Raw genomic sequence first — 288,358 nt, forward strand, 5'->3', positions numbered from 1 at the left:
TCTTCCTCATGCATAATCTTCGACTCAGATTTTAGCCTCATTGCGGCTTGCATAAAGACCTGCTAAAATATCCCAAGCCTGTTTTGCTGATTTTGCTAAACGGATGTGAGGAACAATGGTGCGCTTCACAGACAACGCAATCAATGCATGAGCCTGCGCATCCTTAACATCCCAACGAGCTTGTTCTGCCATAGGCAAAACAACTCTAACAGCTGCAATCCTTGCAGCAAGACCTGCAACATCCTCAACATCGCCTACATCCTCAGAACCAGGACGTACATCAATGCCCTGCACAATGTTCCAGACACCCTTTGACACAAGAACATGTTGCATCATATAAGCCCACATAGGGTAGTTGTCCCCATCCAACCTTTCCTCAGCAGCAAACATCTTGAACACATCTGTGTTGTTGTTGTCAGCCATGGTAAATGCTGCACCTGATGTGAAAACTGCCCGAAGATAGGAGAAACAGAGCGGGAACAACCTGTGCTATATAGCACAAACTGTAGAAGACTATAAGGCACCTGTTATGCAGAAAACGTCACTGACAGAAATTCTGCACAAAATGACGAAATAGCCTGTGCAGTACTGCCTGTAGTGGAAACGAAGGCCTAAATAAGCCCAAATCAAAATTTTGAGCAGACCGAGCTCTTTGAGCTTACCCAAAAATTTTGTCGACCTGCGATTGCTCGCCAAAGCTCACTGAAATCGGAGAAAGTGAGCAGGCGTGTGCTGGAGCAGCTGGCGAGTAAGCCCGGGAGGACGTGACCTGCTCTGATACCAATTGTTGGAACTAGGGTTGCAGAGAAACACACACAGCTTGGAGAAGACGAAGGAAGATCAAGGCACACAATAGAGAGTGTTTTACTTAGTGTGCAATGGAAAGATAGATAGCCCTAGAGTGATGGGCGTATATACAATGCACGGGGGAAAAAACCTCCTAAAGAGGGAAAAAATGCCCCGGTGGTCCTAGTGTGTTCACACACATCACTACCACATGTATATGGTAACATCAAGCCCTAGCTATAAATACTAGTTTTAAAACTAGATAAGAGTCTTTGTCATTTGTAAGGTTTTGAGCTTTTAAGAGAAGAAAAATTTTGCAGCAAAGAGAGTGTGACTTTGGGAGCTCAATTTCTCAATTGTTATCAACAATTTTTATCAACAACCAGGGGTTTAATGTATTTTTTATCAGCTAAACTTGAAAAATCTAGGCTAGATTATGAGCTTTCCCTCCAAAAATGTACAAGTTTTCATGTAACTATCGGAAAATGATTCAAATTTTGACCTAAAATATTTCTTCAGTTAGAAAAAAGTTTTTGGCAAGCCCCAACTAGAATGTTCGGAGACAACTTGTTTACATTTGATCTTCATGTACTAAATACACACTTCCTAGCACCCTAATTCCAATCCTTGAATGCATTGATGTATGCAATGATGATATACTCCTCAAGCAGAGATGGATGCATTGTACTAACCACCTTCAACATACTCCAAGTAACATTTCCCCATCTAAGATTTGTCACTTTGAGAAAAAACATTAACAACATGCCAACAACTATGAAATGCCTTGTATACATAGGTGAAAGCCAGTGAAGACTATCATGAAACGAAAGAAGCAAGCAATCGATGCTAAGCTTAAGCCACATGTTTCATCAACAACAAGAAAGTATGTGTTTCAAACTGACTGAACTACACCACCATAATTGGCATTCTAATCTGGCTCTCATTTATGAGTTGCACTCATAAGTTCACAAAGCTTGCTTGAGGTGGACTGCATAGAAGGAACTACATTCAACACAGCAGGCCTTGATCTATGATAGCTCAACATTGCCATCAAAATGATTCACTAAAGAGCATTCCCATGGAAGGTCTTCAACTAAATTACCCGCTTACCGCTATACTCACAAAGAGAAACTCACTTTGCTTAAACACGTCTCCTTTCGGTGACTTCTTGCACACAATCGTCAAAGCTACCACATGGAATCTGAAGCCAATAATCAATGTACATCGCTATTGTCAAAATAATTAGGACTTCTCAACCTACCGAAAGTTGCAAGAGCCATCACAAGGGAGTTTTTTCTCGTAGTTGTGGTTTGCAATGTTTAAAGTAGTTACAAGATGGGTTGAGACAACTGATGACATTCTTGCAATTCTTAAAACTACAGTTTTTCTCTTTGTCACAAGTAAAGGCCTTGCATGTTAAAATCTTTGGATGATGGGTTTTACCCCTAGCCCGATACTGTGGATCAAGCCCATGGATAAAGCTCCACACATTATGAAACTCATTAATACCTACCAAATTCAGGATAATCTCATTATACTTGGCTATGTACTGAGTAAGCATGAGATTATGCATCACGCAATCATCACGATTCAGACCTGGCTCATACACAATGCAATCTCAAAAGTTGTCCATGTGTCTGGCTTATGAGGCTCCCTAAGACTCCTGCATTACTTGGAGGACTTTCCCTTTAAAGATACACTAGTCTCTACCTCTTTTCCCTCTAAGCTAATGAATCACTCCACTTATGAAGAAAGGTATTCATGAATTCCTTTTTTTTTCACACACATCCCTCTTCTAAATCGACGATGTCATATTCTTAAGCTTATTGCAAATATCTATGGAAGAAAGGGGAAGCACATTATTAGGTAGTAGGTGCAAAGGGAATTCCTTATGGCCTAGGCCCTTGGCGAGAAACCCTTGAACCCCCTTGCCCTTGCCTGCTAGCAGGTGGAATTGGTGCTCATGCACCTTGTGCAATCATATTTTCTTAAATCTGTTTCAATAATGTAGTTAATGTAACATTGAGTAATGTAAAATTATTCTCTAATGTGGTTTGGCAAGACAACAAGCAAATGAAATCATGTTGACCAACCAATCCATGATCATTAGCCAATAGTGGTTCCTCATTGGCATTCCTCATAGAGACGTTGGGAGGGTCTTCTGCCGGTTGGAGATTAGGGTATGGATGCTTGAAATCAAATCCTAATAGAAGATCTTCTTCCATGCCATACATGTGTAAATTGCTAGAGAATTTGGATTTACATTGATCTCGCAACTCGTATCCTTCACAAGTTGTCGTACCTAATTGTGAAAGCGTTGTAAAAATCCTTCTTGTGTGTAATTTTATGCCCACTATAGTTGCATGCCTTGCATGCACCGTCAATAGATGTAGAAACAAAAAACATACCCCTTGATGCAAGTTGCAAATTTTTTTACAGGTACAAATGTTGCATGCGTGTCCAATATTTGTTGATTGCTTGATTAGATCATAGCAGATACAAGTTACCATAGCGATTGGGTTTGATGCTTTGTAGGGGAATTATAACATCAATTCCAACATTGGAGGAGGAGCATCATGACCCTTCAACATTGAAGGAGTAACCAAGTATACTAGAGAAGGGCACGTTCCCTATGGTTTACAATAATTGGGCGAGGACGATGCCACCTCATCACCATACATCATATGGGTTTTTTTTGGGCATGACATGAGAACCCCTAATGCATTGATTATGATCTTCAAAATCCATGTTCAGGAAATTTTTAGTGTTGCCAACATCTGCTCACTTGTAATTTTTCTTCCTTGCAAGGTTTGGACAACGAGTAAAATTTATACAAGTGCTTGGAATCAACCTTCGACAAAAGAAATTTAGGTATAGTAGATGTTCTCATCCAGAAGAAGCAGTTAAAGAAAATCCATTTATATACATTTACAACCTTGCCAATTAAATCAAGGTGTACACATATGACCTTTCTAATTTAGACCTTCTATGTTCCGTGTTGGTTAAGAAATAAAACCATCAAAAGGGTTTGGAGAGTAGCTCTTCTAACATGATAGACAAAAGTCCTCTTAAAAGAGAGAGTCTGTAGAACCCATGCCAAAATTACTTGTAGTAAAGGTTAAGAAGAACACACCTTGTGAGGAAGAAGGCTCCATAGAATATGTTTCTCCACGGCTCAAAATAAGATTTTGAGAGCAGAAATGGCTTTGAAAGGGGTATAAAGCAAGGTTGCCTACTGAGGATACTCTTGGAACACCAAGGATGTTGCCATGATTTACTCCACAAAAACTTGCTTAAAAACTTTAATCACATACAAACGTGTCATGATCTAAACCTACTTATATACCATTAAAAAGGCACGTTGAACTATGAATACGACCAACTACCATGTGTTGCATCTCCTTAATTAGGTATAACCCCTACACCCCTATTCACATAGGCTTCTAACATCTAGGCTCCTAATGGTGGCAAGCCTCGTCACTATATGGTACGGTTCTAAGCCAGAGGGGATCTAGGGCCCAAATTTGGGGGCGCGAGGCGGCTTTAATCTCCGCCGTCGGATCACAAAGTGAACTAGGGGTGAACTAGGGATGGGTGAACTAGGGATGGGTGAACTAGGGGCGGATAAGCTAGGGGTGGGTGAACTGAGGGTGAACTAGGGGCGCCTAAACTAGGGTGTGATCATGTGTCATGCCATCATGGACATCGACGCGCGCTAGCGTGGTGGTAGAGCATTCGTGTGGCAACCGAGACGTTCCAGGTTCGACCCACACCCCGCGAGGCGGGTGAACTAGGGGGGTGAACTAGGAGTGAACTTGGGGCGCAATTTTTGCCCCGAGTTCACCCCTACTTCACCCCCAGTTCACTGCGTGATCCGACGGCCGAGATTAAAGCCGCCTCACGCCCCCAAACTTGGGCCCTAGATCCCCTCTGGCCTAGAACGGTGCCATATAGTGACGAGGGGTGGCAAGACTACCAATGTCCTAACAATAAGTGTGGCAAAAATAAAATAAAATAGATTAAGGTGAAAATCGAGCAAGACTTGGTTACGCACCTTATTTAACTTCAATCTTCTCTTGCTTGAGTGATTGACTAAACATCGAGGAAAGTTGTCATGGTGAGGTTATGAAGCAAAGTAGTGTAAGATTTATTGACACTAGCTAATGAGGCTTGACTAATGAAACTCAATGCAAGCGCAGAAAACATCACATGCATGTTCTCTTCAATGTATACTGAACCAAGAAAAGTAGTGGCTAAAGAGATTAGCCGAAACAACATGCTCAAGGTTTGGTCAATCAAAGATAAATTAGATTAAATCTAGAATACTAGTTCACCTAGTGATTAACAGGAGGATCTACATGTGAGTACACAAATCATCTCCAACAAGACTTTGGCAAATTTTCACAACAAAACTTCACATGTTGCATAGCTAACAACGATTTATTTTCCTTGGTATTCTTTCTTTTCTACTTTTAATGGCATCTCCCTTCTTGAAAGAAAAGCAAGTCTTTAGATCGCAACGACAGTGATAGAGAGCACGGGAGAGTTATTGACAGCAGGGAGGACCACGAAAAGAAGAGACAACACGTAAAGTGTAGCGTCCATGGTGCATGCGCATGTTGAGCTCAATGTGTGTGTGTGAGAGACAGAGAGAGACACACACACACACAAAAAGCTTAATTATTATGCAGCATTGGCAATTTTTTTTGCAGCAACTGTTGCACAATCATCAACATTTCATTATTCTTAGCGTTCTTTATAGAAGATGCCTTATAACCTCGATGTAATTTTCCACTTTTAATGTCTTCTCCCTTCTCAACCGATTTCTTACTCCTGGCATCTAAACTGGCCTCAGAGTGCGTCATGATTTTCAGAGGCATGTGTGCTGTCATATACCATAATTCTCTTGGTGATGATTTTTTCTTTGATCACTACCTTGTCCACAAACTCACACTCCACTCCAACTTACATAGGAAAGCTGTTCTTTCTAAACAAGTGTGCTTCCGAGAGCTTGAGACCTCTTGCAATTACAAGTTTTCATGCGAATACCAGGAAATGCTTCAGACTTTGGTTTAAAAAATGGAAGAGTTTAATATGTGGCCTTATTTCTTTGGTTAGAAAAAACGTTTTTGGCAAGCCCCAGTTAAAATGTCCAGTGACAGCTTGTTCATGTCGAACACAATTCCTGGCACCCTAATTCCAATCCCTGAATGCATTGATGTATGCAATGATGAGATATGCCTCAATCAGAGCTCAGATGCATTGTCCTAACCACCTTATACTCAGTAACATTTTCCCATCTAAGATTAGCCACTCCGAGGAAAAACCAGTAGCAACACGCCACCAACTATGAAATGCGCACCGCCGTTACTGGCATTCTAATCTGGCTCTCATTTATGAGTTGTTCAACACTGCATCAAAACAATTCACTGAAGAGCATGCTCATTGAAGGTCTTCAACTGAATTACCCACTTACAGCTATACCCACTTTGCTTAAACACACCTCCTTTTGGTGCCTTCTAAGACATCGCATCTGAAGCGAATAATTGATGCAGAGTGCTGTTGTCAAAACAATCAGGACTTCTTAGCCTACGCAAAGTTGCAAGAGCAGCCGTCATGAAGGAGTTTACTCTTGTTCTTCTGGATGGTAATGTTTCAAGTAGTTACAAACTCTGTTGAGATAAGTGACGACATGCTCGCAATTAATCCCTGTTCTTATATCAGACCACTTCCTTTATGCGACACTGCTTGTTCTGAAGCATTGAGAGTGCGATATGAAGGTCCTCTCCTCTATAATAAGAGCAAACCACAAGATGTTTATTATTTAGGTTGTTAAAACCAATTAATTTAAGCCATGATCTTATCGAACCTTGACCAAAGTAGCACTATACAATGACTGGTCAAACTTCATGTATAAAGGTCTTTTTTGTTAAGAGACTGGATGCAACAACAATAAACCACTGCCTGAAGAGTATACTCGTAAAACTACAAAATTTATCCTTCCCTTGTTTGGACTAAGGGAAGAAGGGAAGGTTTGAAACTTCCAACATTACCATTGCATGTCTACATGCTTTTAGGTACAACTGTGAACCCAAAGCGCATTCGAACCATTGTGGGAACGATTGAGCAAAGAGAGATTTAAACTGATCTTTGTACATGAGAACTGTAGTTATTCTCTGACATTCTAAAGTCAAATACCTGCACAGTCAATCACAAAGATGTTACTTTTCCAGGAGTGCCAACTTTAACTAAACACTCCTCCCTAGAAGCTTCAAACATGTCAGACTTAATCCATGTAATAAAGCAGGCCCCATAACTGCCATGTATGCAATCCAAGGCCAGCATGGTAAAATCAGGCATTGGTGGATAAACTCTAGGTAGTCATGCATAAGAAAATATAACCCTTAGCTTCATCATGCAGTATTACGACTAAAACATATACCTTGATGCATCAAAATAAGCCCGAATTCACCTGAGAAAAGTGCAAGGTATAGACTCTAGTAATCACCCAATATATCAATCAACTCTTATCGTGCATTGACTAAATACTATGATATCCCAACTCACGTCATCAGTGCCAAACAGTCGGGGTAGAACTAGGTACCAATGTATGCTCACTGTCAGAATAAGCCTGGAGCTGGCGGTTCCATTATTCCACAAATTTGTATGGTCTCAATTGTCTAAGGTCAGAATGGGCATCCACGTCAGCGCAAAATGCTATGGGTCGACTCCAAATCTGCTCTCAATTTGTAGCCTACCTTCTCCCAAGAATCAGGGCTTGTCATCTTTCCAAAATCACATCCACAATCAAGGCTAGATGACTATAAAAGCTTTAACTCTTTACGTGAAGTTAGTGCAAATAGCTACTAGTGTTTTCTTGAACATGAATGCTACTTTGCCAAAGCCTCCATGATCTCAAGGGAAAATTGGCTTCTTGTATTATTAGAACCCTTGCATGCTTAACTCAAAAGGCACCCCTTGTGGTATTTCTTTTTATATTTTGGACCCGTCATGATTGCAACTGATCATGTGAGCCCACTCACATAATCTGACCCTGAAAAGCAACTCACTTATTTGTTATTTACAACAAATTGCTTAAAAGCTATCTAGTATTTACAAACTCGCGCTAGAAAAGCAATCCCAACATAAAACTCCCATGTCAGCACACAAGAAGAATGACCAGGACTATGCACCCAGAATCCTAGGGCAGACGCTTTTGTCACTAGTTTCCTCTGGACTACGAGAGGCCAGAATTATCTACTCTTAGACCTATGCCCTTGAGAGACCCGTTTTGCTAACTAGTTATGCGCGTGATAGCGACCAAATACCTCTGTTCAGAGGCCCAGGTACTGCGGGACTTGCTTCGGTCTTCCCTTTGGAGTTGCCTCCTCCAGGTAACTTATCGCTCACCTCACTAAACTGCCCTTGTAACCCGACGGTTTTCCCATAGGAAATGTGTAAGGTGCAGCGGAAGTGAATGTTGAACTTTGCTCAAGATGAGTGCTCCAAATTGTGCTCAAGGTTCCTTTTACTTGTAGAAGGGAGAGCCTTCCGTTCTTAATGAGAGAGTGCAATGGACACAAACAAAGTGAATGGACATTGTGTGTGAAGGTGCATGAGACTGAGAGATAGAGAAGAGAATACAACACCAGAGACGTAAAACCCTCCTCCAAGGGCCCCACTCTCAATGGCGAGAGTGGTCTACTATTGATTGCACAATCTGGTACAATGGCTCTAATGGGACTATGTCATTATGTCGAGGCCGACGGTGATGACGACGAGGACGAGACAATGGCTGAAAACTGAATGCTTCGAATCGGTACTGTTGCTCTATTCGGGGCTGATCTGCTACTGAGTCTTTGTATGCCAAAAACGCGGTCTTTGCTGGGTCTTCAACTGGTGAATTTGCTGATGTGAAACGCTGATCTTGCTCACCAAAAACGCTGTCCAAAAATGCTGAAGTGGCTGGTTTCAAAAATGCTAATGGCTAGCTGTGGGCTGCTACAAAAACGCTGGTCTGGACTGCTTGAAAAACACTATCTGCAGGGCCTTGCTTCTCGCTGAATCTGCTGGTTGGAAAGTGCCTATGCAAGGGCTGAAAACGCTGATAGCAATGCTGAAAAACGCTGGCCTTCTGCTGCTTCCAAAAACGCCAGGTTGGTGGGGGGAATCGTCTTGCTGAGAGGGGTCTCCAGAGGGCCTGTTGCTCTCCTTCTTCTTCTGCCAGATAGTGCTAGCTTTGGTTTGCTTATATATTATCTTAGCAAAATTGCCCTACCTAGTTCCCAACAAAAATCACTTAATAAATAAGTGAAAAATGTCAAAAATAGGAAAAATAGGTCTATGCATTGTAAAAATGCTATTGATGGGTTCTGACTGTAATCTGATGATCATGTTGTGTGCAACCGGAGGATATGCATCTAATCTAAGTGTCTGGACATGCACGGTCTGCGAACAGACTCACAAAAGGGCCAGATCACTTCCTATTCTAGACTGGCTTGACTGACTGAACCCTCGTCATGTTGTAGCTTGTCCACGGACACATAGGGTTGGATGTGTCACGTGACATACCCTCCTTTTCAAAGTGAGGTACTGGTATCGAACTGTATGGCATCGAGGGAGATCGCCAACAACGTCTGGAATCCTGGAAAGGACTCTTCGCCGGCCAACTTTGATGCGTGGGTCATGCGATACTTGAACTCCATAAAGGTCTGCAACGCTTGCTTCTTTGGGCTGCGCCGAAAGCGACACAAAGTCTTTTGTGGCTCCTTCAATGCTTCAACTTCGTCTATCGTTTACCTTCTTCAAGAATCTCCGAGGCTGAAAATTCCTGAAACCACTTCCAACACAAAAACATGAACAGACCCATTCCATGTAAAGTGACTGGAAAAATTCTTGTCTTCCTAAAAGACTGCATGCAATGTCACCAGGAGGTGTATTTTTCATGTTGCCTTCAATAAATAAGTACTATATATTTTTTATTTATTTTTATTTTTACTTGTTTCCCCGGGACCCTTGAAAAGGTGCAAGTGGACATTGCATGGCGAGTGTGAAACGGCTGCGGCCGAATAGGTTTCTCACATCAAGAGTCTGGGTCGGTCAGTCGGGGACTGGTCGGGCCAGTTAGCACTGAATTCTGATGAGTATGGAAGCCTGTGCCCGCCAAATGAAATCTGGGCCACTCGGAAAGTCACTTACAACTTTATAAGTGAGTGGGAACTAGGGAATTAACTCAAAGGGGCAAACTCGACACTTGGCAGTTGTAGAGCCATTTGCAGGACACCTCAGCTGGAGGGGGCGCCCATTTGAGGCTGGGGCTGATTTTTGCTCATGCAAGTGACCTACAGTGTGTGTGTGAGTAGTGGGTGCAGGTCTACAGCTTTAATGGAAAGCTTGCCTTCTCCTCTGTCTCATGTAGCGCGATGACTTGCTCTCGTGCATCTCTCTCTCCCCTTTGGCACATATGGTGATGCCCCACTAGTTGGGCTACTCAGATGAACATGTACAATTCTGGGGGTTTATGCGCGTTTGCCAAGGCAAGAGCCTTCTGAACAGGAACCGGATTAGCTAATTGCTGATCCCCCACAAGTACGCACAGTTCCATCGCGAAAGATTGCGAGTTCGGAGAGTTTTCTAGCGTGAAAACTCGTCCAATTCACAGGGGAACTGTCCCATTGCGTGTGGGAGCTCTTGGGACACGCGTAGGCGTGTTCGCTCCGCTAAAAACGATCCAAAACAGCGAATTACAGCCTGCTGTGTTTTTCTGCAGGTTTAGGGTTTCACACCTAAACTGCAAGGGAACCCCCGGGGAGCCTCGTGAGAGCCTTGGGATGCGTGTACAGGCTTTTGGGCACCCGGCAGTGAAAAACAGAGAATTACAGCCCGCTGAATTTCTATGACAGCTCACCAGAAAGCTTCCACATAGCGAGGGAAATCCGTCCTAGACAGGTGCTTTTTGACCTACAGGGGTTTTTGTGCTGTTATGCTGCCGAAATCCGGTCAGGTTTGGTTTTCAGCCCTCGTCACGTTTGGACAGCTTTGTGAAAGCTTGTGTTAAGTGGTCGGATCGTCTACCTTAATTTGAATAAAGAAATACCGAAAGGGGCGCCAATTCTTTGGGGCCTACAAGGTGTCGGTCTCGTGTGCGCAATGACATTCTAATCGCTGGACACAACTGTGTTCTCTTCCCTTCTCAGTGCTCTGTGTAAAATTAACAGGTAATTGAAATAGTACCGCCCTCTACATTGTACAGGCCGGTTATATGCAATGTAGTTGAACAAATAGACAGAGTGCCAAACCGTTCACCACACACACGCAAACAATGAGATCGAATCTCGTCTTTCTGATCTAAATCAATCAACTGTGGCAAACCATAATGGAAATGCCGATGCTTGATGCTCAATCTTTCTTGTGCTCTGTCGGAAAGTGTGTCAAGCCAAGGAAGAGACATGGAATGTGACTTCCTTGAATGCATACTTTTCAGCTTTTCATGAATAATCCGCATACATCCGTGTTCATTCATGAGTGAAACGAGCTCAACGTACAATATGTCATGCCTAGGAAAAGGGATCACATAAAGACGCTGACTAAATACAGGAAACGATCACGGATGAAACACTCGTACAATGCGTGCTGACTAATCATTCGAACACATAGTACTTCCTGTGGGGGTTCTATGGAAATCGGCTCGAGAGCCAAGATCGGTTCTTCCTGAGGGGGTTCTTTGGACCTAGGCTCAAGAGCCAAGATCGGTTCTTCGTGATTGATCGAATCTGCAATGAGGTTAGCTTCACTAGAGAAAGTATCAACTAACACATCATCCTTGTGAACAATCACATCATCTTTATGCAAATCATCATGCTTGTGAGAATCACATCTTGATCATGCAAATCATCATGCTTGTCATTATCATCCAAATCATCATACTCATCATTATCATTTAATTCATCATGCTTATCATCATGCAAATCCTGTGTATCATGCTTTGGAGAAGAAGAGACTGAGAGAGTCTCCTTTTCCCGAATCGCTTGCATTTGTGCCTGCACTTGAGAAAAGAGTCGCAACATCTCTTTCATGTGTCGGTCGTTCATTGCTTTTCTTGCTTTGTTCTCGCGATCCATTTCTGCTTTTCTTTCTTTGTTCTCGCAATCAAATTTGGAACCTCTTTCTTCGCGCTCATGCGCTATGGCTGCCATTCTGTCTTCGTATTTACGCTCAATTTCTGCGGGCGCACCCCTTGGCGGCCTTGCGCTCACACCAAGGTTGCTTTTTCCCACCTCACGTCGATTGGCCGGCCGCTAAGTGCACGGTCCGCTCTCAATGAGCGAAAAGAGGCACAAGGGGAGGCTGGACAAGCCCTTCTTTCTTGGGATTCCTGTCACTCTTCAAAAACACGATTAGGAATCGACACGCCCAAGAGGACTTGGGGTTACGTGCAACCACAACAAGCAAAAAAAAACATGTGGTTCTTGTGGTTCTTTCCTAGAGTGATACAGAACACTGTCAAAGCTCTGATACCAATGTAAGGTGCAGCGGAAGTGAATGTTGAACTTTGCTCAAGATGAGTGCTCCGAACCGTGCTCAAGGTTCCTTTTACTTCTGGAAGGGAGAGCCTTCCGATAAGAGAGTGCAATGGACACAAACAAAGTGAATGGACAATGTGCGTGAAGGTGCATGAGACTGAGAGATAGAGAAGAGAATACGACACCAGAGACGTTGTAAAACCCTCCTCCGAGGACCCCGCTCTCAATGGCGAGAGTGGTCTACTATTGATTGCACAATCTGGTACAATGGCTGATGCAAATCTAATGGGACTATGTCGAGGCCGACGGTGATGACAACGAGGACGAGACTATGGCTGAAAACTGAATGCTTCGTGAAAACTGAATGCTTCGAATCGGTACGGTTGCTCTATTCGGGGCTGATCTGCTATTGATGCCAAAAAAGCGGTCTTTGCTGGGTCTTCAACTGCTGAATTTGCTGATGTGAAATAGCTGATCTTGCTCACCAAAAACACTGTCCAAAAACGCTGAAGTGGCTGATTTCAAAAACGCTTATGGCTGGCTGTGGGCTGCTACAAAAACGCTGGTCTGGACTGCTTGAAAAACGCTATCTGCAGGGCCTTGCTTCTCGCTGAATCTGCTGGTTGGAAAGCGCCTATGCAAGGGCTGAAAATGCTGATAGCAATGCTGAAAAACGCTGGCCTTCTGCTGCTTCCAAAAACGCCAGGTTGGTGGGGGGAATCGTCTTGCTAAGAAGGGTCTCCAGAGGGCCTGCTTCTCTCCTTCTTCTTCTGTCAGATAGTGCTAGCTTTGGTTTGCTTATATATTATCTTAGCAAAATTGCCCTACCTAGTTCCCAACAAAAGTCACTTAATAAATAAGTGAAAAATGTCAAAAGTAGGGAAAATAGGTCTATGCATTGTAAAAATGCTATTGATGGGTTCTGACTGTAATCTGATGATCATGTTGTGTGCAACCGGAGGATATGCATCTAATCTAAGTGTCTGGACATGCACGGTCTACGAACAGACTCACAAAAGGGCCAGATCACTTCCTATTCTAAACTAACTTGACTGACTGAACCCTGGTCATGCTGTAGCTTGTCCACGGACACATAGGGTTGGATGTGTCACGTGACAAAATGCCATACCCGCTTGGACAGCTTGTCAGAGTATTCAGAACTTCTGCTGCTTCACCTTGGTCTACGGCATACTTGTATAGCTAGTGTGTCTCCCGAGTTGGCCACTCACTGCATGGCATTTAAATTTTAGGCTACATCTCTGTCCAGCCAGCTTCCAGTTTTATGTCCAGTGCCCATATTGGGCACTTTCATTTAAAGGCGCTCCTGTTTATTTTAGTTGGGTTGTTGGTTAATTGCCCTTTAACCCTATCTTCTTCACCTTTGACATGTATACATGTTGGGCACGTGGAGGCTTGGAGTGATCATCTATCATCTTGAGCTTGCTTATTGTTGCAAGTATGTTCAAGCCCCTGGACAGCTTATGCCACGTGGTGGGATACAGATGGGAGACAGCCCACAGGACAGTCGCGAGATCTAAGCATGGGAGTAGAGGTTCAGGAGGAGTAGCAATGCTATTTAGGGAGGAGTTGCAGCCACTACTACATATTGTACGGAGAGATGATCATGCTAGGTATATGTGGGTGAGGCTGAGAGCTGACCCAAGCCGATTTCTATACATTGCCATATGTTACTCCCCCCCCCCCCCCCCCCCCCCCCCCCCCCCCCCCCCCCCCCCCCCAGTACATCAGTATATGCTACACCCAGAGGACAATTGCCTTTCTCTATACTATATGATGATATATGGGAGTTTTCTAGGGATGGTGATATCATCCTCCTAGGGGACTTCAATGCCCGAACGGGCAACTCTCAGACAGTCTTCTACGACACTTCAGATGAGATGCTCAGAGAGTTGGATGTGGGTGACTTGGGGCTTGACAGATGCTCACATGATAGAGAGCAGACGGAGATGGCGACCACGCATGGGTTAGCCATACTTAATGGCTTACAACGATTTCCTCGAGCAGCTGATTTCACATGCTTTCCACACAGACACGGGGCCAGTACAGTGGACTATGTTATGGCACAGCCGAGCTTTATTCCTTGTATTCAGGATTTATAGTGGGAGCTAGACCAATGGGTGTAGCAGTGGATCATGCTCTTTTGACATTGTCCGTTTCATTTCAGTATAGTACATCCCAGACATCAGGAGGCAGGTCACATACCCGTTTTACATTTACACTAGAGACTGACTCAGTTTATACAGAGGAGATCTATAACCGTCTATGCACAGCTAGTCCTGGTCTCTCAATGGAGGAGTGCACCACTTTATTGACTGAGACACTGCATGGTGTAGCATCAGAGGCATACCCACACACTCAGTTTATACAGAGGAGATCTATAACCGTCTATGCACAGCTAGTCCTGGTCTCTCAATGGAGGAGTGCACCACTTTACTGACTGAGACACTGCATGGTGTAGCATCAGAGGCATACCCACACACTCAGTCAGGTCGGAGGCGACATTCTGGGGGCATGCCCCATAATAGTTGGTATGATGAGGAGTGCAGAGAGATGAGAGCCCAGCTCCAGACAGTCTCGGATTGCTTCCCGACGCATTGTGCGACGGAAGAAATGAGCTTACTTGGCCCAGATGGAGCGAGACTTGTATCGGTTGTTCTTGAGTAGAGACTCAGGAGAGGCATGGCGATTCTTTCATGAGCACTCCCCTCCCCCAGTGATTACTTCTCCTGATGTGTGGAGCTAGTATGCGACATTTTTATATACAGTTCTTGGACAGGAACCCCTTCCAGATCCTACAGAGCCATGCCCACCTACCAACACCTTCTTTACCACTGAGATGGTAAAGAGAACCATTGAAAGGGTGAGGACCAGCAGGGCATATGATCATGATGGTCTAGTAGCAGAGCACTTTATACATGCTAGAGATATGCTAGTAGAGGTTCTTGCAGTGTTGTTCAATCGTGCCATGTGTGAGGGGTTACCTGAGACTTGGAGGTTGTCTACTAATGTGCCTGTCTTCAAGGCAGGTGATCCTACAGAGCCTCGGAATTACCGCACGATTATGGTTGGGCATACATTGGCACGGTTGTATGCATCCATTCTTGAGCAGCAGTTGAGTAACTAGGCAGAGGGTGAGGGTGTACGAGCAAAGGGCCAGGCCGGTTTTAGGAGGGGTTTCTCCACTCTTGATCATATTCCAACACTCAGAGCCATAATTGAGGAGGGCAAGTCACATGGGAGACTGATTTATTGTAGCTTTGTGGATTTTTGCAAAGCATTTGATTTCTGTTTTGTTTTAGGAGTCGGGTAGGGCACTCCCGGCCGCTCTCCTCATACACCGAAAAAGTGCACAAGAAGAACGACCAGAACTATGCACCCAGAATCCTAAGGCAGACGATTTTGTCACTAGTTTCCTCTAGACTACAAGAGGCCTGAATTATCTACACTCTTAGAGCCATGACCCATGCCCTTGAGAGACCCATTTCGCTAACTTGATTTGGGTGTGACAGCGACCAAGTACCTTTGTTCAGAGGCCCCAGTACTGCGGGACTTGCTTCGGTCTTCCCTTTGGAGTTGCCTCCTCCAAGTAACTTATCGCTCACCTCACTAAACTGCCTTTGTAACCCGACGGTTTTCCCCTAGGAAATGCCATACCCGCTTGGAAGGGCGTCGGTTCACAGGTGGCGTCCCCTGAGGTTGGTGGTGTCTCCCTTTTGCACCTCCCAACCCCTTTTAGGTGAAGTTGACCCCCCCCCGGGGGGGGGGAAGGCACTTACGCGCTCTTGTAGCTCATTTGGCTTTGCTTGGGGAGAATTACGTCATTTCCCTCGAAAGGGATCGGATTCAAAATAACAGCATAGGAAGGGGAGCATTATCTCCCCATCCGCCTATGCAGAGCACCCAAGTACCGGGGTACAACTTCACCGAGGAACTTCGCCACAGACACGTGCCCTGCCGTTCCGTCCCTCGAGTGCGGATCACGGGGTACCTAGAAGGGCATCCGCTTCCCGCGAGCCTCCCCACCAAGGAGGATAACAGTCCTTTCTTCAAGGTCCACCGAAGGGTCGATTGCGTTGAAGGTGGAGTTGAATTGGTTTAGCCAGCACCCCCTAGAATCATCAACCGCCGAACAGTTCATCAGCAAATGTGAAAGCGAACGACCCTCTAACTGGGAGCACAGCGAGAAAATGCTGTGTCCGCACATATAACTATCAGCTAGTTTGAGGCCACCTACTCTCGCGAGAGCCAGCATTCTCTCCTCTTTCCTATTCACTATAGTGCTCCTGTTGAGCTGCAGCAAGTATCCACGAGTTTGTTCAAAGCCGGCCGTCTTATAGGGCTCCAATGCCAAGCACGAATGCCTCTCGTCCCACTTGTCCCATGCGTGGTAGAAAACTGAGCTAAAGTCAGTCGCTGGGATATACTTATTCATCCAATTCTCGGTTCTTGTCGTCCAAGTCCACTTCTTGAACGGTTGGTTCTTAGGCTTCTTGTTTACCAAGGAGCCTATCCAGGTAGATGAAACCGAGCGGTACTTGTCAAAAGCCCTTGCTCGTTGTCCCCCACAAAAGGCAAGTACAAGTGGATGTTAAACTCGTGATGGAGAGTTGCCGTCCCTACAGAGGTTGACCTTGCTCCCTTTCCGAGTAACATTCGCACCCCGGTGGCGACGAGGCGCTGCAGAGAGTGAAGGACACGCTTATCGTGGGCCCCCATAATTTCCGCGCCATAACAAGTCACTGAATACACGCACGCCTTAAAAACAGTCAGTCGAGACGATATTGGGATGGCTTGGTTTGCCAGCAGGTGCTAGCATGCGAATAGACTTTTCTTCCCCTTGTCCGCTCGCTCCTTAACGATGCGTTCAATCGAAAAGGTCGAGTCTACATCGATGCCAAGGTACTTGTACGTTTCACCTACTGCAACCATCTCACCACCCAGAAGGAAGATCCTCATAGAGAGGTCCCCGTGGAACACCGTGACCATGCATTTTTCAATTCCAAAGGTCATGCCCCAGGTCTTTGCCCATTTCACATGGGAGACAAATTTATTGTAGCTTTGTGGATTTTCGCAAAGCATTTGACATGGTACCAAGAGCTCGATTGATGCGCAGACTATAGGAGATGGGGGTGCCCATAGTGTTGATTTGGGGGTCTGAACTAAAGGTGAGCCCTTGGCTCACGACCAGAGCATCAGATTAGTATTTGTATGGGCAGCGAGCGCCCTCTGAACCTCAGCATCTCCTAGCGTTCTTCATCATCCTTAGAACCTCAGCATCCACTTGCGTTTTCAGCCATCAAAGTTCCCAACGGCATCAACATTTCCCTCTACACACTCCAATCAGCCTTATTGTTAGGGCTTTCAGCATCCACACCCTCAACCCTCCGCGTCTTCAGCCCATGTAACTTCAGCATCAGCCTCAACCTCTAGCGCTAGCAGATCAGATCTGCACTTGCAGATTTCAGCCCTTAGCCTTTCAAGAGGCTTCAATACCAATATGGTCCCATCGGCATCTCAACATCTAGAACCATTGTATTAGCATTTGTGCAATCTAAAGCAATACCACTCTAGCAATAGAGTGGGGGAACGTTGGAGGGGGGTTTGGGGCTCTCCAACCTCTTCAATTCTAGGCAAGACCCCGTTCGAAGCTTATTTTGGTAAGGAGTCTAACATCTCAAATTTTTGGATTTTTAAGAGCGATGCATACGTCCATGTACCAAAGGAGCAAAGGGGGAAGTTTAACCCCAAGTCCAAGAGAACGTTGTTTGTCGGCTACAACGAAAGATATCGACTTTGGCATCCAAAGAAGAAGGACGTTGTACTCAGACGTGATGTTGTCTTTGACGAGTTTTTACTTCAGAGGGGGCTTCCGCTCCCAAGTCTTCCACGAAGACCCCTAATTTGCCGATACTTGTAAACCCGGATTTTGTTTTGCCCCTAGATAAATTCTCTTCTCCTACCCATGTCCCTCAACCTTTGGAAGAGAATGCATATATTTCAGATGATGCAGATTACAGTGGTTCTCATCATAGTGTAGAGTTAGAGCCAAATACACAAATAGCTTCTCCCCTGGGGAGCAAGTCAAACAAGTTACCGAAATGGCTATTGGAGACCTTGCGAGATTTAGCAACTTCAGATTTTCCAACCAATTGGTGTGAAGCCGGTACTACTACATGACGATCTTAACGACTTCCAACTTGCTGAGGCAAATGGGACTTTATTATGGTTGAACTATGCTTTGATGTCGACAATGATCAAGGGCAAAGATCCTCTCACAGTTGAGGAGGCGCTTTCACAATCGAAGTGGAAGTTGGCCATGCAGAAAGAACTTGATTCCATCAAGAAGAACACTCGAGAGTTGGTTCCACAGCTTACCAAGCAGAAGGTAATTGGTGTCAGATGGATCTACAACACCAAGTACAAATCTGATGGTTCTTTGGGCAAGCACAAGGCAAGCCTAGTTGCCAAGGGCTTCTCTCAGAAAACCTGGCGTTGACTATGACGAGACCTTTGCACCGACAACAAGGATGGCGACCATTCGGATAGTTTTTGGCCTTGCTTCCTTTATCGGGTGGCTGGTTTTTCTAGATGAATGTTGTTTCGGTATTTCTCAATGGTGACTTAGAGGAGGAGGTATCTGTGGAGCAACCTCTAGGGTTCGAGGATCCCCACTTTGCAGACATAGTTTGTAGGTTACTAAAGGCTCTCTATGGCTTGAAGCAAGCCCCTCAAACGTGGTACCATAAGAAAAGACTCTTTCTTCCTACAACACTCCTTTCGACAATCTTCTACACACCCAAATTTATACATTTACTATAAGGGAGGATTGGTGACACTTATTATCCTCTATGTGGATGATCTTGTGATTATAGGTAGCCATGTTGAGCACATCCGCAGTACTATGGAGACCTTGGCTAAGGAGTTTAAGATGACAGACCTTGGTTTGCTTCACTACTTCCTTGGATTGGAGATATAGCAGACAAAGGGGGGCATCTTTCTCTCTCAAGAGTGCTATATTCAAATGTTGTTGGAAGCATTTGATATGACTAAGTGTAAACCTATTTCAACTCCTATGGACACTAATCAGAAGTAGTCACAATATGATCTCCCAGATGGTCAGTTCTCTTAGGGTTCTCAACACTTGGTTTGATGTCAATTTCCCGGTGGAACTTCTTAGTTCTCTCATGCAAAAATGTTAGGTGCAGCAGAATGATTGTTTGCGCTTGCTCAAGATGAGTGCTCCAAACTGTGCTCAAGGCTCCTTTTAGTTCTTATGGAAGGTAGAGCCTTCCGTTCTTAATGAGAGAGTGCTATGATCACAAACAAAGTGAATGGACACTATGCGTGCAAGTGTATGAGACTGAGAGATAGAGAGAAGAGAGATACGACACCAGAGACGTTGTAAAACCCTCCTCCGAAGGCCCCACTCTCGTCGGCGAGAGTGGTCTACTATTGATTGCACAAAGTGGTACAATGACGATGCAATGGACTGATGCAACCGGGGACTATGCCGGTGACGACGACGGTGATGACGACGACGACTTTAGGGCTGAAATCTGTGGTCTTCTATCTGCTGAATTTCGGGACTGTTTCGGTGGCTGAAAATCTCTGTTTTGGCTGCGTTTTCGAGGGCTGAAAATGGGGGTCTTCTGCATGAGGCTAAGGCTGAATCTGCTGTCGTGTTTGACTGCTGAAAACGCTGCCTCTTTTGCTGCGGGATGGCTGAAAACCAAAACGCTGGGCTGCCTGCTAACGCTAGGGAAAAACGCTGGGCTTCTGAGACTACTGGCGATCAAGGGTTGGCTGAAAACGCCAGGGAATTGTGAAGGTGCTGAAGGTATGCAAAAACGCAAGGGTTGATGGGAAACCCAAAACGCTAGGGCTAGGTATCTGCTGATGGCGATCTACAACTGAAACCGCCAAGGATCTTGGGGGGTGTTGAGGATGCCCAAAAACGCTAGGTTGATGGGTTCCTGCTGTGAAGAATGCCTGTTGAGCATGTTCTCCTGCTACCTGAAGGTATGCAAAAACGCAAGGGTTGATGGGAAACCCAAAACGCTAGGGCTAGGTATCTGCTGATGGCGATCTACAACTGAAACCGCCAGGGATCTTGGGGGGTGTTGAGGATGCCCAAAAACGCTAGGTTGATGGGTTCTTGCTGTGAAGAATGCCTGTTGAGCATGTTCTCCTGCTGCCTCTTCTGCCAGAAAGTGCTAACTTGGGTTTGCTTATATATTAACTTAGTAAAATTGCCCTACCTACTTTTGTTGGAAAGTCACTTAAAAATAATAAGTGAAAAATGTCAAAAATAGGGGAAAATAGGATAAAGTCACTTGAAAAATCCCCAAACTGACTCTGATGGAATCTGATGGAAATGCTTATGCTTATGCAGTGTGCAACCAGAGGATATGCATCTACACTGAGTGACTGGGCATGCACGGTCTACAAATAGACTCACAAAAGTGCCAGATCACTTCTAATCTAACTCGACTAAACTTGACGGAAACCCTGTTATGGTGTAGCTTGTCCACGGACACATAGGGTTGGATGTGTCACGTGACAAGAAACCCGCCAAGTCACATATGGAGCAGGCTCTTTGCACTTTGCGGTATTTAAAGGCGACCAAGTCATCAAGCATTCACTATGCGGCTGGAGGTGCAGACTCCCAGATCATTCTACGAGGATGGAGTGATTTAGATTGGAGTGAAGATTCATATGGACGACGATCGACTACAAGTTACACCTTTTCTTTTGGCTCAAGAGCACTTTCATGGAGCGGCAAGAAACAACCTACGGTTGCCTTATCTTCCACAGAGGCAGAGCATCGGGTTGTTTGCAATGCTACATGTGAGTCAATGTGGATACGAAGGCCACTTTCGGAGATGGGATTTCCCCAACAAACGACCATCATGTACTCTAACAACCAGAGTTGTATAGCCATTGTGAGGAATCCGGTGTTCCATGCCCGGACCAAGCATATAGAGGTTCGTGAGAAGACCAAGGATGGCTCTATTCGACTTGTGACGTAAGATAACCCTGTTGATATCTTATATACCTTCATAAGTTCAAAAGAGTCAAAACTCACAAATTATAAGAGGAGATAAAACACTCCTAAAACTACAAAAGCAAGGGACAAAGAAAAACTAAATCACTTTGTTTGCTACTAAACAAAACTATATAAAACAATCCACTATTTAATTAAAAATGTTTTAAGAAAGGCATATGCAAAATAAATTGAAGCAGCTTGCTAAGCTAAAACTTGAAACTAGTACTCAACTTTAAACTAAAAAGGATAAGACATCTCAAAGACTTGATCCTAGAAATCAGACTCCACACAACTTCTTCTAGTACTCAACTTTAAACTAAAAAGGATAAGACATCTCAAAGACTTGATCCTAGAAATCAGACTCCACACAACTTCTTCTAAAGGACAAATTCTTAAGTCCAGATGTACGCTAAAAACTAGAAATGAATACTTGCTACAGACCTACAGAGAAGAGGTTGAAAATAACCCAAAGAAGTACAAAGACCCAAACTCACGTCGTCAATGCCCAAGAGTAGGTGCAAGTTTGTATAGACGTTATTCATGCTTTGAACGTACTCTATAAAACCAACGAGCTGAGTTTCTATCACCCTCCGGAGGTGATGGGCATATATCACGCTCCGGAGGTGATGGGCATACTCAGTCATGATAAATGCTATCATTTGTCAAACTAGAGCAAAAATGCTAGAAGCGCTAGAGATCAAAACATCAAAATAGTGTGTTACTAAGTTAAAAAATAAGTAGGCTTTTAAGCTCCCACTTTTATAGATTTACTATTGATTATCTCGAACATTCCAAAGGAAGAAACATTGAAAATAAACTTACTACGATGTAAAAATGAAGGAACATTTTTCAATGATTCTTTTAAATGAGTATCCTTTTTCAACAAGTAAAGGAATAAGATGGCACGACTGAACAACAAAAGCAGATTTAATAGAACAAAGACGAAAAAATCTAAATCAAATGACACCATACTTGGCTAAAAGATAAATGTTTGAAGAAATATGAGCCAGATGGATGATATTTTCATCAAACCTCTTCCATAGGCAACATTATCCTCTCATGCCAGCTCCCTTGGACTTGTTTCCCGTCCAAGAGCTAAGAGGGGGTGTTGGAGTTCAGATTCCTTTCCAATGATGGCTCCAACATCTCCCAGGAGCAAATTAGGGCGTGAGGGTTGTTTTGTGGATGTGCTCGGCCGTATCTAAGGTAGACGTACTTTTCTCGACGATGCAATCCACGGTGTTGCCTACCCGGTAGGCTGGCATGAGGCGGGACCCTCGTTCCTAGGGTTTCCCAAGGTCAGAGTCTCCAATTCCCTGCAGTTCTGCTACTGAATATGTGTAGTAGGTCAGTTTCAGTGAGTGGACATATTTATTAGCAGTTTTCCAAGTTATTAGGGTCGTGGGGTTTTTGGCCAGCAGGTAGGGTAATTCATCAATTGCCCTATATAGGCAACCCCCCCCCCCCCCCCCCGGGGGTTCCTTCTATTTTTGGCATGTTGTGATCATTTCACAATTCCAACGTTTCGGCGCTCTCTCTCTCTCTCTCTCTCTCTCTCTCTCTCTCTCTCTCTCTCTCTCTCTCTCTCTCTCTCTCTCTCTCTCTCTCTCTCTCTCTCTCTCTCTCTCTCTCTCTCTCTCTCTCTCTCTCTCTCTCTCTCTCTCTATATATATATATATATAGCGTTTCCTCTTGCTACCGTTTTTGCTGTGTGCGACTACACCCTATCTCGCCCTCTTCGGTATGTCATTGCTTGCAGATTGTTCCCATGGCCGTACGATGAGCGGTTCACACTAGGAGCTTGAGTACGAGGAGTTCTATTGCGATACATCCGAGATCCATTGGCTACCCCATCCGAAGAGAAGGCTTGCTCGCAATTGCAGACAAATTCATCACCCGATTCACCCTTTTCCGCTGCGCCTTTAAGAACGTTGTCACTGAAAGCTGCAAAGCTAAAGCCGAGAGCTACCCTCAAATAAGGAAGCACCTTTCCCGTTCAATCTTGGGAAAAGAGAATATGTACCACCAAAAAGAAATATGAGACAACCTCAAGTAAAACTACTTTATCTGTAACTAAATAGAAAACCCTCAGTCTCATAGAACTCGTGAGTCAAAGAGGATCACACCATCGATAAACTCTGACTGCTAAGAATAGGAAGACCTGAAAGGTCGTCACCTGAGGATCATGTTTGCTAAAGAAGCCGTCGGGGTCCAACAAGACCTAGCTACTCAAGCAAACTCCCTAAGTTAAACCAAATGTCCGGCCAAAAGCTCCTAAACTTCTAATTGGGTCTCTTATATACATTTGCTCCCAGAAAAATAATCATAAATTCTTTTACAAGTTCTCGGCCCAAAGCAGCTCTTTTACAAAAGGTCAAGATTTTTGAAAAATTGTAGATTCTATCTTTGGAAACTGCAGCTTCGTCACTTCGTCCACCAAACACTCCCCCCTTCCTTATCCTTGCACGCCCTCGTGCATGTTCAGAGCTTTCGTCGTTGATGGGGCTCCAAGGAAGCAAGTGTTGCTGACAAACTTCGTGTTTCAAGGATAGCTTCCAGGGCTTCTTGATGCTGTCTGAAAGGATTTTCACTTAAAGTGTGTTGGTATGCTACGTACCGTGCCTTGAGGTCCTTCGCCATAGGTTGGAAGATCCTTGAGTCAATTTCGAAGAAACCTGTGACGAAGGCCTCTTCAAACGTCTGCAAGTAATGTGAAGGTAAGTACATTAGCCTTGAGTACATTGCCATCAGAATATGTCATGGCGGCGAATCTTGGAGATTCCAACAGATCCCTCTATGCCCTTCCAAGAACAGATTCCACGAATGATCGTCGCCTTCAGTGTCTTTAAACACCTGGATGCACGTGACGATCATCCGGGCTATCTTTACCAGCATCTGACAGGTCACATCTAGGACATCCTGCAGTAAGGTGATTGTCGAATTCAAGGTGTTGACTACATAGGCTACTGTAGGAGGATGTTGCGCCGTCACGACTGGGTAGTTCAACTTTTGCTGCTTTGAGCCTTTCCACGTGGCAAAGTCCTTCCACGTGCGTCTTCTAGCGACTGGGCAGAAAGTAGGATCTATCTGAATGTGCTGAGGAGCGTTGTGGTAGTTGGTTAGATCCTTGGCCGCTTGTCCAACCACTTCTGCCTCCACTTTGGGTGGTCGTCAACGAGTACCTGTGCTTCTTCAGCCGTTAGTGCTACACCTTCATAACCCCCGTCTTTATTTCGTGGCAAGGTCGGACGCATCTTCTCCTTCCATAGGATTGCTTCGTGGCATATCAAGGGAAATGGTAGGTACTCATGGCCAAACCCCTCCACCTGCTCTTCAGGCTGTAAGAACGCCAGGGCCGCTGACTCCATTATCTTCTTTTTGTACAACATGTAATCTTTTGCTAGTTTCTCTGGCATGTCCTTGATGCTTTCAGTGAGCTCATCTCTAATATCTAGATCTGCCTCTACTGATCCTTGCTCTTCTTCTCCGTGGTGTGATGTTTCAGGCAAGTCAGACATTTCTTGTCTTGAAAGCAATCGCGGTTGCACTTGGGCTGTGTCTATTCGGATTTGCTGTTGAGAAATTGGGTCTTCTTTTTCTTACAACAATGTCTCGCTGATCTGTTTCTGAGTCTCTAACTCGGTCCTTGTTTGTGCGAGTTGCTGCTCCAGCTCTTTTACCTTTTGCTCGTTGGCCGCCGTCTGGGCCATCATTCCCGATAAGAGCAGTTGCCTCTGAAGTCTTTCTTGCTCTAGCTCCCCTTTCAGCGTCGCTAGGGTGTTCACTGTTGTGGCATTGTTTGATGTGGAGACCAATGCTCCAGCAGATTCCTGGTTTGCCATCAAGGTTGTCAGAGTACTTTTGATAGTGATGTATGAACTATTAATTCTCTGAAACCTTGCGCTTTCGTAAGCAAGCTACTCCGCTGCTTTATGTACCTTTGCTGTCAATTCTTGGCATTCTTTTTCCTTGGTGGTCAACTCAGTCCTGACGTCCACCAGATCTCTGATCAGAGACTGAGCGTGTTGTCACTCAGTGTCTCTTTCCTGCGTTGTGAGCTCTAGTTGTGCCCGCAGGCTCTCTAACTCCTCTTGCCCAGATGCTTGCTTTTGTTGAGCCTCCTGTACCTGCTTTTCTTTTTCTCTCAGCACCACGTGCTGGCATTGGAATTGTCTTTCTAATTCCTGTAAGGTTTTCCTGTAGTCAAAATCAACAATAGCTTGACAAGCTTCTTGGTATCCTAGCTACAAGCACAACCAATATCAAGCCATTTTGACACAAAAGACATCATACGCGTATGATGTCTCCAGCATAACTGCCAAGAGAAAACCTATAGGTACAATCCAATACAATATGCCGAACTTCATAGACTTACAAGAGCACATATACTCCCACTGTTGTAACTACCCTTTCTAATTGTGTTGAAGGTAATATACCCTCCACTCAATTGTGAAACCAATATCCAATACACAACATGACACCAATACTCAAGAGAAGAGAAAAGGCGCCCTCTAGGGGAAATGCAGCATGCCCATGAAGAATGCTGGCTGATCTGAAAAACACCAAAAAGCTGGGCAAAAAACCGCTAGGAAAAGAGCTTGCTAGTCTTGCCACTTGTGGCCAGATCTGCACCCGAGGGGTTGTCCCCAAGGTTGAAGCTCTCCAAAGAGATGTACGGGAGAAGAATCCAAATGTTTTTCATTGCGAAAGTAGGAAGAAATGTCCCCACCAACTGCAGACACTTCGTGCAAACCTGTTGTCCAAAGGATCTCAACAAATTTGTTGCCGATCGTCAAGAATACCACCCATAAGAGATTGCAAACTTATCCAACAAGTGGTACTCACAAGCTCACAAAGGGGCAAAAGAGTGACCTATAAGGCCACACCACCATCGGTTAAGAGAGAACATGGAAATAGAAGCAATCCACACTTCAACAAAACCTCCTCAAACTGTTGTCATTGTCGACTAAGCATCTGACATCACATGTTCCTCCTCTAAACCTCATCCACTAAAGTCAGATGATCAAACAAGTGGCAATGTTCCCCTCTGCCTGTCAAAGCCAACTACAACACATGCAATGTAACATGCACCTGATCTGCTACATATCGAATGAACAAGAGACTACTGAAGCTGGAATTGGAACTTTCATCTTCGGATGGAAAAGAAAAAATAGAAGAACATCCTTCGCTTCAAGAAGGGAAGAGATTCCCTTCTTGTCATCCATAATCCACAATCAGGTACAAAAGTCCAATCAAATCATCAACCTGCTACCCAATGGATAGGTAGCTCCGTCAACAATTCCAAGAAAGACATGCATTTGCAAAAGGCACAAGAAATCTGCCAATCCATCGCCTCAAAAGAAACACAGCAGACAGGAGATGAGGTGTCCATCAGATCACAAGCCAGTTCCCGTCTTCAGTGCATATTGCGCTGCCTATGTTGACATGGTATCACGGCCCTAGGTGACGTGACCACCTTGGATACTCGGTGTTGGCTGATTTGGTGCCGTTTTGGACTTGATTAAGAGAGAAGAAGCTTGCTGTTTTTTCCTGGTTTTTCATTAGTTTGGGGCAGATTTGAATATGTGGGGGCCGTGGATCCTCGTCTACATCTTCCCCGTCCTTTACCCTTGATTACCCTAACCTCTCTTCAACGAGGGGAACCCGTTGGAGGCTTCAAGATGTGTAGCATTGCCGATTTGTTTCGGATTTTCCAAATGGTGCTATATCGCCATACCTTCCCGTAAGGGAAACGAGCATAAGACTTCTAGATCCAGAGAGGAAACCTTTTTATTTTCAGCCTTCTTCTTCAAAGAGAAGTGTTTGGACAACAATAGGATCTTCTTCAACACTTTTGGAGCAGAACACCTACAATGCCACTTACATGAACAAGGCACCTGTGGAGAAGAGAGATCACTGAGGTTGAAAGACAAGACATTTGAGAATGAGAGAGAGAGAGAGAGAGAGAGAGAGAGAGAGAGAGAGAGAAGGCTCTCCATGCTGGAAACATACTATTCATACAAGTGACCAAGGGTGGTCCGATATAGATCTGACATGCCACAATGGATAGACCTGAGGTACATACAACTACAACTACTACAGCCATCTTCTCCTGCACATGAGAGCACTGACACGTTCTCCACATGAGAGAGCATAGATATGGTGCACCACCTCCTGGCTAGATCTCGTATGAGAAACCCTACCACTGCATGATCAAAAGGCCTGTGTAAGGCTGCCTTGAGGAGGTACTGCACCGTAGAGAGGATCTCCAATCACTACTGCTGCCCATGAAAAACGATGGGACTTATCTGAAAAACGTCAAAAAGCTAGGCAAAAACGCTAGGGAAACATCGTGCTGTACCTACTAGTTGTGGCCAGATTTGCACTTGAGGGGCTGCCCCAAGGGCGCCAAGCACATAACAATATCAAATATACTCGAATAAATAGAATTTCACTTAATACTAAGCCAATTGACATATATATATATATATATATATATATATATATATTGTCACAAAGTGATGACGTGGCTATCGACAACAGAAACCCTAATTTCTGCCAGAAACCTTAATTTTACAAAAACCCTAAAAATCCTGCAAACCCTAATTTCTGAAAACCCTAACCCTAACTGCTGGTTGAAACCCTAAGTGGCTGGAAACCCTAAAAGCTGGTGGCAGTGCCACGTGGCAGTAGTGTACGGAGGTCCCGGAATTTGCGGAAGCTGAAAAAAAAGCAAGCCACGTTTTTTTTTGGCATGCTTTTGGCTACGCAAGGGAGAGAGAGAGAGAGAGAGAGAGAGAGAGAGAGAGAGAGAGAGAGAGAGAGAGAGAGAGAGAGAGAGAGAGAGAGAGAATTTGCTTTATTTTGCTCTCTTGAGAGAGAGAGAGAGAGAGAGAGAGAGATTGCTTTTGAACAAGAAGCTTTTTGGGGCTCTGCTTTCGGGCATCCCTTGTAACCTTTAAATTAGTGGTTTAGGGCTCACTTCTCAGGGCATTTGGCCGCAGAGTCTATGAGTGAAACCCTAACCGCTCTTTGTACTTTGACATTGATTTAATACATAAAGAAATACCGAAAAGGGCGCCAATCTTTGGGGCCAAAATCTCTAGGCACGGAACTCCGCGGGGCCAGTGCAAATCTATTGTGATCTGTGAATTGTTTTGAAGTAGTTATTCGGTGCTGTCGCGATTGATTCTTGACTTGGAGTATCCAAGTCTGTTACAGCGATATCAGAGCACAGCCAATTTCTCTTCTGCGGGAAATCCGATCCCCAATTTTTTTTCCGCGGCACCTATGGCTTCACGCAAGGATCAGTCGACTCCCTCTGCATCCGGAGATGCGGGCAAGGATCACAACGAAGATTCCGGCAGAGAGTATGGCCCGCCTCGGCCTACTCAGGAGGAGCAAAGAGAGCTGAAGTGTCGTCAATTTATCGGCGATGCAACAAAGATGATGCTCAGTTTTGCGAAGGATCCGAAATTGGCAAAATATATGAGCGAGACTTCTTTTTAGGAAGTGCATGCGCAGTGGCAAAAAACCACTACACCACCCCTGAAACCCGCTCTCAAGAAACCTTCTCATCACAAACAGTATTCAGAGAAGGAATTTTAAGAGGTGGTTGATGCACGGATTGCTCAGCTTTTTGACGCGCAAAAAAAAAGCCAAAAAGCACGGCGAAAAGCTGAAGAAAGGCACTGACTTCCCGAGATATTTGGGTCGTCAGTCGACATTTGACAAAGCAAAGAAACAGAAGAAGCGTGTTCACTTTGAAGGAGTACCCAGTTCCTCTTCTTCTTCTACTTCTGACAATTCTTCTAGCTCTTCAGATTCGAGAGAAGAAGACAGAAAAGGTAAAAAGCGAAGCAAGAAACAAAGCTTCGGAAAGGGCAAGAAAAAGGCAAAGAAGGCTAAATCTCGCCCAGAGACTGACAGTTCTACCAAGGACTCGTCTACAGACAGCTCAGATTCCGATGACGGAAACTTTTATGCGAATAACAAGAATTTTTACAAAGCCAACCAGTATGACTCGATCAAGTTTGATACTTTTTCAGGATACTCATATGCTTCGAAGGCTTTGTCTTTTATACAGTAGTTTGACATCGCTTTCGCGGGAGGACGCTATTCACAACACTCCAAGATTCGGAGAGCTGCCTCTTACTTTAAGGGGAATGCTCATACTTGGTGATACACGCTTCTTTTAAACAAGACTGCGCCAGTTAAATGGCTGAAATTTAAGAAGCTTTTTATTTCTTCTTGGTTGACGCAAGAGTATGAACGAGATATACGAGCTGCTTGGAACCATCTTCGGATGACCAAGAAAGATACGAAAAATGCTTACTGTGAAAGATTCTAGAGCTCTTTTCTACCCGCCTCTTCATTCAAGAGGATCTCGTTTAGAGAACAGATTGAGCGGTTTACCTTGGGTCTACCTACAGAGATCCGAGATCACTGCTTGGAACAAAAGTCAGCTTCTATTCGATGAGTCATGCGAAGCGGGGCTTTGCCATTCACTCTGGCAGTCTGACCTACCCCACAGATGAGGCCGTGACACAGCGAGCCGAACAGACTTCTGAGAATGAAAGTAGAAAGAAAAAGAGCAACCCAGAGAAAAAAAGGATGCACGACCCAAGCTTACTCATGAGGAGAGAGCTCGCTTCATGAGAGAGGGGAAGTGCTTTGGATGCGGGGAACATGGACATATCTCCGCGAAGTGCCCTAAAAAGGCACCGAAAGAACAGAATGATAAGGATGACGACAGGCCTGAGAGTTCGAGAGCAGCTGAGGAATGTGGCAGAAAAGGCAGATAGAAAAGCACCACTGGTACCACATGGCGTAGGACCTGCACCGAATCAAATGAAGAAAAGTACAAACTTTGCCATTTTTGGGGCAAAGTGAAGGATCAGGAAGCTCTTTTGAAGGAGCCAAGGCCAACTTCTTTTCACTTGGAATTGGTGGCTCGATTTGGAATTATGCCCAACAGACTGACGCCACAGGCGAAGGTAGTTAGACTCGCACCCGAACGGGATGTTGTCATTACACCGAGCATTGGCAAACTTCGTTTGCAATGACAGGGGTGTTCAAGGCACGCGAGTGACGTTCTACTCGGAATCCCTTGGTACCACAAGAACTACGCCATGGTTGACTACCGGGCCGAGAAAGCGACTTTGACAAATGAAGGGCTCAGAGATTGTACTTGATGAACTTCGGTTTCTTTACTCATTCTTTTGGAAAAGAACTGAACGATGGATAAAGGTTGAATATGTTTTGATCTGAAACAAAGAACGCCAAGATTTTTCTCCACACTCATGCCGATTGCTTTTTAGAGGGACTGAAGATCAGACCATTGACCTGATACCTGGAAGCACGTCACCGAACCGGCCACCTTCCCGTGTGAGCCGAGTACAGATTGAAAAGATTATGAACCAAGTGAAAGACCTCTTGGAAAAGGGGGTTCTCCAGCCTAGTACTTCACCGTATTTCTCTCCACTGTTGTTGGATTGGAAGAAAGACGGATCTTGGAGAATGTGCATCGATTATAGAACTCTCAACAAAATCACCATCAAGAACAGATTTCCGATTCCTAGGATCGATGATATACTCGACAGGTTACAGGGATCCTCGTGCTTTAGCAGGATTGATCTGAAGAGTAGATATCATCAGATCCAAATCGCGTCGGGAGACGTCTACAAGACAGCCTTTCGGACTACTTTTGGGTTATTTGAGTTTTTGGTGATGCCTTTTGGCTTAACCAATGCTCCTGCGACATTTAACCGGATGATGGACAAGATTTTTCGAGAGTACAGGCTATTTGTTGGCACTTTCTTTGATGATATCATTGTTTTCTCCAAGAATGAGGCAGAACACAGAGATCATCTGCTTCAAAGATACACTTTTTGGGACACTTTGTCTCAACAGCAAGAGTGCAAATGGATTCGGCCAAGATAGAGACTATACGTGATTGGCCCGATTTGAAGAATGTCCATGAAGTTGGAAGCTTCTTAGGACTGTGTTCGTACTACAGAAGGTTCATTCGAAAGTTTGCAGAGGTTGCTTCCCTTTGCATATCTTGACACAGAAAGGAGTACCTTTCTCGTGGGGATCCACACAGGTGACTGCCTTTCAGACATTGAAAGAGAAATTGACTATGGGACCAGTTTTAAACTTTGTCGGACTTGCAGAAGTCATTTGAAGTATATTGTGATGCCTGTGGTCGTAGTCTGGGTGCGGTCCTGATGCAAGAAGGCCATGTCATTGCTTACGAGAGCCGATTGTTCTCTAGGCCGGAGATGACAGCATAGATTTATGAGAAAAGAGCTTTTGGCGGTTATCCATGCTCTTACTCAGTGGCGGCATTACCTACTCGGAGCGGATTTTTCCTGTCTTTACAAACCATCAGAGTTTGCGCTACTTCTTGTCACAGAAGCAGCTTTCGGAAAAGCAGATGCAATAGACGAACATCTTGTCACAGTTTCCCTTCCAGATTGTCCATGTGCAGGGACAAAAGAATGTGGTGGCAAATGCTTTGTCTCGGAAGCCGTTAGTTCCGGCTATTTCCGCCATATATCGTAGGAGCTTCGAGGATATGGTCGATCAATATGCCACAGATACAGATTTTGCGGATATTTTTCACACAGATACGGGATGGGAAGACAGTAGCAGGATACTCCATTCGGGAAGGCTACTTGATGAGAAAAACCATGTTGTGTGTTACACAGCCATTGAGGGAAAAGGTTATGACTCAATGCCACTGTCCACCTTTCACGGGTCACAACGGCATTGCTACCACCATGAAGGGGGTAGAGAGATACTTCTTTTGGCCGAGACTCAAAAAGGATGTGGAAGAGAGTTTGTGCGCAGTTGCTCAGTATGCCAGAAGGTCAAGTTTGACAGGCATAAGGCACAGGGATTGTTACAGCCTTTACCCATACCCACCCGCCCCTAGGAAAGTATTGAAATGGATTTCATTTTTGATCTCCCGAGAACACAATGATCACGATGATTTTCCGATTACATGACAGAGACCCCAAAAATCTATGAGTTTGTTTTGGAAGGCAATTTGGGAGAACATTGGCACGCAGTTGCAATTCTTGTCATCGTTCCACTTGCAGACTGACGGGCAATTTGAGATCGCCAATTCAGTGGTTTTAGATTTATTGAAGTCTTGTATCTCGGATCAGAAGACTCAATGGGAAAAGTACTTACCTTTGGTGGAATTTGCCTACAATAACACGATACACTCTTCGACGAGGAAGACGCCATTTGAGATAATGAAAGTGGTGCGAAGGTTCCACCCTTCCTAAGCACGAAAGATAAGATATTTGAAGCGAATGAATATACGCGAGATTTGGATACGGCTTTTGCCAAGGTTCGCTAGACTTTGCTGAAGTCTCAAGAACAACAGAAAAAGACAGTGGATTGCCATCGTCGCGACTTGAAATTGAAGGAGGATGATTGGGTGCTCTTACGTTTTGAGAAGGCACGCCTCAGAAAGAAAAAAGGGAAAGGAGAAACTTTTTCCAAAGCTTAGTATGCGACACTATGGACCTTTCCAGATCACTGAAAAGATAAATAATGTCTCCTTCCGATTGAAACTGCCAGATACTTGGAGGATTCACAATGCATTTCATGTCAGTCTCTTGAAACCTTTTAAGGGTGATGTGCCTGATGATGGGGAGCCTGATGAGCAACCCAAAGTGGAAGAAAACGAGGAGATCCTTGTTCCTGAACAGATTTTGGCACAAAAGAATACGAAGACTAAAGGTAAAAGTCCGAAGGCGGTTCTTCGTTAAGTTCAAGAACTATCCTGCATTGGATGCAAAGTGGATGGAGGAGGAGGACCTAGCAAATACTCCTCAGATTGTGAAACTTTACCTCGATGCTTTTGCTTTAGCATAGTCTACTCCAAATGGAACCCAGAATTCAGCTTGGCCGGAGATCTGGTGCAGCGGGATGCACAAGAAGGGAGTCACTCCGCTCCTTTGTCAACACATGCCTTGATTTTGATACTAAAGTCACTGATGTCTCTTTGAGCTTCAGGGATACTGAGAGCTAACAGTATTCTGCTGGATGCTTTATGAAATGGAAGATACTGATTTGTTCTTGACTTCTTTTAAGTGCAGGAACTGATAGATGAAATGACTGCAGCATTTTGGTCTGATTGATCTCGAATAGACATGGTTACAATAGGGGTTAGTCAATCGGACATCGATGAGGTCCCGATTGGACCTAGATGTGATTGCTAGCTACATTGCAGATAAATCATGGTCTAAGATCCGAATGAATGTTGAATGTCATGTGATGTCCTTTGATGTCTAGTGATGTCCTGTGATGTCATGTGATGTGACTGTCGATTTCGTACATGTGCTAGATGTGTGTTCCTAGTACCTGCGTACTAACAGTCCGTGTCTGTTAAGACGGTTTATGGCTTTTGTCGGTTTTGCAGGCGTAATCGCGGTCGATTACAATGCTTTCAAGAGGGGGGTATGTCACAAAGTGATGACGTGGTTACCGACAGCAAAAACCCTAATTTCTGCCAAAACCCTAAAAATCCTGCAAACCCTAATTTATGCCCAAAACCCTAATTTTGCAAAAACTCTAAAAATCTTGCAAACCCTAATTTCTGAAAACCCTAACCCTAACTACTGGCTAAAACCCTAAGTGGCTGGAAACCCTAAAAGCTTGCGCCAATGCCACGTGGCAACAGTGTACGGAGGTCCCGGAATTTGCGGAAGCTGAAAAAAAAGCAAGCCACGTTTTTTTTTTGCATGCTTTTGGCTACGCAAGGGGGAGAGAGAGAGAGAGAGAGAGAGAGAGAGAGAGAATTTGCTTTATTTTGCTCTCTTGAGAGAGAGAGAGATTGCTTTTGAACTGGAAGCTTTTTGGGGCTCTGCTTTTGGGCATCCCTTGTAACCTTTAAATTAGTGGTTTAGGGCTCACTTCTCAGGGCATCTGGACGCAGAGTCTGAGAGTGAAACCCTAACCGCTCTTTGTACTTTGACATTGATTTAACACATAGAGAAATACCGAAAGGGGCGCCAATCTTTGGGGCCAATATCTCTAGGCACGGAACTCTGCCAGGCCAGTGCAAATCTATTGCGATCGGTGAATTGTTTTGAAGTAGTTATTTAGTGTTGTCGCGATTGATTCTTGACTTGGAGTGTCCAAGTCTGTTACATACATACATATATATATATACATATACATATATATATATATATATATATATATACATATATATATGTATATATATATATATATATAGAGAGAGAGAGAGAAGATCGACATAGGACTGGACCAAAAGATGAACTGGTCCTCGTCGATAAGAGTATCTTTATTATTGGGGAGAAATATTTATACAAGCACTTGAACCGAACGTATTACCACATCCATTCTAGATCACACTCGATGGTACTTTGAAGCCTCGGCTTCCTATTCTCGGGATAAAAACCCTATTCCCAAGAACCTTAGTTCCTTACTCAGAATTGAAACGAAAGCGGAGAAGTGGATCTCCCGGCTAAACGGACCGCCTACAGACACGCGTCGGACAAACCACCCGACCATAGCCACCAACCGACAGCTCCCCCATGCTGGGGCCAGCGTCTGAGGACGTAGGCGTGCACCTGTAAGACCAAGCGTCCCATACCACCCAGCCTCACCTCCTCGAGGTGACCTCGCGCACTCCTAGCCTCGGGGGCTAACCACTGACACTCTGCCAGTGGGGGTCGATAACTTCAAATGAGGCCTGGGCCTCCCTTTTATAATAATGGCCGGCCACACTGGCCATGTCCACACTACGTCCGCCCAGACACTGGACGCCCATCCCGACGGCGTCTGGGCTAGATCCCCTCTCCTATGAGCGGGACATACCATACTTCCCCCCTTAAGAACCATTGATGTCCTCATCAATGAAGTGGGGATATTGAGCCTTCAAAGCTCTAACTAGTTCCCAAGTAGCAAACCTTTCAGATTGACCCTTCCATTTAATTAAGTACTCGTAATAAGCCTTTTGGCGCGAATGACGGGTACGATGATCTAAATTGCCTTTGGTTCTCGAGGAATATACTCGGTTTGCATATCTTGCCATACATTTTCCTCGATAGGCACAACCACGTCGGCTTTGCCTAATTTGACTTTAAGGCGGCTGACATGAAACACTGGATGTACACTAACATCCAAAGGAAGAGCCAGTTTGTAGGCAACTTGACCAATTTTCTTTGTGATCAAGAACGGACCACAATATTTAACTGAAAGCTTATAATGCTTTCCTGTTCGCATAGTCTTGGAATCCTTGGGTATCTTCAGATAGACCCATTGTCCCACATCTAGAGTCCTTGGAAACCTCTTTTGATTAGCATAAGTAGTGACTTGATCACGAGCCATTCTTATACTATCCTTAGCCAATTCGAGCATTTCTTGCATGTCATACAGGAAATCACGAGCTTGGCGTTCCTTGACTTTCTCTAAGCCAATAGCAATTGGGGATTTAGGCTCAAATCCATACATCAGCATGAACAGGCTAAATCCAGTAGTAGAATGCTTGCTACTGTTATAGGCAAATTCTAACTGTGGAAGATACCTTTCCCAATCAGACTGCCTATGAGAGACATAGGCTCTCAACATGTCCTCTAATGTCTGATTCATCCTCTCAGTTTGTCCGTCGGACTCAGGATGGTCAGAAGACGACATACTCAACTTCGTCTGAAGATGAGCAAACACATCTCACCAAAGTCGGCCAGTAAACTTAGTATCTCGATCACTGACGATATCCTCTGCTAGACCATCCAACTTATAAAGTTGATCGACGCATAAAACCGCCAACTCATGGCTTTTTACTGTTGACTTCGTTGGTATAAACTTCGCCATTTTTGTGAGTCTATCGACCACAACCCAAATAGCGTCATTGCCCCGACTAGTATTTGGCAAACCAACGATGAAGTCCATGGAAATACTTTGCCACTTGGCATCAGGGCTTTCCAATGGGTGTAGCAGGCTAGCTTTCCTAAGGCGTTCTGCCTTATTGACCTAACACTGAGCGCATCTCTTCACATAGCTCTCTATGTAAGAGCGCATCCTTGGTCAATAGAAATATCGCTTGACCAAAGCCAAAGTTCTCTGGATGTCTGGGTGCCCAGTGCTAGAAACATCGTAGCATTCGCACAAAATCCTTTGTCGAACCTCATCGATTTCCGGCACGCAGACTTTTCCATTTTTGAACAATAGTCCACCTCTAATGGAATATTGTTGTTGTCTCGTCTCCCCAACACGACTCGCTTGGGTCTCCGGACCACCCAAGCCTGTATGCGAGTCATGCCCCGCTTCGACCTCGTTCCATGTCTTGCCAAAATGGCCATCGGAACGACATAGCCCTCGGAGAGAGAGAGAGAGAGAGAGAGAGAGAGAGAGAGAGAGAGAGAGAGAGAGAGAAATCCGTCGAGATTTCAGCCATAGACAAGGCGTTAACCTCAGGAATCCGACTGAGTGCATCGGCAACTCGATTGTAGATCCTTCTCTATAAGGATCTCAAAGTCAAACTCTTGCATAAGCTCAACCCATCTAGCCTTTCGGCCTCTGAGATCACCCTGATCACAGATATAGCGCAAGGAGTGATGATCTGTCCATGCAACAAACGTAGAGCCATACAAGTAGTGCCGCCATTTCCTCAGGGCGTGGACTACAACATAAAGCTCCTTCTCGTACGTTGGATAACGCATTTCAGCGTCAGAAAGCTTCTTACTTTCAAACGCAACAGGACGTCCATCCTGGTATAATGCCGCACCAATAGCATAATCACTAGCATCCGTTTCAACCACAAACGGTTTGCTAGGATCCACAATGTGCAATATTGGCACAGTAGTCACCAAGTGCTTTAGTGTCCGAAAGCTCTTGTCGAAACGCTCATTCCAGACAACAGGGGGATTACCTTTACGATAGGGACCCGAGGTCTTTGGCCCTTTCACCCCTCCTTTTAAAAGTTGTGTAAGCGGAGCAGCAACTTTAGAGTAATCCTTGATAAACTTGCGAAAGAATCAAGAAAAGCCTAGAAAGAACTTTACTTGGCCCACATTCTTCAAAATGGCAATTTCGCACTTTATCCAACTTTTAAGGGTCAACGCGAATACCATCGCGAGTAATGATGTGACCCAAGTACAGAAGCTCTTTCTTAAAGAATTCACACTTAGAAGCCTTGGCGTAAAGCTTCTCAATTCTCAGTACTTCGAGAACAGTGCGTATGTGCGTTAGGTGCTCAGACAAACTTCGGCTGTAGATCAAGATATCATCGAGAAATACAACAACGAAGTTGCCTAAAAATGGTCTCAACAGATCATTCATCATCTGCTGAAACGTAGCTGGAGCATTGGTCAAACCAAAAGGCAAGACCAAAAACCCGTAGTGACCATAACACGTATGGAAACCTATCTTAAAAATATCTTCCAGTTTGATCCGTACCTGGTGATAGCCTGATCGCAGGTCTTATCTTCGTAAAATATAATGCTCCGTGAAGCCGATCTATTAGATCGTCCATGCGCGGGAGCGGATACTTGTTCTTGACAGTGAGCTTGTTCAACCCTTTGTAATCGACGCAGAAGCGCATAGTGTTATCCTTCTTTCGGGAAAGTAGCACTGGTGCTCCCCACAGAGATTTACTTGGCCGAACAAAACCCCTGTCGAGATAATCTTTCAGCTGTCGTTGAATCTCGTCCTCCTCGGTTTACTAAACCGATATGGTTGCTTTGAGAAGGACCGACTACCAGCCACTAACTCAATGCCATGATCTACTCCTCTCGAAGGCGGCAAGCCAAGAGGTAGATCATCGGGAAAAACATCCTTGAAATCAGTCATGATTTCTCGGATAAGGTTGGATTCGTCGGAATCCCCAAGTTCAACAGAAGAACATGAAACATTTTTACGAAATTCAGTGACAGAAGTACCAAGCACTAATGAATCAAACCAAGCAAATGGTACACATTGATAAAAGAGAACATCAGAAGACTTTATTTCCTTATACATTTCAAAAGCAGTAAGAATTGGTATTGCAAAACCATTATTTACAGACTTCTGATTACAAAGCGACACAGATACATGAGGCATGTCCTGCTTAACAAAAACAAGAGAGTGATGTACACAGTCTATATACAATGAGTCTTGTTTATCATAATGTTAGGTGCAGCGGAATGAATGTTTGCGCTTTGCTCGAGATGAGTGCTCCGAACTGTGCAAAAGGTTCCTTTTCTACTTATGGAAGGTAGAGCCTTCCGTTCTTAATGAGAGAATGCTATGATCACAAACAAAGTGAATGAACACTGTGCGTGCAAGTGTATGAGACTGAGAGATAGAGAGAGAAGAGAGATACGACACCAGAGACGTTGGAAAACCCTCCTCCGAAGGCCCCACTCTCGTCGGCGAGAGTGGTCTACTTATGATTGCACAATCTGGTACAATGGTGATGCATGAGATGGATGCAAGTCTAGACTATGTTGACGACTACGAAGGGAATGACGAGGCCGACACTAGGGCTGAAATCTGCAATCTTTCTACCGTTGTCCAAAAACGCTATGGGCTGAAATCTGCGACTAGTCCAAAAACGCTGATTTGGGGGCTGTTTTCTGTGGGTCTTTGACGCTGAAAACTGAGGTTTCTTTAGGCTGAAAACTGATGGTCTTTCCGGGCTGAATCTGCTACCTCTTTAGGGGCTGAACTTGCAGTTTCTTCATTGCTGAAAACGCTGCATTGTTGTGGCTGAAAACTCTGCAAATCTGCAAAAACGCTAGGTTGATGTGTCTCCAAAAACGCTAGCTTGTTGGGATCAAAAACGCTAGGTCACGGATTTCTATGGCGATGATGCTGATGCAAAACGCTAGGCTTCGGACTTGCTTGGCGATGGTTGCTGATGCTAAATGTAAAAACGCTAGGGGATGCTGATGGTTCTTCTTGCTTGGAGGGGGAAACCGCCAAGGGGTCTTGTTGAGAAGTTGTCTGCTGTGCTTGGCTCCTCTTCTGCCAATTAGTGCTACTCTAGGTTTGCTTATATACAAACTTATTCAATTTACCCTACCTACTTTCCAACAAAAGGATGGATTCTAATGGGAATGCTTATGATCATGCTGTGTGCAACCAGAGGATATGCATCTACACTTAGTGACTGGGCATGCACGGTCTACGAATAGACTCACAAAAGTGCCAAATCACTTCTAAATCTAGACTGACTCGACTGACTGAACCCTTGTCGTGTTGTAGCTTGTCCACGGACACATAGGGTTGGATGTGTCACGTAACATCCCCTCCTTTTCAAAGTGAGGTACTGGTACCGAACTGTATGGCGTCGAGGGAGATCGCCAATAGCATCCAAAATCCTGAAAGGGACTCTTTGCCGGCCCACTCTGATGTGTGGGTCGTGCGATACTTGAACTTCATAAAGGTCTACAACACTTGCTTCTTTGGGCCGCACCGAAAGCGACACAAAGTCTTACGTGGCTCCTTCAATGCTTCTACTTCATCGAGAGTCATGCTTCGTTCTTCGTCAAGAATCTCCATGACTGAAAATTCCTGAAACCATTTCCAACACAAAACCATGAACATACCCATTCCATGTAAAGTGAAAGGAAAAAATCTTGTCTTCCTCTAAGACTATGCATGCAATGTAGATGAGCAAAGAGACGGAGTGCCAAACAGTTCACTACACACACGCAAACAATGAGATCGACTCTTGTCTTGCTGATCTAAATCAATCAACTGTGGCAATTCACAACGGAAATGCCCATGCTTGGTGCTCATACTTTCATGTGCTCTTTCTACAATTGTGTCATGCCAAGGAAGAGACATGGACTGCGACTTCCTTGAATGCATACTTTTCAACTTTTCATGGGAAATCCGCATACATCCGTGCTCATTCATGAGTGAAACGTGCTCAACGTACAATATGTCATGCCTAATATAAGGGATCACATAAAGACGCTGACTAAAACACAAGAAACGATCATGAATGAAACACTCGAACAATGCGTGCGTACGAATCATGCGAACACTTAGTACCTCCTGTAAGGGTTCTTTGGACCTAGGCTCGAGAGCCAAGACCGGTTCTTCCTGAGACTCGTCCTTCTTGTGAACAACCACATCCTCTTCATGCAAATCATCATGCTTGTGAAAAATCACATCTTGATCATGCAAATCATCATGCTTGTCAGTGTCATCCATATCATCATGCTTATCATCATGCAAATCCTGTGTATCATGCTTTGGAGAAGAAGAGACTGAGAGAGTCTCCTTTTCCCAAATCTCTTGCATCTGTGCCTGAACTTGAGAAAAGAGTGGCAACATCTCTTGCATTCTTGCTTTGTTCTCGCGATCAAATCTTGCTGGACTTTCTTTTTCTTCCAAGTCGTACTGACGCTCTATGGCTGCCATTTCTTCTTCGTAGGCCTTTCTTTCTGCTTCTCTTTCTTGGTCCAACTCCTCCATAGGAGTTAGCGCAATCCTTGACGTAGATGGGGAAGGGGGAGGGTCGGAAAAACCTCCTGGTGAGGATAATTCTTCTTCGCCTCTCTCATGCTCATTACTTCCAAGCGAAGTATCCATTCCGCTTCGAGTGATGACCGTCCACTGAAGTCGTGGGTTCTTGTGGGTTCTTGGGGTCTTGGGTTCTTAAGTTCACGAGGAACTTGGGTTCTTGTAGGTCTTGGTTCTTGGGGTTCTTGAGTTCTTGAGGTTCTTGCGGGTCTTGAGGTGATTGAGGTTCTTGAGGTTTTCTTTCGCTTGCAATCCGTGTTTGAGAAGGATCTTCTCTTCACGGATCCGTGTTTGAGAAGGATCTTCTCTTCACGTGAGTTCTACTCCTTTCCGCGGGCGCACCCCTTGGCGGCCTTGCGCTCACACCAAGGTTGCTTTTTCCCACCTCACGTCGATTGGCCGGCCGCTAAGTGCACGGTCCGCTCTCAATGAGTGAAAAGAGACACAAGGGGAGGCTGCACAAGCCCTTCTTTCTTGGGATTCCTGTCACTCTTCAAAAAGACGATTAGGAATCGACACGCCCAAGCGAACTTCGGTTCGTGCGACCGCAACAAGCAAAAAAATTCCTTGTGATTCTTGTGGTTCTTTCCTTGAGTGATACAGAACATTGCCAAAGCTCTGATACCAATGTTAGGTGCAACAGAATGAATGTTTGCGCTTTGCTCCAGATGAGTGCTCCGAACTGTGCTCAAGGTTCCTTTTGTTCTTATGGAAGGTAGAGCCTTCCGTTCTTAATGAGAGAATGCTATGATCACAAACAAAGTGAATGAACACTGTGCGTGCAAGTGTATGAGACTGAGAGATAGAGAGAGAAGAGAGATACGACACCAGAGACGTTGTAAAACCCTCCTCCGAAGGTCCCACTCTCGTCGGCGAGAGTGGTCTACTTATGATTGCACAATCTGGTACAATGGTGATGCATGAGACGGATGCAAGTCTAGACTATGTTGACGACTACGAAGGGAATGATGAGGCCGACACTAGGGCTGAAATCTGCAATCTTTCTACTGCTGTCCAAAAACGCTATGGGCTGAAATTTGCGACTAGTCCAAAAACGCTGATTTGGGGGCTGTTTTCTGTGGGTCTTTGACGCTGAAAATCTGCAGGTTTAGGGCTGAAAACTGAGGTTTCTTTAGGCTGAAAACTGATGGTCTTTCCGGGCTGAATCTGCTACCTCTTTAGGGGTTGAACTTGCAGTTTCTTCATTGCTGAAAACGCTGCATTGTTGTGGCTGAAAACTCTGCAAATCTGCAAAAACGCTAGGTTGATGTGTCTCCAAAAACGCTAGCTTGCTGGGATCAAAAACGCTAGGTCACGGATTTCTATGGCGATGATGCTGATGCAAAACGCTAGGCTTCGGACTTGCTTGGCGATGGTTGCTGATGTTAAATGTAAAAACGCTAGGGGATGCTGATGGTTCTTCTTGCTTGGAGGGGGAAACCGCCAAGGGGTCTTGTTGAGAAGTTGTCTGCTATGCTTGGCTCCTGTTGCCTCTTCTGCCAATTAGTGCTACTCTAGGTTTGCTTATATACAAACTTACTCAATTTACCCTACCTACTTTCCAACAAAAGTCACTTAAAAATAATAAGTGAAAATGTCAAAAATAGGGAAAATAGGCTAAATGCACTAGAAAATTCCCCTGAAGGATTCTGATGGATTCTAATGGGAATGCTTATGATCATGCTGTGAGCAACCAGAGGATATGCATCTACACTTAGTGACTGGGCATGCACGGTCTACGAATAGACTCACAAAAGTGCCAAATCACTTCTAAATCTAGACTGACTGGACTGACTGAACCCTTGTCGTGCTGTAGCTTGTCCACGGACACATAGGGTTGGATGTGTCACGTGACACAAAAACCATGGAATTCCTAAAATAACATCTGCTCTGTCCAGGCGCATGATGTGGAAATCCAGGTTCTCTATGTAATCAGCTAGCTCGAGCGACAAGTCTAGAACCATCCGATTCCATACATCCGTATCCTCGTCACGAGCCATCTTCACACGATACTCATGGTCACTGTCCCGCGTCCGCATGCTCATGCACCAATTTTGCATCCACAAAATTGTGTGATGAGCTTCCATTATCAAGGAGTACAGTCACGTCGTGACCATTGATCTTTCCGGGGAAACGGAGAAGATCGTGCTTATCAAACACTTTGGTGCCAAAAGTACAGTTAGTGCATGAACTGTGCGCTAAATGATGGATTTCAATTTGAATGACATCAGAGTTACCTGAGATCTCGTGAATTTGAACCGAAGGACGACCTTGCGGTTTCTGTGTCTTCTTCTTCTTGGGGCAATCCTTGATTTGGTGACTCGTCTGGCCACATCCGAAGCAAGCCCCCTTCTTTACTGCATCAGCAACTGAAGCATTTTTGGCCTTATTCTTCTCCTGAGAAGATCTCCGCGGTGATTTGGACTTATGCTGAATCGAGGTCGCTTCCTCGAAGCACCCTCACCGGATTGATGGTCGACAGTTCCTTTCTTCTCATAGTTTGCTCCATTTATCAAATGGAACGTCCTGGCCTTTGCCACTCCATCCTCCACGTTAGTCGGGGCTTTGTCCTTGATTAAGGCCCAACAGTAACCCTCATGTAATCCCAAGAGGTATATGTGCACCGCGTGCGTAGAATTCATCTTGCAGAAGGTGAGCGTCTCTTTGAAAGTTGTCGTATACATATCAAAAGACAGAGTTTTCATCGAAAGATTCTGCAGTTTGGCATAAGCTTTCAAAGGGTCCATTTTAGCGAAATCCCTCTTGAATTTCACACAAAAATCAACCCACGTCGTAGGCTTCTCTGTCATGTTACGCCACCTGGTGAGCGCCGTATTGCGCAGATAAAGAGGAATCATCTGAATCCTCCATTCATCATGCTCCCCATGAAGATCAAAATAAGTGGTTCACTGATGCAACCAGTTATTTACGGCCAGTTCCGTACACTCCTTCTCTTCCCCTGAGAAGTTTGTAGTTTTGTACGGAATCATGGCAGTCGGACCACCTTGTGAACGCCCAAAAGCAGCAATCTGCGTCCGCAATTGTTGAAGATGGGTTTCGCCCTCGAAAATACGTGCAATCGTCAACCGAGCCATATTTTCTGAAGCAGTAAGCCGGGAACTAAGCCCTTGCACGACCCCTTCGAGAGAGGCTGAGTGAAGGTTCGTCTGAACGTTCGCGTTTTCCAGAGCGATAACACGCTGGTCGAAACTCTAGAAAGTACTTGTAATCCATGTGTAGAGAGCATGCGTGAATGGAATTTCAACATTACCTAGTGCATCATCACGCTGCACATCCGAGCTGGAAGAATCCATGGCAAAGTGCGTGAAAAATTGAAAATTTCACACGAAACTGGGCCTTTTCTGCACTTTTCGGTCGCGAAAAGTTGAACTTCGAGGAGCTCTTTGCATCGGCATGAGCGTCCGAAGGCGAGCAGGTGATGGCGGGAGCGCGGGAGCGCGAGCAGGTGGGAGAGGGAGAGCTCAGGAGAGAAGCATAGAACTTTAAAAGTGAATTCTCTGTAAGTGGTTTTTATAAACCAACAGGTTTCACACTCAATTTTTTTAAAAAAAACCAAGGTGTCCACATTTAAAGAGCCTGGTCCCTTTTTAAAATAAGGTCACTCAAGAGGGCATAGCGTAAAAAACCTCCAGCGCAAAAAAAAACTCCAACGCTACGAGTGCCGCGTGGAAGCAGAGAAGGATACGACATGCGTGTGTTTGGGCTTGCGCATGCCCGTGCCATACACGCGATGAGCCTCCAGCTGAGAGCCATGCTGGAAAATAAACTCCACGTTGGAAGCGAGTGCAAGCTCACTCCCGTTCTCCACAAATCCATATGAAGCACACAAAGAATAACCGAAGCACAGAGAGAGGTAACTCTCTCTCTCTCTCTCTCTCTCTCTCTCTCTCTCTCTCTCTCTCTCTCTCTCTCTCTGTGCGCTTCACACAGAGAAGGAGATTACAGAGAGATTTGAAAAGTTACAGAATGCTGAATTTTAATCTAAAAGCAGCAAATTAATGATAAATACATTGATTTTCATCGAAAACCAGTAAATTCAATAAAAATCCTCTGATTTTCAACACTTCTCCCTGTTAAATTGCTGAATTTTATCAAAAATCAGCGAGCAGCTCATTAACTCACCTACAAACATGCTCAAAGAAGAAAATAATCAATTAAACAATTAATTCATTAATAATTGCATGAAATGGTAATTATCCGACTCTAACCCGCCCATAGATGTGCACACGGTCCTTCATGCAACCAAGCCGGCTTCGATACCATGAAACGAAAGCGGAGAAGTGGATCTCCCGCAAAAACGGACCGCCTACAGACACGCGTCGGACAAACCACCCGACAATAGCCACCAACCGGCAGCTCCCCAATGTTGGGGCCAACATCCGAGGACGTACGCGTGCACCTGTAAGACCGAGCGTCCCATACCACCCGACCTCACCTCCTCGAGGTGACCTCGCGCACTCCTAGCCTCACGGGCTAACCACTAGCACTCTGCCAGTGGGAGTCGATAACTGCAAATGAGGCCTTGGCCTCCCTTTTATAATAATGGCCGACCACATTGGCCGTGTCCACACTACGTCCGCCCGAACACTGAACGCCCATCCTCACTACGTCTGGGCTAGATCCCCCCTCCTGTGAGCGGGACATAACAAGAATCCTCGAGGAACAAGGTTCTCACCTCTAGAGCTTACCTTCCAGACTCGGGGTGTGGCATTCCTGTAACTCTTTTCCACCTCTATTCCCAGAGTCCTCTTCCGTAAAAATCTTAGCAACAACTCTTCTTTCCTGGACATGAAGTCCTTCCTCGAGAATTTCTACTCCTTGCCCAGAGAGAGAGAGAGAGAGAGAGAGAGAGAGAGAGAGAGAGAGAGAGAGAGAGAGAGAGAGAGAGATAGGACAGGACCAAAAGATGAACTAGTCCCTGTCGTAAAGAGTATCTTTATTACTAGGGAGAAACCTTTGTACAAGCACTTGAACCGAATATATTACCACATCCGTTCTAGATCACACTCGATGGTACTTGGAAGCCTCGGTTCCCTATTCTCAGGGCATAAACGCTATTCCCAAAAACCTTAGTTCCTTACTCAGAATCCTCAAGAAACAAGGTTCTCACCTCCGGAGCTTACCTTCTAGACTCAAGGTATGGCATTCTTGTAACTCTTTTCGACCTCTATTCCCAGAGTCCTCTTCCGTAAAAATCTTAGCAACAACTCTCCTTTCCTGAAGATGAAGTCCTTCCTCGAGAATCTCTACCTCTGCCCAACTCGAGAGTCTACCACTCTCATATCCATGGATCCAATCCCAAACTCAGGGTACGAAACCCTTGGGCTAATCTGATGTAAGGTGCAGCGGATGTGAATGTTGAACTTTGCTCAAGGTGAGTGCTGCGAACTGTGCTCAAGGGGTCCTTTTACTTACGGAAGGGAGAGCCTTCTGTTCCTTTAGTGAGAGTGCAAATGATCACAAACAAGTGGATAAACATTGTGCATGAAGGTGTTGAGATTGAGAGAAAGAGAGAAGAATACGACACCAGAATGTTGTCAAACCCTCCTCCGAAGGCCCCACTCTCTATGGCGAGAGCGGTCTACTATTGATTGCACAAATCTCTACAATGCAATGGACTTGCCGACAATGTCGACGACGATGAGGACGGCGACGAGACGGGCTGAAAGCTGAAAACTGAAAGGGCTGAAATCTGCAAATCTTGTATCTGCTGAATTCTGACTCTATGTCGATGACGACGGCAATGATGACGAGGCGACGACGACGCGCTGAAAACGCAGATGCTGAAATCTGCGAGTAGCAGGCTGAATCTACGAACGCTAGCTGATCTGACCGTGCAGCGAGGATCTGTTGCGGGAAGGTGAGATCTGCGAGGTTTGGGGGCTGCTGTACGAAGGCTAATTGCTGAAAATGCAAAACGTTGGTGCTATGGTTCGCTGGAAACTGCAAACGCTAAGGCTCGTCTGTTGACTGATCTGCAGCTTACAAATGTTGCGGCTGATCTATAGTTTATGAAAACGCTAGGCTGTTCTTGATGTGGCTGAAAACACTCGGAGTTTCGCCGGGGGGTCTTGCTGAGAAGGTGCACTGTCAGACTTGTGATCTCTGCTGCCTCCTCTGCCAGAAAGTGCTAGCGCTAGGTTTCTTATATATATCCTTAGCCAATTTGCCCTACCCAGTTTCCCAACAAAGTCACTTATTAAAAATAAGTGAAAAATGGCTAAAATAGGAAAAATAGGTCTGTGCACTGTAAAAATGCTCTTGATGGATTCTGATGGTAATCTGATGACCATGTTGTGTGCAACCAGAGGATATGCATCTACTCTAAGTGTTTGGACATGGACGGTCTGCGAACAAACTCACAAAAGTGCCAGAACGCTTCCTAAGCTAATTGAACCCTTGTCATGAAATAGCTTGTCCACGTACACATAGGGTTATGTGTACGTGAAATCCCCTCCTTTTTAAAGTGAGGTACTGGTACCGAACTATATATGGCGTCGAGGAAAATCGCCAACAGCGTCTGGAATCTTGGAAAGGACTCTTCGCTTGCCCACTCTGATGCGTGGGTCATGAGATACTTGAACTTCATAAAAGTCTACAACACTTGCTTCTTTGGGCCGTGCCGAAAGCGACAGTCATTTGTGGCTCCTTTAATGCTTCAACTTCGACTATAGTCATGAGTCTACCTTCTTCAAGAATCTCCAAGGATGAAAATTCATGAAACCACTTCCAACACAAAAAACATGAACATACCCATTCCAGGTAAAGTGACTGGAAAAATTCTAGTCTTCTTTAAAGACTGTGCATGCAATGTAGATGAACATATAGACGGAGTGCCAAACCGTTCATCAAACACACGCAAACAATGGAATCGAAACTTGTCTTTCTGATCTAAATCTATCAACTGTGGCAAATCACAATGGAAATACCGATGCTTGATGCTCAAACCTTCTTGTGCTATTTTGGATACTGTGTCATGCCAAGGAAGAGATATACTTTCATAAGTTCAGAATAGTCTGAACTCAAGAATTATAAGAGGAAATAAAGCACTCATAAAACTATAAAAGCAAGGGACACAAGAAAAGAAAAGAAAAACAAAAACAAACAAACAAACAAACTAAATCAATTTGTTTGCTACGAAACAAAATTAGATAAAACAAAACAATATTAACTTAAAAATGTTTTTAAAAAAGGTATGTGTAAAATAAGTTGACGCAACTTACTTGGCTTAAAACAAGTACTCAACTTTAAGCAAAAAAGAATAAGATATCTTAAAAACTTAATCTTAGAAATCAAACTTCACACAACAACTTCTAATGGAACACATTCTTAAGTCCTCAGGTAAGCTAAATACGAAATCGAAAAATAAATACTACTACAAACCTATGAAGAGCAAAGAACCAAACTTGACAATATGTGATCTCAACTTCGCTGCTTGTCCAAACAGGAAGAATAAGATTATCACCTTTATCATGCATAGCTTGGACAACAGCTATGACATCCCTACTCACGTCGTCAGTGCCCAAGAGTAGGTGCACGCTTCTATAGAGGTCATTCATGCTTTGAACGTACTCTTCAAAACCAACGAGCTGAGTTTTTATAACCCTCCGGAGGTGATGGGCATACTCAACCATGATAAAGGCTAGCATTTGTCAAGCTATAGTAAAAATACTAGAAGCACCAAAGATCAAATCAACAACATAAGGGGTTATTAAGTCAAACAATAAGTCAGCTTTTTAGCTCCCCACTTTTATTGAATTTACTATTGATTATCTTGAACATTCCAAAGGAAGAAACATTAAAAATAAGCTTACTACGATGCAAAAATGAACAATCGTTTTTCATAATTCTTTGGAATGAGTATCCTTTTTCAACTAGTAAAGGAATAAGATGGCAAGATTGAACAACAAAAGCAGATTTACTAGAACAAAGACGAGAAAATCTAAATAGTTGAGAGCAAATGACATCGTACTTAGGAAATGTGAGATATACGGATGATATTTAGATTGGCATATTCTGGTTCAAGGCGCTTATCATAGATATCTACTTCTAATCCCAAGGGAGTCTGAAAAATCTTAAGGTCTAAAAAGACACAACAATCACTATTTGTGGTACAGTTAAGTTCACAAAACTCCTTTGGATAAATTCCTCTGCCTACAGAACTCGAATTCAAGTACATAAAATCTTGAAAAGAAGAAACGTCAAGGACAAACAGATCATCTACAAAGCGTCTTACATTGCATAACTTGTGCAAAAAGCAAGTTTGAATTCCTTGGGTGCAAACATTTCATCTTTTCATGAGACATGGAATGGGTGCAAACATTTCATCTTTTCATGAGTAATCCGCATACATCCGTGCTCATTCATGAGGAATGTGTTCATTGTACCATATGGCATACCTATGAAATACAGGAAACCATTACGAATGAAACACTCGAACAATGTGTGTTGACTAATCATGCGCACACGTAATACTTTCTGTGGAGGTTCTTGAGACCTCGACTCGAGAGCCAAGATCGGTGCTTCTTGATTGATCGAATCTGCAATGAGGTTAACTTCACTAGACAAAGTATCAACTAAACCATCATCCTTGTGAACAATCACATCTTTATCATGCAAATCATCATGTTTGTGAATAATCACATCTTTATCGTGCAAATCATGTGTGTCGTTCTTTGGAGAAGACAAGACTGAGAGAGTCTCCTTCTCCTGATTCTTTTCAATCTTCACTTGCATATTAGAAATGAGAGATGAAGAATGAACAACTTGCTCCCCACGAATGACAATGGGAGAGTCACTCTTGGCATTGAAAGTGAAAGTATTAGCTGCCCAATCAATGAGAGGGTTATGCTCACGAAACCATCGAATGCCTAAAAGCATATCACATCCTGAAGTTGGAGACTACAAATTTTCTGGGGAAGGACGCTTGTTGAACAATGAACAAAACATCAAGACACTCTTGCATGATGAGAGAGTCCATACCGGGAGCGAAGCCCGACACCTTAAAAGGAGATGTCTTGCTAACCTCCAAGCGGGCTCTTTCGACAAGCGAGTCACTAATCACATCATGCATACTGCCTGGGTCAAACAATATGACAAAACGATGATCCTTCACATGACCATAACACTTAATGAGAGACTCATCAACGGGAGGATCATAAGAAACTTGGGTCACACTCGTGTTCTCATTTGTTGCATTGATAGAGGATGTGGGTTCTGTGGGTTCTTTAGATTCATTAGAGTCAAGCTTAGGACATGTTCTTTTTATGTGACCCTTGATGTGACAATGATAACATCGACCTTCTGCTTTGTTCTTCTAACGTGATGTATCCTCCTAAAATTCCTTGTGCTGCTTTTTCATCTGGGGTGAGCTTAGGTTTAGCAATTGTATTAGCTTTACCCTTAAATTCATTTGGAGAGTTCTTCTTTGAGAGACTCGAGGAAGATTGGTTAGAAGAGTTACCATTCTTACCGTTCTGAGGGTTCTGAGAAGTCTGAGTAGTACCTTGAGAAGTCTTGTTCTCCTTCGGCTTTCTCTTATTGTGCTTCATCTCCTGCGATAGCAATCGCTACCACCTTGTTGAGATCGATTGGACTGATTACTTCGACATCATACTTAATATACTCATCCAATCCATGCTCATCACCTCCATGCGAAGTATCCATTCCGCTTCGGGTGATGACCATACACTGAAGTCTTGCGTTCTTAAGTTCACGAGGAACTTGGGTACTTCTGATTCTTGGGTTCTTGAGTTCTTGAGGTTCTTCTTTCGCTTGCAATCTGTGTTAGAGAAGGATCTTCTCTTACCCGAGCTCTTCTCTTTCCCGTGGGCGCACCCCTTGGCGGCCTTGCGCTCAAACCAAGGTTGCTTTCTTCCACCTCACGTCGATTGGCCGGCCACTATGTGCACGTTCCGCTCTCAATGAGTGAAAAGAGAAGGATAAGTTGTAAGGTGCAGCGGAAGTGAAAGTTAAACTTTGCTCAAGATGAGTGCTCCGAACTGTGCTCAAGGTTCCTTTTACTTATAGAAGGGAGAGCCTTCCGTTCCTTTAGTGAGAGAGTGCAAATGATCACAAACAAAGTGGTAAACATTGTGAATGAATGCTGAGACTGAGAGATAGAGAGAGAAGAATACGACACCAGAATGTTGTCAAACCCTCCTCCGAAAGCCCCTCTCTCTATGGCGAGAGCGGTCTACTACTGATTGCACAAATCTCTACAATGCAATGGACTTGCCAACGATGTCGACGACGATGAGGACGACGACGAGACGGGCTGAAATCTGAATACGCTAATGGCTGAAATCTGCAAATCTTTATCTGTTGAATTCTGACTCTATGTCGATGACGACGGTGATGCAACGACTACGCGCTAAAAATGCATATGCTGAAATCTGTGTTTATTGGGCTGAATCTGCAAACTACGCTAGATCTGACCGTGCGGCGAGGATCTACTGCGGGAAGGTGAGATCTGCAAGGTTCGGGACTTGCGGTACCGAGTCTTGATGCTGAAAACTGAAAACGTTGCTGCTTCTGGTGGTTCCGTCGCGGTGAATCTGCAAAACGCTAGGCTTGCTTGCTTGCTGATCCAAAAACGCTAGGGCTGGTTTTGAGTTCTGCTGCAAAAACGCTAGTGTTTCTGCTGGTCCTGATGTCGCCGGGGCTGATCTGCAATGCAAAACGCCAAGGCTTCTGCTGTACATGAAAAAAGCTAGGGATCTGCTGTCGGCAAAAATGCTAGGTTGACACGCTGTTGGGGAGTCTTGCTGGGAAGGTGCCTGTTGAACACACGGTTCCTGTTGCCTCTTCTGCCAAAAATGCTAGCGCTGGGTTTCTTATGTACTTGCTTATCAAAATTGCCCTACCTAGTTCCCAACAAAAGTCACCTAAAAATAATAAGTGAAAAATGGCTAAAATAGGAAATAGATCTATGCACTGTAAAAAATGCTCCTGATGGGTTCTGACTGAAATCTGATGGTCATGTTGTGTGCAACCAGAGGATATACATCTACTCTAAGTGTCTGGACATGCACGGTCTGCGAACAGACTCACAAAAGTGTCAAAACACTTCCTAAGCTAGGCTTACTGAACTGAACTAAACCCATGTTATGAAGTAGCTTGTCCACGTACATATAGGGTTAGATGTGCACGTGACATCCCTCTTTTTTCAAAGTGAGGTACTGGTACCGAAATATATGGCGTCAAGGGAGATCGCCAACAGCATTTGGAATCCTGGAAAGGACTCTTCGTCCGCCCACTCTGATGCGTGGGTCATGCGATACTTGAACTTCATAAAGGTCTGGAACGCTTGCTTCTTTGGGCCGCGCCGAAAGCGACACAAAGTCATCTATGGCTCCTTCAATGCTTCAACTTCGTCTATAGTCATACGTCTACCTTCTTCAAGAATATCCGAGGATGAAAATTCCTGAAACCACTTCCAACACAAAAACATGAACATACCCATTCCATGTAAAGTGACTGGAAAAATACTATTCCTTCGAACAAATTGTGCATGCAATGCAGATGAACAAAGTGACGGAGTGCCAAACCGTTCATCAAACACACACAAACAATGGGGTCGAATCTTGACTTTCTGATCTAAATCAATCAACTGTAGCAAATCACAATGGAAATGCCGATGCTTGATGGTCAATCCTTCTTGTGCTCTTTATAATAATCTGTCATGCCAAGGAAGAGACATGGAATCTGATTTCCTTGAATGCAAATATTTCATCTTTTCATGAGTAATCCGCGTACATTCGTGCTCATTCATGAGTGAATCGTGTTCATCGTACAATATGTCATGCCTGTGAAAAGGGATCACATAAGGACGGTGATTAAAATATAGGAAAGCATCACGAATGAAACACTCGAACAATGCGTGCTGACTAATCATTCGAACACATAATACTTCCTGTGGGGGTTCTTTGGCCCTCGACTCGAGAGCCAAGATCACTTCTTCGGGATTGATCGAATCTTCCTGTGGGGGTTCTGTGGACCTCGACTCGAGAGCCAAGATCGGTTCTTCGAGATAGATTGAATCTGCAATGAGGTTAGCTTCACTAGACAAAGTATCAACTAAACCATCATCCTTGTGAACAATCACAGCTTCTTCCTACAAATCATCATGCTCGTGAATAATCACATCTTGATCATGCAAATCATCATGCTTATCATTATCATGCAATACATCATGCTTATCATCTCACTTATCATTATCATGCAAATCATGTGTGTCGTGCTTTGGAAAAGAAGAGACTGAGAGTCTCCTTCTCTTGATCCTTTGCAATCTGCGTATGCACACTAGAAAAGAGTCGGAACAACTCTTGCAAGTGTTGGGCTCTCTGTTCGGCTGCCAAGCGCGCTTGCTCACGCTCACACTCAAAGGCTAACCGTCGTTCTTCACGCTCGCGAGCCAATTCTACTTTTCTTTCTTGGTGCTCGCGATCCATTTCTGCTTTTCTTTCTTCGTGTTCACGAGCCAATTTTGCCATTCTTGCTTCGCGTTCCAACTTCTTGTCCATCATAATCTTGTCGAAAGCCTCCATAGGAGTGAGTGCAATCCTTGGCGTAGATGGGGAAGGGGGAGGGACGGAAAAACCTCCTGATGGGGAAAACTCTTCTTCGCCCCTCTCATGTTCACCACCTCCATGCGAAGTATCCATTCCGCTTCAGGTGATGACCATCCACTGAAGTCTTGGGTTATTAAGTTCACGAGGAACTTGGGTTCTTGTGGGTCTTGGTTCTTGAGATTCTTGAGTCCTTAAGGTTGTTCTTTAGCTTGCAATCTGTGTTAGAGAAGGATCTTCTCTTTACCGGAACTCTTCTCTTTTCCATGGGCACACCCCTAGGCGGCCTTGCGCTCACACCAAGGTTGCTTTTTCCCACCTCACGTCGATTGGCCGGCTGCTAAGTGCACGGTCCGCTCTCAATGAGTTAAAAGAGGCACAAGGGGAGGCTGGACAAGCCCTTCTTTCTTGGGTTTCCTGTCACTCTTCAAAAACACGATTAGGAATCGACATACCCAAGAGGATTCGGGTTACGTGCGACGGCAACAAGCAAAAAAAATTATGTGGTTCTTGTGGTTCTTTCCTTGAGTGATACAGAACACTGCCAAAGCTCTGATACCAATGTAAGGTGCAGCGGGAGTGAAAGTTGAACTTTGCTCAAGATGAGTGCTTCGAGCTGTGCTCAAAGTTCTTACGGAAGGAAGAGCCTTCCGTTCCTTTAGTGAGAGAGTGCAAATGATCACAAACAAAGTGGTAAACACTGTGAATGAAGGTGCTGAGACTGAGAGATAGAGAGAGAAGAATACGACACCAGAATGTTGTCAAACCCTCCTCCGAAGGCCCCACTCTCTATGGCGAGAGCGGTCTACTATTGATTACACAAATCTCTACAATGCAATGGACTTGCCAACGATGTCGTCGACGATGAGGATAACGACGAGACGGGCTGAAATCTTAAAACGCTAATGGCTGAAATCTGCAAATCTTTATCTGCTGAATTCTGACTCTATGTCGATGACGATGGCGATGCAAGGACGATGCGCTGAAAATGCAAATGCTGAAATCTACGTTTTCCGGGCTGAATCTGCAAACTATGCTGGATCTGACCGTGCGGCGAGGATCTGCTACGGGAAGGTGAGATCTGTGAGGTTCGGGACTTGTGGTACGGAGTCTTGATGCTGAAACTGAAAACATTGGTGCTTTTGGTGGTTCTGTCGCGGTGAATCTGCAAAACGCTAGGCTTGCTTGCTGATCCAAAAACGCTAGGGTTGGTTCTGAGTTCTGCTACCAAAACGCTAGTGTTTCTGCTGGTCTTGCTGTCGTCGGGGCTGATCTGCAATGCGAAACGCCAAGCTTCTGCTGTAGATGAAAAAACGCTAGGTTGACATGCTGTTGGGGAGTCTTGCTGAGAAGGTGCATGTTGACCACACGGATCTTGCTGCCTCTTTTGCCAGAAATGCTAGCGCTAGGTTTTTTATCTACTTGCTTATCAAAATTGCCCTACCTAAAAAGTCGCTTAAAAATAATAAGTGAAAAATGGCTAAAATAGGGAAAATAGGTCTATGCACTGTAAAAAATGCTCCTGATGGGTTCTGACTGAAATCTGATGGTCATGTTGTGTGCAACCAGAGGATATGCATCTACTCTAAGTGTCTGGACATGCACAGTCTGCGAACAGACTCACAAAAGTGCAGAACACTTCCTAAGCTAGGCTGACTGAATTGAACTGAACCCATGTCATGAAGTAGCTTGTCCACGTACACATAGGGTTATATGTGCACGTGACATAAGCCCTTCTTTCTTGGGTTTCCTATCACTCTTCAAAAACACGATTAGGAATCGACACGCCCAAGTGGACTTGGGTTACGTGCGACCGCAACAAGAAAAAAAAATTATGTGGTTCTTTCCTTGAGTGATACAGAACATTGTCAAAGCTTTGATACCAATGTAGGGCGCAGCGGATGTGGATGTTGAACTTTGCTCAAGATGAGTGCTCCGACTGTGCTCAAGGGTTCCTTTTACTTACGGAAGGGAGAGCCTTCCGTTCCTTTAGTGAGAGAGTGCAAATGATCACAAACAAGTGGATAAACACTGTGCATGAAGGTGTTGAGACTAAGAGAAAGAGAGAAGAATACGACACCAGAATGTTGTCAAACCCTCCTCCAAAGGCTCCACTCTCTATGGCGAGAGCGGTCTACTATTGATTGCACAAATCTCTACAATGCAATGGACTTGCCGACGATGTCGACGGCAACGAGACGGGCTGAAGACTAAAAACGCTAAGGGCTGAATCTGCAAATCTTGTATCTGCTGAATTCTGACTCTATGTCGATGACGACGATGCGACGACGACGCACTGAAAACGCAGATGTTGAAATCTGCGAGTAGCGGGCTGATCTGGAAACGCTGGCTGGTCTGACCGTGCGGCAAGGATTTGCTGCGGGAAGGTGAGATCTGCGAGGTTTGGGGGCTGCGGTACGAAGGCTAACTGCCGCTGGTGCTATGGGCTGAACTATCGCGGAAACTGCAAAACGCTAAGGCTGGTCTGCTGTTCCCAAAACGCTAGGCTGGAATTGATATCTACTGCAGAAACAGTAGGGGATCTGCAAACGCCACGCTTATCTGCAACTTGCAAATGCTGCGGCTGATCTGCAGTTGATGAAAACGCTAAGCTGTTCTTGATGGCTGAAAACGCTAGGTGTTCCGCCGGGGGTTCTTGCTGAGAAGGTGCACTGTCAGACTTGTGGTCTCTACTGCCTCTTCTGCCAGAAAGTGCTAGCGCTAGGTTTCTTATATATATCCTTAGCCAATTTGCCCTACCCAATTTCCCAACAAAGTCATTTATTAATAATAAGTAAAAAATGGCTAAAATAGGGAAAATAGGTATGTGCATTGTAAAAATGCTCCTGATGGGTTCTGATGGTAATCTGATGATCATGTTGTGTGCAACCAGAGGATATGCATCCACTCTAAGTGCCTGGACATGCACAGTCTGCGAACAGACTCAGAAAAGTGCCACAACACTTCCTAAGCTAGCTGAACCCTTGTCATGAAGTAGCTTGTCCACGTACACATGGGGTTATATGTGCACGTGACATCTGGCTTTTTCTCCTACAAAAGCTCATGTCTTTCTCTACTCCTACTTCCTTGTACAGAGTGTACCCGCAAACAAACACTCATAGATCAAAACACGAAAAACATTACCTACGAAGACTCGAAACTCTCATCACAACTCGGTTCTCGAAAAGCAACTTCCCAGAAGAGATCCCTACGCAGAGAAACCTCTCTTCCAATCCTTCACACAGAAGAAGTCTGCTTTGGGGATCCTTCTCGTATAGGAGCCCCGTCTATAACATTCGTAGGCTGAAAACAGAGAAAAACAGCAACTTGTTGCGGTTGAAACAATCACAAAAGGTACTTCTTCGCGATGGAACTCGCCTACTTTGTCCTAGTGACATCTGAACGCAGCCATGGGAGTCATCGGGGGCATCATTTTGGCAGTGAAATCTGCAGCTGCATGGGCTAATCTTTAGCGTTAGCTTTTCTGGTGCCTAAGAGTGAGAGAAAGACCACTTTTATAGCTTCTGGCAGCGGCAAGAATAGAGGGGGTCTTCCCGGCAAAAATAGGGCAGAGAAGGGGGCGCCTTGGTTAGAGAGAGGGATCGCTTTTTTCTTCTGCTAAAAAGAGAGAAAGAGAGGTGGTTTTTGCTGTTGTTTTTATCTCTGAACCTGCTAAAAACTCAGTAATACCTTATAAGCTGAAACCAATGCTTGCACACTCACACCCAAGGGGTCCCTGGATGCAATCTCATTCACAGATGCAATGCAAAAATAGACTCCTTCACGGGAAACCATTTGCTTTCCCGAAAAGCAATTGCATTTTCTCAAAGTTTCCATCTTCATTTAAGTGCTTGCCTCATTTCTTGTGCACAATTCTAACTCAGTTTGGACTTCCTCCTAACTTTGGAATATTCCCTTTCCGATGCTCCCATCACCCACCCTATGACTCATCAAGAATACCCACCACATAGTCCTTTCTCACCGAACTTACGATACAATCTCCTTCGCGATGCTCTATGTCACGCATCCCATGGCACATCAAAGATGTCCGTTCCAGATGATCGAATACTTCTTCTCGATGCTCTATGTCACCCATCCGATGTTACACATCAGAAGTGCTCGTTCTCGGTGGCTCTACAAACATTCCCATTCACAGTGCTCCCGTCATTACTCTGAATGACACACTAAAAAAATCTGTACTCGAATGTCTTAAGGGAGTAAAACCCTCTCACTTATAAATCCAATAATTCATTGAGAATTATTTTTCCTCATATCTCAAGCGAGAAAAACTCTCTCTCATAAATCCAATAATTCATTCAGAATTATATTTCCTTTATATAAACCTAATTTAGCAACAGCGTCCCCCCCTCTGGGCTCTACTACTGTGTCTAGGAGTGATATCCCCCTTGCTCCCTATATAGGCCTCGTCCCTGGCTGCCCCACTCAGTCCTCAATATCCCACGACTTGGTAAATAGGGAAAATGAGAGAAAAAGTGGGAAAAGACACCAGATGCCCATAGGGCTCCAGGAGAAAAAAAAGGAGAGGCTGGAATAAAATATCCCAAGCCTACATGAGCCTATATGGCCAAGGAACGAAGTCAAAACCCAAGCTAAACATGGCTAGACACATCCCGACATGAGAGAACTACCTAGCACTTGCCGGGCACAGCCACAAAACAACCCTCACTCCCTAACACCTGTCCCTAGGAGAAATTGGGACCAAATGGACAAATCCAAAGAGATGCCATAACTCTAACATAATCTTCCTTCTAGTTTGCATTTTCAAGGAATACACAGTGTTTAACCATTGTTGATCGTTTCGATAAGTTTTGCATGCTCATTCCTTGTAAGGCCACGACGATGGCAGCTATTTATTCATTCTGATCCTGGATAAAAACATGAACTGTAAGACATTCACCCATGGAAGCCCAAACTTTCAACTAGCTGCACCAATTAAAATCTAGACAAGAGCGTCATTCTAAGAGATTATACATTAAAGCAAGCAACTTTTAAAATTCCACACATCCATGTATTGATTGAATTTGCATGTGCCACCGCCACAAACATCTGCCTCTTCCCAACCAATCTATAGACCTACCGAGAAAAAGTGGACGGACTCAAACATAAAGGTAAATTGGCCCTCTGTTGACATTGAGCTTTTTGCCAAAAAAAATCAGCAAAAAAAGTGTTGCTGACTAACAAATGTCACAACATGACACTGGTAATCCCTAGAGTAGCAGAACCGCATAATGCCAGTGGAAAACACAATGCATGGGACAGGGTTATTTTTAGCAAGGACCATGCGTATGCACCCAAACTGTAACATGTAACAACATTGAATAGATGAACCGTACAAACAAATCGTAAAAAATTAAATCACCTCAACAAATAGATAAACTGATCTGAAATGTTTCAACTGTTACTTTCAGCGCCTGTTATGAGCATTTGCAGCCTCTGAAAATCTTGTGATCCAGAAAATGTAGCAAAATCTGGTTTGCTTTCGGGCAAACTGAAGGAAAGGTCCCATACTTTACTGTCAACCAAATGCGAGTCATCTGCTGACAAGAACCACAGGTATACTCAGAATTTTGCTTAATGTCAAAAAATGATATGTGACCTAGTGAAGCTGAGGCTTGTTAGCTGAACAAATCTTTCTAAAAGAATGCGCCCTCATATAAACATGGCAATGTTCATAAAGGTGCTAGCAAACAAAAAATGCAGCCCACACACAAATGCATTAAGCCTATGATACCCACCATGATGCCCATTCAGTGCGTCTCTGTTGAGAGAGATCATAGAGTCATTATCTAGCTGTAGATGCCTTTGAGAGAAGTCCGAGGTTCCCTGGTGATGGTCCATGTTGTCAGCACCTGAAACAGCCCTGCCCGTTGCCTGGAAAGCATCAAAAGTGTAACTTGTGGAATCTGCTTCAATTTTACCCTTCTTCTCTTCAGGTATATCCACATCTGTATCAAGCTCAGAATCTCCGTTGTTAGCTCCACCAAGCTGCTGTTTTCGCTTTGTTCGGGCTCTGCGATTCTGGAACCAGTTGTATACATTAGTTTCTGAAATTTGCCCGTGCTGGCTAAGCTCCAATGTTATCTCCTTAATTCGCTGCTTGTTAGGTGTGCCACTCTCCTGCTCAAAGAGCCTCTCAAGGATGTGAAGCTGTGTTTGACTTGGTGTCCATCTTTGCCTCGATGTCAGCTTATGGCCCATAGAATGCAGTGACGAGTCGAAGGGGATCGAAGGGCCTAACCATAAACCTGCAGATTGACACTGGGTTGTTACATCAAAAAGAAAAAGAAAACCAAGTGGAATTCATTTCTCTTCACGTCCTCATTGCTCTACACCTCTCACACATCCCCCTTAACCCCTGTTAGTGCCCCTTAGACTTTTCTCTACACCTCTAGCAGCCAATTTACTTATTGGAGCTCACTTCTGCTATGATCACATGCTCATTATTTAAAAGTTGCACCTGATGCAGAGCCCTGCTGTGCCATGATGGCCTTGTGCATCTCCACAAGTTGCTGGCAAATAGTAGCATACACAGAGATCTGCCTTCTGAGGGTCTCCAACTGCTCATCAGTCATGACTTGTCCCGGTAGCGCAATGGAGCAGACTGGTTGATGTGCTGCTGCAAAAGCATGGCTCTGAATGCCTGAGGAAGACATAATCTGTTGGGCGCCAAGTGCATAGCCACGCATATCTGCAGATAATGTGTGCTGTTGGCTTGTATACGCAGGAATGCCTCTGTCCGCAGGCGTCATTTGATGCTGGCTTGCAAATGGATGCATACGCACATCAGAAGATGCCTGCCCACTGGGAAATGGAGCCATGCATACACTGCTCTTAGCAATAATATCTGGCATGTTTGCCTTGGCAGCTGATGCTGGAATGTCCTTTCCTGCTCTATTCTCGAGCTCCATGATCATCAAGGTGATCGGACTTGCATCATGAAACGGTTAGATATAGAGCTTTCAAAGCAGGAGTTGAGAAGCGTGTTTTGGAGGGGAACTCGAGTGGCGGGTGGTTAGACAGGAGGTGACAGATTTGCGGTGAGGCATGTGGAAGAGATTCGGACAATACCACCCAGAAAAAGTGATAGCGCTGCTCGTGTGCGTGTGTGTGTGTGTGTGTGTGTGTGTGTGTGTGTGTGTGTGAGAGAGAGAGAGAGAGAGAGAGAGAGAGAGAGAGGGATTCGATTGCTCGGTACCTGTCTCACACTAGAGTCGAGAGGGAGGATGCATCTGCAGAGAAGTAGGCAAGAAGATCGGTGAAATGAAGCTTACCAAAGGTGAATAAGAATTCTGGGACGTGGGCGGAAATATACTCCTCCCCTCTCTCTCACGAACTGCTGGAGGAAGGAAAAGACTGAGCTTGAGGTGAGACTTTTGATGAAAGAAGTCCATATTTTGGCAGGCAAGTGGTGGTGCAGATGTGGGTGTGTGTGCACTACCTGCTGCGCACATGCTTGCGCCTTTCATCGTCTTTATCCTAGTACATATAGCCTAAGATTCCGCCATTTTGACCCTGGTCGTTTCTCCCCCTGACTTTATTGAAAAGTAACCGGCCATCCCCTAATAAGCAATCCTAGAGACGTGTGATCAATGAATGAGCAGACGTTGCAGGAACCTAAGGGTTGGCATCCCTCGGAGCTAAGTGTCACGGACATGGGAGGGTGGGATCTACGGTGAGGCAATTGTGGGTTGTAGATCCGGCGGCGTTGAAAGTAATCGAGGGTACTTTAGATTACTTTCGGGGGTTGTCGCTTTGCACACATGTTTTAAGTAATTAGGGTCCCCAAAAGCGCGTGCAAGGCAAAGTGGTTAAAGCATGTGCCTCTCATGGGTGAGGTCACGGGTTCAAACCCCACGTAGGAAAAATGGGGTACCCTAGATTACTTTCGAAACGCAAGGGTACCTTAGATTACTTTTGTTAATCTGGGATACCTACATTCCATATCTACGGCCGTCAGTCCCCCCATCGTAGATCCCACCCTCCCATGTCCATGTCACTTAGTCCCGAGGGGGGCTGCTTCTGCGTTGTTGATCCCATCGCGGCACTGACACTGCAAAAGCGGGTGTGGGAATCTCTAGGCTAATGAACGCTAACGAGAAATGTAAGCATGGCAACCCGTTGCTTCACTTCCACCCACATACATACTTCTTACTACTGTCAATCTCACTTGCACTCTTTAGTTTGTTTTTCTTAGCCTACATCCTTGTCATTACCTTGATCCAAACCGTAGATTTATTGTTAGAGGAGCTAATTGGCATGGAGTTTACTATGTCAATTGACTTTTTTCTTTGTTTGTTGGGTTCATAGGTGCTGGAAGATTCCAACAAAGATTCTCTAGTTTACTCTATCATCCAAGTAATTATAAGCATAATTCCCAATGATGTAGACCTCTCCATAATCTGAATCTGAAAGTGATGTAATGAGAATCCCAGGATGTAATTGTTGATGAGAAGAATGGTAATTCTTGCTTTTGTACCATAAAACCCCGAGCCAGAGTATAAAAGGCAATCTTGTAATGTTTTTTGTACGATGGTTATTATGAAGAAGAACAAATAAGGTTTTCTCTCTGTACATCATGTGTTCTTTCTTTCATTATGTCTTTGAATTGCTCTCACCACACTGCACGGTTGTCACAACGGATTTTTGAGGGCACCAATGTGTTTGTCATGGCAAGCTCTATGTGTGGATAGTTACATTGCAAGCGTTGCACAAAAATCACGCAATTTCATCTACGACCTTTCGGCTGACATTTCTCTCTATCCAAGTGTTGCATCAAGAATTTGTCTGTTGCGTGTGATTCTTGGCACTTAGGAGAACCCATGATTCAGTTATGTTCAACATAGCCCTCACATATTGCCTAGGAAGTGTGGAGTCAATCGGAGATGATTTGTTTAATAGTTTGGTAAGAGATCCTGTAGAAAATATCAAAGATTTTAGTGTATTGAGTACGCATCGAGTGTCATAGTGGAATGTGTTGAGTTCAGACAAGAGCCCGACAACCTCAAGGAATGCCTCCATGACCTAGTTGAGTCATTTGCCTCCCAAGATTGACATTTTGTCTTGGTTCTATCTCTTTCAGGGATGTGATAGGTGTTGACCTCTGTGGACACCCAGACATTGGCATCGTTGTCTGGGAACAAGTACCTAAACTAGAGTGAACCCAACTGAGTCCGACAAAGGGGCCTTAGGCAAAACTCTTAGGTCAAATATACTAGAAAAGGAAGACCAGGGTTTCCTTCGTTGTTGTTTGAAGGTAATTGTGGTGAGTTTCTCACTACAAAAGTATTAGAATCTGTATTTTAGATAGGGTTGGAGCTTAGTGCAAGGCTTTATCAACAAGTAGTGAGGTGAAGCTTGCACTAGGCAAGAAAAATGCATGAAAACAAGAAAAAAATATAGAGTTTGATTAGGAAATGTGGATTAAGTACTTGGAATCCATTTTGAGTTGTTTTTTTTTGTTTTAGGAGAAGGGTAAGTAAGCAAGGTTGACAAGCCATCTCTGCATCTCATTGGGATTTCATATCACTGAATGGATTCGATTACCAAAGGTAAGGAAAGCTTGAAGAATGATGGTACATCCAAGGAAGTGAAGATTTTTGGGCTTGATATGTGTGGAAAATAGTGTGTGAATACATAACCATCACCAAAATTCTCTAAAAGCTTTAAACCAACATCTATGACCAAAAATCGTGATTTTCTTCTGTAGATGAGGCCAAAGGACATGAATGTGCATGACACTTCATCCCTATCTTTGACTAATGTGTTTAAGCTAACGTGTGAAGTTTGGTACAAATTGAACATCACATGGTAAGTTTGGAGTCAAAACTCGATCTTTCTTGCCAAAAAAGTGTTGAAATAAGGCTTGAGACCAATTCAATTGCCCAATTGTGGTGCGAATTGGCCCACACACTCTTAAAGAAGGATAAAACACTTGGGATTTGACAAAAACTCGAAAAAGTGGCCAAAAGCAGGACTCAATGTGAAAATTGCAATTTTTGCACAAAGTTCTACTAGAAAAATTATTTTTGGATGATATTGATACCGAGGGATTATCTCAAGCTGTACAAGGCATCCATTAAGTTAGAATTGGCAAAAGTGAAATAATCCATTTTGATGTGCAAAAATTGCGATTTTGCACTTGACCCTAGACACGCTTGGATTGAGAAACCAAACCTGCACCAGAGGAAGTCCCCAAGGGAAATTGCTCCCTTTCGTAGTTAAATCTGGAAGTACTCTCTGCATGGAATAAGCTAAACTCCACTCTAAAAGCAAGCCAAAAATAGATCAAAGGACTCATGAACCCACCAAAAGAGTCAAAACCTTGCATTTCTTGCCAAAGCCAATTGTTTTCATTGGGTACAAAGTCTTTGAGACAGTTGGAAGAGAAAAGCACCTCAGAAGACTATAGGTAAGAAAAAATCCACAGAGTGATAGGATTAAAGATTTTAAGTAAATTTTGGTTCCACTCCATGGAGTAAAACCTATAGAGCATTACTAGGTCTAAAGATCATTGAAACTGTGCATGAGACCCTATAAGAGACCAAAATTTGTACTTACATCCGTTGTTGGTTTGGCTTAACTACTTCCATATTCAAGTTTTTTTTGAGCCTTGTATAGGAAGGGACATTGTTTCAAAGGAGGAAATGGAATACAGAAGGAAGCTCTGAGATCCTAAACACATCCAGGCAACAAGTCAGGGTTGAAAATTATTGAATTGTTCATGTTTTTGAGATCAAGAGCTTGGTACCGGTCATATGTTAGAGTATCTAGAGACCAACTGAGTAGGGGATCCTCTGGTGAGAGTGTTAATCAAGTAGACATAGAGCCCTTAGCAACTATGCAGGAGGAAGTCATCTTAGACACTTCATCTGAGTCAGCCTTCACTGCACTTATGGAACAAATAGCATTGGGAATGAGTTACCATAGTGGGGGATATGGAGAGGGAACATCACGGAGACCTGAACTTTCCCTCACCAAAAAAATTACTTACCATTACACTAATGGAAAGGGAGCCATGATCTATGTAGACTGTGAAGGTGGTCTACAATAGATCATGGCTCCCTTTCCATTAGTGTCATGGTAAGTTCCGGGAACAAGTTGAGGCTGTTGATGACTACAAAGACCAATGTATCAATGAGGGAGAGGTTGCCTACCATAGGAAGAACAATCCATACCATGTTGATGCTATGGGTATGATTGGGACTAAAGATAAAGTTTAGGAGGGAGTTGAGAGTCCTATGACACAAGAGCGGGATTCGTGTCTATGAAAGAGCTAGAGAGAATGCCGATTGATGATACTTGAGTGGGGTTATACAAGTTAGTGACCAAAGAAGGGGATAACTATTACCCAAGGGAGGACATGAACCCGATAGAACTCACTAACATCAAGTAGATGTACATGTATGTCTACTAACTTGACACAGGGAAATTGCTTATTTTGGAGACAGCAAGGGACATGAGTATAGGTATGCAGATATGGAAGACATGGAAAATCTTTCATGTTGGGAAGAACCGTTTTCTATCATATATTTGAATCAATCTACCCATAAGAAGCCAATTGAGAAAGAGGTGAGTTTCATGGATCGAGTCACCAAAATTCCCCCCATGCAGAGAGTGTTCATAGGACAAGAACAACGATTCCAGATCCATGGATGAGAGGAGGGTTCTTGTCAAAAAAAGAGCACAACAAAGGTGGTTATATGACCATGACATGGTCATCCATGTTGGGGTATGAGCACCCGCCCACTGACACCTTATTCTTGTGTACATATACAAAGAATAAGGGGCAGCTCATTAGTACCCACATACTATGTACTATCTCCTTCTCTTCTTCCCACACGCATCACGTACGCACACATCCAAGTACACATGCACTCACAATCCAAAATACACCACATTGAAAAGCCAAGACCAAACTAGGGAGGAACATAGAAAATAGAATGACAACCTCCCCTTATGAGGAAGCTTTTGTAGGATCCTTGGGACGATGAGGTATTTTATGGAGCCAAGGCCCATGCACCCATCCCAAGTTGCAAAATGCATGGCTTTGAAGTACAATGGATCATGGGATCCCTATGCTCACTCAACATCTTTCAAACAGGTGTTGAGAGCAAAATAGGTCACATTCAATTTGAAGGATTCGGATTGACCTTGGAAGGCACCACCCTCACTTCGTTCCAACCCTTGAAAAAGGAAGACTATGGAAATATAGACACATTGCTCCAGGATTTTGTGGAAGAGTTTTCCATGAGATGAATCAAGCACAATATTGTATCGCAGATTCATTCCTTCATACAAAAAGAGGGAGAAAATTTTTGAGAAGCCACCTTGCGATTCAAGCAATACATCGAGAGGTGTTCACCACGTGAGAAACCTCACGAGGATCGCCATGAGGTATTGTTCATAGAAGGGCTCAAGAACGAGCGCCTCAAGAAGGATTTACATTTGAAAAAATGTATGATTCTGGACAAGGTTAAGAAGGAAGACATTTACTTGGTGGGGACAACTGCCAAATATATGGAGAGAAGCCTCGAGGGATCTCAGCTCCAAAAAGCCCAATAGGAGGAAGGTGAGTCAATGAGAGAATATATTGATCACTTAAAGAATCTAAATTCTCATTGTACTCCAAATAAGCATTTCAACAAAAACTAACTTCTTGATGGATTCATTAGGGGACTCCGACATGAGGATATCTATAATGGCCTAATCATTAGAGATATTACTACTTGGGAAGCAGCCACCACCAATGAAATTCAATTAGAAAACAATTAAATGATTGCGGGAGAAAGAGTGTCTTTTGAGTCGAAGTCTGCTAGTTTGCAAGCGTCTAGGCATAAGCCAATGACCATAAAGCCTAGTGTTAAAAGAGAAAAAGATATATGAGATGGCTTTGGCATACCTCACCAAGGCTATTCAAGAAAGTCTTATAGATAATCGTGCTCCAGAAAACAATCATACTGCAACGGTGCTTAGCTTCCTTTGGTCAACATAGCATCAGTGAAAACCCTATGTTTAGAGTAACAAGTAATGGGAATTGCAAATGCATGTGGTAGGTATGGTCATTAGGGAAAGGATTGCATAGTGTCTAAACATGTTATGGCAAATAGACCACCTTTCGCTTGGATGGACTCACCTCGAGTTCCTACATTGATGCATGTCCCACCTGTTGAGCAATCATAGTAGCACATGGTCCGTAGAGCCCAAAATGTTGTTCAAATGACACCATTATCACCTCTAATGTTAGGAATGCAACCCTCGCATCCAAGTCAACCTTGTGAACCAAGTGGGTCTCCTGTGGGTTGCATGCCATCTAGTGCTTGTTTGGATTGTGAAGATGGCAGCAATATATATTTCTTGTTTTGACTGAGAGAAGGTGTTTTGTTAGTGCAAATTCTAAGTTTTTTGCATTGTCACCGATTTTTGCACTAATCTCGATATTTTTTACATTTTTTAGAATAAATTTTACATTCTTTGCATAAATTTCTACATTTCTTTCATTAAATTTGGCATTTTTTGTTATAATTTTTATATTTTTTGCAATGTCTATTTTTAAAATAATTTGTGAAAAGAATAAATATTTTTTTCCAGAAAAACTAGAAATAAACATGCCACACAAGTGGCTTAGAATTTTGACTCGAGAATTTTTTTGCTGAATGAAAAAAAACCCCCCAATTGTGTCCGTCCCCGTCCACGAGCCCGAGCACAAGTACACTCTTGGTCTTGGTCTCGTCTTGGTCGAGTGATAGTAGTTAGACATGGTTTCATATATATACCCTACTACTTGAAAGGTGGAATGGGGAATGTGGGATAAGGGCTCCTCCTTTTCCCTTCACTAGCTTCCTTTAGACTCTCCCTCTTTTGTCTACACTCCCAATTAGAAATCGACTATTTTGGGGATTAGAAAAGATTTCGGTAATCAAATTGTGTGTTGGAAAGCATGCCACATTCCTCTAAATGATACACTTATTTCGAGCTATCACATGATCTATTCCACGTCACTCACATTAAAAAAGTAAAAAAATAAGAAAAGACCAAGTAAAAACGACCAAAATAGCTAGTAGCGAGGCCTCTTTGGGTACTCATCAAAGATTTTAAGGTACATATGTCTCCTAGAGTTTGAAAATCTTGAGAGTGCTTCAAATTATGTGGGCACTCACTATCCATCTACATTAAGTTTCAGACCTTCTGTTGGGACCCAAGGTAGTGCAACCCGAGACCCACATATTGCATCTAGTGACTCTTCCTCCAACTACGACATCATGAAAAGGTATCCTATGCAAAAACATGAGAGTTCAAGTCAAGACATGCATGCATTGGCCCCACGGCCCATGTCTAGCATGTTTAGCCACTCGCTCCGAACATGGGGCTGACGAAGTAATTGAAGAGGGTGGGGAAGTAAATTCACCTTTCATGTCTAATGTAGAGCCCATGCTCCTTGAGAGTGACATGTGAATACTCCATCCACACAGTACTCCCTGGATCTTCAAATCTATTCCCCTCTAAAGTTATATTACCTAATGGTAGGAGTCTTGTTGAAGTGCAAGAGATAGAGCGTTGTATCCTTGCAACTAGGAAAAAGGAAATTGAAAGCTTACGCAAGGTAGAACAATGCAAAGAACTAAAGGCAAAGGCTTGACAACATTCATTCCAATTGAGCATTTGAGTACTCTTGAATTAGCAGTCCTAAGGATCAGACCGTAGGGAGCCACATTGCATCTATTTCAAAGGACACCCCTGGGACCTCAATCCTAGATGGGGCATTTCTGAATGAAATTGGAAGTGTAAACTACAAACAAAGACTTTAACCGATCTATATACGGATCACACATACCAGTGGGTTGGTTAGATGCTCTAAAATCCACAATGGGTGCTACTAGCGTAGAGGAGCAACAACAAAGAGTTTGTGATGTCATCCATAGGGTTATCAAGTTGGAGAGGCAAAACAAAGAGATTAACATGCCTTCAATGGGTCTAATGGGATTCTTGGATACAGAGAAGGCTAAACAACGGAACGTATCACAAATGGAGACCCCCTCAATGAGTCCAACGGATCCTTCATATGTTGTTTCATCGGGAGTCTCAATATAGTATGAGCCCACAAGCAATAGTTTTACCTTTCTAAATTTAGCTCCTCTTTCTCATGACACTACGGCTACTATGCCTACCCCAGAGATGAGCATGGCAAAAAATAAACCCTGGACCTCATTCGTTTAGTAAAGCACAACTACCTAGTAGCACAGTGCCTACAACATTACCTACAAGTGTGTATCAATCATGTGTACTTGTTGCCCCTCATGCTCATGTAGCTCCTACACCCCCAATTGTAATGACAGCTTATGCTCCCTTATTCTAGTGGGACCATACCAGCTAGCATTAACATGTCACATCTTGCATTTGTTATGCCTAGGGCCACCGCATGGCGCAACACCGTACCAAGCATGGGACCCAAGGACTGCCCCTATGCCAAACCCAATTTCAACCCGTGCTCCACGTGCAGCCTAGGATTGCCCCTGCCCCCTATACCTGCTCACTTGGGTGAATGACAACATTTTCTCAGGCTATCAATCGATCTATTGTTAAAAATATGTGTAGCACACTTGATAGAGATCCTAGAAGCAAGGTAGTACAAGTAGCCAAGATCACACAAAAATTCAGTGGAGAGGGAGATGTTAGAAAGCATATCAAGGTATTTAAACACGTATGTGATTCCTTGGAAGAGCACAATGAACAATATAAGTACAAGGTTTTAAGCTTGACACTATGTGGGAGGGTAGGGGATTGGTATAGAACCATAAGGAACGAAGAATGCACACACTATCCTACTCTTTGGAGATTGTTCTTGAAAGAGTACTTACGAGAGGGAGTGCTTTGGGGTATAGCCTTTCAACTCCAGAAAGCCCTATGGGAGGAAGATGGGCCGGTGAGAGATTTTATCAGTTGCTTAAAGAATTTGAACTCTCATTGTAATCCAAATGAGAGTAATAACAATAACTAATTGCTCTATAGATTCGTTAGGGGACTACAACATGAGGATATCTATATGGCTTAGTCATTAGAGGTATCACTGCTTACCAATGCAATTTAATTGGAAGACAATGTAATGATTGTAGGAGAAAGAGTGTCTGTTGAGTCAGAGTCTACTAGCTCGCAAGCAATTGGGCATTAGCCGATGACCATAAAACCCATTTCCAAAGAGCAAAATCTATCTGAAATGACTTTAGCTGACCTCACCAAGGCTATTCAAGACACTCTTAAGGATAATCGTACTCCACAACAATGGTGCTCAGTTTGCTTTGGTCCACATAGTACTAGTGAATGCCCTACACTTAGAGTAAAATTTAATGGGAATTGCAATGCATGTGGGAGATATGGTCATCAAGCCAAGGATTGCATAGTGTTTAAACGTGCGATGCCAAATAGACCATATTTGGCATGGATGGACACACCTCGGGTGCCTGCATTGATGCATGCCTTCCTCTTGAACAACCATCATAGCACACAATCCCTAGGGCCCAAAATGTTGTTCAAATGACACCATTACCACCTCCAGTACTAGGACCGCAAACCCCAAGTCTGAGAGTCACTCCTATGAACCAAGTGGATTGCGAGTCATGTAGTGCTTGTGTGGATTGCGAGGATGATATTGACCCTAGTATTTTCTATGGAATCGATGCACGAAGAGTGTCCACAATACTACATGGAGGAATACTAAGGACAAGTCAAGCCTATTTATCAAGTAGCTACTCTTGCAGCAACATGACAAAATATCAATCTCACTGTCAAGAGACTACCTCTTCAATTCTATGAGTGTGGGGGTCCACATCGTGTAGTTGAGTGTCCTATTAGACTACAAAAGAATGACACACTATAGCAAACTAATCAAGGAAGCACATCTACAATGCCTATACTCATTTGTAATTGATGTGGCATAGATCATTTGATTGTCCAATGTTCTAATAATCCAAATTCACTAAAGATCACGCCATTGAACTTAGTTGAGATTATTGAAGTGTCATTACAAAGTATACATGTGGTACCAATAAATGTACACACATAATCAATGCTCCAAAACCAAAATTACATTCTTTGAAGAAAGAGACACGACATCAATCGCCCAATCCAAGAAGAAGAAAACACGAAGGAAGAGATTGCAAGAAGCAACGAAGTCAAACCATAGTTCAAAGACCAATATAGGGACTGGTGATGACCCCGTGTATGTGAACAACCTTGAAGATGATTTTGCAGACTAAAATGGCCACTCCAAGAAAGAAAAAAATAAGAAGCATCATCATGAGCCCCAATGGCCAGAACCCAAGGAACATAGGAAGAAGATTGGAACTTACCCAAACCCTATAGAGGAGATTGAGGAAGTCAAGCATTTAAGGGGTTTGGTAGAAGAGACCCATAGAAAGCTAGAGCCTGCACCTAGGAAGGTCTTGATTACAGACACAATATTTCCCACACAAAATTAACCTCACAAGGACCATAGACTGCTCGCCATACCTAGAGTCATCCAGGAAGAAAGTGACTTTAAGACATCAAAAAGTGGGCATACTCCTTTGTTGTTAGAGAGAATGTTCAAAGGGGGATTACTTGACCCTATTGAAGAAATGGAGATTCCATCTTTCCCACATCAAGGAACTGAAGCCCAAAAAGTGTTGTGCCATTAAATATTACCAAATTGATGGATTTCATGGATTCAAAAGTTGGAACCACCATCATGTATAAACTGTATGGAGACCCCAAGTTATTCCTAGCTCTTTGAGCTTTCCTCAGTGGAGAACTGAAAGTCGGGTTACCACAATTTGCACAGATGGATAGGGCTAATGAAGTTCCAGTAGAGGAGGAACACTTAGATCCACAATAATGAAGTTCCAGTAGAGGAGGAACACTTGGATCCACAACCCAACCTAGATGAGAACTCTATTATCAAGATACATGTTAAAAACTTGGGACAATACTTTGAAGGTGATAATGCGACCCTACCAATCACTACTAAAGAATTAAATGTGAAGGGAATCCTTGATGGTGGTGCCGGGTCAACATTGTAACTAAAAATTGTTGGGAATCTATGGGAAGACCTCACCTTGGGACCACAAACATAGTGGTAAATTGAGATCGACAGATTATGTATAATCGCTACTATGAAGCATTGTATATGATCAAAATGCGTTGAATACAAGCTCTTTCATAATGGTTTTTGACACAAACTTCATTCTGCTCTCAAGCTATATTAAATCTGTGAAGTTGTTATCTGGTTTTGAGTCTGAGTGTTGTGGGTCTTCTTGTAATTCAACTTCCACATCTATTAGTAGATTCTCTTCTATTTTGTCTATAATGGATTGAGATACACCAACATTGAACTCTTCTTTGTCTTTGTTTTGACAATCATATAACCAAACTGGCGTTTCCTCCTCATAGCCAGCACTTTCGATGTGATGCAATAGCTTTTCGTTGCAAAACATATACACTAATTTTTCTACTATGTCTGCTAATAATCTATTGCAAATAGTGCTATGAACATACTTGTACATACTCCAGTTTCTCTTCGAACTTAAGTTTGTTGCACATTACGCTAGTACTTTCATTGCAAGGGGACGTAAGGTTGAGTAATGCTCTCCACCATTCATCATCCACCACTTCCATGCAGGTTGCTCTTTTGCCATTGACTGTACAAAATCATTTGCAAAAGGACCTTATTTTAGTTTAAATACACTCATTTATTTGATACAATCAATTCAGTACTGAACATTATAGTAGAACGTGGTGACCATGTGATAGAAATCACTGATCACCTCTGTATTGGACATCATATATAAATTCCAATACTCCGGATCGAGCATGTAAGCCACACTATGGAGTGGACTATGAGTTCTCTTTCATCTTGCATGAAAATACTTGGCCAAAATTCTTTGTTGTTTGACAAAAAAGGGTAGTCGCCACTCCTTCTCTACTATAGACTCTTTTAGCTCCTCAAGATTTTCAAGACTTTGTTAGACTGACCATCACGGCATCCACACTTTGCTCATATTTGGCGCCTTCTGGTCAAGGTTACAAATCACAAACATAACGGGCATCATTACATGGTATGCATCCATTACACTCCTCCACCAAGCAGCCTTGTTTATGGAGCCACGTAGACATGTAATTTTCTCTTTCACTTTTTCTTTCTGCTCAAGCTGCGATTCGTCAAAGGTCATGCAATTGAAAGTGTCAATCACAGCGCACTTATTGTGGAGAAGTGATTCCAATGTATAAAAATGCGTGCAAAACCGAGTTTCAGCAGGAAGTTTCAACATCGCTCACATGTCCGTTCTGTACAAATCGAGCACTCTTTGTTGTTTCAAGATAAATTTCACAACTTGTTGTGTTGTGTCAATTATTTTGGCGAACCATGTGGTTTCTTCACTAGTGTACCAACCCTTCAACACCAAGTTTAAGTTGTGCAAATTACAACCATTGGTGAAAATGTGTGGAAAACACTTTTTTATTGATTTGCTAGCATTTTTACAGTTCTTTGCATTGTTCATGACCACTTGAATGACATGTTTAGCTCCGATTTCTTTAATAACATTAATCAAGACCTCAAAAATGTATTTACCACTTTTTAATTGCATGGAAATTGTCAATTGCCTTTGCTTGACATTTCCTCTTTCTACGCAAGCTGTTCTGCAAGGTTAGCTAGTGTCACCACAGGATCAACAAAGTTTATATTTGGCTATGACTGCATCCATAACAGAGCTATGTATCCGTTGTCTCTTGCCACCCTTTTTGGCTAGCTCTTTTTTCAAACGCTTTGCAATTGCAGGTGCTTGAGGATGTTCACATTTCTTACAATTCTTTTTAATGCTATCCAAAAAATGGTCCCTAATACGTGGTGCATCGCCTGATTTTTTTGTGAAGCAAAATTTACATTGCCACTCCATATATTGACCGCAAATGTTGTGAGCATAATCCCACTCTTTTCAGGGGATTTTTTATTATTTGCCTTCTTCAAACCACTTGTGCTGATATTTTGCTCCATTGCTTTCAATTTAAAATTGAAGGCATAAGAACTAGATGTTCAGTTTTAAAAACATTTTTCTTCTTTTCAATATATAGTAGAAAACCAATCACTAAGAAAGTAATCAAGTCTGTACAATATGAGATTTGCAATGCACTCTAGTCAATCAAAAGGTTGTTAGTGCATGACATGACCAATCATAGATATTATTGCTTTTGCGTGTATTTTATAAATAATTGACATCGTTTCATTGTACAAGTTGATTATTCTTTGTAGCATTTGAAAATAGATGTGCCTTATTGTTTGCAAATCGAAGAAGATGTTTAAATAATCATCATAATAATAATTACATTGAGAAATTCATAGCATTGTTGTATTTATAATGCCATGTAGAGAGTGCATTGCAATGTATATGTTTTCTCTCACTGATATGTGATTGATATGTGGATTGACTAGAGTGCATTGCAAATCTCATATTGTACAGACTTGATTACTTTCTTAGTGATTGGTTTTCTACTATATATTGAAAAGAAGAAAAATGTTTTTAAAACTGAACATCTAGTTCTTATGCCTTCAATTTTAAATTGAAAGCAATGGAGCAAAATATCAGCACAAGTGGTTTGAAGAAGGCAAATAATAAAAAATCCCCTGAAAAGAGTGGGATTATGCTCACAACATTTGCGGTCAATATATGGAGTGGCAATGTAAATTTTGCTTCACAAAAAAATCAGGCGATGCACCACGTATTAGGGACCATTTTTTGGATAGCATTAAAAAGAATTGTAAGAAATGTGAACATCCTCAAGCACCTGCAATTGCAAAGCGTTTGAAAAAAGAGCTAGCCAAAAAGGGTGGCAAGAGACAACGGATACATAGCTCTGTTATGGATGCAGTCATAGCCAAATATAAACTTTGTTGATCCTGTGGTGACACTAGCTAACCTTGCAGAACAGCTTGCGTAGAAAGAGGAAATGTCAAGCAAAGGCAATTGACAATTTCCATGCAATTAAAAAGTGGTAAATACATTTTTGAGGTCTTGATTAATGTTATTAAAGAAATCGGAGCTAAACATGTCATTCAAGTGGTCATGAACAATGCAAAGAACTGTAAAAATGCTAGCAAATCAATAAAGAAGTGTTTTCCACACATTTTCACCAATGGTTGTAATTTGCACAACTTAAACTTGGTGTTGAAGGGTTGGTACACTAGTGAAGAAACCACATGGTTCGCCAAAATAATTGACACAACACAACAAGTTGTGAAATTTATCTTGAAACAACAAAGAGTGCTCGATTTGTACAGTACGGGCTCCATTTCATTCAAAAAAGAATCCTCATAGGAAATCGCCCACCAAACATATCGCGTTGGGTACCTAAATGGCTATTAAAATTCCAGGGCTACTATGATGGAGATGATCAAATCTGGGTACCTACTAGAAGTAAGTCGTGTTTCTTTTGGTTGGAGTGCTTTCTTTTTTAGGGCTTCTAATTTAGAGCTTTTTAAAAAGATTTGGTCTTTTCAAGTTGTGGGTAGAATTTGGCAAAATCTTAAATTCTTTTTGCTTTCCAACGTCATGAGGCTTTAAAAATTTGTTGTTATCAACCTTGACCTACTTTCCCAATCCACGTTCAACCTTCCAATTTCTATAGTTTTCAATTTCCAATTTCCATTCCACCTCGCAATGTTTTAGCCTAAAGTAATTAAAATCTTTTTCCTTTTACAAATTGTGGTATTGGGATAAGATGAGTTTTGGGTGCCAAAATTGGAGGCCCGTCTTTTACATCTAGTCCACTTTAGTATTTGAGTGGAGCACATCACTTATTGCATGTCCAATAAGGGTGAGTTGTCACTAGAGCTATTTACAAGCCGCCATAGTGGCTTATTGAATAAAAAGTCTAAAATAATGTGCAAGGGTAAAATGGTTGAGAGGATTATTATTTGCCAGCGCCTCCTTTTCAACTCCCAAAATTTAAATCTACATATCATTATCAACTCACTATTAGTAAAATTAAATAGACAACACATAATTAACCATTAAGCTAGCTATCCCAATTGCAATTAACCACATACAACAGGAGGGTGCCCAGTCTCGAAACATCCCTCCCACCAAGGATAGGAATTTTCCTCAATTGATGAATAGAGAAACAATTGGACCGTGAGTGAGGAAAAGTGTGGAGAAGGTCTGTGAAGTTGCTAAAAAACTTTTCAGGTATCCATTTGGCATCCTCTCTGGGTGGCCTTTGAAAGTCACAAGATAGCGGTTATAAACCATGCTTGTGTGTGTGGTGGTGGTCTCGTGATCAACTATTTGAGCAGGGATGAGTTGTTCTTCTTGGTCCACAAGTGAAGGTGGATCCTCATAAATGTGATGTGTAGGTAGGGGTCCTGTGAAAGGTCTTAAAAGACAAATGTGGAATGCATTGTGAATGTGTCAATGTGAAGGTAAGCCTACACGAAATGAAACATCATTTATCATAGCTTAATTTTAAATGGACCATAAAAACGAGGACTAAGCTTAACAAAAACATTAGTATCAACATGAAAGGAGGAGAGTAATGTCGTGTATTAGTCTCCACCCAACCATGCTATCTTATAGCCTTCCCCTAGCATACACACTGTCCGGTCGTGCTGATGTGGCCTTGCCCGTAGGACCCGTGTCCTTACATTACCTCCCCTTGGAGAATGGTTTTCGTCCTCGAAAAAAAACGTAGGAAAACGTTTCTTAAGTGCGGAGACATTCTACCATGTAGAACCTTCTTTAGGTCTATCTAGCCATTTTGCCAACACATGTCAACTGACATGATGTCTAGTGCGAAGCTCATGAGAATCCAAAATCTTTTCGGGTTCATGAGGGATGCTTGGCGGCTCTATAATGTCAACTAACACACCTGTGTCAATGACGTTATCATTCTATCCTAGCTATTTTCATAAATGGCTAACATGAAAAAAAGGATGAACTTGTGAGTGCTCAGGAAGAGATAACTTATATACCACTTGACCTATACATTTGAGAACAGTAACTGATCCACAATAACATGGTGAAAGTTTAGCAGCTTTTCCCGTCTTCAGACTTTCTGAATGCTCCGAAACCTTGAGAAAAATATTGTCTCCTTCTTGGAAAGTAGCAAGATGGTGATGCTCATCTATGTACTTCTTATATTGATCTTAAGCTTGCTTAACATTCTCCCAAGCAACTCGAAGCATATCAAAATGGTCTTGGAGAAAATATTTCACTTTTTGTATCTTCTTTGTAGCCAACCCCACCATAATGGGTGATCTAGGTTGAAAACCATATAAAAGCATAAATGGACTAAACCCTGTAGTCACATGCTTTGAACTATTATAATCAAATTCCAATATAGGCAAGCAGTCTTCCCAATTGGTTTGCTTCTTGCTAATGTAATCTCGTAGCATATCCTCTAGCACTTGATTAACCCTTTCGGTTTGACCATCTGTTTGTGGATGATCAGCCATACTAAGATTAAATGTAGTTTCCAACTTTTGGAACACAGCTCTCCAAAAGTGATTATCAAACTTTCTATCTCTGTCATTAATGATACTAGCTGGAAGACCATAGAGTCTATATATATGCTCTATCAATTGATAGCATGCTAATTTTGATGTCTTAACCGTAGTCTTAGTGGGAATGAATCAACACATCTTTATTAGATGGTCTACAATTACCCATATGGCATCATGGCCATGATTTGTATTAGGTAGTCCTACTACAAAATCCATAGAGATACTCTACCACTTACCTTGTGGAATCTTTGAAGGATGTAAAAGGCCACCTATCTTGAGGCGCTCTTCCTTATTAACTTGGCACTGTTGGGAGTTTAGTATGTACTCTTAAACATCATGATATAAACTTGGCCAATAAAATTGCCGTCAAATTAAGGCATAAGTCTTACGAATACCTGGATGACCAACACTTGGACTATCGTGGCAGTCAAATAATATTTGGCGCCTAGTGTTTGAGTCCTTTGGCACACATACTCAACCCTTGTGGAGTAAATAATCATCATCAATGGAAAATTTCTTCCATTGCTTAAGCTCGTCCTGAGTAGGGGTGGAGCTCTGTAAGTTGGGAGTTTTTATCTGTGCGTGCAGAAACATGTTGATCTGGTCATGCAGAGACATGTGAGTGTGAGGGATCCCTTCTTAAAACTACACTCCACACTTTAGCATATGATTGATCTTGTGCACACTTGCCATGTAATGACTCCAAAAATTCACTCTTATTTTCGTGAAGCAAGTGAATTAATCCGAGGCATCAGGCTTAGTGCATCCGCTACTACATTATATCGCCCCTTGTGACATCGTAGCTTACAATCATAATCTTGAAGGATCTCCGTCCATCTAGCTTTACGACCCTTCAAGTCCGTTTGAGTAGTAAACCATTTTACACTCTCATGGTCAAAAACCACTTCAAACAACCACTTCAAACTCGACACCATATAAATACTGTCGCCACTTTAGTAAAGCGTTAACTATGGCATAGAGCTCTCTCTCATAGACATAGTAATTCTATTGAGATCTATCCAACTTTTTACTTTCAAAGGCTATAGGTCTTCTCTCTTGGAGAAGTACCACACCAATTGCTTTATCACTAGCATCAATCCCACAAACGGATTAAGTGGGTCAACAATTGCTAGGATGGGAGAAGTGGCTACAGCTACCTTGAGCTGTTCAAAATTGCGTTGTTGGGCTTCTTCCCAAGAAAAGATCTCACATTTTGCTTTAATTTGATCCCTCATAAGAACAATGATTTTGGCATAACCACGGATATATTGTCAATAAAATCTAGCCATGCCTAAAGCTCCTCAACTGTGTTGGGATGTGGCCATTGAAGAATGCCAGAGACCTTATTGGTGTCCATCTTGATGCCATAATAAGAGATCATATGACCAAGATAATGTATCTGTGTTTTAAAGAAATCACACTTGCTTCGTTCAGCATACAGGGCGTGAGTTTGTAGCTGTTTGATCGTCTTACTGTAAATGAGAATATCATCAAGGAAAACCACGATAAATTTTCCAAGATAGGGACGTAAGACACTATCCATGAGTTTCATAAATATAGCTGGAGCATTGGTTAAACCAAAAGGCATAACCAAAAATTCAGAATACTCGAACCCTGTTCTAAAGGCAGTCTTAGAGACATCTTTCAAAAGGATACGTACCTAGTGGTATCGTGAATGAAGATCTATCTTTGTATAGTATCTTGCTTCATGGAGTTGATCAAACAACTCATCTACTTGAGGTAGAGGATACTTGTTCTTGATGATTATGGCATTTAATCCGCAATAATCTACACACATACACATAGTACCATCTTTCTTTTTTACCAATAGAATTGGCAATGCCCAAGGCAAAGTGCTAGGTCTGATGAAACCACGGGTGAGGTAGTCAGCCAACTGACACTCGACCTCCTTGGCCTCACTAGCACTCATACAATAAAGTGGTTTACTCATTGATTTAGTGCCCGATAGGACATCTATGCCATGCTGCACATCACGTGTAGGGGGTAAACCTGTTGGGTTCAAGCCCTCGTTCAGTTTTTGGTGTCGTCCCGTGGGAAACGCCTCCTCACCTCACCATGGCTCTCCAACTCCATCCACCCTAGCTCCATCTCCTAACAAAACCCGGTGGTAAATCACTATACTCCATGAGTAAGTGAGTCCACTTTTGCCATGCAAAAGGAGAAAGTAAACTAGAGTTATAATGGGATGGAGAATCTTGTAATCCCTTAATTGTTTGTTTTACAACAGTTGCAAGTCGCTCAATATAATTAGAATTGAGAGAACTTTGCTCTTTAGAATTGTTAGCACTTTGCTTTTCATTAAAATTCATTGCGCTTTGCATACCATAACTAGAATCCACATCACTTTGCTGTTGAGAATTCACAAGACTTGGAAACAAGTAGTAACACAAAAAGACTTCATCTTTTAAATTTGCTTTGTTTAAAATAAAAAGATCAGTTGTACATATAAGAGGTGCATATGGTATATTTTTCTCACCAAGCAAAAGCACATGTTTAGCATTGGCCATAAAGGATAAGGAGTTGTGTTCGTAACTAGTATGCAATTAGTTTCCTAAACCATGTAGCCATTCCCGTCCTAAAACTACATCAGCACAGTCCATGTTCATAACTAGAAAGTCGAGGGTCATTGTATGATCTTGAACAATAAGCTCAACCCCTTGAACTACCGTGTCTCATACTTCTTTATCATTTCCAAACATCTGCTCTACCACATACTTGTGGGAGCAAGGAGTTTGTGTAAGCTTCAATTTCTTGACTAGCTTATAGTTTAGGTAGTTATGAGTTGCACCATCATCCACTAAAATACGAACACGTTGTCCGTTAATAGTGCCATGCATGCAAATCAACTCATGGGGGCCAAAGGTGGGATGCGACATTGAAGCAGGCACACAAGACTTGTGCTTTTCTTCCATATGAAGAACCTCTAGATTATAATATTTAGGAGATGATCTAATGTGAGGTGTTGCACCGTGTGCATGGCCTTTTCTTTGCTTTGCAAAAAGGACAGTCCTTCTTGTTATGCTGGTCCGAAAGACATTTGAAACAAAAATTGTGTTTCTTTGTACGCTCAAAATCGGCGGTGCTTAGAGACCCACATGGAGTATCTCGTAATTGCTTAGTTTTCTTAACCTCTTGAGGGCGCATAGAGGTAGATTGTCACTTGTTGCTCTTGGAACATATGGGAGATCTACCTCGCAATTGGCTCTTAGCCGAATTTCTCTTAGAAAAAGTAGGGAACATTTACCTTCCTCTCTTGGTCATCATCATACGTTTGGGCATGAGCGATGGCTTTTTCCAAAGTTTTTGGATGTTGGGTCTTGACAACAAAGACGATAGTCTTTGTCAAGACTCCTATTGAAACCTTGTATCTTTGGAATTCATCTGAGGACGTGCATCTATTGGAAATGTCATCCACCACTTATATGCCTTGCCTTTAAGAGATAGACTTTTTTACATAGTTGTCTTAATATCTGGGGTGTGTCCCAATCTATGAATATCACTCCATTTATGTAAGAACGTATTGACCGCATCCTTGTTGTGATCACGTTCTTCACCATGAAACTCAAGAATGGTGATATTCTTAAGTAATGCATTGCTACCTTCTGCATCTTTTGAAGCACTTCCTCATGGACTCCTTGAGTCGTGCGAGCTTGGGTTCCTTGAATCGTGTTAGCTTGGGCTCCTTGAGCCATTTGTGAATTCATAAATTTCATAAGTATCTCATTCAGGTTTGTAACATTTGCATTTAATGCAGAGAGATTGCGTTCAAGTACGCTTTGGTGATTTTCCAAAGTCTTGAAAGCAGCCATATCTACAAGACCTTGATCTCCTAGATAATCATCGTCATGCATATTAATGTCAACAACGCCAGTGGTTGCCGGATTTTGATGTGCGTGCTCTATATCAAAAGTGTGTGTTTGTGGGATATTCTCGCCGTCCATGGTAAACACACACTAATGTGGCACGAGAAAAAAAACGTCAACTTGTACCTTGTAAAGCTTGAAGTCATTGTGTTTTTTATGTTCGACGACTTTTGCGTTGTATTTTTTCCTCGCCTTGCGAAATTTATAGCGCTTTACGTCTTGTTCTTCGTAAAAACACCTTTGTTGATTCTTCACAAAAAAATCGTCGTTTTTGTGAAGGCTTTTGTTCACTTGTGAAGCTTATTTCTTAAAGAAAAAAGAATTTTAGAAGAAAACTTGCCTTTCTCTTAGGAGTGAAAAGGAAAGGTGAAACTACCTTGAAGTTGTAACTTTCCTTTCCTTCTAGCTTTCTTTGTCAACACAAGTATGCTATCTTTCGTTGTTCTATATAACAAGTTTCAACAGCTTGGATGGTAGGGTGTTGGCCTCTTACCCTCATGGGGTGGGTCCAACCCTCCTTCATGCAAGGGTTTAGAGGGCCTTCCTACGTGCACAGCCAACGGTGCCAACAGAGCCTTGATGTCATAGAGTTGTCGGTCGAGTTTGCCTTGGTCGTTCGCTATGGAGGGCGATTATTGCTCGCTGTCTGTCCTCCCGTGTTGTGCATAGAGTTGTCATTGTCTTCTCTTTTGCTGCATTGTGGAGGACCCTTCCCCGCTTGTTGCTTGCAGATCGTGGGAGAGGAGATGTGTGCCACATGCACATGCAACCCGCTTTTTTTCTTTTCCAAAATAGTTTGGATACCACTAAAAGGAGGAGAATAATGTCGTGTGTTAGTCTCCACCTAAGCATGTTATCTTATAGCCTCCCCCTAGCATACACGTTGTCCGATCGTACCGGTGGCCTTGCCCATAGGACCCGTGTCCTTACACAACAAATTTGATCCTTCATTTTTCAATGCAAAGCATAACATAATCCTCTTCCTTAAATTGGTGTGCCTTGCGGTGCTTGTTAGCATGCTTAGTGTAAAGTTTATGTGAGTGTTTAATGGCAGAATTCACACTTGCATAAACATCATAAAAATTATCAGCGACAGTCACAACATTAGAAAGACGTGAAGCAGAATTAGGAAGAGAGTGACCGTACACAATTTCAAATGGATATTTAGCTGTGGCAGTGTGAGTGGTGTTGTTATATGCAAATTGTAGAATATGCTTGTAATCATCCCATTTCTTGGGTTGAGAAGAAACATAAGCTCTTAGCAAGTCAATGATAGTGCAATTAGTGACTTCAATTTGACCACTATACTCAGGATGAAATGCAGACATAAAATCAAGTGTAGTTTCAAGATTTTTAAAAACAGTAGTCCAAAAAGCACTACAAAATTTGGAATCTCAATCAGATATTATGACTTTAGACAAACCATGATGTGGAAAGACAGCTTTAAGAGACATAAGTGCAGCTTGATGTGTTGTGAGTGTTTTCTTACAAGGAATGAAGTATGCTTGTTTAGAAAAACGATCAATAATAGTCCATATCATATCATGCTTATGAACAGTGAGTGGAAAACCAGTAACAAAATCCATTGAAATATGTTCCCAAGGTTTTTCAGAAATAGGGAGAGGGTGTAAAAGTCCCAATTTCTTACTTGTTGCTGCTTTGATCTTTTGACAAATCAAACAAGTTGAAACATACTATTTAACATCATTGTAGGCCAACAAAAATCACAACATAAGTTTTGAAAAGTAGCAGCAAATCCTCTATATCCAACATAGGGTGGTTTGTGCAATTCTTCAATGATCAATGTACGAAAAGGTTTAGTTACACACAATTTTTTTTTGAAATAAAGAAAGTTTTCTTGAATAGTTTATTCCAAAGATACGTACACAAAATTGTTAAACATATGCAACCATGTGGTTTTGAAATCATCATATTGTGCATAAGTGTCAGGCATCGAATCAAACCCGTAATGGTTGATAGATTATTAAGAGAGGGTCTTTGACTCAAAGCATCAGCTACGACATTTTCCTTACCAGGTTAGTATTGAATGTTGGGTTGAAAACTTTGAATGAAGGCAATCCACTTAATATATCTATTTTCTATTAAGGGTTGAGACGGTAAGTACTTGATACTTTGTTGATCAGTTTTGATGATTAAATCAGCACCCATTAAGTAATGTTTCCAAATTTTTAAAGCATACGAAAACAATCAAATCTTTATCATAGGTATTGAACTTTGATTGAGAAGGATTTGAATTTATGACTTCAAAAGCAAGTGGATGGTTATCTTGCATAAGAATTGCACCAATACCTTTTCCACTAGCGTCAGTGACTACGACTAAGAATGGTCTATCAAAATAAGGTAGTTGTAGTACATGTGTATTGATCAAAGCATTCTTGAGTGCACTAAAGGAACTTTCTTGCAAGTCAGACCATATGTAAGGAGAATTCTTCTTTAACAGGAGAGTGAGGTAATGAGATTTATACGCAAAGTTACATACAAACTTCTTGTAATAAATGCATAGACCAATAAAAGAACGGAGTTCATGACATTTTTTGGGTCTAGGCCATGACTAAATGGCTTCAATTTTCTTGGGGTCTACATGTATTCCCTTGCCCGATACAATGTGTCCCAAATAATCAATCTCAGATTGGAAAAATGAACTCTTTTCAGGATTCGGACACAAGTGGTTGTGTGCAAGCAGATCAAATACACGTGTTAGTGCTCTTTATGCTCTTGTTCCGATTTATCGAATACAAGAATATTGTCAAAGAATACAACAACAAAATCTTGATGGTCAATGACAACTATGATAATCATGCGTGTGAATGTGGTTGGTGCATTTGTTAGACCAAATGGCATGACAAAAAATTCATAATGTCCCGTTTGTGGCAAAGGAGTGGATGAGAATCGATCATAAAGCCAGAGAGTCTCTAGACAAATTTTAGTAGTGCCTTGATTTTGCTAGAATATGACACCTTGGGGGTGGAAGCTATGAGACATTTGAATATGAGTTTGTGAGTATCCATCTTTATTTGAATGTATTGTAAGTATGCATTTAGGTGAGAATACTATAACTACATTTCAATTAAGATTAAGGTTATGCTTGTGGTGCTAATCATGGCTACCGTTTTGATTTTGGATGCAAGTTTTTGCTTCTTTTTTGTAGAGACTAATGGTGAAGGTGGACATGGTTATAGTATCAATGATTTAGGATATTACTATGTTTAAAGTTTTGGACACTATGTGTTTATGATTGGGATATGGTCATGTTAATGTTTTTCCATGGTTCTGATGTGATTATGTTTTTCATTATGCCGACAGTTATGGTATGGTTAAGATGGAAATTGTTATAATATCGATCGTTTGGATATGGCTATGTTTATGGCTTTGCAATTGATATCATTATGGTTTGGATATGGTAAGGACACAAGTCATATAACTAAGAGCCTATGGGCGTATGAGGTAGAGGGCTCCCTATTCTAGGAGATGCACACATCAAGGGGTCCTATAGATAAGGGCATGTATAGAATATATAAGGAGTTGCTTGGTGGAGCTTCAATGTGTTTTCTAACCAATCTAGAGAGTCTATGGGCGTATGAGGTAGAGGGATGTGTTTTCTAACCAATCTAGAGAGTCAGGATATTGCATGGGTGTCATGATAATCACAATTATGGTTATGGTATGTTGGTTTCTATGTGCTTATGTTTGGAATGATTATAATGCTTACAATATGTCTTGTTATGTTTATGGTTATGGTACCGGTAAGGCCATAGATTCTCCTTGTGTCATCATTTTGATGCTTAGTATGTTCAACATGTAATTTCAATGTTGTCTTCAACTCGCTTTGTTAGTGCGCTATGATGCAAATGATGCTTTCTCCAACCACAAGTGAGTGCGGCTGTTCTTACTCTATCTTAGGCAAAACTGGGTGGAATATGCTAGCTACCATGCTACAACAACATTCCAACTTATTGTAATTTCTTTTATAAAAAAAACAATAGAGTTGTCGATATGGACCTTGATATGGGTGTGTGTATTCTGAACACATATATATATATTATACCCATGAATATATATTGACACTTGTATCAACAGTGATACATCTTGGGTGGGCTTAGCTCAATTCTCGTAGTGATTCTTTTCTATTGAGATGTGGATTCATCAATATTTTTTGGAGGTCCACGTGGCAAGCCTAGCCATTAATAATGAGAAATACATGAAAATGATGTCAAGTTCCATTGATTGTTCTGGAGTCCAAGCTCCTTTCATGAGAGAGAGAGAGAGAGAGAGAGAGAGAGAGATCTATATCGTGAGTAGAGAACGCCATGTCCTGCTGCTGTGAAGAGGGACTGCTGGATGACGGACCACCCTATGTTCGGGGCTGCTTTGACTCCTGTAAACTCGCTGGGCTTGCGCTCATGCTGGCTGCCTCCATCACATTGCAAATTCTGGTTAGTATGCCAGGTTTTCAGTTAAAAATAAAATAAAATTGACATTTGGCGTACCAGGCCATAACTTCAGCTATTGGCTTTTCTCTAAATCAGTATGCAAGATATGCGTGAAAAGAGAGAGAGAGAGAGAGAGAGAGAGAGAGAGAGAGAGATCGAGATCTTATTAACGTCTTCTAGAGGCTGAACCCAGCCAACGAGACATATCAATGTACAGCTGTAAGCTCTCCTCTGTCATCCAGGAAAAGAAAAAGAAACAAACTGAATAAGGGAAGCTGGTAGTAGACCTAGATGGGGCGAGTGGCTGGAGTACACATCAGCTGAGAGGGGGTGTAGGGTGAATTGTTCTCTCTTCTTGAAGCAAAAGGAACCTTGAGTATGCATTGAGCACTCATCTTGAGTTATCACCAAACATCACTTCCGTTGCGCATTACATTTGTATCAGAGCTCTTTGGCAATGTTCGGTATCATCACTCAAGGAAAGAACCTAATATACCTCCCTCAAGATTTATTTTCTCAAAGAAGTTTCGCGTCCCTGTCGCACGGACTTATCAGCCACTCCCACCCTTACTCCAGGATGTGCTCCCGTCTTCATTGCGATGTATTATGGGCCATTAAGCCATAAAAGCGACCATATAGATGTTTTTTGCTTGTTTGAGATTGCACGTAACCTAAGACCAATTGTTCGTGTCAATCTTTTTAATCTCTGTTTTTGAAGAGTCAGAGGTGACCGAGAAAAGAAGGGCTTGTCCAGTCTCCTCTCATTCTTCTTTTCTACTCATTGAGAGCGGACCTTGCACATTGCAACTGTTAGAGTTATGGCATCTCTCTGGATTTGTTCAGTCGGTCCCAGTTTCTCCCAAGAACATGTGTTAGGGAGTTAGGGCTGTTTTGTGGCTGTGCTCGTCCAATGCGAGGTTGTTTTCTCATGTCGGGATGTGTTTAGCCTTGGGTTTTGGCTCCTGTAGGTTGGGAGTATTTTTCCTAGCCTTGCCAGTATTTTCCCCGGAGCCCTACAGGGCATCTGGTGCTCGTACTTGTCACCTTTCTATTTTCTTCCTATTTATGAGGTCGTGGGCACGGGTGGACGGCTCGTCGACCTGGATTGTAGGAGGCATATAGGTGTGGGCAGGGGTATCATGTGAGATGTGTGGTGCATAGGCCCTTGGGGTGCAGGGCATCCCTAGGGCTGCTCCCTAGGTTGGGAAATCGTAGATGTGTGCATATCTCGCGTCTATCCATTGGGCATGTCAAATCTTTGCGAGGACCACCCTTCGTCACTTGTATGAGCAGCTTGTTATCAACATGGAGAGCCTTTCCAGATCTCTCTCTCTCTCTCTCTCATTATCAAATGTCTCGTCTCTTTCTACGTCAATGACATCTCTTCTCCACAGGTGCCTTGTTCAAGTGTGTGGCATTCTAGGTGTTCTTGTAAGGTGTAGCGGAAGTGAATGTTGATATTGCTCAAGATGAGTGAATGTTGATATTGCTCAAGATGATATTGCTCAAGGGTTCCTTTTACTTATGGAGGGAGAGCCTTCCGTTCCTATAAGAGAGAAGAGTGCAATGATCACAAACAAAGTGAATGCTATTGTGAATGAAGGTGCTGAGAATGAGAAAGAGAGAGAGAGAAGAATACAACACGAGACGGTTCTCAAACCCTCCTCCAAGGGTCCCTCTCTCTATGGCGAGAGAGGTCTATGCTATAGATTGCATAAATCTAGTACAATGGTCTAGATGTGATGGACTTGATGACGATGTCGACGACAGTGATGACGACGACGAGGACGGGCTCAAAATTGAAAACGCTAGGGCTGATCTGTTGAATTTCTGAAAACGTTGACTTTCTGTTGAAAATTGACACTGTGTCGGCGATGGCAACGATGCAACCGCGCCGCGCTAAAAACACAAATGCTGAAATGTGCGGACAACGAGCTGATCTGAAAACATGGCTAATCGGACGGTGCTGCGAGGATCTGCTGTGGGTAGGTGAGATCTGCGAAGTTAAGGGTTGGATCTGCAATGGCTAAGGGCCGAACACTGAAAACACTACCTGATCTGGCGACGGAAACTACAAACGCGAGGAGGAACCGCAGGTGGAAACGTTGGGGCTGATCAACAACTGAAAACGCTATATGCTTTGGAAGAATCCAAAACGCTATCTGTCGTGTTGGCTGAAAACGCTAGATCTTTTTCCGTCTTGTTGAAGAGAGAACACTGCAAGCCTGAGCATCTTCTGTCTTTTCTGTCTGTAGAGAGCGCCCCTCCCCCCCCCTTTTTATATACTTGAACCAGGCTGGGTCCAGCAGTCTCCCCAACAGCCCACGACCTCATAAAATGGCATAATAATTAAATAAATAAAATAAAATGCCTAGAAAATGTTCAACCCCAAAACTGACCGGAATTTGGACATGCTACTTGGACAATGCATATGCTGGGTGGTACCGGGTTGTGCAATCAGAGGATATGCAACTACTCTAAGTGCTTGGACATGCACGGCCTGTGCACAGGCTCACAAAAAGTGCCAGAACACTTCCTAGGCTAACCTGAACCCTAGACCTGAGATCATAGTTACCCGGAACGCGGAACGGGAACGGTGACGGGATCCTCGCGGAACGGGGGAATGGGGAGGGGTCCAAAACGAGAACGGCGCGGAACGGAAGGCATTAAAAGTTGAAAAAACACCTTGATAATGCAATTTTAAGCTCTGTGTGATTGAATAGAAGTAGTATCAGAGTCCTTTGACTTAACACTCACAAAACTCTTGATTTGAAGACCATTTAGTCTTACTATGGCAAACGTGTGTTGTGTAGACTCGAGAGCTCAAGAGGAGGAGAGAGAGCTTGAAAGTTGAGAGAGAGGGGGAGAGCTTGAAAAGGACTCACAAAATGAATCTAAGGGTAAAGCTAAAACACCTGCTAAACCTAAGCTAACCTCGGATGAAAAAGCCGCAAAAGGAATTATAGGAGGATACATAACGGCAGAAGAACAAGTCATTTATGCTAAGGAAGGTCGTTGTTATCAATGTCACGTCAAGGGTCACATTAAAGCGGCTTGTCCTAAGATAGCCCCACCTAAAGAACCCAAACCACCAACAGTTACCACAAGCACTTTAATGAACCAATCTGAGTCTTCACATGTTTCTGACACACACATTGATGAGTCTCTCTTTAAATGTTATGATCATGTGAAGGGTCAGTGTTTTGTCATATTGTTTGATTCAGGCAATATGCATGATGTGATTAGTGCCTCTCTTGTAGAGAGAGCCCGCCTAGAGGTTAGTCAAACATCTCCTCTCAAGGTGTCGGGCTTCGCTCCCGGTATGGACTCTCATTACGCAAGAGTGCCTTGATGTGTTATTTACAGTTCAACAGGCTGCCTTCCGTAGGAAATTTGTCGTGTCTCCTCTCTCAGGATGTGATATGCTTTTGGGCATTAGATGGTTTTGTGAGCATAACCCTCTCATTGATTGGGCGGACAATACTCTCACTCTAAATGCCAAAAGTGACTCTCCTATGATCATTCGTGGTGAGGAGGGTCTGCATTCTTTGCCTCTTATTTCTCATGTGCAGGCAAAGCGTGAATTACAAAGAGGAGCACCAACGGCATTCATCTATGCCTCTCCAGTTACCCAGAGCATTCAGGCTTCAGACGGGTATTCAGCTTTGTTTACCAAGTTTAGGCATCTCTTTTTGCAGGATGATCTTCCATCCCATCTCCCTCCCGAGCGACCGGAGGACCATCGCATCGAACTCATGGAGGGGGCACAGCCAGTGAGTAAGGCTCCCTACCATTTAAAGAAGACTCAGGAAGAAGAGTTAAAGGAGCAACTCACGGAGTTGGTGGCCAGAGGATTCATACGTCCTAGTGTAAGTCCTTTTGCTGCTCCTATTTTGTTTCTCCGCAAGAAGGATGGTTCGTCTCGTTTGTGTGTTGATTACAGGGCATTGAACAAGATGACCGTCAAGAACAAGTTTCCGATGCCTCGCATTGAGTATATCCTCGATAGGCTCAATGGGGCAAAGGTTTTCAGTAAGGTTGATCTTAAAAGTGGATACCATCAGGTAAGGGTATTCAAAGGCGCATCTACAAGACCGCTTTTCGCACGGAGCGAGGGCAATGGGAGTATGTGGTCATGCCTTTTGGATTGACAGGTACCGTGGGTAAATTTAACCGTTTCATGGTAGGCCGTTTTGGCGATATGGTTGGTGTATGTGTGTTCATCTTTCTTGATGATATTCTCATTTTTTCTGCATTGTGGGAACAACATGAAAAGGATGTAGAAAGGGTATTAACCCGTTTGGATGAGTGTCAGCTGTACATTGCAGCTAAGAAATCTGAGTTTTTTCTCATTGAAGTTACTTATCTGAGCTATAACATTTCTGCAGAAGGCGTCGAGCTAAATCCCGCGAAGGTGGAACAGGTACGTAATTGGGATTTACCCAAAACTGCATATGCTGTGCGTTCTTTTCTTGGTTTACGTCGAGTATATAGTTCGCACATAGAGAATTTTGCACGCATTGCCACACCCATGACAGATGTTTTGAAAGGGATAAAGACTCGCTGACAGCGCGTGGATTTGTCCGAAGCAGCCATTGAGGTTTTTGCATCTCTCAAGGTTGCGGTGACAGAAGCGTCGCGTCTTGTCCTTGCCTCTTGGGATGACCCCTTTGAGGTATGGACGGATGCAAGCAATGTCGCCATAGGTGCTGTGCTTCAGCAGCATGGCCGTCCAGTTGCATTCCTTAGTTGGAAGCTCAATAGTGCAGAAAAGAACTATTCAGTTTATGATAAAGAACTTTTGTCTGTCATTCACTCTCTTAAGCATTGGAAGCATTTTCTGTATGGTAGACAGTTTACAGTTTGCACAGATCACCAAGCCCTCAAGTGGCTCTAGTCTATGTCTAGTGCACATTGGAGTGATCGCCAAGGAAGGTGGACATAATTTTTTGAGCAATTTGGAGGTTTGATTGAGTATGTGCCTAGAAAAGCTAACCCTGTTGCAGATGCATAAAGTCGTAAAGGACAGATCTTGGATCTTGAGTCAAGATCCACAGTTTCTCTTCAGGGTGTACGGTGCAGCGAAAGTGAATGTTGAACTTTGCTCAAGATGAGTGCCCTAAACTGTGCTCAAGGATTCCTTTACTTAGGGAAGGGAGAGCCTTCCGTTCCTTTAGTGAGAGAGTGCAATGGACACAAACAAAGTGGAGAACACTGTGAATGAAGGTGCATGAGACTGAGAGATAGAGAGAGAAGAGAATACGACACCAGAGATGTTGTCAAACCCTCCTCCAAGGGCCCCACTGTCAATGGCAAGAGTGGTCTACTATTGATTGTACAATTCTCTACAATGCTTAGACTTGCCGACGATGTCGACGATGATGAGGACGTCGACGAGACGGGCTGAAATCTGAGAATGCTAAGGGTTGGAATCTGCAAATCTTTATCTGTTGAATTCTAACTCTATGTCGATGGCGACGATGCGACGACAACGCGCTGAAAAACACAGATGCTGAAATTTGCGTTTTCCGGGCTCAAACTGCAAACTTCGCGGAATCTGACTGTGCGGCGAGGATCTGCTGCGGGAAGGTGGGATCTGCGAGGTTTGGGACTTTTTCTGCTCGAACTGACTGCTGAAAATTGAAAACGCTGGTGTTCTTGATGTCCTTGTCGCGAAGGTCTTCAAAAACGTTGCGGTCGATCTGCAAACCAAAAACGCTAGGGGCTGAAATCTGTCCTTGTTGATGGAACTGCTAACGCTAGGGCTGATCTGTTGTCTACTATCGCCGGGAATCTGCAAGTGCAAAAACGCTGACTGATCTGGTGCAAAAACGCTAGGCCTTCTGGTGAGAGAAAACGCCTGAGTTGTCGCGGGGGTTGGTCTTGCTGAGAAGTTGCCTGTTGAGCAAGGTGTTCCTACTGCCTCTTCTGCAAGAAAGTGCTAGCGCTAGGTTTCTATTTATACAAACTTAGCAAAATTGCCCTACCTAGTTTCCAACAAAAGTCACTTAAAAATAATATGTAAGGTGCAGCGGAATGAATGTTGTATTTTCTCAAGATTAGTGATCTTTATTGCTCAAGGTTCCTTTTAGTTCTTAGGGAAAGAGAGAGCTTTCCGTCTTGTAGAGTGTTGTGGTCACGAACAAAGTGAGTGGATTGTGCGTGCAAGTGAATGAGACTGAGAGAAAGAGATAGAAGAGATACGACACCGAGAGGTTGTAAAACCCTCCTCCGAAGGCCCCACTCTCGTCGGCGAGAGTGGTCTACTTTGATTGCACAAAGGTGTACAATGCGTATGCAGTGGACTGATGCAATGGGACTAGGCCGATGACGACGACGGTGATGATGATGACGACTCGACGGCTGAAATCTGTAGGTTTCTAATCGCTAAATTCGGGGACTGTTTTGGTGGCTGAAAATGACTGTTTTGGCTGGGTTTTGTCGGGCTAAACTTGGGGGTTCATCTACAACTGAACGGAGGAAATCTGCTAATGTTCTGCTGCTGAAAACCTGCGTTTTCCAATGGCTGATAACTGCAGATCTGCTGGCGTTTTTGATGGGCTGAAAAACGCTGAAAAAGGCTGAAGTTGCTGTAAAAACGCTGAGGCTCCAGATGCTCTCCTTGCCAAAAAAAAGGCTACAAACTGCTGAATTCCTGCTTGCTTCCCTAGCGTTAGTGTTTGATGAAAAACGCTGAGATTTGCTGATGTCTTGCTGATGCTTAACGATCCCAAAACGCTGAGGTTGAGGGTGGTTGTCGCGGGAACATGCGAGGCCAATGGACTTGATGGAGTTGATGTTGCTATGGGAGAAAAACGCCAAGGGAGGTATGGCGATGGGTCATTAGGGGGGTACTGTTGAGAAGATGCCTGTTGAGCGGGAAGCTCCTGCTGCCTCTTCTGCCAGAAAGTGTGAACTTTGGTTTGCTTATATATTCACTTAGCAAAATTGCCCTACCTACTTTTGTTGGAAAGTCACTTAAAAATAATAAGTGAAAATAACCAAAAATAGGAAAATAGGCTAAATGCACTGGAAAATTCCCCTAACTGATGCTAATGGATTTTGACGGGAATTCCGATGATCATGCTGTGTGCAACCGGAGGATATGCATCTATGCTAAGTGACTGGGCATGCACGGTCTACTAATAGACTCACAAAAGTGCCAGATCACTGCTAATCTAAACTGATTGAACCCTGCTGTAGTGTAGCTTGTCCACGGACACATAGGGTTGGGATGTGTCACGTACATAATAAGTGAAAAATGTCAAAAAATAGGGAAAATAGGCCTATACACTGTAAAAATGCTCTTGATGGGTTTGATGAAATCTGATGATCATGCTGTGTGCAACCAGAGGATATGCATCTATTCTAAGTGTCTGGACATGCACGGTCTACGAACAGACTCACAAAAGTGCCAAATCACTTCCTATTCTAGACTGACTTGACTGAACTGAACCCTGGTTATGCTAGCTTGTCCACATACACATAGGGTTGGATGTGTCACGTGACATCCCCTCCTTTTCAAAGTGAGGTACTGGTACCGAACTGTATGGCGTCGAGGGAGATCGCCGACAACATCCGGAATCCTGGATAGGACTCTTCGCCGGTCCACTCTGATGCGTGGGTCGTGTGATACTTGAACTTCATAAAGGTCTGCAACACTTGCTTCTTTGGGCCGCGCCGAAAGCGACACGAAGTCATCTTCCATGCTTCCACTCTGTCTATAGTCATGCATCTACCTTCTTCAAGAATCTCTGAGGCTGAAAAGTCCTGAAACCACTTTCAACACAAAAACATGAACATACCCATTCCATGTAAAGTGACTGGAAAAAATATTGTCTTCTCTAAAGACTGTGCATGCAATATAAATGAACAAATAGACGGAGTGCCAACCCGTTCACCACACACACACAAACAATGAGGTCGAATCTTTTCTTTCTGATCTAAATCAATCAACTGTGGCAAATCACAATGGAAATGCCGATGCTTGATGCTCCTTCTTGTACTCTTTCTACGACTGTGTCGTGGCAAGGAAGAGACATGGAATGTGACTTCCTTGAATGCATACTTTTCAGCTTTTCATGAGAAATCCGCATACATCCGTGCTCATTCATGGGTGAATCGTGCTCAACGTACAATATGGCATGCCTAGAAAAAGGGATCACATAAAGACGCTGACTAAAATACAGGAAACGATCACGAATGAAACACTCGAACAATGCATACTGATTAATCATGCGCATACACAATACTTTCTGTGAGAGTTCTTTGGACCTAGACTCGAGAGCCAAGATTGGTTCTTTGTGATTGATCGAATTAGTAATGAGATTAGCTTCACTAGAAAAAGTATTAACGAACACATCATCCTTGTGAACAATCACATCATCTTCATGCAAATCATCATGCTTGTGAGAAATAACATCTTGATCATGCAAATCATCATGCTCGTGAGAAATCACATCTTGATCATCATGCAAATCATCATGCTTGTTATTGTCATTCAAATCATCATGCTTATCATTATCATTCAAGTCATCATGCTTATCATCATGCAAATCTTGTGTGTCATGCTTTGGAGAAGAGACTGAGAGAGTCTCCTTTTCCCGAATCTCTTGCGTCTGTGCCTGCACTTGAGAAAAGAGTCGCAACATCTCTTTCATGTGTCGGTCGTTCATTGCTTGTCTTGCTTTGTTCTCGCGATCAAATGTTGCTTTTCTTTCTTTGTTCTAGCAATCAAATTCTGGTTCTCTTTCTTTGTTCGCGCGCTCGTGCTCACGCTCTATGGTTGCCATTCTTTCTTCGTATTCACGATCTATGGCTGCCCTTCTTTCTTCGTAGGCCTTTCTTTCTGCTTCTTTTTCGCTTTTCTTTCTTCGTGTTCTAACTTTCTTTCCATATACATCTGCTCCAACTCCTCCATAGGATCTGGTGCAATCCTTGGCATAGACGGGGAAAGGGGAGGGTCGGAAAAACCTCCTAGTGGGAAAAATTCTTCTTCGCCTCTCTCATGCTCATCACCTCCAAGCGAAGTATCCATTCCGCTTTGAGTGATGACCATCCACTGAAGTCGTGGTTTCTTGTGGTCTTGGGTTCTTAAGTTCACGAGGAACTTGGGTTCTTGGGGGTGGTCTTGGTTCTTGGGGTTCTTGAGTTCTTGAGGTTCTTGCGGGTCTTGAGGTTCTTGAGGTTCTTCTTTAGCTTGCAATCTGTGTTAGAGAAGGATCTTCTCTTCACCCGAGTTCTGCTCTTTTCTGCGGGCGCACCCCTTGGCGGCCTTGCGCTCACACCAAGGTTGCTTTTTCCCACCTCACGTCGATTGGCCGGCCGCTAAGTGCACGGTCCGCTCCCAATGAGTGAAAAGAGGCACAAGGGGAGGCTGGACAAGCCCTTCTTTCTTGGGTTTCCTGTTACTCTTCGAAAACACGATTAGGAATCGACACGCCCAAGAGGTCTTGGGTTACGTGCGACCACAACAAGCAAAAAAATTTATGTGGTTCTTGTGGTTCTTTCCTTGAGTGATACGGAACACTGCCAAAGCTCTGATACCAATGTAAGATGCAGCGGAAGTGAATGTTGACCTTTGCTCAAGATGAGTGCTCCAAACTGTGATCAAGATGAGTGCTCTGAACTGTGCTCAAGGATTTCTTTTACTTACGGAAGGGAGAGCCTTCCGTTCCTTTAGTGAGAGAGTGCAATGGACACAAACAAAGTGGAGAACACTGTGAATGAAGGTGCATGAGACTGAGAGATAGAGAGAGAAGAGAATACGACACCAGAGATGTTGTCAAACCCTTCTCCAAGGGCCCCACTCTCAATGGCGAGAGTCGTCTTCTATTGATTGCACAAGTCTCTACAATGCTTGGACTTGTCAACGATGTCGACGACGAGACGGGCTGAAATCTGAGAATGCTAAGGGCTGGAATCTGCAAATCTTTATCTGCTGAATTCTGACTCTATGTCAATGACGATGTCGATGGTGATGATGCGACGATGATGCGCTGAAAACGCAAATGCTGAAATCTGCGATTTCTGGGCTCAAACTGCAAACTTCACGGAATCTGACCGTGTGGCGAGGATCTACTGCGGGAAGGTGAGATCTGCGAGGTTTGGGACTTTTTCTGCAGGAATTGACTACTTAAAACTGAAAACGCTGGTGTTCTTGATGTCCTTGTCGCGAAGGTCTGCAAAAACGCTGCGGTCGATCTGCAAACCAAAAACGCTAGGGGCCGAAATCTGTCCTTGCTAATGGAACTGCTAACGCTAGGGCTGATCTGTCGTTTCGGGGAAATCTGCTAACGCTAGGGCTGATCTACTGTCTACTATCGTCGAGAATCTGCAAATGCAAAGATGCTGGCTGATCTGGTGCAAAAACGCTAGGCCTTCTGGTGAGAGAAAACGCGAGAGTTGTCGCGGGGGTTGGTCTTGCTGAGAAGTTGCCTGTTGAGCTCGTGCTGCCTCTTCTGCCAGAAAGTGCTAGCGCTAGGTTTCTATTTATACAAACTTAGCAAAATTGCCCTACCTAGTTTCCAACAAAAGTCACTTAAAAATAGTAAGTGAAAAATGTCAAAAAATAGGGAAAATAGGCCTATGCACTGTAAAAATGCTACCGATGGGATCTGACTGGAATTTGATGGTCATGTTGTGTGCAACCAGAGGATATGCATCTAATCTAAGTGTCTGGACATGCACGGTCTGCGAACAGACTCACAAAAGTGTCAGATCACTTCCTATTCTAGGCTGACTTGACTGAACTGAACCTTGGTCATGCTGTAGCTTGTCCACGGACACATAGGGTTGGATGTGTCACGTCACACTGGGTGGGTCTTTCGATAGCATGAAGAACTAGTACACAGATTCCGAGTTTGGTAAGCAATGGTTGCAGGCTCTTGCTTCGCAAGGGCCTAGCAACTATCTCATTTGTGATGGTTTGTTGTATTTTAGTCACCGTCTATGTATGTTGCCCTTTCTCAGGACAATTGTATTGCACGATGCACATGATTCTCTCACGGGTGGGCACAGGAAAATGAACACCACTCTGGAAAAAATTGAAAGATTCCTTTATTGGCCTAAAATGCGAAAGGATGTGTTTCGTTATGTCACACAGTGTACTATTTGTCAAAAGGTAAAAGCTCCTCGGGGTAAGCAACAAGGCCTTTTGCTTCCGCTGACTATTCCCGATGGACCTTTTCAGAATATTTCCATGGATTTTGTGACTAACCTTCCACCTAGTTCGCATTCAAGGAATACTCAATGTTTAACAATTCTTGATCGTTTCAGCAAGTTCTGCATTATGATTCCTTGTAAGGCCACATTCACCGCACAAGATGTAGCACGGTTGTCTATAAAGCATTGGTACCCCCTCTGTGGTTTGCCAAAATCAATTGTTTCAAATAGGGATGTTAAGTGCATGTCCAATTTTTGGCGCGCACTCTTTGAAAATTTTGGCACTAAGTTGAATTTTCATCGGCTTTTCATCCACAGTCAGATGGTCAAACAGAGATTTACAATCAGTTGGCTTTTGATGTTTTAAAGTCCTGTGTGCATGATCAACAGTCTCATTGGGAGCTCCATCTCCCATTGGTTCAGGCTATTTTGATTGATTCTTCCCCCTCTGGCATTGGTCGAACTCCGTATGAGGCAGCTTTTGGCCATCCGTTCCAGTCACTTTTGACTCGCTCGGTCAGTCAAATGCTTGATGCCAATGCTGAAAGTCAGTCGCTCGTTGGATGAAATTTCTAAGATTGTGAAGCTTCGGCTAAGCAAGGCTCAGGAGTCTTACTCACGACAGGTTAACAAGCATCGTCAGGATGTTTCGATCAAGAAAGGGGATCGGGTTTATTTAAGAATCATGAAGCAACGTCTTAAGCAAGTTGGAAAGAAATGTTCTAAGTTGTCTTTCAAAATGTATGGTCCATTTCCTGTCATTAAAAAGATAAATGAGGTTTCAATGAAATTACAAGTGTCTAACTCGTTGTCAATGCACAACGTTTTCCATGTTTCTTGGTTGAAAGTGTTTCAGGGAACACCTTCGAAGGACATTCCCGAAGAAGAAGAGCCAGAGATCATCTATGAAGCTGAAGTCATGGAGCCGGAGCAAGTGTTGTTGCATCGGTTTCGCCATGGTTCAAAGAAGCAAGTCAGACAATACTTTTTGAAGTTCAAGGATCGAGGAACCCACGAGGCAATATTGGTCAATGAAGAGTTTTTCAAAAATTACCCTGAATTGTTGGCAGCCTACAAGGAAGCCATGCAGATCGGCACCAGTACCTCACTTTAAAAAGGAGGGAATGTCACGTGCACATTTAACCCTATGTGCATGTGGACAAGCTACTTCAGGTCAGCTTAGAAAGTGTTCTGGCACCTTTGTGAGCTTGTGCGCAGGCAGTGCATGTCCAGGCACTTAGAGTAGTTGCATATCCTCTGGTTGCACACAGCATGATCATCAACATTGCAGTCAGTACCCATCATGAGCATTTTACAGTGCACAAAACCCATTTTCCTTATTTTATCCATTTTTCACTTATTATTAATAAGTGACTTTGTTGGGAAACTGGGTAGGGCAAATTTGCTAAGCTCTTTAAAAGAAACCTAACGCTAGCACTTTCTAGCAGAAGAGGCAGCAGAAGTCCTACAACTTGCAGTGCACCTTCTCAGCAAGACCGGCAAAACTCCCTAACGTTTTCAGCCATCAAGACCACTGGCGTTTTTGTGCAGCAATCAGGCCGAGCGTTTTTGCTACGGATTCAACCTGGCGTTTTCCATCAGCAGTACCATATCAGCCCTGGCGTTTTTGCAACCTGCAGATTGCTCTAGCGTTTTGCAGTTTCTTGGTGTCAGATCAGCTGTTGCATCAGCGTTTCCAGATTTCAGCGCTTAGACTCCGCAAGATCAGCCCCAAACCTCGGAGATCTCACCTACCCATAGTAGATCCTCGTTGCACGGTCAGATCAACCAGTGTTTCCAGTTTCAGCCCCCTGTCCGCAGATTTCAGCATCTGCGTTTTCAGCACATCGTCGTCGCATCGTTGCCATCGCCGTCGTTGCCGATATAGAGTCAGAATTCAGCAGTTAGCAGAATTTCAGATTTCAGCCCCTAGCGTTTCAGATTTCAGCCCGAATTCGTCGTCATCATTGTCGTCAACATCGTTGGCAAGTACATTGCATCTAGACCATTGTACCAGATTTGTGCAATCAATAGCATAGACCTCTCTCGCCATAGCGAGGGGGGCCCTTGGAGGAGGGTTTGACAACCGTCTGGTGTCGTATTCTTCTCTCTCTCTCTCTATAAGGTGCAGCGGATGTGAATGTTGAACTTTGCTCAAGTTGAGTGCTCCGAACTGTGCTCAAGGGTTCCTTTTACTACGGAAGGGAGAGCCTTCCGTTCCTTTAGTGAGAGTGCAAGTGATCACAAACAAAGTGGATAAACATTGTGAATAAAGGTGCTGAGACTGAGAGAGAGAGAGAGGGAGAAGAGAATACGACACCAGAATGTTGTCAAACCCTCCTCCGAAGGCTCCACTCTCTATGGCGAGAGCGGTCTACTATTGATTGCACAAATCTCTACAATGCAATGGACTTGCCGACGATGTCGACGACGATGAGGACGACGACAAGACGGGGAGAGATAGTGTAAGGATTCTAGGTGCTAATCCTTAATTAAGTACTTAAACCCATGATTAAGACTTAAGAAACTGAAACTGAACTTAGAACAAGACTTAGAAGATTCTGTGTTTGATTGATTGACTTGTTGAAAACTGAGTACAATAGGCTTCTTATATAGGAGACGAAGAGACATAAACGAAAAGACATGTCTCCTGGTGAAGAGACATGACTTTAGACGTAACGACACATCCTTTCGACGAAGAGTTGCAACCATTGGGTGAAGAGTCGCACCTGTAGAGCGAAGGGGTGTGACCAGTCGTCGAAGGAGTGTGGCTTTTGGCGAAGAGACACGTCCTTTGGGCGAAGGGGTGTGACCATCCAAGCGCAGGGGTCCTCCTTGGCATGGCACTTCGCGTATCTGCAACTAGGAAGAGATGTAATACTGCAACATTAGTCACAATCGTGACATTCCCTCCCTCTTTAAATAAAACCCACGGTAGTTGAAGAAAACTCTGGGAGAAGGAAATGTATTGTTGTAGTGCTTCTGCATCCAAAGCTCTTTCTGTTAAGTCCCATGTCATGGCAGTGTTATTGACCATGACTATTTTGCCAAACTGAAATCTAATCATATATGCAACTTGTCTCGTCTTTGTCAAAAGTATGAGTATCACATCTGCAACTTGATTATTGCCTTTGTCAAAGTCATTTATAACTTCGAGTTTTGTCCAATAAAAGATTGAATCTGTATCTGCTTCGAGTGAAATTATTGGTAAACTGACTTGAGTTTTCTTTTGAGTGATGACCACTAGTTGGAAATCTGTAAAGTATTCCATTGGTTTGTCTGGAACAGTAAACTCCTTTTGAAGGGATATTGTAGACTGAGATAGAGTAGTTTTTGGAGGTATTTCCATCTGTAAAGGTTTATCAATAGAACAAGTTGTGTCCAAAGATTCAATTGCAGCGACTGAAGTTGTGCTGCAAGAGTTTGTATCCGCTTTATCCTTTGCACCACTGAAGGCAAGGACTGGAGTCTTCAAGTTTGAAGAATTATCATTCACCATAGCATTTGGTATCTGTTTAGAGACAAAGACTCTATTCTGCAAGGGCGGTGACGAGGCGAATTTTCCTGCCTGAATCACGGCCAAAGAAGGGTTTATATGCTTGTCCGTTGTCACACAAGAATCGAAATCTTCTGAATCTTCAGCTTTCTCAGCGGGTATTAAGGCTTCCAATTGAGAAGGGGGAGATCGAGGGAGTTGTTGCCTCTTAGACCTCTGAAGGATCCTCTTGCACAAGGAAAGGATCAGTAAATCTTCAACTTTACCACCATTAGATAAGAAAGACTTAAATGTAGGGCATGGCTCGCGAGGGGGAAGTTGTCCAGTGTCGCGGCGTTCACGACCGAGTACTTGACTAGGGTCGGATATATGTGCCACTAAGTAAGCCCATCTTGATATTGTTGATGATCTGTTGGAAGCTTCATATTGCTGCTTTTGTTGCTGATGATTCCAATAAGAAGTTGGTTGCTTAGAATTGTAGCATTTCCAAGAATATTCATGCTGAGACTTTTCCTGCTCGCACAAAGGTACTTTGTGTCTAGTTGTCTCTGAGAAACCATGCTCTGGGTGAGAAAATTTGAGTTCCAAAGGCTTTTGTTTGAGTGGTTCTTCCTGGTCGACCACTGAAGCGTTGGAAGAAGATGCATGTATTGTCCAAGAAGCTGTTGGGTGACTCTGAGAAGAGGTTTGTATTTGCATCTGATCCAAGCGAGTGTGAATCGATGCGAGGCTTGATGAAATTGCTGTCATCTGCTTTTTGAAAATTGCTATCGGGTTCTCGGGTAAAATATTATCGTCGCCATCTTGTGATTCGGCCATGCCGACTGTTCAGCGAAAGTAACCGTTTCTCTGAATAAGCTGGGAGCGGAAACTGCGTCTGGAACGGGTTTCGGCTTTGGAGTCGGGGAATCGAGAATAATGATGACCTCTGGCTCGAGTTCGGGCTTTCTCTAGAGTGTCTGGAATGACAATGATCTCCTGTGAAGGACGAGGATTCCCCGGCAAGTCTTCTTCTGGAACCTCGTTTACATACGAGAGATACGGCAAGGATCCATCGAATAATTTGTCTGCCATCGCACGCGCAAAGTGGTGGCGGAAAGTGTGCCAGCGTTGAGGGAGATGGATAGAGAGTGAGACACTTGCTGTAAACGATGGCTTTCAGTCATCGTAATCTGGTGGTTTGTCCTTTTGTTTCTTCAAAAAAATAAAATCAAAAGGTGCTTTTACATGGGCCTTTTAATTATGGGATTTGGCCGGTCACTTAAACTTTAGGATAGTTAAATTTGCCCAGCGTAAAATCTGCCCAGCGTAAAGGAATTCCAGCGTGAGAAATTTTTGCCGCTTGGGAATTTTTCAGTCCAGCGTTTCAGAATTTCAGGCCAGCGAAGAGTTTTCAGCCAGCGTTTTGTGATGATTCGCAGGCTGCAGCCAACGCTTGTGGAGGAGGTATGTCGAAGAGGTGAGGCAGCCAGCAGGTTATATGTTAAGGGGCACGGCAGCCAGCAGATCATATGCCAAGGGGTGCGAGCACGTAGAGACACGCCGGCGGGAAAGGGTGCGAACACGAAGGGGCAGCCAAAGGGTACATCTCTCGCACGGGAAACAGTTTGGCCACCAGCATCACCATTCACGGGTACGTGCGTGCGTGCACACACATCTGTGTTCTGTTTTCTGTTTACAGAATTGAGAAATAATGTTTAGGTTACCTCATATGCTCGTATGCAGATGCGTACCACCGTTCTTCTGCTTACATGTAACTCCGGGAAGGGGGGAGGAGAGTAGTGGCGAGGGTGAGAGGCTCACAATCTTCAAGTCCTGGGAAAAAAATTTGCTCTGATACCACTGTAAGGATTCTAGGTGCTAATCCTTAATTAAGTACTTAAATCCATGATTAAGACTTAAGAAACTGAAACTGAACTTAGAACAAGACTTAGAAGACTCTGTGTTTGATTGATTGACTTGTTGAAAACTGAGTACAATAGGCTCCTTATATAGGAGACGAAGAGACATAAATGAAAAGACATGTCTCCTGGTGAAGAGACATGACTTTAGACGTAACGACACATCCTTTCGGCGAAGAGCTGCAACCATTGGGCGAAGAGTCACACCCGTAGAGCGAAGGGGTGTGACCAGTCGTCGAAGGAGTGTGGCTTTTGGCGAAGAGACACGTCCTTTGGGCGAAGGGGTGTGACCATCCAAGCGCAGGGGTCCTCCTTGGCATGGCACTTCGCGTATCTGCAACTAGGAAGAGATGTAATACTGCAACATTAGTCACAATCGTGACAGATAGAGAGAGAAGAGAATACGACACCAGAATGTTGTCAAACCCTCCTCCGAAGGCCCCACTCGAGAGCGGTCTACTTATGATTGCACAAATCTCTACAATGCTTGGACTTGCCGACGATGTCGACGACGATGAGGATGACGACGAGACGGGCTGAAATCTGAAAATGCTAATGGCTGAAATCTGCAAATCTTTATCTGCTGAATTCTGACTCTATGTCGGTGACGATGCGATGATGACGCGCTGAAAACGCAGATGCTGAAATCTGCGTTTTCCGGGCTGAAACTGCAAACTTCGCGGGATCTGACCGTGCGGCGAGGATCTGCTATGGGAAGGTGAGGTATGCGAGGTTTGGGACTTCTACTGCGATGTCTGACTGTTGAAAACTGAAAACGCTGGTGCTATCGGTGGTCTTGTCGCGATGGAACTGCAAAGCGTTGGATGTCTTGCTGCTCCAAAAACGCTAGGGCTGAATTCTGTTGCTGGGGGAAATCTACTAATGCTAGGGTTGATCTGCTGTTGTGAAGTGGTTTTGCTATGTCTACTAATGCCGAAGCCGCTCTGCAATGCAAAAACGCCAAGGCGGATCTGTCTTGCAAAAACGCTAGCTTTGATGTTGTGTTGCAAAAACGCTAGGCCTTGCTGGGGGGGGGGGGGGGGGGGGGGGGAGGGGAGTTGCATGTTGAGCAAGGTGCTCCTGCTGCCTCTTCTGCCAGAAAGTGCTAGTGCTAGGTTTCTATTTATACAACTTAGCAAAATTGCCCTATCTACTTCCCAACAAAAGTCACTTAATAAATAAGTGAAAAATGTCAAAAATAGGGAAAATAGGTTTAATGCAATGGAAAAATGCTCCTGATGGATACTGATGGTAATGCTGATGATCATGTTGTGTGCAACCAGAGGATATGCATCTAATCTAAGTGTCTGGACATGCACGGTCTGCGAACAGACTCACAAAAGTGCCAGATCACTTTCTATTCTAGACTGACTGGACTGAATTGAACCCTTGTCATGTTGTAGCTTGTCCACGGACATATAGGGTTGGATGTGTCATGTGACATAGGGCAAATGGCTAAAGGAACTATAAAAGAAACCCATTGGACGCTCAGTAGAAGTAGAAGAAGCAGGGACACAAGGAGGCAGGCACCCAGCAGTTAGGCACCACCTCAAGAGCCCTAGCGTTTTCTTAGGACAAGATCAACGTTTTTTGATTGAGCCTCAGATCAGTTCAATGTTTTCAAACTCATATCAATTCAGACTTGATCAGCGTTTTCAAACTCAGATCAGATCAACGTTTTTAGATTTCAAATCAGATCAGCGTTTTCAGATTTCAGCCTTGACATCATCGTTGTCGTTAACATAGTCGTCATCGAGTACCACAAAATTAGTACTCATTAGCATCAGCATCTTAGCATCCTGTTACTGTATGAGCATTTGTGCAAGAATAAAGAAAGCTCTTGCTCGCGCAACAGAGCAAGTGGGCCCTTGAAGGTTGGGACCGACATCTCGTGTCGTCTCTTTCTTTCAGTTCAGTTCAGTTCTTTCAAGTAAAGTAAAGTGTCCCTTGTGCTTGTGCGGAGTACTAGATGCGAGCTAAATCCATAAACACTTACACTGCACCTGACAAAGTGTGCAACCAGATGTTAGAAGCTTGGCTTATAGTTGTTTACTAACTTATAGGCTGTTTTGAGGTTGATTTCAACGTTTTTTTGTGGACCGTTCCCGCGTTCTTGTTTTGGTCTCCCCCTCTCCGTTGCGGTACTGTTATGGAGAGCCCCTCATTCCCGTTCCAAGTAACTTTGAGTTTTTTCCATGCTGCCCTCTCCGGGTGGCCGTTTTTTCAGATGCATGTAGTTTCGGTTTTTCTCAACGGTGATTTAAAGGAGGTGGTGTATGTGGAGCAACTTTGAGGGTTCGAGGATGCAAATTTCAGAGATATGCTTTGTAGGTTGCTAAAGGCTCTCTGAAGCAAGCCCCTCGAGTGTGCTATCGGAAGATAGACTCTTTCTTCCTATGAAACTCCTTTCGAAGTTATTCTGCAGACCCAGATTTATACATTTACAATGACGCATCCGCAGTGCTATGGAGACCTTGGCTTGCTTGCTTCATTACTTTCTTGGATTGGAGATATGGAAGACAAAGGGGGCATCTTTCTCTCTCAGGAGCGCTGTATCCAATAGTTGCTTGAAGCATTTGGTATGACTGAGCGTAAACCTATCTCAACCCCTATGGATCCCAAGTAGAAGTTGTCACAACATGACCCCTCATATGTAGTAGATGCTACAAAATATCGGAAATTGTTCGGTTCTCTTATTTGGGTTTGAAGTTAGTTTCCCGATGGGCCTTCTCAGTTCTTTTAAGAGGTCACACCTTTTCTTTTGGCTTAGGAGCAGTAAGAAACAACCGACATTTGCCTTATTCTCCATAGAGGCAGAGTACAGGGCTGTTTGTAGTGCTACATGTGAGTCAGTGTGGTTACGGAGGCTAATTTCGAAGATGGGATTTCCCTCGCAGAAGACCATGATGTACTCTGACAACTAGAGTTGTATAGCCATTGCGAGGAATCCGGTGTCCCATGCCTGGACCCAGAATATAGAGATACAGTACCATTTTATTCATGAGAAGACCAAGGATGACTCTATTCAACTAGAGTACATTCCGACGTCAAATAACCCTGCTGATATATTCACCAAACCTCTTCCTTAGGTGACATTATCCTCTCATGCTAGCTCCCTTGGACTCGTTTCTCGTGTAGGAGTTGAGAGGGGTGTTAGAGTTCAGATTTCTGTTCTGTGGTGGCTCCAGTATCTCCAAGGAGCAGATTAGGGAGTGGGGGCTGTTTTGTGGCTGTGCCTGGGCGTATTTGAGGTAGAAAATACCTTTCTAGGCGATGCACTAGAGGGTGTCACCCACCCGCTAGGCTGGCATGAGGCGGGACCTCCGTTCCTAGGGTTTCCCGGGGCTAGACTGTCGAGGCTTCTACATTTCTGCTACTAAATATGTGTGTCAGGTCACTTTTAGTGAGTTTACATTATTAGCATTTTAGGCCATTGTCACGTGACACATCCAACCCTATGTGTCCGTGGACAAGCTACAGCATGACCAGGGTTCAGTTCAGTCAAGTCAGTCTAGAATAGGAAGTGATATGGCACTTTTGTGAGTCTGTTCGCAGACCGTGCATGTCCAGACACTTAGATTAGATGCATATCCTCTGGTTGCACACAACATGACCATCAGATTCCAGTCAGATCCCATCAGTAGCATTTTTACAGTGCATAGGCCTATTTTCCCTATTTTTGACATTTTTCACTTTTATTTTTAAGTGACTTTTGTTGGAAAGTAGGTAGGGCAATTTTGCTAAGTTTGTATAAATAAAAACCTAGCGCTAGCACTTTTTGGTAGAAGAAGTAGCAGGAGCACCTTGCTCAACAGGCAACTCCTCAGCAAGACCAACACCCGCAAGATCCCTAGCGTTTTCTCTCAACAGAAGACCTAGCGTTTTTGCATCAGATCAGCCTTGGCGTTTTGTGCACAGTAGATCAGCCCCGGCGTCATCACGACACAGCAGATCAACCTAGCGTTTTGCATTTGCAAAACAACCGGCAACAGCAGAAGACCATTTCAGCCCTAGCGTTTTTGGTTTGCAGCACAACCTCAGTGTTTTTGTAGATCATCGCGACGGAACATCAAGAACCACCAGCATTTTCAGTTTTCAGCCCTTAGACATTGCAGAACAAGTCCCGAACCTCTCAGATCTCACCTTCCCGCAACAGATCCTCGCCACACGGTCAGATCCCACAAGGTTTACAGTTTCAGCCCGGAAAACGCAGATTTCAGCATCTGCGGTTTCAGCGCGTCGTCGTCGCATCGTCGTCATCGACATCGTCATCGACATAGAGTCAGAATTCAGCAGATAGAAGATTTGCAGATTTCAGCCCTTAGAGTTTTCAGATTTCAGCCCGTCTTGTCGTTGTCCTCATCGTCGTCGACATCGTCGGCAAGTCCAAGCATTATAGAGATTTGTGCAATCATAAGTAGACCGCTCTCGCCATAGAGAGTGGGGCCTTCGGAGGAGGGTTTGATATCTATGATAAACACCTTGAACCAGAATATGCCAACCTAAAAATCATCCGTATGCCTCACATTTCTTCGAACATTTCTCTTTTAGTTAAGTACGGTGTCATTTGTTCTCAACTATTTAGATTTTCTCGTCTTTGTTCTAGTAAATCTGCTTTTGTTGTTCAATCTTGCCATCTTATTTCTTTACTAGTTGAAAAAGGATACTCATTCAAAAGAATCATGAAAAACGTTCGTTCATTTTTGCATCGTAGTAAGTTTATTTTTAATGTTTCTTCCTTTGGAATGTTCAAGATAATTAGTAGTAAATTCAATAGAAGTGGGGAGCTAAAAAGCCCACTTATTGTTTGACTTAGTAACACCTTATGTTGTTGTTTTGATCTTTAGCGCTTCTAGTATTTTTACTATAGCTTGACAAATTGCTAGCCTTTATCATGGCTGAGTATGCCCATCACCTCCGGAGGGTGATAGAAACTCAGCTCGTTGGTTTTGTAGAGTACGTTCAAAGCATGAATGACCTCTATATAAACCTGCACCTACTCTTGCGCACTGACGACGTGAGTAGGGATGTCATAGCTGTTGTCCAAGCTATGCATGATAAAGGTGATAATCTTATTCTTCCTGTTTGGACAAGCAACGAAGTTGAGATCACATATTGTCAAGTTTGGTTCTTTGCTCTTCGTAGATTTGTGGTAGTATTCATTTTTCAATTTTGTATTTAGCTTACCTGAGGACTTAAGAATGTGTTCCGTTAGAAGTTATTGTGTGAAGTTTGATTTTTAGGATTAAGTTTTTAAGAGGTCTCATCCTTTTTTGCTTAAAGTTGGGTACCTGTTTTAAGCCAAGTAGGTTGCGTCAACTTATTTTACACATACCTTTTCTAAAAACATTTTTAAGTTAATAATGTTTTGTTTTATCTAGTTTTGTTTCGTAGCAAACAAAGTGATTTAGTTTGTTCTGTTTGTTTGTTTTTGTTTTTCTTTTCTTTTCTTGGTCCCTTGCTTTTATAGTTTTATGAGTGCTTTATTCCCTCTTATAATTCGTGAGTTGAGACTATTCTGAACTTATGAAGGTATATAACATCTTTGGTGTCGTATTCTTATCTCTATCTCTCAGTCTCATGCACTTTCACGCATAGTGTCCATTCCCTTGTTTGTGTCCATTTCACTCTCTCACTAAAGGAACGGAAGGCTCTTCCTTCCATAAGAACAAAAGGAACCTTGAGCACAGTTCGGAGCACTCATCTTGAGCAAATTTCAACATTCACTTCCGCTGCACCTTACAGCCATTTTTCAGGATTGTGGGGTTTTCCAAGCAAGTAGGGCAATTCCTGGAATTGCCTATATATGCCCCTCCCCCCCCCCTTTTTGTACTTTTGGCATGTTGTTCAGTGCAAAGATAACGTTGGGGCACACTCTCTCTCTAGCATTTTCTCTCTTGCTAGTGTTTTGAAGAGTGTTGCCACTTTCTCTCTCTAGCGTTTTTCTTCTCCACCAACGATCTCTCTCTCTCTTTGGCAGTTTTTCTCTAGCTATCTCATCCTCTCTCTCTAGCGCTCCCTCCCCACTGCGTGTAGACACCCTACACACGGTGTTTGTGCTTGCAAGTGATTGCGATGTCCGTACGGTAGGCCCTTGGCAGCTCTACCCAGCACACCCGTATTGGTGTGGGCTTGGTGGTATGGGACACCAGCCCTTGTGGTAAGAGGCCAGTGCGTTGGTTGCAGGCTCCCAGGCTTGGGGATGAGCCCGTATTGACTCCATGGTTGGGAAGTGAGCCTGATGTCCGCTCTCTACGCTCGTTTATGCGTGAGTATGGCTTATGTCATGTCATGAGAGCAGGATGGATCCGGAGAGGGACTAACAAGGGGCCCTTGGAGGGGGTTTGGGACCCCATCTGGTGTTAAGTCTTCTTCTTCTCTCTATCACTCACAGAACCTTCAGTCACAGTATCATTCTCTCTTCTCTCTCTAGTCTTTGCACATCTCTCTCATGAAGCAAAAGGAACCTTGAGTACGTACTGAGCACTCATCTTGAGTTATCACCATTAATCACTTCCGCTGTACATTACACAGAGTTCCAATTCCAGATGCGCTGACCCCAAAGTGTGGTGCCGGTTTTGGGTATTTTTTTAACTAAGCAATCACAAAGTACAACTACCGGGGAGTCACTTTGCATTCTTGATTCCAAGTTGATCTGTTGAGAGGACTCCCTAGGCACCCTTTTAAAGGCTCCTGGCCTAAAAGCAACATATACAAAAAGTTGGCGCTATCTAAAAGCAACTGCAAAAATTGCTGGCCCGCACACTGCTATGTCATGTCATCTGGATTTTCTGCCCTGTTTTGTGGCCTGCCATGTGTGCGAGGGTGCTGGTGAGGCAGGGGGGGAATATTGGCGAGCTAGAGTGGTGCTGAGAGCTGAGTGTAGAGAATGGCAGCTGTCTTAGCACATCAGGGTAGTTGTCCTACCTATGCATCTTGGAAGCTTCTGGATTGTGCTGTTTTGTCACAGAGCTGTCACAAGTTTTGAAGGTTAACCATAGGAAAGTTGGGGATGCTATTGCAGAGGCATCCTTCAATCGCAGAGGCATGCTGAATTTTGTGTCATGGTATTGCTAAGGAGCAAAAAAGATGAATTTATGTGCCTGCCTTCTTTGCATGCTTTAGCAAAATATTTGTTGGATTTCAGTTGAGCATTCTTGGTAAAAGGGCATGGGTGCACGTGCGTGCGCACGCGCACACAATCACACGTCTGCAATTGCATGCACAGACGTGTGTTCTAATTGGTCAAATGTTCTTTTCTTCTGGTCTTGAGCTTTCATAATGTGGCTAAAGCCTTATTGTTGTCTAGCAGGCGTGTGCTCTTTATCATAATTGGTGGCCCATGCTGACATGTACGTGATATGAGATTGTCAAACGCTTTCAGTTCTTTCAAAATCCAAAATTAAACATGCCAATTATGTGCATTGATGCAGTGATCATGTATGTCTTGATTCCGATGCCCTTCTTGTTCTTTGGAGGTGGTTCGATCGAAGCGATGAGCTCAATGGAAGCAGGAGAGTATGTACACTGCTCACTTAAAAGTATCATATTTTTGACTGAAAGATGCTCTCTTTTGTATATATCTCAATGCCGAATTCTTGAACATTGGCAGATGGGCAAATATAGCAAAGTTCTTGATGGGGTTTTCAGTCGTGGGGAGCCTTGGTATCCCATCGATCTTATATCATGCTCAGATTATTGATGCGGCTGCCATGTGTATGGCATTTGCATCCTTCTTTGTGTTGATGATCACTGTACTCTTATTGGCCAAAACTTTGGATAGTGATTACTAGATTTTCCAAAAGGTGATTGAAGCCTGCATTTTTCAATTATATTGTTATATGTGTTGTCAAAGCATCATGATGTGTTTTATCATTAACTTGCAAATGTTCTGTGGTCCAAAGAAATCTCTTTTCATGCATCAATTATGAATGCTTTAACAATTTTGCAACTCAATGTCATAAAGCTTTAGTCATAATTGACATATACCAGATTCTTAATTAAGAGGTTAACGTCATTTAATTATGATGCCATATAATTAGTAAAGCTTTAGTCGCAATTGACATATACAGGAGTCCTTAGTGTAAAGCCTATATGAAAGATTCATTTAAGTTGCATCCTGCGAAGCTTCTAGTGAGTTAATAAGTCCTCTAGTAGTTCCAAAGAAATACACCTGTCAATTTTTTTTTTGAGTCGTCAGGCTGTCGCATGTGGTGCGATTCAGGCCCTTGATTTTAATAAAGATGCTCAAGTTCTGTAGGTGTTTGAAAGTGTTGAAGCATCTCAGGCTTAAAATGATGTGCGCCTTTGCTTCATTTGCAAGTGTGCAGGCGTAAAACCTTGAGTGTGTTTGCTTTTTGATGTCCTGCCTTGTGCTGGGCACTGCATTTATCGATGTCTGGCAGAAATTTAAAAATATCTTAAGGCTTGCTAGGAGTTAAAACTTGGTATTCATGTCCTGAAATGCTTTATGGAAACTTCTGATTGTTACGAGTTTGATGCGTGATTGGATGTCATTTTGTATTGGCTTGTTATTGTCCCCAGTGTCAGTCCCAGCATGGTTCTTCTGAATTTTGGATGGTCGTTTCAATGTTTCAACCATCAATAGAAAGATTTAAAACTTTCAAGATATCCCATCAGTTGATACCTAGACTCTTGATTTTGACTTCATAAAGAGTTGGTGGTCTCCCCATGCATGCACTCATTGGTGCAAGTTGTATTGCTACTTTTGCGATAACATAGAATGATAGAACCACTGACTGTCAGTCCCCTATTCCTAATTAACCATTAAGGTTTTCATTACTAATCGGACTGCAGTCTAATGTGGTGTCGCTGCAATTTTTGAGTTTACAATTGCTTGGTAGGATTGTTGTTTGATTCGATCATCCATAAAGTGTGCACTATTTAGTACCTCAATGAAGTGAAGTTTTAAATATATTGTTTTTCCTCGAGGTATATAACAATCATAAACTAAAAAAGTTGGGCCAAAGGAACTATGCAAGCACAATCAGTAGTTAACAATCTAAATGCTCTTTTCCAATAAGAGTGCTCCTTCTAATCAACAGCTTCAATTTAATATAAGGGAACTCTCTCCAAAATAATGAAAGTAACTTTGAAGGGGAGAGATTGACTTATGGAAGTGCCACATGCACCCGTGTTTGGCCAAAAAGAGGGGAGACGACCCTATTTCATATGCACATTGAACGCCTTGTGGGTGAACACCACCCCCCCCTCCCCCCCCCCCCCCCCCCCCGTTTCAGAATGATATAGAGGCGTTTGTGGGCGTGGGAGACCTTGTGAATGGATCGTTGGTGCTACCATGGTAGCCTTTCATGCCTGCACCTATAGTCTTTGAGATCTATGTTGCCGATTGCAGCGGATGGGTTGTCTTAGCAATTTTCACTATAATATAGGTGTATGAAACGAAAGGGTGTTTACACAAGCAGTGCAAAAGGATTTGATCCCGAAAATGACGGTGTGGACATGGAGTTGGGCAGCCAAGCTCCCTTGCCCAAACTTGGGCGGAGTTGAATGTTGGTGTCCCGCACAAAAGACGAGAGCTTTAACCAATAGGCTACGCACGTTTTGATGATACCCAACAAAGTCCAAATTTAAAATATAAAGGAAACCTTGGTCTCTTGGTGTGTAAAGGATTGCCCGCCCATCACAAAAGGAGATGGGCATGCGCTGATTGGTGTCACTTTTAAGAAGAGCAGCTCTCTTGCTTTACCTACCTCTCGTGAGTGGGACTCAGGTTGGCATATGATTTGATGTAGATGATCAACTCAGGTAAATCTTATAGTGGTGAATCCACCCAAGCTCTTGCTTCAAGAGCACGAGCCTAAGATAGGAAAAGGAATAGAGATTGAGCAACCTAATGTCAATTGTGTCAACTATTCATTTATACGTGACTCCCATACAAGGCAATTGTTTTCGATCTAAGAGTGGGAAAGTAATAGGGATCAAGCAACCTGATGCCATCCATTGCAATCTTGATCGATCACTTCCCATACCTATTGACGCCCCCACTCATTAGGTAACAAAATTTCTTCAAAGGCATTAATGATAAGAGTTTTTTAACTTGAAAAAATGTTCACAATTTTGTGAGCTATCTTTTTGGTTGCAAGAGACGAAGATATCTTTAATGTTCAAAGCTAAAAATTATGGAGAGAGAGAGAGAGAGAGAGAGAGAGAGAGAGAGAGAGAGAGAGAGAGAGAGAGAGAGAGAGAGAGATAATCAGCATGGCCAATTGCACACAGAGAGAAAGAGATGATTGACATGGCCACTTGCACAAAACGTGCACCTAAACACTAAAAGAAAAGTTTACTCTCTCTCTCTCTCTCTCTCTCTCTCATCATGCAGTAGATAAAATTCCACTTCAATAAACCAACATGGGTAACAAATCAGTGAAATGTATTTATAAAAAGTTATGGTTCTTAGAATGTAAAGAAAATGAGTCCATTTGATCAATCATCTAGAAGAGTTTAGCCTGCGACATACTCTACTCTGGGCTCTCAAGATCCAAGGTCCATCACATTGAACACTCTGATCAAGGCATTGAGGTGTGTCGCCCAAGGAGTGAATTCTAAAAATCCATTCATTGACTCCATAAGGACCATATGAAAACGGACAATTTATAGGTCGTTTCATACCTAACTCTTGTATAGTGATACCTGCATGTATCTATCTTGAGCTCTATGTGATAACAACCTACGATACTTCTGAAATAGCGTGCTTCTTATCGGGCCATAATAGAATGCATGCAGTACTATTGGGCCTACAATGAATGTAACAACCCATTTAGGCATCTTGAAAGGATAACAACATAATCAATGTCATATCAATTCAAGTTCAAGCTATACGCATAGAAGGATCTCAAATTCCTTGATAATATGAACTATGTCCTCAACATGTGGAAGACCCCTCCATAATAGAGGATCTAAAAAGAAACTTGACACATATAAATACATAGAATATAAAACCAAACTTCTCACTAAGTAAATGTAAATGTCAAAGGGAAAGTATTGCATGCCTCTAATATAAGCAGGTACATCATTGAGAGTGTAGGAAATCATGGGGCTTTGTGCCATTCTTATCTTCTCTAAAAAGGAAGATTTAAAATTTTATGAGGGAGAAAGAGATGAAATTTGATAAAAAAGACTATGATATTATCCGAAGATCATAAATATTTTTTCAAAAAAAGAAGATGAGAGAGAGAGAGAGAGAGAGAGAGAGAGAGAGAGAGAGAGAGATGTACAAGACTTTGAAGTTTCACATATTTACAAAGATGCATTGATAATATTGAATGTAGAAGAGACAATACAAAAGAGTTATCGTCCAAGGTGAGAGATACCCTTTCCCAAGGGTCTATGCAAAAAGTATACAATTTTACACTTTTATACAATTTCAATATACATTAGAGTTGCGGAAGAGTTTGCATAGGGGAGGAGTTCTCAGTGCCCGACCTAGCATGGAGTTTAAGCCATGAGATGGACTGCATCTAGAGGTACCTAACAAATAGTACTATCCCTAGTATGGATGAAAGCGTACTCAAGAAAAATGATCAAGTGGAGGGTGAATATATGTATAGACCGCATTGCAAAGAGAGAGAGAGATGAGTGGAGGGTGTAATATAGTGCACCTCTACACATGATAATGACAAAAGAAAATATTTGAATGTCCCATCTAAATGAAACAAACAACCACAAATTAATGCAAGTACAAAATATGGGTATACCATAACTTCAAAATATAAATGACTGGTAGAAGCACTGGACCTTGTGTAGTGATTGATCGGTCCAACCATCCACTTCTGCTCCTACTACAGACAGAGAGAATTTCACTTCACAGCAAAGAGCGAGCCAGAACACCTCCAACTTACCTGAGCTGTGAGACATAAGTTCAGGCCGCTTTGCCTCCCTCTATGAACTCGAGCTCTAAAAGGATTTGAAATACCAATAGGTGGTAGCAAATCAACACCAACCATACCAGTTTAGGTGCCATGCCTCTTTGATGTCCATCATCGGGTGTTTAGGCAAAGCCAATACAAGATCCTTGACATGCTAGCTATGTAGGTCATTCAACCCTCGATGCACTAACCGTATAGATGAGCTTAACAAAAAGAAGAAGATCTAGGCAACACCCTCGATCCAGCAAAACCCAAGTCATTGAACCTTTCATCTAAGGCTAAGAAATGTATGTGATCCTAATCTTACAATGACGCTATCATGAAAACCATAACATATGAGTCCAATCAAAATAACATCTTTCATATGCAAAAACAATCATTTCAAAGCAGTCAGAGTGTACAAGGTCTCTACCCTTACATATGTAGTATACAACCATTAAACCACTTCATAATCCAATCTAAGACAGTAGACCATAATCCAATCCCATAACATGGGTAAGCTTAGGCAAAGCCAATACAAGATCCTTGACACGCTAGCTATGTAGGTCATTCAACCCTCGATGCACTAACCGTATAGATGAGCTTAACAAAAAGAAGAAGATATAGGCAACACCCTCGATCCAGCAAAGCCCAAGTCATTGAACCTTTTATCTAAGGCTAAGAAATGTAGGTGATCCTAATCTTATAGCGATGCTATCGTGAGAAACATAACATATGAGTCCAATCAAAATAACATCTTTCATATGCAAAAACAATCATTTCAAAGCAGTCAGAGTGTACAAGGCCTCTACCCTTACATATGTGGCATACAACCATTAAACCACTTCATAATCCAATTTAAGATAGTAGACCATACTCCAATCCCATAACATGGGTAAGCTCTCCATTGAACTCACGGTGCCTGCAAAACCACTTTAGCACACAAGTTTTGGCAACACAGTCATAACAAATAATTGGATCCAAGAGTCACACCGGCTTCCACCATCAAAATCACAAACCATAATCCATGAGGATCTCAACCCTTTACCATAAACCGCATAATGCTTACTGAAACAACTTCCACACTTGGAGTTTTCATTATACACGCTGCAACCAACCAAGCATCACACATGACCCTTGAGAAATGAACTTTTATGCATTAAAAATGTCTGACCAATAGCTAAACATGACTTCAAAATCCCATTTTGATAATGCTTAACCATGCATAAGTGATGCACTATGACCGCACCTCACCCTTCCAACACATATAACTAATTTTGACCTAGAAAGCTAAAAATAAGTATACACATGCACATGAGACATCTACATCCATCCATGAGGTTCCACATATTAAATGACATCATCACATCAATCCAACTATGATGCAAAACAATCACACCACTTTGATCAAGCATATGCCATAACGTCACATATATGCAAAAATAACATTTTCTTATTTTCGGACGTATGCTTGGCATGCCAAAGAAAGTATTTGACTTCAAAACACAAAAAGAAAGCCATCTTATCCATATTTGTCTGTACTGCTTGGATTAACTAACCATATATCCCCATACAAGTTTATGGACATCGAACACTTAAAATCAACTCACCAAAACACGACTCCATATGGTACTCCCCCTCGGTACCACTCCTATATGCGTAGGTAACTCCATACGAGGAACGATTAATAACTCGCACTCACAAAGTTATATTGCGATGATCTAAATAAATTAATTAGCAAGTTTTTAATCAAGGTTTTGATTTAGTTAAGTGGGTGCCTTTATTTGATGAATCTATATGGTGGTTCTCCAAGGAGCCTGGGATCCAAAATAGTCAAAGTGACTGAGTGCAATGGGCAACAATTTGTATTTTGACTATACTCTTTGCTCGTGCAAAAAATTTATATGAAAAATGAGAGAAAATGTTCTAAAGGATGTGTTTAATCTCTCTTTGAAGGGTTCAACCCAATTTATAGCACTTTAAGAGATACAACTAAAACAATGTAGGGAGAGAGAGGGAAAGAGAGAGGGTGGTTGAAGGATGAGAGAGAAGCGGTTGAAAGTTGTTGATGTAACGGGTTGGAGAAAGATGGGTTGGGATGGCTCAAAGGAAAGGCCACTTGCCTTCATTGGTAGAGGCAGCAACGGGTAGCATCGGGTGGGAGTGAGTAGTAGGGGTAGGCGTAAGGGGGGACCTTGCTCTAAAGCTCGCTTCACCAATCTCACTCCAAATCCATCCTCGTGTGAGACCTTCTTGTTTGCATGAAAAACATATAGTTTGGAGGTCCATTTCCCAATCCAACAATGCTCCATTACTTTGACTTGTGCTCAACTAAGGGCACCCTTTCTGATATCTAGAGCCACCATTGGCACGCCTACCAACAACACCTATCCCAAGATCAATGTTCTCCTCTCTTATTTGAATCAAGGGATGCTTGCAGTGGTGCTCAACTTGGATGCTAGCATGCATACAAATGTGGTGAAAACAATATCTATAGATTTAGTGAGCATGTGTTTTCAATAGTCTTTGTCAAGTTGACAATAGTCCTAGTTTTCATGAATACATGTTTTTTCTTTTGTTTTTGTTGATCCAATATTGGCCATGGGTTTCTATATCACTAGCATTAGGAGATTTCGGAGGTCATTTGGAGGTCCTTCTAAGAAATTCTATTTCTCTCTCTAGAAAATGTTCTTACAATATACTTGCACTTGTTGCATACGTCCAAAAGGACAACTGAACACTCTGAAAAGTGAACCTAGCTTTTCAAAAACCCTTGAAAACGGTCACTTTTTCATTCAATGCGTGTGTCGTTTTCATGAAGTACACGATGCCCATTCAATATAGCTTTCGTCATCATTGAAATAAAAAAAATCACAAAATTTCTCATAATTTTAACCAAAAAGAGAGGTGGATAGTTGAATTACATATATAATTTTTTGAATTTTAAAATTTCTTTTTTTCCACCTTTTTCTTCTCTTTCTTACATTGAAACCACTCTCTCACACTTTGAGGTCATTAAAAGGAAGCACTTTTCAACCCTCTCCTTACCTAAAAAGCAAAATTTTCACATTATCTCATTGCATTCTCTCTCCAAAATGTGAGCTAACTCTCTCTCTCTCTCTCTCTCTCGTCACTTCCCTCTCCCAATCATTGAAGGGGCGCTCTTTGCTGCCTACTTCTGACAAAAGGTGATCCAAGGTTGCATATTTTCTCACTCTTTCTTCTTTTATATTCTCTCTCTCTCTCTCTCTCTCTCTCTCTCTCTCTCTCTTCTCCAACTCCAACACCAATTGATAGCAATGAGGTACTCCATTACCTATCTGTGCAATAGCGTTTCACACTCATGAGCAACCATTTGAACTCAAAGGAGAATAACTAGCATTTCCTCCCTTTATTCCCTCCACAACATCATCCAAATCTCATATCTTTGAGTACTCTCTGTTTCTTCCCTGCAAAGTCAACATCCTCTGCTTGTACCTATCACCATTACACCTTCTCTCTCTAATGTTCTTGATCAAACTAACTCCAAATGTCATTCAATCCCCTTCCATTTCAATACATTATTAACATGCCAAAATGATATCATTTAAATGCTGATTTGGAGCAAGAGTATGCTAATGTGTGACTTAGCACATCCAATTCCAATGGTGCAGATCAACTACAAATGATTGGGTACAAAGAAATCAATTTATGGGTTGATGGTATTTATTCGAGCGCTCCTCCAACCCAATGCATCATCACAATTTTGGAATTTCATTAAGCTATTGCATTTTGTAGGTGATGGAAGAAACATCCTATTTGGCTATAGCAAGAGATTGTGCTCAGCTTTCTTCAATGAAATAGAAGCAAGAAAACAACTTTTGCTGCATATTCTTCATTTCAAGAGAAGTATGTGAAGGAAAACTAGAAAGTTAGAGACAAATTCAATTACAAGACCAAGTAGCTCAACAACGATGAAATTCAAACAAAAATTAGAGGAGCAAAAAAAGGGGAGCAAGAGAACCAATTGGACAATAATGTTCAACTACAATACACTAGATGTAATATGCATCATCAAATTGATCATCTCACACACATTACCCTTGGCTTCCACATTCACAAACGCAAGAGACAAGCAATGTCCATGCTATCTTCAAGTGGTGGAGCTCAAACGAAACGTATCCATCAAATTAAGTAAGGACAAGAATGCATGATTTTGATTTGCTACATGGTTTTGCACACTACAGTAACTTTATTTCAATCTGTAGGAATTGGGCTCAAATGATGATGGGAATCGATTTTGATGCTCAAGCAGCAGGACGTACTCTAATGCAGCATATCATCAAGCCAAAGAAATTGGTGGAGCTATTGGATGATCCATCCAATGCTAGCATTGCCAAAGTTTTGTGCCAAAAGTATTTCAATGAATTGAAGAACATTCTGTCACGTCAAGAGCTGATGGAGGTGTGTGATAGTGCATGGATAAGTTTCAAGGCTTACAAAGCCTTGTAAACTATCATGCTAGGACATAGGGCAGAAGGACTATTTAGGCTACGACTAACACCTTATAGTGTAAACATTGCAAAGAAATGCACCAATAATGATGTTGCAAGCTTGCTAGGTGGATTTTAATATGTGGAGAATGGCATGCCCTTGGAAGATAGCAAATATTTCTACTACAACAAGTTCAACAATGTGGATATTGACTTGTTGAAGCTCCTATTGTCAATGATCAGGTTCTATGGGTGGCATAGGAACAGTGTGATGGTAAGGTTACCTTCATTATGAAGCTTGATGAGTGCTAGGTTTTCAAAGGTCAATGGCTCAAAAGGGTAAGCATTAATTGATGAACATGGCATTGGTGGGCGTCTATGCTGAGCTAAATGCTAACAAGAAGGGAAACATGTATCTTGGGGTTCAACCAGAGAAGAATATTTGGTGTCTGGGAATTTTTCATCTCCTGCATGAGACACATAAGTCCTTGAAATGGTATGTATATCACACACCAATTTTGATGTCATTTGGCAATAACAAGGACAAAGATTGTAGATTTCAGGTTTGGGTACATTCTAAGTTGAATGGCATTTGGCAAGAGACTTGAAACACTCAAGTGTATGTTAGGGTGCTAGCAAGGTGCAACCCTCTTTCCATGTATTTATTGTTGCCACAATAAAGTCTCAATGGGAACTGAAGGCAAGGGTGCAAAGGCCAATAAGTCAAAGGGTGGCAATGAAAAGGGTGTCAAAGTTGCAGTCAACTTTGTGAAATATGTACCCACTACAAAAACAGCGAATAAAGCACTATAAACAATGGTTTCAAGGTATCCTTAGTTGTGACCAAAGTGTACACCATAATCAAGATATAGACAATACAAATTGGCAACCTATTCTATAAATTCCACTGATAACTGTGCATGTATGTATCCTTTATGTCCTTCTACAAATTCTTGACAAATTGCTAATGCTCCATATCAATTATGCTTGGAATATGGAGCCTATAGAAAGAAGGAAAATGTGTATAAGAGAACTTGAGGCTATTCTATCAACTATTGGTCTCCATGGTGGTGAAGTTCAGCTATCAAAGGACAAGAAGGCATATGGAACTACACAAAATTGTAATAATCAGATATGTATGGGTGGTAATAAAGCGAGGCATTTTCTTTCAAACTTATCCAACTCCCAAAGTCCACTGAGTTTGAGTTGTGGAAAAACGTGTGTGACATCACCACCTATAGAGGTAACGAAGCATCCCTTGGAATCAAGTGCGCTTGTGTGGGGCAGTCTGTGAAGTTGCGGAGCGGAGCGTAGATCGACTCACACACACACACACACACACACACACACACACAGAGATACACAGAGAGCTTACACAATACGTAGAGAATTCGTTTGAAGGGTTATCTCCCAAAACTTATTATCCACAAAAGTATATGTGAGTATATACAAAGAGTTAGTGATAAGTGAGTTAGGCGGCCGGCCGGCCATATCCGTATAAGAGGCCACTTGGGCTTTAATCCCAACAACCTCCCACTTAAAGTCCAATGTGGCACTTAAAGTAATTGTAAATCTATGAACATAAGTGTACAAATATTTACATGGCTGCCATCTATCCAATGCCCAATAACTCACGACAATGCACAAAGCCCTCTCCTGGAAGTCCCTTTGTGAGTAGATCAATAGGATTGTTCTTGGTGTGGATCTTCAGTAGTTGTAAGTGCTTGTCATCAAAGTACTTCCCTAATGAAGTGATATTTCACATCAATATGCTTAGTCTTTGAATGGAACACTGGATTCTTTGCCAATTGTATAGCACTTTGACTATCACAATATAACTCTGGCATATCTACTTTGATTCCCAAGTCTGCTACCAATCTATCAAGCCAAATAGCTTCTTTGCATGCCTCATTTGCTGCAGCATACTCAGCTTTTGTAGTAGACTGCGAATTACAATCTTGTAATCGAGATCGCCATGATATGGCACCTCCAGCCAATGTAAAGACATAGCCTGATGTAGATCTCCTCTTATCCAAGTCTCCTGCATAATCTGAGTCAGTGTATCCTCTGACACTCAAATCCTGACTACCATAGCATATGCGCATACTCTTTGTATGTTTTAATTATCTCATGATACCTTTCACTGCCTCCCAATGTTTCTTGCGAAGATTTGACATATATCTGCTAACCACTCCCACTGCAAATGCAATATCCGAAAGTGTAGCAATCATTGCATACATCAAACTCCCACATGCAGACGCATATGGCACCTTATCCATTTCAACCTTTTCCACCTCAGACTATGGGAAATCTTGGTTGCTTAGTTTCACGTATGACGGCAATGGTGTCATCAATGCCTTTCCCCTGTCCATATGGAAACGTTGCAACACCTTGTCAATATACTCTTCCTGAGATAAGTAAAGCATCTTCTTTGACCTATCTCGCTAGATACGCATACCCAGTATATGACTTGCCTCACCCATGTCTTTCATGTCAAAAACCTTTGCCATTTTTGACTTAAGAGCTGAAATTTCTGCCATTTGTCTACCAGCAAGTAACGTGTCATCCACATACAAGATGAGGATTATCAAGCTACCATCCTTAGCTTGGCAAGTATACAGGCAATGATCTGTCTCACTTCTCTTGTATCCTTGAGAAAGCATAACTTGGTGAAACTTCTTGTACCATTCTCTTGGTTCCTATTTCAAGCCATAGAGACTCTTTCTCAAACGACATACCAATTTCTCTTTGCCTTTCTCAACATACCCTTCTGGCTGCTGCATACAAACCTCCTCATGCAAATCTCCATGAAGAAATGCCGTTCTCACATCCATCTGATGTAAATGCAGATCATGTTTCGCAACCAAAGCAAGTACACTTCTCAATGTTGTCATCTTGAAAACTGGTGAAAAGACTTCATCAAAATCTATTCTGTGTTCTTGCTTAAAACCCTTAGCAACCAACCGTGCTCTGTATTTTGGTTGTCCATCATGAGGAGTAAGCTTATACCTGTAAACCCACTTACAAGGTAGTGCTTTCTTGCCCTCTGGCAATTGAACCAAATCCCACGTTTGATTCTTATGCAGAGCCGTCATCTCTGATTGCATGGCCAACTGCCATTTTTTCGAGTCAACCACTTGTAATGCCTCCTTGTAACAAGATGGTTCTCCGCAATCCGTGAGCATGACATAATCTAGAGATGTCACATAACGATCACGTGGTTTGGAGACACGCTCAGAACGTCTCACCACAACTGATTCTGCCTCTCTAGCCACTATAGGCTGTTCCTGAGCCTGACCATGCTGTCTTGATGTGCTAGCACTAGGTCCATCTTCCCTGAAGACAACTCTTCTGATCTCCTCTGTCTTCTCTGACTTAGCGTGAAACTTGGCTTCATTGAAATGCACATCATTGCTATGAATAATTTTTCTGGACTCAGGATCCCAAAGTCGGTAACCCATCTCACCCGATTCTCCGTAGTCAAGAAATATACACTTCTTGCTCTTTGGTTCTAACTTATTCCTGAACTCCTTAGGAATATGGCTATAAGCTTCACAACCAAAGACTCTGAGATGCTTATACGAAGGTGCCTTGCCTGTCCATAGCATCTCGGCCACTTCACTCTTATCCAGAATCCTACTAGGAGACCTGTTGATCAAATGGACTGTTGTAGCCACTGCTTCCGCCCAAAATCCATCAGGCAACTCAGCATTTGACAACATGCTTATGACCTTCTCTTGTATGGTCCTATTCATACTTTCTGCAACTCCATTTTGTGAAAGATTGTATGGTGTGGTAAGTTCCCGCTTTATCGCTTTTGCGTCACAAAAGTCTTGAAAAACTTTGGAAACGTGCTCTCCACCATTGTCAGTTCTCAAGCACTTCAGCTTCTGACCACTCTGATTCTCCACAAGCCGCAAGAATGTCTTAAAGACCTTGAGCACCTCATCCTTGTGCTTCAAGAAGTAAACCCATACTTTGCGAGAATAGTCATCTATGAATGTACAAAAGTACGTTGCTCCCCCTAGTGACAAAATAGGCATTGGTCCGCATAGATCACTGTGCACAAGAGCTAAACGTTCGTCCCTACGATTCCTCTTTGATCTGTGCAGTTCCTGTGTTTGCTTACCATAAACACAATACTCACAAAACTCAAAATCTTGAAATGAAAAACCAGGAAAATAACCATAATGAGAAAGTATTTCCATTCCTCTTTTTGACATATGTCCCAGCCTACAATGCCACCGTGACACACTTGGCTTCAATCACATTAATTATATGGTTTTTAACCTCTAAAACATGTAAAGTGTACAGAGTTCCTGACTTGCTGCCATGTGCTACAGTCATCGAACCTTTGGAGATCTTCCAAGCGCTGTTCCCAAAAACTGTCACATAACCCGCATCATCCAACTTCCCTGTACTGATCAAGCTCTTTCGGATTGCTGGAACATGTCTGACATTCTTGAGCCATAAAGAAGAGCCATTCTGAAACTTAAACTGCACATCTCCCACTCCAAGTATGTCACAAATCTGCTCATTGCCAAGTCTGACATAATCTTTAGTAGTCACATATGATGTAAACCACTCTTTGTGCGGAGAAACATGTAAAGATCCAGTGAATCGATAATCCAATCACTCATAGCATGTCCAGCCTCTGCAGTCAAGAAAACGGAATCAAGTTTGCTTGTGAGGAAGATGTCGCCAGTAAATCTGAAAAGCAGCACTTTGTTTCTCGTACATACCACATAGCTTTTGCCATATGCCATACGCTGTAGTCTCTTCTGCTACGTTGAAGTAAACATTTTCTGCCAGTGTCAGCATGATTGTGGAACAAGCTAACTCGTCAAGCTCTTCCCACTCATCTTCAGCCATACCTTCTGGTCTCTCCCCTTTGAGCTTCAGTGGCTTCACTTGTTTTCTCTGCACTAACTTACCTGCCAAATCTGCTTCTTCCAGAATGGAATGTTTGTGCCATCCAGCTTCTTTATGTTGTAAAAAGTCTCACTTTGAGAAGATGCCATGTCTACCAAACTGTTTACTCCTGGGAAAAATCCGGCAGAGTTTCCCCTGTAAACTGGCCTCTGTACACAATAAACAAGCTGTAAACAACAAGCTGAACACCTCTCCTCAAGAGCTGTCAGTATTTTGAAAAAAATTGACAGAGTCTCCCCTGTAAACTGAGCTCTGGAAACCAAAAGATAGCTCAAAAACAACCATAAACAACCAGTAACAAATCTAAAAATCTCTCTAATATGCTATCCTGTAAGCATACACTATCTCCTGTTTGGGCGATGACAGGACCTGTATCTGTCTCAAGACTCAACCCTGAACAATGCCTCAACGGCCTGACGCATAAGATGCAATCCAGTGTCTACACAAAGTCATACATCCTATGGGATAAAAGTCGCCGAAGAGGATGCGTGTAGAGGGGAACTCCAACAACCTAATCCACCTCACACTGGGTAACCCAGCCCCCAGTGCTTGGCTTCAAAAAACCTCACACACGACCCTCTCAGATGGCTCAGCAAACTGCCCAGAACTAGCATACATCCTACAATAGACCAATCATTGTCCTATGATTGTTGCGGCGGTCTGTCTGCTAGCGTGACTCACGACTAGCATACCCACAATCACAATACATCAATCTGCAATACATGCCAGTGGTGTCAAGCCGTCGTATGGCCACACCTCCCCTAGATCTTGGCAAGCACAAGAAGTAGCAATGCATATTGCAATATATATATATATATATGATGATATATATGTGTACGTGGTCTATTCATGATTCTTTGAAGACTAATGAGTGATGTATGTCGATGCCGATATTGATGCCGACCACCTCCTGCTTGCCAATCTACACAAGACGGTTCTGACTCCAAATGGGCCAAAACTGGATGGGTAGCATCAGGTCCATAGCTGCAAAAGTGACTAACCAACTCCACATGCCATCTAGTCACAAAAATCGGTGATTTCAGAGTCTACAAGAGGACGAAGTAACGTCAACACGACCAAACTTTACCAAATTCATTTTAGGACTTGTTTTAGAGGTTTTAAATGTTTAGGTCATCAAATTGTAAAGTCTTGCAAAAAAGTGACTGCTGTAAATAATCGTGATTATTTACTTTTGTGCTTGTTTGACTTGATTTTGATCTCTTCACTTCACCTATGACTTGTACACACCTATTACATGCCACATTTCAAGTATGAGCCAGAATGATCAAGAAAAACTCTGATATTGTTGAAAAAAACGCACCAAAGTCTTTCTTATCCAATTTTTCAGTTAACTGTCACATTTTTTGATCGAAATCACCCCATATCTCATACACAGAGTCTACATCATGCTTAGAACCAAGTTGCAACAAAAAATGAACATTTTGATGAAGAAGTTAATAATCGCGATTATTTACTTTTTTGCCAAAATGGGTGCAATCTGCAACTTTGACCTACTGGGACCAAAGAACATAATGTCCCAAGTCCACTGATCAAGTTTGGATCCCAAAAACTCAAAATCTCTTTATCTCTACTGTTTTAGAGTCTGAATCTGGCACCATTTCCACCCAGTGCACTCAAATGAGCCTACACTTCACTCAGAGCACCTAAATGCTATATGTTTCAAGCCTATGATGTCAAAAATGAAAAAAGTTGGAAAAAATTCCCCAACTATAAATAATCATGATTATTTACTTTTGTTGCAATTTTTGCCTGAAATGTATGATTTTGATCTCTACATGTTTTTATGCATCTATGCATGTTCCAAAATTAATTTGAAGCAAAATGGGCATCATTTGTCAGCAATTTAGAGTCAGGGCATTTCAGAGCAGAATTTACAAAATTCTGTAACTTTGACACTGTATTCACTTAGCAGGAGCAATGCAAGCGGTCGAGAAGGCAAAGAAAATGGTGTCCTAGAAAGAAAAGTTGCAAGAGATGCCACCATACCAATTAGATCCAAGTTCAGTGAAGACAGCAAAGGCAACTTACTTGTCAAAAGAACAGCTTGAAGAAAACAACACAATTGTTTTCACTGGCAGATTCAAGAGCGAAGAAGGACACCAAGTAGAACTGCAAATGCTACGAAAAGAGATTTATGATGTAGCTACCAAGCCAGACATCAAGGAAGCCAACAAAAGGCTAGGCCTAAGAGATTTCTACGACCAAGAATCATGCGGCGTGGATTTTCAGAAGGCATATGAATTACTGTCCACGATCAAAGAAGATGGGTCAACCTAAATCACTGATCAACAAGGGCAAAAGGTAGAAGTGGTAATCACTAAAGAGATAGTGGTTGAGGCACTGAAGCTTCCAATTGAAGGTATGATGATGCGGGCAAAAGATAGAAAGACAGCAAGTACTGCTGGTACCACCTTTTTTAATCTCTTCCAAAGGCAATTGGAGAACCAACTCGCCTCTACCATCAACACTTCCACTTCTTATCAAAGAGACGGCCACGATACACAAATCCAAATCATGAGGTTGCGACCACCTTCACCCAAGTATTGAAGTCGACAACCAGGCAGGCAATTGATCATGCGCAATATGTGCTTACAACACTGAAAGGCACAAAGAAAGAGAGCAAGATCACATATCTGGGTGCTCCAGAAGTGCTGACAAGAATAGCATATCATGCTATTGGAATGACCGACAATTTTCCACAAGCCCCAGATCAGAACACCTGGATCATGTCCGCTCAACCTTCTCCAAGAACCACTCGATCAACAAAGAGAGTGTACAAAACCTATCTTCTGATGTGGTGCTCAGAACGAAATTCTGAGGGCATAAACTGCTTCGAAAGGGGGGTAAAACCTCAGGTCGCCTACTGGAAACACTCCCAAAACGCTGAGTGTGAATTTCCAAGCTCCGGATCTAGAATCTACCTGAAAAGTGTGCGCGCGCGATTACGCAAAACCGCACTGCACCTCGCTCTGATACCAATTGAAGTTACGGAACGGAGTGTAGATCAACTCACTCACACACACACACACACACACACACACACACACACACACACACACACACACACACACACACACACACAGATACACAGAGAGCTTACACAATACGCAGAGAATTCGTTTGAAGGGTTATCTCCCAAAACTTATTATCCACAAAAGTAAATGTGAGTATATACAAAGAGTTAGTGATAAGTGAGTTAGGTGGGCGGCTGACCATATCCGTATGAGAGGCCACTTGGGCTTAATCCCAATAGTCTATTGATAATTATTTTCATCTTCTTGAAAAGGCAAAGCTAACCTCTAATAAGATATCCACCTTAAATTTTTCAATCAATAGCTTCACAACCTAAATGGTTTATGCCTGGAGGAAAACACACATAACACATTACATACTGGTCTAAACACTTAGTCTCTAGAGTCGCATTGTTTTTGTGTGTGAACTAAAGTCAATTTTTCTTTTGTCGCATACTTTTTGCACATGGTACATTTTTTCTCGACACCTATGGCATCTAGAGTAGAGAAGGAATGCAGTGCTCACACTATCAAGAAAAAAGTAGTATACTTCAAAATACACATCATGGCACTTGAAGGAAAATGAGCAATGCCCTACATGAGATGTTCAAACAGAGTTTTAGTAGGGAGAGAGAGGAACAAGACTAGAGTGCAAAATAGTCTAAAATGAAAGATAAAAAAAGTGGTTAACATGAGGTGATCACAATCGTATCATGCTTTGAGTGCAAAAGATTGTTTACGATAAGCGACAAAATGATAGGCATTGGATTGAAAAATGATAAATTTTTGACACTAATCATTTCTATTAAACATGCATAGTAATACCAAGTGATTTGTTGACGGCACAATCATTAGTTTCGTGCATAAAGTTTCGTCTCTTTTGTAGTTTTTTTTTAAATTTTTATTAGTTTTATTATGTTTTTAAAAATTTATTAAAGAGTTTAAGTACTCTATAAGTCAAAACTCACAACTTTAAGTTCATTTCTTATTTGCACGTTTTAGAAGGTCCTCTCAGGCACAAATGAGCACACACTCATATCTTGCACCACATGGATGACACACCAAACCAAACCACTATGCACATCAATGGAACCACCATCACTCATATCATAGTAAATCCACAAGCCCATACAAAATCCACAGCTTCAAATCCACAAACTCAACCACATGTGGATAACCCAATAATACAACCCACTCCAGACACCCAACAACCTCCCCAACCTTTGAATCCATCATGTGGTATATTTTTTGTGATCTTCCATCGTTAAATAATTCCAATCGCACATGTCTGTCAGAACCCCCACCACTCTCATCTTTACAAAGAGTCACCCAAGAAACACGAACAACTCAAGAAGAATCTCAGGGTTTTCTACTAAACTAAGAGATCTTGTCTGTCATCACAAAACTTGGAGCCCAAGCAACCGCATCAACTACACTGCAAAAATTTGGCCAATGGTTCAAACAGAAGGTGATAAATATAACACTAGGTGATCCCATATTCGAATCCCAAGAAGCTAAGAGATAAAAAAGAAATGAGGAGAGGCAAAAGAAAGAAGAGGATGAGAGAGAAGCAGGACGGAAGTAGGAGGTAGAGAGAAGGCAAAGGTAGCAGGAGGAGTGGAAAAGAGCATAGGCCAAGAGAGCCCACCTGGAAAATTTACAAGCATGGGTAGAAGCAGAGAAGAAGATAGTAGAGGACACGGCTCAAGCCGCCCAACAAGCTGCTGCTGGGAGCTCTAAGCCTACCAAGATTTGATAGAGAGCCAAAAAATGTGCCAAGAAGAAGAAGGATAAGCTTACACCTGAAGGACAATAGGCTTAAGAGGAGTGGAGGCCAAATATAAAAATGACCCTACTCAATGGGCCCTATAACCAGCTCCTCCACCACCACCAACAACAGAAAAGAAACGGAGAAGGAGGCCAAAAACGGTGGCTAGAAATAATGGACAAATATAGTGATTCTATAACTAGGATACATCGTGCTACCTTATTGTCCCTTCAAGACGCTTCCGAGGATATTTTGGTGCAAGTATCCCAGGATGGCATTTCTTAGATGGTGCATGCAAAGTGAGTCACTTTGAAAAACACAAATTTAGACCTTGCAATCAACTTGCAAAATAAAGGGGGCCTACATAAGAATTAGATTATCCCATGTAACCTCTCTCTTTGAGATTTCTAATCTTTTCATATAAAATCAATGACTCAAATTTGTACCATTTGGTGCAATTGTAACATTAATTGTGTACATTGTATTCTTTTAGTATTTGTACTTCTCAAGTTATTTAATTTAAACTCTCAACTACAATCATGGCTGAGAGACACCATCGATCAACATTTGTCAAAATTCGAGCATCGGGGAGCCTGTACAGGCATGGCAGGATGCCCAAGGTGCACATTGGTTCCTGGTGGGATGGGCGAGGTAAACAAGTTACCCTGTGTGCCACTGTACATGGGGCACCACCATGCACTGTGGGCATCTTGCCACAATTGTACAATTCTCCCATCGTTCTGCAATTTTGACAAAAGCTGACCAGTAGTATCCCTCGATCAACGAGTCTGTGTGATCGCAATCGAGAGTTTTTTTGGAGGCCATTCTTTGCACACATTGTATTAATCAAACTTGTTTGGACAATATGAACAAAAAAATATAAAGTACAAAATGATACCAGAAGATAGTACAAAAGACCAAATTAATCTTTATTGATTTTGGAATTACATCATGGATGGTTTGTATTTTTGCAAATTATATATGTGGGTATGGGATGAATGGCTAGCCTAATGCCAAGGGTTTTTATAAAAAAATTTGGGGTTTGTCACCCATTGACCTAGACTTAAGGCACAATGGGAGACGATTGACCCAAGGTGCTTGCATGTAAAGGCATTCAAGACCGCTTCGCAATCCACCAATATACATTTGTTAGCATTAAGGGTGAGGGAATCTTTGGTAAGGATGACACTTAATGCTTTGCACTTGAGTAGCTATGCAAGACCATGCTTGGAGAGTTTTGTGGGAGAGACTCAAAGAGTCAAAGGTCCCAGGTGTCTCAAGTAGTGCCACAAGGAGCTATCCCTACCCATGGGAGCGTTGTGAGAACCTCTAGTTTGCATTGCAAACTTATCAACATGGTATGCGGCCTATAGCACATTTTGAAAGACATTATTATGGTGTAAAAAAACATAGACAATCATTTTGATTTAAAGATGTTTATCTCAATTTCCTTGTCCATATCTTTAAGAGTTCTTGGGTGGAGAGAGCAACAAAAAGCATAACACCTAGTTAGATAGCATGAACAATACTTTCAAAAGAGAGAGAAATTAAGCTATTGACAACAATTGAGGACCGGATTTGCATGGAGCCGATCCCCCCTCTAAAAGGCTTTGTATTATGGTTTCTCCCATCAAGAGAGACTTTGTACAATACAATTCTTTGTGTTCCTTCAAGCCTAGCTAGTGCAATGAAGATGAAAGCTTCATGCACTAAGCAAAACACTTCGCAAACACAACATTAATTATCCCCGGTAAGCTTGGGAAGAGATAGTCTTTTTCTTGCTTCTCACATAGACTGTGTGAGAGTGTGTTTGTGATAATCCCTTGCAAAAATCAGCCCCCTCTCTCTCTTGGGTGAGCCCTCTTGCTATTGCTCTTGCTTTACCCTCATTGGACCTCCCCAGGCCTAGCCAATGGTAATTAAGCAGTATAAGTGATAGCCTTCTGACATGTGTCCCCCTTTCCCCTTTTGTGAGAGCTTTAGGTAATTTAATAATTCAATTAAACTCTCATTGGACCCCTTTGCCTCCTGGCCAATAGGAATCAGGCAAGCCATTGGGCTGATGAATCCTCATTGGACCCTTTGGGAGACTGTCCAATAGTGATCCAGGAGACTTAATTTTCATTGGTTCTTTTTATTAAGTGTTTTTAAATTAATCAAACTAGATTTACTCTAGCCTAATTCTCATTGGTACACCTCCAAGGCCATCCAATAGGAATTGGGTACACCTTGTGGGCATCTGGGCTAGGGAGCTGACATGTGTCCCTCATTCCCTTTGTGTAAAGGGAGCTTGTGTGTGTGTGTGTGTGGCTTTCTCTCTCATCCCCTACATGCAAGGCTCGCCCCCTCCCAAGTAGGGATTGCAAAGACTTTTTTGTACACACACAAAGCATCCAATTCCCTTAAGATTGACCTTTGGACGCAACCTTTGAATTTTGGAACCTTAGCATTTTGGAAGTCTTAATGGGCTGAACCTTAGGGTCTTTTTAGCCCATTGTTGCACATGGCTCTTTTGCAAATGGCCCCCCCTTTGGATCCCTATTTTCCCTCCTTTGGATCCCTACTGTGGCCGGTCTGCTAGCTTAACCAATATTCTAGCTTTTTCTCCCCTGGCACTTCCCCATATTAAATGATCAGTTTAACATGAGAAAATCATTTAGGAGAATTAGATATTGATTATTATGACAACTATAGTAGTGAACTATCACGTAGACAAAATTACTAATAAACAAGATGGTCTTTACAATGATTCTGTATCCAAACCGACACGTAGCTTGCAAGGTAAATTTGAAGACAAAGAATAAAAGCACATGGTTAAAGAGGGTTCTTCCTAGCAGAGGGAGAACCCTGTGACAAGCAAGCCAGGTATTAATATTAAATATTAAATCAATCCAATTTATCTCGGTAGAAGAGCGACAATTAGTATCAAAGGCAATGGGTACTCCACAAGGAAGATCACACAAACATACGTCTCAAACATCATAGACATGTGTGACTTCCCAACAAGTTAACATCCATTATCTCTCTCTCTCTCTCTCTCTCTCACACACACACACACACACACACACACACACACACACACACACACACACACACACACACACACACACACACACACACACACACACACACTCTTACATGCTTGAGCCTATCCCCTTGTAGTGACGATACACACTATTGCAGCCATTCGGCTTAGCTCCCGTTCCCTTCGATGTGAGACAGGGCATTGTGGCAATGAAGAAGAGTCAAATCAACTGTGCATGCTCACTGCAAGTTCGAGAATCTGAGTACCACACACTACTAGAGTGCTCAGCTTTTGGTCACATCCGAACTTGCTTCTTTCACATTTTCAGCCAAGACTTAAACCTACATCCTTTCCTCTCTCATCCATAGTGTGGGCTCTTCATTACGACTCTCATCACCACAATTTTGGAGCATCAAGAGTCACTCGTCAGCCATACGCATACTACATTACATGTAACTTTGGTCCCACATGTCATATTTGACCTTTGAGGACGATAATCATCTCTCTCTCTCTCTCTCTCTCTCTCTCTCTCTCTCTCTCTCTCTCTCTCTCTCTCTGAGTAACCCTAGCAGTTAGCATCGCAAGTTCTAGCTCTCTCTCCCCCAATCCCCCCTGGGCGAGAGTAGCCCTATGGGGGGCATTAAGACTCAGCCTCACCCTCTCTCACACAGCGACAGCCGTAGCCTCCTCCTCTCTCACACAGCGACCTCCCTCGTCCCCAAACAACTCTGCATCTATGTCTCCATGTATAGCTCTGCATTCCAAGGCTGTGGACAGGCGGGTACAGCAGAGACACAGTAGCTCCTCGCGCTCCGCATCATTCTGAGCCTGCATCTTAGCTTGTCGCTCGTCGTCTGTCCTTTGTACCTTAACCTCCAAATTAATTTCACCTTCAATCTTAATCCAGATCACACCCCGACAGTGAATGTGTCTAGACAGCTCCTTGTCTGATAGGGCAATGTCCTCCTTTGATGCTCCGGCTTCCAAGACCCGCAAGAGTTTTCTTGCGGTGGCAGTTGTACCAAGGAAGGACCATACCACTCGACAAGAAGCAAGAATTACAGATTTGGAGGCCAAGGTTCAAGAACTCATTGAGGAGAACAAAAAACTAAAGGAGCGCTTGCGTAAACTTGAAGATAGGAAGGAATCGGAGAGCTAGGCTATACTTGTTGAAGTAGAAGCCAAGATTTCCCTCACTGAGAGTGTCATGGCCATTGAGAAAGGAGCCTGCGAGGTAGCACACAAGAAGATTAACACCGAGATACAAAGAGCAATACAAGAATTCTGACTTCAAAAATTCCTTGGGCTCAAAGTCAGGATTGGGTGGCTTGACCCACCATGGTGCACCGATGAGGACTCTTTAGAAGAAGCAATTATCAAGCTTAACGACATTCTTCAACCAATTAACATCAAGCCTGAACATGTGTCCAAAGTCAATGACACACACAAGCATGTGCCACCCAAGCAATGTATCCTCACCTTCAAGAATAAAGAAGAACGGATGAAGTTGTTATGCCAATCCCGACTCTTGAAGGGAACAAAGTTTTGGATTGCCGAGGAATTGACCATGGCTCAACTCAAGTTCAACGCAAGTGAACTCAAGTAGATGCATGAAGCTCACAAGCAAGGAAAATGGGCAGTCTTGAGGTGGGAAAGCTATTATCCAAGAATTTTGAAATCTCAAACCACCTCTTTCTGCACTTGATCCCCCTTAGGTTTTCTTTTCTTTTTGTTTACCTTCTCAATGGACTCTTAGTCCTAAACTAATATGCATTCACTTAGAAGTAATGTTTTGTTCTCGGTCCCATGAGTCATATCTGACCTCCGTGGATGATAATTCAATCTATCTATCTATCTATCTCTATCTTTCTCCACCACAGAATAACACTAGTTTGGTACTAAAAATACTTTTTAGTGAACTTTTTTAATGAAATGAAATGGTACATAAAATCTGAAAAACAACTCAAGAAGTGTTTTAAAAACCTTATGAAATGTTAGCCAAAGTACTTATAAAAATTATAATACTTCATTTTTGTACACAACCTTAATAGTTACTACACTCATGAAAAGCACCTACACAATACATAACTAAAACTCGTACTCAAGTCTAGATAAAAAATAAAGAGGATACATGTAATATTCCATGGTAACTACTTATATTTGAACTTGGCATTTTTGTTTATATCATGCGAATTTTTTTTTTATGACTAGAAGTATAAAAGATGTGCAGATCAAATATGCATATTTTTTACTTCAATTAACAATCACATAAAACGTTTAATTCATTTGGAATGTCTTATGCTTCATATATACTAGATTTACGTCTCTATTACTTAAGATGATACTATTTGATGGTTATGCAAGCCACATTTGATGATTTATGTCATATCCCAAAAACTCGACATTTTAAAATTCTTTTTTTTAATTATCAAAGATCAACATTAAAATTGAAGTTCACTTCAAAATTTGTTTTTCAGTCTCACTTCTTTGTAGACAAATATCTCGTATAAACACAAATGGGGGATCTATATGCACACTTCCCGTTAATTTTTCAAAGCAATTTTTGTTTTGCAAAAAATTACGCACTATAATTTTTTTGAAGTGAGCTTGAAGTAAAGAATGTTTGTGAGTTTGTAACCTTGAAGAATGCTTCGTTGATGAGTATTGGCCTATAAATACATTATGCACATTAAATTTTGCTTTTGCCCCATAACCTCATCATGTTAATAAAAGAGGCCTCAAAAGAAGAAAATTTACCTCTGTCAACATTTTCAAGATTTGGGTTTTTTTATTGTAACAAAAATCTAGTTCAAAAAGTAAGTTATGAAGCTCGAGTTCTTACAATAATAAGTTTTTCCTATCAATACACCTTGAAATCTATGCAAAATGTTATGTTAATTACAAATTATGTAATTTTTGTTAAAATTCTTAGAATTTATCACCATAATTAAAATATGCTATTAGTTTTGGCGAAATTAAAATTTGGCTATGTTCTTTACTTCACTAACATATAGCATTAACACAACGTATGAATTTTGTCTCAAACTTCACCAAATAAGTATGACAAGTTCGTTGAAAAACAGGACCTCCGGACAATTGAGTGTCCAATTACAGAACATGTTAATTAATCAGACAAAGACACAGTATGCTATCCAACATCCACAATACTCTCTCATTGAAGCTTATATATTCTTAAAATTCTTTCTTTAGTGAAAATGTTAGAACTTTGAGAAAAAAGGATGCAAATAATCAAAGACATAGTAGGAAACCATGTAGCCATGTGACCATTACAACATGCTCTCGCATTGAACCAAAAGTCAGTCCACTTTATCTCCCAAGGAGAGGGACAATTAGTATCTAAGGCAATGGATGGGAAACATCCTCCACTAGCAAGATCAGACAAACATACATCCCAAACATCATAGACATGTGCGTCTTCTCAGCAAGAACCATTATGATCGCTCTCACGACCACTATACACAAAGGAAGAGGCAAGAATCGGGAACGGGAACGGGAACGGCCCTGGGCGAGGGGGGGGGGGGGGGAGCAAAACCTAAAGGTATGGGCTTACTCATGCTTGCTAACAGTCAGAGTGCCTAATTACTATCACTTCACGAATATCTGAACAAGGAATAGCACACTGTATGGAAGAGAGAGAAAGAGTCAAAAGTTGCCTCCATAAATCTTACTTAAAGAAAAATGATAAGAACTAGTTCCCCTGGTTCTGTTGTGACAAGGGAATGCATTCCGGAATGTACGGAATGCATTCTGGAATGGGTTCCCTTGTGCCAACAGAAACAGGGAACTTGCCCTAAGAAAGGGAACATGGGGAACAGGTTCTCCATTGGGGAACAGACTTTCCCTGCAGCTATGAATAAATAGGGTGATTAATAACCTAAAATTGATCACGTCACTGCCTGTGTCATGCGAAATACTGCAATGAAAGTCTTATCGTATCAAAGAATTCCTATAACCCCAGCGGAAAAATGACACCCAGCGAGTTAGCCATACAGATTAGGCCTAATCAAAAGCAACAGTGATTGTAAGCTTTCAAAATAAGATGCATCAATACCTTGGACGCGACATCCAGAAATCATGAATGTAATTTGGTAATGGCCTTCACGCACTTATCGAAATTCAATCCAGAGAGCATTGACATGAGAGCCCACAACCTTTTAGACATCTCACATTTCTTGGATACAAGAGAGGAACGTCCCCCCTCCTTCAGATAGCAGAAACCAGGCATACTCCCTTTATTCAATGATGATGTCTGTTCTCAATTCGCAACTAAAGGAGATCAGACATCAACTTTCACTGCCAACAGCGATAGGATAAGAAAGAAACAGAAAAGACAAAATCCACAGAGTCACTTCAGAACCCTTAAAACAAGTGCAAAATGTCTCCTTTACTGGCAGTTCCATAACAGAACATGCTCAAAGATTACACAGTTCATCATCAGAAAGTAAAAAGCAGGCACTTGGAGATGACCAGGAAGATTCACTTGCCGCCTCGAAGGCGAAGGACAAGGTGCAAAGTAGATTCCTTTTGGATGTTGTAGTCTGCGAGGGTGCGCCCATCCTCTAGCTGCTTTCCGGTGAAAATAAGGCACTGCTGATCAGGAGGAATGCCCTCCTTGTCTTGGATCTTTGTCTTCACATTGTCGATAGTGTCTGAACTTTCAACCTCCAAGGTGATGGTCTTTCCAGTGAGGGTTTTCACAAAGATCTGCATGCCACCACACAGCCGGAGCACAAGGTGTAGGGTGGATTCCTTCTGGATGTTGTAGTCGGCCAGGGTACGCCCATCCTCCAGCTGCTTCCCACTGCTGGTCAGGAGGAATGCCCTCCTTGTCCTGAATCTTCGTCTTGACATTGTCAATGGTGTCAGAAGTCTCAACTTCCAAGGTGATGGTCTTCCCGGTGAGGGTTTTCACAAAGATCTGCATGCCGCCCCTGAGGCGCAAGACAAGGTGCAGGGTGGACTAGCCAGAGTGCGGCCATCCTCCAGCTGCTTCCCAGCGAAGATGAGGTGCTGGTCAGGAGGGATGCCCTCCTTGTCCTGGATCTTGGTCTTCACATTGTCAATAGTATCAGAGCTTTCGACCTCAAGGGTGATGGTCTTACCTGTGAGCGTTTTGACAAAGATCTGCATGCCACCCCGCAGGCGAAGAACGAGGTGAAGGGTGGACTCTTTCTGGATGTTGTAGTCAGCGAGGGTGCGTCCATCGTCAAGCTGCTTGCCGGCGAAGATGAGGCGCTGCTGATCAGGCGGGATGCCCTCCTTGTCTTGGATCTTGGTCTTGACGTTGTCGGAGCTCTCCACCTCCAAGGTGATGGTCTTGCCGGTGAAGATCTGCATGTTTGCTTGCAGGCAGGGTTGCCAAATGGTATGAGACGAGAGCGGGCGTCTCTTAATTTATATTCACCGGGAAAGCAAAAACGGTCGGGCTTTTCCAAGCCAGGTGGATACAAACCAACTCTTCTACCTTGCCCATAACTTTTGGGGATGGACGGGCCTCGTTTATAAGTGACATGGGTGTGTCACTCGAGGGATCTACGGCAGGGGCAAGTGAACGGCAGGGCACGCGATCTGGGTCGTCGAATCGGCATAGCAAGGCGGGCAGATACTTGATTGCGCAAAGGCCATAGTTTGCATCAACACGCGGCAGCGCAGGTGGATAGAGCTCCGAGTTCGTGAGGGGGAGGTTGTGGGTTCGAGGGATGCTCACGACTCCAAGCACCGTTAATTTTTTATTTAAATTGGGGGGAGATCAACGGCCGATCCATCCCCAGCCGTTGATCCCTCGAGTCCACCCCGTGACACTTATGGACGAGGATGGGCGGGTATGTGTTCCAGTTCCACATTGAAAGAATTTCAATTTACAAAAGCAAATGAGGTGTGTCTTGAAAGCTGTGGCTCATTGGTAGGACGTCCAAGTGTATTACCCTTGGTTCGATCCTCTCCATCTGGCATTACCAGATTTTGGGGGCTTTGACTACATATTGACAGCACAAACATAGTGATAAGCACAAAAGCAAGAGTTGACATACCAATGAAGGTAGTGCTTGTAGAAGTAGATACATATCTAGCAAAGAGAGTAAATAATGGGTTTTAATTTGCTTTTGTGTTCTTAAATGCAGTTCTTGTGTGTCCTCTTTGGTTTTAAGTGTTGCCTATGAGAAAGACGTCAATCTGCATCCAAGAATTCGAGTTGATCTAGTGAAAGTAGAATCTTCAAACAGGGATGATATGTTAAGCATTGTTATGCCTATAAACAAGTAAGATCCTTTGCTTTTGTTTGCATGAGCAGTTAGCTTTAGAATCAAATTGTCTTAACATTTTTATTCTCAATCCCATGTAGATTAAACGAGACAGGACACGTGGCGATCTCTTACACGGACATGATGTGGATGGCGTGGACAATGGGCCTTGCTTCAAAGCAGGCTATCATCGAGAAACTGTTGGGGTATAAAGCCCAATGTGGTCGCCCAGGTAAGTGGGCGGGCCGCCAGGTATGTACACATATTCTTTTGTAAAAACCTAATAAGAACTCACTATGCTCTACACATTACAGTAGAGCGAGTTCACCATATCGTCGTGCTCTTCTTCTCGCACTCTCTCTCGCGTCGCACTTCCGCTCGTACTCCTTCAACTGGTATCAGAGCTCAGATCGAGGCTCAAGGCAGCATTTGCAGGTAGCCAGAGTCACCTGCTCAGATTGGGGTGAGATTCGACAGGCGAAGACACGGCCCCAATTCCTGTGGGAGAAACCGAAGGGCTCTGTGTTCTTAGAATTCCATTCTGAGGTCATCTCGGCCACCGTTTGGTTTCGACAAAGTTCTGCGCATGCCATTTTCGACTACGTGGTCTCGGCGGGTGCAGATCCAACTCTGCAAATTTGGGGTTTCGGCCTACGACTGCAGGTGCTGAGGATATCGGCACTCCCAGAGTGTTGATTTGTGGTTGTCTACACATCGAAGGACAACTCACAGTTCTTGGAGGCGTGTCACATACGACACGACGCACCTACACACAGACTGTAGGCGACATCCACTAGTTCATCAGGTAGCTTGTGTTTGCTGCTTGATATTCCAGATTTCATCCTGACATTGCAGGTACTTCCACATGGGATGTATTGTCAGAGATGATATATGTCTGTTGAGGGTTTGTTGGCTGTGAGTCACGCAGCAAACAACTGCCGCAGCGGTTACAGCATACGGTGGGAAATTTGTGGATGTATGACTTTGTGGGAAGTCTATGTACTGTCAGATTTACTGCAGCCTTTGTTGAGGGTCGAGTGAGGTTTTATTGAGCTGGGGGATTCTCGAATGTTGAGATCCTTTCGGTGATACAGGTCTTGGAGCGATCCCTCGAGCACCCTTAAATAGGCAGCTAGGATGTATTGACTGTGAGTTAGACAGTTGGGATTGCATCTTTGCTTTACTTCCGTTGAGGCATTGTCGCAGTCTATGCTTACAGGACAGTGACAGGACAGTGAGAGACAATACAGGTGCAGGACAGGTTTATCCGCAGCTTACAGTGTCAGAGAGATAGTGTTTTTGAGCTGTTTTTGAGTACACCAGAGCCATTTTACAAAGGAGACTCTGCCGAAATTTCTGCAGAATCTGAAGCTTTCTTGGTTCATTTGACAGGTTGATATTGGTTCAGAGGTCAGTTTACAGGGGAAACTCTGCCGAATTTTTCCCAGGAAAGTAAACTACTGTGAAGCGTAGCTATGGCTGGATCACAGGACACTGCTCTTTACAATATCAAGAAGCTAGATGGAACCAATTTCCCATTGTGGAAGAAGCAGATTTGGCACGTGGTGGTACAAAAGAAGCAGATAAAACCTATAAAGCTCAAGGGGATAAAACCACAAGATATGGACGAAGATGAATGGAGCGAAATGGATGAATTGGCACTTTCTACCATTATGCTGACTTTGGCAGAAAGCGTTTACCTCAATGTAGCAGACGAGATGTCGGATTATGAAGCATGGACAAAGCTGAGTGATCTTTATGAGAAGCAGAGTGCAGCTTCACAGGTATACTGGCTTAAGAATCTTGTTGACTTGAAGATGAAAGAAGGGACACCTATGTCCAATCATCTGAATGAATTCAACACCATCTACAGTCAATTGTCAGCTCAAGGTGTCAAGTTTGATGAACCTATTAGAGCTATGTTCCTGTTGATCACATTGCCGAAAAGTTGGGACACTTTTCGCACAGCTTTGAGTAATTCTGCACCTCCAGATGGTTTGAACATAGCACGTGTAGAAGGAAGTCTGCTTACTGAAGAAACCAATAGAAAGACAATGGACAAAGGCAAAGGAACAACCTTAGTTGTCAGGGGAAGGACCAAAGAAAAGTACAAAGGTGGAAAGAGGAATCAGTCCCGTAGCAAGTCCCGCAGTGCTAAAGGCAAGAGTGACATAGAATGCTGCCATTGTGGCAAGAAGGGTCACATGAAAAGAGACTGCAGAGAATGGAAAGCAAAAAAAGGCAAAGAGAAAGCTGAAGACCATGGTGAGAAGAACAAGTCCTCAGAGAAGATTCAAGAAATAAATGTGACAAACACTGTTGCAGAGGATGACAGTCTAGTGTCAGGAGACATCTACTTCTTGAAGAATACAATGGACTCAGCTCTTCTTACAGCATCTGATGGAAATGCACTGAGTGGTTGGATTATAGACTCAGGGGCATCACTTCATGTGTCTCCAAACAAGGAGTGGTTTACCTCTTATGTGACCACTAAAGATCATGTTCGGCTAGGCAATGGGCAGACATGTGAGATCTTAGGTGTTGGAGATGTTCAATTGAAGTTTCAGAATGGCTCTTCTTTCACACAGAAGAATGTGAGACATGTTCCCGCAATTACAAAGAGCTTGATCAGCACAGGTTTACTTGATGATGCTGGCTACGTCACCACTTTTGGACAAAACATGTGGAAGATATCCAAGGGTTCGATGACAGTAGCACATGGAGTAAAGTCTGGAGGACTTTACATGATTTATGTATCAAATGTCTCTAAAAATGTAATCAATGTAACCAAGCAGCCGAACGTTTCTTTGTGGCATAGCCGGTTAGGACATATGTCCAAGAAGGGAATGGAAATCTTGTTTCGTTCTGGTTATTTGCCTGGCTTTTCATTTAATGATTTTGAATTCTGTGAACATTGTCTGTATGGTAAGCAAACACAGCAGCCACATAAGCATAGAAGCAGTAGAAGAGATACACAGTTGGCACTTGTTCATAGTGATTTGTGTGGACCTATGCCTAACCTATCTCTAGGGGGAGCTTCTTACTTTATGACATTTTTAGATGATTACTCGAGGAAAGTATGGGTTTACTTTCTCAAGCACAAGGATGAAGCGTTTAGTGTTTTCAAAATGTTTGTGACACTTGTGGAGAATCAGAGTGGCAAGAAGCTTAAATGCTTACGCATTGACAATGGTGGAGAGTATGTTTCAAAGCCCTTTCAGGACTTTTGTGAGTCAAAAGGTATAAAACGTGAACTTACTGCTCCTTACAATCCTCCTCAAAATGGTGTTGCTGAGAGGATGAATAGGACCATACAAGAGAAGGTCAGAAGTATGTTGTCTAATGCAAAGCTGCCAAATGAGTTTTGGGCTGAAGCTGTATCAACAGCTGTTCATCTTATAAATAGATCTCCTAGCAAGGTTTTGTAGAAGGATTCAGTGCCAGAGATGGTATGGTCATGCAAAATGCCCTCATACAAGCATCTCAGAGTCTTTGGATGTGAGGCATATACTCATGTTCCAAAGGAATTTAGGAACAAACTTGAGCCAAAGAGTAGAAAGTGCATCTTTCTAGGCTATGGTAATTCTGGTGAGGTGGGGTACAGACTTTGGGATCCCGAATCCAGAAAGGTTATCCACAGCAATGATGTTCACTTTAATGAAGCCAAATATCATTCTAAACCAGAGAGGGTTGAGGAGATTAGAAGAGTTGTCTTCCAAGAAGATGGACCTGCACGTGCAAGACAAAATGTCAAGGCTCAAGAGGAGCAAGGACAGGATAGAGTGGAACCACAGGTTGTGGCTGAGCCTGAGCCACCTATTGTGCGTAGATCTGGACGTATCACGCGACCTCCTGATAGGTTTGTTCCATCTATGAACTATGTCATGTTGACTGATTGCAATGAGCCTTCATGTTACAAGGAAGCAGTGCAAATGAAGGACTCCGGGAATTGGCAATTGGCCATGCAGTCAGAGATGACAGCTCTACATAAAAACCAGACATGGAAGCTAGTTAAATTACCACAGGGCAAAAAGGCTCTACCTTGTAAATGGGTTTACAGGTATAAGATCACCGCTCATGATAGTCAGCCAAAGTACAAAGCAAGGCTTGTTGCCAAGGGCTTTAAGCAAGAACAAGGCATTGACTTTGATGAAGTCTTCTCTCCGGTGGTCAAGATGACTACATTGAGATGCTTTCTTGCATTGGTTGCCATATTAGATTTGGTGTTGCACCAAATGGATGTCAAGACAGCGTTCTTGCATGGTGATTTAGATGTGGAAATTTACATGCAGCCAGAAGGGTTTGTTGAGAAAGGCAGGGAAGATTTGGTATGCCAGTTGTTAAAGAGTCTTTATGGCTTAAAACAATCACTGAGGGCATGGTACCATAAGTTCCACAAGTTTATGCTTTCTCAAGGCTACAAACGTAGTGAGTTCGATCACTGTCTATATACAAAGAAGGCTAAGGATGGCAGTTGGCTGATCCTTATTTTGTATGTGGATGACATGTTGATTGCTGGCAAGCACTTGGAAGAAATTTCAGCTTTGAAGTCAAAGATGGCAAAATCGTTTGACATGAAAGACATGGGGGAGGCAAGTCATATACTTGGTATGCGCATTGAGAGAGACAGATCAAAGAAGTTGATTTGGTTATCTCAAACATAGTATATTGACAAGGTTTTGCAACGTTTCAATATGGAGAAGGGAAAGGCATTGAGTATTCCATTGCCACCATATGTGAAACTTAGCAAACAAGATTTTCTTGTGTCTGAGGAAGAACAAGCTGAAATGGATAAGATTCCATATGTGTCTGCAGTGGGTAGTTTGATGTATGCAATGATTGCTACTCACCCATACATTGCATTTGCAGTGGGAGTAGTAAGTCGATACATGTCAAACCCAGGCAAGAAACATTGGGAGGCAGTGAAAGGAATATTGAGATACCTGAAAGCTACAAAGAGTATGCGTATATGCTATGGGAGTCAGGAGCTAAGTGTAAAGGGTTTTACAGACTCAAATTATGCAGGTGACTTAGACAACCGAAGGTCTACGTCAGGGTATGTCTTTACATTGGCTGGTGGAGCAGTATCATGGCGTTCTAGATTACAAGATTGTGTTACTCAGTCTACTACAGAGGCTGAATATGTTGCAGCATTAGAGGCATGCAAAGAATCAATTTGGCTTAATCGACTAGTAACAGATTTGGGAATCAAAGAAGAGATGCCCGTGTTATATTGTGATAGTCAGAGTGCCATACAACTGGCTCGCAATCCAGTTTATCACTCAAAGACAAAGCATGTGGATGTGAAGTATCATTTCATCAGGGAAATGCTCGCGGATAAGCAAATTCAGCTTGTCAAAGTTCACACCACAGAAAATCCTGCTGATCTACTTACAAAAGGACTTCCCTCAGAGAGCTTTGCGCATTTTTGCAAGCAGTTAGGTGTAGGGTAGTACATCACTTCTCTACATCTCTTGTATATTAGCTTGTATAGTAGCTTCTCTCACACTTAAAGTACCACATTGGACTTTAAGTGGGAGGTTGTTGGGGTATAAAGCCCAATGTGGTCGCCCAGGTAAGTGGGCGGGCCGCCAGGTATGTACACATATTCTTTTGTAAAAACCTAATAAGAACTCACTATGTTCTACACATTACAGTAGAGCAAGTTCACCATATCGTCATGCTCTTCTTCTCGCACTCTCTCTCGCGTCACACTTCCGCTCGTAATCCTTGAGAAACTACCGTGTGTAGTCTATAGCTGGATGCAAGGAGACATTGACAAGAGGGTAGTAAAGAAATCATGGTACAATGTGTTTATCGCTCTGATGTCACAACTTCTTCATCTTGTATGTTGCATCAAAGTGTTCAAATTGGTATGCTTTACTGTCAAAGAATACAATAATCATTGACACCATGTGTGTCGAAAAAGTATAGCCTTGCCTTGTAAAAGGTTATAGCAGAGAGGGATAGATTGCTTCCCTCAGAGTTTTAAGCCCAATTCAAAAAAGCGTTCTTTGATATCGATGGGCTATCCAAAAAAATAACAAAATATGCTTTGGCCATTGTCAATCCAGGCTTGGGAGACAATTGGTGGAGGTTGGTTGTTTCAAACTCTCTGTTGGTATACGAAAATATTCTTAGAGTACAATTCAAAATAGATCCATATGGACGTTTGTGCAGGACATTGTGCACAATCGAGTGGACCAATCATCCAAAGTGGTTGATGGGGGAACGATTGTACGGGCTAGCCTGTGCGGACTTTTCTACTATAAAAGAACCTACATTCTTCGTGTAATGGCTTCTAGTGATCTAGTAGATGTGAAGACTTTGGACATATCCCTTGAACTGGTAAGTAGATTAACCCTCAACATTGTTGTTCTCTAGTTAGGCGGAGAAAATATTTCTTGATTATACGATGTTTAATTTATATAGGAGAATCTATTGTCTTTTTAGAGTGTTGCGGATCGAGGTTTTTTGGTCATCAATTGTAAAAGAGGCCGAGAATGTATACAACACTATTTAGAGTATACATTTGAAATTGATGCCTGGTCTTGACCTCAACTCATTCCTCGAGGAGGCTAAGATGTAACATAGGGGCAAGACCTTTGATTATGAGCTAGGTCTTATGGAAAAAGAATCACAATCTGAGGTATGCAAGGAATTGACGGGCGCAATAAGAAGATGTCTTTGCAGGTATGTACACTATATAATTACATTGGGAATAAACATGTTAATTTTGATGATTACAATGCTCTACTTTGTGTTAGATGGTTACGAAAGCGCAACTTCAACATTAGAAGTGTCAAAGCTTGCAATAGACAATGCTTGAAATTGAGAAAGTGGAGCATATTTGCAACCCAATGCAAATAGCACGGAACTTCAAGAGCAAACTTTACCAAGATTTGCCATGTTTCTTGGAGTATGATGAGGGGTACTTCCCTCCCAATGAGGAAAGGGCACACAATGATGCTGTAAAGGATAGGGAAGAAAGAGCACGTGGAGGAACACAAATGTCCACATCGACAGAGCCTAGTGTGCAAATGCCTCAGGAAATGGGATTTGCTACAACATCTCAGGTAGAAAAGTTGATAGTTTTCACCAGAACCTTTTTCCTGTACCGTCATGAGAGTGACATTTGGATATTGTTGTGCAGATTGAGCATTTTTGGGAAGCTTCAAGCTCGCAAGGAGCGGCTCGTATCAAGGAAAAGCGTGAGTCATTTTGCTATGCATAGGATTAAAAAGCACGATTCACTTCTTAATTACTCTTTGTGTGGTGTTCAGGAAAAAGGAGTGGAATGTCAACAAGGGAAGTAATTGACTTCGCAACAACGAGTCTCGAAACATAAATATTGCATGTCTCACAGTTGCCATTAATTACATACCCATCAACCGGTAAGTGGCCTTCTTGAATAGAAGTTGTCGTTTGGATCAGGATCTTGCTTGATTTGTTTGAGGGTTTTTGCAGATAGTGGTATCGACCGTATTCAGATTGTGCATTTCAGCTCTGACAAGATAGAGGATGACTTGAAGAATGCTTTGTTGAGCACTGGGGAGCCACACATAGTAGAGAAGTGCCTTTGTCCATTTCGTGATGGGTCGGTTGTCACGTCTGCAGCGAATGCTTCTATTCTACTTTTTATCCAATAATCCTGTGTATGGGCTCTCTGATTTTGATGTGCCAAATTGGAACAAAATGGAAGTATCCAGTTTGGACAACTCACCCGAATTGTGCTTGCAACAATTGATGACAAAGGCGTGTTTGTAGTTGTTTGCCACAATCATATAACTATGGCACGATTCATGATATTGATGTTGCTGGTGGATGGCTTGAAGACAACTTGAACATTGTTGTCTGTAAGACACCAATATGCAAGAAAGAAAGTAGGATTGTGTGCAAAATGTTGGTGTCTGCAATGAGGAAAGAGCACAATGGGACATCAGAGGCCATTGACATATCGTTAGACGATGTTTGGTTTGATTTGCTAGTAGAGGAGGATGATTGGACAAAAGAGGAGGATGGGAAACCTATGCGAGGTAACTCTTGCACCTTCTATTTACAAAAATGTTTTTTTGCTTGCTTCTCTGACAAGACAGAGGATGACTTGAAGAATGCTTTGTTGAGAATTGTGGAGCCACACATAGTAGAGAAGTGACTATTTCATGATGGGTCGGTCGTCACGTCTGCAGAAGTGACTATTTTGTGATGGGTCGGCCGTCACGTCTGCAGTGAATGCTTCTAATCTACTTTTTCCATCCAATAATCCTATGTATGGGCTCTCTGATTTTGATGTGCCAAATTGGAACAAATGGAAGTATGCCAGTTTGGACAACTTGCTCGAATTGCGCTTGCAACAACCGATGACAAAGGCATGTTTGTAGTTGTCTGCCAGTCATATAACTATGGCACGGTTCGTGATATCGCTGTTGCTGTTGCTGATGGATGGCTTGAAGACCACCTGAACATTGTTGTCTGCTATAAGACACCAATTTGCAAGAAAGAAAGTAGTATTGTGCGCACAATGTTGGTGTCCGCAATGAGGAAAGAGCACACTGGGACATCGGAGGCCATTGACATATCGTTACACGATGTTTGGTTTGATTCTCCTAGTAGAGGAGGAGGATTGGACAAAAGAGGAGGATGGGACACCTATTGGAGGTAACTCTGGCACCTTCTATTTAAAAATAATGTTTTTTTGCTTGCTTTGACTTTTGTTTGTTGTGCAAGAGGTATGGAATGCGGGCATTGGTTTGTTGCAGAGTAGAATGATGTTCTCATCGAGTACGGAGGAGACTGCGGGGCATTGGCTTTGTTGGGGAGCCAGTATGTGACCATGATTTTGGAAAATGCAAAATAAGTGGAATCTTTTGTAGATCCTCTTTTCTCTTTGTCGATTGGAGGAGCCTCAAGTCTAGTACTCTCTCTCTCTCTCTCTCTCTCTCTCTCTCTCTCCCGTTTTCTATTTTGACACGCCCACACATCATCAATTCATGCAGAAGCCTCTCTCTCTCTCTCTCTCTCTCTCTCTCTCTCTCTCTCTCTCTCTCTCTCTCTCTCTCTCTCTCTCTCTCTCCAATGATGGCAATGCCCCTTCAGCTTTTAGGTCACCCAAACACGCCCAGTGCTACGCAGCCCCGCTTTGCCCTTCACCGGCTCGTGCTGGATCTGTATCGCCGTGTGTTCGTGCTATCTTCTTGTGCGCACCCACCACCGTAGAGTCCCCATGCCCTGACGCTCTTCACAATCTAGACTCCACCTTCTATTGCAGATCCACCAAGGTCCGTGCCTTCACCAACCCCGTCTTCGGACTTGGGTTGCAGCTCTTGTGCAGCAAAGGCCTCTCCCAATAGCAATCTTTGAGGCTTGTGGTGAAATTAAGGGTTATCAAGGAAGGGTGCACCGCAGTGACAAGGGAGCAACGAGAAACAAAGTAGGGAATCAGAGGGGAATCTTTCAAAGAAATGAATTTCTTTAAAAGTGACACGGTATGTAGTGCTTAACTTTGTTGGGGAGCTAGATGGGATGTATGATGATAATATCCGAGAGTAACGAGGAGTTCTCCACTAGACTCCGCATCGTTTTGGAAATGCAAACCCGTCGACTTAAAGAATGTAGGAGCGAGACAAGAGGCATGCAGATGAGGTGGACCGTGCCCTGAAGGCAACATCTCTGTTGGGTCCACTTCCAAACATTGTGGAGTTAGATCCACCTGTCCATGACTTAGCGTAGATATTTCATACCGCACCTCGCATTGTGTAGACAATGCTCTTTTTTGTAAACCGTTATGAACGATCGCTTTTAACACGCTTCTTGAATAGATATATGCTTATAATCAAATGTCTAATCTTGTAGTTAAGTGGATTTTTTCTTTTCATGTAACCCTTTCTGTGAACTGTAGGAGAGGTATATAGACTGTGAGAGTGTGTGTGTGTGTGTGTGTGTGTGTGTGAGAGAGAGAGAGAGAGAGAGAGAGAGAGAGAGAGAGAGAGAGGGGTTACATGGAGTAGGTGATGAGTGGCTAACACTTGTTTGGCGGACCGAACTTTTTGCAGAAGATTAGAGAGTCTAGCACAAACTTGATGGAAAGAGCTTTTTCAATAATTTTGCCAATCGGTCCATCCTTCATAAAAAGCTCGCTCCGAAGCTCCCTCGATTCCCCTACTCTTCTAATATCTATTTTAGTAGTGTTGTGGGCGTTTTGTTAGCTCACAAATTGACAACTTATCAAAGTTCTTTTAGCTTAGTGTGCCTCACCTAAGTGATAATGCCAATGGAACTATAGTAAATCATTGTAGATGTCCCTATCAAAAAAGTGCCCACCAAATTCTAAGTTTCTTAAACTTGTACAATAATGAGATGATACCAAATTGAAAGGTGGTACCTTAAAATTATTGCGTGAAAAATTACTATTCAAACAATTGTGTTTCCTATACGAAGGCTCCAAAAGAGCTAATTGCATGGGCACACATGCTCCACTCAAAAGACTCGGGAATTGGCACTTTCTTCGCTCCTAGTGATATTTCGGGCCCCGGGTCATACCTCACTTTTTTTTGTCATCCACTCTATCAGCTCCGAGCAGTCCGCCCCGCCTCCGGTTAACTCATTAAGGGCTTCTACACTGTGACCTATCCGCGTCTTGTCGGGCGGCATTCCCAAGGCCCAATTAACTAGCCCGCTGGCGCTCCCTTTGAGCATTTCAATAAGAAAGGGATTGCGGCATGTCACCGTTCTGGGTGTATGTATAAAGAGGAAGCGTCTCCTCCCCCTGCTAGATCGGTCCACGTCAGGCCACCTCCAGTTGGCCATAAATAAAGAGTGGGCGTCGGGCTTAACCGACAAAGCGGGCCTCCCTTTAGCCTCCACTGTTACCCTCTCATTGGAGAGCAACCTTTTTAAGATGCTGGCAGCCGGCCGCATTAGTCGATTGTCGAGTAACATCTGGGAAGAGCAGCAAGTTCTTTCCTTCTACAAGTGTTAGCTCAAATCGATTGGCTATCAGGCTCACGTCCAGGCTCTCGCACCTCTCCCTTAGGATGTACTCCAAGAGCACCGTTAGGGTCGACTTCCCCGTGGCCTCGGGCCCCCACAAGAAGAGAGAGAATTGCTCTCGGGTATCTAATGTAAAACTAGCCTCAAGAAGGCTCTCAACAAGTTTAGCTTTAGGACGTCTCCATCCATCAGGGTAAGGAGGAAGCTTTTCTGAATGGGGGTCATTCGTGTACACATATCCAGCTCAATACCTGCATAGCTTGTGCATACCCACAAGGGACTGGGCGGGTGTAATAGCGTCCTTGACTCATGAGGGACGAGAACTCCGTTGAGAAAGGGGAGCCCTGCATCAACCGTCCTGGCCCGCTTAAGGAGCCGGCGCAGGCGCTCCCCTACTGGTTTAAGAAGATGTTGGGAGCTCATTCTCTTCCTTTGGGGTCGTGTGAAGGCGGCCCCCATTCCCTTCATCTCCTCCTCTATCTTATTAAGCATCTCGTAAGCCCATCAGGGCTGGCTATCCCACCTCTGATTTTTATACTCATACCCCTGCTCGTCTGGAAGCAGGTAGGCCCAGGTATCCTTAAACCGATCGGCCAGTAATGCCCCTATGTGGGCGTCCAGCTCGAGGTCCAAGTCGGCCGTCTCTCCTCTCTCTTTGCCGCCTGTTCTTCTACTTGCTTTTCAAGGATCTTCAATAGGTCGAGCTCCTTTTCCTTCTCGAAAGGGGGGTCGCAAAGATAGTGAGCTTGAAAGAGGAGGGTCTCCTTTTGCATAGCTCGGTTACCCATCACCTGCCCGTAAAGAGTGTTCTACCGGGTACCCTTAAGAATAGGTGCTCTAACCTCAGCTACGCAGCCCTCTTGGGCAGGCCAGAGAGGACGCGGGAACATGCCTAACTCGGCAAGGGGGGTCCTCTTATATACCTCACGGCCCTCTCCCAAGATGGTTATTCTCCCGCTGGAAAATACTCCACACGGGCGCCTACTGAACACAAACCGCCCTTCGTAGGTTTCTCCCAGAGGGGAATCCCTCGCCCGCTGGAAAATACTCCACACGGGCGCCTGCTGAACACAAACCGCCCTTCGTAGGTTTCTCCCAGAGGGGAATCCCTCGCCCCCAAAGATGAAGGCTACCTGATGGAGTCCTTTCCTGTATAAAGGGACCGTCATTCCTAAGGTAGTTTCTAATTGCGCACGCAACAAAGGGGTCGTCCACATCTATGAGGCCGATTCCGTGAGGGAGCGAACCCACCTCCAACCCTATAGATCCTCTGGGGTGTGGAGCCCTTAGTGCACAATCTCCCACTAAATCTTCTCTGAGAACCCTCCATTCTTTATTTGCTGGGAGACGTTGTTTTCCCTTTTGGAAAAATAGGTGGCACTCGCAGTTCAAAAGGTCACAAATCAACTCAAACTCTAAAGACGACAGGGGGATCAATCAAGCATTGAGCCAGTGGCCCCCCGTCTGTTCTATCAACCATTAGTTACCTCCCTCCACCTGTTTTAGGCCTGGTTAATAAAATCCCATGCAGAAGGTGGCGTGAGAAATGGATGGGCACGATCTTCCCGCACCGCTTAGGATTCCGTTACCGTGCCCTCCTTTCAGCCTCTGGGATTTTTATGTGTCGTAGGATCATGACCTCTTGGTCCCCCTCAACGTTGCTTACAACCGGAAAAATCATTAAGGTGTCTAGGGACCTCTCAAGGATCTGGGCATGTTGGATTATTTCGGGTGCTTTGAGGTTAGGGCGGTCAAACTGGTTATAGGCCTCATGTACGCCCCGAAGGCGGAAACTCTTTGTAGCTTTAGACCCCTAGTTAGGAATAAGGCTAACCTCAAACATCTCTTCAGTATTCTGAGGCCCCTCAAACTTACCGTACTTACCCACCAAAGGTATTTGGTAGGTCTTACCGCTCGCAAGGTAAAGGGTCATCTTGTACCATCTTATCTCAGACGATTGCAAGGGAAGCAGCACCGTCTCGAGCCACCGGGAAATAAAAGAGTACGCAAAACACCTAAGGTTGGATGAACCTAATGGCTAATGAACCACCTCAAAATCCATTCTTAAGGGATATTTCACTGCATTGGTGGCACTCTTTAAGCCGTAGTAACCCGTTACTGTTATTACCTCGCCCTTCTGTAGTCTAAGTGGAATTTCGTCAAATCGATCTATTGGCATATCTTATCCACCTCCTTTTAAGGGGTCCACCAGGGTGGGTATTCATAAAGTGCAGCGTAGTCTAGAGTTGGCAACGTCCTTGTAGGGGGGACAGTTCTTAGTAATTGCTCAGCGGGATTCTCCTTACCCTTTCGACGATCCCGTTCTCTTCTAAATTTCCCTTTAGTTATATAGATCGCGCGCCCGCGAGGCGTTACATCATCAGAAGTGGAGACGGCCCCCCCAGGTGTGCCTTGCACTTGACTGTCGTACAATAGGTATACCAGAAAAACCACAAGGAGGACGAGCAATAATTTGCAAAAGGCCATCTGATCAAGGCAATCGAATTGCCCCGCGTGGATGAGTTCCCAAGTGCTTTTCGTCCTAGGGCGTGCTAGTCGGTCGCGCTTCCGTTCCACCATCGTTTAAACTATCCGGGGGCCTGCGCAAGAGCCGATGCTAACCATATTCGATGCAATGCTATAATAAAGCGCTTAAGAGTAACGGAGTCAGAGCCAGGGTTAGAGCCACCCCCAGCCTGTCTATAAACGGATGAGGTTCTTGCATACATACAGAACATCCAGGTTTCTTACAGGTTGCAGCGTTTAGCATCAGCACAGATTTCAGTGGGAGTTGATGCAACAAGGTGAGTGTGAGGTGGTGAGAGTGAAGCAAGGCGAAAGCTCCATTAAGGGTATAATCCCTTTGTAAACTACTTCTTGTTTTGAAGTACTAAAGCCATTGAGTGGCTGCTTTCCCGTGGACGTAGCCCACATTGGGTGAACCACGTATATCGTGTGTACTCTCTCTCTCTCTCTCTCTACTCTATAATCTCTTGTGTGTGAAATCTATCTCTCTCCATTAAGTAATCTACTCAAATTATATCTATTTAGCTACGTCTTATTTCCTAACAACTGGTATCAGAGCAAGGTTTGCTCGCAGCTAAATTATCTCAAGGAAAGGATTCCTTGAATTGAGTGGGAGTTATGGCGGAGGAAGGGAAGCTCAAGATTGAGAAGTTCAGCGGCAAAAACTACCAACATTGGAAGATGCAGATTGAAAACTATCTCTACCAGAAGGACCTCTATTTGCCACTAGGCGGTCTTGCGAAGAAGCCCGCAACAATGGCAGATGAAGCATGGATTGTTCTTGATCGAAAGGCACCAGGAACAATCCGGTTAAGCTTGGCGTCAACGGTGGCCTTCAATGTTTCGGAGATGAATACTACGGAGGACTTGATGAAGTCACTTGACGACTTCTACGAGAAACCATCGGCATCCAATAAGGTATTTCTTATGAAGCGCTTGTTCAATCTAAAGATGACAGAGAAAAGTTCGGTTTCAGAACACCTAAATGACTTTAACACAAACATAAGTCAACTTCGATCGGTGAAAATCAATTTTGATGAAGAAGTGCGAGCTCTCCTTATACTATCATCTCTACCGGATAGTTGGGACAGCCTTGTGATGGCTGTAAGTAATTCTATTTCTGGCACAAATACTCTTAAGTTTGATGATGTTCTGGGTGTTCTCCTAAGCGAGGAAATACGAAGGAGAAGCACAGGAGAATCATCAAGTGCTGCACTGTCAGTGGAAACAAGAGGAAGGCCTAAGGAGAGGTTCAAAAACCAAAAGGGTCGTGATCGCTCAAGGCGGAGCAAGTCACGCACAAAGTCAGTTCTTGAATGTTGGAACTGCAGCAAGAAGGGCCACGTCAAGAAGGATTGCTGGTCCAAGAAGAAGAAGGAGACAGAGTCTCAAGACAACAAGCCAACATTGGAGGCCAATGTGGCAGGTAAAGTAGAGCAAGATGCTCTAATTCTCTCATTAGACACTGTGTCTAATTCCTAGATAGTAGATTCCTGGGCTTCATTCCATGCGACACCACACAAGCAACATTTCCAAGACTACACCAAAGGTAATTTTGGGTATATATACTTGGGAGATGATGAAGCTTGTGAGATTGTTGGAAAAGGTACAATTTCTGTCAAAACTGCTAACGGAAATGAATGGAAGCTTAAAGATGTTAGGCATGTTCCTTCTCTTCGGAAAAATTTGATCTCTACAGGACAATTGGACGATGAAGGTCACAACATTGCATTCGGAAACAAACGGTGGAAGATCTCAAAGGGATCTTTGGTGGTTGCCAAGGGAGAAAAGGTTGGTACACTTTACTTGTGTAATGTTAGCACGCAACCTTCAGCATGTGCAGCAACTACAGAAGTTGACAGTGCGGTGTGGCACTACCGGCTTGGGCATATGAGTGCCAAAGGAATGCAAATCCTTCAAACAAAGAAGCTTCTACTAGGTTTGAAAGAAGTGGACTTAGAGTTCTATGAAGATTGTGTTTATGGTAAACAAAAGAGGGTAAAATTTCAAAAATTAGGAAATGAAAGAAAAAATTAAAAAACTTGAATTGGTTCATTCTGATGTTTGGGGTCCTGCAAGTACACCATCACTTGGTGGTTCATTGTACTATGTAACATTCATAGATGATGCGACTAGAAAAACATGGGTTTATGTCATGAAGAATAAGTCCGATGTATTTTTCATATTTCAAAGGTGGAAAGCCTTTGTGGAGAATGAAACAGGTACCAAGGTTAAATGTCTCAGATCCGACAATGGAGGCGAATATTGCAGCCAAGCTTTTGAAAGATTTTGTGCTAGCAATGGTATTCCGAGGCAAAGGACAACCCCAAAGAACACCTCAACAAAATGGGATTTCGAAAAGGATGAACAGGACAATCATGGAGCGAGCACGAAGCATGCGGCTACATGCAGGCCTACCGCTTGAGCTTTGGGCGGAAGCTATAAGTACGTCTGTGTACTTAATCAACCGGTCACCCTCAACGACATTGGATGGGGGAGTTCCAGAAGAGGCATGGACAGGTAAACCGGTGAATTATGCATTTCTCAAAGTGTTTGGGTGTAAGACTTTCATGCACATAGATAGAAGCCTAAGATCAAAGCTAGATGCAAAGTCCAAAAAGTGTTTCTTCATTGGCTATGGAGAAGGTGACTTTGGGTATCGCCTATGGAATCCTGAAGATGGTAAAATCTTAAGAAGTAGGGATGTAATTCTTAACAAACAAAATATGTACAAAGATTACTTGGAAAGAAAACAAACAAAAGAAACAGGTGATGAGTACATGGAGCTTGAGGACGGTGAAGACTCAAGGACTGCAAACGGTGACAATGTGCAACAACGTCAACCAAATGAGGAGCCTCAACCTATTCCCCGAAGATCTACAAGAGCAAGTAGACCTCCAGAAAGGTTTGTTCCTTCCTTCAACCATCTCTTGATCTCAGATTCTGGAGAGCCGGAATCATACGAAGAAGCTATGCAACATGAATCCAAAGAAGAATGGACGAAGAGCATGCAAGTGGAGATGGACTCACTACATCGCAACCAAACATGGGAGTTGGTTGAGTTGCCTAAAGGTAAGCGGGCACTTCAAAACAAATGGGTGTACAAGCTAAAGGAAGAAGAAGGTGGGAAGAAAAGGTACAAGTCTAGGCTTGTGGTAAAAGGGTTTTCTCAAAAGAAACGTATTGACTTCAATGAAATATTTTCTCCTGTTGTAAAAATGAACTCAATTAGGCTTGTCTTAAGCCTTGTGGCTGCTCATGATCTAAATCTCGAGCAAATGGATGTAAATACGGCATTCCCTCATGGTGACTTAGAGGAGGAAATCTACATGCTTCAACCAAAGGGGTATGAAGTAAAAGGTAAGGAGAAAATGGTTTGCAGATTAAAGAAGAGCTTGTATGGTTTAAAGCAAGCATCAAGACAATGGTACTTGAAGTTTGATCGATGGATGTTGGATCATGGATTCACAAGATGCAACTCGGATCACTGCGTCTACACGAAGAATTTGGGAGATGGGAAATTCATCATCCTAATGTTGTATGTTGATGACATGTTGATTGCAAGTGCTAACATGCAAGACATCAAAGACCTAAAAGAGGAGCTGTCTGAATCTTTTTCAATGAAAGATTTAGGTGCTGCAAAGAGGATACTTGGTATGAAAATATCAAGGGACAGGACGAAGAAGACAATAAAGCTATCTCAAGCAGATTACATCAAGAAGGTACTAGAAAGGTTTGCAATGCAAAATGCAAAACCAGTTTCTATACCTTTGGCTGGTCATTTTAAACTAACGAAGGATATGTATCCAAAGACACAAGAGGAGATAGCCTATATGTCTAAAGTTCCATATGCTGCAGTGGTAGGTTCTCTAATGTATGCTATGGTCTGGACAAGGCCAGACATTGCACATGCAGTGGGAGTTGTGAGTAGGTTCATGGACAACCCAGGTAAAGAGCATTGGCAAGCTGTGAAGTGGATACTTAGGTATCTAAAAGGGACAACAACAAATGCTTTGTATTTTGGAGGAACTGATATTTTTCTAGAAGGGTATGTTGATGCAGATATGGCAGGTGACAAAGATACTCGAAGGAGCACTACTGGTTATGTGTTCACGATTGGAGGCACAGCAATAAGCTGGGCTTCAAAGCCGCAGAAAGTGGTCTCACTTTCTACCACGGAAGCAGAGTATGTAGCAATGACGGAGGCAAGCAAAGAAATTCTGTGGCTTCACAGATTCTTAGAAGAGCTTGGATTCAAACAAGACAATTGTGTCTTGTACAGTGATAGCCAAAGCGCTATCCATCTTGCGAAGAACTCAGCCTTTCATTCAAGGGCAAAGCACATTGAGGTGAGATATCACTTCATACGCACTCTTTTGGAAGAGGGACAGCTAAAGCTAGGAAAGGTGCATACAAGTGAAAATCCTGCAAACATGTTTACAAAGGTGGTCAACAAGGAGAAGTTGAGCTTTTGCTCATCTTCAATCGGCATTCAAGGATAAGAAGCCAGAATGAAAAGCAGTCACAGGTTTGGTTTGGAGATCAGTCTCCAAGTGGGAGATTGTTAAGTATGGAGCCTGATTTACCCTTGTAATTTTTTGTGGTAAAAGCGCACATTTGTAAGGCCCCCATTATGAGGAGAAGCCATCGTGCGTGATGGTAAATCACTCACCGGAAACCAAAATTTTCACAGTTAAAAACCAGGGGCAACTTTAGGGGCCTCAGGGGCAGAAGCCGCTGAGACTTTTTTTTCCCCTCGCCAGAATATTCATTTTTGCCGGAATATTATGGCCGGACAGCGGCCGGAAAACAACCGTCGGTTGGCCGGTGGCCGGTAGTCAATGGCCGGTGGCCGGTGGCCTAATTCAAAAGCGGACTTGTCTTCTCAAGGGCAGCCACACATGGGTGGATTGAAGGGTCCGATTTGGACTTATCTACACAAGGGCGGCTACACATGGATGCCTCTCATAGAGAGGACAACCCTTTTGGCCTATAAAAGGAGGCCATTTCTACACACATTTCATAGTGTGAAGTTGATGCAACAAGGTGAGTGTGAGGTGATGAGAGTGAAGCAAGGCGGAAGCTCCATTAAGGGTATAATCCCTTTGTAAACTACTTCTTGTTTTGAAGTACTAAATCCATCGAGTGACTGCTTTCCCATGGACGTAGCCCACATTGGGTGAACCACGTATATCGTGTGTACTCTCTCTCTCTCTCTCTCTCTCTCTCTACTCTATAATCTCTTGTGTGTGAAATCTATCTCTCTCCATTAAGTAATCTACTCAAATTATATCTATTTAGCTACGTCTTATTTCCTAACAAAATAGGGTCTACATCAAGTGGGGCACTCCATGCCCGACGGGATGGGGATAAGGGCCTCGTTAGAGGCTCCCGGTGGTGAACCTTAGCAGTTCGAAAATTGGCAAAGGTGAACGGTGGCAGGTCGTCCTCCGAGATCTCTCTGTTAGACGGACGGTCTATGTCGCTCGAGAAAAGTGGGTTGGCAAAGTTAAGGGGGGGGGGGGGGGGGGAGGGCCACTCGACAGCCCCCTAGGCTGTCAAAAGATCCAGCACTCCCTGAGGGTCCGTCGGCACTACCGCTTGGAGCGTGATTGGCCGTGCTACCACCTAGTGTCATAAACCACAGAAAGGTAGAGCCACTAGAGTTATTCGTTTCAGAGCTCTGTGAACCCAAACCGAAGCCAATGTTTATAGGGTTCTGAGAGGGATTATCCTCCCTAGACCTTTGAGCCATACGCTTGTGAAGATCCTTTGCGAAGTTTTCGCGCATTTTTTAATCGTTCATTCAACCTCCTTCTGGCGAGTTGACCAGCTTATCATATTAAAAGAGAGCAACCACCCGCTGGTATACGAGTGGCTTGGCTTAGATGGGCATAGCCGCCACCCGGTAGTGGGAGAAAGGCAGCTATTGGGAGTTAGACGACACCTGCTGGCTATCCTCCTCCGGGGAGGGTGCTGCATCTGCCCAGCTACGCAGGTGAGATTTAAATAGATGATACCTTTCACCATCCGCTTTCAAGAAATGATGGGCCATTTTGCGACTGGTCGGTATGTAAGAGCCCTATTGAAGGCCTAGATAGGGACCTTGGGTGTGCCGGTAAGGTCACACCACTGGCTATAGGCCGCGTACGTTGTCTTTAATGCTAGCTGGGTAGAGGCCATTTCAACAAGATGTTGACGCACTTAGGAGTGCATAGCTATATACCTCAAGGAATGCCTCCTCAGAGCGTCCTCGTTCGCCAATCTAGGTGCCCATTTGAGAGCAATTTTTTCATTCATAAGTGACCTTTTGTCTTTTACCACCCCCTTTATATTATTACAATACAAAAGGGGGAGGGAGGATAGGAGAGGCTTTGAGTATGAAGGCGTCGGGGCCTCCGCTAGGAGGACACTTGGAAAAGGGGCTGGTATGGGCCCAAACTCCCTTTTTCCCCCAACAAGACCCTCCCAAACTGGAGTAGGGGTATGTGTGTGGTAATAGATCATAAGTGTACACTGTCAGTATTTATTAAATAGTAACATGAGTTAAGAGGAGGCTATAACTGTTAGGGTGGGCCCCACTGGTTTCTCAAAAGGTTGATAAGACAAGAGGAGGATGAGGAAGATGACCAATTGGAAGACCGAGACACCTATTAGGAACCGAGCAACAATGAGAATTAGGGGGTTATATGGTATGGAAAAATTCAGTTTACCCCCACTAAACATGATTCGTTTCACGATACACCTTGAATGGTCAGGCGCGTCGGAATAATAGTCATCGTCACTAGTAACTTTCACGAACTCCACCTCCTGGACAAAGAGATGCGCGGATATGATAGCAAGGCATGCGAGAAGAAGGAAGCTCCACATACCCTGAACAGCGAGCTGGCGGGTTCTTTCCGAGTGGTAGACGCCTGGGCGTTCTTATCACCCGAAACCCACTTATAGGACGCGACAACCGGAATATGGAGAGAGAGAGAGAGAGAGAGAGAGAGAGAGAGAGAGAGAGAGAGAGAGAGAGAGAGAGAGAGAGAGAGAGAGAGAGGGGGGGGGGGGGAAGGAGGTTGGGAGGGATAGAGAGATTAATATATATAAAGATAGAGTGATAGAGATGGAGATGGATAGAAGAAGGGAGAGAGAAAGAGTTATAGGGAGAGGTGAAAGAGGTATGTGAGAGAGATAAGAGCGGGGGGGGGGGGGGGGGAGAGAGAGAGAGAGAGAGAGAGAGAGAGAGAGAGAGAGAGAGAGAGAGAGGGGGGGGGGAAGGAGGTTGGGAGGGATAGAGAGATTAATATATATAAAGATAGAGTGATAGAGATGGAGATGGATAGAAGAAGGGAGAGAGAAAGAGTTATAGGGAGAGGTGAAAGAGGTATGTGAGAGAGATAAGAGCAGGGGGGGGAGAGAGAGAGAGAGAGAGAGAGAGAGAGAGAGAGAGAGATAGAGATAGAGAGAGAGAGAGAGAGAGAGAGAGAGAGAGAGAGAGAGAGAGAGAGAGAGAGAGAGAGAGAGAGAGAGAGAGAGAGAGAGATAGATAGATAGATAGATAGATAGTTCTATTATTGTCCTAGGAGGTCAAATATGACCTATGGGACCAAATGAACATGTCACGTGGTGTGAGTGGAGTTCATAAGTGACTCTCGATGCTCAAAAATGGTTGAAATGAGCGTCGCAATAGAGAGTCCACATCGTGGTTGGGAGAGGAAGGTATGTAGGGAGAGATCATGGCTGAATATATGGGGAAAAGAGGACCTAATGTGGTCAAAAGCTGAGCACTCAAGTAGTGTGTGGTACTCACTCTCTCGCACTTGACGAGGGCATAAGGTGCAAAGTCGATGACACTCCTCGCCAGTGCCCCAACGTCCTGTCTCGCAGCGTAGGGAATGGGAGCTAAGACGAATGGAGGCAATGGTGCGGATCGCACTCAACGGGATGGGCTCAAGGATGTAGGAATGGGTTTGGTTACCTCGTTCCGAGAAGAAGAGAGATTTGTAGTTTGGGGCAACGTGTGTGGTGTAATGGTTGAAGCGAGAACCTCTGGATTTCTCCCAAGCCGTGATACATTGGCGTTGTAAGAAGGCCTCATTAACTTGGGAGTCGATCGACGCATCCTTGACCAAGTGACATGCATCCCATCTTCCAAACCATTTCTTGATATCAAGCATCCACCCCGAACTTAGTATTTTGCTCTTGCATGTCTTTTGAACCATTTGACTTGCTTCATATGCGATTCTAGGAAGTCGATGCAAAGGGCTACGTTGTGTCTTACGCATGTACTCCACAACCCTTTGCATGCCCAAGACCTCAATGGGAAGCAATCCGGACTCAGGAAGTAAGAGCATGTAGGGTGTTTGTGTCTTGACTTAGAGAAAGTTGGTGAGAAAACGCTTTTGGACATTCTCAAACTCTTTCCAAGTAGACTTCCCGATGCTTCCACCCCACACCTCCACTCCATAAAGAAGCACCGGTGTCACCAATGTGTCAAAGAGGTACTTTTTGAGAGCCCAACACTTGATCTCTCCTGCATTGCACATGTTCTCAAATGCATAATAGGCCCTCTTTCCGGCTTCCAAGCGACGCATTGCACAATCCTTCCATTTATGATTGGATGGAACCTCAAGGCCAAGGTACTTGAAGTGATCTACCACTTCAAGTTTCTCATTGTTATATACAATGCATGGATTTTCATCATTGAGGGTCTTTACAAGCATAACCTTGGTTTTGGATCCATTCACGATCAGCCCGCTATGTAGGCAAAAGCGTTCCAAGACACTCATAAGCTTTTGTGCATCTTCTAAGGTATGTGCCAAGAGCACTACATCATCGGCATAAAGCAAAAGCATGATCACCACATTTCCAATCTTAACCTCTTCTATGCCTTCTTGCTGCATAAAGTCAAGAACCATGCATTCCAATTCATCAATGAGTAGCCCAAAGAGGGTTGGGGAAAGTGGGCATCCTTGTTTGACACCAATAGTGCTTGCAAAAAATTCTGAAATTCCATCTCCCATACGTAATTGACATATCACTTTTTGGTAGATGCGAAAGACTGCATGCATAAATTCTCTCGGCACTTGAAGGCTTTGCATACGTCTCCAAAGATTTCCTCGCGGTACCATGTCAAAAGCTTTCTTGAAATCCACAAAGCAACAGTACAACTTTTTTCCTTTCAATTGAGACGCTTCCATAAGAACTCGAAGAGTGACAAGGTGATCAATAGTGCTATGATGCTTTTGAAAACCTGCTTGGCCAAGTGCACGTTTGCCATTCTTTTCAGCCCATTCACTTATCTTCATCTCCATGATACATCCAAATAACTTTGCCATTAAAGAACCAACCATTATAGTGCGATAGTTGTTCACATTGTTTACATCTCCTCCTTTGTGCAAAGGTTTGATCCAATTTGCACTCCAATCATGAGGCATGCCATACTGAAGTGCAAGGTTAAACATATTGCATATCCAATATCGTGTTTTCTTGCTTGTCCATTTAATCATTTCAGCCTTGACACCTTGAAGGTCACCTGCCTTGCGAGTAGCAAGTTTCTCAAGCGCGCGGCATACATTTTCAATGGTAAAGAAGGGAGACATAAACGGAAGGGAGCTACAACACTCCATCTTATCAACATTGCGTTGCTCATAGAGGTTCTTACAATGCATATACATATCCTCAAGAGTCAAGTCACCAAAGCTCTCAACGCGCTTGCCTTTTAGATTTTTCCAAAACTTGCCACATGCATGTGCTTTCTCTTGTGCTAAAAGAAGTTGTTTTTCGACTTCCAACCTTCTCCTCTTCTTTTGAACAAGTGCTTTGTATGTGTGTGAACATTCCAAGTAAACTTCCTTGTCTTTGATTGCATCCAATCTTAGCAAGTGTTTTCGGGCTTGACTACATTCCATGTCAAACCATTTCTTCTTGGTGCTACCCTTCTTAGACCTTTTGCAAGACATGTGTTTCACCGAAAAGCATTCCTTCGCACAAGAGAAAATTAATTCTTTGAAAACTTTTCACTTGCATTCTAATGTTGGGCTCTCTTGATGCTCTATCATGCTTAACATTTGGTCCACCATATCAACATATACAAGCGCTCGTTTGAAGTCTAGACGTAGGTACAAATGATTCACATCATGATTGCAGGCTACATGCTCGGATCGTTTACCACACTTGAGGTCAATACATAACATCCTATGATCCGATTCCGGATTCCATTCACCAAGTGTAAAGCTTTGTATGCATTCTAGAGTGGCTTCTGAGAACAACATATAGTCAATCACGCTAGCACCGTTGTGCTTTCTACATGTAAAGTCATTGGTGCCTTGCCATAGAGATACACCATTTGCAATGAGCCTTCCGGTACTATTGCACATATGTAGAAGTGACTTTCCATAGTGATCCACTTCTTTTGCATCATTAGAACTTTAATTATACATGTATGAGTCATCCATTCTTCTTGAGACATGCGGCATGTCTACTTGTTGTGTGTCGTGTTGTAACATATTTGTGCGAGCATTCATGTCTCCAAAAAAAATGACTTCACCTTGATCCTTGTAATGAGCAATGTCTTCCTCTAGTTCAACAAAGGGTTGATCTCTATCCATATTCAAGCAAGCATAAAAGTTGGAGTCATAGAGAGAGAGAGAGAGGTGGAGAGACAGAGGTGGAAGATCAAAATAGACAGGGAGAACTAATGGGGGGGGGAGGGGGGGGGGAGAGAGAGAGAGAGAGAGAGAGAGAGAGAGAGAGAGAGAGAGAGAGAGAGAGATTTTATTATCCTCCTCGGAGGTCAAATATGACCTATGGGAACAAGGTTCCATGTGATGTAGTATGTGTGTGGTTGATGAGTGACTCTCGATGCTCCAAAATCGTGGTGATGAGAGTCGCAATGGAGAGCCCACATTGTGTTTGGGAGAGGAAAGTGTGTAGGTCTAAGTCATGGCTAAAAATGTGAGGGAAGCAAGTTCGGATGTGACCAAAAGCTGAGCACTCTAGTAGTGTGTGGTGCTCAGACTCTCGAACTTGCAATGAGCATAATGTAGAGAGAGAGAGAGAGAGAGAGAGAGAGAGAGAGAGGGGAAGGATAGAGAGACATGTATGGTGAGTGTATGGGGGGGAGAGGGGGGGCGAGAGAGAGAGAGTGAGAGAGAGAGAGAGAGAGAGAGAGAGAGAGAGAGGGGCAAAAAAGAGGGGGAAGGATAGAGAGACATGTATGGTGAGTGTATGGGGGGGGGGGGGGGAGTGTGAGAGAGAGAATATAACAATTTCATCGTCTTTTTCATATCATATCATTCATGTTGTAGATTCTATTCACAAGTAAAATGGCCAAGCAATTTGATACTAACGCTTATGTTGAGTTCAATTACAACGGAGAGGCAATCGGTGTAGATCAAATTGACAAGACATCAAACTTGGCTTACCTTCATGGGAGCAAATTGCCATCGGGTTGCTTTTCCGTTGTAGTTTTGGAAGTGTACGATGGCAAGGATGCTCCACACCCTCACATCCCTTCTATGAACGAAGAAATGACCACCCTAAAGAAGGCAGAAAAGTCTTATTGCTTGGCCTAGAAGCGATCTGGTGCTTTTTGGCTCCATCCCAGCTACATCCCGATTGGTTCTAGATTGGCTTCTTTGTGTGTAGTTTGTTATGGTGCTTGCAAAAATATTTGAAATTCCATCTCTAATATGTAGTCGATATATCACATTTTGGTAGATGCGAAAGACTGTATGCATAAATTCTATCGGCACTTGAAGGATTTGCATACGTCTCTAAAGATTTCTTGAAATCCACAAATCAACAATACAACTTTTTTCTTTTCAATTGAGACGCTTCCATAAGAACTCGAAGAGAGAGAAGATGATCAATAGTGCTATGATGCTTTCGAAAACCTGCTCGGCCAAGCGTATGTTTGTTGTTCTTTTCAGCCCATTCACTTATCTTCATCTCCATGAGACATCCAAATAACTTTGCCATCAAAGAAACAACCATTATAGTGCGATAGTTGTTCACATTGTTTAGATCTCCTCCTTTCTGCAAAGGTTTGATCCAATTTGTACTCCAATCGTTAGGCATGCCATGCTGAAGTGCAAGGTTAAACATATCACGTATCCAATACCGTGTTTTCTCCCTTGTCCATTTAATCGTTTCAGCCTTGATACCTTGAAGGTCCCCTGCCTTGCGAGTAGCAAGTTTCTCAAGCGCGTGGCATACATCTTCGATGGTAAAGAAGGGAGGCATAAACGAAAAGGAGCTACAACACTCCATCTTATCAACTTGGGTTGTTCATAGAGGTTCTTGCAATGTGTATACATATCCTCAAGAGTCAAGTCACCAAAGCTCTCAACACGCTTGCTTTTTAGAATTTTCCAAAACTTGCCACATACATGTGCTTTCTCTTGTGCTAAAAGAAGTTGTTTTTTGACTTCCCACCTTCTCCTCTTTTTTTGAACAAGTACTTTGTATGTGTGTGAAAGCTCCAAGTAAACTTCCCTATCTTTGCTTACATCCAAACTTAGCATGTGTTTTTGGGCTTGACTACATTCCATGTCCAACCATTTCTTCTTGGTGCTACTCTTCTAAGACCTTTTGCAAGACAAGTGTTTCACCGAAAAGCATTCCTTCACACAAGAGCAAATTACTTCTTTGAAAACTTTCCACTTGCATTCTAATGTTGGGCTCTCTTGATGCTCTGTCATGCTTAACATTTGGTCCACCATATGAGCATATACAAGTGCTCGTTTGAAGTTTAGAGGTAGGTACAAATGATTCACATCATGATTGGAGGCTACATGCTCGGGTCTTTTACCACACTTGAGGTCAATACATAACATCCTATGATCCGATTCCAGATTCCATTCACCAAGTGTAAAGCTTTGTATGCATTCTAGAGTGGCTTCCGAAAACAACATATAGTCAATCACGCTATCACCATTGTGCTTTCTACATGTAAAGTCATTGGTGCCTTGCCATAAAGATACACCATTTGCAATGAGCATTCCGGTACTATTGCATATATGTAGAAGTAACTTTCCATAGTGATCAAGTTCTTTTGCATCATTAGAACTTCGATTATACATGTATGAGTCATCCATTCTTCTTGAAACATGTGGCATGTCGACTTGTTGTGTGTCGTGTTGTAACGTATTTGTGCGAGCATTCATGTCTCCAAAGACAATGACTTCACCCTTGTCATTGTAATGAGCAATGTCTTCCTCTAGTTCAACAAAGGGCTGATCTCTATCCATATCCAAGTGAGCATAAAAGTTGGAGTCATAGTGAAGAATGTAGCAACCAGCCACAAACATGAGTTGACCATTTGGTGGGCTAATTTTCAACCATAAGTAGCGTTGATACTTATCTTCTTTGACGATGGGAACATCTTTCAAACCCTCTTATCATACATGCTACGCCTCCTTGGCCTCTATGTTGCTTTGCATTTTTTTCCCACATCAAAGAATGCACATTGTATTTGTCAAATCCAAGAATTTGTTGCACATCATGCTCCCATGTTTCGACAAGAAGTATCACATCAGAGTCACTGGTAAGCTCATCAAATGCCAATTCCTGCATTCCATGGATACCCGTGATAATTCTAAAAGCTTATTCGCAAGCGTGAGTTGGTCTCACAGATCATGTGTCCCTATTTTTTGAGTGGACTTGCATCCTCCTCAAGTGGATTTTCTTCTTGAGATGACACCTTAACCTTCTTTCTTCTTTCCTCGTATGCTTTGCAATGTGCATTTTGTTGCATAAGAGTGTGATCCTCATATACAACAACCCGTTCCTTTTAGGTAGATTCAACTATTGTCGAGGATGATCTTTCTCTTTACCTCATCAGCCATGGTACATACAATAGTTCTTTCTCTCGAGCGAGGGACTCCTTGTTTTCCAACTCGATGTGCACCATAAGCCATGATTCTAGACATGCCAAAGTATGTAGCAAAAAACTCTTTAATAGCAACCGCAAGAGATTGAGGTGTTTCCATGCTTTCCTTCTTGATTCCACGATTGACGATGTTCTTTGAGCGTTCTTGCCGTTCTTGCAATTCTCAAGTGTCCACATTCTCTATATTCTTTGCTTGGACAAAGGTTTGCGTGATAGAAGATGTAGAAACCACATTATCCTTACATATATCAACCCATGATTTAGATGCATTTCTCATCTCACATACATCATGTCGTATTGTATCTTTCGTTTCCTCTTTCAATCATGATCACTCTCAACTTTGCTCAAGCGCTCTTTGAATACATTTATGTCAACAAGAGAGCGCTTACATTCTCGAACTTCATTCTCAAGATGCATCAAGCATGTTGTTTGCATTTCAAGAACCTTCTTGAGGTGCGCATTCTCCATAACAAGAACTCTTAAAGTGCCATTCTCCATTGCAAGTACACGCAACTCGTCACCTTGCTTGTTGACGGTTTCTTGTAATGAGACCAAGTAAGCCATGATCATTACTTCTGTTGTTGTAGACGACATGGCTGGATTAGCGTCCAAATTCCTCGGAGATTTTATACATTCTCAATGGCGAGTGTGGATTTTCCACCCTTGCGAGTTTTGTCTGACATTGCCTTCAAGTCGGCAATGAAAACACAAAGTTTTAACAATTTGTTCAATTTTGAGACGATGTTACAGCAAATCATTCCATTGAATGCGTAGAGGGCGTTGTGCTCTTTGATTAAGGCTATAGATCACCTAAATCAGAGTTCGGATGAAGAAGTTATGATCAAAAGAGTAAACTGATGTCTACTAGGTCAAAAATTGGTTGTCTACTAGAGAGAGAGAGAGAGAGAGAGAGAGAGAGAGAGAGAGAGAGAGAGAGATGGAGAGAGATAGACTCAGAGAGAGAGAGAGAGAGCGTGAGAGGGGAATAGAAGGGTGGGAGTTATGGTGTGTGAGAGAAAGAAACTTACTATTAAAAAAAACACAAATGATGGCATCTTTAACTATATATATCTTTTCAACTCCCTCTCTCACTCATTACTTCTCCTTCTCTTGCCATTGTTATCGAAGATTTCTTCAAAACCCACTTTGGCATGTTCGGAGTTATGGTCTATGGAGCACATAGAGTGGGTAAGCAAGGAGCTTCTCACTCAAGAGAACGGCCGATTGTATGCACCATACCGGATGAGACCAAACCAAAGATTATCCTTGATAATAGTTGGATCTATTTGAGAGATACAAAATGTTTTGTATGTGAAGATCACACTATTAAGCAACAAAATATGCGCCGCAAGGCATATGATGAAAAGAATAAGAAAAACAAGGAGATCTCTCACGAAGAAAATGTGCCCAAGGAGGAGACAAATCCCGCGAGCAAATAGGGATGCGTGACCTATGAGACCGAGTTACAATTGAAAATATGCTTTTGGAATTGTAACGGATACCCATGGAATGCGGGGGTTGGCATTGATGAACTAACAAGCAAAGCCGATGTTGTACTTCTTGTTGAAACTTGGGAGCATGATACACAAAGGATTAACGGCTGTACATTCATTGATGTGGTCAAAGAATCTCAACCAACAAAGAGGGCAAGGAGGGGTAGCATGTATGGTTAAGAAAGGATTGGAGGAATTTGTATCAATTGTGAAAGATGACAAGTACAAACGTTATGTATGGCTGAAAATTATGACACCAAAAAGAGCACCCATTTTTGTAGTCGGTTGCTACATTCCTCATCATGATTCCCCTTTTATGCCTGCATGGATAGAGATCAGCCATTTTTTGATTTAGAAGAGGACATTGCTTATTTCAAATGCGAAGGTGATGTTATTGTATTTGGGGATATGAATGCTTGCACAAAAACATTGCAACATGATACTCAACAAATTGATATGCCATTCATTTCAAGGGAGTTGGAGGAAGTTCACTTGTATGATCATACTTCAATGGATGAGAAAGAGCCGGATCACTATGGAAAGTTACTTTCACACATGTGTAATAGCACGGGTATTCTCATTGCCAATGGTGTATCTTTATGGAGTGGAACCAATGGATTTACATGTAGGTTACATAATGGGGACAATGTGATTAACTATGTGCTACTCTCCGAAGCCATCATGTAACGCATAAAGAGTTTTATGTTTGGCCAATGGACCCCAGAGTCTGACCATCGGACCTTATGTATTGACCTTTCATGTGGAGAAGCAACTAAGCATGATAATCTCAGCCAAAGGAAAGAGAAATTATCAGCAAAAGTTATGGATGACAAAGCTTGAATATGACACACCATTGGAAACTAAATGGGAAGCTTTCAAGAAAGTTATTTGTTCTTGTGCCAAAGAATGCTTTGCCATAAAGCATCTCCATGGTATCAACAAAGATAGATCACGCAAAAGGTTGTTTGATAAAGAATGTCAACCCATCAAACTTCTTTATGTAGTAGTCTTCCCTTTCTGAAGCACTACTAGTAGCCATAACTCAAGACAAAATGATCAAGATTTATGGCAAAAAGTGATGGGAGAATTTTGGCAGGTTTCCTCTAAAACGAGAGTAGAAACTCAAGACAAAATGAGACAAAATCGATGGTTGTAAGCAGTCAAATGTTCCAAGAACCCATATGGTCGACTTGCGAGAAAAATTTGACAGAGTCTCCTCTATACAGGGAGCAAAGTCTCAAACCCGATAGGACAAAATCAGCACATAAACTAACAAAAGTAACCACTTGGTAATAAGACTGACATAACAAACTATCATGTGACCACCAACTCAGTGTCCTAAGCAAAAGTGTCGGTCCAGATACATAGCCTATGGCAAGGATACTGAAAGAGGGGTACTCCAACAACCTATATCAGGGAAAGTGTCTCAACATTCAAGAACACTCTAGCTCATAAAAACCTCATGCAAACAACCTCCAAAGGCTAAGTTGACTCAAGACTAGCTACAGCCTGAGAAAGGGCTCTTTCGATTTGAGTCTCAGAAAACGACCGGGAAAACTGTTGAAAACGTCAAAAATGGCTCCACACGATGTACAATAGGCAGTAATCGCAACTCAATGTACATGAGAAATTACGCACAAACAGATGCCAAGAACTGTTGCATGCAATATAAAAATCCCTATAGGGATATCTGCTCTCAAAAGAGCTCAATAGCACTATGCGTGCTCAAGAAGATATGCATCTATCAACACATAACCATCCGTAGAGAAAACTCGTGCCAAAATGATTGCGAAGAATGCTGGAAAGGCGTTGTACCTGTGTGCGTATCTGAAAAACCTGTAAACTGGGTGTATGTGGGCTCAAAAGCCCCCCTATGAACCTACATGTTGGTGTAGGCTAGGAGGTCGATGCCAATTTTTGCCTCTAGACGAAAATAGCTAGTCGAATAGCCACCAAAAGGTTGAATCCAAAACTATGTTGAGCATGCGATCGATGTGCTCAATGCCGATGTCGGGTGTCACTTCTCTATGATAGAGGTACCTCACCTGTGCATGTCATGAATGCCTCGTCCACAAGAATTGGTCTGTCTCTGGGAACGTCAGTGTGTGTCGGGAAGTGTTGCCAATGTTGGTGTCAAACACCGATGGAACGCCGATGCAGAGCATCGAGAAAGCCTACATGTTGTCTCTCTCACTCTCTACACCAAGGGTGCCAAAACCTGTCGATTCTCGATGATGTTGGGCCAAACTGATGCATGAGAAACGAAGAAGCCATCAATGCTCTTTCACTCTCTCTTGAGGCCGGGAATGGTTCAAAATTTGGCAATGCAAAGCCTTGCTAAGTTGTCACCGAGTTGGGAGAAAGAGCTCCTAAAATCTCTTGTCCAAGTACCGTGTGAGCGGGTGTGTGAACACACTCTTGTGCACCAGCTTTTTAAAAAACCCGCCAATGCAAAGCCTTGCTAATTGGTCACCGAGTTGGAGAAAGGATTCCTTACCATGTGAGCTGGTGTGTGAACACACTCTTGTACACAAGCTTTTTAAAAAGAAAATGTTCTAGCAGAATACTGTCAATGTCGGGTGACTGTTGATTGTGTGCGTGTGTGTGTGTGTGTGTATACACCACGAAACACAATTTTCTTTACTACCTTCAACTGCTCTTCGAGTGCTTCTACATGAGCTCGATTTTTAGCTCGATACACTGCTCAATTGCTTGATGTCACCTTGCTTTTCTTGATGCTTTGTTACTCTGCAGTGCTCAGCATTGTCTGCTGCTCATTGGCTTTGCAAGTTTTGTCGGATTCGCTGTCCTCTCAATTTGCCACGGTTTTGGCTTTGATTCGGCCTGCACATGGGATGCCCAATTTTGCTCAGTGCTACAGTGTGAGTGTGTGTGTGTGTGTGTGTATGTGTGACACCACCAAAGCCCTGCTGCTCGTTTTATTACAGTCCCCTAGGCATTTCTCGCATGCTTGTGCCAAGGTTCGATTTTCTCTGCTCGTTCTACCTGCCTGCAAGCTCAATGCTCTCAGAAGCTGATTCCCTTGCAAGATCCCAAGCTCCAACTTGGAGGGCCTGCACACGTGGGAGGGGGAACAGGATGCCACCTAGCTTGAGTGGTATCAGAGCTTGAACGTGTTTTTTTTCAAATGTTTTTAATGTGATCAAAAGGCCATCACCCCTTCTGATCCAAGTGTAAAAAAGGTCCACTAAATATTTCAAAAAAATTGAAGGAATTAAGATTTGATGTAATTATCCTTTCAAAAGTGAATGGTTAAAAAAGTTCTTTAATTGTTGTGATCAGAAGACCCTCACCCCTTCTGATCCAAGCGTTGTCCCAATACTTTTTGAAGTGTGAAGTAACATAAAAAATATATTCTCCTTCCCCCTTCCTTGCACACATATTTTATGATACTTCATATTTTAGGATATTTCACACTTCAAAAAGTTTTGGGATAACACTTGGATCAGAAGGGGTGAGGGCCTTCTAATCACAACAATTAAAAAACTTTTTAGCCATTCAGTTTTGAAAGGATAATTACATCATATCTTAATTACTTCAATTTTCTTGAAATATTTAGTGGACCTTTTTGACACTTGGATCGCAAGGAGTGGTAGCCTTCTGATCACATTAAACACATAAGAAAAAATACTTCTTTATGTTTATAAATCAAAAAGTTATATCATATTTGAAATAAATCACAATTTTTTTACAAATATTAGAGGGATCTTTTGACACTTGGATCAAAAGGGGTAGTGGCCTTTTGATAATAACACTTTAAAATTAAGGGGATTTTTTGACATTTGGATCAGAATGGGTGGTGGACTTCTTATAACAATAAAAACATGTGGAAATACACTTCTTTTGGTTTATCTACTTACTTTTGGAAGGGTTATGTGTCTCCTAAATACTTTGCACCATTTGATGCTTTAAAAAGGATAGTAGGTTTAAGTTAAACAGTTTTCTAAGTAGGACACTGATAGCACTAATAAGTTCATTGACACCTATAATATGTATTCAGGGATAACAAATTTGTTATCTTGTTTATATGGATACATGTGATAATTCTATCTTTACTTAGGGTCTTTTTGGCTTAGTTGTTGTCCGGCACTAAAGAATCTGACCTCCTCTACTTTAGAACCATTTATTTTTACTATCTCATTAATAAAAGCACTAGAATGATATTTCATTCTCTCTTTGATGCACAAAAATGAATCTAAGACTGAGTCATTTTTGTGCAATCTTTATCCTTTGTTGAAAGCAGCTATCTTTTGAACTTTTATGTTCTTTTGTGTATAAGTATAAGTTTGATACATCAACGCACATAGAGATAGAGAGGGGGAGTTAAAAGAACATAAAGAGAGGGGGAGTAAAAACACTATTAGGCATTCGATCACTAAGCATAAGATTGATTCACATCAAAATAGGATACTAAACCTCAAATGCTCAATTCAACTCTAAAATCATTTGGGACATGAAGGATAATCAATCACTTTGTCACACATGCACATTTGAATGTGTGTTGAAGACGTGGCCAATTCTACATGTGGGATGACACGTATAATGTTCTTACATTCAAAGGTACTTCAATTATAGTCTCTCTTGCAAAAGTATTGTTCATGCCAAGTTAATTAAGTAATATGTTTATGTTGCTACCATCAATTAAGTTCACCCTCTATGTTTTGAAAGTGATCGCACAAAAATGCTCACTTTAATTCTCTTAATTTCGCTATTCTCAAAGTTCATAGACCATTCCCATTACATTGGTATCAGAGCATTTGGTTTCTCTTTTCTTACTTAAGAAGAGAGGTCCTTAAGTAGCCCATTAATGGTTGATTTTGTTAATTATATTAGGGTAAGTGGAACTGGGATCTATTATCGGTTTTGTTGAGCCCATTATGTGTGATATGGTGCACACCTTGGGAGCTTTGGTTTTAATAATGGGGTCTTTTTAGAGTTGCCTACGGCTTTACCATCATTGAGCCATAAGAAGTCCAAAAGGAGCTATCCCTCGGCAATTCTGCTATGTTAGACCCACCCTACTACTCTCTTTAATTAACCAATTCGAGCCATGGGTGTAGATACTTGAATGTTTATTTTCAAAGGCTAAGAGGAGTAGCAACTAAGGTTTTGAATTGCCAAAGAATACACTAAGTAAACACATAAGTATAATTAGCATGGTTGACAATAACCAAAAGAGTAGAATGAACATTGATAACTTTAATTTTGCACACGAAGGTGCTAATGATGATGCCCCTATGTTTATCAAGTATCTTGTTATTAGGTTGCATCAAGCTATGGGCAACCCTACTTTGCAAGCCGAAGTTACTCAACAACTTCGTGCTTATGGGATTTCCCTCCCTCTCCAAGAGGAGAGAGTGAGTTTAGGAGGCCTCTTGATGAGACTCCTAAAAGAAGACTCTCTCCCATGAGAGAGGAGGAATCCAAAGAATGAGAAAGAAGTGAACCCCTAAGTTCCTCTAAAGATGTGGCTCCATGAAGACGGCGGTCTAGACTATTTCCAACTCCTCGCAAGAGGAAACGGTCAACCCATAGTCCTTCTCCCCATCACTTCAAAGGGGAAGAGAGGGAAGAGAGGAAACAAAGGAAGAAAAAGGAAAGAATGAGGTCACCCTCTTCTCCTTCTTCTTCACCTTCCTCCTCTTCCGATGAAAGCTATGGCTATTCTCCTAGAGAATACAAGAGGGGAGGACATCACAAATCATACCCGCATGCAGAAGATCACAAAACCTAAAGAAGTTCAAAGAGTGAGGAAAGAGTATCTCTTTTTTCACCTATGATGGCACCTTTGGTGCCACAGACAAAGTATTGGCCTTCATCTAACAATTTGATGCGGCCTTTGGAGACGGGGGCTTCACGGAGTCCTTCAAGCTACACCATGTAGCTATGAACTTCCAAAAATTTTCTCGTCAATGGTGGGCTAGCCTTCGTGGCAATGGCGAGGCCCCAAAGACATAGAAAACTCTACGAGTTTCTGTCATGAAGCAATTCCTTGCAAGCAATGCAAAGGACAAAGTGCTTACTGAATGGTGGAGCTTGAAGTTGCTCTTCAACGAGTCTATCCACAAATATGTAGACAAGTTTTGGTATTTACGTCTCAAAGCTACAGCCTTTCGAAGGATAGACTTCGCCAAACAAAAGCAACAATTTTGTGTGATTAATTGAAGAAATGGCCGAGTATGTCAACTCACAATGGCCTAGCACTATCACCAAAGTCATCCACCACACTATGGCTGCTTCAAGGATCGATTTTCAACAAGGGGCGAGAAGAAATTTCAAGCCATGGAAAACAAGGATCAAAACGAAGCTAAAGGGAAGAGCAATGCTCAAAACTCTTCCCAAGGCAACACCAACACCAAACAAGGCCAAGGAGAAGGGAGCTTACAAAGGTAAAAATAAGCTCTCTCCCAAAGAATTAGAGGCCTTTCATAAAGACCATAAATGATTTAAGTGTGGGGAGCAAGGACATGGTTATCGTTCTTGCCCCAAAAGAAATGTACGCAATGACACTCCTAGAGCTTCCATGGTTGAAGCTCCAAAAGAGGATACTCGTTGCAAATGCTCATCACTCTCCTATGCTTGGGGAAAAGGGAGCACGATTCCTTCATCTTGTTTGACCCTGGTTCTACTCACAACTTTATATCAACAGAGTTGGCCACTAAGTTGGACATTCAAGCTTTCGAGATGGGAGATACTGTAACTGCCAATGGAGCTTTCAAGGGATAGCAAGCCTCCATTACTTCCTTGATTGGGAAGTTGAGACTTCATATCCAAAGCTATGTCGACAAAGAATATTTTGTTTTAATCTCTCCTCTCCAACATGAGGATGTTATCCTAGGGGCACCATGGTTCAACCGCATGGCTGTCAACGTGAAGTTTCCTAAAAGGAGAATCTATTTCACCTACAGGGAAAAGAGCATGTACATAGATGCTAATGATTCGGGGAACACCATATCCCTGGTAAATACGCTTGCTTTTGATAAGTCAATGAAAAGCTCTATTTTTGCTATATGATTTTTGTTAGAGAATCTGTAAATGATTCTAACAGTAAAAGCAACCACATGCTATATTCTTTTCTTGTGTATTACTTGTAAAAACTGACCTTACATATAAAGGGTAGCCTTGCCATGCATAACTTGGAGTCCAAGTGAAGTCACCTGCGTGCTCCATAAAGGGAATTTCCCATAGGCTAGACACTCAAGATAACTGACCGAGGGCTTGAACCCAACAATCCCCCCCTCAAGCCTGAACTGGACAAGCAACTCATGATACCTCGAGTTTTTGGTGTACTCGTCAACCGTGAGTTTTAGGTTTTCTCACAACCAAGGATTTCTGGTGTATCCATAATCTGGTGCTAGATCAGTAACCCCCCCTTGAACAGATAGGGTGTAGGTCAAAAAAAGTTAGCTACCAAAAATGGAGTTTTTGGTTCACTGCCAAACCTTGGGTTTAAGGTGTACCCAGTAACCTCATGAGAGTGCAGCAAAAATGGGCTGAGAACTGACAAAAAATTGGGAGGTCTTACCACTTATCTGTGTGGCAATGTCTATAACCCGTACAATTTTTGACATGGCATGACCATAGTTGACAATTTATAGGCAAAAATAAGGCTTTGACTGAAAGTTTATGATGGTTTTGACAATAAAAGAGGACAAATTTATGACACCAAAAGTGACAAAAAATAGTTTTTAAACCTTGTACTGTAGTCTCAAAGGAGATTCTCCTTTGTTCTGGCAATTTTCGATGTGTTCGAACATGTCGTAAAACTTGCTTGGCACTTGGAACATGCCTATGCACCGCATGTATTGCAACTGCAGGTCTATCACCTTCTTGATCTTCAATACCAAATAAATCTTCATTGATCATAGTCCCAAGAACCTGCCTTGATTTGACACTCATTGGCACATGATGCATGTCATATACCTTTGCTTGGGATGACTGAATGGTTATACCATTGGACATGTTGGTGTTTATTTCTCACGCCACCAAAAACAGGGGAGCTGTAGTCCTGCGTGTCGATGTGGAATGATTTGTTGGTCACCGTCTGCAACTTGCTTATCTACTAGGAGCATAGGGATGTGAATAAGTTGCTTGAAGGACTGAGGGTGTGAATACACCTTTGCTCAAAGCCAATTGAGTGGCCAATGTATAAGAGTGTGAACAAAAATATAAAGGAAAAACGAATTTTTCTGCTGCAGACAATCACAGCGATGGCGCGTGGACGATTATCGCTTGCAGCAGGCGGAGAAGGCCGATTTAGGAGACGATGCACTGACGGAATGTTCTCAGACAGTCAGGGCGATTCATTTGATGCATACGTTGTGCGAGTCCAAGTAGGTCGACTGTGTAGTTCTCCTCTGTGTAAGCGGCTGTACCCACGAGGGTTTTGTCGAGAGTCGAGAGCCGAGAGCCGAGGCCCAGTAGGGCTCTGATACCAGTTGTTGTGGTCTAAGCTAGCTATGGTGGGTGTAGCCTGAGGCAAACCATGGCGTGGAAGATGAGCAGCAAAAAAGCACGAGAGAGAGAAAAGACTCGACACAGTAAAAGCAACCACACGCTATATTCTTTTCTTGTGTATTACTTGTAAAAACTGACCTTACATATAAAGGGTAGCCTTGCTATGCATAACTTGGAGTCCAAGTGAAGTCACCTGCATGCTCCATAAAGGGAATTTCCCATAGGCTAGACACTCAAGATAACTGACCGAGGGCTTGAACCCAACAGAAAATGTCTCTAAATCTACTATACTTTGTGATTTGTATTGATGATTACTTTAGGCATGCAAGGGTATATTTGCTTAAAGCTAACTCCAAAGTGTTCATGTGCTTCAAGCAATTTCTGGCTATGGCTGAAAATGTCTCTAAATGTCTCTTGAAGCACCTTCTAAGCATGTTTGGAAAGGGTGTATTTTGGGTAAGATGCAATGTTCCAAGTTTCCAAAGGATAGTTCCTTAAGTTCTACATGCAAATTGCAACTTATGCATAGTGATCCTCGTGGGCCTATGCAAACTCTGTCCTTATGCAATTACCTATACTTTGTGACTTTCAATGATGATTACTCTAGGCATGCAAGGGTGTATCTACTTAAAGCTAAGTTCAAAGTGTTCATGTGCTTCTTGAAATTTCAAGCTATGGATGAAAATGTACTATGGGCACCCTCCATTCTAGCTAATCGTGGGATAAAACAACCAATGTATAGTGTTGTATACACCTTAGCAAAATGGTGTTGCTAAAAGAAAAAACAGGTTGCTTAGGAAAATGGCACACGATGTATGGTCAAGAGTCAATCTTTTTCACATTTGTTTTGTTTTGAGGCCATCATGTATACTTCTTATATACTTAACAGGTGTCCTATGAAATTTTTGTGGTCTATGACTCCTTATGAATCATGGCATGATAAGAAGCCATCTATTGATCACATGCACGTTTTTGGTTGTTTAGCTTATGCTCGGTGTCACAAATGTAATGCAAGAAATTGGATGATAAGGCTGCTAAATGCTTTTTTTTTAACAATACTGAAAGTAAAGGTTACAGGTTCTACCATCCACAAACAAAATGTATTTTAGTTTCATGAGATGTTGTGTTTGTGAAAGATTTTGTTCAACCTTTGTTATCATGTACCATAGACAACAATGTAAGCTCAAAGGACATTTATGACACTTTGTTGCCTCCTTTTAATGGTGGAAACTTGAATGCAAATTCCAATGAGGCAAATGTACAACCTATGGGGGTTTATGAAAATGTTACAGAGAGGCCTATTACTGATGTAGATGTACATGATGTACTTGATGTGGAAAGGGCTGAGAATGAGGAGGCTAGAGGTATGCCAAAATGGCTAGTGCGTACTTTGCATGACAATAAATTGGATGCACCTATGTCTAGGCGTACTTGTTCGAGTTCTAGCCATGTATCTTATGCATTAGATTGTTATGCTTTGGTTGTTTCTAGTTTATGTGATGTGGAACAATCTCTTTTTTTTTAATGAAGTACAGAATTTTGAAAATTGGATGGCTATCATGCAATCAAAATATGATGCACTTATAAAAGATGACACATGGACTTTATGTGATTTGCCTCCTAGAAAAAAGGCCATCAATACAAAGTAAGTTTACAAGTTGACACGTAAGCAAGATGGTGAGATTGGTTGCTACAAGGCTCGACTTGTTGCAAAAGGTTATGCATAGCAAAAAGGCATAGATTATGAAGAGACTTTTGCTCCCGCTTGTCGTATGACTACTGCTCATATTCTATGTGCATTGATAGATGATTTTGGATGCAATGTACATCAATTAGACATTGTTACTTCTTTCTTGAACGGTGATATATTTGAGGAAGTTTATTTAACACAGCCTCATGGGTTTGTCAAGAAAGGACAAGAAGATAAAGTGGGCAAATGTAAGAAAGATTTTTATGGGTTGAAGCAATCTCCTTGTGCTTGGTATGAGAAAGGTAACACTCATTTGGTTAAGTGAGGCTTTTGTAATACTCCAACAAAAGTCACTTTGTATGTAAAGCGTGAGGTGATGTATTTCTTATCATCATTCTATACATATATGATTTGCTGAGTATTGGTCCGAATGAGACACACATTGCTAAATTCAAGGCTGATTTAAATGTTGATTTCAAGATGAAAGACTTGGGGCTTTTGCATCATTATTTGGGCATACAATTTAAGTAGTGTGATGGTGGTATTGCCTTGTGGCAAACAAGCTATATAGAGACATTACTATGTAGGTTTGGACTTGAGGACTACAAACCTATTGCTAGTCCAATGGAAACATGTTTGAAATCGAGTCTTCATGATGTTGGCGATCCTGCCGATGTCACGTTGGATGCCTTATTTATGTATGCAATATGAGGTCAGATATTTAGTTTGCAGTCTCATAGGTTAGTAAAGTTATGTATAGCCTAGGGTCTAAGCATTGACAGGCTGTCAAGAGGATTTTTTGCTACTTGAGTGGCACTTTACATCTTGACTTTTTTAATCTCAAGGGGGGATCATTGCTGCCAAATTTACATGCTTTTTTGGACTCGAATGGGGCTGGTTGTTATGACACACAAGTGTCCACAAGTGGTTTTCATTTCATGCTTGACAGTTCATGCATATCATGGTTGAGCAAGAAGCAACCTACTATGTCCAATTCCAATTGTGAAGGTGAGTACATGGTAGTCTTCACAATTATGGTTGAGTGTGTACGGCTCAAACACCTTATGGCCCGTTTGGGTGTTGGAAAAGACATTGCCAACGTCATCTATAGTGATAGTCAGAGTGCATGGCACTTGCGAGGAACCCATTTTTTCATGCTCGCAAAAAGCACATTGAGGTGCATTATCACTATGTCAGAGAGAGACTCTTAGTAGGAGAGATCAACTTGGCTTATGTGCCAACACAGGGCAACCTTACATATCTTTTCACAAAGGCATTTCCTCATGAGAAGTTTGAAGCTTTTTGCAAAGCTTTGGGCTTATTCCCCTTTGTGGATTGATCATGTCCCCTTAGCACGACACTTCCCGATACACTATGTGCCAGCTCTTGTTCACCACATCACTCCGAGGAGGGTTTGTTACCATATACAAGGTAGTGAATTGTGTGAGCACACTTAGGACCGCCGAGGCATTTTTTCCCTCACTAGGAGTTTTTTTCTTGTGTGTAGTGTATATATGCTCATCATTCTAGGGCTAACTTATCTTTCCATTGTGCACTAAGAAATACTCTCTTTGTTGTGTGCCTTGAGCTTCTTCATATTCTCCAAGACATGTGTGTTTCCATAAAACCCTAAATCCAAAAATTCAAAATACCTCCCCCCTCCGAATCCTCCGGGATGACAATGTGTAGCTTGGATAGTGTTGTGAAAAGTTGTGTCTATGCATAGCCCTGATTGGGTCTACCATGATTGTGATGTCAGTGCATTGTAAAACTCGATGATGTGCAAGAGGAGGGTCTTGAGCTAATTGCTCAAGCGTTTCTGATTTCAAAGCTTCCTCCTAGATAGTTCTCTTTAAAAGAAGACCTTGAAGCAATTGAGCACGTTCCTTGATAGTCATTTGTGAACAAACATCTTTGTCCTTTTGTTCGATCTTTTGAGATATTGATTGTTGCTTTGTTGGCAAAGTTGATGGTTGTTAGAGCTTTGGCACCCACCTATAAATTGTTTTGATTGGTGTCTTTGCTTCTAGCTTGTTCTTTGGCATCCACACCAGAGGTGGTTGCACTTTCTCTTTGTTGCATTGTTTCATGGTTGGTTCTTGAGGTTTGCTAGTACTCTGCTTGTTTTTGCCTTGTTCCTTGGGCACAAAATTCTGATAAGGATTTGATATCCAATGTTTTTAGGTTCCTTGATTGCCTCTGTAATGAGGATAGACACAAATGTTGTGCTTAGACATGGTTTTACCGACTTTGAAGCTCATAGGTCATCCTTCTATTTTTCTTTGTTGCAAGAAAATGGAACTTTCAATTGCCCACCTTTTAAGTGTGAGTTTGAAGAACTTTGTGTCCCAGTCCCAAGTAGCTTTATACGTTCTCATCTATGGAACTTCTAGTACCATGTCTTCATTCATGTGCTTGTTTGAAATGCAGACAAACATTTGCGAGTAGGGAAATTTGTGTACAGATATGAGGTTGATCATTCCCAAAGTTGGAGTAAATTCTTTATGACATGCCTTCACTTTAGCTCTACAATACTCTAAGGGTTGGGTAGTTACCTTCTTTCAAGTGGAATAACTCACGACATTGATTATGGCACCTATATCTACTAATGCATTGACTTTATCTCCATCCTTTAAGATCCATGCCACAACCATCTAGCTACTCATCATTAAAAAAAAAATAAAAAATCTCTTCTAAGGCTTAAGTGAAATGGAGGCCTTGAACCTATAGCATATTAACTAGCATTACTTTTGAGTTTGGTTGCATTATCCCGACAGTCAAATGCAAGCCTCCTCATGAGCCTCTTCAATGACCTATTGGTGTTCGATCTTGCATTCTTTTGTTGCGTGTATTTGTTTTAAAAGATCATTGGTAGTGGCAAGTTATATTCTCGCAAACAACATCCACTTATCCAATTAACATGATTTTTCCATCTAAGGTGGTTAAGTTAATAGCTCGCTTGGTGAGACACTATCAATCACAAATGGAACGTGCCCCTTTTTCTTGAGTTTTGGGATGTGTTGTTTCAAGGAATAGACTAATACAAGATATCCTTGTTTAAAAATTAGTCACTTAATGAGACTCAAAGAAGTGTTTCTGTTTTCTCTTTTGAGCATAGGTCTGTGCAATGGCTGCTTATTTTGCTCATCTAATTATTCAAGATTTTCTAGTCGTTCAAATAGTTCATGAACCATCCATTAAAGGTCACATGAAACTGGTAGTGTTGGAAGTAAAAACTCCATTGGAAATATTGTAGTTCATAAACCGGATTAAAAGGAGTGGAATTCAAAGCTACAAGGATTTTGTTTGTGTGCTTTGCTTGACCATTTGCTTGAGGATGATAAGGCATGAATTTATTATGGATATCCATAAAATCATTTAACAAATTTTCTATCAACTCATTGAGAAAATGTTTTTACTCAATTAATCACAAGCTTAATAGGAAGTCCATATCTTGTGAATATACATTCATACAAGAATGAAACCATGGTTCATACATCATTCTTCCTAGTGGCTCTTTCTACAATCCACTTAATCAAATAATCTGTGGCTAAAATGATATAATGTGCTTGAGTCTTATAAGTTGGTGACTATATAGGAACAAAAAAGTCAATACCCCAGTTAGCAAATGCTCTTGCTCCAATCATTGGCGCGATGACATGTTGCCTATTCTGGTTGGCATTTTAGCATATGCAAATAGACTTGGCCACCATATTCCATCCATTAGAATTGTTCTAGTTGTGACCTCAAGGGAGAAATGACCCCCTGCTAGATTCGCATGTGCTTATTTCAAAAAAGGAATATATTCGTCTTTAATTACTCTTTGATGGTGTTTACTCATATTTTTAGGGAATTCTTGTTTTTCAAATATTCTATTAAATATTTACAAAAACCACTTAGGTGCAATATATATTTGGAATTAAGTAGCATGTGGTATGGTTACTCTATTTTTGCTGGGAGAAATTGTCTACATAGGCATGAACATCTCTTTTCATGTTTGATCAATAAACCCCTAACTACATAAGTCTTTTCAAAGTTTAGTCTACTACAAAATGGATCCCGACTACCGTTGTATGAGTTTGATTCAAATAGTTTGCGTGTTCCTTTGGGCTTATGCTCAAGTGTAGAATTTCATCTTTATTCTTTTGGCAAAGTCTTCTTGCTGACAGCTGATACATAGCCAATTGTTCGATCAGTTGTGGTGTCATAGGAAGTGAAATTTTCAAATTTACTCAAGAGTAACTAGATCCTCCAACCATCTTGGAATCATCTCAACTTAAAACATATTTGCCTATGACAAATCATCATCAACTCCCTTGGAAGGTTCCCCTAAGGTGATCCTTGATAAGTAATCAACTCTCTGATGTGTGGTGCCCTTTTTAACAACCATTGTAAAGTCAAACCCTAGTAAGATGATAAATCATCTTCTAATTCTTCCTATATTACATGGTTTGTTGATGAGATAAAGTAGTGCTTGGTGGTCTACGAAGAAGATAAACTTACTTTCAGTGAGTAATGCCTGAACTTTTTACAATAGAAACCATTCAAAGTCCTTTGTGTGTGTCATGGTGTAATTCTTTTCTGTTGTTTCCAATTGGATGCTAGCATATGAGAAGGGAAAATCCATGGTTCTCTCTCCTGGTTGTGCCAATATGCTACCAATAGCAAAACTTGAAGCATCAATATACACATGGAAAACTTGATTTCAATTTGGAGCCTTCAAGATAGATCCTAAGGACAAAGATTGCTTCAGCTTTTAAAATAACTAGTCACACTACTTTTCGGTCGATACAAATTGAGTAATCATGTCGTACATGGGCTTACCAATTATAACAAATTTCCACAATGCCCCATGAATGCTTGAACTTCCATGACATTGGTTGGTATAGGAATTTCATCAATCACTACCAATTTCTATACATTAGTAGCAATCTTATTTTTGAAAACAATGTGTCTGAAAATTTTGCCTTGTCTAACCATGAATACATACGTTTTAGGATTTTAAAAAATCCTATATAGATAGTATTTCCAAAAAACACTCTTGAGGTGCTCAAAATGGTCTGCTCATTTGGATGAGTGCACGCACATGTCATCCATATAAACTTCTAAGAAGTTTTGTAGGCATTCCTTGAAAGCACGGCTCATTAGCCTTTGGAGTTCTCAAAAAGGTGTTTTCAAGACATCTTTGTAAGAGCCATCTTTCAGGTTTATTTTGGTGATTGATCCGACTTGTTTTAAATATACGCATTCATTTCCCCAATCTTGGATCAATTGTATTTTTTTCAAGAAAGGTCATCCCACAATTATCTCATAGTTCAATTTCTCTCCAAAATCTACAATGAAATATGTGTGTTGGTAGTCAATTCCACATTATTTGACAATCACATTTTCTAGCAAACCCATGGGCTATTCAATGTGACCATCTACCAGTTATTGTTTCATCCTTGTTTACCTGATTTTACAGGTCTACCATAGGCTTCCCAGAATACTTTGACGGCTATGGCAATGCCTAACCATTGTTCAATACAACCATGGTTTTTGAATTGTTATATTCCACAACTAAAAGATTTGTGTTTCCTTTGTTTCCCTCACAGTAATCTCCGACTTTGTTCATAGGAACGAATTCGACAAGTCTACTTTGAGATTCCTCTAATTGTAATTATTCATCATGATTCTTAAGTTTTCTAAAGTGTTTTGCAGATCTACACTCTTTTCTCAGCAAAACGACTAATCTTGCTCACTCTATGAAAGAAACTTTTGTTGAGCATTGAGAATGATGGATCCACATGCTTGTTTTGCTTGTTGAACAGCTTCTCAAACATCATGCATATAAAACTCCCCATATCAAGTAATAAAAATTTGCATATGTTGAACTAACATGAACCATTCACAAGAGAGACTAATGCATGGAAAAACAATTTTTTGAAAAAGGTCATGTTTCAAGCAATTGTTATTCAATATGAGCAATCAAAACTTAAAAGCCTATGCATCATCACAAGGCATATCATATTACAAGCATATTCATGAAGGAGCATGATCCGAAAGCAAGAGTGTCCAATCTATCCATAATTTGGATACATAAGCATCAAATTGACCAACATGAAGCAAATACCATCTATCCAATGTGGTCCAAATATGCTTAAATACATTATGATTGAAAGTGAACCCTCGATCATGCTGGCAAACATCACGCCATAAATTCAATAGGCCCACATTGGATACCAAATTATCCCAATCTAAGCATTAAGCCCTCCACATATGAAGACGGCCTCTAGAGATGTACTTTGGAACATTGTTGAGATCACCACTTAGGAAAGCATTATTTAGCTAAGGTGACAAGAAAAAAGCTCCCTCCATATCTTAGCATGATGCAACGATCATTGAGGTTAAGTTGTCTGCAAATTAAAAAAATTGACCATACAAACAACATCGAATAAGCAAGCACCGTCTTGAAACATAGTTATGAGCCACTACGGGTTGCAAAGTTGCATAACAATTTTGAAAATTGAGCAATAGCATAAAAGAACATCATATCAAACCAAATGTCAATCTTCACCCGTCAAAGCATGTTGATTATGTCCTTGCAAACACACTATATGCGGATGCATGTCAGTTGCCGAAAAAAGCCTCCATTTATTCAAATCACAAAGTCCTTTGAAATTATAATGAAGACATATTGGAGCATAAAACATAATGTATATACCAACTATGTACAAAAGAAGAACATCATAACATGTCAAGTCTTCAACATGTCCTTCGTGTGTTCGAGCCTCAAAAACTGACCCTCATGCATTGGGCTATCTAGTAATTTAGAGACCAGATCCATGCTTGAAGGGCCACCTCTAACAATGTAACTTTGTAGCTGAGGTGGAAATAAAAGGAGAACTAAAAGGACTAGTACGATTAGAAGATGTTCAGTTTCTTGACAAGATAAAGTCGACGAGACATTACAACCTTCTTTGGAATTTGCCATTCTTGATTCTCCTTCACTATCTTTCAAGAAGTGTAAATGCCCATAGAAACAACGAAAAGGACCATTCTTGTATTGCCTTCGTCGCTATGCACCTATCCATTGCGAGGGAGTTGTTTAATAATTTCCATTTTATCTTAAGTGGAGTGACTCTTTGACATACTAGGGAGCACAATAGCAAGTGTAGAAGGATTTAAAACTATGGAGCGTTTAGAAGTCATGTGCCCAAACGTATGACATGCATAACAAGAAGCAACAAAAACTCCCCACTTCAATAGCAGCCCCCTCCCCGCCCTTAGATTTAAAATAACGGCCCCCTCCCCGCCCTTAACATTTTTCACCTCAATGGCCCATGGCACCAGACAATTTCATAAAATAGTGAACTTATATTGATCGAGGTGGGCACACATTGAAGTAATTATTCCTTGAGATACTTCAAAAAATCAACCTCCTCAATCTAAACCGGACAACGATGCTTGATGCGTGATTGATAGTCCTTGGTCAAGGACCGTGGAAAAACATGTACCAATTGTGGACCGTACCAATTGTGGACCAAACAATCGACGGGCGGCTTTTATGCATAATTTGTGTGTATTTGGCATCGGACAAGAATACCCTGAGCTACAAAATACACATAAGAGACACCGATGGGCTACATCCTAAGTTGCCCATAAAAAGGATAATGATGCCCTTTTCAAAGAAAATCTTAAGCGCGAGGGATCTGCCCATTGCAACGCATCAAAAACAACTTGAGCTTCCGACGAATCCTGATGAAAATTTTTGCATCTCATTACCAAAAAGACACTGCCTTCTGTTACTATCAAGTGCAATTAGAGCTCGCTCTCTCTCTCTCTCTCTCTCTCTCTCTCTCTCTCTCACACACACACACACACACACACACACACACACACACACACTGAGGCTAGACGCTGGGAACAAAACACAGCTGTGCATAGTTAGCATCTAGGGTGGGCAGCAACCGGAGATGAAAACTTTTTATTGAGAGAGAGAGAGAGAGAGAGAGAGAGAGAGAGAGAGATGCCTCTATGAATAGAAAAGCTCACCATTCCACTACTTGCCTGACAAATTAAGGTACATTTTCTTGTCACAAGATTACCTTAGCTTGAGGATATTGTACAACAAACACTCCCTCATGATCCAGTGTAGAAAGCCCAAAAGGTTATGATACATGATCAAAGAGGCATTAGTACCTCTAAAAAACCCAAGGCACAGTCTGAAATATGGAATGTATACCAATGGAAGGAGCAGCCATGAAATCCACGAGATTAAGAACAAGAAACCCTGTTCATCCATGCCACAACATTTTCACATCGCGGGGAGAGCTATGCAATGAGGGTCACTGAATCATTACTCCTCTCAATTCATCTGGTTTACATTCTCCACCTTCAGCCGTCTCCGTTATTTGCGACGTTGCAGCGGTTGACAGGTGCAACTCATCCATCTCCAGATACTCTACTACTTGCTTCATTGAAGGCCTATTCTCTGGCTTCTTGGAAATGCAAGAGAGAGCAACAAGAACAGCTGTTTGAAGCTCCTCCAAAGGTGCTGTGACTCTCAGGTATTTCTCGACAATGTCACCGCCCTTGCCCGACTCATGTAACCTCCTTGCCTGCACATTGATGAGAGAATTCTCCAGCATTATAAATTAACAAATGCATGACATGTTATCCCGGAAAGAAAATCAAGAGCAATCTGTAATGATTTTAGTTCAAAAGCTTCAAATGAAACACTAGAATGCCGAAATAAGAAAGAAAACTGCAAGAAGTTCAGCTAGACTTGATACCCATGCAGCCAGTCCTAAATCTTCTCCGTCGTTTCCATCTGCAGGCCTTTTCCTGCTCAATAGCTCCAGCAAAACAACTCCAAAGCTGTAAACATCTATCTTGTCGGTTGCTCGTCCACCTTCAGCATACTCTGAAAACAAAAAATGCATCCCCGTGATGGACTTACCAAGCCTTTTGGAAAATCTTAAACTCCTTGTAGAAATGAGGTGGAATATATCAAAAGGAAAAAGAACAAAACATACCAGGGGCAATGTATCCAAACGTGCCGGCAACTGTGGCTGTCACATGCGTATCATAAAGACCAAGGATTCTTGCCAAACCAAAATCAGTGATATGTGCTTGCAAATTTGCATCTAAGAGAACATTAGAGGCAGTGATATCCCGATGGATAATCCGCGGGTTGCAATCATGATGAAGGTATGCAAGGCCTCTAGCAACTCCCAATGCAATACCATGCCGAATTGGCCATTCCAGAGGTTTGACGTCAGACCCCTGACCTAAACATCCAACCCATTCATATTCAGGCAATTGAGCTGAAGAATAAAGTTCCAGAGAAACTGGGAGCACTCATGAGCTCAACCCAATACAAGCTTACCATATAGGAGCTGTCCCAGAGTACCATTAGGTAAGAACTCATATATTAGAAGCTTGACAGTTGAGGATGTACAATATCCCATCAGTTTGACAAGATTGCGATGCTTGATAGAGCCAAGAGTTTCCAGTTCTGCCTCAAATCCTCGAACAGACTCTAAACAGTGTTTCAATTTCTTGACAGCAAACACATTTGAGTCCTTTTGCACCAGTTTATAGACCACACCATAGCCTCCTTCTCCTATCACATCCTTGCGCTCCAATTTCCCAATTCCCTTCAGTAAATCCCGGGAAGAAGACATTGAGGTGCCTCCCTGAAACATTACCAGCTTACCTCCTGCGAGAGACGGGAGCATGATCAAAAGCAATCACTTAAAATAGCTATCCTCAAGCCAAGCTAAACACAGCTACTGTCAAAGAGCAGGGCGGTGCAACAGTACATACCATTGCCCACGTTTATTTCCTTGTGATTTCTTATCTTTGACCATCTCCATAGTAAAGTCAAAATGCATACGGCCTTGAAAAGGAGGAATGCCCCAATACAGATTCCCGCTATCGCAAGCGTGCTCAAACGATGGGCTCCTGGAATGGCATTGAATAGTCAGTGTTGGCTATGGCTTTCGTCAAAAGAACTGCTGGAAGCAAACAGTCCACCAATGCCACGATGTCTGGAAGCCAACAGGGTAAATAGGGGTCCATGGCAAATACCTTTTGAAGTTCCAGGATTAGAAGGGGCTACTAGATTATTGACTGACACGGGTGCTGACGATGGAGGTGAGCAAGCTGAAAATCCTTCACTACCACAGAGCTGTATATTGCCAAAGAACCTGTGACAAATCACATCGGAAACTGTTTATCTTAATGGCTGAATCAACTGTCAGGTAGGAACACCTACGGATGCAAGACATGTTTCCATTGTAGAATCTTACGATCCATTGCCAAATTTTGAAAGTACTCCATTTGAGGGAACTGGCCCGCTCAACTGATTGTAGGACAAATTCCTGTGCACACAAGAAAAGGAGCTAGTAAGGAGATGGACGTTACAACGCTTCGCAAACTGCTGACAAGAAAATTTGAAAAGTCTTACAAGTTTACCACGTTGCTCAAGTTTCCAAGTTCTGATGGAATACTGCCATTGAGAGTGTTGTAAGAGAGGTCCCTATTGCGAAAGATCAGACTTCCAATGAATCATTCATAAAAACCCTCAGTCTATATATACTCTCTAATGAAAGCAAATAAAGTTGCCCATCCATGATAGTAGATGATCCATCACACTGCATCTGAATGAAGCTACAGTAATCTTAAGAGCAAAACTTAAAGTAGGGTGATCCCTAATCCTAGCAACCCCAGTTTGCGATGGGCATTATATGTAGATGGGACTATTAGCCACTGTCTTGCACTCATGCTTATATGGTCTGGTGTGCAATTTGTGCCTTGCTTTCTCGAATGGGTGTACACACAAGCTTTGTCTCTCAGGGTGCAGTTTGTTGGTTGTTACAGGTCCTGGGTTCTCACCTTACCTTTGAGGGGGAAGAGGAAGATCCCATTTTCCTCTTGGCACATCTTGGCTACCAACGGGGCACTTTGGACATGTTGCCAGATGCTATACACGCTTTTGAGCCACACCCTCGTGAGATCATTTTCGCAACTGTGGTTGCAGTCACTTTGTGAATGATTTGGAAGGCTAGATGCTTGCATGTTATTGGTGGTCAGCCTTCCCCTTCCACGGATACAATCACTAGTATCTGGACAGAGTTAGTTCACACTCTTCTCAGTCAGTGAGGTACCTCAGTGAAGATTTAATACCTTTACCAACCTAGAAAGCACAACACTCCAAGCCAGAAGTCGTTTCACAAGGCAAAGGTTCTCCCCTTTTCCCACCAACAACTTTTTCAGCTAACAAGCATACTTGAAATAGAGAAACACAGGGGAGCAATGGACTTCAATGATTAAAAGACAGTCCTTGATATATAGTAAGGCTATTAATCATGCTCTGGCAGTGTGGCCCTCATTCATAAAATTCAATGAAGAAGAAAAGTTCTGGGTGGATTAGATCTCTACTTGAATCTGCTCACAGAAAACATAATACATGATACCCTCAAATGCACCAGACATACAAAAACAAATGATCACAATCAAGGTTTAAAACTGACAATCAACCGATTTTTAAAACCTGTAAATGTTTTGCAAACAAAAACATAACAGACATTTTATTACTTTTTCTAAACCTTAGTTTTTTGGCTGGAGCACTTACAAGTTTCTGATTGCATTTAAATTTCCAAAGGTCATGGGAATAGGTCCAGAGAGATGATTATTGTGCAGATACCTGGATAAACCAGCCAAAAGTGAACAAGGTTTTCTTGTGAGATTCTCCATGGTAACTGACATTCAAAGACAAAGGATCTTCACACTTACACCTCCTGAAGAACTTACAAGGCCTGGAGCAGACTGAAATTGCCGAATTGAGGAGGTATTATTCCACTGAAGTTGTTATGATGAAGGCTCCTGCAAATAATTGCAAAAAACTCCACCATGTGTTACAAAACAGCCCTTGAAAATTTCTACCTGAGTGACTTAATGAAACATCAGAATTTTGTGCGCAGGAAAAAACATGCAAGCATCCACTTGGCCTCTGCTTGGTTGTTTCTACAGTATGGCATTAGACTGAAGCTGGCCCTAAGGTCAAGAGAATTTGATATCAAATAGCTACAACAGAGACAAGTCGTATGCTCTGAAAGAGAGCAAGAATACATCCAACTATCTACTTGTGAGAAGGCAGCAGTCATCGGATTGGAACAACAAAGCAAGCTATCACATTGCTAGACTTCAAGATAATTTTCCTTGTGGACTTAAGGCAGGGATTGCCATTCCTTGTTATGGATACTCACGTCTAAAACATGTAGAGGGGATTCAGAACAGGGAAGCCTAAAAATGGTCATTCCCTGTAACTATGCATTATAGTTACCTAATATTTGTTGAAGAAATTTTTGAGCTTGAGAAGGTTTCGGTTCAAAAGAAAAGAGACATTAACCTGAATCAGCCAACCTTGCTATAGCAACCTAACTGTCAAAATCATTAACCATCTACTTTACTCAATAGATCTATTAATTTCAATTTCTTGTAACCACAGTATAATCAAGATAATTCTTTTCAAAAAAAGAAATGAACGAAGTTGATCATGCATTGAAATCAAAAGATTAGCTCATCCTGCATCTGTACTTCATCAAAGCAAGATAAAAGACAAAGCCTCTTGATGATAACGAAAATCACAAAAACTTACAAGGCTCTCATCCGCGTGCAATTGGCCAACTGCAGGGGTATCCCCCCATAAAAGTTGTTGTAATGCAAGTACCTGGTAGGATAACCAAGCAAGGAATATCAGAGTGCTGGTGCTTCCACCCAAACATCAACTCTAGTTTATCAAAAAAAGAATGGCAGTTTACATTCTGTGCAGCTTCTTGAGACTTCCTAATTCAGCAACAAGAACTCCACTCAAGCCCTTTCCGGCAAGATCTCTGCAGAATATTTATGAAACATCAAGCATGAGGAAAATATATACCTTCATAAGAGAGACTAAAACACTCACATAAACAAAAAAGCAGGGAATACAAGAGAACACGTAAAGAAAAAACTAGCTCACTTTATTTGTTTCTAAAGAAAAATAGATGAAATCAAACCATCATTCACTTGAAAAGGCTTTGAGGGAAGGCGTAGGCAACATAAGTTAAAGAAGCTTCGTTGATTGGAACTTTGAAACAAGTACTCAACTTTGACAAACAAGGATAAGACATCACCAAAACAAGTATGTGGAGCAACACACATTGAAAGGTTTAGTTAGGGAGGATTAGCAAGACTAGAATTCATGGTAGCATACTTAACTAACACACTAATTACTCAATGCAAGAGAGAGAGAGAGAGAGAGAGAGAGAGAGAGAGAGAGAGTCAAATAATAACTTGATTAATGATAAACTAACAATATGCTTGAAGTGTACAAAAAATGGTTACTTATATAGTAACTGCAAGTGGCTAGGTGCACCTCTTAAGGGTCACATCGGTATCTTTCCCAAAGGTCAAGGGCAAGAATGGCTCTATAGAATGTGGAAAGCTAGGGTGATTAGGATACCTTTTTGGACTCTTGTGTAACTCACTTGCCATGTATGCTACACTATGTACCCTCACTGCTCATATGATGATTTGGGTGTTGACTGTAGACGAGATGATTCTCACATGTCAGTTGTCGGTATTGACCAAAGGACACAATCCCAACAAACATCCCTTTGGACTTTGGTCTGGACTAGTGTCCAACTACAAAGAGCTCAACTGTCACAGACCAAACCACACAGGTTATAAGTTATAACGACTCAATGGACTACGGTGCCATGAAGGCCAAGGACACCTCCTCATGAAGGATCACATTCATAAAATGGCAGGTGATCCTTCATTCTATTCAGCCTTGATTACTTGGGAGGGACCACTCACTTGACTTGGGAGCAATTAATTCCCATGATGTTGGATCAAGAGGATCAAGTGCGGAGTTCTGGACTTAGAGGGGGCTTTGAGCCTTAATGGGATAGTCATTTAGGACATTGAACCAAAAGCAAAAACAACACAAGGATGATACTTCTGATGGAGCTTCCAAGAAAGCGGTGATTTATCACAAATTGTGGTGAACCAGGCGATATCCAGAGGAAACGTCCGAAGAAGTTCAATCTGGCTACTATCACATCGCATGAGAGTTTTCATGTGGTGGTACTTACATGGGCAGCTCACTAGGGAGATCAAACTTTGGCAGATAGGCCACCAGCTAGCTCTGCTGGTTCATCTATTGTTCACATTTTAGCACTTGTTCTTTGTTTTCAAGAGTGCTATCCGTTGCAAGGTCTTTTAGTGTATCCGTTGAAGAGATGCATGCTGGTGGAACTCCACACGCAGTGGAAGCAAGTGCGTGAATGTCGGAATATGAGTAAAGGTAGCTGCATCACCGGAATTTTGAACTAGAGCTCTGTAATAAAGCATGTTTGTGTCTACATAGCTCCAGCAAGAATTGTCCAGGATATCTCTGATCAATGTAATCCATCACCCTAGAGAGAGGCCCGAATCCCTCTCTGAAGAAACAGTGAAATCATCTCCATATCTCATAATATACTAGTCACCGACATATGTAGTGCTCCTCTGTCTCTAGCTCGACTTTGCATAGTGGCATATCCGCAACAGCTAATGGGAGGAGGTCTGAAGCTATCCTATGGCATATCGAAGCCCGTGCGACTGGTGTGAATCCACATATTCTCGGCCGTTAAATAAATATATCCTCGGTAATGTGAAGGAACTGCTTAAAAGCCACTCTCTTCCCCAAGTCCTGAGAAGGAGTCATCCATGTCCACTCTGTATCAATGCGTGAGATCATATCTGATTATCATGTTGATCTCTGAATGTGGGAATGCAAGTGATGAAGTGTTCAAAGAGTACTAAAATGGTGGTAATCTGGCGATAGTAAAGCCAAGCAACTGAAACCAAGCTGGCATCTATCACTTTGTGCATATCAACATCTAGAGTCTCCTCCCATGGCTAGCTCTCGAGATGACACAAGGGCCAATCTAACATTATGATGACCTGGAAGCTCCCACAAGCCATATATGTATGATATTGATCTAGTAAGTGCCTCAACCACAATCTGTGTAGCTCCCAATTCCGGTTTGTCACCCTCCATTTATTGTGTGTGTGTGTGTGTGTGTGTGTGAGAGAGAGAGAGAGAGAGAGAGAGAGAGAGAGAGAGAGAGAGAAATGAAATGAAATGTAATATTAACGTCTTCAAAAGGCCAAAATGACCTATGAGACCAAAAGGTTACATGTGGTGAATCCAATACCAGGTCTCGGTACAAAAAGTACAAAGAACCTAAAAAGAGAATAGTGGGTAGGGGTAGGGTGAAAGCTGATACAATGGAGCTCTCTGACAGCCAATCTGGTATATCTGCCTCTATGTGTATCCCATAGACTGTGCATAAAGGACACTGATCTGGTAAGAGCCTCAATCTCTATAGGAGGGGCGGCTACCTCCGCTCGAATAATCGCATGTGGTACGGAGGCCTTGGCTCTAATCATCCGGGATATCATAAATACCAAGGGTCTCTCCATGTTCCTCCAACTGTCATGATTCACAGATGGTCCCCACACTTGGACCCCATAAAGCATAGCTGAAGCAACCAAAGTATCAACGAGCCATAACTTTGTTCGTGGTTCTTGAAACTGAACCTGCGAACACATCCTCTCTAGCCCTCCCAATGCCGCATAGGCTCTGGACAGTCTAGTCTCTGCTGCTCTCCTCAGAGTAAACCTCGGTCCCGTGAATACCTGAGAGAGAGAGAGAGAGAGAGAGAGAGAGAGAGAGAGAGAGAGAGAGAGAGAGATATTCATTTGCTTAAAGCTCGAAGTCGGTAGCTTTTGATGCCTTGAAAGGCCTTTGAAAGCCTTTTAAACAAATCTTTTGAAGCTTGATGGTTGCCCTTGAATGTTGAAGTTCAAAGCTTTTGAGATGTAAAAATTTTAGCCTTGGAGCTTTTATATCATATGCTTGAAGTCGGGATACTTTGATGTCGCGTGCACATCTAACCCTATGTGTACGTGGACAAGCTACTTCATGACATGGGTTCAGTTCAGTTAGACTAGGAAGTGTTCTCGCACTTTTGTGAGTCTGTTCGCAGACAGTGCATGTCCAGACACTTAGAGTAGATGCATATCCTCTGGTTGCACACAATATGATCATCAAATTTCCATCAAAACCCATCAAGAGCATTTTTACAGTGCATAGACCTATTTTTCCTATTTCAGCCAATTTTCACTTATTATTTTTAAGTGAAATTTGGTAGGGCAATTTGACAAGGAAGTATATAAGAAACCCTAGCGCTAGCACTTTCTGGCAGAAGAGGCAACAGGAAGCGTGTGTTCAACAAGCACCTTCTCAGCAAGACTCCCCAACAACAAACATAGCGTTTTTTGCCAACAGTAGAAGCCTAGCGTTTTTCATCAACAACAGGCCCTGGCGTTTTTGCATGGGAGATCAGCCTCGGCAGTAGCAGAACAGCAGGACACCTAGCGTTTTGGTATCAGATCATAGATCAGCCCTAGCGTTAGCAGAATCAGCCCTAGAGTTTTTGGATCAGCAAGACTCCTAGCGTTTTGCAGATTCATCGCGACAGAAACCCTAGAAGCATCAGGCTTTTCAGTTTTCAGCATCACGACACCGCAATAGAAGCCCTGAACCTCGCGGATCTCACCTTCCCGCAGCAGATCCTCGCCACACAGTCAGATCGACGAGCGTTTGAAATCTGCGTTTTCAGCGCGTCGTCGTTGCATCGTCGTCATCGACATAGAGTCAAATTCAGCAGATAAAGATTTGCAGATTTCAGCCATTAGCGTTTTCAGATTTCAGCCCGTCTCGTTGCCGTCCTCATTGTCGTCGACATCATCGGCAAGTCCATTGCATTGTAGAGATTTGTGCAATCAATAGTAGACCGCTCTCGTCATAGAGAGTGGGGCCTTCGGAGGAGGGTTTGACAACATTCTGGTGTCGTATTCTTCTCTCTCTATCTCTCAGTCTCAACACCTTCATTCACAGTTTTTATCCACTTTGTTTATGTCCATTGCACTCTCTCACTAAAGGAACGGAAGGCTCTCTCTTCCGTAAGTAAAAGGAACCCTTGACCACAGTTCGGAGCACTCATCTTGAGCAAAGTTCAACATTCACTTCCGCTGCACGTTACATTGGTATCAAAGCTTTGGCACTGTTCTGTATCACTCAAGGAAAGAACCACAAGAAATTTTTTGCTTGTTGCGATCGCATGTAATCCAAGTCCTCTTGGGCGTGTCGATTCCTAATCGTGTTTTTGAAGAGTGACAGGAAACCCAAGAAAGAAGAGCTTGTCTAGCCTCCCTTTGTTTCTCTTTTCACTCATTGAGAGTGGATCATGCACTTAGCGGCCGGCCAATCGACGTGAGGTGGGAAAAAGCAACCTTGGTGTGAGCGCAAGGCCGCCAATGGGTGCGCCCGTGGGAAAGAGAAGAGCTCGGGTAAGAGAATATCCTTCTCTAACACATATTGCAAGCTAAAGAAGAACCTCAAGAACCCAAGAACCACAAGAACCCAAGTTCCTCGTGAACTTCAGTGGATGGTCATCACCCGAAGCGGAATGGATACTTCGCATGGAGGTGGTGAGCATGGGAGTGGCGAAGAAGAGTTTTCCCCACCAAGAGGTTTTTCCGACCCTCCCCCTTCCCCATCTACGCCAAGGATTTCACTAACTCCTATGGAGGCTTTTGACACGATGATGATGGACAGAAAGTTAGAACACGAAGCAAGAAAGGCAGAATTGGCTCGTGAACGCGAAGAAAGAAAAGCAAAACGGGATCACAAGCACAAAGAAAGAATGGAAGCCATAGAACGTGTGCGCGAGCAAGCGCGCTTGGCGGCCGAAGAAAGAATGGCAGCCCTAGAGCGTGAGCACGAGCAAGTGCGCTTGGTGGCCGCAGAAAGAATAGCCGAATTGGATCGCGAGCGCGAAGAAAGACGGTTAGAGCAGGAAGCACAGAGAGCCCAACACATGCAAGAGTTGTTCCGACTTTTTTCTAATGTGCAGGCGCAGATTGCAAAGAATCAGGAGAAGGAGACTCTCAGTCTTGTCTTCTCCAAAGCACGATACACATGATTTGCATGATAATAATAAGCGAGATGATAAACATGATGATTTGCATGATAATAATAAGCATGATGATTTGCATGGTCAAGATGTGATTATTCACGAGCATGATAATGATGTGATTGTTCACAAGGATGATGGTTTAGTTGATACTTTGTCTAGTGAAGCTAACCTCATTGCAGATTTGATAGATCATGAAGAACCAATCTTGGCTCTCGAGTCGAGGTCCAAAGAACCCCCACAGCACGCATTGTTCGAGTGTTTCATTCGTGATGCTTTCCTGTATTTTAGTCACCATCCTTATGTGATCCCTTTTCACAGGCATGCCATATTGTACGCTAAGCACGATTCACTCATGAATGAGCACGGATGTATACAGATTACTCATGAAAAGATGAAATGTTTGTACCCAAGGAATTCATATTCAATGTCTCTTCCTTGGCATGACACAGCATCTGAAAGAGCACAAGAAGGATTGAACATCAAGCATCGGCATTTCCATTGTGATTTGCCACAGTCGATTCATTTAAATGAGAAAGACAAGATTCGACCCCGTTGTTTGCGTGTGTTTGCCACTCCGTCTATATGTTCATCTACATTGCATGCACCGTCTTTAAAAAAAGACTAGAATTTTTCCAGTCACTTTCCATGGAAGGGGTATGTTCATGTTTTTGTGTTGAAAGTGGTTTCAGAAATTTTCAACCTCGGAGATTCTTGAAGAAAGCAGACACATGACTATAGACGAAGTTGAAGCATTGAAGGAGCCATAGATGACTTTGTCGCTTTCGATGCGGCCCAAAGAAGCAAGCGTTGCAGACCTTTATGAAGTTCAAGTTTCGCACGATCCACACATCAGAGTGGACCGGCGAAGAGTTTTTCCCAGGATTCCAGACACTGTTGGCGATCTCCCTTGACGCCATACAGTTCGGTACTAGTACCTCACTTTGAAAAGGAGGGGATGTCACATGCACATCTAACCCTATGTGTACGAGGACAAGCTACTTCATGACATGGGTTCAGTTCAATTAGATTAGGAAGTGTTCTGGCACTTTTGTGAGTCTGTTCACAGACTGACTGTGCATGTCCAGACACTTAGAGTAGATGCATATCCTCTGGTTGCACACAGCATGATCATCAGATTCCCATCAGAACCCATCCAGAGCATTTTTACAGTGCATAGACCTATTTTCCCTATTTTAGCCAATTTTCACTTATTATTTTTAAGTGACTTTTGTTGGGAAACTGGGTAGGGTGATTTGACAAGTATATAAGAAACCCTAGCGCTAGCACTTTCTGGCAGAAGAGATAGCAGGAACCGTGTGTTCAACTCGCACCTTCTCAGGAAGACTCCCCAACAGCAAACCTAGCGTTTTTGCTATAGCAGAAGCCTAGCGTTTTCCATCAACAGCAGGCCTTGGCGTTTTTGCATGGCAAATCAGCCTCGGCAGTAGCATAACAGCAAGACACCTAGCTTTTTGGCTTTTGGCATCAGATCACAGATCAGCCCTAGCGTTAGCAGAATCAGCCCTAGCATTTTTGGATCAGTAGGACTCCTAGCGTTTTGCAGATTCATCGCGACAGAAACCCCAGAAGCATCGGTGTTCTCAGTTTTCAGCATGAAGACACCGCAATAGAAGCCCCGAACCTCACAGATCTCACCTTCCCGCAACAGATCCTCGCCACACAGTCAGATCGACGAGCGTTTGAAATCTGCGTTTTCAGCGCGTCGTCGTTGTATCGTCGTCATCGACATAGAGTCAAATTTAGCAGATAAAGTTTTGCAGATTTCAGCCATTAGCGTTTTCAGATTTCAGCCCGTCTCATCGCCGTCCTCATCGTCGTCGACATCATCGGCAAGTCCATTGCATTGTAGAGATTTGTGCAATCAATAGTAGACCGCTCTCGTCATAGAGAGTGGGGCCTTCGGAAAAGGGTTTGACAACATTCTCGTGTCGTATTCTTCTCTCTCTATCTCTCAGTCTCAGCACCTTCATTCATAGTGTTTATCCACTTTGTTTGTGTCCATTGCACTCTCTCACTAAAGGAACGGAAGGCTCTCCCTTCCGTAAGTAAAAGGAACCCTTGAGCACAGTTCGGAGCACTCATCTTGAGCAAAGTTCAACATTCACTTCTGCTGCACCTTACATTTGAAGGCCTTTAAAATGCTTGAAGATGCTTTGAATATGTTGGTGCTTTGGCTTTGCTACAAGTGAGCAGGATTGCTCTCTTAAAATAGTATTGAGCTTTGCAGAGCAAAAGAAGACGCGAGATAGTGGGCTTAGTTAGCGGACAAGGATTTGGGATTTTTTTTTAGGAAGCGCACGCGGGAATGAGGTTTCCCGCAGTGTGCGCCCAAAAAAGGGCACAAGGGCGTGGACGCACAGTGGGGACCCACTTATTAAAGCGATGAACTCATGTCCTCATATGCACATACTATTCAAAGTATGGTGAGCTAAGCCAAGTCCCCAAGTGGGCTTGCACGTGTAGTGTCACGTGACACATCCAACCCTATGTGTCCGTGGACAAGCTACAGCATGACCAGGGTTCAGTTCAATCAAGTCAGTCTAGAATAGGAAGTGATCTGGCACTTTTGTGAGTCTCTTCGCAGACCGTGCATGTCCAGACACTTAAATTAGAAGCATATCCTCTGGTTGCACACAGCATGACCATCAGATTCCAGTCAGATCCCATTAGTAGCATTTTTACAGTGCATAGACCTATTTTCCCTATTTTTGACATTTTTCAATTATTATTTTTAAGTGACTTTTGTTGGAAAGTAGGTATGGCAATTTTGCTAAGTTTGTATATAAGCAAACCTAGCGCTAGCACTTTCTGGCAGAAGAGGCAGTAGGAGCACCTTGCTCAATAGGCAACTTCTCAGTAGAACCCCCAAGAGGCCTAGCGTTTTTGCTCCACATCATAAACCTAGCCTTTTGGACCAGATCAGCCAGCGTTTTTGGATCTTGCAGATTCCTGGCGATAGCAAGAAGCAGAAGCCCCAGCGTTAGCAGATTCACCGCAGCAGGACAATTTTCAACCCTACCGTTTTTACATCTGCCAGGCATTTCAAGGTTTTGCAGATCTACCGCGACGGAACCAACACAAGCACCAACGTTTTCAGTTTTCAGCACTTAGACATCGCAGAACAAGTCCCAAGCCTCGCAGATCTCACCTTCCTGCAGCAGATTCTCGCCATACGGTCAGATTCAGCCCGGACAACGCAGATTTCAGCATTTGCGTTCGTTTTCAGCGCGTCGTCGTCGCATCGTCGCCATCGACATCGTCACCGACATAAGAGTCAGAATTCAGTAGATAAAGATTAGCCCTTAGCGAATTTAGTTTTCAGCCTCGTCGTCGTCCTCATCGTCGGCAAGTCCAAGCATTGTAGAGATTGTGCAATCAATAGTAGACCACTCTCGCCATCGAGAGTGGGGCCCTTGGAGGAGGGTTTTACAACATCTCTGGTGTCGTATTCTCTTCTCTATCTCTCAGTCTCATTCACAGTGTTCATCCACTTTGTTTGTCCATTGCACTCTCTCACTAAAGGAACGGAAGGCTCTCCCTTCCCTAAGTAAAAGGAACCTTGAGCACAGTTCGAAGCACTCATCTTGAGCAAAGTTCAACATTCACTTCTGCTGCACCTTACATGTAGCTAGATCAAATAATGTAGAGTTAAGCTTGACCTTGCCGCGGCTTATACCTACAAACTCACAAACACACCTTAATTTTGCACAAAAATGGATGATGGAGTGGGGGAGGCTTTCCTCCTCAAAATGCAGAGCTTGAGGACTCTATGGAAAGCTCTCGTTGAGCACTACCCCCACACAAGGTTTTGCAATAACAAGCAAACGGACTGATTCATTGAGAGGGCAATAGCGCACAAAATGGATGATAAAATGCAATCCAAATGCTAATGAAGTAACCTACACACACTACTTGCCTACTTCTTGCTAATCATGCTCCTCTCGTAGATGAGGGTGAATGAACATGCCCAAAAATCTATGAGATTTACAACATGATCGTGTAGCTTATTGTTACTAACACTTGAGAGAGAGTGAGAGAGAGAGAGTGATTAGGAAACGCTAATCATGCCAACCTAGTGCTCTAATACCAATTGAAAGGTTTAGGGAGAATTAGCAAGACTAGCATTCTTAATCAATACGCTAATTACTCAAAAAGAGAGAGAGAGAGAGAGAGAGAGAGAGAGAAATGAAATGAAATGATATATTTACGTCTACAAAAGGCCAAAATGACCTATGAGACCATCACGGTTACAAAATGTATCTGATACAATGGTGTATCGCTAATTACTCAGAGAGAGAGAGAGAGAGAGAGAGAGAGAGTGTAGACTCAAATGATAACTTGATTAGCAAGACTAGCATTCATAGTAGCATACTTAATTCACACGCTAATTACTCAATGCAAGAGAGAGAGTAGACTGTCCCAGAAACGGAAGCGTGATCGTACAATTTTTTATCTTATTTACGATTTTCCATAAAAACTCTGCACGATACAAAGTTGAGAGAACAATGCAAGAAAATTGACAAAGACTAGAAGATGGCTGGTCCCCCCGCCCCCCCCCCCCCCCCCCCCCCCCCCCCCCTTCCCCCCTTGAAGGAGATTTCTTATTATTTCTAAACAATTACAAGCGCATAAATCTAAAACAACATACGCTGCTCATGTCCTAGAACCTACTCTAATGCATAAGAGCACATAAATTCATAAGCCTATTGGTTGAAATTTTCATACCTGTAGCCCTTGAACGGCTAATCCTACTTTGTGTTGAGATTTCCTAAGCGGGAAATGCTTATGCTATTATCTACTCGCGTAGGGAGTACCCACACGAGTTCTTCTTGGCTGAATTCTGCTTCTGGATGCAATCGGAATGCTGAAATTTGTGCGGACAGCCTGTACTATGCTTGTCTGAGTGCGAGTATCCCCCGTAGGGACGCACACAAGCTCTTTTGGTTGTGTTCAACCTTCGCCGCGCACTCACAACCTCTGCACGGCCTTCACACACACCAAAGCAAGAAAATCGTGGGGAGAGAAAGAGTTGGCTGAATTGAGAGCCTAAGAGAGGAAATTCTGTGCAAGGGTGGAAATTGTTGTCAAAGCCCACAAAGTGGTAGCGCTAGGCCTTATGTAAGGTTGCGCATGCTAAAACCTCGCCGGATGACGCGAGAGAGAGAGAGAGAGAGAGAGAGAGAGAGAGAGAGAGAGAGAGAGAGAGAGAGAGAGAGACTGCTCACAAGCTGCCAACGTTGGAGGTTTCTAAATCTTACGCTAGTTTGCTGAGTTTTAACTCTTATCTTAATGTTTAACTCATTTGACCGCGTTCATAATGTCTGGCCACTGAGTTTATAAGGTTTTAACCTTTTAACTTAAAAACACACGTATAAATCCAATGTTCTGACCAAACTGGAGCATAATTAGCTCGTTCGTTTTCATGCCTCTTTCTACTCAACTTGTCTACTCTCGCCGAGACGTATTTACACTCTGTCCGGCTGGCCAATTCTGTGGGCAACCACGGTGAAAATATTAAATTATGACTTTTCTGAGCCCGTTAGGGACACCATCTTATTCATGCGCTTGTTCTGATCGGTTCTGCACTGCGTCCGGTTACTACTCTACTTATCATACTGTCCGGACCGGGATAAATTCCCAAATGGCACATTGCACTAGAAATTTACCCGTTCATAATTAATTGGTACCAATAAATTCATAAATTCATATATTCATCTTGTGTACACAAAAATCATTTTCATTTAACTGTAGCCTTAGCTAAAAATATTACATAGACAGAAATGATAACTTGGTTAATAATAAACTAAACAACATGCTAGGTGCACCTCTCAAGGGTCACATAGGTATCTTCCCCAAGACTCAAGGGGCAACTCCCCGAAGGGGAAGAGTGGGTCCGTAGGATGTGGAAAGCTAGGGTATTTGGGATACTTTTTTGGACTCTTGTGCAACTCACCTACCAGGTGTGCTAGACCATGTGCCCTCACATGCTCATTTGATGACTGGGCTGCTGACTATAGAAGAGATAATTCTCACATGCTAGTTGTTGATATAGGCCAAGGGCCACAATCCCAACACATATGAACCTTCACAGACTTTTGAAATGATAAGCCAAAGGCCACAATCCCAACACATAGGAGCCTTCACAGACTTTTGAAATGACAAGATAGTTGATAGCTTTGTTCCTCAACCTCAACTTAATTCCTATGTCAAGTATGTTAGCTTGAGGAGGAAATCTAATGGCAGTGATGATTGATGCCATCTCATTGAAGTTGCGATTACACACTGTGATTGGAAGTGTGCAATGCATTTGTGCAGACCCTCACTTAAGCACTACTAAACTTCACTAATACCCTATCTCAATACATCAAGTTCTACATCTGCCAATCTTATAACCTCGCACACGAGTCGTGCACTTATAATTGATAGGTTCACTAATCGTTCTTCAAAGAGGCCTCACAAAGAGAGTAAGACTTATCTTAACAATCTACCGATTGGCATTTAAAGAAGCCTTGCAGAGAACAGTCTCGTTTCTTTGCAAAACCAAGCACTTTCCTTGCCAGAAGTGTAGGTGGTGCTCTAGCTGGGCATACACCGACTATAGGTCCAAAAGGAATGGACAAAAATTTACAATCTCCAGAGACAGGCCAAAACGAAACTGTTACAAACGATTAAGTGACTATTTTAAAAGCTCTTCACATAGACAATCCTACTGCAAAAGTTCAAGATGATGAAGTGGGAGATGGAACAGCTTCTGTGGCTGTATTAGCGGGAAGCAGTGAAACTTGTGGCAAAGCACATCCATCCCATGACAATTATAGATGGATAAGGATTGCCGCTGAATGCTCTTGAGAAGCAGGTTCATGATAACAAAGCCTATCCAGAAAACTTTTGAACACACTTGCTGACATAGTTTATCACACCTTGTGAGAGTGTCTTACAACATCAGGATCAGCTCCTCTCCTTGGCTTCTCAACCGAGGACGCAAGCCTATAGCTGATCGAATTATCTTCAAAATTTTGAGAGCCCAATTGGCTTTGCATGTCTCTACGTGGAACACCATCCTTTGCAGGTTTTAGACCAAGTTTGAGAGATGGAAGAAATGCAACCGCTCAATGATGGCAAACTCCAGGCTCATCAGCTTGGAGTGGTTAATCTAGATCACCCTTTTTTCTCTTGCAAATTAAGTAGACATATCACCAAGAAATGAAGGCAGACGAATCTCTTCTCCTCACGGTAAAGACTTTACTTAAAACTTTAGCTAATTTACTGGTTGTTCTTCCTTCATGTGGAAGACTATCAGGGCAATGAGCGCCTCTGATTCATTTGGGAATCGAAAAATGCTTGTACCATTAATGGCCCTTGGCTCAATCGTCAATGGTCTCAGAGTTGACGTGCATGGGAAAGTACAAAGGTTGGTCCTACTGTAGAGGCCGGCCAGCAAGCTGGACTGGCAAGCTGCCTCATATGCCACAATGTTTTGAGGGAACCATCCACCATCTGATAGTATCTTTCTGTTCTTATTGAAGTATCTTGCTCTTATGATTAAAATCTCTTGTTTTTGCCCAAAAAAACAGGCATTTTTGTAAAGGCCTGTAGGGCAATCGCAGAGCTACATGTACAAACTCTCCTTCAAGGCTCTGCACTTTCAAGCACTCACTATAGCGAATTCTTTCCATCTATTCATGCGCGCAATGCATGTATAGATATCTTGCATGGCTCATAAGTTGCACATGTAACTTAATTTTCTTCATAGATTGAAGAGGCCAATGTTGATAGATTACTCGGTAAGTGATAATGAAATTTTTTGAGACCATAAAGCGATATCGACAACATCAGTTTTTTCTACCGGTAGCTCTGCCATTGCCCTGTACAATTGAAGAATCTTTTCCACAAGAGATGTGAGTTCGAATCATTGCCAGAACACAAAATTTCCATATTGTTGAAGGAGACTTAAGAGCTCCCTGGTCTTTTTGCTTGTATCAAGTAGCAATTTTCAATACCACAATCTCACTTAAAGTATGCAAACATTTAGCACTCCATAACATCTCCGACAGAAAGCATATATTTATTAGAGTGGCTAAAATTGAGCAGCCTCGTGCCCTAGATATTGCAGGGCAAGGAGAGAAACCTACATGGAGATGACTTTTTTTGAGAGGGGATCGCACCAAATGCCTGTCCAGTTGCAAGGTGATGAATGGGACGCATTCCACCCAGCCAAGGCTCCATGAGGATCAGCAACTGCTTCTTTAAAGACCAGTAAAGTCATTCCTGCATGAAATTGAGCAGAGGGTCAATGCATGCTATTCGTGTGTGTGTGTGTGTGTGTGTGTGTGTGTGTGTGTGTGAGAGAGAGAGAGAGAGAGAGAGAGAGAGAGAGCTGTGAGCTTACCTTCTGTTGGAAGAGCGTGGGCAAAAAAGCCTGCATACAGAGACCCAACATAGCAGGAGAAGACAAGCAAGTAAAATGCAGAGTAGCCCATCCCCACGCTCTCTCTCTCTCTCTCTCTCTCTCTCTCTCTCTCTGGGCAATGCTGAGTGTGATGTCAAATGATAGGTGTCTGCTCCAGGGGTATTTACAGGGCTTGCGGAGGAAAGCAGCTGCCTGGTGCTGGTGGTCGGTAGCTGCAAGTGTGAATAGAGAGCGTGCAACTTTCTGCAGCGGCACGAGAAAGCCACAACAGAAAATAGACCTCTTTTATAAGCGAGTTGACCACGGGAGCACCACGGCTCCACGGGAGCGTTCTCTCTCTCATCTGCTGAGACTCTGAGAGAGAGAGAGAGAGAGAGAGAGAGAGGAAGAGAGGAGAAACCGGCCCGAAGAGGGAGGAGAAGTAGAGGCAAGGCTGTTACGCAGAGCTGCTAGACTGTACTTTCCAAATGATAGGATCGCGATTCGCGAGCGCAGCCAGGGCTACACCCGAGAGAAACAGACACCGAGGGGGTCCCTTTTAAACTCTAAAATGAGTCATCCCAGATTCCCAACTCCATTCTTGGCTAAACGTCGAATGGAAACTTTGATGACCCAAGATTTGACCCCACCCTCTCACTATCATGTGTCTCTCCCTCTTATAGTTTCTTAGAGCCGAGTCCCGCAGGAGATGAACAAAATTAGAGGGCCCCCACACGGGAGGGGGTAATTTGTAAGACAAGACACTTACTTTTTTGATTTGACATGTGCACAAGCACACGCGAAAAGGGAAGAGGGGGTAACCTTTGCAAAATCCAACTGCACCTCAAAGAGGTGTAGTTCTGCGAGAGAGGAGGGGTAATCCAATAACAATTACCCCCTCTCGTGTGGGGGTACCCTTAAAAGTATTTAATAATCATCTCAAGACTCATGCTCTGGTCCCATGAACCGATAAACTTTTCATTCAATTTAAAGCAACAACTTGTTGGAAATTCGTAGTCATGTTAATTCAAGCTTTTTGCTGTGCATTGTGCATAGAATGGAAAACCTACTAAATCAAAAAGCAACATATGATATATACTAGGAAGCCCAATATAGGTATTTTTATCCTCTCTTTCCATTTACTAATGGTTGCATGAGCACTCATTAAACTTAATATTGTTAATTTTTTTATCTCGAGTGAGACCCGGCTCTCAATATCTAACTACTTCACAAGAGCAAAGAGAGAGAGAGAGAGAGAGAGAGAGAGAGAGAGAGAGAGAGTACATGAGGTTCATTTGGCATTTCAGTAGGGGAGCGCGATATTAAGAAAATATGATATATAGGGCATTTTCATAGGGGAGCGTGATTTTAAGAAAATATAGATATCATCGCGCTTCCCTATTGAAATGCCATATATATCATATTTTCTTAAAATCACGCTCCCCCATTGAAATGCCAAATGAACCTCACTCACACACACACACACACATGCACCTCATGCAATGTTTTGGATGCTTGAGATCTGTTCGTACGAAGCATTAGGAGAAAGTTGGACTCACTTTTGGACCTTTCAGTTTTAAAGAGAAAGTGACGCTCGACCAATGAGGAAGAGGCTAACGCTATGTTGAGAATCGACATTTTGGAGCCAAGCTCTTTTAGGAAAAAGGAAGAAAATATTATTTTTGTTCATCAAATTGCACAATTTCACGCTTTCAAGGCATAAAATGCCATAAGTCGTACTGACTCTGTACCGACGAATTTTAGAACTTTCATTGAAGACTCTATCTAGTATCTATGTTTCCGTCCAAATATAACTTTGAGTATGTTAACCCTCACGCACATTCCTATCACCTACAACGGATGTTGTATTATTTATTTGGTAGAGTCAGGTACCGGGCTTGTCGGTCCAATAGGAAAAGGGTAAGAGTGATCGCCGATGAGAGGCGCACTAACTAGAACATTCAAGGGATTAGTTGGCTAAGCATGGGCGCCCCAGTGTGAATGGGGCGAGCTCATATAAAAGTCAACTAAACTTAAAATTCACTCATTCTCTCATTTGTGCAATTGAAGAGTGCTCTTGCTCCATCTCCATCTTCTTCTTCTTCATCTCCTTGTGTGTGTGTGTATGCGTGAGAGAGAGAGAGAGAGAGAGAGAGAGAGAGAGAGAGTGCCACAAACGGATGCGCGATTGCCCTGCAAAATACTCATGATAACACAATACATACCGTAAAACGATAAATAGGTATACCTGAATCATCGCACACGCACATAATGAACGACGTACGCGAACCGAGAGAGACATAGAGCAAGAGAGAGTAGAAGAGCACGTGCAGACGCACCTCCTAGAGCGGAGTGCTACGTCAGCACGACGAGAGAGAAGAGAGGAGAGGAGAGAAGATTGAGACGGACACTGGGTGCAATCTCCCCCCGTGCAAGAGTGACCATTTCCCTCTTGCACGTATTTGTTATATAGATTTCTTGAATGGTCAAATTGGTTACAAACTGGTCGGCCGGTCATAAATGGCCAAAGCTCATAAAAGAGCACTTGAATAATAAAATGTACAATGTATATAATTTCATTCGCATAGGCCTAGCTCGGTCCAGTCTTTTCCACCTGTCAGCTGCAATAAATAATAAAGTATCAATTCCATAATATACCTCTCCGTTGGAAAGCAACTGTCCTCAGTTGCGAAGATGAAAATCTACAAACAATACTTGTCAAAAACAGTGATTAGTATGTTGTGTCAGGAACATCACATAATAAAAGAAAAATTTATGAAACTAAACACCATTAGCTTATGCCTGCCATCATCCACATACTACCTATTCTAGTGTCCCATACCACTAGAATAAGCAGTATATGCCATACCCTGATGAATCAGGATATCATTGGTCACACTCATCATTAATCTCATAATGTCAAGTCTCATCACATAAACACTGCCATAATAATTACCAGATACCAAATCCCAATCCAATTCCAATTCCACAATATAAGTCCAAATCCAAATAACTTTCATTATGTACCCGGGTAACAAAATCATACCAGTTACAGTGGTGGCCAGCCACTGCAGCATGATTTTGTGATCGGTGTTGCCTCAACCGACGAATCTACACCAATAAGACGTGCTGCCTAAATCGGCGAATCTGCACTAATGCTGCCTAAATCGGCGAATCTGCATTTGATATTGTTTAAAAACTATGAATGTGTAATCTCTCAATGTGCTACCTAAATCGGCGAATCTGCACCAAGATGAGTATCTACACACTGCCTAAATCGGCGAATCTGTGTGTCTCTGACCAATGGACTAGGCTAGGCATAAAAATATAACATTTACCACATGTGTGAGATCAATTTGGAGAATGTTTGAGTAGGAGGGTACTTACAAACTGCTGTTCATGAATCCAAAATATCTTAGCTGATGTGAGTATCTATAGAGCTTAATAACAAATCATGTCAACCAAAATGTCAGTCAATGTAAGTAGGAGCCAAGATGTGAGAAGGGTTTGATTTCATAGTGTATATAGGACAATGCACACAAACAAATATGAACAGAGTAGTGATGTATTTGATGGACATACCTAGAGGGTATGTTGCAGCTGAAAACGTATGTACCTGTATGTGCATGGAGAGAGCTGCATTGTCTTTTTGGATGGAATTAGTAAACACATCAAGGTGTATTGTGACACAATCTTGTATGAGAGAGTCAGTATACTCAACCAAGTAGTAATGTATAGATTAGTTTAGATATTTGATTGATAACAAGCAAGGAAGGTATCATAGAATCTAATAGAACATGGCTAGTATATTATCACTCGAGATTTTTAAAGTAATTTTCCAAAATATAACAATGAGATGACTTATATGTTTGCCTCACATTATGGCCTGCATCGGTTGGTGTGAATCTTAGACAATAAACAAGTTAGAAAAATGAAGATCATTATCAAAATCATTTGGTTAAGTTTAGTCAAGACAGAGACTGGTATTTTTGTAAAGTTGTGGTCAACCTAAGAAAGATAATGGTGTTGTCCATTGCTACGATAATTAACAACCAATAAAAGATAACAATGAGCCATTTGAAGAGGACAAATCATGAAATCTTCACAATTTTTGAAGTGCAATAAATTTTAAGCCCTACAATTGAGTTTATGGCAGTTGACAACCTCGATAGATGGAAGGAGGCACAAAAAGATCATGTAGTATGAGTCATAGGATTAATTATATGAGTTTGCAAAAGTGATTATCACAAACCACTCTTATAGTAGGAGCGTGTGCAGATATGGTCGTACACAATTTTGTATTTAGCCCAATCAAAAGTATTAATCAAGTTCAAATACAATGGTGATGAGATAGCTAAAAATGGGTGTTTAGTATTCGGAAAGATCATGCTATATAATCATTGGGGAAAATTTTTGTTTTATGAAAATTGTGCCATAAGAAGTCACAAATCATAAGTAAATTGACTTTGTAAAAAGATCAATAAGAGCCTAATACTAGATATCGAAGAGAGTGATTCAATTATTTGCTTTTATCGACACACATTAATATTGCCTAATTTTGAAAGGTCAATTGGGCATCTTAGATGCTAATTCAACATTACAATGATGGTTTGATACATTGTAGTATCGTGTCGTGTGGGTGAGGCCAATCCTCCAGAGGGTTTTGAGTGAGTAGCTTCATGGAGACATTCAGATTGGGAAATATTCAGGGTCATGAGAAGATGAGGAATTGCAGAGCCATGTGATAGATTGCTTGATCGTAGAGGCTCTTCCACACCACGACAGTTTGATAATTGAAATACGCGTGGGATCATTGGTACCAATGAGATTCGATCGTATCCATGAGTTGAACCGATGATGCCCGATGGTGCCGTGGAACTTGCTGCCGTGAGGAGAGAGATGAGGGCAGACTGATACACTCCTTGTGGATCTAATCCAAAGTCTGGATACTAAAATAAAATGAAGTAATGGGGGTGTCAAAGAGTGGTGCGCACTTTGTGTACTACAGTAGGGCTACATGCAAAAGATGCGTGGGAACCACTCGTGGTTCAAATTATTAAGGGGGGAAATGGAAAGTTTTTTTTTTTCCCCTTGGGTAAGTTGCCTGCAATGATGGCGACGGTATCGCGCACGTGGAGCCGCCGTCGCGCAAAGGAAACCAATGCCAGAGGAAGTGGAAGCATGGGACGCCCTGTCGATGAGAATGCAGGACACACTTGGCAAGAGAAGGTGGAGGATGCGGCACTGCAGAAGAGGGGATCTGCAAGAGACCAAGGGGGCTTTGATAAGAAGGGGGAGTTAGCGGCCAGCAGCTCAGCAGGAGGGCGTCAAAGGGCTGGAGGTCCGCCAATTATCAGAGAAAGGGTGGCTTGAGAGAGCACCCCTGTACGTAGAGGAGGGAAGAAAGAGGCATATGCAGGCCCATCAGTTGCAGGTCCTGGCAATGAGGAGGGGTTGGGAGTTGTGGGTTCGCCAAGATGTGCTACAGACAGGAGGTGGTATTTGGCGAGTGTGGGAGAGATGGATGGCGACACGAAAGGGGTTGTCAATATAGAGAGAAAGGAGATGCGTGTTGTGTTTACTGGCATGCAACCGCCGGCTGGCTGTTGACGAGAGAGAGAGAGAGAGAGAGAGAGAGAGAGAGAGAGAGAGAGAGAGAGAGAGAGAGAGAGAGAGAGAGAGAGAGAGAGAGAGAGAGAGAGAGAGAGAGAGAAATATATCTGTTGCACGTTAGTCAGCATGCGGCTGCAGCCACCAAGATGATGACGGGTTGCATGGCGGGTGTAGAGGCAGAGAATGAGAGCGAAAGACGGAGTGTTGTGACGGCACTGCATGAGGGTTAGGTGGTTGAACCAGGAGAGAGAAAGTGTGGCCTGGTAATGGACCAGAGAGAGATAGATTGAGTTGGTTGATGAGCCGCCACAGATTGCTTGGGGTCCACAAATGTAAGTTTGGTTGGGCGCCACCATTAGTGGCTCTGAAAATCCCTAGACCTTGAGCTTATAGGAAGAGAGAGTATCCGGATGGTGGTGAGGGTTGGGGGAGAGTACTGTGAGGATCGTTAAGCCCACCGACTCTCATGCACTGATTTGGCCAAGCACGTTGTAGGTACTGAAGGTGGGGCTGTACTAAGATATAGAGAGAGAGTTTGCCATTCCTGATCTGCATGAGGCAGGGAGGCTGATCAGGGGCACTATGGCGGCCGCAGTGAGAAGCGAGAAATAATTATGCCAGCCTTTTATTTTTTTCATTAAAAAAAAAAAGTCCGAGTTGTATGGTGGCCATTGAGCTCGAAGTGTTGGTGCTGAGAGAGAAAGAGTGGGAGCGACTCTGCATGGGAAGCGAGCGGTTGGTCAAAGGCTGCATGTAAAGAGGAAAGATCAAGCAAGGAGTGAACGGCGCTACTGATGGTTGCTGTAGTAGGAGGAAAGGAAACTAGCAGTTGCTGCCAGTAGCCCGGAAAACTGAATTGGTGGGCGCCATTGTTAGTGGATCTGGTTGGGAGACAGCGTGTGTGTGAGCTTGCCTCTCCCAGCATTCTGTAACGTGGAACTAGTTCACGTCAACGGTGTGCTGAAATCGCAATTTGCATGGATGTAGGGGTGACGACATCGGGATGGCATTTGATGATGCATTGCTAATCTTGTTGTTGAGGCTTACGGTAACTTGATGATGAAGCTTTCTCAATACTAGGATGCATGCATCTTTGCACTGTTGTATGAGTGCCGCCAAGCCTCTGGTGGTTGTCAACACTGAGTAACAATATACAAAAGATCTGGGATCTTGAGAAGCCCTCAACAGTGCTATTGAACTAATTACTGGATGCTAGGTGAAGATAAGTATGAAACTGTTTGGGGGTGCAGCAACTAGATTACGCCTCCCTTATTAAATAGGTAAAAGTGTATCTTTGGCCCTCTATTGGGATTACTTCCACAAAAAGGGAGATGTTCCCGTCTTCCTTTAAAACTTCTCTACTCCCTCTCTTCTTTTTGTGTTGTTCATAGCGACTTCCTTTTCCTTAAGTCTCTTCTTTTTATGAGTATTCTCATAAGATTCAGTTTTAATATGTTATTATGTTTAATTATCATAATTACATTGCTAATCACCATATTACGACAACAAAGAAGGGATTCTCTTTCATTTTCAAGACCCCTATCTGTCTTGTTCAATCACATTAATTGTTACAAATGACAGCAAATAAAAAACTCTACAAACATTAAAAAAAACCAAGGTACTTAGCTGCTGATTATCTTTAATCTTTGGAGCATAGCCTAGGCTCAGATACCACTGCCACAAATGGATGCGCGATGGCCCTGCAAAATACTCATGATAACACAATACATACCATAAAACGATAAATAGGTATACCTGAATCATCGCACACGCACATAATGAACGACGTACGCGAACCGAGAGAGACATAGAGCGAGAGAGAGTAGAAGAGCACGTGCAGATGCACCTCCTAGAGCGGAGTGCTACGTCGGCACGGCGAGAGAGAAGAGAAGAGAGGAGAGAAGATTGAGACGGACACTGGGTGCAATCTCCCCCCGTGCAAGAGTGACCATTTCCCTCTTGCACGTATTTGTTATATAGATTTCTTGAATGGTCAAATTGGTTACAAACTGGTCGGCCGGTCATAAATGGCCAAAGCTCATAAAAGAGCACTTGAATAATAAAATGTACAATGTATATATTTTCATTCGCATAGGCCTAGCTCGGTCCAGTCTTTTCCACCTGTCAGCTGCAATAAATAATAAAGTATCAATTCCATAACAGAGAGTGTGCAATCGAGCATTGCGATGACGGCATGGCGACGGCGAAGCGGTTGAGCGCGGCCCAGCAGCGGCTCCTTCTTCTTTGCTGCGAGGAATCCTCCATGACAGCAAGCGTAGAGCGGTGAGTGACAGACCATCGCCATCTTTGAGCTTACTAGTTTAGGCTTGTTGTGTGCTTGGAGCCATTTGTGGCTCGCACACAGTGTATCGGCAAGTTCCTTGCATTGACACGTGTAACAGACGCGCACATTTTTGGCACCGCTGCCGGGGAATGCCATACACTAAGCTTGAATGGCACTATGTGCTTCTTTTGTGGTGCAGTTTCAATTGTAGGAAAGGTAGGGAAGGAAGCACTATAACATAACATCAAGATATCGACGCAGTATATATCGACGGCCGTACCTTTCCACGCGATTATCGACCTACTTGCAGCCCTTCGATATATACATGGGAATATTCGTCGATATGCACGTGGAAATACGTGTGGCAAGGCATACTTTACCACACGTATATCGACGATGCAAAAAATTGGGGGAAAAAAAGGAAAATCCACGCGCAAGCGGTCATTTTCGCATGTGACGCGCTCAGATCTCTTGACCGAAACTTGCTGCGCAGGTATTATGAAACTCTCCCCCCCCCCCCCCCCCCCCCCCCCCCAAACCCCCCCAACCTCTCTCTCTCTCTCTCTCTACATCGTGTGTGTGTGTGTAGGAGAGAGAGAGAGAGAGAGAGAGAGAGAGAGAGAGAGAGAGAGAGAGAGAGAGAGAGAGAAATGTGTGTGTGTGTGTAGGTAATCAAAGAGAGAGAGAAACGTGTGTGTGTGTGTGTAAGAAACTAGAGAGAGAGAGAGAGAGAGAGAGAGAGAGAGAGAGAGAGAGAGAGAGAGAGAGAGAGAGAGAGAATGTATACGTAGGAAATTAAAATTAAAGAAAGAGAAATTAAAGAGAGAAATGAAATGAAATGTTATATTAACGTCTTCAAAAGGCCAAAGTGACCTATGAGGCCAATGTGGTGGATCTGATACAAAGTCAGAGTAACAAGATGACAAAATAAAATATTATGGAATCCTAAACTGCTGGGTGTGGACTAAGCAGCTAAAACAGCTAGTTGGGATAGGTAGATCATAGGAGATCCAGCATCGGTCCTCGCTGGCGGATCACATCAATTTCCTCCATGGTCAGTAGTCTGACCAGGCGTTGTGCATGTCGAGCCAAAGTGACCTGGATCCTCTGATGCAGCCTCTGTCGATGTTGTGTGGTCCTCTGCAGTCGTGGGCGTCTAGATCTCCCTAGCTGATCAGTCGCTCGTTCGATCAGTATGCCTCTGGTGTAAAGCGACGAGCTCTCGTGTGGTAGAGACGGAGAGAGAGAGATGTTCGTATAAATTAAAGAGAGAGAGAGAGAGAGAGAGAGAGAGAGAGAGAGAGAGAGAGAGAGAGAGAGAGAGAGAGAGAGAGAGAGAGAGAGAGAGAGATAGATAGATAGATAGATAGATAGATAGATAGTTCTATTATCGTCCTGGGAGGTCAAATATGACCTATGGGACCAAATGAACATGTCACGTGGTGTGAGTGGAGTTCATAAGTGACTCTCGATGCTTAAAAATGGCTGAAATGAGCGTCGCAATAGAGAGTCCACATCGTGGTTGGGAGAGGAAGGTATGTAGGGAGAGATCATGGCTGAATATATGGGGAAAAGAGGACCTAATGTGGTCAAAAGCTGAGCACTCAAGTAGTGTGTGGTACTCACTCTCTCGCACTTGACGAGGGCATAAGGTGCAAAGTTGATGACACTCCTCGCCAGTGCCCCAATGTCCTGTTTCACAGCGTAGAGAATGGGAGCTAAGACGAATGGAGGCAATGGTGCGGATCGCACTCAACGGGATGGGCTCAAGGATGTAGGAATGGGTTCGGTTACCTCGTTTCGAGAAGAAGAGAGATTTGTAGTTTGGGGCAACGTGTGTGGTGTAATGGTTGAAGCGAGAACCTCCGGATTTCTCCCAAGCCGTGATACATTGGCGTTGTAAGAAGGCCTCATTAACTTGGGAGTCGATCGACGCATCCTTGACCAAGTGACATGCATCCCATCTTCCAAACCATTTCTTGATATCAAGCATCCACCCCGAACTTAGTATTTTGCTCTTGCATGTCTTTTGAACCATTTGACTTGCTTCATATGCGATTCTAGGAAGTCGATGCAAAGGGCTACGTTGTGTCTTACGCATGTACTCCACAACCCTTTGCATGCCCAAGACCTCAATGGGAAGCAATCCGGACTCAAGAAGTAAGAGCATGTAGGGTGTTTGTGTCTTGACTTGGAGAAAGTTGGTGAGAAAACGCTTTTGGACATTCTCAAACTCTTTCCAAGTAGACTTCCCGATGCTTCCACCCCACACCTCCACTCCATAAAGAAGCACCGGTGTCACCAATGTGTCAAAGAGGTACTTTTTGAGAGCCCAACACTTGATCTCTCCTGCATTGCACATGTTCTCAAATGCATAATAGGCCCTCTTTCCGGCTTCCAAGCGACGCATTGCACAATCCTTCCATTTATGATTGGATGGAACCTCAAGGCCAAGGTACTTGAAGTGATCTACCACTTCAAGTTTCTCATTGTTATATACAATGCATGGATTTTTATCATTGAGGGTCTTTACAAGCATAACCTTGGTTTTGGATCCATTCACGATCAGCCCGTTATGTAGGCAAAAGCGTTCCAAGACACTCATAAGCTTTTGTGCATCTTCTAAGGTATGTGCCAAGAGCACTACATCATCGGCATAAAGCAAAAGTATGATCACCGCATTTCCAATCTTAACCTCTTCTATGCCTTCTTGCTGCATAAAGTCAAGAACCATGCATTCCAATTCATCAATGAGTAGCCCAAAGAGGGTTGGGGAAAGTGGGCATCCTTGTTTGACACCAATAGTGCTTGCAAAAAATTCTGAAATTCCATCTCCCATACGTAATCGACATATCACTTTTTGGTAGATGCGAAAGACTGCATGCATAAATTCTCTCGGCACTTGAAGGCTTTGTATACGTCTCCAAAGATTTCCTCGCGGTACCATGTCAAAAGCTTTCTTGAAATCCACAAAGCAAAAGTACAACTTTTTTCCTTTCAATCGAGACGCTTCCATAAGAACTCGAAGAGTGACAAGGTGATCAATAGTGCTATGATGCTTTCGAAAAATGCTTGGCCAAGTGCACGTTTGCCATTCTTTTCAGCCCATTCACTTATCTTCATCTCCATGATACATCCAAATAACTTTGCCATTAAAGAACCAACCATTATAGTGCGATAGTTGTTCACATTGTTTACATCTCCTCCTTTGTGCAAAGGTTTGATCCAATTTGCACTCCAATCATGAGGCATGCCATACTGAAGTGCAAGGTTAAACATATCGCATATCCAATATCGTGTTTTCTTGCTTGTCCATTTAATCATTTCAGCCTTGACACCTTGAAGGTCACCTGCCTTGCGAGTAGCAAGTTTCTCAAGCGTGCGGCATACATCTTCAATGGTAAAGAAGGGAGACATAAACGGAAGGGAGCTACAACACTCCATCTTATCAACATTGCGTTGCTCATAGAGGTTCTTACAATGCATATACATATCCTTAAGAGTCAAGTCACCAAAGCTCTCAACGCGCTTGCCTTTTAGATTTTGCCAAAACTTGCCACATGCATGTGCTTTCTCTTGTGCTAAAAGAAGTTGTTTTTTGACTTCCCACCTTCTCCTCTTCTTTTGAACAAGTGCTTTGTATGTGTGTGTGTGCGCTCCTTGCCGCACTGTCGAAGCAAGGGACTTGCCAATACACCGTATGCGAGCCACAAACGGCTCCAAGCACACAACAAGCCTAAACTAGCAAGCTCAAGAAAACAAAGGGTGTGTCACTCACCGCTTTACGCTCGCCTTCGTGGTGGATTCCTCGCCGCGATGAAGAAGAAGCTGCAGTCGTGCCGCGCTCAACCGCTTCGCCGCCGTCGTGCCTTCGTAATGCTCGATCGCACACACACTCTCCCTCTCTCTCTCTCTCACACACACACACACAAGGAGGTGAAGAAGAAGAAGAAGATGGAGATGGAGCAAGAGCACTCTTCAATTGCACAAATGAGAGAATGAGTAAAAATTAGGTTTAGTTGGCTTTTATAGGAGCTCACCCCATTCACACTTGGGCGCCCATGCTTAACCAACTAATCCCTTGAATGTCCAAGTTAAAGTGCGCCTCTCATCGACGATCACTCTACCTTTCCCTATTGGACCGACAAGCCCGGTACCTGACTCTACCAAATACATAATACAACGTTTATAGATCATAGGGTGTCCGTGTGCCGTGAGGGTTAACATGCCCCCCTTCCTGATGTAGATTCCGTCCTCGGAAGCTATTGAGTTGAAGCTGGTTCGTCGAGGTGGAAGAGAATTTGAGATGAATGTCCTTAGCCTTCTTCAGTCACTGCAAAATCAAACAACATTGGCACAGTAATTGCATTCTCTTAAAAAGCATATGCAGTTTTAGGTAGACACATTGATTGGTCAAAGAATTTCAAACAATTTGTTAGCAATGAACATTAAATTGCAATGTAATCAAATGCATAAACAGATGTAAAGGCAAAAAATTAAACAAGTCTGGGGTCGCTAATTTGACGGTCGAAAAGCACTAGAGATCGAATATTAATACCATGGGTAAGCTTCTTAACTTTCTGTGGTCAATTAAGTTGTTTAATCGCGAGAGCCAAGTATTCATGTTCAAGGGCTGACTAGAGGCTATACCTAGAAGACTTTGTAGTTAAGCTACCATAAAAGGAATTTCTCATGAAATCATCGCCTGACTGATTACTTTTTCTTTGACCCCCCAAAGTCTTTTCACATTGATTCAATTATGATGTGTGTGCTTATTTTGTATGCCTTGGGTTTTTTGCTTTTCAAGGAAAAGCGCCCACGCTGGGAACCTCTAGGGCTCTAGTACCATAGGCAATACATGTGAGTGAAGTACCAAATCAAGCTGAGATTTCTCTTCCAGCTTAAAATTTTACATTGTGGCACTTTGATTTTTTGCTTGTTCATTTTCAGCATTTTAATTTTGTAACTTTGGGGGGTCGTATAACACTGTTACCCTCCCCAGGCTCATCACATTAGTAAACTCCCTTTATAATACTTAAGCTAAAGGTCAATAGGGTTAAGCCCACTAGAAAGCCCTAGTACATTTCATACAATGCTGCCTAAATCGGATTAAGAACCTAAGTAACCATTGTTTATTAGGAAGGCATTCCCCATGGTATTAAGAGAAGATTTCTAATACCTAGCTTGGTCAAACTAGCTTAGTCGGACTGCTTGATTTTTACACCTAAACAAGTGATTATGACAAAAGATTGCATTGAATTAAATGTTTGATACTAAGCCAATGCGCTGAATATTATGCTACCAATCACAATCAAAGCAGACAAACATGGATGCAAAAAAGATAAGGGCAATGCTAATGGACAAGAAACACCTGTTTGTGTTGATGGTCGCGCTTGATTTGAAGGTTCCATGAAGGTCCAAATACTATCAATAGAAACACGCTCCTGTACACACTAGGAAACAAAAGGAATACCTCCAGGAGGCACATTAGTGGGAAAAGAGAACTTTGCTAATCACTCAACTCTAAAACAAAAACAATCCTATCGTACTAATCTTACCTACCCTCCATCACTCAAGTGATGAGGATCAAAGGTGTTTTATGGCATAGGTTTCTGTTTCACTGTACCAGATGTGACATGTGTAGGTCTGAGTCAATGTTTTGACTTTAATTGTGCATACTCGTTTGCTAATTGCTCTTGCTCTTTATTTTTTGTTTTTTGTGAGTATAAAGCTTTATATGTACATTCCCTAAGATTGGAAATTAAGAGGTCAGGGAAAAAGGTTGAGAGGGAAACAAATGAATGATGACTGTCAGCAAACACTCCCCCCTTCCTAGGGTAGATCATACCGTTTGAAATGAACTTGTCACCCTTTGAAACCAATTGTTCCAGTTGGTAATAGGTGAGGATTTTTGCCAGTAGTTTGCTATTACCCTAGGTGCCTCGTCAAGTTGCAAGGGTGGTAAGGTACTCTCCCAGGATCGAACTTGAAGTGGTTCATTAGGTGATTCTTGAACACTGGGAGGTGTGGATTCTTTTGTAGCTTCATTGAGGTCCACTACTATAGATGGAGGCGGTGTAGAAGCTTTTACTTCTATGGATGTATTACATGAGGAGCTAGAATCTTCATGGGACTCCCCCCTTCCTGAGCTAGGTGGAACAAATCGTTCTTTCTTTGGTACCCAAACTAGCTCGGGAGCGGGTGTGTAGCATTCTGTGATTTTTTTTTTCCACGATCATTGATTCGTTTTGGAGCTACGGGATTGGGCTCACTTGGGTCAGGTGATAGGTAAGAGCACAATCTACGTTTTGGCACCCAGATTTGATCATTTCCTTGATAGTAGCCTTGGGCTTCCAATAGTCGTTTAGGGATCCAACGCAGCGTTTTCTTACTTTTCTTGGAGCGAGTGGTACGTTTCTTACAAGGCTTCTGTTTTTTAGCACTAGCTATGGTCGCTAAAGAAGCTTTAGGGACCCACTTGTATGTTTTCTCTGTTACATTAGGATGAGTCTTGTTGGAAGCGATATGCATTGCTTGTAGCATATTTAAGGGTATAGGCATTTCATCCCCCTCAGGTGTTACCCAGGTCGTCCCCCTATTTCCCCAAGTGTCTATGGTTGATGCTAGGTGTACCCAATCCACATTGTTTGATTCCGTCATACCCGGTAACACATCCATGTAAGGAGAATCTTGGCCAATGTCTGTATCCTTCTTACAAGTGTAACAATATTGTAGTGGGGCCGAGTGAACTGTGGTGTCAGAGCGATGATCAATAATGGTTTTACTTCCTAAGGGGTGTACCTTACCAGTCACCAAATCCACTATGAGGACAGAGTCTTGGAATTGCAAATAGACATGATTTTTAGACCAATCGTGAACCATTTGTGCTTCCCTCATGAATGGTCGTCCTAAAATCATTTCATATGACATAAGGTGTTTAGAGAAATCCATTACAATGAACGTATGTCGTACCTTGTGTCCTAGAACTTTGATCTTAAGATCCTTGAGCATCCCCATAGGTTTGGCTATGGTACCATTTTCCATCTTTACCACAATGTTAGTAACACTGAGGCGGGGTTTTCCCATGGATTCCCAACAATCTTTTGTAACGATGCTAACTCCCGCACCACCATCAAGAATTCCCTTTATAGTTAATCCCTTGGTAGTGATGGGTAGGGTCGCATTAGACTCGTCGCCTTCAAAATACTGCCCTAATTCGTTAATGGGTACCTCGATCACAGACTCGTGTCCATCTAAGTCAAGTGATTGCACATGATTTTCCTCATCAATCATAATCGAGTCAGGCCTATTTGGTTGCGCAAACTGCGGTAATCCCGTTCGTAGCTCTCCGTTAAGGAATGCTCGAAGTGCAAGGAATAACTCAGGATCTCCATACAGCTTTGCTATGATCGTGGTTCGGACCTCAGAAGACATGAAGTCCACTAGTTTGGCAACATTCATTGGCGTTTTGCAGGGTGTAGGTCCTTGACTAGGAACAGGTGAGGATGGAATCTCATATTCCTCAATGGGATCAGGTATTCCTTCGTTAAACATCCTTTCCAACAAGAAGGGTGGATGCTCACTTTCTGATGTCCCGTCCTCACTCCCTTCTTGGATGATACTAGATATGGCTAACGGTCTATGGTTCATGTGGGGTGGATGAACTTGCGTGGGAAACACTATGTCATGAATTTTGACCTGCATGGGTTCTGGTTCTAGTTTCCTTTGAGTCTCCTCCACTAAACCTCTTAGATGTTTCACCTGCTTAATCTCGTCTACTGGGTTTGGGTACGTCCCAATCTTCTTTTTACGATTCTTCCCTTTTTGCCCCTGCGGTTTATCTTGGGGGTCTTGGATTGGATTTGGAAACACTTGTGGTGTTTTCAGAGGCTCTTTATGATTTTCTCTTATTCGGTTTTCATTTGGTCCCATGTTACGGTTTTCTTTGTCGGTCTTTCCCTTTGTGGTATTGGTTCTAGTCTCCATTGTGTCGACTGAATCTGAATCATCCTCGAGGTCATTCATATACACGGGGTCATCTCCTGTTCCTATGTTTGTTTTGGAACTTGGCTTTGAATTTTCCGTATTCTGCGACTTCTTCCTTCGTGTCTTCTTTTTCTTTGCTAGGATAATTGACACGGTATCTCTCTCTTCGAGGATATGTCCTGGCCCTTGAAGCATGGACCGTGTAATCGCATAAGCAGGTGCGACGGGTGATATTGGCGATGTCACACTAGCAATTTCGACCAAATTCAGGGGTGTGATTTTAGGCGCATTTGGGTTATAGGGGCATTGGGCAATCAAGTGATCTATGCCACAACGATTACATGTGAGTATTGGCATTGCAGACGTGCTCCCTTGATTCATTTGCATCTGTGCAGCATTCTTTTGCAGCCTAATAGGGCACTCCGCTACTCGATGTGGTCCACCACACTCGTAGCATTGAAGAGGTGGCCTCCTAGCCTGGGTGTTGATATTTTGACCTCTGGATGCGAGAGCAGCATCTTGATAAACCGGCTTGACTTGTCCCCAACAATCTTCCATGTAGTATATAGGACACTCTTCCAATGTATCAAGTCCGTAGGCAATACTAGTGTCTATTTCCTCCTCACAACCATCTGCATAAGCATTTGATGGCTCGCAACCCACTTGGTTCATAGGGGCGACTCTTGGATGCGGGGGCTGCGGTCCTAGCACAGGAGGTGGTAGCGGTGTAGCTTGTACAACATTTTGAGATCTAGGGACCATGTGTTGCGGTAGTTGCTCAACAGGTGGAGTAGGCATCAATACAGGAGCTCGAGGCGCATCCGTCCAGGCTACAGGTGGTCTATTTGCCATCATACGTTTGATCATTAAACAATCCTTAGCTTGGTGACCATACCTACCACATGCGTTGCAAGTTCCATTAAATTTTACTCTAAACGTAGGGCACTCACTAGTGCTATGTGGACCTAAGCAAATGGAACACCATTGTTGCTCCCTTCTTGGATACATGTGACTATTTTGAGGGGGTCGATTATCCTTAAGAGACTCTTGGATTGCCTTGGTGAGGTCTGTCAAGAATGTCTCAAATACCTTTGGCTCATTGGCAATGGGCTTTGCAGTCATGGGTTCATACTCAATGGCTTGTGAGCTAGTGGATCTCGTGTCAGTAGACACCCTCATGCCTGCTATCATCAAGTTGTCCTCTAATTGGATTGCATTGGCAGTGACATCTTCCCAGGTTGTGATACCTCTAATCACTAGTCCATTATAGATTCCTTCATTCCTCAACCCTCGAATGAATCGATCAAGCAGTTGGTTATTGTTGAAGCGCTCATTTACAGGGCAGCGAGAGTTTAAGTGCTTTAGACGACTAATGAAGTCCCTTACTGACTCTCCTTCCTTACGTTCGGCCTTCTGTAGCTGAGATGCTACACCCCAAAGCACACCTTCTCGTATGTACTCCTTTAGAAACAACCTTCGAAGGGTAGGGTAGATTGTTTTCTCATCCACCCTTAGGGTCCTATACCAATCTCCAGCCTTCCCACTTAATGTCAAGCTTAAGGCATTGCACTTATGTAGTTCGTTGCGTTCCCCTAAGGAATCACATACTTGTTCAAACACTTCAATGTGTTTCCTAGCATCTTCGTCCCCATTGAATTTTTGCGTGAGTTTGGCAATTTGTACTGCCTTACTTCTAGGCTCTCTATCAGATGCGTGACGCATATTTTCCGCGATAGATCGACCTATGGTTTGAGCAAACGCTGCCAAGTCACCTATGTGAGGAGGTAGGGCCGGTGGAGGTACTCTTGGAACCATATGTGGGAGAGGAACGGGTACCGGTCTTGGCATATGTGTGGATGATGCAGGATATGGAACATAACCGGGCATAGGTCCACTCGGATAAGAGCTAGGGAGCGGCACTCGAGGAGCATAAGCAAGTGGTACAATTGGAGTTGTGGGGGCCATGTGTGCATAAGGGGCTAGAGGCACATATGGTTGAGGCCCCATATTAGGTACTACGACACTAGGTAGTGGCACTGCGCTAACCGTAGATGTCATCGGTACATTCTCTGTCAGGCTTATCCCTGGAGTGAGCACTGTGTTTTCCTTGATAGAGGGTTGAGCCAAGTTAGGGAAGCTAAAGTTTTCGCTCGGAGGCTCAGATTGCATAGAGACCCCAGGTGAAATGACGTAAGATGGGTCCATGGGGCTCATTAGAGGAGTCTCCATTTGAGATAGAGTAGGCTGTTGAGCCTTGCTCGTATCCAGAAATCTCATGGGGCCAGTTGAGAGTATATTTACCCCTCGGTTTTGCCTTTCTGATTGAATAATGCCATGGATAACATTACAGATCATTTTCTGTTGATCTTCGATGCTCGTGGCACTAGAGGTGGATTGTACAATCTCTATCCATCCTACATGGTAGGCGTGGCCAGAGTGTAGATCCGTCAACACCTCAGTGTGGAGGTCGTATGTCCAATGATCATTAATGAACAATCCTTCTAGAGTCGACGTGTTAACGGTTTCTTGTGAGGTAGAAGCAATGTTGCTCCCCATGGTTTTACTTGTCACCAACGGTACTCTAGAGGGAACTTCTGAAGGAGGCAGCTCAACAGGGCCTTCTTGGTAAGAAGTTGGTAGGATATCCACATGGACACTCTTTGGGGGTGTGGGGTCCACGTGCGATGTGAAAGGAGATTCCACTTCCCCACCCCCTTCGTGTGCTTCATTTGCATCAGGTTCCGAGCGAGTAGCTCTACCTAATGTTTCCATGAAACGGCTAAACATACTAGTACTAGGCTGTGGAGCTTCGGGAGGTGCATGGCCTTCTCTCTCAGTGTTTTGGGTAGGGTATGCTTCCATGATTTCTGAGTCGGAGGAGGAATCACTAGCGGCTATTTTAGGGTCTTGGGTGGTGCTACCTTGTGTCCCCGCTGAGGGTCTAGAGCTTATTGTGGATGGGTAATGGGTGTCCGTATGAACAGAGGCACCCTCAATATGCTCGTGTTCTAGTACCCGCCCAGAGCGTAAGTGCATGTGCTTTTGATACCCTAAGGTGTCAAAAAGCTGCTCTAGGAGGCCTTGTGACTAGTTTTTAGCGTGTTTTTTGTTTGTTTTTTTGCTAGATTTTTTAGAGCGTGTCGTGGAATGAGCCGTGTGATAGCTCGAAACGAGCGTATCGGTCAGAGGGTCGTGCCGTGCTTTACAGCCCTCCGTTTGGTCACTCTATGCCCTCGAAATCCCTAAAACTGTCAATTTCCAGTAGGGAACTAGGCCCAAACTAGAAAGTCTAAGGGTGCAAGTGGGAAGAGAAAGGAGGAGAGTGGAGGACTTGTCCCACATGCTCTCATTCTCTCTTGAGGGAGTAGGGTATATATATAAGAGTGAGTTTAGAATATATCATAAGATTGAGGACTGAGGCCTGGGCTTGGGCTTGAGCTTGGGAAAATGATCCCGATCTATCTTTTATACAAACCAACCCGTCCGTTTTAAGAGTCACGTTTTTTATTTTCGAAAAATTTCGCCGCCCGCTCACTCGCGTTTTTTTATTTCCGAATTTTTATTTTCTTTTTTTTTTTTCAAATTTATTTTTTTTTTTGGGAGAAAAAATAAAAAACTTTTTTTTTTTTTTTGTGCAGAAAATACAGAAATTGAAAACGCAGATATGCAGAAATTGCAGAAAATGCAGGAAAAAACGTAGAAATTGCAGAAAATGCAGAAAAAACGCAGAAATTGCAGAAATTGCAGGAAAACGCAGAAATTGCAGAAAATTGAAAAAACGCAGAAATTGCAGAAAAAACGCAGAAATTGCAGAAAATGCAGAAATTGAAAACGCCGAACTTGAAATTGCAGAAATTGAAAAACGCAGACAATAGCAGAAATTGAAACTTGACAGCAAATGCAGAAAACGCAAAAAACAGAAATCTCCACACACTCCTTCCCTGCCTTTCCTATGATAGAAATTGCACCACAAGGAAGCGTAAAGTGCTAACCGAGCTTAGTGTAGGGCATATCCCCGGCAGCGGCGCCAAAAATGTGCGCTCCTTGCCGCACTGTCGAAGCAAGGGACTTGCCAATACACCGTATGCGAGCCACAAACGGCTCCAAGCACACAACAAGCCTAAACTAGCAAGCTCAAGAAAACAAAGGGTGTGTCACTCACCGCTCTACGCTCGCCTTCGTGGTGGATTCCTCGCCGCGATGAAGAAGAAGCTGCAGTCGTGCCGCGCTCAACCGCTTCGCCGCCGTCGTGCCTTCGTAATGCTCGATCGCACACACACTCTCCCTCTCTCTCTCTCTCACACACACACACACACAAGGAGGTGAAGAAGAAGAAGAAGATGGAGATGGAGCAAGAGCACTCTTCAATTGCACAAATGAGAGAATGAGTAAAAATTAGGTTTAGTTGGCTTTTATAGGAGCTCACCCCATTCACACTTGGGCGCCCATGCTTAACCAACTAATCCCTTGAATGTCCAAGTTAAAGTGCGCCTCTCATCGACGATCACTCTACCTTTCCCTATTGGACCGACAAGCCCGGTACCTGACTCTACCAAATACATAATACAACGTTTATAGATCATAGGGTGTCCGTGTGCCGTGAGGGTTAACAGTGTGAACATTCCAAGTAAACTTCCTTGTCTTTGATTGCATCCAATCTTAGCAAGTGTTTTCGGGCTTGACTACATTCCATGTCAAACCATTTCTTCTTGGTGCTACCCTTCTTAGACCTTTTGCAAGACATGTGTTTCACCGAAAAGCATTCCTTCGCACAAGAGAAAATTACTTCTTTGAAAACTTTCCGCTTGCATTCTAATGTTGGGCTCTCTTGATGCTCTATCATGCTTAACATTTGGTCCACCATATCAGCATATATAAGGGCTCGTTTGAAGTCTAGACGTAGGTACAAATGATTCACATCATGATTGGAGGCTACATGCTCGGGCCGTTTACCACACTTGAGGTCAATACATAACATCCTATGATCCGATTCCGGATTCCATTCACCAAGTGTAAAGCTTTGTATGCATTCTAGAGTGGCTTCTGAGAACAACATATAGTCAATCACGCTAGCACCGTTGTGCTTTCTACATGTAAAGTCATTGGTGCCTTGCCATAGAGATACACCATTTTCAATGAGCATTCCGGTACTATTACATATATGTAGAAGTGACTTTCCATAGTGATCCACTTCTTTTGCATCATTAGAACTTTGATTATACATGTATGAGTCATCCATTCTTCTTGAGACATGCGGCATGTCTACTTGTTGTGTGTCGTGTTGTAACATATTTGTGCGAGCATTCATGTCTCCAAAAACAATGACTTCACCTTGATCCTTGTAATGAGCAATGTCTTCCTCTAGTTCAACAAAGGGCTGATCTCTATCCATATTCAAGCAAGCATAAAAGTTGGAGTCATAGTGAGGAATGTAGCAACCGGCCACAAACATGACTTGACCATTTGGTGGGCTGATTTTCAGCCATAAGTAGCGTTTATACTTATCTTCTTTGACAATGGAAACATCTTTCAAACCCTTTTTGGTCATACATGCTACGCCTCCTTGGCCTCTTCGTTGCTTTGCATTTTTGGCCCACATCAAAGAATGCACATCGTATTTGTCAAATCCAAGAATTCGTTGCGCATCATGCTCCCATGTTTCGACAAGAAGTATCACATCGGAGTCATTGGTAAGCTCATCAATGCCAATTCCCGCATTCCATGGATACCCGTTACAATTCCAAAAGCTTATTCGCAAGCGTGAGTTGGTCTCATAGATCATGTGTCCCTATTTGTTGGGTGGACTTGCATCCTCCTTAAGTGGCTTTTCTTCTTGAGGTGATACCTTAACCTTCTTGCTTCTTTCCTCATATGCTTTGCGACGTACATTTTGTTGCATAAGAGTGCGATCCTCATATACATTACAACCTGTTCCTTTGAGGTAGATCCAACCATTGTCAAGGATGATCTTTCTCTTTACCTCATCAGCCATGGTACATACAATAGGTCTTTCTCCCGAGCGAGGGACTCCTTGTTTTCCAACTTGATGTGCACCATAAGCCATGATTTCTGACATGCCAAAGTGTGTAGCAAAAAACTCTTCAATAGCAACTGCAAGAGATTGGGGTGTTTCCATGCTTTCCTCCTTGATTCCACGAATGACGATGTTCTTTGAGCGTTTTTGTCGTTCGTGCAATTCTTGAGTGTCCACATTCTCTACATTCTTTGCTTGGACAACGGCTTGCGTGATAGGAGATGTAGAAACCACATTATCCTTACATATATCAGCCCATGATTTGGATGCATTTCTCATCTCACATACATCATGTCGTATTGTATCTATTGTTTCCTCTTTCAATACATGATCACTTTCAACTTTGCTCAAGCGCTCTTTCAATACATTCATGTCAACAAGAGAGCGTTTACATTCTTGAACTTCATTCTCAAGATGCATCAAGCGTGTTGTTTGCATTTCAAGAACCTTCTTGAGGTTCTCATTCTCCACAATGAGAACTCTTAAAGTACCATTCTCCATTGCAAGTGCGCGTAACTCTTCACCTTGTTTGTTGACGGTTTCTTGTAACGAGATCAAGTAAGCCATGATCATTGCTTCCGTTGTTGTAGATGATGTGGTTGGATTAGCATCCAAATTCCTTGGAGATTTTGTATCATTCTCCATGGCTAGTGTGGCTTTTCCACCCTTGCGAGTTTTGTCTGACATTGCCTTCAAGTCGGCAACAAAAACGCAAAGTTTTGACAGTTTTGAGATGCTGTTACAGCAAAGCCTTCCATTCAGTTCTGAGAGAGAGAGAGAGAGAGAGAGAGAGAGAGAGAGAGAGAGAGACGAAAATAGAGAGAGAGAGAGAGAGAGAGAGAGAGAGAGAGAGAGAGAGAGAGAGAGAGAGAGAGAGAAAATAGAGAGCGAGAGCGAGAGAAAGAGAAAGAGAGATAGAGAGAGAGAGAGAGAGAGAGAGAGAGGGAATTAAATAGAGAGAGTGAGAGAGAAAGAGAAAGAGAGATAACGAGAGCAAGATCGAGAGAGAGAGAAAGAGAGATAGCAAGAGCGAGATAGAGAGAGAAAGAACGAGAGATAGGGTACGTAGAGAGAGAGTGATATATATATATATATATATATATATATATAGAGAGAGAGAGAGAGAGAGAGAGAGAGAGAGAGAGAGAATTAACTAGAGATAGCTACAGAGGTAGAGAGAGAGAGATAGTAGATAGAGAAAGTCGGCGTGAAAAAGTTAGGTTGGCTGACCAATTGTGTGAAAAGGACAGAAACTCTCTCTATCTCTCTCTCTCTCTCTCCCTCTAGAAGAAACTATGGAACTAAAAGAGGCAAAGGGGTTTTGCCCGCTACATGCATTGTCATGTACACCTTGGAGTGCACGTATGTGTCTATCCATAAAGGATTTGACCAATAAAGACGAGATTTTGACCCGGTGGTCCTACAGAATCTACGATACGACTCCTACGGAATGGGCATTGATTTTCGCGACATAACACCTACATCTAAGAGAGAGAGAGAGAGAGAGAGAGAGAGAGAGAGAGAGAGAGAGAGAGAGAGAGGATTATGCATGAAGGTCCGACCAATATAGAGCCAAGGATGGAAGCAGAAAAGGGCTTACAGACAAAAGACGACGGCATGGAGGAGATGTTGGATGCCTTCTTCCAGACAAGCGAGGAGAACGCTAACGAAGTAGCACCAGAAGCCGTGCGTCTATCTCCTGAAGACATGTTGAGAAAGTTGGCACGTCAACCAATCTATGAAGGCGCCAAAATATCTGTGCTTCGTACTTGTTTGACGTTTTTGAATCTTCAGTCAGTGTACGGGTGGTTAGATGCAAGCGTCACTGCTTTGTTTGGGTACGTAATTTACAAAAGAGATTTTCCGATTGCAACGGTGATGTGCTTGGGGAGCTTTTTAATTTAATGTGGCTTAAACAGGTTGTTGCGGGAGCAACTTCTCCCAGCTGGCAATGAAATGCCCCTCTCTAGGCCAGACGCAAAGCAACTATTGACCTCAGTTGGCTTGGACTACAACAAGATTCATGCATGTCCAAATGATTGCATTCTTTTTCGCAATGAATTTGCACATTGTCTGTCGTGTCCTAAGTGCGGAGCAATGCTCTACAAACAAGATGCAGTTGGCGAGACAGTGCCAGCTAAAGTGTTGCGGCATTTCCCTATTATTCCTAGGATAAAAAGCATGTTTTGTTGTGGTTCCATTGCAAAGTTGATGTGGTGGCATTCTACAAATAGATCCACTGACGCAACATTTAGGGTGCCCGCTGATTCAAAGGCTTGGAGGCACATTGAAGATACCTGGCCACATTTTAAGAGTGAACCACGCAATTTGCGTTTGGGCATGGCAATGGATAAATTCAATCCATTTGGCTTGAGAAGCTCGTCATGGAGCACTTGGCCTGTGTGCCTTATCAATTACAACCTCCCGCCGTGGCTTGCCATCAAGAAGGGTCATTTGATATTAAGCTTGATTATATTTGGTAGGTTCAAGGCAAAAAACATGGATGTTTATCTAGCTCCACTAGTTGACGAGCTCCAGGAGTTATGGCATGGGATCGACATAGCAGATGCGGTTGAACTAGTAGGACAACAACATGTAAGGAATCATGCTTTAATATATGCAGGGCTTACAACTTCGGGATACAATGCATGTCCAATTTGCGGGCCGTCTTTGGATGTGCGCTATTTTGCCTCTCTTCAAAAGACAATTTATCAAGGCTACCAACGTTATCTTCTAGATGGCCATCACTTGCGCGAAGGTCAGCTTGGTCGCGTCGAATGTCGTCCTATGCATGTACAAGAGTGGCGTCACCGATGGGAGCGACATGAGGGGAAACCTGTTCCAGGAATGAAGCATTTGTCCATTCTCCATACGTTGCCGTACTGGGGTGATCTACTAATTAACCATTTGCTGGATCCAATGCATATATTCAAGAATGTGGGAGAGCTCCTCTGGAAGACAATCATGGGAATGAAAGACAATCGAGCTTCACGAGATGATTTGCAGTCAGTTGGAAAGATGCCAGAGCTGTGGCCTTTCACCATTGCAGCTGGCCATAGAAATCTTCCAGGAACGCCATGGGTATTGCTAAAAAGCGAGGAGTGACAAGTTAAAAGGGTGATTTCAGAGTTCAGGACGCCAACAGGATATATGCGATGTTTCAAGACAGCATTCACCCGTGACAATCAACTGTCAGGACTGAAATCGCACGACTGGCATAAGTTCTTGCAATTCATTCTTCCAATTGCGATCAAGGGGTGTTTAACGGAGGAAGTGCGGACCTGCATATACAAGTTTTCAGAGCTAGTGCGGTGGATCTCTTCCAAGGAGATACGAGATGAATCTATTGCAGTCGCAAGGGCTAACTCCATTGAGGCAGTTTGCATGATTGAGAAGTATCTACCCACGAGCTGCCTAACTATCCAAATGCACTTGCTCGTCCATGTAGTAGATGAGGTTGTAGTTGGCAGGTACAGTCCACAGCCGTTGGATGTTCTTTCTAGAGCGGTTCATGAAAACAGTTAAGGGTTTTGTTCTCCAAAAAGCCCGTCTAGAGGGGAGCATGGCAGAAGGATGGCTGGTGCAAGAGTCTCTTGTCTTGATGACCGAATTTCTATCCGTTTCTGACCCAGAAATGCCTCGATTGTGGAGCGATGAGGAGGATGCAAGACTGGTGGGAGAGGAGCCGCAGGGGCAAGGGGTGCCGAAGAAAATGAACGATGCCATGCGAGAAAAGATCATGAAGTTCTGTATACTGAATTCAGAGCCGATTAAAAAATGGCTTGAAAGGTACAAAGAAGAGAAAGAGAGACGCAATAGGGAGCAACACAATTTCAGGCGAAGCCGAACGACTAGAGGCTTACCCTTGCCAGACTATCTCACTCCTCTACCTGAATTCCCTACAATGGCATGGTTGGACAAGACAGTGAGAGAAGCTCAACAGATCGGAGAACCCATATCTCTAGAAGAGGAAGAGCTGGCTATTGGATGTGACTGGAGGTATCATACATACATGGCACTGTGGTCGCATGGACAACATTTTAGGACACAACAAATTGACAACAGAAGAAACACGTTTGACAGTGGGGTAATGATTAGTTTCATGCAAAAGAGCAGGGTCAGTGCCAGAGACACGAATGAGAGCACTAGCAACCTCGATTACTGTGGTCTGGTGTCGATATCCTGAAAGTCAGCTTCAGGCGGTTTGAGATGTTTTTGTTGGATGTGAAGTGGTTCAAGGTGATTACTTCTTGTCGCAATGCAACGGTACGCAGAGATGGAAACAAGCTTGTGCAAATAGATTCTACAAAGGTTTGGACAGATGCGAGTGACACATTTGCTCTCCCCGAACATTGCGAGCAAGTGGTCTTTGTACTGGACCCTCGAGAGCGACAATGGTGGTTTGTAGTGCAGATGCATTTATGGGCTTCGTCACACAGATGACGCCCAGTCAGATGGCAGAGGCGTCTCAGTACTGGGTAGCCAGAGGCACGGGTACTACGCCTTCGGGCTTCACACCCAAGGGTCCGACGCCTATGGGGGGGACGCCTATGGGTACGACGCCTGCGAGGTCTCCCATCACGGCCGCTTCGACACCTAGGGGTACGACAGAGGCGGGTACGTCCTCATCTCCGCAGCACAGGCGCACTCGCCGATCTCGGCGATCGTCAGGTGGAGGTGGTGGTTGCTGTGGAGGAGGGTCCATAGATACTTCGACCCCTCCTCGCTCACGACCTCCATCCTACCCAGGCACACCTCTCGACACACCTCTTAGCACACTTCGGACACCTTGGGGGACACACGATCCTAGTGCCTCCAAGCTCTATACTATACGGGCAGATGGTTCTATTGACATGGATAGAGTCGGGACTGAGATTAGACAACGGATTCGCTAGCTCGTGGAGCTGCAGTTTTCGACCAGCATTTTGACGCCTTGGCCTGAGCAGGATCACGAAAAAATCAATTATATAGTGGAGACCATCATGAGAGAGTATCAGCCTGCTCCGAGTTCAAAGGATCTTCCGAGAAGGTGGATCAAGGGTGTTGCACGGGACACCATGAAACATCGACGAGATACAGCTCGACAGGCTTTCAAGACCGGCTCGCCGAAGCCTTCGGGCATCCCACACGAGACGTGGCAACAGATCACGGAGGATGAGCGGACAACGAACACGCAATTCAGACAGTAGCATCAGGCCATGCAGATACGATAGATGACCAAGGGGGACATCTCATCTTGGTAGCGGAGGCTTCGACACCTTTCACTATGAGTTTGTGAGTTTCCAATCCAATCCTAGCTATGGCGTTTTTTTAAAATGTGATGAATCATGTATTCTTAATTACTTTGATTTTTGTATAAATGCAGAATTATCCAATGCATGAGCTCCGACATGCCAGGAGGAGACAGATGGATATCGCAGAGGTATTTATGAAGTATTGAATGATCTTGACACCTTAGGAGAGCCTATAGATTGGGAGGCCTTAGAGTCTCGCTGATCGATTGAGGTGAGACGTTAATATGTGTGATTTGATTTAATTAAATAAGTATATGTGAAGTAATTTCAATACTAATTTTGTGACTTGTCCTATGTGCAGGTTGTGACGCGTAGTCATCAATGGATTTCATATATATGTTTTGTGAGACACAGACACGCTTTTGTATCTCTTTTTTATATAGACATGGTTATGGTTATTGTTTTCTTTATGGTTATGGTTATTGTCCTTGTATAGACATGGTTATGGTTATTGTTTTGTTTATGGTTATGTTTAACTTTATGGTTATGGTTATCATTATGATTTTGATCAATATGGTTATGGCCGGTTATGGTTTTAATTTGGTTATGGTTTTGCACAAAGTTCGTTATGGTTATGGATGTTTTAAGTTGGTTATGGTTTTGCACAAAGTTCATTTCATTTCTTTCATTTTCCTTAAATCTCATGTGAGATCCTACATGGATAGCATGTAGGAGGCGTATACATATGGTTTTTTTTGAAACGTTTATGTTAAAACGAAGGGAGCTCTGCTGAAATTTCTGTGGGAGCACGGTTGATTTTGGTGTTGCTCGCTTTCTTGGGCAGAGGACACGCAGTCTGGCTGTGGCTGTGTCCATCTTTTCACTGGGCACAGGCCAGGCTACCTGTCCTCTGTCCAAGATTTTTTTTTTTAAATGGTCGTCGCAATCTACGTCGCTAGGCACATCGAAATACGCGTCGATAACAGTGCCTTTCGACGCATATATCGACGCATATTGCAACGTTTTGGTAGGGATGCGTATTTTGACGGAGAGCGTTGAAACTTGCATCGAAGGCTCCCTTTTTTGTTGTAGTGGAGGTGTGTGTGTTGAGAAGAAGGATTTGGTGTTGCTACTGTGTATTTCTTTGTTAATGAAGTTTTGAAAGGTTACTGTGTTTTCTCTGTGATAAGGAATTAGTATTAAGGTTGTTAGTTCTGTGTAAGGCAAAGTACAGTAAGTAGGAAGTAGATCTGTGAGAGCTAATGAAGTGTGTTAGTGTGTAATAGTAGGTGTATTAGTTTGAAGTAGGTAGGTAGAGTGTGTGTGTGCTCGCGCGCAGGCTGCGACGACCTTATCCAAAAAATAAATAAATAAATAAATTTAAAGGTAGAACCGAGATCGGGAATATCTCCCAAACCCAAGCCCAAGCTCACGCTCAGGCTCAGACCTCAGTCGCCCTTTAAAATTATTATTTTAGCTTCACACGTAGCTAAAAATCGACCTTTTTGAGGACCAACAGAGCTTCAAGTGACCGAACGTTGTGCTGTAAAGCACACCGCGACCCTCTAAGTGATACGCTCGTTTTGAGCTATCACACACTTTAATCAAAAAACCGATCATTAAAAAATATTTTTTAAAAAAAAGCAAAAACGAGTAAAAACGGATGCCTAAAAAAGTAAGCGGTTAACCTCGAGGTTATTCGCCGACGCTTGTAGGGTGCCAAAGACACATGCATCTACGCTCTAGTCGTGTGCTAGAGACGGAGCAACTAGAGAGGATTTCGACTTACGCAAGTTCTCATTATCCACCTACCTTAGGTTCCGGGCCCTCGGCGGGGACTCAAGGTAGTACAAACCAAGACCCGAACATAGCAGCTAGTGACTCTTCCTCTGACTACGACGTCATGGAGGGTTTCCCAATGCGTAATCCTAATAGCTCAAGCCAAGACATGCATGCCATGGGCCCACGGTCCGGGGCCCACGGTCCGGGCCGAGCGTGCTTAGCCGCTTGAAGGAAACCTTTAGTAGAGCCACTCGCTCCGAACATGGAGTTAATGATGTAAATGAGGGGGGTGGGGAAGTCAATTCTCCATTCATGACCAACATAGACCATATGCCCTTAGAGAATGTGCATGTGAATACTTCATTCACTGCAACTCATGACTCTTCAGAGCTATTCCCCTCCGAGGTTATATTACCTGATGGTAGAAGCCTTGCCGAAGTGCAAGAGGTTGAGCTATATATCCTTGCAATGAGGGAAAAGGAAATTGAGAGCTTACGCAAGGCAGAGCAACGAAGAGAGTTAAAATCGAAAGCTCCTATGTCAATATCTTTGCTAGGAGAGCAGTCGAGTGCTCCTGACTTAGCAACTGCTAAGTCAGGAGCACTCGACTGCTCTCCTAGCACTCAACCCCTTAGCAACTGCTAAAGGGTTGGCCCTTCGCAACTGCTAAGGGCCAACCCCTAGAAAGCAACATTGCATCTAGCTCAAAGGACACCCCTATCACCTCAATTCTAGATGAAGCGTTCTTAAATGAGAATTGGGAGTATGAACTACAAACGGAAACTCTGACCGACCTATACACAGGTCACACCTATCACATGGGTTGGTTAGATGTTCTACAATCTACAATGGGTGCTACTAGTGTGGAGGATCAACAACAACGAGTTTGTGAGGTCATCCATAGGGTCATTGAGTTAGAGAGACAGAACAAGGGGATCAACATGCCTTCAACGGGTCTCATGAGATTCTTGGATACAGGAAAGGCTAAACAACCGACCTTATCGCAAATGGAGACTCCGTCGGTAAGTCCGATGGATCCCCCATATGTCGTTTCGCCAGGGGTCTCAGTGCAATCTGAGCCCACAAGTGATAGCTTTATCTTTCCAAGTCTAGCTCATCTTTCCCTTGATGACACCACGGCTACCATGCCTACCCCAATGATGGGCATGCCGAGAAACACGCCATGGACCTCATTTGTTAGTAAAGCACCGCTACATGGTAGCTCAATGCCTGCACAACAGTACCTACAAGTGATCGTATGCACCTATGGGTCATCGCACTCATATAGTCCCTACCCCTCCCATTGTTTCAACTACCTATGCTCCACAACCACAACACCCAAGCTCTTATTTCCATGGGACTATATCGGCTAGCATTAGCATGTCACATCCGACGTCTGCTATGCTTAGGGCCACACATATGAACTATGGACCACCACATGGCACAACATCGTACCCAACGTGGAACCCAAGGGCTTCCTATGCGCTAAGTCCAATGCCAATACCTACTCCACATGTAGTCTCTGGAGCGCCTTCACCCATGGTGCCTGCTCACTTAGGTGACTTGGCAACATTTGCTCAAGCTATTGGCCGATCTATTGCTGAGAATATGCGTAACACGCCTGATAGAGAACCTAGAAGTAAGGCAGTACAAATAGCCAAGCTCACACAAAAATTTAGTGGAGACGAGGATGTGAGAAAGCATATCGAAGTGTTTGAACAAATATGCGATTCTCTAGGAGAACACAATGACCTGCATAAGAGTAATGCTTTAAACCTAACCTTAAGTGGGAAGGCAGAGGATTGGTATAGAACCCTAAGGATGGAACAAGAAACGATTTACCCTACTCTTAGGAGATTGTTCTTGAAAGAATACATACGAGAGGGAGTGCTTTGGGGTGTAGCCTCTCAGCTCCAGAAAGCCCAACGAGAGGAAGGAGAGTCGGTGAGAGACTTTATTAGTCGCTTGAAGCATTTGGATTCTCGTTGTAATCCAAATGAGCGCTTCAATAATAATCAATTGCTTGATAGATTCATTAGGGGATTACGACATGAGGATATCTACAATGGCCTAGTCATTAGAGGTATTACCACTTGGGAAGCAGTCACCACCAATGCGATCCAATTGGAGGATACTTTAATGATTCAAGGAGAAAGAGTGTCTATTGAGCCTAAATCTATTAGCTCGCAAGCATCGGGGCATCAGCCAATGACCCTAAAGCCTATTGCTAAGGAGCCAAAGATATATGAGATGACTTTAGCAGATCTCACTAAGGCCATTCAAGAGAGTCTTAGAGACAATCGTGCTCCGCAAAACAATTATATGTATCTGAGAAGGGAGCAGCAATGGTGCTCAGTATGCTATGGACCGCATAGTACCAGTGAATGCCCTACTTTTAGAGTAAAATTCAATCGGAATCGCAATGCCTGTGGAAGGTATGGTCATCAAGCTAAGGATTGCATAGTATTTAAGCGAGCGATGGCCAATAGACCAACCTTAGCGAATAGACAGACACACCTCGAGTGCCTGCATTGATGCCGGCCCCACCTCTTGAACAAATAGCACAACACATGGTCCCTAGGGCTCAAAATGTTGTTCAAACAATACCCTTACCACCTCCAGTGCTAGGAACGCAACCACCACATTCGAGAATCACTTCTATGAATCAAGTGGGTTGTGAGTGATCTATTGCTTGTTTGGAAGGCTGTGAGGAAGATATAGACCCTAATATTTCCTATGGGATAGATGTGCTTGAAGAAAGTCCACAATACTACATGGAGGACTATTGGGGACAAGTCAAACCTGTTTATCAAGTAGTTGCTCTTGCTGCAAGAGGCCAAAATATCAATTACACTGCTAAGAGACCACCTCTTCAATGCTATGAGTGTGGAGGTCCACATCGTGTAGCCGAGTGTCCTATTAGACTAAAAAAGAATGCCACACTAATGCAAACCAATCAAGCGAGCACGTCTACAATGCTGATATTCATGTGTAATCGATGTGGCATAGATCATTTGATTGCCCAATGTCCAAATAATCCAAATGCACCGAAGATCACACCATTAAACTTGATTGAAGTTATCGAGGACCATCACAAAGTACACCTGTGGTATTGATAAATGTACTCACACGATCAATGCTCCAAAAACAAAACTATATTCTTGAGGAAAGAGACATGGCATCAATTCCCCAATCTTAGAAAAAGAAGAAACTACGAAGAAAGAAATTGCAAAAAGCAGCGAAGTCAGACCCCAGTTCAAAGACCACATTGGGACTGGTGACGACCCCGTATATATGAACGACGCTAAAGAGGATTTTGATTCAGGTGAAACCATGGAGACCAAAACAACCACTAAGATAGAAACCAACAAGGAAGATCTTCATGAGCCACAATGGCCAGGATCCAAGAAGAAGATAGGAAATTATCAAAACCCTACAGAGGAGATTGAGCGAGTCAAGAAATTAAGGAGTTTGGTAGAAGATACCCAAAGGGATCTAAAACTAGCACCTAGGCAGATCCAGATTACAAACACCGTGTTTCCTACGCAACAACAACCTCACCAAGTCCATAGAACCTTAGCCATACCTAGTGTCATCCAAGAAGAAAGTGACTTAAAGTCATGGGAAAGTGGGCGTACTCACTTCTTGATGGAAAGAATGTTTACAGAGGGACTACCTGATCGTATCGAAGAAATGGAGATCTCATCTTCCCCACGTCAAGGGACTGAAGTCCAAAAGGTGTCGTTAAACATTGCCAAATTGATGGATTTCGTGTCTTTAGAAGTTAGAACCACCATCATGTCCAAACTATATAAAGACCCTGAGCTAGTCTCAGCTCTTCGAGCCTTCCTCAATGGAGAACTGAAGTTTGGGCTACCACAATTTGCACAGATGGATGGAACTGGGGAGATGCCAATAGAGGAGGAACACTTAGATCCACAACCCAACCTAGATGAGAACCTTGTTATAGAAATACCTGTTAACAAGTTGGGACAATGCTTTGAGGGTGATGAATCCAATGCGACCATACCAATCACTACTAAGGGATTAACTGTGAAGGGAATCCTTGATGGTGCCACTGGGGTTAGCATTGTGACTAAATTTTTTTGGGAAACTATGGGAAGACCTCATCTTGCAACCACAACCATAGTAGTGAAGATGGCCAATGGGTCTATTGGTAAACCTATTGGGATTCTAGAAGATCTTAAGATCAAGGTCTTTGGACATAAAATAAGGATTACCTTCATTGTTATGGATTTCTCCAAACACACTATGGCGTCTTAGATGATCTTAGGACGTCCTTTCATTAGGGAAGCAAAAATGGTGCATGACTGGTCTAAAAACCATGTCTACCTGCAGTTCCAAGATTCTGTCTCATTAGAGTGGATCTTGTAACTGGCCGAGCACATCCCCTAGGAAACAGGTTCATAATTGATCATAGATCTGACACCACAGTTCACTCGGTCCCATTGCAGTATTGTTACATGTGTAAAGTAGACACTGATGTTGGGAAAGATTCTCCTTATATGGATGTACTACCTTGGATGACTGAGTCTGACAATGTGGATTGGGTCCACCTAGCAGCAACCATAGACACTTGGGGAAACAGGGGGACAACTTGGGTAACACCTGAAGGGGATGAAATACCCGTACCCTTAAATATGCTACAAGCAATGCATATAGCTTCAGACAAGACTCATCCTAATATAACGAATAAAACATACAAGTGGGTCGCTAAAGCTTCTTTAGCGACCATAGCTAGTGCTAAAAAACAGAAGCCTTGTAAGAAATGTCCCACTCGCCCCAAAAAATGTAAGGAAACATGGCGGTGGATTTCTAAACGACCATTGGAAGCGCAAGGCTACTATCAAGGAAATGATCAAATATGGGTGCCAAAACGTAGATTGTGTTCTTACCTGTCACCTGACCCATGTGCACCCAATCCTGTAGCTCGAAAACGAATTGACGATCGTGGAAAGAAAAAAAATCACAGAATGCTACACACCCGCTCCAGACCTAGTTTGGGCACCGAAGAAAGAACGATTTGTTCCACCTACCTTAGGAAGAGGGACATCAAATGAAGCTTCTTGCTCTTCATGTAATTCCTATACGGAAATAGAAGCTTCGACACAACCTCCACCTACCATTGCATATATCCATACAAGTAAGAAAGAGTTTGCACCTCCCGTTGTAAGTTCATCACCTACAACAACGTTGCAAATAAAATCATGGGAGAGTACCTTACCACCCTTGCAACTAGATGAAACGCAGAGGGCGGTCAAAAACTATTGGTTAAAGCCTTCACCCATAACAACTTGGAACAATTGGTTTCAAAAGGTGACGACATCATTCCAAAAGGTATGATCTACCCAAGGAAGGGGGGAGTGTTTGTTGACATCCATCATTCAGTTGCTTCCCTCTCAACCTTCCTCCCTGACCTCTCAATCTCCAATCTTAGGGAATGTATATATAAAGCCTTATACTCACAAAAAACAAAAATAATAAAGAGAAAGAGCAATTAGCAAACGATTATGAACAATAAAAGTCAAAACATTGACCCAGATCTACACATTCACATCCGGTACACTGAAATAGAAATCTATGTCATAAAACACCTTTGATCCTCATCACTCGAGTGATGGAGGGTAGGTAGGATTAGTACGATAGGAGTGTTTCCGTTTGAGAGTTTAGTGATTAGTAAAGTTCTTTCTTCCCACTGATGTGCCTCCTAGAGTTATTCTTTGTGTTTCCTAGTGTGTACAGGAATGTGTTGCTGTTGTTAGGATTTGGACCTGCATGGAATCTTTCTCTCATTCACACTTCAAATCAAGTACGACCATCAACACAAACATGTGTTTCTTGTCCATTAGCATGGCCCCTTATCTTTTTTGCATCCATGTTTTTCTGCTTTAATTGTGATGGGTGCATAATATTCAACGCATTTGCTTAGTATCAAACATTAAATTCAATGTAATTTTTGTCATAATCACTTGTCTAGGTTTAAAAATCAATCAGTTTGACTAAGCTAGTTTGACCAAGCTAGGTGTTAGAGATGTTCTCTTAATACCATGGGGAATGCCTTCCTAATAATCAATGGTTACTTAGGTTCTTAATGTGATTTAGGCAGCATTGTGTGAAATGTACTAGGGCTTTCTAGTGGGCTTAGTCCCTATTGACCTTTAGCTTAAGTATTATAAAGGGAGTTTACTAGTGTGATGAGCCTGGGGAGGGTAACAGTGTTATATGACCCCCCAAAGTTACAAGATTAAAATACTGAAAACGAACAAACAAAAAATCAAAGTGCCACAATGTAAAATCTTAAGCTGGAAGAGAAATCTCAGCTTGATAGGGTACTTCACTCACATGTATCGCCTATGGTACTAGAGCCTAGAGGTTCCCAATGTGGGCGCTTTTCCTTGAAAAGAAAAAAACCCAAGGCATAAAAAATAAGCACACACATCAAAATTGAAACAATGTGAAAAGACTTTGGGGGGTCAAAGAAAAGGAAATAAGTCAAGCGATGATTTCATGAGCAATTCCTTTTATCGTAGCTTAACTACAAGGTCTTCTAGGTATAGCCTCTAGTCAGCCCTCGAACATGAAATACTTGGCTCTCGCGATTAAACAACTTAATTTACCAGAGAAAATTAAGAAGCTTACCCATGGTATTAATAGTCGATCTTTAGTGCCTTTTGATCGTTGAATTAGCGACCCCGAACTTGTTTAGTTTTTTACCTTCCCAACTTTTTATGCGTTTGATTATATTGCAATTTAATGTTTATTGCTGACAAATGGTTTAAAATTCTATTACCAATCAATTTGTCTGCCTAAACTGCATATGATTTTTAATTGTATATGAGAATGCAATTACTATGCCAATGTTGTTTGATTTTGCAGTGATTGAAGAAGGTTAAGGACATTCATCTCAAATGCTCTTCCACCTCAATGAACCAGCTTCAACTCAATAGCTTCCGAGGACGGAATCTACATCAGGAAGGGGGGCATGTTAACCCTCACACACATTCCTATCACCTACGACGGACGCTGTATTATTTATTTGGTAGAGTCAGGTACCGGGCTTGTCGGTCCAATAGGAAAAGGGTAAGAGTGATTGTCGATGAGAGACGCACTCTAACTGGAACATTCAAGGGATTAGTTAGCTAAGCATGGGCGCCCAAGTGTGAATGGGGCGAGCTCATATAAAAGTCAACTAAACCTAAAATTCACTCATTCTCTCATTTGTGCAATTGAAGAGTGCTCTTGCTCCATCTCCATCTTCTTCTTCTTCATCTCCTTGTGTGTGTGTGTGTGTGTGTGTGTGTGTGTGTGTGTGTGTGTGAGAGAGAGAGAGAGAGAGAGAGAGAGAGAGAGAGAGAGTGTGCGATCGAGCATTGTGACGACGACACAGAGACGGCGAAGCGGTTGAGCGCGGTGCAGCGGCGGCTCCTTCTTCTTTGCAGCGAGGAATCCTCCACGACAGCAAGCGTAGATCGATGAGTGACACACCATCGCCATCTTTGAGCTTACTAGTTTAGGCTTGTTGTGTGCTTGGAGCCATTTGTGGCTCGCACACAGTGTATCGGCAAGTTCCTTGCATTGACACATGCGACAAACACGCACAGAGTAGCTCTACTTCCCTCTCAAAACTTATTCCCTTTTTCATATTTGCACTAACCTTTTTGTGTATTTGAGTGCACACCATGACTACTTCTCGAAGGCCTAGCACTACCATTGACTCTGTTAGCATTTTCAACAGTTATACTATAGATGATCAAGCATGGATGCCATCTCGAATAACTATCGAAAGTTTGGTTCTGCTGCAAACTAGTAGGAGGAAGAGGAGGCAACACAATGATTTCGTGGAGGCTTTCAAGGGACAAGTTAAAGAGTTTAAAGTGTGTGCACAAAGCAAGCGGGTGAAAGAGGTCCTCATACAACATGCTTTCCAACATGCAGACTTAAGGTAGCAAACATCTCCTCCAAGTTTTCCACAACATTGACCCAACTGTAAGTTATTTTGAGCATCTCATTTAGTGTATGATTATATTCAAAGGTTAAGTGGTGGATATCATCTTTGGTATGTTTCAGATATTTATCCATCAAATAGGATGGATTGGCAACCAGTTGAGAGCATAGTTGGGATTTTTTATGCTTTTCATACATTTATTGGTGAGCAAATGTACTGTACCGAGGAAGACAACACAAGGAACTTGCAAATAATGGAGTATTCTTTTATGATATGTACACTTTTCACGATTGATTGTATGCAGTGACCAGAAAACGCGCTAGATCAAAATTGACTCTGCTAAACCAGCCCATCAGATCCAAAAAGGAAACTCCGCTGTTCTGCAGCATAGGCAAGATCAATGGATGTATATTTTTTTTTGAACCTCAGCTGGGTAGAAGCGAGATAGCGTGCCTAACATGAATCAATGGCAATATTTCAGCGAGCTGTCATGACTGCCACAAACCCATGAGTCAATACCGAGCGATTGGGGTAGCTATCGAATTCCATAAACCATTGAATCGCTTGGTATTGACCCATCTCTTAGCGGTAGTGAGCCATCTAATGAACTAAGAGTGACTTATAAAGAAAAACTTGAGATGTAACACAAAAACGTTGACGACTGCCGCGAAGACATGGGTCAATACCGAGCGAGTGGTATCTCTATCCAATTCCATAAGCCACTGATTCGCTTGTTATTGACCCATGTCTTAGAGAAAGTGAGCCATTTAATGAACCAATCGTGACTTATAAAGAGCTTGAGAAGTACCACAAAGCAATGTTGACAACCGCATCCATTGCGTTGGAGTTGGAGAAACTACGCATGCACATGAAGTCTTGTTAATCAAGGTTGAAAATGCAGGCCTCCTCTGACCTTCTAGGCAGCAGTATCCGTGCATGCAGAGGCGCTGAGCTGATCAGAACTTGCAACTCCTCTTCGTTCTCTTCGTTGATTTGCTCTAAAATAATCAACTCCTTTGATAAAGGCTCCTTGTTGGATGGCCCTTGTGAATTAGAGCCTTTCCCTTGCCTTTCTTGAGCTTTATCCGTGGCTGCCTCATTCTCCTCCCTTAATGGCACAGGCTCCTCCCTAACAGACACAGGCTCCTCCCTTATAGGCACAGGATCCTCCCTTAAAGGCACAGGCTCTGGATCCTCCATGCCTTGCTCATTTTCCTTCATAACTGGTTCCTCCATAAATGTCTCTGTTTCTTCAATGACCGCCTCAAGGTCCACCCTGAGCAGGCCAGGGTCCACCATGGCCTGCTCATGCCCCTCATCAGCTGGCTCAGCCTGCCCATCTGTGTCATTCCTCTTGACCCGTGATCATGTCCTTCTGCTGTTTAATCTAGCCCTAGAAGGCTTTGTCTGTCATGCACGAGGATGGAGAGGGGGGATGTTAAGAATATCAATGGTTCTACTATCCCGGATAGGTACTGGCTGAAGCAGCCCATCGTAGCAGAAGTGCAACCTCCAAAGAGTCTCAAAATCCCGTGGCATGATAGTAACACGGTGTGCATGGGCAGCCAGGATATATCCATCGCTGAAGAATTCAACGAGGTAGTCTTCTGCAATTTCTTACATGCAGAGAAGTGCACTGCTGGCCCATCGCATGCAGACTATCCACAACTCGCAAATCTCTCACACTACTCGTTGGAAAGGAAGACGTGGAATGGTCGGTTGCATCTGTTGTTCGATCCTTCGCAGCTCTTACAGTACACCTCTGTGGGCCTCATATTGGCATCTTCTTGCTTGAGCATTCAAAGAGTCACATGTTGCCCTTCTAAGCGTGGCCTTTGAACGAGGCATCTCTACAAATAGCATAACAAAAAACGACATGACATTTGTTGCACAAGGGACTTAGGATTTCTAGGGTCAGCACGAAGCGAAGAAGTGCACCCAATACGGTTGTATTGCCTCTACTCGCTTGGTACTAACCTTAGAAAAGTATAATAGCAAACATCATAAATAAAGATGATGGGCAGTACCAAGCAAACAGGTGCAACAAATAGAGTTTACCTTCCCTTATTCGCTTGGTACTGACCTCAAAAAAGTATAATAGAAAACATCATTTATATTTTCTGAGGTCAGTACTAAGCAAACAAGTGCAACGAACAGAGTTTTCTTCCCTTATTCGCTTGGTACTGACCTCAGAAAAGTGTAATAGCAAATATCATTTATATTTTCTGAGGTCGGTACCAAGCGAGCAGGTGAAACGAACAGAGTTTGCATTCCCTTATTCACTTAATACTGACCTTAGAAAAGTGTAATAGCAAACATCATTAATATTTTTTGAGGTCAGTACCAAGTGAATAGGTGCAACAAACAGGGTTTACCTTCCCTTATTTGCTTGGTACTGACTTTAAAAAAGTGTAATAGAAAACATCATTAATAAAGACGATGGGCAGTACCAAGCGAACAGGTGCAACGAACAGAGTTTTCCTTCCCTTATTCGCTTGGAAAATACAATTGCACAAAAGTGTAGTAGCATACCTCTTCACTGTGTGTAGAGTTCTGCGTCACTAAAGCACTGCAGAACAAGAGTAAGAAGAGGACGCACAAAAAGGAGGAGCACTAGAGAGTAAGAGGAGATGCGCAAAAGGGGTTGGGAGCACTCAAGAGATGGTTTTCTTACCGCGTAGCGTCGACGCATACAGATTTTAAACGCTGGACAGTAGAGGATGCGAAAAGAGACAGAAGAATGCTCATCTGGGGCGAGGGTATAGTTAAAATGTTTGGCGGGGGTACTGTCTCTAAACTAGAATTCTTACCTCGGCGAGGGTGACAACTTCACTTATGCGCATGATTACACCCGAGATTGTGGTTGGTAGATCGTACTGTATGGGAATCTAAGCCCGTTTATTATTGGTTGTCCTTGTGAGCACAACCCATGTGCCTTTTGTGAGTGACCATTTAGAGTCAGATGCCGATTGCCGATTGCCGATTGCCGTTGCAGTCGCCATCTCCATCTCTATGTAGAACAAACATATCGCCCTTTTCTGCGCTCTTCCCCTTGGCCACCTCTCGCGATCGTGCATTGAGTGACCTCCACTAGTTTGAGTCATTTGTGTAAAGAAAGAGGATGCAAGAGAGCTACACAAGACAAGCACACACCACACAGAGATGGAAAGCTTCTTCTTCTTCTCACAGAAAAGAGAGCACAAAATGACTAAGTGCTAAAGCTGAAAAAGTAGCACATATGTACATGCGGTCACTAAGTGTGAACACGCTAGAAGCGTACTAGGCTGGCACTATAAGTGTAGTCCAGCTGTAGAATCACTTGCAGAGATCCTCCGTGTCGGTCACCTAATGCACCAATGAGTAAATGTCGTAAGCGGCCAAGACCCGTAGTGGATGCCAACTCAAGATGTAGAGCTCGACATCTCAACACTCCCCCTCAAGCTCTGCATGTCGCAGAGTCCAAGCATAGTCCGGAAACGTCGAAGCTTCCCAGCTTCGAGGGCCTTGGTAAAGATAACCGCTATCTGCTCCTCTGTGCTGACGTAGACCAAGTCGATGTCGCCCGCCAATACTCGCTCTCGAACGTAGTGGTAATGGACCTCTATGTGCTTGGTCTTGTCATGGAACACTGGGTTCCTAGCCAACTGCATGCTGCTGAGGTTGTCACAATGGATGAAAATCTACTGGTCCACCTGCACTCCCAAGTCCTCAAGTAATCTGCGTAGCCAAGCTACCTCATACGCCACAACTGTTGCACCTCTGTACTCGGCCTCTGTGCTCGATAAAGCAACCGTAGGCTGCTTTTTGCTGCTCCAAGTAACAGTAGCACTCCCAAAAGAGAACATGAAGCCACTCGTAGATCTCCTATCAACAATTCTACCTGCCCAATCCGCATTTGTATACCCATACAATGCTAATGGCGCATCTGCTGCATAGAACAATGCGTAGTCAAGAGTCCCTTGCACATACCGAAGTGTGCGTCGTACTCCATCCAAATGTGGATTCCTCGGAAGCTGCATGAACTGACTCTCCAAGCCTACTGTGTAGCTCAAGTCTGGCCTCGTGATAGTCAAGTAGATTAGACTACCCACAATCTTCCTGTACATATTGACATCCTCAACAACATCACCCTTATCTGCACTCAGCTTTGCATTCACATCCAAGGGAATAGAAATTGGCTTACAATCAGCCATACCATACTTTGACAACATGTCCAAAGCATACTCTCTCAGTGACAGCCATACACCCTCTGGAGTCCTGATCACCTCAATGCCAAGAAAGTAGCGCAACTCGCCCAAATCTTTCATTTCAAACTCCTGTTTAAGAAGACCCTTCACATGGTCAATCTCCATAGCATTGTCACCCACAATAATAAGGTCATCTACATATATGGTAATGACCACAATCCCCACATCACTCTCATGTACATAGAGTGAATGATCAGCATGAGCTCTCCTAAAACCAATACTGACAAGATACTTGGCAATCTTGTCATACCATGCTCTAGAGCCCTGCTTCAAACCATACAAAGCTTTGAGAAGCCTGCATACATAATCTGGGTAACCTGGATCGACATAACCAGGTGGCTGATCCATATACACTTCCTCTTGCAACTCACCATTCAAGAAGGCATTCTTTACATCTATTTGATGCATAATCCATCCTCTAGATGCAGCCACTGCTATGACAGCTCTCACAATCATCATCTTTGCCACTGGAGCAAAGGTCTCCTCATAGTCTATGCCATACGTCTGTGCATAACCCTTTGCGACCAGCCTTGCCTTGTGACGCTCAATGTTACCATCAGCCTTATGCTTGGTTTTATACACCCATTTATAGCCAATAGCTTTCTTGCCACTTGGCAATGGCACCAACTCCCATGTGTTGTTTGCTTCCAATGCAGCCATCTCTTCATTCATTGCATCATCCCAATGCACATTTCCAACTGCATCCTCAAAACATGTGGGCTCCACATCCTGTATCACTTTAGCCATGTAGGCTTGGTGATGCGCTAGATACCCATCATAAGTCAATTTCTGAATTGGATTTCTGACTCTGTTAGATCTGCGCGTTCTGGGTCACTCCTTTGCCCTCTAGCATCTTCTTGTACTTTCCTTACACCAGGTGTCCTGACAGCCGGAATTCCAAATTCCTCATCAAGACTTTGTTCAGAACCATCTGAATCCATGTCTACATGTGAGTAACCTGCGTACATAGTCTACCATTCCATGGCTTCTCAACAGAGCCACGAGAAGAGGACTCTTGTGGTCCACTCAAAACCTGTGACTGTGGCCTCACATTTTGTACAACCACATCATCTTTTACATCAGCCCCAATAGTGCCATGTGCATTACTGTACCAGCTGCTCATCTCATCAAAGACTACATCTCTACTCACTCGTAATTCTCGTGTAGTAGGATTGTAGCACCTGTACTCCTTTTGTTCAAGGGAATATCCCACAAGAATACATTTCTCTGCTTTAGGATCCAATTTCCTACGCAACTCATCTGGTACATGCACGTAAGCTATGCAGCCAAACACTTTCAAGTATGCCAAATCAGGCTTTGTACCTGTAAACTTTTCCTCAGGCGTTACATCATGCACCGCAGCTGTAGGTGTCCTGTTCATAATGTACACAACTGTATTTACAGCTTCAGCCCAGAAATGATGAGGCATGTTCTTCTCATTCATCAATGCACGTGCAACCTCTGCAATGTGCCTGTTTTTCCTTTCTGCGACCCCATTCTGTTGTGGAGTATATCTGCATGTAAATTGCCTGCATATACCATGCATTCACAGAAAATATGAAAAATCATTGGAGAAGTACTCTCCCCCTCCATCTGACCTCAATGTCTTGATTTGCATATCTGTCTCCTTCTCAATCATGACTTTGAAGTCTTGAAAGTGACCAAACACTTCACTTTTGTTACGCATGAAGTAGACCCATACTTTCCTTGTATGGTCATCAATGAAAGAGACATAATACCTGCAACCATGTATACTTGCAGTATCGGTTGGACCCCAAACATCTGTGTGCACCACCTCAAGTGGCTTTTTACATACATTGCGCTTATGTGGAAATGAGCTCTTTGACTGTTTTCCAAACTGGCATGCTGCACACACTTTATGCATACCATCCACCTTGAATTTGGGCAAACCTTTTACAATCTGTTTTGATTGCATGGTGCACAGTCGTTGCTCATTGACATGGCCAATGCGTTTGTGCCAAATGTCAACATCAGCCACAACACTTGTGCCCTGTGCAAATAATGCAGCTTTTACCTCAGGCATGTCTACATTCAGCGTAAACATTCTGCCCACACATTTGCCCTCTGTGATCAGCTTACAGCCATTCTGAAAATCTTCTACATAACAGCCATTTGGATTGAAACGAACCTGCAAACCCTGCTCAACCATTTGTCCAATAGAAACAAGATTCTTTGTAATGTTTGGGACATGAAGTACATTTGCTAAGTACTTTGATTTCCCACTCTTCATATTTAGAGGTATTTCCTCTACATGAGCGATGGGGTGAGCTGTGTCATCTCCAGTCTGCACATAGCCTGACACATCTGGTTTGCGCATATCTCTAAACCACTCTCCACGAGACGTCATGTGATTAGAGGCACCTGAATCCACATACCAAACATCATCTTGGGTGGAATTCTTTGCAGTCATTGTATTCATTACATGCTCCATAACAAACATGCGCTCATTTTTGCTGTCATCTGCATCTCTGCTAGTAGATGCATAGTTGCCCTGTTCTCTCTTTCCACTTGCTTTTCCCTTTGGACAGTCACGTGACATGTGACCTCTTTCACCACAAGTCCAATATTCTCTGCTATCTGCAGTATATTACTGCCTGCTTGATCCTGCACCACGACCTCTTTGACTCCCCCTGCCTTGAGACTGGTTTCCCCTACCACCTGTATTGTTTTGATTTGATTGACCTTCTTGAAATTGGCCCCTGCAACCCCTTGGGCCTCGACCACGACCTCTACCTCTACCTCTGTTGGAGTTAGAATAGAAGGCCTGTTCAGAATTATTTCTGCCATGAGAAGAAGATGTGTCAAGGTTCTTCTCCTCAAGAATAAGCATAGAAATCAAATCTTGGAACACGGGGATGTCGTCTCTTGTATTCATGGAAGACCTGAAATGTACATACTCATCTCCTAGACCATCCAAGCATGCACGGACAATGTCATCGTCTTCCACTGAGACTTTAATAGATCCAAGAGCTTCAATGATACTCTTGATCTTCAAGGCATAATCATTGATGGAGAGGTTGTTCCTCTTAAACTGATTTAGCTCCGACTTTAGTTGAAGCTTCCTGGCCTTGGTGTTCACCTCAAACACTCTGCCTATGTTTTTCCATGCAATGGCGGGGGTTTGAGCATCCTGTAGATAGCCCATCATGCCATCTGTGATGCTCATAGAAAGCCAATACATCACTTTGCTCTGGCCTTGTTGCCCGTCCCTCAAAGCTTTCCTTTGTTTTGCTGTAGCATTTGCCTCGGGAATCTCTGGTTCCTTTTCATTGTCTCCTTCTACATAGTCCCAATAACCTTTTCCTTTTAGGAAATTTCTGAACTTCCATGCTGGGTAGTTATTTTTCTCAAGCTTCTAAGTGACAATCTGACTGAAACCGTCAGACATCTTGAAGCACTAAGACAAAATAGCTGCAATCTACAAAAACCTGCAAATCTGTTGAACCTGCTATCGTGGTACCTGTAATGCTTTCTACATTCAACGAGTGTCCACAATCAAGCGTACATACAACCACTGTACTTGTACAATAAATCTTTGTGTACTGCACTTTGGAGACCTGTTCAGAAACTTTGGAGCCTCTCTTGCCTGCACCAGGCTCTGATACCATGTAAAGAAAGAGGATGCAAGAGAGCTACACAAGACAAGCACACACCACATAGAGATGGAAAGCTTCTTCTTCTTCTCACAGAAAAGAGAGTACAAAATGACTATGTGCTAAAGCTGAAAAAGTAGCACATATGTACATGCGGTCACTAAGTGTGAACATGCTAGAAGCGTACTAGGCTGGCACTATAACTTTAGTCCAGCTGTAGAATCACTGGCAGAGATCCTCCGTGTCGGTCACCTAACACACCAATGAGTAAATGTCGTGAGCGGCCAAGACCCGTAGTGGATGCTAGCTCAAGATGTAGAGCTCGACATCTCAACAGTTTGCTGCTGCGTTGCCATTGTCCTGGCCTTTGCCTTTTGTTCCTCCTCCTGGCAACCTCCTGGCCTTTGCCTTTTGTTCCTCCTCCTGGCCACCTTCTGGTTCTTGCTCTCAGCGACCTGCGACATCACCATCCAACTCGGTGCCATTGGATATTGCAGAGGTAGGTTCTTTCTCCCTCCCCCCCCCCCCCCCCCCCCCCCCCCCCCCCCCCCCCCTCTCTCTCTCTCTCTCTCTCTCTCTCCCCTGCCTGTGTGTTGTTAATTGTGTGCGCACCGAAGCCACTGCATTACGGGGTTAGAGCACAAGGGGAACAACACTCCAAGGGCCAAAGTGGTCGTTAGGGTAAGATTAGAAGTCTCACACCGCCTGGTTGGAATAATTACTCCTTATGTGACCGTGCCTGAGTTGTTATTCAATGCTATGTTTGGGAATAGTGAGTGAGTAGAACTATATATCTTTTATTGATAACATTAAATGATCTGTTCCAATCCACCTATTCCGAATGGACGTGGGTACAATGTAAATTCAACTTGGGTCAGAACCAAGCGAATAGGGCCCTTCGGAGATTCTTGGGTCCCCTATTCGCCTGATTCTGACTCAAGTGACGTCACCTATTATGACATTAGCGCACGGGACAAAACCAAGAGAATAGAGACCTTGAGGGATACTTGAGGCTCAATATTCGCTTGGTTATGACACCAAATACAGACCAATTATGAATAGTAGTTTTGGATTGCTTTTTCTTTCAGTCATGGGGTTCATAGTCCTGGAGAAGGACGATGTGGGTTAGGAATGTTTAATGCAGAGTTTTCTATATAGAGGATCATAGATTTCTCATTTGAGTACCTACAAACCCATTTGCAACAGTATGAGGCAATCATTTGTGACAATTCCATGACAATTTATGGCATGAGATATGTGCACCCAACCGACCTTGACCCTGACAAGAGTGCTTCAAGGAGACCGAATCACTGTCTAGAAAAGTGTACCCTCCAATGCACTGCTTGTACAAGATAGGTGTATGAAGCACTTAAAAAGGTGTCGCTTAGTGGAATTCTACCACGGGTTTGTCTGTTACTTGTACTTGTAGACGGATGGTGAGTCAGAGACTTCCTAGTTAACAACTTTCGATAGTTGTCCATTGGCGCCGAAGGAAGAGGTAGAGGATGTGGAGGTGCAGTTTGACCCAGAAGAAGAGCAGGTAGAGGTATTAAAGGAAACATTTTATGCGGGCTTAACTATTGATTCTCTTGCGGATGTAGCATTAGGGTGCAAGCAAGGAAGCCCAAATAAGGAAGTGACTTTGCCTCTGAATTGTGCTCCCAGCTTTGTTATGGCGGGCGACACCCATTACGTTCTACTCACAAATATCATGCATGAGCTGAATATACAGGAGGACTACTGCCTAGCTGCAATTGTGAATTTTTGTGAGGCAGACATGGGATTTGTGGATGATGATGGAGTGAACCAACATCTTATTGCTGACACAACTGTCTACGACTCACAGTTTACTTCAGGGTGGCAACTGATCAAAGATACATTCAATGAAGTGAAGTCCAGAGAGGCCAATTTTCCAACAGATGAGCAATTTCAATCGGCAACAAAAACAACTCGGCTTGCAAAACATGGGTATGCCCGTGGCACCCAGAGCTCAGGTAATGAATAGTCAGTCTATTCACTTGTGGGGAAGGTCGATGCTGGAAATGGACGAGAATCAGATGGTAATTTTTAAAGGCATTCAGATGGTATTGGAGATGGCCCAGTGATAAAATATCATGATCAATCTTTTTGTTGACAGGTGCTAGTGTATGACGATAGTTTCCTTAGAAGAGCGGGAGGCTCACGTCAATGGCTTGTCACTGGAGTACAAGACAAGGATACGGCGTTGTCTCACTACATCGGGTGTTTCAACCACAAAAAGGTTTGTAGAAACAATTCAAGTACTTGGCAATTGTACTCATCTCACTTACGACCCATAAATGCTTTACTATTTTTTTTGTAGATCATAATATACAACAAGGAATACTCCAAGGACAATGCAAAGTTCCCACTGTTTGCAATGAAAGTTATTACAAGATTGTGTGGTGGGCACCCCCTCCCACTAAATGCAGAAGGACTAATTCTGATTGAGAAATAGTTTGCTCTACGCGTCTTTGGCATTGGGTATGGGTGCCAAGCACTCAGAGCCCCCTATTTCATGTCCTACACAGCTCAGGCTATGGATGGAGGGGTCGAAGACCCGGAGAGCTTAGATCCATACAACAAGTGGTTGTTTTTGAGGGAAAGAAGACGCCTGATGCCCGTGGGGATGCTGCCATCAATAGAGGAACGAGCTCATCTACATAGCTTGCACATCGAAGAGGTACAAAATGAGAAAGAAGGATGTGCATCGAAGAGGATAAAAACGAAGGGCTTAGGTCCATCTTCTCCCTCATGTCCATCTTCTCCCACTCCTGACTCGTAACTGTCGTCACCTTGCATGGCGTCCCCCTCATTTGAATTTCCCCAAACCATCTGTTTCTTCTCTTTGCGGATGTGTTGTAAAGACTGTGTAATTTCTGAACTCTTAAGAAGCTCCTTTTGCCTTGCTCTATGAATTAGTCGTCTATAAGTCCATTGGTATAACTCTAATAGGCTATTGGCCTTATCCTTTCCTCCCCCATGTCTAGTGTACTTAAAATAACATGTTCTTGCCATGTAGTGGGTTTTCTCATGCCTTGTGTGGACCATATTGATAGTGAACCGTATGTCTTGGCAAAATATGGACCATGGTTGAACAATATGTGCTGCATTGAAATAAAACAAAATGGTCAGTAGAGTACAATTTTTTCTTTTTATATATACGTAGAATGCTAACCCACCATGTAATGTGTGATAGGTTGCCCACCCCACCCTATAAGGTAAGCCTTCTTCCAATCAAGCAAGGCTGATTGAAATGATGTGAGCTTACTTTGGTCCCAAGAATGCTGCTCAACTTAGTAGAAAATTTTATCTAGTGATTTCCACACGTTCGTTTTGTGATTTTGGATTGCCCCACCACCAGAATTGTCTTTAACCACTTTATGTAACTCACTTTGAGACATCTTAGGGTCCTCTTCGATTTTTACATTGCCTCCATGCAAACCAATGTCTGAGAGCACTCCCTCTTATGCTTTGATCACTCTTTTTGACTCACTCTCTGGCTCTAATGTCCATGCAAAACATATGTACAAATGAACCACCTTTTCAATTATTCGACAGAGTGCATGAAGCGTACATACATGAACTCTACTCAGAGGAATATCAAGCACTGGCCTAAAAGTTTTATCTTGAAGATGTCTGTCGCGAGCTCTATTCCATTGCACACTCTTAAGAGATTGTGCATCAGCCATGCTATATAAGCATGGATTTGTCACAACTGCTCCATGTGTTATGTTGTACATACACTTAAGAGTCTTTAAGTCACTTGCCATGTGCCATTCCACTATATAGTCACCAAATCCTTCCACTAAAAGAACGACTCCGTTTCTTTGTTGTCACTGATGATAGAAGGAATTTGGGTTTGACTAGAAACCCAATCGAGGATTTCAAAATTTTCCTTATCAACCTACCGTGAAAAACAAAAACACAAAATCAACAACCAAATATCAATATTTTTGTTATTATAGAGTGAACTAAGTATACCTGAAATGATCCTAGAGTTAGAATGTTGTTTTCGGATTGCATGCTGAAGTATTGTGGATCCTCTTTCGTTATTGATGGATCCAGAGCTCTGTTCATGAGGGTAATGGTGACTCTCTCCAGCTTCTTATTCTTCAGGACCTCTCACTCGTTGAGCTTCAAAACAAACTTGAGAACCCCACTGCACTCCTCTTGATTGATGTCAAAGAAGTGAATTGGATACCTTTGCAATGCTTCAAGACCAACGAAAGGTTGTTGTGCTCGTTAAACTGTACCTCTTTGCCTCCCTTGCCTAAGAACGTTGCTTCAATATGGAATGGTGACCCAAGTATCTCAAACACCTCATTGTTTACATGCCGGCGAGCAGCCTTTACATGTGGTGGCTTTGGCAGCAATGATACTCTCTATATTTTATTTTGAGACTTTTTAGCTAATGCTTTGAAGAGTGCCCTGTATCCCATCTGCGAGATGCCACTCTCATCAAGTATTTCTTGCACTTCCATTGGTTCCAACTGATTCTCGTTCATGAAGGAGGTAAGGAGCCTCCCTTTCAACTTACGAAATTTTTTCTGAGTTATCATCTCTTCAACTGCTTCTTTTGGAACTAGAAGGCTGTAATGCACTCCGACATTGAAGCCTACATCATTCGAGTTTGGATGCAGTAAAGACCTGCCAAAAAAACACCATGCATTATGATCATGTATAGGAAAGTGTGTTCGTTTCTTAGTGAAGCACATTGAAGATACAAAAGCAGAAACAAACTTAGAGTTATCTTAAAGCTCGTAATCATTTTTTCAGGCCACCATTACCAATCTTCATGTTCTCAATGTTGCATAGATCTCGTTTTCTTTTTCGACTACCAAGCACGGTGTCTTTCTCTCGCAAACTTGTGATCTTCTTCTCAAGGCCTTGGATTGTCTCTTTGTTTGATGAAATCTTCCGAGAGCATGATTCATTAAGTTTCTTTAGCTGCACGTTCTCCATCGCCAAGAAGTTTCTTTGCCTTTCTGCATTCAATCCTCTCATTTTCAAATGTTCGGTGTATCCCAATAGCCCATCCTTGCCATCACCTGTGAAATGTAAGAGGTTAGTGATATTAGCAAAGGGAGGTGGTGCATTTGTCATAGGATCCTTTGGATAAATAGACCCATCGGTCCAAAAATCCAAATGATGTTCCTTGTTTGTCCTTCTAAGTTCTTTTTCCCGTTGAGATAAGAAAGACTCCATCCTACGTTTCTGCAATGGTGCGTACTCTTGCAATACATCAACATGAAGATGATGTGTGTTCTTTCTTTGGGTAGGTGTTAAAGATGAAGGGGTTGAGGATTGCAAGTTCAAATTGGTGTTTTTATGAGAAAAAAAAGCGTTCTCCATTCCTAGAGTAGATAGAGAAATTGACAGAACTCGAAACTCATGAAATATCTCAGATTTTGGGAGGGAAGGCCATATTCTCATGTTTAGAGTTGATAGAGTTCGCGTGGCTTATGTTTCTGGAAGTAAGTTGGCATTTCAAATCATTAGTCATACGGTTAGTTGGATTCGTGACAAGAGAACGAAGGATAAGAATGATAAAGACAACGGCTACCAAAGAATGTCATTTTGGATTTTTGTTGGCGCAAAAAAGTATCACATAAAATGCACAATTTAACATTTTCATTTTCTTTCTCTCTAACTAAGCCCACATGGAACTTCTTACACGCCCCAAAGTGAGTCCAACTTTCTCCTAATGAGTATATGACTACTGCTTGGTGTCGGTTACGCTCGAGAACCTCCCTCTATGGCTTCAAGACCATGTGGACTCCATTGTTTCTTTGATGGGCCGAGTGTTGTTCATTCCAAAACTGTAGCAGTTAGATCAGGCTTGGATGTTAAAATATGCATATTGTGGAACACGAGTAAGTCCATCCCCAAATATTTGGATATTAATATGGGAAGATATGGTGTCTTTTGGCAAGAGTTGGCATTTGCCTTGTTTCCAAACGCCTGCTACAAATGTCGCAGAATTGGACACTTTGCTAGGAACTGCCCAGAGGCAGATGTTGCCTGCAACCCGGTGGTGAAGTCTACTTGGAGACGTGTCACCAGGGATGCCAAGCCTCTTGTGAGTGCCAGGAAGCTGGAGGAAAGAGGCCATAGGCTAGGATTCAACTCGAGAGGAGATGGTTAAAGAGACTGGCTGCCAGTTGTTGATATGCAAGAGATTCTAGATTTACACGGCAGACCCTCTATTGAGGCCATGCTAACCATGGAAACCCCCAAGCCAGATATTACACTCGAAGTTGTTCATGAGAAGAAGTTGGACCTCGTTAGCCATATTGTGAATGCTTTGGGATCTGCGACTAGTACTAGTCTGAGAAGAAAGAAGAAGGAAAGGAAAAATAAAAAGTAATGTCTTGGTGTTATAGCTAGCCACTATCAGTACCGTTTTTTTTTTTTAAAGAAACGGTTTAATGAGTTCTCAACAGTATGTCCCCTCAAATTGGCTTGGTGGGCAAGGGGATTGTTGTGGCAGGGCTCTCCCTTTGGTGGCAATCCCAAGCCAATCTTGGATGTGTGATTTTTCTTGTTTCACGGTGGTGCCCTTCATCAGCCAATGTATCTTGCATTATAGAATATGAATGTTGGAAGTTGTCATGGCTCGGTGGGACCATGGCTTGCATTGTAAATTCTTTGGCTTTTCTTTACTACATTTATCCACTCACTATTGTGAGTTTGGAAAAAATAAAATAAAATGATATGTTTGGAATCTCCTGAAATGCCATTCACTCTCTCTCTCTCTCTTCTCCCACTAGAAATAGAAGATGGTTTATAAAACTTGAATTCTTTGAGATAGCAAGTGCAGAGATACTCCCTACGATTGTTAAAAAATAAAAAATAAAGGAGAATTTTTCAGTATTCTCTTTTTAGAAATATGATTGAAAATTATTGGTCTTGGATTGAGTAAGACCTTGTAGCGCACATTTCTTAGTTTCTATTCATGGGAGTGGACGTCTCTCTCTCTCTCTCTCTAATTACTCCAAATAATTGGAGGAAAGGAGAGACAAAGGAAATATACATTATATAGAAGGTGTTAATGAGTCCTCCCTAGCAATGAAATAGAAGCAGGATGAATTCCCATCTTTTCATCTTGTGTTTAAGCATGTCCAGAAACCAATTGAAAGCTTGTTTGAAGGTCACCCCCTCCCCCATAGGTACTTCCAAGTGTATGAAAATATTGCCCCACTTAACAATCTCTCGAGTCCACCCAGCATAGTCAAAATTGTCATCTTCAGAGAGAGATATTAATCTTGACTTCTCAATACTACATTAGGAACCAGATGCTATTGCAAAAATATGGACCTGTTCCAATTCCTATCTATAGTAATGAGTCGTTTGCAAAACATATTAATTAGTAGTTGGTTGCCATTTTGAGTTTTCAATCCTTGGATCTGTCCCCTTGCTACTGCCTTCTCCAAAAAATCTATTAGAGGTTAGGTGCATGCAGAAAATCGAAGAGGGTCCAAGAAGCTTGGATGACCTACATTGGCCAAGGGTGATCATTGTTTGGCAAATTTGTGTTCCAAACCCCAAGTGGCTCAACGTTTCTTACACAATGGACCACGTTATTCTATCATAAGTCTTATCCAGATCTTACTGAATCAATCTACATTCTTGCTTAGAGAACCTGGGATATTCCATTCCAACCATGGCTGCCAATATGTTGTCATAGATTGATCTCCCTTCATAAATCCATATTGATAAGGGGAAAGGACTTCCACCAAGATAGAAGACATTCTTTTAGCTATCATTTTTGCCAAGACCTTGTACACCACAATCAACATGGTGACTGGTCTCCAATGCTTAAGCTAAGAACTTGCAGTCTGCTTTGGGATGGGTTTTGTTAGTCCCTTCTTCACACTTATGGTCTCTAGTGCTTAAGTTGAGAATTGGCCGTCTGCTTAGGGATAGGTTTCATTAGTCACTTATTCACACTTGGCTCTAGCTTGACATAGATGAATGCCTTGTTAATCAGGGTAAAAAGGATGCCCCCAAATCCTCTTGGAATTCTAGATAAAATTTAGTGGTGATCCCATCCCAACCTGGAGATTTTTTCTTGCCCATCTTCTTTAATGCAGACTAACATTCTTCTGATGTAAATGATCCCTCAAAGTATCCTACTCTACCTTTGTCCAACAACGTCAATGCTGCTTTAAAAATTTTAGTCTTGGCCTCTGTGATTGCGGGTGAGGACAAGTCCTCCTTCCCAATATTTTTGTTGAGATGGCCAAGCATCATTGGAGCCATCTGGTCCAGGTTGGTGATCTTCTCACCTTTATTGTCAAGCAATGATGTGACAATGGCCTGCCTTTTTTTCACCTTGATAGATATGAGTAGTGCATTCCTATTGGCTTCTTCTTTCTTAACATATCTCTCTTTGGCCTGCAAGCAGAGTGTATTTATCTCCTCCTATTCATTGGTCAAGAGGGTTTGTTTATCCCTCATCCGTTCCACGTGCTCCTGTTTTGAAGCGATGCCTTGCAATTTATTTTGAATGATATCTTCAAAACAAGAGGTAAGGAATGACACCTCAAGAGCTCTATTCTTTTTCAAAGTTGTTAATTGTAGTTTGAATTTTTTTTTCAGAACTTTTTCCAAAGGTTCGCTCTCTCTTTTGCAATGTCTTGACAGAGCTCACTGGATGCTTGCGACACCAATGCCTTGAAATAAAGATCATTAAACAAGTTTGGGCTAGTGATGAGCATTTTCTTGCTTCCCTAATATTGGTCATATCCTTCTGCCATAAAATCCAGCACTCTAAGAAGGGGGGAAGTGATCCAATAATCTTTCTTGTATGAGAACTTCCATATGACGAGATGATGGAACCCAGTCACCATTGTTTGAAAAGTATAGCCTGTGCAACCTAAAAGCTGATTGGATTGACTGAAGACAATGATAGGTGAATCATATAACATCTCTCCAAGGACCAATCTTGTAGGCATCAACAAGCACCCATTTCTCCTCCAAAGTCAACTATTTCCTAAGATCACCCCTTGAAAGGATGCTTGAAGGACCCCCCTAGTATTACCTTGAGCACACCATGTTAAAGTCCCCCACTAAGAAGAACTCTCTCTCCATTTTCACTTGAGAGAGGCCATTCCAAATATTTCCTCTACCTTTGGAATTGTTGGGTGCATCCACATTGATGATCGTGATCGTAGTATTGTTTAGTTTGATTGACACACCCATTAGAAGAACTTCAGACTCACTTTTGGGCCTTTTAAGAAGTTCCATGTCATCTTAGAGAGAGAAAATGAAAATGTTAAATAGTATATTTTAGGTGATGCTTTTTTTGCACCAACAAACGGCCAAAATGACATTGATTGTTAGACCCGCCGTCTTCTTTTCTTGTCCTTCGTTCTCTTGTCAAGAATTTAAAAACCGTATGACTAATGATTTGAAACACCAATTTGCAAGCGTTCTCTCCAAAAACATAAGCTACAGGAACTCTATCAACTCTAAACATGGGACTACAATGATTTCTAACGCGAGCTTACAAGTCTTCACTGGTGCCAAAACTTGAGATATTTTGTTATTCATAGGAATGGACAACACTTCTTTTCTTGATGAGAACATCAATTTGAACTTGCAATCGTCAACCCCTTCATCTTCAACACTTACCCAAAGAAAGAACACATATCATCTTCACGTTAATTTATTGCAAGCGTACGCACCATTGCAGAAATGCAGGAAGGAGTCTTTCTTATCCCAATAGGAGAAAGTACTTAGAAGGACAAACAAGGAACATCATTTGGATTTGTGGACTGATGGGTCTATTTATCCAAAGGATCCTACAAAAAATGTGCCAACTCCCTTTTCTAATATCACTAGCCTTTTACATTTCATAGGAGATGGCAAGGATGGGCTACTAGGATACATTGAGCATTTGGAACTGCGAGGATTGAATGCGGAAAAGCAAATAAACCTCCTAGTGATGGAGAACATGCGGATGAAGAAACTTAATGAAGCATGCGCTCAGAAGATTTCATCAAACAAAGAGACAATCCAAAGACTTGAGAAGAAGGAGAGAAGAAGATCACAAGTTTGCGTATGAAAGACACCGTGCTTGGGAGTCAAAAAAGAAAACAAGATCTATGTAACATAGATAATATGAAGATTGTTAGTGAAGGCTTGAAAAAATGAATACGAACTTTAAGGTAACTCGAAGTTTGGTGTGCGCGTATGTCGCGTGTGTCAATGTAAGGAACTTGCCGATACACCGCGTGCGAGCCACAAATGGCTCCAAGCACACAACAAGCCTAAACTAGTAAGCTCAGAGATGACGATGGTGTGTCACTCACCGCTCTACGCCTTCTTCGTGGAGGATTCCTCGCCGCAAAGAAGAGGGAGACGCCGCTATGCCGCGCTCAACCGCCTCGCCGCCGTCGTGCCGCCGCAATGCTCAATTGCACTCTCTCTCTCTCACGCATACACATACACACACACAAGGAGATGAAGAAGAAGAAGATGGAGATGGAGCAAGAGCACTCTTCAATTGCACAAATGAGAGAATGAGTGAATTTGGGTTTAGTTGACTTTTATATGAGCTCGTCCCATTCACACTTGGGTGCCCATGCTTAGCCAACTAATCCCTTGAATGTTCCAGTTAGAGTGTGCCTCTCATCGGCGATCACTCTTACCCTTTTCCTATTGGACCGACAAGCCCGATACTTGACTCTACCAAGTAAATAATACAACGTCCATCGTAGGTTACAACGTCCGTCATAGGTGATATGGTGTCCGTGAGCCGTGAGGGTTAACATGCCCCCCTTCCTGATGTAGATTCCGTCCTTGGAAGCTATTGAGTTGAAGCTCGTTCGTCGAGGTGGAAGAGCATTTGAGATGAATGTCCTTAGCGTTCTTCAGTCATTGCAAAATCAAACAACATTGGCATAGTAATTGCATTCTCATATAGAATGAAAAAGCATATGCAGTTGTGGGCATAATTTTAAACCATTTGTCAGCAATAAAGATTAAATTGCAATATAATCAAATGCATAAACAGATTGTAAAGGTAAAAAATTAAACAAGTCTGGGGTCACTAATTTAATGGTCGAAAGGCACTAGAGATCGACTATTAATACCATGGGTAAGCTTCTTAATTTTCTCTGGTCAATTAAGTTGTTTAATCGCGAGAGCCAAGTATTTCATGTTCGAGGACTGACTAGAGGCTATACCTAGAAGACCTCGTAGTTAAGCTACAATAAAAGGAATTTCTCATGAATTCATCGCCTGACTGATTACCTTTTCTTTGACCCCCCAAAGTCTTTTCACAGTGATTCAATTTTGATGTGTGTGCTTATTTTGTATGCCTTGGGTTTTTTGCTTTTCAAGGAAAAGTGCCCACAATGGGAACCTCTAGGGCTCTAGTACCATAGGCGATACATGTGAGTGAAGTACCCAATCAAGCTGAAATTTCTCTTCCAGCTTAAGATTTTACATTGTGGCACTTTGATTTTTTGTTTGTTCATTTTCAGTATTTTAATTTTGTAACTTTGGGGGGTCATATAACACTGTTACACCTCCCCAGGCTCATCACACTAGTAAACTCCCTTTATAATACTTAAGCTAAAGGTCAATAGGGACTAAGCCCACTAGAAAGCCCTAGTACATTTCACACAATGCTGCTTTAATCGGATTAAGAACCTAAGTAACCATTGATTATTAGGAAGGCATTCCCCATGGTATTAAGAGAAGATCTCTAACACCTAACTTGGTCAAACTAGCTTAGTCAGACTTGCTTGATATTTAAACCTAGACAAGTGATTATGACAAAAAATGACATTGAATTAAATGTTTGATACTAAGCAAATGCATTGAATATTATGATACCAATCACAATTAAAGCAGACAAACATGGATGCAAAAAGATAAGGGGCAATGCTAATGGACAAGAAACACCTGTTTGTGTTGATGGTCGCACTTGATTTGAAGAGTGAGTCGAGATAAAGATTCCATGAAGGTCCAAATCCTAACAACAACAACACGTTCCTGTACACACTAGGAAACACAAAGAATACCTCTAGGAGGCACATCAAAGGGAAAAAAGGAACTTTGCTAATCACTCAACTATAAAACAGAAACACTCCTATCATACTAATTCTACCTACCCTCCATCACTCGAGTGATGAAGATCAAAATTGTTTTATGACATAGGTCTTTGTTTCAGTGTACCGGATGTGAATGTGTAGGTCTGGGTCAATGTTTTTACTTTTATTGTGCATACTCGTTTGGTAATTGCTTTTGCTCTTTATTATTTTTGTTTTTTTTGTGAGTATAAGGCTTTATATATACATTCCCTAAGATTCGGATATTGAGAGGTCAGGGAGGAAGGTTGAGAGGGGAGTGAGTGAATGATCACTGTCAGCAAACACTCCCCCCTTCCTTGGGTAGATCATACCATTTGAAATGAGCTCGTCACCCTTTGAAACCAATCGTTCCAGTTGGTAATAGGTGAGGATTTTTGCCAGTAGTTTTCTCTTACCTTAGGTGCCTCATCAAGTTACAAGGGTGGTAAGGTACTCTCCCAGGATCGGACTTGAAGTGGTTCATCAGGTGATTCTTGAAAATTGGGAGGTGTGCATTCCTTTGTAGCTTTATGGAGGTCCACTATTGTAGGTGGAAGCTATGGAGAAGCTTTTACCTCTATGGATACATTACATGAGGAGCTAGAAGCTTCATGGGACTCTCCCATTCCTGAGCTAGGTGGAACAAATTGTTCTTTCTTTGGTACCCAAACTAGCTCTGGAGCGGGTATGTAGTATTCTGTGATTTTCTTCTTTCCACAATCGTTGATTCGTTTTAGAGCTATGGGATTCGACGCACATGGGTCAGGTGACAGGTAAGAACACAATCTACGTTTTGGCACCAATATTTGATCATTTCCTTGATAGTATCCTTGGGCTTCCAATAGTCGTTTAGGAATCCACAGCCATGTTTTCTTACATTTCTTGGGGCGAATGGGATGTCTCTTACCAAGCTCCTGTCTTTTAGCACTGACTGGTCACTAAAGAATATTTAGGGACCCACTTGTATGTTTTCTTTATTATATTAGGATGAGTCTTGTCAGAAGCTATATGCATTGCTTGTAGCATATTTAAGGGTACGGGCATTTCATCCCCCTCAGGTCTTACCCAGGTCATCCCCTTGTTTCCCAAAGTGTCTATGGTTGCTGCTAGGTGGACCCAATCCACATTTTCCGACTCAGTCATCCCAGGTAGTACATCCATATAAGGAGAATCTTCCCCAACATCAGTGTCCGCTTTACACGTATAACAATATTGCAATGGGGCCGAGTGAACTGTTGTGTCAGATCTGTGATCAATTATAAGCCTGTTTCTTAGAGGATGTGCTCGACCCGTCACAAGATCCACTCGAATGACAGAATATTGGAACTACAGGTAGACATGGTTTTTAGACCAATCATGCACCATTTTTGCTTCGCTCATGAAAGGAAGTCCTAAGATAATCTCCGATGCCATAGTGTGTTTGGAGAAATCCATAACAATGAAGGTAATACTTATTTTATGTCCAAAGACCTTGATCTTGAGATCTTCTAGCATCCCAATAGGTTTAACAATAGACCCATTGGCCATCTTCACTACTATGGTTGTGGTCGCAAGGTGAGGTCTTCCCACAGTTTCCCAACAATGTTTAGTCACAATGCTAACCATCAAGGATTCCCTTCATAGTTAATCCCTTAGTAGTGATTGGTATGGTCGCATTGGATTCATCACCCTCAAAGTATTGTCCCAACTTGTTAATAGGTATTTCTATAACAAGGTTCTCATCTAGGTTGGGTTGTGGATCTAAGTGTTCCTCCTCTATTGGCATCTCCCCAAATCCATCCATCTGTGCAAATTGTGGTAGCCCAAACTTTAGTTCTCCATTGAGGAAGGCTCGAAGAGCTGAGACTAGCTCACGGTCTCTATATAGTTTAGACATGATGGTGGTTCTAACATCTGAAGACATGAAATCCATCAATTAGGCAATGTTTAACGACACCTTTTGGACTTCAGTCCCTTGACGTGGGGAAGATGGGATCTCCATTTCCTCGATAGGATCAAGTAGTCCCTCTGTAAACATTCTTTCCATCAAGAAGTGAGTACGCCCACTTTCCCATGACTTTAAGTCACTTTCTTCTTGGATGACACTAGGTATGGCTAAGGGTCTATGGACTTGGTGAGGTTGATGTTGCGTAGGGAACACGATGTCTGTAATCTGGATCTTCCTAGGTGCTGGTTCTAGATGCCTTAGGGTATTTTCTACCAAACTCCTTAATTGCTTGACTCGCTCAATCTCCTCTGTAGGGTTTGGATAAGTTCCTATCTTCTTCTTGGATCCTGGCAATTGTGGCTCATGAAGATCTTCCTTGTTGGTTTCTATCTTAGTGGTTGTTTTGGTCTCCATGGTTTCTCCTGAATCAGAATCCTCTTCAGCGTCATTCATATATACGGGGTCGTCACTAGTCCCTATGTTGGTCTTTGAACTGGGGTTTGACTTCGCTGCTTTTTGCGATCTCTTCCTTTGTGTTTTCTTATTTTTGTGAGATTGGGCAATTGATGCCGTGTCTCTTTCCTCAAGAATATATATATATATTTTTGGAGCATCGATCGTGTGAGTACGTTTACTGGTACCACAGGTGTACTTTGTGATGGCTCCTCGATAACTTTAATCAAGTTTAATGGCGTGATCTTCGGTGCATTTGGATTATTTGGACATTGGGCAATCAAATGATCTATGCCACATCGATTACACATGAGTATTGGCATTGTAGACGTGCTCACTTGCTTGGTTTGCATTAGTGTGGCGCTCTTTTGTAGCCTAATAGGACACTCGGCTACACGATGCGGACCTCCACACTCATAGCATTGAAGAGGTGGTCTGTTAGCAGTGTAATTGATATTTTGACCTCTTGCCGCAAGAGCAACTACTTGCTATATAGGTTTGACTTGTCCCCAATAGTCCTCCATGTAGTTTTGTGGACTTTCTTCAAGCACATCCATCCCATAGGCAATATTAGGTTCTATATCTTCCTCACAGCCTTCCAAACAAGCAATAGATGACTCACAACCCACTTGATTCACAGAAGTGATTCTCGGATGTGGTGGTTGCGGTCCTAACACTGGAGGTGGTAAAGGTGTTGTTTGAACAACACTTTGGGCCCTAGAAACCATGTGTTGTGTTGTTTGTTCAAGAGGTGGGGCCGGCATCAATGCAGGCACTCGAGGTGTGTCTATCCACGCTAAGGTTGGTCTATTGGCCATCGTGCGCTTAAATACTATGCAATCCTTAGCTTGATAACCATACCTTCCACATGCATTGCAATTCCCATTTAAGTTTACTGTAAAAGTAGGGAATTCACTGGTACTATGCGGTCCATAGCATACTGAGCACCATTGTTGCTCCCTTCTTGGATACATATGATTGTTCTGCGGAGCATGATTGTCTCTAAGACTCTCTTGAAGAGCCTTGGCGAGATCTGCTAAAGTCGTCACATATATCTTTGGCTCCTTAGCAATAGGCTTTAGGGTCATTGACTGATGCCCCGATGCTTGTGAGCTAATAGTTTTAGACTCAACAGACACTCTTTCTCCTTGAATCATTAAATTATCCTCCAATTGGATCGCATTGGTGGTGACTGCTTCCCAAGTGGTGATACCTCTAATGACTAAGCCATTGTAGATATCCTCATGTCGTATTCCCCTAATGAATCTATCAAGCAATTGGTTATTGTTGAAGCGCTCATTTGGATTACATCGAGAATTCAAATGCTTCAAGCGACTAATAAAGTCTCTCACCGAGTCTCCTTCCTCTCGTTGGGCTTTCTGGAGCTGAGAGGCTACACCCCAAAGTACTCCCTCTCGTATGTATTCTTTTAAGAACAGTCTCCTAAGAGTAGGGTAAATTGTTTTTTCTTCCACCCTTAGGGTCCTATACCAATTCCTAGCCTTTCCACTTAAGGTTAGGCTTAAAGCATTACTCTTATGTAGGTCATTGTGTTCTCCTAGAGAATCGCATATTTGTTCAAACACTTCGATATGATTTCTCACATCCCCGTCTCCACTAAATTTTTGTGTGAGCTTGGCTATTTGTACTGCCTTACTTCTAGGCTCTCTATCAGACGTGTTACGCATATTCTCAGAAATAGATCGACCAATAACTTGAGCAAATGTTGCCAAGTCACCTAAGTGAGGAGGCACCGTGGGTGAAGGCGCTCCAGAGACTACATGTGGAGTAGGTATTGGCATCGGGCTTGGCGTATAGGAAGCCCTTGGGTTCCACGTTCGGTACGATGTTGTGCCATGTGGTTGTCCAAAGTTCATATGTGTGGCCCTAGGCATAGCAGACGTCAAATGTGACATGCTAATCCTAGCCGGTATAGTCCCATGGAAATAAGAACTTGGGTGTTGTGGTTGTGGAGCATAGGTAGTTGAAACAATGGGAGGAGTAGAGACTACATGAGTACGAGGACCCATGGCTGTATACGATCGGTACACACTTGTAGGTACTGTTGTAGGCATTGAGCTACCATGTAGCGGTGCTTTATTAACAAATGAGGTCCATGGCGTGTTTCTTGGCATGCCCATCATTGGGGTAGGCGGTAGCCGTGGTGTCATCAAGGGAAAGATGAGCTAGACTTGGAAAGGTAAAGCTATCACTTGTGGGCTCAGATTGCACTGAGACCCCTGACGAAACAACGTATGGAGGATCCATCGGACTTACCGAGGGAGTCTCCATTTGCGATAAGGTCAGTTGTTTAGCCTTTCCTGTATCTAAGAATCTCATGAGACCCGTTGAAGGCATGTTGATCCCCTTGTTCTGTCTCTCTAACTCAATGACCCTATGGATGACCTCACAAACTCTTTGTTGTTGATCCTCCACACTAGTAGCACCCATTGTGGATTGAAGGACATCTAACCAACCCACGTGATAGGTGTGACCTGTGTATAGGTTGGTCAGAGTCTCTGTTTGTAGTTCGTACTCCCATTTCTCATTTAGGAACACTCCATCTAGGATTGAGGTGCTAGGGGTGTCCTTTGAGCTAGATGCAATGTTGCTTTCTAGGGGTTGGCCCTTAGCGGTTGCTAAGTCAGGAGCACTAGATTGCTCTCTTAGCAAGCATATTGACATAGGGGCTTTCGCTTTTAACTCTCTTCGTTTGTCTGCCTTGCGTAAGCTCTCGACTTCCTTTTCCCTTGCTGCAAGGATATATCGCTCAACCTCTTGCACTTCGGCAAGGCTTCTACCATCGGGTAATATGACCTCGGAGGTAAATAACTCTAAAGAGTCAGGAGGTGCAGTGAATGAAGTATTCACGTGCACATTGTCTAACGGTATAGGGTCTACGTTGGTCACGAATGGAGAATTTACTTCCCCACCCCCCTCATTTACATCATTAGCTCCATGTTCGGAGCGAGTGTCTCTACTAAAGGTTTCCTTCAGGTGGCTAAGCATGCTCGGCCCGGACGGCGGGCCCATGGCATGCATGTCTTGGATTGAGCTATCGGGATTAGGCACTGGGAAACCCTCCATGACGTCGTAGTCAGAGGAAGAGTCACTAGCTGCTATGTTCGGGTCTTGGTTTGTACTACCTTGGGTCCCCGTCGAGGGCCCGGAACCTAAAGTAGGTGGATATTGAGAACTCGCGTAAGTCGAAATTCTCTCTAGTTGCTCCGTCTCTAGCACATGACCAGAGCGCAGATGCATGTGCCTTTGGCACCCTACAAGTGTCGGCGAAATCCTCGAAGGTTAACCTCTTACCTTTTTTAGGCGTCCGTTTTCACTCGTGTTTTTTACGTTTTTAATGTTTTTTTAAATGTTTTTAATGTTTGATTTTTTTGATTAAAGTGCGTGATAGCTCAAAACAAGCGTATCACTTAGAGGGTCGCTGTATGCTTACAGCAAAATTTTCGAACATCGAAGTTCCGTTGGTCCTCAAAAAATCGATTTTTAGCTACGTGTGAAGCTAAATTTTGTAATTCTAAAGGGCGATAGATGCCTAAGCCTGAGCGTGAGCTTGGGCTTGGGTTTGGGCTTGGGTCTGGGAGATATTCACGATCTCGATCCTACCTTTAAAAATTTATTTTTTAATTTTTTTAAAAAAAAAAAAGAAAAAAAAGGATAAGGTCGCCGTGGCCTGCGTGAGAGCACACACACACTCTATCTACCTACTTCTAACTAATACACCTACTGTTACACACTAACACACTCTATTAGCTCTCACAGATCTACTTCCTACTTACTGTATACTACATTACACAGAAAACTAACAGCCTTAATACATAGAGAATAAACACAGTACCTTTGAAAACTCCATTAACAAAGAAAACTCACAACCTTAATACACAGAGAATAAACACAATACCTTTGAAAACTCCATTAACAAAAAAAATACACAGTATAACACAAAATCCTTCTTCTCAAGACACACACCCTCCTTCCTTACCTTTCCTACAATTGAAATTGCACCACAAAAGAAGCACAAAGTGCCATTCAAGCTTAGTGTATGGAATTCCCCGTCAGCGGCGCCAAAAAAGTGCACGTATGTCGCACGTGTCAATGCAAGTAACTTGCCGATACACCACGTACGAGCCACAAATGGATCCAAGCACAGAACAAGCCTAAACGAGTAAGCTCAAAGATGACGATGGTGTGTCACTCACCGTTGTACGCTTGCTTTGTGGAGGATTCCTCACCGCGAAGAAGAGGGAGACACCGCTACGCCGTACTCAACCGCCTCGCCGCCATCGTGCCGCCGCAATGCTCGACCGCACACACTCTCTCTCTCTCTCTCACGCATACACACACACACAAGGAGAAGAAGAAGAAGAAGATGGAGATGAAGCAAGAGCACTCTTCAATTGCACAAATGAGAGAATGAGTGAATTTTAGGTTTAGTTCACTTTTATATGAGCTCGTCACATTCACACTTGGGCGCCCATGCTTAGCCAACTAATCCCTTGAATGTTCCAGTTAGAGTGCGCCTCTCATCGGCGATCACTCTTACCCTTTTCCTATTGGACCGACAAGCCCAGTACCTGACTGTACCAAGTAAATACGTCCTTCGTAGGTGATATGGTGTCCGTGAGCCGTGAGGGTTAACATTTGGTTCTGCTTTTGTATATTATATATCCTTTACACTTTCTTATTACTGATCATGACACATGGTACTTTCTTTGCAGTAATTTGCTACATCCAAACTCGAACAGAGTAGGTTCCAATGCCGGTGTGCATTACAGTCGTCTAGTTCCAAAACATGCAGTTGAAGAGATGATAACTCAGAAGAAATTTGATAAATTGAAAGGGAGGCTCCTTACCTCCTTCATGAAGGATAATCAGGTGAAGGATTATCCTTCATGAAGGATAATTATCCTTAATGATTATCCTTCATGAAGGATAATCAGATGAAGCCAATGGAAGTGCAACGTAATACTTGATGAGAGTGGCATCTCACAGATGGTATACATGGCTCTCTTCAAAGCATTAGCTAAAAAGTCTCAAAATAAATTACTGAGAGGATCATTGCTTCCAAAGCCATCACATGTAAAGGCTGCACATCGACACGTAAATGATGAGGTGTTTGAGAAACTTGGATCACCATTCCATATTGAAGCAACATTCATAGGCAAGGGGGGGAGAGAGGTAAAATATAACGAGCATAACAACCTATTTATTGATCTTGAAGCATTGCAAAGGTATGCAATTCACGTCTTTGATATGAGTTGAACGGAGTGCAATGGGGTTCTCAAGTTTGCTTTGAAGCTCAACGAGTGCGAGGTCCTGAAGGACAAGAAGCTAGAGAGCGTCACCATTACCCTCATGAACAGAGCTTTGGATCCATCAATAACCAAAGAGGACCCACGATATTTCAGTGTGCAGTCTGAAAATAATATCCTGACGCTAGGTTCATTTGAGGTACACTTGGTTCAATCTATAATAGCAAAAATATAGCATGTATGGTTCTTGGCTTTATGTTCCTTTTTTAGCACACAAGTCGAGACATTGCCACATCTCTCTCTCTCTCTCTCTCTCTCTCTCTCTCTCTCTCTCTCTCAATGTTAAGCAAGACAAAGACATGATAGAACAGTCATCTTAATTCATTAGAAAGTACAAAATCGTCCGTGAACAATGGACTGAGATAAAATTTCTATAAGTATGGAATCAAGATGTCTTCAAGGTAAAAATCAAAGGTATGCCCCTCAAAAGAGGATGGTGAGATAGTTGTTCCTGGTGGATTTATGTCTCCCTTTTTAGGAGTATCATCAATCAGTAGTGTATTATTTGCATCAAAGGGTACATCGATTTGGCTAAATGGTTTGTACAAAAGAGGTAAGTGTGGTTTTTTAGGGTGGTAGTGGCCCTCGACGGTAACGCATTTTCTTTGATCATACAAAAAGGAAAAATTTGACGTATGAGCACCGCATACACCGCAAACTATTGTAACTAGTAGCGACAAGTTTTGCCTTTGCATTGAAGACCATACGGCAACTCTGAAGCCCGGAAGAAGAAAATGAATAAATTCTTTGGTTCCTGGACGAACCACGACTCGACAAGTACCCATCCGAAACGTTTGAAAATCCTCGAAGGGGTCTGCTATACCCAGAGGCACGTGCATCAGTAGCATTCCATTGATGTCCAAGATAATCAACCTTTGTAAAAGTTGACAAGTACATATAAGTAGTTAGAAGCTGAACATATTTTGCCATACTTGAATAGACATTACCAGAACAACCGTATCTACAGGTAGCAAGGGTCCATACTGGGTCTCTATAGTGTTGTTGTCGTTGTTGCTATCCTCTGCTTTAGCTTCATCGTCGTAGTCATTGTTCTCATCTTCATCAAGGGTCTCCCCCATGGCTCTTTCCGCCTCATTCAGGGTTTCCTCCAAGGTCTTTTCCTCTGCCTCCGTTGGCCAGCTTGCATCATCCATATCCTTTTGATCATCTGTAGGCCTGCTTTCCTCATCCATCCTTGCCTCATCCAGGGTTTCATCCATGGGCTCTTTTGGCTCCTCCACTGGCCTACTTGGCTCTTTCATTGTCTCCTCCATAAGCCCCTCTGCCTATACACTAGCACCTTGCATATGCTCATTTGAAATTTCTTCATCCTTGGCTCTTTCATCTTTGGCTGGTATGACCCCCTCGGCCCGTTGTGATTCCACTGTATTTGATGCAGGGGCTTGTCGTGGTGGCTCATCATGTATTGTCATATCAATTGTGTGGTCGTCCAAGCCGCTATCTTCAGGTTCTTTGGGGTTCGACATAGTGAGGTGTTGTATTAGAATTACCCGATATCTTTGCAAATAATCATATGTGTAGTTTTGCACAGCACTCTGCAAAATTGAAAGACCACATAGTGAGAAGTCTTGTATAAAGAAAACCAAAACTGACTGAATGCATTGCCAAATGGTTACCTTAGTCATGAAAGGTTTTAATGCAAAGTAGCTTTGTAGGACATATTCTGCATGGAGAAGATATCTCCAGCCGCAAGAATTTGCATCGGTTTGATTTGGTACAGGCACATCTTTGATTGGGGCCTTGTATAGTTCATACCTTCCACATAGCTTGCCATAAGCAATCAATAATCTCTTTATACAACTACACAAAGGAGAGGATGTTAGCTTGAGGCTTTCAAATTTACATGGATATCTATAAGAAACACTTTCTGATACATAACACTTACAACCTAATTTCAGGGTGGGTTCCTTTTATTGAATTAAACACCCACAGCGGCTGGCTGCTCAACATCAAGGCATATGAGACTCCAATGATGGTTTTTCTCATATGGAAAGATGATGACAGTTACTTCGAGCATAGCATAGTGGAGAAACCAACTGTCGAATGTGCCAGATGGACTGTTCTTCTGTCTAATAATCACTGACATTTGTGGATCAAGAAGAAACACCTCCGTGTGGGTGTGCGGTGGAAGTTGACTTTTGATCAAACTGCAGGGAGTGTACCTGAGTTAGTACACCTATCATTTGAGTTTTCAAAGTTAGCAAAATATTAAAACTTACTTAAGACAAGCATAGATAATTGTATCTGAGATATGAGCATTTGGATCCAACAATATACTAATGTCCACTTTCTCTAGAGCCAGCTTTCTGGCTCCATCTATAAATGGTATCTCTGCAAGCAAACCATCCTTCATTGAAAGTAGAGTTTCTTTGTTGCTTGCATCTATGGACAGGGTCACATTGCATTCTGTTTGCCTCTGAGACTCCACTGATACTTTTGTTTTCTCCTTAATCTCTGCTTCCCTTATGTCTTCTGTTTGGCGAGCAACCGTCTCTGCCCTTGCCCTTGTATTAACATCATGTGTGACATCTACAACTGTGACTTGTGGCAATAGCTCAGGGGGTATAGAAAATTTTCCCTCATTTTCTTATCCCTGTAGACATTGGGGACCATAAGTTTGTCATACCTCCACCATACCCTTTTTAGTGTCTCACTGCCTTTGTCCATTACAGTCACCCTGTGGGCATAGGATGCTACAATGGTCAGGTCACTGAAGTACTCAAGCAAGAAGTTCTCTGCTGCTTCCTGTAGAGCCATCAATGCAACCACTTTCCACCTTTTAGTGCCCCAGGTAGCTTCTTCACAAATGCATTTTTTTGAAAGGGCAGCTTTGGTATGCACAAATCAACACATTTCTGTGCCTTCCTAATTTCTCTGAAAAGTCCTATGCAGCTCTGTAACTTCTGCACTCTTGGACCTTTCAAAATTGACTTTGGTTTTTCAGGTCTCTTCTTTGGGGTTGCAGATCTGCTAGCTGCTAACCCTGGTCCCTTGCCCATCTTCCTTGCAGTGGCCTTTGTTCTAGCCATTCCACTGTATAAAAATAGGAGAGTCTGTGTGTGTGTGTGTGTGTGTGTGTGTGTGTGTGTGTGTGTGTGTTAAGGCGGTTACGCCGCTAGCGGAAGCTAAATAGCGAGAACTCAACCAACAACAGAATTTGTCAGACGAGGACGAAGCTTGACCCGCAGGCGCATGGAAACAACTAGGTGGGTGTCAAATCACCTACTTGACCTTCTAATGACAATCACTACTAAGGAAATCAAATCTAAGTTCTAGAATACGCAAGTGACTGAAATCCGTACTACGAACGAATGCTATACGAAACAGGATCTAGAATCATTGAATCGATCTCAAACTCAAGGGGAAGTCTATACACTAGGTAAGAACAACACCCTAAAGACTTGAACTGCAAAATCAACCTATAACCACTCCGTGCGGTAAACGCATATGAAGACAGGCCGAAAAATACAGGTGATCGAAACTTGACCCCGATGGTACTAATGTGTAGCTCTACTCGTTGTGGTTCTATAGATATGCTGCACGCTCTATTCCGACACACGAGTTGGAAGAAAACTCACACCGACGCTCGTAGGAACTTACCACACATAGAAGCCGATAGCGCGCACTCTTGGTATCTGTGCGTAGCTCTCACTGTTGCTAACACAATGGCGGTGTCGCTTCTCCAATGGCGGCTCCGTAGCTCGCGTAGCAAGTAGATAAGACTCTCTCTCTCTCTCTCTCTCTCTCTCTCTCTCTCTCTCTCTCTCTCTCCCTCTCTCTCTCTCTCTCTCAGACACAGTCACCGCGCTCCAAAAACTCACTTTGATTAATAAACTGAATCCTGTAGCTCTACTCGTTGTGGTTCTATAGATATGCTGCACGCTCTATTCCGACACACGAGTTGGAAGAAAACTCACACCGAAGCTCGTAGGAACTTACCACACATAGAAGCCGATAGCGCGCACTCTTGGTATCTGTGCGTAGCTCTCGCTGTTGCTAACACAATGGCGGTGTCGCTTCTCCAATGGCGGCTCCGTAGCTCGCGTAGCAAGTAGATAAGACTCTCTCTCTCTCTCTCTCTCTCTCTCTCTCTCAGACACAGTCACCGCGCTCCAAAAACTCACTTTGATTAATAAACTGAATCCCCCTTTTAGGTTACAAAACTTTGGCTTATATACCTCAGCCTTGGAGGTGAGAACATCTCTAACTAATTACATCAGCAAGTGAAATTACTTCGGGATTACAAGCTGGAAACTCAATTGAGTCCCGTTACTTAATGAATGGCTCAATTCAAAATCAATGTCGAAAAGACATTTATTACAATCAATGGTTACAAAAATGATGAGTGTGCGCAAAAATGTGGGTGTGATCCTCTGCTGGCTCAACACTCCCCCCCTCCGCGTTCATGTCGTCCCTGACATGACTTTTATGCTTGGTCAATAAAGTCCTGTCGTCTTGAGCATCTCCAAATGTGATTCGTATCGTAGGTTGCCGATGGTCAAGGTTGGGCCGAATATTTTGCTTTCGTGGGTGAAAAAGCCGGTGTAGAAAGCTTCTTCGGATGTTTGCATGTGGAAGCTAGGCAAAAACATAATCCTCTGGTATAGGAGGTGCAACACTTTTGGAGAAGGCTGCAATGAAAGATCATACATCATATCAGTCACTGTGTCGGCCGTCGATAGTAGACTCGAGGTCGTGGCTTTATCTGGCGCGAACACTTCAATGCAAGCTAAGAGAGTCCTGCAAATTTTCTTGAGCATCTGACACGAAAGGTCAGGAGAGCCAGTAAAGAGCTTGATGGTGCCCTTTAGGGTTTTCACCATGTAGGCTTTACCTATTCTCTCTCCTGCCTTTGGTCCTGGCATCCTGGGGTAATTAAGCCAATTTGGCTTCTTTTCTGCAATCCTGCCATGCTCTTTCCAGCTTCTGACTCTTGGCACCGGGCAGAAGGTTGTATCCTCCCGAATCTCCTTTGGTGCCTCTACCAAGTAGATGAGGTAGGCTGGGTATTTGTTCAGCCAACCTTTCCTCCATCTAGGCTGCGAATCTACAATCTTCTTTGATTGTTCCTCTTTTGTGATGTCGCCTTCGTAAAGAGCGACATACTGCTCCTCCTATATTCTCTTTTTCGTTTTTATCACTTCAAACTTCATCAAAGGGAAAGGCAGGCTGGGTTGCATCCACTCTTCATGGAGCACTTTTGTGTCTAGTCCCTGAAGTCTAATGGAGATTAGGAGTCTCCTCTCCCATTCCATTTCCGCCCTGGCACTCTCCTCTGTTGAATTTTCTATTTGGTCATGGAGCCTTTGTTCTTCTTCTTCAGAGATTCCTGAAGTTGAGGCCACCTCTTGAACTGGGTCTGGATCTTCACTTGTGGTTGCCTCTCCAATTTCTGGTAGCTCTATGGCTGCTCCACCTGATTCTTCTTGTGGTGTCTCTGTCTCTCTTCTTTGTTGCTCTTGTAGATCTTGGAGCTGTTTGCGAAGGGTCTCATTCTCTGTTCTTAGTGTTTGATTTTCTAAAGTGATCCTCTCCTCTGCTGCCAATGATCCCTCCGCAATGTGAAACCTTTGCACTTGCTCTAATCTTAGCTCTCTTTGTAAGCTTCGGACCTGGTCTTCCAGAGCTGGTACAAGAGCTCCCTCTTGTTCGGTTCCTACTCTGCTAGCTCTAGGGGTAGTCCCGAGTCTAGTGATTGTTCTTTCTTGGAGCTCGACTCTTTCCCTTAGCTCAATGAGCTCATCTTTAGCCGCCTCCAAGTCGTCTTCCATCCGCTCCCTTGCTTCCTGTGCACTTGTTACTTCTCTTGAAGCCTCGGCTAGCTGGAGTATCAAGCCGTCTCTCTCGTTTTCCACGTCGTAGAGTGATGCTTTATGACTTTCACATTCAGTCATAGCATTCTCTAATTTCCTCTGCAACTCGGCTTCCCTTTGTTTGGCTGTCTCAATCTCCACTTCCTTTGCCTTGGATCTTTCTTTGATCTTGCTGAGCAGTTCATGCACCATGTGCATGTCTTTTTCATCTTCATCTGTCAACTCTAAAGCTTTTTCTGCCACCACCTCCACTGGCTTCGGCTCTTCGAGTACGTTCTGCTCGTCCAGTTTCTCTTCACTCTCTTTTGTACTCTTTATTTTTTCCTCTGTCCCTCTCCGATCATCTTGTTTTTGTAGGGGGATCCCATAGACTGCCTCAAGGGCCTCTTCTTCAGTGTACCCTATCGCTACCAGATCCTCATAATCGTTTTTCTTTTGCTGAATTGGATCTATCTCCTTTTCGTTGGTCCCGGCCTCCGGCTTTTCCATACCAGCCGTGTCCATCTCTACTGTGGTCTCTTCCACAATGGTTTCCGTCTTCTTCGGGCTTGGTACATCAGTAAAGGAGGGCTGATTGTCCTCAGTCATCTTGGCTTTCCCTTTGTTTGCTTGCCCGTCTTTCTCTTGAGGTTCAGTAGACTCATCTACTTTCTTCTTCCCCTTGTCGTCCTTTTTCAGCTCAGCTTTTAAAAGCTGTACTTCCTCTTCAGTGTATGGCTCGACTAGTTGCTGCTCCAGTATGGCCTCTGACTCCTCATAAGCTCTAATATATTGATCATATTGATCAACATGTGGCCTGGCTGAGCTAGTTCCGACTTTAGTGGGGTCTGGAACCCACTTTTCTTCAAAGTCCCCCTTTAGAGCTCTTTCCGCTCTAAACTGCTCCACCAGTCTTTCCATTCTTGCCGCTTTCTGACTTTTGGTTTGCTTGGGAGCAACCTTCTTCTTTGCTTTCTTCATAAGCGGCTCATCCACATCCTCTTCAGGTTCTGAAACTATTTCTAGTTTCCTGCGTGCTCTTGTGGACGCCCTCTTGGATACTTCAGGCTGTTCTTCCTTCTGATCGGCTTCTCTAAGCCACTCATTCTGGGAGGGAACCTTTGGCCATTGATCTCTGGCCCCAATAGCTTCATAAGCTATTCTTGTCAGAACATCAGCTCCTCCTATATACTTTGGCTTCTCGTTGTGCATGGCAATTACTTGCTCGTGGATGTGTTGAGCGTAATTCACCTCTTTTGGCATATTGCTCTTCAATGCCCATGTGATGGTAGTTGCAATGGCATGGGGTGGTGTCGTATACTTTTGCGGTCTTTTACTGCAAATATGGAGAAACTAGTTGTACAGTCGGCAAAGGGTTGCCGCTCTTTGGTCTGCCATATCTCCATAGGTTGCATTCTGTTTCTTGGACCCATAAACCTCTATAGCCTCCCTTCTTTCCCTGACAGAGCTCCCTTTGTTGTGCAGCTTCAATGCATCTGCAATGAGCTGTGGAGTGATCTGTACCTCTACTTTCTCTCCATCTATTGTTGTCAATGTGGCTTTCCCATCCTTCTGAATGGAGGTTGCCAACTCATACACTCTTCTTGTATCTATACCTGATGGTCTCGAGGTGAAGAATCTGTGCAAGTCTGCCCTTTCCAGGTACCTGCTGATGTTCTCTGACCTGCTATAATCCACCAATTCTTGTGGGATCATCGGTATATCCACCGCTTGCCCTTGAGGATCTCTGAAAGTCCCCTGGTAGATCTTTATTCCCTCTTGTTCCAGTACTGCTTCCTCCACCCAAGTTTTGGTTGGCTTGAGGGTTTTTGCTGGAATGTCAAAGGGTTCTGCTTCTGCAAGAGCATCTTTGATTGTCGGCCTTTTTCTCTTTGTTGCTGATGACTTGGCGGAATCCATGGATCCTGTAACTCCAATTTCAGAAGTTAGCGTCTTTTTAGTACTGAAAGCCGAAATGAAGCTTTTAACTATTCAAATGACTTGAAAATTGAAACATGAGCTATTCAGGGCCTAAGGATGCAGGGTAGGTGAAAAAATATGCAAACTGGGCTCAAAATCATGCTGGAGACATCATACGCGTATGATGTTTTTTGTGTCAATATGACTTCATATTGGTTGTGCTTGTAGCTGATAGTGTATACATGAGTATCATATGCTTGGATTTGAGTTTGGATCCCATTTGGTCAAGTTTTGGCCAGTTTAGTCCAGTTCAGGCTCTTGGCAAAATTTTGAAAGGGAATTGGATTTTATGATCCAAATTGGATAAAACTTGGTGGTTCACCTTCAAATGGCATGTAGATCACTTCTGTTTGGTGGTTGAAGCCCTGAGGTGCCAAAATCACATAGTGAGACATCATACGCGTATGATGTCTTTTAGTGTATTTTTGGACCAAATTTCTCTATAAGCTTGGATATGGCTTTAGATAGGCTTATTCAGTGGATTTATGAATTTTGGATAGATTTTGGGCTAAAAATGGCTCTGGAGACATTATACGCGTATGATGTCTTTTTCATCAATTTTTCATGGGATTGGTTCTGTGGACTCCCTATGTACTAGTGAAGGACTGTCCCTACTCAAATCTTGGTTTGGACTTGAGTATGTTGAATTTAGGCTAAAATAGGCTTTGGATGAAGGATTTTCCCTCAATTGGGCTAATGGGGTGATCCACTTGACCAAATGGTTCCAAACTTCTATGTAGCATGTATTAGATATATATAATGGATGTATGATGTCAAATGAGCAGTTTTGGCTCTGTAAGTGCAAATAGACATCATACGCGTTTGATGTCTTTTGTGTCAAAATGGTGCTTTTTGGTTCCAGATAGCTTATAGATGTGTTAATCAACAATCCTACAAAGTTTCAATGAGTTTGGAGTTATTTTGACAAAATTAGGACCAAAAATCAATTTTATGGCCTACTTTGCGTCTTTTTGGTTTCCTTGGGTTTTCTAACTCCAATTCTCATGATACTTGGTTCATAGGATGTGATTAACATCTGGGATGAGGCTATGCACTCAAATGTTGAAATGGATGTGAAAATCATGCTGTGAGACATCATACGCGTATGATGTCTTTTCTTGAAATGTTGGTCTTTTTGTGCAAAGAATGCTTTGTGCTAGTGTCCTAAGCCCTGCTAACTAGTTTTCAACTTAAAAAGTCATCAGTTTAGCTAAAAAGCCCCCTTATAGGCATTTCAGTCTCCGAAGTCGTCTTTTTGCCTTGGAGTTGAATTTCTTCAACTTTTCTTCTCGAGAGTTGCATTTCCAGCTCATTGGATATGTTGTGAAGCCACCTATTTGGTTGAACTTGACTTTGGCTCCCCGTTCTCCATCTTTCTCCATTTGGTTGCCCGAAAGCGTCTTTTTCACCATCGGTAAGTGAATCACCTTTCTTTTGGGCTTTGCTTGCAAACATAAGTCATCCATGTATATTTGAAGCTGCTTGTGAAGTTTCATGTCATTTGGTCGTCAATTTTAGCCGTTATGCCAAAATGACGCTTTGTGTGTCCGCACCCGAATCGGTTGTTCCGACCTACTTTTGGTGATCCAAACCCGGAGATACTCCATGGTTGCATTGCCCTCGATGTTGTTAAGCTTCCTGAGAAGTTTTGTGTCGTTTCGACAACTTTTTCCTGTTTGTCTCTTGCAGGCTCTGTTGACCTAGGGTTTTTCAAGTCGTTCTTTCTCGAGCTTTGAGTGTTAGAAACCCATCTTCTATACTAGGGTAACCCACCTCTAAGTTCTTGCAAGGTTTGGTTAGGCGGTTGTGCCCCTACCTAGCGTTCTTTCCCATTCCCCGTCTGCTCTTGTTTCTTGGTTTTGGTCAGTTTTCGCGACAAAAGTTAATGATAAGCATCAAAAGCTTATGGCAACGAGTCTACCTCTCATGTCTGGTGTCCTCTGAGCTCTCGTAGCAGTCGTAGAAGGCTGTAGAAGGTTGGATGCTCCTGTGTGCTCTTTGCTCTCTCCAAGAAGGTAATAGTGGAAATGAGCTTGAAAGTGAAGTGAAAAATACTTAACTTCGGACTTCCCGGATCACTTGTTACCAAATTTGACATGTGCTCCTATCTTGTCGTGAAATGCACTTTAGGATTTGAAATTTCTCAATTTGGACTCCGTTTGACCTGTTTCTGAGAAATCTGTCCACTTTGCCAAAATTCTGTCATTTCGGGCTTTTCGCAACATTTTCAGAATTGTACCCAATTTTTACCATGGGTTGCCCTTGTCATCAGGATCATCACCATCTATTCTTTTCTTTTTTCTGATCTCGTTTCACCTGCTTTTTTTATTTTTCTTTTACTTTTATTAAGAAAATCATAAAAAATAAAGAAAAATAGCAAATTGAAGCCAAAAAATTCCAAACATACACAATAAATAGCTGGTAACCCTGTGTATATGAATATACACTTATTTGTGATTTCTGGACTTGGATTACCACTTTTTTCCACTTTTTAGCTCCAAACATACTCTTATTTAGTGATATTTACACGTCTAGAGACCCAAATTCATCATTTGATCTCTTCTTGTTGCAAAACAAAGTATATAAGGGCATAAATATTATCAATATCCGCAATCAAACATAAAAATTGCAAAATCATGTAAGACACTGCCCTTGTAATATAATTTTTGTTTTTCTTTGTTTTTGTCGCTTGTAGCTGCTTTGTAGCTCCTGTATACCTGTATACCTCCCCCCCTCCTAGTCTGAGTCCTCCCGGACGACTATGAAGTGTCTGTGGGCGAAGCATTGTAGTTGTTTTGGTCATAAGTTCCCAATGCAATTGTAGAGCGATGATACAACAGTCTTTCCAATAAAGCTGCTCTTTGTTTGATTGAAGGATTGGTGGTCGGGTTTTGGGTTGGTTTTGGCACTGCGGTAGTAGAATCAGTATACGGATTCATCTTTACCTTGTTGTTCTTTTGCACAATCCAAATCTGCTTCCGCTTCGCTTGTGCTTGCCACAAACTCTTTGCGACCCAAACCTGCTTTGTCCTTTGTGTTGATTTCCTCGCCTTGAAATACCTAGGAGTTTCCGTTGATTGTACTGAAGGGAGTTTTTGTTTACAAATCTTTGGGATCCAAATTTGCTTGCTATAGCTTTGTGCCGTCATGAACTTCTTTGGAATCCAGATCTGTTTCACTGTCCTTGATTGTCTGGAATCACTCTGTTGTCTGGTATTGAAGACTCTGTTTTCCACCTTTGTGTTCTCTGGCACAACCTTTTTTGGTCTCCATACCAACTTTGACTCCGTTTTTTCCCAAGGTTGAGATGTTATATTATTGCTTGTCTTCCTTATCCACTGTTGAGAATTCCTCGTCGAAGAGTAATCCGGTTGTATAGAAACTTTTGGTTGCCATTGCTTCTTCTTTTTCTCTGGTTGTTGTTTACCTTTGTCTTTGGATTCGTCCTTTGGAGTTGTCTCTGATCCTTTGGTGAACTTAACTGATTGACTTTCACCTTCGTATTTGATAAGCACTGATTTAGAACTCCAGTCAATCATTGCATTGTATTGCTTCTGCCATGGTTGTCCTAGCAATAATGGTTGTTGTGTAGCTTGGTCTTCAACTACGTAAAACATATGCGCATACACATACTGGTTAATCTGTATATGTAAAACTGTGCATCCGACAGTTTTGATTGAATTCTCAGAGTAACTCTTTAACTCTTGCTTGGCAGTTTGTAGTTTAGTGTCATTTGTCAATTGTCTATACAAACTGAGTGAAAGTAGGTTAGCTTGAGCTCCTGAATCCAATAGTGCTCTGGCTTTGATTTGGTTGGTTCCTACTTTGCATTCAATGATGGGTTCTTCTTTGTCATTATCCATTTCTGTTATACTGACTGCGTTTATTCGTATTGCTCCTTCGCTGTGCTGTTTTTGAATTAGTAGTCTTCTTTTCTCCATTCTTTCTTTCGCCTCGGCTTGCGCTTCCTCCAAAATCATTTTCTTTTTCTGGACACGCAGCTTTTCTTGATGTATTTTGAGAAGCATGTCTTGGGTTAGCGGCAAAAGATACTTTTTCACTCTGCATCCACTAATCCAATTGGGCATTTCTTCTCCGTCTAATGTAGCAAGCTTGACGGCTCCACTTGGTGATAGATATTTAATCACCAGAGGTCCCATCCCTCGCTTTTTAAGCTTCTTAGCATGCTGTTTCAGAGTGTAAACTAGGACATAGTCCCCAACCTTAAACTCTTTAGTCCGCACATGCTTATCAAAAATTCTTTTTGTCGCCTTTTTTGAGCGTAGATAGAAGCTACTGCTTTTAGGCGAAGCTCGTCTAGCTTTTCCAGGTCATCTATTCTATCAGAAAGCTCATGCCCTGTCCACTCTAGATCCTTAGCCACCCTTAAGGTTGAAATCAAGAATTCTATTGGTAAGATAGCATTTAGCCCAAAAACCATGTTATATGGGGTCGTTCCTATTGATGTTTTATATGCTACCCTATATGCCCATAATGTTGAATGCAACTTCTGGTCCCAGTCAATTCTCGACTCAGATACAATCTTCATGAGGACCGTGCATATGGTTTTGTTTGTTGCTTCAGCTTGTCCGTTTGCTTGTGGATGATACGGGGCTGATTTCCTATGGATTACCATGAATTCATCTAGAAGGATCTCTATCACTTCATTTATAAAATGTGTGCCTCGATCACTCACAATTTCTATTGGCAATCCATATCGTACAAAGACGTATTCATATAGAAACTGTGCCGTGGTCCTGGCATCTGCTTTTTGAGTTGCCTTTGCTTCGACCCACTTTGTTAGATAGTCTGTAGCCACAACGATGTATTGTGCATGAGTCTTATATGCAGGAGGTGAAATGGGTCCGACATAATCAATCCCCCATTTTGCAAAAGCTCTTGCCCCCATCATTGGTCTAAGCGGCATATCATCTCTTTTAAGTGGTACTTTGGTCCGCTGACAGTCATCGCACCGTCTAACGTATTCCTCAGCGTCCATATGTAATGTTGGCCACCATATTCCTGCGGCTAAGACAAGTTTTGCTGTCTTATCACCTGAGAAATGGCCTCCACCTACTCCTCCATGAGCTTGCTCTAGGATTATCACATACTCAGACTCTGATGTGCAAATCCTAAGCTGGTTGTCTTTACATCTCTTATAGAGTTGATCTCCTATTAAAGCGTAATCTCTAGCTTCTGTCTCTATAGATTTCTGACGAGCTTTTGACGTTCCTTCTGGGAAAGTTCTATTTGTGAGATATTCAACAATATACTGACTCCATTCTGGAGCGATCGTTATCTGATATAATGTCGAATACTTTGCTGGCGGTTTTGATGAACATACAATACATACAGTGACATATTCATGTACGCTTTCTTTCATTCCTGGTCAATAGACTCCCAATTGTAACAAATTCCTATATGTATTCCTTCTTGAACAATGAAATGCACATTCCTGAACATGTGCTTCGCGCAGATATATATTATATTCCTCAGGATTGATGCATAGTCGTAAAACATGATCATTTTCCAATTGATACAACCTTCCTGCAACCGATTGAAGATTCTTGGATTGCTGAATAGCAATATGTTTCTGGTTGTATTCTCTTCTATCGAACTCTCCTCCATAGGTTAATAGGTTAACGACATTTTGAGACCACTTCGGTATCATTTCTATGTTGAACAAGTACGCGTCTGGCATGTCGTCATCTACTCCTATAGGGTCTTCTCCATTCGTCAATCGCGAAAGATGATTAGCTCTAAAATGTGTTTTTCCTTTCTTTACTACTACCGTGAAGTCGAATTCCAGTAAGATAATGAACCATCTCACTATTCTCCCGGTATTGCATGGTTTATTCACTAGGTAGAGCAAGGCTTGGTGATCCGTAAAAAACACAAACTTGTTGGCTAGAAGATAATGCCGAAATTTCTTCACAACATATATCATTCCTAATCCCTCTCGCTCTGTTGTGGTGTAATTCTTCTCTGCATTGTTGAGCTGTCGACTGGCGTAATAGATAGGAAAATCCATGTTTCCTTCTTCTGGCTGAGCCAGAATGCATCCTATTGCATATGCCGAAGCATCTATATGCACATGGAATATCTTCTCCCAATCTGGTGATTTCAAGACTGGAGCAGTAATGAGTGCCTCTTTCAATTTCTTGAACGATTCCTCACACTCCTCTGTCCATCCAAAGTTCACTATTAGCATGTAAAGTGGTTGGCCTATTATAACGTACATGTAAATGAATCGTCTATAATATCTGCAATGTCCCATAAAGCTCTGTACTTGTTTCGCATTGGTTGGTCTAGGCATATCCACTATAACTTTTATCTTCTCTAAATCCGTGGATATTCCGTTTTGTGAGACAATATGTCCCAGAATTCTGCCCTGTCGGACCATAAACACACATTTCTTAGGATTGAGACAAATGCGATATGTTTTACATTTCTCAAATACTTTTCTTAGGTGTTCTAGATGCTCATCTCTCAGAAGAGAATGTACACATAAGTCATCCATGTATATTTCTAGAAACAACCTTAAGTATTCTTTGAAAGCATGCGTCATCAGCCTCTGGAAGGTTGCGGGAGCATTGGTTAGACCAAAAGGCATAACCCTATAAGCATAGATTCCCCACTCAGTTGCAAAAGCTGTTTTATGTTGATCTTCCAGTGCTATGGCTAGCTGGTTATATCCTGAAAAACCATCAAGAAAGGAGTAGGCTGTTTTCCCTGATACACGCTCTAGAACATGATCAGTTATCGGCAGGGGATAATTGTCCCTGATTGTTGCAGCATTCACTTTCTTTAAGTTGACACACACTCGGAGTTTTCCGTTCTTCTTGGGTACTACCACAATTGGAGATACCCAATCGGTGTGTTCAATCTCGTATATGAATTCAGCTTCCATTAGCTTATCTATCTCTTCTTTGATTCGCTTAGCAAACGTATCATTATATGTGTATGGTCTCTGTCTGCTAGGCTTTGCGTCTTGTTTCAGTGGGATTGTGTGTTGGCATATCGATGGGTCAACTCCCTTTAAGTCCTTATAAGACCATGCAAACACATCCCTATACTCTCTGAGAAGACTCAAAAGTCTCTCTTCCTCGCCTGGAGACAAATCTGTGGCTATGTACACCGGTCTAGGTGGCTCACCTGGAGCTGCTAAATCAACTTTTTTTGCATCCTCCGGTCCGTCATAAGATTCGTTCTCCTTTCTCTCTCGAATAGGTGGGGTTAATACCACCTTCCTATCCTCTATTGTGAATTTCCTATAGTGAGAGGGAACATCCATGTTTTCCTTGATTTTGACGTTTTCGTCCTCTCCACTCTCAATTTCTGTCGTCCAAACTTCTTTCAGAGTTTTCTTGAGCTCTCTGTACTTGTTTCTACGTTCTAGCTTGGACTCCGTGTGTTCTCTGTTGCGCTTGTTCTTTTCTGATTTTTCAGTTTCAGTTTTCGTTCCATTCCTTTGAACTCGATTTCTTGAGCCTCTTTTATTTTTTCGTAAGCTCTTTTGATCATTGCCTCTCATTCTTCCAGAAACCTTGTCCTTAACACAATCTTCCGCCTTTACTAGCATTAGGAATTGATTTTTTCCTCTTATTCTAGGCATCGGATTGGTTCTAACCCCCTTTGTTTTTTTCTTTGCTCTATAGCGTTTCTGGCGTTGTTTAGTTTGGTTCGGAAAATCATAAAATCGGACATCCGTTATAGTTTCTTCGTTTCCGCTTGAATTGTCCGTTGACTCGTTGTCTGCTTCATTTCCCCACTCTGGATGATCGCGAATGTCGTGAAACACCTCTTCTTCATCTTCCTTTTCCAGTGTATCGTTCTTTTCAGTTCCTTTCTCGAGTACAGTTCTCAACATGAAGTACGAAACCACGTCGTACCCGTCCTTGTCGCAAAATTTCGTTGTGGGACCATCCGGAATTGCACAAACATCTAGGGTTGCTAGAATGTGTGCCCATTCTAATGGTTCAAGCGTGTCCTCTGGAAAGGGTTCTCCTATATAAGTTTCGTCTTCGATAGCCTTTCTAAAACACATTCTTCTCGTTTTAGACTTCCACATTTCGAAGCTCCACACATCCATAACACCTTGGGTTTACCTAACCAAGCTGGAAATTCGGATCCCGCCAAAGTAGCTGAATCAAACTCCTCCACTGTTGTTCGGTTCACATCTTTGTAGCTATGGTCTTTCAGGTTCACACGTGTAGTGGTTTCCATATTTCTCAGCTATATGTGATTGTAGCCCCAATCCTGGACCATTTTCAACTGTCTCATGAATGGTCTTCCCAGTATGATATCATAGTTATTCTCCTTGCCAAAATCGACAATAGCAAAAGTATGTGTTCGTATTCAATGCCGCAAGAAGTCACTACAACTTTCTCTAATAACCCCATAGGTTTCTCCATGTGTCCATCTGCTAATTGGAGTTTCAACCTAGTCTTCCTTATTGCTGGTTTCTCCCATTTTTTCCAGATTTCTTTTGTAGCAATGGCTACCCCAGCTCCGCTGTCTAGTATTGCCATCGTCTTCACTCCTTGGAATTCAACTGGTAAGGTTGTATTCCCCTCTTCACCTTCGCAATACTCTCCGACCTTGTTTAAGGGTACAGGCTTAGCGTTCTTTTGTGGTTTATTCAACTCTTGTATACCCTCTTGCAGTCTCGATGTTGGGTCTTTTATCCCAAATTTCTCCAAGCATTTTCCTACAGTGGTCCACATATGTGGTCTTAGCCTCAAAAGCTAAGCTAGAGTGATGGTGCATGTTACTGGTGTTGACAAGATCTCTATCAATCCTTGCGAGTCCATGACTTTTTCTGATGAGATTCTTCGTGAGGGAAGTGCTCTAATCTTGGATTTTGCTTCATACTCTCCTAAGTATGAAGGTAAGGTATTCAGTGAATGAGGTTTGCTCTCCATTGTTCTAACAGAGCCCCCATCTCCCCAGTAAGATTGCAGATCCAAGTCCACTTGAGATCCTGCCTCAAATTCCACTATGGGAGGATTCCTGATGTCCTTTTCCCAATTTGTCTGATTAGCTTGGCAACTTAGCTCGTTTGCAAAGTTTGCCTCTCTCACTTGTTTCCAAAATTCATTGTAATCCTCATCTCTTCTGTAAGACCTCTGTATGACTGGATGAAAACTCTCTATCTCCTGATCGGTTGTGTTCAACACTATGCGGTCATCCTTGAGTGTATTTTCAGGCTTTTGTGCACTGGGAGTCTTTTCAGCTACTCGTGAAACAATAGTCTCTTGCTGAATTGGGTTCTCCGTTCCACAATTCATTGTTTCTTTTGGTGGTTCTAATAAGGCTTGTGCAGTCTCGATCATTCTCTGGCACATTTCAAGTCTCTGCTTTTCCAATTCCGCGTTTGGGTATGTCATCCACCTCTGTTCTTGTGTTTGGTTGTTCTTTAACCTAGCTTCGTAAGCTCTCATCAGTGCGTCCAATGGTTCGTGTACTTTGTCAACTAGCACTGATCCCCTTGAGCTTAATTGTTTCTGTGATACTCTTTTGTTTCGTTCTTTCCGGGCTCATCTCTCGTCTCCCGTTTTGACTCTCAAGTTTTTCTAATCTATCTTTAGTTCGCTTTAGTTCCTCAGCTAGAATAGCGTCTTCACGTTCTTTTCTCAACTTCATGTGTGCTTTTCTAGCTTTCCATGTGTTTCTCTGACTCCGCGGTCCTTGACTAACCATTTCAGTTGCAAACTTTCCATTCTCAGGTTCTCTAGTGGTTTTCTTAGCTTGAGCTCTAGTAACCACTTGCGTTGGTATCAGAGTTTCATTTTCAGACCCACTGCTGGTAGGAATAGTTTCTAGCATATTCAATGTCGTCTTTTGCACTTTGTTTGGATTCTTTGAACAATCCTCAATGAAGTGAGTAACCCCACACTCAGTGCAATAAGCGTTAATTCTAATGATTTCCGTATGTGGACAAACATTCATCAGATGGTCACCTCCACACTTGTAACAGGGTCCTAGTGCTGGTCTTGGTCCCACTTGATTCGTCCTTTGTGGATAGGATGGTCTTTGTCCTGTTAACCCTCCATGAGCTATGAACATCAATGTTCTTGCGTCCAAATTGTATCTCTCTTCATCAGAAGCACTTGTAACTGTTGGTGTTCCAACATTCCCAATCATGCCCCATGGTTCTGGTTGTTTGGGTTCTTCTGGTGGGTAATACACAATTGGAGACATGTGTGCACCAGATTCTTCATCATAGGCTTGAACATGCACTAGGGCTTGTTCTTCCTGATTCTCTAAGGTTGGTGCATATCTAATTCCCACTGGTCTTGCTCCTGGTAAAGGTGGTTGTTGTCCCAATACCGGTTGCGGTCTTTCTATCCCCATAGGTCCTGGTACATTTCCCGTTGGGTATCGAGGTACTGGATGTACTTGAGGTGGTGCTAATTGAGCAGGAGGTGCATACTGACGCTCCCTTACATACCCTTTGTTGTAATAGCACTCCTTTGTTGGATGGTTTGTCCATTTTTGTTCAATAGCACACCATTTCAGTGTTTTTGGCAATGGTTTTTGGTATGGTGCCATCCTTTTTAGAGCATCTTCTATCATTTGCTCTACATTTGGCATGGTTGTTGTTTGAACATTCTTTTTAGTGGTAGTCTCGCTCGCTACGGAGGAGGAGCTACTGGATGCAAAATCTGTATCCGCTAACACCTCTCCATAAACCGTACAGTTATCCACTAAGTACAATGCCTCTCTCGTTACTTGCTCGAAACTTGTACAAGCTTTCAAGTGCAAGTCCTTCTTGAGAGTGTCGTTTCTCAGTCCCTCAATAAAGAGAACAAATAGTCTGTCATCTTGTGGTCGTTCACGTACTGGACATCTCTCAATGTATTGTTTGAAGCGAAGTGAAGCTTCCTTCACTTTTTCGTGTTCTCTCTGTTTAAAAGCATATATTTGTGAGACCGTATTGTGCTTAATCCCTCGTTTTGAGAATTCCTCAGCAAACTCTCTTAGCAAATGGTCAATGTCCTGGAATCCCCCTATGTTTAGTGGTTGAAACCATGTCAATGCCGTACCTTCTAGAGTAAGACCAAATCCCTCGTATTGTGTATGGAAATCTGTTATCTGCTCAGCTCTTAAGACTTGCTTAAAGAGTGACACATGTGCATACGGATCTCCTGAACCACCATACTTCTTTGGCATACACTTCGCTACTTGAGATGGTCTCATACGTCTATGGTCTGCTACCAATCTCATTGCTCCTATGTCCCGGCTAAAGCTTTCTCTAGCATCATGGACTTCATGGGTTACCCTTGTCGGTTCCCCTGCCCTGAATCTAGTACTAGGAGGTAAATGTGATGGTTCCGCTTCGAACCTTGGACCTGGAGTGGTATATGTGGGGATTGGAACTGCACTACCTCGATTCGTATCCATTGACTCTCTGGAATGTAATGATCCCATTGGTCCGGGCTTCGAGTACTGAGGTTGACTGAAAGAGTCAGCAGCCTGAGTTCTTTGTCCTCCTGTCGTCATTGGGTTTTGCCCTCCATTTGTTGGTGCTGGTCTTTGTGAGCTAGAAGTAACATAATACTGATGTAGTGGTCCCCCAAAGTATGTATATCCTTCTAATTCTTTCTTGCCCATTGTTGAGTATTGCCTCCCATACTTGTCGTAAGCGGCAATTTTCACTTCCGATCCCTCTGTGTAGGTAAAGACATAAAGTCTTTTTTGGTCTGTCAACTCTCCGGTGTAGGGTTCTTCACATCTATAATAGAGATCTTGCTCCCCATTATTATATTTGTATAGCCCCACATAGATGTTATCAGTGTTGATCCTTGTAGTTTCATTCTCTCTTCTTAACCTCGCATCAGGGAAGTTCATTATTGGTGCTTTCTCCTCGAGTTCTTCATCTACTTTGGCTTTGGTGCCCATCAATCCCCACTTGTCCACAATGTTAGGGTTTAGGACTACCAAGTACATGGTACCCTCGTCATCTAGATATCTATCTCCGCTATAGCTCACAGGCACTAAGTCCTTGAACTCACTAGGTCTCTCCTCTATCTTTACACAATAGCGGTCCATTCCATCTTTGTAGATCCTGGCACCTTGCTCATTGTCGTACTGGTATTTTATGAACAATAGCTTCATTGTGGCGGAAGGGTTTGATGATCCTGCTGCCATATTTTCTCTGTTGTTCAGGTTCAAGTGTTCCAAGTGTTCGGTGAAAATCTCGTAAGATCTCTCTGAAGAAGTATCAGAAACACTTCCTTCAAAGATCGACTCTAATGGTTGCACCCAACTTTGGTTTACACTTCCCTCGGTTGATATGACACTTGCTTGTTCCCCTTGTTTTGGTTGGTTATTCTGGAGATTCCTGCCCGATCTCAAATTCATCAATTCCCCTAAAGGACTTTAACTTTTCCGTCTCGGCAATTTGTTTTCCCAAGTTTTTGTGGTCAGAATTGATCCAAACTGATTGATACTTGGTCAATTGTTTAATCTTGTCAGTTGGACAACTTCTGTTTCATAGAATTTTGTTGCAGTTATGCTGAAAAAGACATTATACGCGTATGATGTCTTTTTTCACAGATTTAGACTATTTTGGTTATGCTCACTCTCAGTAGCCCCCTTATGCTCTTTCCACTCACAAAATTCAGTTTGAACTCTGTTTGAGCAAGTTATGGCTAATTTAGGCTTTTCTTGGCAATTTTCCGCTTTTGACTTGTTTTGGGTCAATTGTGATCCAAATGGGATGAAACTTGAAATATAACCTCTAGACAACTATTACAATGGATCTATGTTGGCAAAGTATCAAAATATGTCCAAAATTAGGTCAAAGACATCATACGCGTATAATGTCTTTTTCATCAATTTGGGTCAAAACTTGATATTTATGCTTCCTACAGTGCTTGTAACAATCTTGTCAGGTCAGATATAAAAAATAAGCAGTGGATGTGCCAAAAGACATTATACGCGTATGATGTCTTTTTTTCACAGATTTTGACTATTCTTGGTTTTAAACCTTCTCCAATGTTTACAATTGAGTTTCAAGTGTTTTTGTCAGGTTTGAATGTAAAAACAAGATCTGAATCCAAAATTTCCTATTCTTTGCGTTTCTTGGACTCCGACTTGTCTTTTCGGGTTTCTTTGAGTGTTAATGTTCTTGTTTTAAGTTGAAATTAGGGTATAACCCCCCTTTTGAACACTCTG

General features: G+C 42.8%; 3 protein-coding genes and 2 pseudogenes across 5 annotated transcripts; 1 reads left to right on the forward strand and 4 right to left on the reverse strand.

The window, feature by feature from the left end:
* Positions 1-6,579: 6,579 nt before the first annotated feature.
* On the reverse strand, positions 6,580-60,941 carry LOC147436772 (uncharacterized). 2 transcript variants are annotated; one of them, XM_086486197.1, is made up of 4 exons: positions 59,944-60,941; positions 59,222-59,731; positions 58,846-59,023; positions 6,580-6,984 (listed from the first exon to the last, which is right to left on the reverse strand). In XM_086486197.1, the coding sequence occupies exons 1-3, from the start codon at positions 60,398-60,400 to the stop codon at positions 58,878-58,880; spliced, it is 1,113 nt and encodes a 370-aa protein (XP_086342323.1). In that variant the 5' UTR covers positions 60,401-60,941; the 3' UTR covers positions 6,580-6,984; positions 58,846-58,877. The 2 variants fall into 2 exon arrangements, with proteins under 2 accessions (XP_086342323.1, XP_086342324.1); XM_086486198.1 differs by having other exon boundaries at positions 58,846-59,020; positions 59,944-60,939.
* Positions 60,942-85,125: 24,184 nt separating this feature from the next.
* On the forward strand, positions 85,126-109,762 carry LOC147436773 (vacuolar protein sorting-associated protein 55 homolog). Of its 2 annotated transcripts, none has more exons than XM_086486199.1 (4): positions 85,126-85,348; positions 109,215-109,257; positions 109,339-109,423; positions 109,518-109,762. In XM_086486199.1, exons 1-4 carry the CDS (start codon positions 85,223-85,225, stop codon positions 109,696-109,698), a joined length of 435 nt encoding a protein of 144 aa, XP_086342325.1. In that variant the 5' UTR covers positions 85,126-85,222; the 3' UTR covers positions 109,699-109,762. The 2 variants fall into 2 exon arrangements, with proteins under 2 accessions (XP_086342325.1, XP_086342327.1); XM_086486201.1 differs by having other exon boundaries at positions 85,129-85,348; positions 109,218-109,257.
* A 25,648-nt stretch (positions 109,763-135,410) lies between these two features.
* LOC147436774 (polyubiquitin-like) lies at positions 135,411-136,440 on the reverse strand (annotated as a pseudogene).
* An 11,715-nt stretch (positions 136,441-148,155) lies between these two features.
* On the reverse strand, positions 148,156-149,059 carry LOC147436775 (uncharacterized; annotated as a pseudogene).
* A 35,298-nt stretch (positions 149,060-184,357) lies between these two features.
* LOC147436776 (receptor-like serine/threonine-protein kinase At1g78530) lies at positions 184,358-203,328 on the reverse strand. Its single transcript, XM_086486202.1, has 14 exons — positions 202,810-203,328; positions 202,553-202,688; positions 189,150-189,221; positions 188,987-189,058; positions 188,140-188,211; positions 187,961-188,032; positions 186,794-186,865; positions 186,636-186,707; positions 186,415-186,533; positions 186,151-186,288; positions 185,711-186,043; positions 185,358-185,612; positions 185,115-185,245; positions 184,358-184,940 (listed from the first exon to the last, which is right to left on the reverse strand). Exons 1-14 carry the CDS (start codon positions 202,898-202,900, stop codon positions 184,668-184,670), a joined length of 1,908 nt encoding a protein of 635 aa, XP_086342328.1. The 5' UTR covers positions 202,901-203,328; the 3' UTR covers positions 184,358-184,667.
* Positions 203,329-288,358: the final 85,030 nt, after the last annotated feature.

This window comes from Adiantum capillus-veneris, chromosome 17, assembly GCF_014529385.1.
Source record: "Adiantum capillus-veneris isolate H3 chromosome 17, ASM1452938v2, whole genome shotgun sequence".
In the NCBI taxonomy this organism is placed as follows: domain Eukaryota; kingdom Viridiplantae; phylum Streptophyta; class Polypodiopsida; order Polypodiales; family Pteridaceae; genus Adiantum; species Adiantum capillus-veneris.

What these genes read in the sequence shown, in the direction of transcription:
- LOC147436772 (XM_086486197.1), bottom strand. Translation starts at nt 60,400, where the DNA reads ATGATCATGGAGCTCGAGAATAGAGCAGGAAAGGACATTCCAGCATCA. An exon ending in ACAGCAGGGCTCTGCATCAG is followed by an intron (nt 59,732 to 59,943) that starts GTGCAACTTTTA and finishes GTCAATCTGCAG; the next exon opens with GTTTATGGTTAGGCCCTTCG. An exon ending in CGCACTGAATGGGCATCATG is followed by an intron (nt 59,024 to 59,221) that starts GTGGGTATCATA and finishes GGTTCTTGTCAG; the next exon opens with CAGATGACTCGCATTTGGTT.
- LOC147436773 (XM_086486199.1), top strand. Translation starts at nt 85,223, where the DNA reads ATGTCCTGCTGCTGTGAAGAGGGACTGCTGGATGACGGACCACCCTAT. An exon ending in TTGGTGGCCCATGCTGACAT is followed by an intron (nt 109,258 to 109,338) that starts GTACGTGATATG and finishes GCATTGATGCAG; the next exon opens with TGATCATGTATGTCTTGATT. An exon ending in AGCTCAATGGAAGCAGGAGA is followed by an intron (nt 109,424 to 109,517) that starts GTATGTACACTG and finishes GAACATTGGCAG; the next exon opens with ATGGGCAAATATAGCAAAGT.
- LOC147436776 (XM_086486202.1), bottom strand. Translation starts at nt 202,900, where the DNA reads ATGGGCTACTCTGCATTTTACTTGCTTGTCTTCTCCTGCTATGTTGGG. An exon ending in TCAAAAAAAGTCATCTCCAT is followed by an intron (nt 189,222 to 202,552) that starts GTAGGTTTCTCT and finishes AATATTCTGCAG; the next exon opens with AGATCTTGCCGGAAAGGGCT. An exon ending in TTCAGTCTGCTCCAGGCCTT is followed by an intron (nt 188,033 to 188,139) that starts GTAAGTTCTTCA and finishes TGGTTTATCCAG; the next exon opens with GTATCTGCACAATAATCATC.